This window comes from Podarcis melisellensis, assembly GCF_964234715.1.
Source record: "Podarcis melisellensis genome assembly, chromosome: 1".
Lineage (NCBI taxonomy): Eukaryota > Metazoa > Chordata > Lepidosauria > Squamata > Lacertidae > Podarcis > Podarcis melisellensis.
Window position 1 is genome coordinate 40058613 of NC_138528.1, and position 288358 is coordinate 40346970.

Sequence of the window (288358 nt, forward strand, 5' to 3'; positions counted from 1 at the left end):
GCATGTGCAAAAACAGTATTTCTACTTCCATGGCATTGATTGGGGTTCCTATAAAAATAATCGTAATAAAATACAGAATACATCTGATACACTTAACTTCCACCATTTGCAAGAAGGTAAAGTTAATCCTTTGGATACCATCAAAATCATTTTAAACAGACATTGACTTAGTAAATATTACGATCTACCAGCACATGAGCCATCCTGCAGAGCTGGCATAAAAGCTATTTAATTCACTGTCTAAAACCCTGCTTTTGCTGTCTTTTACATTAGTGCATTTTGCATAGAGTACTTCAAACAACTTTTAAGAAAAGAACTGCATTTAAGCCACATAAGGAAGAGTTACACAGAACTCTTCATAATTCCCATGTAAACAAATTATTATTGTTCCCTCTTCTGCACAAGCCAAGGGATCCAGAAGTCTTTTGAGGATTGTCTGAGGAAGAGAACAGCAAAACAGAACTTCCTAACATCTAAAATAAGGTGCTCTCTAGGGAATGGGCAGAGGGAAGCATCATGCAAGGTATTAAGTCACACTGCGATTATGTTCATGTGTCTTCTTTCAGTTGGTGGTCGCACTGGCTTCCTTCTGACGTAGCCTTTCTTTCTGTTGTTTAAGGGGAAAAAAGGAACTTTATTATCATTCTTTTCTTTAATTTTCCATCTGTTCTCAAATTGCACAGAGTATGTGGTCTACTACACTTGAAGAATGGAGCAGTCCAAAACCAAAGTAGACATAAGCTTTTTCTTTTCTGAAAATTAATTCCTGAAGTGCCAAGCCAAGCCAATGGCAAGCTTTATACAAGCATACTTAGGTTTGCATCTAAGTCACACCCAGAGTAGACACACTGAAATACAGTGGTACCTCAGGTTACAGACGCTTCAGGTTACAGACTCCGCTAACCCAGAAATAGTACCTTGGGTTAAGAACTTTGCTTCAGGATGAGAACAGAAATCGCGCGGCGGCAGCGGGAGGCCCCATTAGCTAAAGTGGTATCAGGTTAAGAACAGTTTCAGGTTAAGAACAGACCTCCAGTTCTTAACCCAAGGTACCACTGTAAATGAATGCAAAGTCACGACAAACTTATTGATTTCAATGTATCTACTCTGAGTATGACTTACCTGGATACAAACTTAGCCTCTCATATCATCCTAAGTATATGCCTAATGTGTTCTGAAATGCCTTTCCAGTTAACATTAGCTAGTATTGCACTAACACAAAATATTAGTAATGTGAAAACAAGCAAGAATATTTGGGGAGGGATTAATGTCTCTAGATATAGAAGTAGATTTTTTTTTTTTAAAAAGAGAAATGTACTGGAGCTGATTTTAGCAGGGGCATCCCTTTCCCACAAAGTGGGACAATACTGTAGTGATTTCTCATTGCACATACGGAGAGGTCCCTTGATATAAGAGGAAACTGTAATAAACCATGATTGTGTGGGGAACCTTGGGTACATAGAAGTTGTGGACTAAAGCCAGTACAGAACAGATAAATTGGCCCACACTCTTCCTTAAGCCAAACTGATAAATGACCCTCCCCTCTTTATACCAGACTGTACCAATAATAAATGGAACAAGCATGATTTAAGCACAGTTGGTTGTTGTTGTTTTTTCAAATATTGCTGCTAAATTGGATCCACCTTAATTTGGCAAGCCAGCACTGGTTGCATCCAAATATGGCAAAAGAATTTTCCATTTGTCTGTGCACAAAAAGAAGAGACAGCAGCCTATACTGGAGAAAACCCAGGAAGCCAGGCTCGTTCCTAGATAAACAGGGTGACAAATGTAGGAAAAGGCTGAAAATAATGCCCTATTGGCTGCCATTTCAATCTGCTCTCCCCTCTCACCCCCTTCAGAAATGTGATGGAATTTTTAGGAGCACACATTGTAAAAGCAGCCCTTGAGATTATTCAGAGTACAGAATGCAACAGGAATGAAGGACACCAATGGGTCAGAGACAAGTGACAAGAGACAGCTCCTGAGGACTGATTTTTTTCCATGCAGACTAGTTTTCCTGGCAAAAGTCTGTGCATGGACATAATGAATTTAAAATAGCAAAGGCTTTTGAATTGACTCCCAGTCACTGCTTCAATCACTCCAAAAATATTACTTGAATATATGTACTTTGGGATTGGAAAGGACATGATAGTAAATTGCATTTGAATGGACCAAAACATGCATCCTATTAGCTGTTTTTAAAAGCAAACTAGAAGACAAAGCCATTCTAAAAACACATCATACCAGGCTGGCAGTAGGGTTGATTTTCTTTGTTTCCACTTTCTTTTCTGCAGTTAACTTGTTCACTGTTTGTTGAGCCACTTTGAGTCTGAAACAAAATACAACAAATCTTACTGGAGCCAAAGAAATGGTACATATCCAGCATATGCAAGCTGCTTTCAGGAGTGCTTAGTTGTTGAATATGAATAAGGCTGTGTACACATGATACCTTTATAGCATATTCAAAGCAAATTTCCGTTCTCAAAGCATCCTGGGAACTGTAGCTTGTCAAAGGTGCTGCGAACTGTAGCTCTGTGAGGGGAAAATTACAGTTGCCAGGATTAAGGAGGCAGGGAGAGGGAAGAAATGTGCTTTGAGTGTGTTTAAATGGTATCATGTGCTTACAAAGCAACTGTGCAAACAAACAAGACAGTATCAAGACTGAAAGGGAATGGTACTCCCCTCTCCGCAAGGCTGGAGAAGATGTTAAGAGCAGAGGCTACAACTACGAGAGGTGGCACAGCACAATGGGCTGAAGGAGAAAAGCATCATGGCGCCAATAGCAGCATTTCCGCTTGCTTCTCTTTCTATAGACCCAGCCTGGGATGTTTCCTGATCATTGTGTTGTCTGACAGAATACTGGAAACAAACTTTCATATACACCCGTGATTTATGAAGTTTACATGTTGTTTTTCTCTCCTCTGAAGGGAGAAAGATTATTCCTTTAACAGCACTTTGTATTCCTGCAATTTTCACTGGTTAATATGCTTTATTATCTTACGCACACTACCTAAAGACTATTTTTTTAAAAAAAACCTACACTGCTTGTCAAAATGGTGCCCATACAGCTGTTCAGTGTTTGTGACTTCATTATTCTTGCTTAAGGAAAGAGTCACATTACTTTCCAGAGGTCTTATTTCAAACCATACGTACACAGTGTGCTGATAAGAGATACAGAAATGCACTCCCCATTAATTAAGCATTCGGTGATTAAATCTCAAAGGCTTAACATACTATTGTATGTGACTAATGTTGGTCAGATTTCTTCTCCCTTCATACTTAGTACAAACATAAAACCTCCACACGTTACAGGGATTATAAATCTTCCCATGAACTGCTCTTCATTTTTGCACAACGTTCTTAATCTTTACAATGCATTGAGAAATTACATCCCTGTATGACATGGCGCTGCAAGACCCAAACAAAAGAACCATGGTTGGCTTTCATTTAAAAAGTTCAATAAATATGTAGCTTATATAGCCTTTAACTGTTAGAAGCGTAAGTCCGGCTCACACATAATGCTACACCTTGATGGGGGGGGGCAGCCTGTGTCCTCCCAGATGTTGCTAGACTACAATTCCCATAATCTGTGACAATTGGCCATGCTGACTGGAGCTGAAATTCAACATCTGGAGTCATAGGTTCCCCATCTGCACAAGGAGAAAGCAGCTGCCATAAACCTCAGGCTCCTGTACTTCCCCATATCTCTCCTCATCCCACAAGTCCAGGAAAAGGATTTCTGGCACAATTTGGTTTCACTTTCTACTTGGGTTATCATTACATAGGAAGCAGGGATCATGGCTTAAAACAAACTGTGGCCAGTTTCTAAACAGGTCAATTTCAGACCATGCATTATGAAGCTGACTTGTTAAACCACAGTCTCTGATTCATAGGAACAAGTCGGGGTTTGCAGAAAGTGAATTTGTGCTCTCCTAAATTGTTGTTTTTACTAGAAACTGAGAATCCTGTGGCCCACCACTGCTCTTTGCATCTTCAAGAGCATAAACTCAGGATCTCATAACAGTGAAATCATAACTAAACATAACTATGAATCAGGATCAGCCCAAGATTGTCCTAGTCCAGCATCCTTTGAAAGAATCCTCGCAATCAGTGAGCACTAGGTAGCCAACTGGAGACTGGCCAATGGTTCACCACCAAAGTCTATTTTTTGCCTGGCCTCAGCATCAGGAAGCAATCTTGTCAAGCTGGGATACTGCTCCAATATAAGTTAATAGAATATGAAGAAAACTACAGATCCAATACAAAATTCAAAATCAAGCAGATAAGGCTACTTCTTCACATGACTTTTTAAAAATCTTGACTGGTGCCAGTGTTTGGATATTGTGACCACTTTCCTGTATCATAACTTGGGCTAAATTAAGGTTTTTACTTCTATTTTCCATGTGTATGTGAAGCTTTAAGAACAGCTTCATATTTATTCCCTCAATACATTCAAGAACTTTATGCTAAACATTTTAGCATTTCCATGAATGAATGACCTTATATTCTTTTTGTAAACAATTTCAACAACTGAACAGAATGGTTAGAACAGGACTCAAGGCATTATAGTGCCATTGAAAATAACGTGGTCATAATAAACCATAGTGTTCTGTTTATCATTTTGGTTGCAGATACTTTACAAACAGATGTTTTATGGGTATATGCAGAGTGTTAAAAAATTATCAATATCATATAAACATAACTGAGGTTACTTTGTGAATAATTTTGCATTTATCAAAAATAGAGCTGTGAGTTTCTTTGGTAACTCTTTCCTCTGCTTTAGATTTAACTGGCTTTAATAATTTGGTGTCATCTGTTCAGCATAACATGCGAACTACATTTTTTGTTGTGAGAACTGATACTAACTAGAGTTTGCAGCCACAGAGCAACATCCCCTCTTAATTCATATAATTAACTTTTTTGAACTTTTAGGAAGGGACTGTAACACTACCACATTGCATTGATCTGTGAGTGATCCAGCCGGGACCCACTTTCCATTCAAGACAACAATTCCCATTAATATTTTTTGAATCTTCAGTTAAAATGGAGGGGGAGGGAGGCAAAGAATCTAAAGGAATGCAGTTAGTTTAAACCATGAAATCTGACCATATGTAAGGGGAATCCGTTCAAAAGAAGATTTAGGATCACTCATCATGGTGCAAAGAAGGTCAAAATACGCAAACGAATTGAGAAGAAAGGTTGCTGGTGTCAGCAATAATATTAACACACTTTTACAACTGTTGTGTATTGCCATGCCGTGTGGAAAACCACAACTTAAGGCAACAGAAAAAGTAGAGTTCTATATTTCAACAAAACCTTAAACCACCTGATTATTTGCTTCAGAAAAAAAGAACAAAACACACAGCAATTGAGTTTGGGGTAAGAAGTTCAATTAACTTCAAATGTCCCTACCAAATTCTGTTCTGAGGGATCACATTTTCAAACCTATATATCTTCAGATTAAATGCAAGAACCAGAGCTATTTTGAAAAAAAAAATTATACAAATGAACTATAGAAGTTCAAATGAGCCTTTTTTTTAAAAAAAAAAAAAGTACCTTTGCGTCTATAAAATAAAAGAATAATTTTCACCTTTACAAGAACATACATAGTTGTGCCAAGGGTTAGGAAGAAAAAACACTGCTTACTTAACCCTGTGGCCTCTTCTCATTCTCAACATAGAGGGAGGAAAGAATAGGAATTAAGCCATGAAGTGATCTGATACCCAGAGACTGATTATTAGCCACAGACGGCTTCCTTGCTGGCGCAGCAACCAGTAGATTGGACCTTAAGTCAACAAGTGCTATTAAGTGCTTGTTGGCACTATACACTATCATCACCATATTAAATTCCAACTTGATGATCTGTATTTATGGGATGTGTAAAGGATGCTAGGGTATACTTTGCAGTATGTTATTGAATAGGGTACTAGCTTGTTGAGGCTGTTGTGTTTTTCAATAGATACAAGCTGTAACTGACAATGTTCTGTACTGTGGCAAGCTCAATGCTTGTTTTCAAACTGAAGCTTGGAATGTATGTGTAATGGTTCTAGGGGTTGCTCGTGCGTATGTTGCCGCCACTCCTGGCTAGGTTACCTGGGTGAACCCTTTCTGTCTGGACAGCCTTTCACTTCGTGGCTGTCTCAGTCGCTGGCAGAATCCGTCAGTGGGCGTTTCTTGAACTTCTTCCAGCAAAGAAGTTCTTTGACGCCAAGTCTTCTCCTACTCTCCCTGCGCGGAAGTCTTCTGCGCAGGGAGGGTGTGGGCAGTGGAGTACCCATGCTCTCCCCGCTGGTCTCCGGTGAAGAGTCCTGGAGCCTCCTCTCCGATTCCCCCATCTGCCCCCCTTCTCCACTGGTGTTACGCTGATTTCCTTCCCCAGCAGATGGGCTGCCTCTCTCCCTACTGGGACCCTCTCCTGCATCCCTCTGGAGCCTTCCCTCTGCCTCTAGCTCCGATGGCAGTTCCCTGACAGTATGTTACTTTTTTGTGGAGGATACTTTTTTTTTTGGCTTTATGTCAGGTCCACATATAATGCCAAACTACAACATGGCACAATAGAAATGAGCTTGTGTGTGCCTCCCTCTCCTTGTCTGCTCTTCTTAATTACTTACTTCCTGGTTGACTGCATACCAAAGTTCACCATTTCATACCTTACATCAGCATGGCATGTTTGGCACTTGTCCTCAGAACCATGATTTCAGGCTGCAAACTAAAGAGTTTCCCCACAAATCAGAAAGCAGCTAATTAAGTGGAGTTTCAGCAAAGGCTCAGTCACGTAATGTGAGAAATCAAAACTGACATCTATTGTATGAAAATCCAGTGTGACTTATCTGAATTTGTGAGACATGTGAAGAATACCAACCATATATTTATTTTTAAAAGCACCGATATCATTCTGTACATGCTTCTGTAGATAAGACCACACATCCCCACCCCTGCTGCTCCATGGTTTCAGGAGGGAGGTGAACAGATTTTTCAGAGACTACAGTACTAACAATGGCCTTTTACGTATATATGTGACTACAGCAGCTAGAATGCTATATGCACAGAAATGGAAAGAAGAGACGGTTCAAATGAAGGAGGAATGGCTTTTAAAAGCAATAGACTATGCAGAAATGGCAAAGCTGACAGCAGTATTAAAAGAATGGAGTATTAAAAAAAGAATGGAGGCCATTTTGGACTACAATAGTACCTCGGAAGTCAAATGGAATCCATTCCGGAAGTCCGTTCTACTTCCAAAACATTTGGAAACCAAGGCATGGCTTCCGATTGGCAGCAGGAAGTTCCTGCAGCCAATTGGAAGCTGTGGAAACCCTGTTGGATGTTCGGGTTCCAAAGAACGTTCGCAAACTGGAACACTCACTTCCAGGTTTGCGGAGTTCGGGAGCCAAAACGTTCGACTCGCAAGGCGTTCGCGAACCAAGGTACGACTGTATTTGAAAAAACACTACAGTCAAATGAAATCATGGGCAAGATTTGAGAAAGGAACAATGGAAGAAAAATGATAAAGTAATTGTATTAGAGGGGTTTCCATAACAGATAAGTTTGATATATAACACGGTAGAAAAGGGTTTGAAGAAAAACACTGTGGAAGTGTGGGTGGGAAGTCAATGCATGAAACAATGTAACTATTTAATTTGAAGTCAATTTGAAAAAAATAAATGGAAATTTGATAAAAATTATATTATATAAAGAGTACTAACAATGGCCTGTGAGTGGATGCTCCCACAGATGGGAAACATTCTCTCACCCCTTTACAGTCCCCAGTAATTCCCCAAAAGTGCCCTTCAGAAAAGTGTTGGAGATGGTACAATGGGTTCCAGGGGAAATTAGTGTAAATTCTTTCCCATCACTTCTACCATCGGGAGCCTGCACTGGATTAAAGGCTCTTCTGTGAATGAAAGGAGCCCTTCCACTTGCAGAAGGGCAAGTCTAGATTCAAATCTTTGTAACTGTTTCCAAAAGACTATCTATGCAAATGTCCAATATACTGCATTTTCACAACTGGGAAAATGCAATACTCTTATAACAGCGGTGCTCCGTTAAAGGAGAGCGGCTGCATCATCCACAATAGCTGAATATACTTTTATTATATAAGAAATCTGATAAAGCAGAAAGGCCCTCAACACTCCAATGGCTGGGTTTTTTATATCCACACTCAAATCAGGACTGACTAAAAGTCACTACAGATTAAAAATAAGCCCATGAAAGTGACCGTGTAAATTGACCCTAAAACGGTGTCACATCCCTGTGGTATTGAGAATACCGCATGGTACTGAGAGTAAGATAATACTTTTCAGCTACTTCATTCAAAATTTTCACCCAGCTGAGCAAAACAGCCATACCAAATTTATGACTGTTGGGTACACGTAATATATTTCTGCTGTATCCTTTTCATGTAATATTCATGTAATATTTATGTTACTGAGGTAATCCAAGAATTTCATCTTAACTGCCTTTTGATTTAAGAAGTAAGTATGTTTGCTAGTTATATATAATGTTTGTACCTTTGAGTACCCTCAGATTCCTGTATGCTATGCAGATTTTGTCTTGGGGCGAAAATCAGCTATATTACACAGGCAGCTAATTTATTTTCATGGTAGGTTAAGTGTAGGGCAGCATGGTTAAAGTGTTTCCTCTTCTAAAATGTCTGATAAAAATCTAATTAGATTTCTACACTTTTCTTACATTAAAAGTCAAGTAGTTTTCAGACAAAACAAACCCTTGCAGCCTAGCCCATTGCTTGGTTAAAGCTACCATTAACTTGGTTTTTCTTAGTCTGCTAAGAGATGTTGCACTGTCCTTTGAATAACCTCAAAATACTCTAGTAGAACCAATAGTGACAATAATGTTTGATGTCTTAGTATGTCTTAATTTGTTGGAAGGCGCCTAGAGTGGCTGGGGCAACCCACTCAGATGGGCACCATCATCATCATATAATTGACAAGTTGGAAAAATAGGATCATTGCTAGATGGGCATCCTGTATAAAATTTTGCAAACTTGCCTCTGTTCACATTTGTGTTTTAAAATGTTGTAAAGAAAAGAACAAAAATTATCAACTATTTGAATCATCAGGTACAGTGGTACCTTGGTTCTCAAACGTAATCCGTTCTGGAAGTCCTTTCGACTTCCTAAATTTTTGAAAACCAAGGTGCAGCTTCTGATTGGCTCAGGCACCCAGGAAACAATAACCAACAACCACATTGGACGTTCAGCTTCCGAAAAACATTCAAAAATTGGAACACTTAGTTCTGGGTTTTCGGCATTCGGGAGCCGAAATGTTCGAGTACCAAGGCATTCAAGAACCAAGGTATTTAACCTGTCTTAATCTAATTGAATGAAACTATTTTTGTGGTCTCTTTATTTGACATGTAAACTCTTGTTTATGAAGATGTGCATTGCAAAAAAATTACTGTGTTAAACTGAAGGATTCACTGTAATTCCTTCTGGTTGGCCAATGTGGATCCTGGATTAGATTGGAAGTTGACATGCACCTTTCCTATGTGTAGAGGGGGCCTTTGTTTTTTGGCACAGGACATTCAAACATTCAAACCTTCCTTCTTCTCTCTGAGGAATTTTAAATGCTGCAATCCAAGAAATATTTACAGCTTGGGTGTATAAACTGGCTCCTTTTCTATTCTGCTGAGGTTATGAAAAAATATGATTACACTAAAATGCACCTTAGGAAAATAATTGTTTTTCAAGACATAATGGTTATTTCTCAGTTCTCTAAATGTGTTTCTTCCTGGAAAATATGGTTGGCGAACTGTCACTCATACTTTGTAAAATAACAACCTCTAAAGGGTCATGGTTTTCTAAGCCATTTGAATGTGATAAAGAAACAACTCATCTGTCATTCAAACTTATATACTTGACATCAGTTACTCATTGTCTTCATGAATCATCTACAAGTTGAACTGAGAATAAACTGAAACCTTTAAAGGCTAAAAGTAATCTAATGAAGTCATTAGTAAATAAACACAAGCCCCACCAAAGTATATGAATAAAATTCATGGTGTTAAGAAGGAAAAAACAAACCATTCATTCTCATGACAAAATATATGCAAGTCTTATCCTGCTACTCAAGAAGGCTAATCCAGACTCAAAACAGCATATCCAAAATCACGTATTTTACTCTGAATTTATTAATATGAAATTCACCACTCCCTCTAGACTCACTGCCTTTCACTTCTTAAGAGCCTGGCCTGTTTAAAACTGATTTTGGTTATATACTTTACAAGACGTGGGGAACTGCTCCACAGTCAGAAGCAGTAGCCATCATTGGAAACTGCGAGAGGGGAGAGTGTTCTTGTGATGGGAAACATAGACACCTGACTGACCACTGTGAGAACAGGATGTTGGACTAGAAGGGTCATTGCCTAATCCAGCAAACTTTTATTATATTCTTAGGTAGTCCTGACATTTGAGGAAGTGATAGCATCACATCCACAGTAGAGTTGTCTCTGCAGATCCTGTTCATATTGCATCAGTTTTCTGGGTAACAGCAGGTGGAGTCTATTCCACATTCTGAAGTTCCAGCTTTTCTCACTGGCTGTAGTTTTCCATTTCAGTGTTGGGTGAGAAAAGTGAAACCAAATTCAAATATTTCTTCTCCTTGCACTCTCTCCTGTGCAAGGGGAAGCATGAGAATTGCTGCAGATCTTTCCTGTTACACAACGCAAAGACTCTTCTACAAATGTTTGCAGCAGCCCTCCATTATGCTTGTTTCTTTAGTTCACCCAACATTTGGAGGAGATACACTGAGCAACACTGTCCCCTAGCAAACATGTTCCTTGAAATGGCAAGCAAAATTCACTTGCTCATAAGTAGATCTAATCAAGTAACAAATTGCAAAAATTCTAAAATGACCAATTTCACTTTAGAAGTACCGTATTTTTCGCTCTATAGGACACACTTTTTCCCCTCCAAAAATTAAGGGGAAATGTGTGTGCGTCCTATAGAGTGAATGCAGGCTGCACGGCTAAGCCCAAAGCCAGAACAGGGAGACGGAGCGCTGCGGAGCGCTCCGTCTTGCTGTTCTAGCTTGGGGATGGCTGCGTGCAAAGCCTCTGCAGGGCAGCAGGGTGCCTTCACCCCGCTGCCCCGCAGAGGCTAGAAAGGCTGTTCCCAAGCCAGAACAGCGAGACGGAGCGCTCCATCTCGCTCTTCTAGCTTGGGGATGGCTGCGTGCAAAGCCTCTGCAGGGCAGCGGGGTGCCTTCACCCTGCTGCCCTGCGGAGGCTACAAAGGCTGTTCCCGAAGCCAGAACAGCGAGACGGTCTCGCTGTTCTAGCTTGGGGATGGTAGCTGCCTGAAGCCTCCAGAGCGCAGCGGGAACTCCCGCTGGGCTCCGGAGGCTTTGGGTGAATGCACCTTGAACGCACCTTGTTTTAGAGGGGGAGAACAAGAATTTTTCCCCCTTTTCTCCCCCTCCTATGGTCCGGTGCGTCCTATAGAGCGAAAAATACGGTATCTCCCCCTCCGCAGCATTTTCCCTCTAAGCAGCGAAACTGACTATTCTAGAAGACGGCTGCTTGTGACAAAGGAATCAGAAGATCTATGCGTATAATTAGCACGACAATTTACTGGATTATCTCAATCTGCATCTAATTTAAAATTGCATGCTAAAGGATATTTAAGCTTCTAATGTTGAGCCTGATTAACACTGCTGTTTCATACAGAAGGCCAACTAACTGATAAATGATTCAGATTCCAGAGTAACAATTATTTCTTTATATTCTTAGTACACAAAACAAAAGACCTCAAGATATAAAAAGTATCAAGTTTATGATTTCTGTTTGTACACATTAAGACTTAAAGATGTGCAGAGTATCTGTTTGGCTGGCATTTTTCATGCAATCACCACTGATATTCACCCTAAGGGGCATGGTTCACACTAGGCCTAGAGAAGCTGTGACCTGCCAAGCCTTAGTATGTGATGGATGGACTACATTTGTCTTGGTGAGTCACAAATTCTGCAGCCATCTTGTGATCTTTTACTTTTTACACACCACTCCCCCCCCCCCATCAAAGGCTTGCACCTATTTAAAAGAGTACATGCTTCTGCATGATTGCTCTGGACTCCATCTTTATCGCTGCTTTCTATTGTGCCCATTACTAGTCACCCAGAGAGCTTGTTAATTTCATCTGCTCATTCATTTTAAACTGGCCTCTTCAAAATTCAATCACAAACTGCAACAAATTTGTTGGGAAGCATTGATCATATTCAACATTTAATAAGAGAGAAAGGAACAAACAAAAACTAATGAGTCTGTGCTTGTCCAGAAGAAGGAAAGGTGCACATTAGAACAGGACCTGCAACAAGATGTTGCAGCATGGAGTGTTTCTGCTAAGGATAACAGTCATGCCCTCTCCTACGATACTCCATTGGATTCTTCCCACCGTCCCATAGTTTTCCATTACCTGTCCTACAGTCAGTCAATGAGCATGCCTGATCCTCATGGGACTGTTTTGGGAGTTCTCCCCCCCTTAGCTTAAAGTTTTACTTCTAAATGATTTTGTGAGGTTCCCACAATGTCAATGCTACCTTGCTACACAAGGAGAGGCACACATGGAGATTTGAATTTCCTATTAGTGTACATGAAAAGAAATACAATAAGAGTGCTGGACTAGAAACACCTATTGGGCAATTCCCTTAATTATTTTACAATAGAATGACATAACAGAGCAAATGCATACAGTAAAAAAGGGGGGAAAGTATATTAAAGAAAGTGCTCGTTTTTCTTTTAATTTTTTAAAAAACGAATCTCAAGAGGTGAAACCTTTTATTTTAAAAAAAGGTTTTAACTAAACCTAATAAAATCACAAGACAGTGGGAGATGCTGCGGCATGGAGTTTGATGTCCACAGCAGGATACCAAGAAGCGGTGCTGTAAATTCAGTGTGGGACTTCAACGCTGTGCTAAGTGTGGCCTGAATCTCATAGGCTACCCTTTGATGCAAGTGTAGTATATTAACTGGAAAAAGCATTCACTTTTATTTGTCTGTCCTGTCTGCAACAGCAATATCGCCTCATTTAGAGCGGTCCAACACAAAAATGCAAAGAGAAGCAATCTGTTACAAATTAGCACAGCTCCCCTTTCATTTTACTAGCTAGTAATTGGAAGGGGTTAAGAAAGTGTAATTTATCAGATTATATGTGTTTATCTTTTTGTGGGGACAGCATCCCTTTGGTGAATTTTCCTAGGCACCCTGAGGGAATAATCTTTCCTTGATGTCCATTTGATCTGAAAGAAAACAATGACGCCTGTGAAATATGGGAGTATAATTTGTTGAGTTTAAAAAGGACCAGTTTCCCAGACTTCTAAAAAAAAATTGTATTAATGGCTTTATTAGAACCTTACCTTTCTTTGGAAATGTTTTTGCTCTCTCGTTTCCAAATGGCCTTAAAGTCGCTGCAGAACTCATACCACACCGTGAAAACGTAGTTTGGCGTGGTCTCCTTCTCGCCAGACTTTGGTTTTATCCCGAAGTATCCCACCAATTCTTCAAAGCTACAGTGTTGGGCAGGGGAGGGGAAAATTGTCAGCACATAAACCTAAGGTGGAAGTTCAGTTTCCCTCAGGGCAGATTTCTGACTCAGTAGCCTAGGCTGGCAATTAACATAAATCTGCTGTAATCTGGAAACTGTACCAGCAATGGATCCACCCAGCACTTCTGAATTAAATAATAATAATGGTGCTGTTTTGGTGGGTGTGTACATTAAGCCACAATATGAATGAATATGGGCACAGAGACATTTTAGAAAGTATCTGATTTTGAAACAACATTTATTTACCAGAAACCTATTGACATGCTCTTCACCATGGGTATTCAGAAGCCCCCAAAGTCCTAGATCAGAGGTACCATACCTATTTTTGTGCCTGAAGCATCTCTGGAAATTTAAGGAACTGTTGTGAGCACCACAAAATACCCATTTCATGCAACAAAAACTGGTGATATTCAGTAAAATCTTCCAAGCAACAGGCTAAACTCCTCCTGCTTCCCCTCTCCCAAAATCACAAAAACCCCCAAACAAAACGCAGGCCACAGCTCCTGCCTCCAAATAAACAAGCAAACAACAAAAGCCAAAAAGTTTACTTAAAAAAATAAAAGATTCTGAGGGAGAAAGTGGTGGGCTTCTCCAAGGATGAATACCTGCAGACACCATAGACTAGACTGAGATATTGTACAGAATTCACTTCCGAAACAGATTTGGTTTGCTTAGCTCCTTTCCTCCTCCAATTTTGTTGTCACATTAAGGCATTTATATTTCAATTGGCATTCGCAGCTGTGCAACTGCTTAATGGTTGCATTTTATGATCTATTTATGACTTATTTTTAATTACATTCTTATGCTGACTCTATTGCTACTGTTAATTGTGTTTTCCATGTTTATTTCTAGGAATTTTGTTTTATTTTTATTATGGTGCCATTTTATCCTGGAAATTTGCTCTATTTTTAAGCAGTCTTTCCAAATCGCTTGGAATATTTTTGAGGAAAACGACGAACTGACTTATATATAAAACAGTTAAATTTCCCTTTTAGGGGCACCTAAGTTTAGAACTCTATTCTTACTTCAGAGCCTACAGTGTCCAGACTATGAGATGAGCCTGGCTCCATGCATTAACTAACTTCACCTTCTGTGGGGTGAAGAAAACTAACTAACTAACTAACTAACAAAAAACCCCAACCCCTTCAGCCTTTTTAAGGGCTCATTCATACTTCGTTTCCTTCACACTTTCTAGGCACAGGTTTGTGCTTTACCAGTCCATGTCTGAGCACTTTTTTTTTGCGCTGCCATTTTGCCCACAAAAGACCTGCTGTTTAATGCTCTCATGAATCTGTGAAAAACCCAAACTGCCATTTGCTCCTATTCAGCATTAAAGAGCCGGTTTTCCTGGGAAAAGTGGCAGATACAGACTAGGAAAGTGTGGACCTATGCCTGGAAAACACAGGCAAAAGTAAGTGTGGATGAGCCCAGAATTACAGCCTATATTTATTAAAAGCAATGTCAACATCACACCAGTTGATACCCAATGAAAGTCTGCAGGTATAATACCCTGAAAACGATTTATTTTCTCAGGATCTTGGTAAACTGATGACAGCAGCAATGAACAACAGGTGTTATTGCTAATACATTAAGATTTACCTGGTCCATACTATAGGCTGAAGCACTCTTGAAATACATTAGAAAGAGTCTTCTACTGTTAAACTTGTTTTGCAACAAACTTGTATTAGAATATTAAAATGTATATTAATATCTATATACTTGAAATCTGAACATACAAATCAATGAAGAGAGGAACAGATGTTTCAATGACAACAACAAAAAGCATTTGTTGCATCAGCTGGGATTTGATGTATCAACTGGGCTTTAGTGTCACAACAATCTTGTACCTACACACCTTTTGAAGCTGATGACAATTGTAGTTAAACGCTATATAAATTGTCAAGCATGTGGTAAAATTGTTCCTAGACCACACCACTTCAGATTACAGGTCTGAATGCTTCCCTGCATTAAAAAAGACACAGCAGAGATTCTCCCTTCACAAAAGCCAAGATGCTGAGATGAAATGTTCTAAGTCTGCTGCTATGGCTAAGGAACTGCTCTATGGCGCTTGCAGTTTGAGTTTGAGTTCCCAGAGATTCTCTCTTGGAGGAAGGAACACAGCTCAGTCACAGGGTGTTACATGCAAAAGGTCCCAGATTCAATCCCGGCATTCTCTAGTACAGCAGAGTGAGGCCCCTGGCTGCAAAACTGGAGGGCTGCTGCCAATGGCTCAGTTTGGAAGGAATGCTGAATCAAATCATTGCTCACCGTGAATATGCAAGCATGCAGACTTATGGAGAAATTGCAACCGCTTTGCTTCTTCTTCAGTTCTGCTGCAGCCACACTACTGTGTCCCAAGCCATGACTCAGCAAGCCGAGCTCAGTATGTTGCCTAAACCCAGACTAGTGGTTTGTCTCTTTCCAACAAACTTAGCTCAAAGCAGCAGCAAAACTGGTGGAGGAGCAAAACATTTCCATTCTCCTGTCTTGGGAGTCAACCCACTGGTGCATTCAGGCTAAACCATAGTTTGCTTTAGTGCTATATGTGAACTATGTGTAGACGTTTGAGCCACGCAGACCAATGACCTCACTTAATCTAAGGCAGCTTCTTATATTACCAAGTCTCTGCTTTTTCTGTGCATGTGATTATTTTAATCAATCATTCAACACCCCTCACCAAAACCTGGAGTCTGCAGTAGAACACTCTAGGAACAGTTTTTACCACATAATGAACTGTTTTGTCTAGAAAGCTTCCATTTCAGACAGCTTGTTCCCTAAAGTCCAAGACAAGCTGTATGAAAATGTTGGAAGTATGAGCATGTGTTTAAAAATAAGGACTCTGGTGCATTTGATGATTTTTTCACTTATTCAAATATATTTAAAGATGAAGTAGGACCTTTCATAACGCAACGTGTTAAAAAGGCTGTAATACTCACCACTTCTGCACATTCTCCAAATGGCTCTCCACTGTCTTATGTTCTTCCACAGCTACAAATAAACAACATGTTTATTATTTAAGAAAGCGGAATATGTATCTGCATTTTAAAGTAATTTTTTTTAATATTTCACATTTCTCGTACTAAGAGTGAGCTATTTCAAGCGTTATAGTGTGTTCTTGTAGACACTGTAGGGAGTAGTGCTGAAGCTTTCCATCCTGAACATGTGCAAGGATTGTGGAGCCCAGTGCAGTAGGGATAAAAGAAGTATTTCTACAAATAAGTGGGCTCTAAACTTAATTGGATGTACATGCACAGCTTTCAAGCTGGGTACTACTTGATAGAAAGAAGCTTTTCAGGGTGTCTTCTATCAGAGAACTATTTTTGCTGTGTTGCAAAAGCATCACATTTATAGTGAGGACATGCATAATTGTCCATTTTCCTGCTTTCCATTTAGCTCTTGCATGCTGAAGCAAACCAAGACAGGTACCTTGTTGCAAGCTCATCATGGCTTCCTAATGTGTGGGTTGAATGCTTGTCTCACACTTCTTTCTATACATGATGTGAACACGAAGGACATGTAAGTATTAAAAAATGTGGCATGGAGTCACCCTTGCATATCTGCTATTGTTCCTAGAATCACAGAATCATAGAGTTGGAAGGTATACCAAGGGATGAAGCCCAACCCCCTGCAATGCAGGAATCTCAGCTATCTAACATCTAGAGGATCCATTTATTACAGGCGGTCTCCTCCCTCACCCTTTAAACCACAGATTTCCTTTTATTCAGAACTTTTGGTGTTCTCGGTTAATAAGTATAGGCCCTCAATTTAGGATCTTTGAAGTTTTCAGCATCTTTGGAAACGAAGCCATTTATTTTCCGCTGTCAGCATAATGCGGGGCTCTTATAAAAAGGGCAAGATTAAAGTTCCCAATGGAATTTCAGGATGCTGCTCTTCTCATGCAGGGAAGGACAAATGTATGAAGACGTCACCAGAGATCTTTCCCCAGGAATCAGAGGTAACCTATAAAGATTCATCAGTTCCTGACAAGGGACATAAGCCATCTCTCCAGACAGTCTGGCATCAGACCAAGAGAGAAAGTTGTGCTGTCTGATCCATTCTTGACAAAAACACATGTTCTGGGAAATCTCTTCTGGAACTCCAACACAACATAGCCTCTGGAGTAGAGAGGCATATATCATGTAATAACTGGATTTCAGTAAGCATTTCTTTTGCATTGAATATGCCATTAATACCACTTATCTAAATAAAGGTCTGCTGGATCTGGTCAAGGCCCATCCAGTCCGGCATCCTGTTCTCACAGTGGCCAACCAGATTCCTGTGGGAAGCAGGACCTGAGTGCAAGAGCACTCTCCCCTTCTTTTGGTACCCAGTAACTGGTTTTCAGAAGCATATAGCTTCTGACAGGGGCAGCAGAACATAACCATCACTGTTGGTAGCCACTGATAATCTCATCCACCATGAATTTGTCTAATCCTCTTTGGAAGCCGCTCAATTCCACAGTTCAACTATGTTCTGGCTGTTAAACTATGTGCTGGCTGTCTTGAACCTTCCAATATTCAGTTTCAATGGATGTCCATGAGGTCCGGTACGATGAAAGACAAATAAAAATGTTTCTCTGTCCACCTTCCTCATACTCTGCAAAATTTTATACACCTCTATCATATCTTCTCTCACTTGCCTTTTCTTTAAATGTTGCAAAGGTGCAAGCTACTGCCCAAAGTAGGTTTTCTTTATTTAATGATTGACAATTATGCAGGCGATAGACAAAGTGAAATGAATTTGACCAGATTGTGAATTAATTCAAACCCATTTTTTAAAAAATCACATAGAAAACTTGCTTTATGTGAGGAACTCTGTTCCCATTGATACCCAGGACTAGAGCTAAAAAACTGGCTCTAGCTAGACAATTATTGAGTACAAATTCCATAAAAGACAGACATGTTAATTTGCTGTGGCAAAAACTACACAAAAATTGGTGGCACCTTTCAGACTGATGGAGGGCATTTTCACACCTCACTGAAATAAATCTCTGAGCTTCCATTCATTTTAATGGATCTGAATAGCACTTTTTGAAAAGTAAAGTGGTTTAAGAAAGCTCCAACACCAGACTGGAGATCACCTCAACAAAATCAGGCAGGGAGACTATTTGAGCAGTGGGTTGTCTAGCATATTAATGGTATCTCTGCTCTGCTCAGAAGTCCACCATTAGGTGCATACACTCAAAATTAAAAAGGTAAAGGACCCCTGACAGCTAAGTCAAGGCACAAATGATTCTGGGGTTGCGGTGCTCATCTCGCTTTACTGGCCGAGGGAGCTGACGTTTGTCCGCAGAGATTTTTTCTGGTTTATGTGGCCAGCATGACTAAGCCGCTTCTGGCGAAACCAGAGCAGTGCACGGAAACGCTGTTTACCTTTATGCCAGAGAGGTACCTATTTATTTACTTGCACTTTGACATGCTTTCGAACTGCTAGGTTGGCAGGAGCTGGGACCAAGCAATGGGAGCTCACCCCGCCACAGGGATTCGAACCGCCCACCTTCCGATTGGCAAGCCCTAGGCTCAGTGGAGTAGACCACACTCAAAATTAAGTGATTGCTAAACTGGACAGGAAAATAAAAATGACACAAACTCCTGCAACTTTACCTTCCTGCCCACCAGAATCACTTAGATTTGCCAGCTGCTGCATCAGGAAACAGAGTGCACAAAATGTGGACCAATTTACAATTCCTGTCCCATCCAGCCAGATCTCCAATATGTGGCAGGACAGCTCATGTATACAAGGCCAAATTCTGGATGACCAAGTCCTTGACAGGTACTCGCCCGATATGTAGCATGATTAACCCCCCCCCCCTGAATCATGGTCCTGATCCTTCCTGGTTACAGTGGTATCTCTGGTTACGTACTTAATTCGCTCTGGAGGTCCGTTCTTAACGTGAAACTGTTCTTAACCTGAAGCACCACTTTGGCTAATGGGGCCTCCTGCTGTTGCCGTGCCGCCGGAGCACGATTTCTGTTCTCATCCTGAAGCAAAGTTCTTAACCCAAGGTACTATTTCTGGGTTAGCGGAGTCTGTAACCTGAAGCGTCTGTAACCTGAAGCGTATGTAACCAGAGGTACCACTGTATTTGATTATTTAAAAACTCTCTGTGTTGCTTATGATCAACTAATGAAATGTCTATTTTTGTTCCCAAGTCCCGTTCCCCCCAGCATGGGGGAATTACACTGGTGTGGCCCAGCTGTACCAGGAATTGGCTGGCTAAATCAGAGAACTGCTAAATCCTATCTTGCTCATCCTTGCTCATCTTGGGTTTGGATTGCTCCCTTAAGATGTCCAAGAGACCTGCAGGTATACGGCAGTATACAAATTCTATCAATTAATTAATTAACAACAACAACAACAACATTTTTAAGGGGCAGTGTTTAACAAATCTTTAAAATGACAGGTTTTATATGTGCAATACTGTAACCTAACCTGTTTTCAAACCAGTGTTGCTTTGATGTTTAAGAAGTGTACATATGTAAGTATAGTGTATACATATTTGTGCATGTGGGTGTGCAAAGGGTAAGATACTACTCATTTTGGAAGTCTTAACATTTTTCAAGTCCACGGTACATGAAATCTTGAGTATTCACATGCAAAAACACTGATTATATTTATGCATTCAGCCCACAGAACAAATTCAACTGTTTATTATCAGAAGTAACACAAGGAAACTAAGAAAATATGCTCTGTTTAAAATAGGATAATGTTGCCTATATATTTGTCAAAATAATGTTGAAGTTTAGTTTACTAGGTATTATGGCAGTGAGGCCAGCTAAGCCAGATATTATATATTCATTTTTCTTTGGTATCTTTCAATATAAACGACAATCTTCTCTCCCTAGAAATTTGCTTTTGAAAGACAGATTGTTTTACTTAAAGAAAACTTCTGCTTAGAAGATGAAAGATGATATTTTAAATTTTGTTTTCAATTAATATATTCTTTAGCAACACTTCACTAAAATATACTGGTGCTAACAGAATACCCCACACGCCTCTAAATTTAGATTATGCTGAAAGTAATGTTTTTCTAACTGGAAACTGCAAAAATCTAATTTTGCAAAAATATTCCCATGCAAGTAGGTTAAAATGACATTAATCTATCATTCCTTTTTCAGCTGGGATTACAGATAATAACTTTTAAAACACATTCTTATTAAACATAACAGAAATGTATGCTAGTATTACAAACAGAATGTCATTGATTCATACTTCTGAGATTGCTAAGCGTACCCAAACAGTTTAAAAAACTTGAAAATTTGTTTTAATCCCTTTTAAACTCAGTAAATTGAAACTAATCTATTCTGCAGGCAGATTTCACATTTAAAATCTTCTAGCAAGAATTAGAGAAAAAACATAAAGATCAGCACATTCTAAGTACGGGGTAATATGTTCAAAATTATGATAAATGATGGTCCATAAGAATAGGAAACAGGTCTTCTCTAAAACATGAGACTGTTATAAATACCCAGCTAACAAGTAAATTGGTTTATATATCCAGCCTGATTTGTAAAGAATGGGTCGTTGTATGTGTGTGTGTGTGTGTGTGTGTGTGTGTGTGTGTGAGAGAGAGAGAGAGAGAGAATGCATAGGGGCAGAATGAAACTAATTTTAGGAAAAAAACATATGAAAGTGAAGGCTTGAAATGTTTTAGAAGAGAAAAACCACAGCATTACCTCCTCCTGTGGGATGCTAACAATGATTTATGAAGCTGAGGTTATTTCTTCACATTGAGCTTTGCAAAGATTGGTTTCACATGATCAGGTAAAAATATAGGCATGCAAGATGTGCAGCAGACTCACAGATCAGAACATATGCAAAACTATGTTTTCCTAAAACAGTTAAAAGGTGGAAAGGATATAAAAAGAACCAAGGGCTTTCATTTTCATTTATTTTCCCTCCCTCATTAGGACATTCTCCTTTTATGAAGTTAAGCCACTTCTGGTGGTCAGGGGCAGAGGCTCATTGTAAATGCACAGCAGGATAGTGGCAAAGCAGAGATTAATTCTTCATAGATTTATATAGACTTTTCCCCACTGTTAATTGCTTTGTACCATTTCAATGGTGCTTATGTTGCCTTTTTTATTGTTGGTTACTGACTTTATTCTGGCATATGGTGGTTGGCGCCAAGTCAGAAAGTGAGCATTTTATACCAGAATGAAAACTGGATATTTGACAGTTTCTGAAAGAGAGCATGGAGCAAAGAAGTTGTGCGACAAGATTTATAGCATATTTTATATGGAGCACATCTGTTTCTTTGCTCATTTAAATGTATATTTCAATCACAGTGAATAGATTAAAGGCACAAATGGATATGTGTGTGAGTGTGCGTTAGGAAAAATAAAGAACTGCAGTACTCTGTTTTTTTAATCCAAGTGTTGATTTTTTGCTTAGAGAGTCAGAAAGCAATATCTGAGAATATTCAATGTTAGAAATGGTTTGCAGCGGCTTTAATATCCACAAAGATGCTGGCCAGATTGTGAATTGCAGCTTAATATACAAAACCAGGCCACAAGCAAATGATCCTGCATAATGTTAAAAATGAAATTAACATGTGAGTATATTTCTATTCTTTTCCTTCAGAATTTACACCTTTAAAGCTGCGTGCATTGATGCTGACCTAGAGAAAGGGCTTGGTTATACCAGTGGTCAGAACTGCGCTGAACAGGGTTGCTGTTTTTTAGTTCAGAATATAGCCATGTCTGAAACATCATAACTAGATTGAAACTACCTACCCAAAGAGTTAAATGAATTATGTAAGCCTCTTTACACTTGTTTCTCCCAGTAGGACTTTCTTAGACATCTCATTTCACACTTTGGCTAACAATATAACCAGATGCAAATAAGGTACTCACAGTATGTCCATGTTTAACTTGTATGGAATTCATAATTGGTAGTAAAATCAAGTAATATTTACTATGTGTGCGCACTGGATCTGTGTATTCCCTGAATAACAAGGCAAATTGGGCTGATTGAGGGCACACCCCCATGTTCCCAAGTCAGAGCACACCATTAACAAGGCATGTCGAAGTGGATCAGAAGAAGTCTACATGATTTCCACGTCTAGGAAAGTAATTGGAAGACTCTAGACCAAACCAGGCCACTGAGGGTAAAGGTAAAGGGACCCCTGACCATTAGGCCCAGTCGTGGCCGACTCTGGGGTTGCGGCGCTCATATTGCTTTATTGGCTGAGGGAGCTGGTGTACAGCTTCCGGGTCATGTGGCCAGCATGACTAAGCTGCTTCTGGCAAACCAGAGCAGCGCACGGAAACACTGTTTTCCTTCCCGCCGGGAAGTGCTTTCGAACTGCTAGGTGGGCTGGAGCAGGGACCGAGCAACGGGAGCTCACCCCGTCACAGGGATTCGAACTGCTGACCTTCTGATCGGCAAGTCCTAGGCTCTGTGGTTTAACCCACCAGCGCCACCCGCATCCCGCCACTGAGGGTACTACTTGTCTAATGAAATTGTCATCCTAGAGACAAAACAGGGATGTTGAGGGACAAATGTCTATAGAAATAGGATTTGGCAATTTAGTGACCTTGATGAGATAGGGACAACATTGGCTCTCCACACCCCCTGACTCTATTCTCAAACAGTTCTCCAGTGAAAGGTAGTTGCTGACTAAGGCCTTGGGATCTCATTTACCTTTTCTGTATCTTCATGAAGAATGTAGGCTGAATATTAATGAAGGATTTATATCCAGTCACCTGATCCCTGTTCACGAACCAGCCTTCCTAATCTGGACTAACAAATGCGCTCATGGACATATGATGGTGACGTAGCAGACTACGGTAAATGGTGCTTGGGCTGCAAGAAGGCTGATCGCCACATATTCAAAAATCATATATAGGCGTCATTGAGGGATTGTTAGACCACTGTTAGACCACTGTGAAATAGTCATTCCTTCCCACTAAACAATACTCTTAGGCAGTACTTCAGAATTTTAAACATGGAAAACCTGAAAATGAGTTTGTATAAGTCTACTGCATTTAAAATGAATAACCACATAAATGAATAAGGGTTATAAAGAAGTTAATCCATTATGGCTTGAATGCTATACATCTGTGTCTATGGACATGAATAATTCTGATGTGGTCTGAGATAACTTCTGTTATCAAAAGAATAGTTACTTCCTGGTTGATAAGGACAGCAACTGCCAAACCAGGTGGTTTAAATGAGTTAACCTGTACTAATTTGTTCCCTTTATGTACAACATAACTGTGAAGAAGTAACTGTAATGGTGTCTATACATCTGTGTCTATGGACATGAATAATTCTGATGTGGTCTGAGATAACTTCTGTTATCAAAAGAATAGTTACTTCCTGGTTGATAAGGACAGCAACTGCCAAACCAGGTGGTTTAAATGAGTTAACCTGTACTAATTTGTTCCCTTTATGTACAACATAACTGTGAAGAAGTAACTGTAATGGTGTTAGGACGGCTTCCTTTTCATTAGATTGCAAAATTTCAATTAACAATAGCGTTTGCTACTTCGCAAGGCGAGGTCCATTTCATATCCGGATTTGTGTACACTGAGTCTCTTTCTACAACTGCACACAACAATTACATGGGCAAATAAACATTCCTGTTGAAAAGAGAATCTCAGTATTATCTCCTTGTAAGATTCAGTTTTGCTGTTGAGAGCAGACAGTCATATCCTATCCCTGGCACTACTAACATTTTTCCAGTCGCCTGCAGCTGTTGCAATTCATGGCCATGGAAAGAAAGGGGAAACATGCCTGAGCATGAGGCAATGAAAATCAGGATCACAATAAATGTTTAGCAACAAATGGAATTTGAAAAACATGGAAATTATGGTTATTCAAACACTGTTTCACTAAAAACATATGCCATAGACGGAAAAATTGATGAACTGTGAAGCATATTTCTGATTATTTTAAATTACTATTCCATTATGTTTTTACCACTAATTAAAAATATCCACTAATTAAAAATAGTAATGTGGCATATCATGCTTTGGCTATCAACCATCCAGGAGTTTCTTCCCAGATCAGTCCTTTATGAGTAAGAGCAGCTGGCCTCACATATGCTAACATGTTCTGCCTCTTCTGTAACAAAGAATAGAAAGCCATTTTGTTTTCCCTAACATGGAGGTTATGTGTGAATGTTATGTATGCAACAGCAGACCAAACGTACAAAGAATAGGTGAGTAAGCAGCAGGGAATGCTTAAAGAAACGTATCATTAGACTATTATGGGATATTTCATTTAGGGTTGAGGCAAGGGAGAGTTAAGAATTCTTTTCCTTACTCAGGTTGTCAAAAGTAATAGTTGATTTTTCCAGTAATTATCATTTCTCAACTTTTATAGAGATGATTTTTTTTAAACGTACTTTTGCTCTTAAAAAAAAAATACCTGCACACCAGCATATCCAACAAAATAGCAAGATTTTCTCTCTCATGCACAGCCTGTGCTAATGAAACACTTCCAATCCCTTAACAATAGCTAAAGTACTGGGAATAGGTGGTCTGCATAAGCTTTTACTAGGTAAGATATTTAGCCTTATTACTACAGAGAAGGTATCCTGCTCGCAGGAAGACAGACACTTGAACAACAATCAGTAAAGCTGTAAACTCCTGCACTAGTGGAAGGGAACACACAGCCTTTAAGGGAGACGTGACCAACATGGTGCTCTGCAGATCCTGCTGGACTACAATTCCCATAATCCCTAACCACTGGTCTGGTTGACTGGGGCAAATGGGAGCTGGAGTCCCACAGCGTCTGGAAGGTACATTTGCTACTTTTGCTTCAGGAACTGGAGGTGAGGAGCTGAAAACCTTGAATACTTGTTTTAAGTCTAGCAACAATCAACACTATGCTATTCTCAGCAAACCACTGAGCTGAGCTGAAATTTTGAGAAACTATTTTAAGATTAATGTAGTGTGGTCCATCAATGAACACATTTCTAGGCACAGGATAGTAATACGCGGAAGCAAGATTCTATTGCATAAGTGAATAATTTGAGGGGGTTCATCATTTTCCAACTTCATCACTGTCAAAATCAAGAGAACCATGATTCTCTCACGCTTCCTGGGGCGACAAACACGACAACATCCATGCAATTAACAATTGCATGAAGGTTGTAAAGAGCGGGTGCAAGGGCCCCAATCCAGATCAGGACTAGAGAGTGGGGGCACTCTCTATTTATTCCTACCCCATTCCTAGGGCCCCCAAACCTGCTATTTCCTCTAAAGTGGTGTAACATCCATTTTGCCCCTGAATAATTTCAGCATGACAGTCCCTTTTAAGCAAACCTCGCTTATCATAGAATACATTGTGGGGAGACAAGTTTATCTGTAGAAAAAGGCTGGGAAATTATGAACAACTGGAGGTAGGTTTTTCCCATGTGCTTTTTCTGATTATTTAGGGTTGCTTAATTTGAACAGAAGGCTGGCTCAGAGTTTAGTAGAAGGCAATATATATCAAAGTGTGCGAGACTGCTGGTGTTAATGTGCACATATACACAGCGCTTTCTCAAGCTCACTTACTGCTGGAGCCATAAATATAAACTGCTAATTAAATGAGATGAAAAGACCACCAGAACAGACATACCTGTGACTGAAACAGTCCTACTGTGGAGGCCTTCCCTTGCAGGAACCCTGCTAAGTTTATGGGGGAAGCTTAATATATGTATTACATTTTCTAGAAACGTATCATTAGTGAGGGGCAGGAACCTATGATGAGATGTATATAGTTTAGGGTTGTAACCCACTGCACATTTACACGGGAGTAGATCTTACTCAATACAGAGTGCAATACACTTTGTTTTGAATTTGGGAAGATTATAAAGCTAAAGTTTCAGGTCTCTTTCACAGCCATATTTGTGGAAGAAAAATGAAATTGTAAGACTAGCCACTCACATAATCAAACTGTGCCACCATGCATGTGATTTCTCAGGCATTTGGCAGTAAATTGCTGAAGACTTTTTTTTGGAGATACTGCCCGCTTGGGAATATCAATTTCCTTGAATAGGCACCGCAAGTTACAATTAGCTCTGCTTTCCCTTACAAGAATCTCGTAGAACTGCTGTGACAATAGGAGATCTGTGTTCCTAATTGTAGTTTGTGATACTCAAAAGTGCAGTCCAGAGAGAAGGAGCATGCATTAATGCTATTGACTTAAATACAAACAAATTTTACTTTTTATGGAAGAAGGGGCATCAAATGATAAATGAGGTACAAGGTGACTCAAGTGTAAGGTAATACACACTGGGGCAGAAGAATCACAGGGAAACTGATGGGGGTCTTAACCGGCAGTGACTAACCAGGAAAGAGATCCTGGGGTAACCGATTTAAAATCCTTGATGTGCAGCAGCAGTGCCAAAATGCAAAATTCATACTAGGGTTACTAGGAAACCTATTAACACTAAAGCTGCCAGTTTTGTAAACCTCTTAAACAAATCTATGGTGCCTTTGGGATATGGTGTACAGTGCTGGTTGCCATGTCTTTAAAAAAGAAGAAGCTATCACAGACCTGAAAAGGGAGCAAAAACAGCAGTCAAAACGCTGTGGAGAAAGTGGACAGAGAGGACTTGTTGTCTGCTCAACAATAGAAATTGATAGGTGGTAGATTTAGGCTAGCTATGGGAAAATACTCCACAAAATAAATGTATGGAATTTGCTGCCCCATTATGTGGCACAAAACAGCACTGTCTAGGGACACGAGCAGAGTTCTTTTGAGGAAGGTTTTGAAATGAACTTCAGGGGCTCACAGAGGCCCATCTGAAATGAGGTGAGTTTTTATAGCTCCCAGATTCTTCTCCTGCTTGGATTTAACTCTGAGATGGAGAACAACTGCTGGCTTACTGAGCTGAGTCAGAATAGACACCATTTTGGCTGCCAAAGCCCATGAAAGCTTCTCAAAATGGGCCGCAAGCAATGCAACAGAGTTCAGTTGCCTTATTATATTTCATGCACTGAATTTAAGAGGTGTAGGGGCAAAATATTAATGATGCTGGGAGGAAAGCTGCTCCCTGTGAAGGACCCAGGAGAAGCGGCCTTCTTCCTACCCTTGGGTCTGTCCCCAGTCGGACTGGCACCAGGGAACATATCCCACAAGTCTGAAACAGTGGTCTGTTTTTGAGCACTATTCAAAGTCCTGTGCTTACCTTTACAGTCCTTTACAACTTAGTCTCTGAAGGATCATTTTCTCCCACATGTTTGTGCCCCCATCACCTGCAGTAAGCTGAGTGGCAACCAATAGGACTTTTTAGCTGTGGCACTTTTTCTCTTCCACTGAGATTCACCTGCCACCTTCGCATGTATTTTAGCACCAGGTAAAAACCATTTTTTCCCCATGGCTTCTTAAACACTGGCTAATTTTGATTTTAATTTGATTTGACACCGAGATCTAGCGCCAGTTCCCTCATTGCGAGAAGTGAGGCTACAGGGAACCAGGCAGAGGGCCTTCTCGGTAGTGGCGCCCGCCCTGTGGAATGCCCTCCCATCAGATGTCAAAGAGATAAACAACTACCTGACATTCAGAAGACATCTTAAGGCAGCCCTGTTCAGGGAAGTTTTTAATATGTAACGCTGTACTGTTTTTAACACTTGATTGGGAGCCGCCCAGAGTGGCTGGGGAAACTCAGCCAGATGGATGGGGTATAAATAATAAATTATTATTATTATTATTAATCTGCTCCATGAAGCGTGTTTTGTTATCATCTTGTTGGCTTTGTTTCGCTGTTTCTTGTTTTAATATTATTTTGCGGATTGTAAGTCATTCTGAAGCAATGGTTAAAATCAAAACCAGTCAATGAATCAATCTTACACAAAATATGAGAGATTTAAATGTTAGTAGAGAATGGCACAGAAGAATCTTGTTAGGTAGTCTGCTTCATCAATTTGGCTCCATGACTGACAAAGCCCTAACACATGCCCACACGGTTTCAGCTTTCAGAGTCAGCCCAACATTAGGTAGAATGAGGAGGCTACCCCAGGCAGCAGATCACAGAGCAGAATGAGCGGCAGCAAGGTGTTGGAAGACTGTGAGTGGTATGTGGCCTAACCTGTTGCTCCCAAGGTTTTGGTTTTATATGCTGAGCTCTTATTTTATTGTTCCACACTATGAGATCACACTATGGCTGAGACTAATGAGAATTGTAGTTTAAATCATCTGGAGGGTACCATGTTTACAAAGCCTTTTCTGAGTTATGTAGTGTCTTTGTCCTTTGCATGTAAAGTAAAATTATGGAAGCTAAGAGACCATGTGGAAAATTGTTACAGTACCATCTGAAAAGGTCTCCCTTCCCCATCTGTGTGAAGAGATGGGCACCAGCATTCGGTGCAGTCTGAGCCATTATTAAGAAGAGAACCCTCATGTGGCTGTATAAAGATCACATATAAACAAACGTTTTTTGGAAAGCACATACCTTCCAGGAAAAAAGCTTCCATTTTATCCTTAAAGGGCTGGAGATGTTCTTCTGGTGAGTCTCTGAAAACCACTTTCATCTGTTTTTCGCAAACTGCAACGACAAGTTCAGTGTTACCTTTTAATGAAACTTTTTAACCAACTAAAATAACATTCAAGTATTCTCAAACATTCAAAAAAACCCAATGGCTATTTCATACCGTGCCTTCTATTGTAGAAACAAACAAGAGCATGAATGCAAGAACTGTCTCCTATCAGAACATTAGAAGTATTATTTGAATTCTTTAAGAAAAAAAATGGTTTTAAAGATAGTGATTCTGCTGATCCACATTGGCTGCATTCTTAGTCATTAAAATATCTGATTTTTAAAAATGCCATTCTCAACAGGGAATATCTTAGATTATGGTTAGCTTCAAAATCACAGTTTGCTCCCATGTCATGAAACAGGATTCGTTGTGTATTAACCACCCCCAAATTAGCCCTCATCACCTATATTAAAGTACAGCACCAAAAGACACTAAAAAACTCAACAATGTGCCTTATTTTAGAGGTGTCTCCATGATTCAACGAATAGTTTAGTAAAACAACCCAGATGGCTCAAGCTTTATACTAAGAAGGCATTTTGAAACATTTGGGAGTTATGATTATATTGCTTCTGTGATTACTGAGATCCTGGCTGCAATCCTACACTCACTCACTTAGCCCCAATGAACTCAGTGGTGCTTACTTCTGAGTAAACTTCTAAGGATCAGAGTGCGTATTTTTTCAGATGATTTACAAACAGAAAAGTAAGCAAGGTTCCTTCCTTATGTAATTTACACTCTCACATCTTGGTCCCATAGTCGTATTTTTGGAAATGAGGCTAGTTGACTTACACTGATATCATTTCTATATGTTCCTAGGGTTAAACACTACAGTGGTGCCTCGCAAGACGAAATTAATTCGTTCCGCAAGTCTCTTCGTCTTGCGAGTTTTTCGTCTTGCGATGCACGGTTGTCCATAGGAATGCATTGAAAATCAATTAATGCGTTCCTATGGAAAAAGCCTTCCCCCGACCTCTTCTGGCGGGCGGCATTTTAAAATCGCCCGGGACAGCGGAGGACTTCTCCGCTGTCCGGGGCGATTTAAAAGCCCCTGGGAAGGCAGGCAGGGGGGACAAAGGCTTTCCCGCCCGGCCGCCCGGCTTCGGGACATCGTTCCGATGCCGGGCGGCTGGGGGAGGCTTTCCTGCCCCACCGCCCGGCATCGGGACGATGCCCCGATGCCGGGCGGCTGGGGGAGGCGTTCCTGCCCCACCGCCCGGCATCGGGACGATGCCCCGATGCCGGGCGGCTGGGGGAGGCTTTCCTGCCCCACCGCCCGGCATCGGGACGATGCCCCGAAGCCGGGCGGCTGGGGGAGGCGTTCCTGCCCCACCGCCCGGCATCGGGACGATGCCCCGAAGCCGGGCGGCTGGGGGAGGCGGAATTCCCGCTCTCCCGGAAAGGCAGGCAGGGGGGAGCAAAGACTTTTGCCCCCCGCCCGCCTTCGGAAGAGGTCCAGGACCTCTTCCCAAGGCGGGCGGGGGGCAAAAGTCTTTGCCCCCCCTGCCTGCCTTCAAAAGCCGTCCGGGATAGCGGGAAGCGCTTCCCTGCTATCCCGGACCGCTTTTAAAATGCTGGCGGTGGGGAGCAAAGCCTTTCGCCCCCGCCGGCCTTCCTGGACCTCTTCTGAAGTCCGGAGGGGGGGGAAGGCTTTGCTCCCCACCGCCAGCATTTAAAAAAAGGTCCCCGAGATTTCCCTATGGGCTTTCGTCTTGCGATGCAAGCCCATAGGGAAAATCGTCTAGCGAAGCGTCGCAAAAACCGAAAAACCCTTTCGTCTTGCGGGTTTTTCGTCTTGCGAGGCATTCGTCTAGCGGGGCACCACTGTAGTCTAATACACACATCTGAAGAGAAAACAGCAGATTAATTGATTTGCACTTTGTAATAATTGCATTATCTTAACTTCAGTGAAATTATATGTGAAGAGTGGCAATTAAGGGAGATATGGTGTGGGGATTTAAAGAAAAATAATTATATAAGAAGGAAAATGTTATAGCCAATAGCGATATAAATGATTTGTAAATGAGGTGATGATGCATCAATGCTTATTTGCATGTAATGAGAATACCTCCATACAACATTGTAAATTCTCTTGCAGCAGTATATGCTTAAAAGACATCGAAGACATGCATAGAAGTTACTAGTTTCTTGTGAGTCAGTGATAATCCGGTTAATATTTATTTTACTTAGTTCTAATAAATGGAAAGAGTACCTAGATAAATGGCAGATAGGCACTTATCACTGGTTATATAGGTAGTAATGTGAGAAAAGAACTGAAAGGGAGTGATAAATGCCTGGATAAGGGCTTTAAATATGTGTAACTTAATATATTTTTCAGAGTTATGTGATTTTCAGTTAACAACTCCCCATACTCATTACTACCTATAATTACCTAAGGGAATGGCACAGTTACAATCTGTGCAGCTACTTTTGAAAATGGAGGGGATTAGGTGGAGTTTTGTAAACCAGGAGATCTAATAACACCCACTCATGGGATGTTCAAGTCATATTTTCTTGACAGCTTTTTTTTTTTTTAAATGCTATTCCATGTACTCTGCATAGTGGCTGTAAGTTATTATATAATGGGGAAAGCAGTGCAATTATTTAGTAAGAATTTGAGGCGGACTTGCTTTTATTGCTTTGGGTCGCATCAACCCAAAAAGGATTTCTTCTTCATATAGAGTGTCAGGTACATGCACTGAAGGGAAAGATATGGAAATATTAAGTGATATCCTGTGTTTTCTCAAATTGGCAACAAGCAATGGGGCAGAGGACCCTTACTCTTTGTGCCAAACCTATTCCCTGTGCCACCACGGCAGCTTGGCACGTAGGGAAAGCTATTGGCCTTATCTCAAATGCATTGCAGTTGCCACAGCAGAAGACAGGACATATGTTTCCTCTTTTCTGTTGAAGCATAAGTGGACATCCTATCTATGAAGTATGTATGAAGTGACAGAGGCATGCATGAAGATAGGGTGGCCTGCTTATGCATTGCTGGGGCGGGGTGGGGGGAAGAACTACATCAGTGGGAAAGGTTCAGAAAACAAAAGAGGGACACAATTGCACAATATATATCAGAGATATAAATAAATCAGCATAGTTATTTAATTTAAATAGAATTATAGTACATAGAACCCTTGAGAAGATTGTGAATTCTGTATCTGCTTAAGCTGCTGATTTAGGTGATAATTGTTGATGGGCAATGTCAAGATTCCTACTTTGCCTTATGGTTCTTTATCATTAGACCAGACTTGGACCAAACAGCCCTTCAAATAGATGACAACAAGATGTCCCCTGTAAAGCAGGACACAAGGCCACCTATTTATGGGAGTTAGGCAGAGAAGTAGTTTTGGGAGAAGAAAGAGGATCACAAGGATCTTAACAAACATAAAGTTTCAAACAAATCCATGACACATCACCGTGTTTTTACAAGCTGGTGCAGAAGAACTCCAATCAGAGCATGCAATACATGTGGACCACCAGGAACATTTACTGAAAACCTCCCAACCAACGAAGACTAAAATAGCTCTTTTTGGAAAAAACCACAACACTTCCCCTACAAAATACCCCCCTTCAGTATTATGTAAAATTGATCTTTCTGCCACTTAGTGTTGCAGAAAAGGCATTCCAAGTGTAAATTTGGTATCCTTAAAAATGGACTATAAGTCATTTAAAAATAAACAATTAAAGAAGAATATAAACAGTAGGGCCCGTGCTTGTCCCAAAACACTTCACAGTGCTATTTTCTTAACTGTTTACTTGGCAGCCACCAATGCTTACAAAAGAGCATGATAAAATGGGGGGGGGGGGGGGAGAATGCAGCTTCCTGAAGAATATATCTGAAGAGAGAAAAGCTTCTCACCTTTCAGTCTGATCCCAAAACTTAAAAATTGAAAAACTAATGCAGCAACCTACAAATCAAAGTGTCCAAGTAAACTAAAGACAACTAAGGTAAAGGATCCCTGGATGGTTAAGTCCAGTCAAAGGTGACTAGGGGGTTGCGGCGCTCATCTCACTTTCAGGCCGAGGGAGCTGGCGTTTGTCCACAGACAGCTTTCCGGGTCATGTGGCCAGCATGACTAAACCGTTTTTGGCGTAACGGGACACTGTGACGGAAACCAGAATGCACAGAAAAGCTGTTTACCTTACCGCTGCAGCGGTACCTATTTATCTAATTGCACTTGTATGCTTTCAAACTGCTAGGCTGGCAGAAGCTTGGACAGAGCAACAGGAGCTCACCCTGTCCTGTGGATTCGAACTGCCGACCTTCCGATCAGCAAATTAAATGTTCATATATCAAATTTGACTATGAAATTCATTGATGTGAGTTTTAAAGCTTACATGACTTTTGCAAAGAACCTGATTCCATTCATATTTACAGTGGTACCTCAGGTTACAAAACACTTTGGGTTACAGACTCCATTAACCCGGAAGTAGTACCGCAGGTTAAGAACTTTACCTCAGGATGAGAACAGAAATCGCATGGCAGTAGCGCGGTGGCAGCGGGAGGCCCAATTAGCTAAAGTGGTACCTCAGGTTAAGAACAGTTTCAGGTTAAGAACGGACCTCTGGAACGAATTAAGTTCGTAACCAGAGGTACCACTGTACTCAAAAATAATTGCCAATGACTTCAGAAGTATCTAATGATACTTTTCTATATTTTTATGTGGGATTCACTACAGAATGCACTGCATATTTATATTCGATGGTTGAAAATATTAATGGAAGCAAACATATGTATATCAATATGGAATATTTAAAGAACTGACAGTCTTAATTTCATGGAGACTTGCTAAGTAGCAACATGGCATAAGATCAGGCAAGGGAATCCTTTGTCCTTGAGCAAGTTCTTTTCTTTACAGCCTGGGAGCAGCAGAACCCATCAGTGATGGAGAAAATGTCCAAAGCATGCAGCCCAGTTCAAGATGGAAAGGTAGGCAGTATCTCCCCAGACAAGTAACTTGACCCTTCCCTTCACTGCTAGATCCCTACTGTTATTTCAAGGAAGATAATTTTGTTACTTGAATGGAAATCAAAACTAGATCTCATACTGGAAATTAAAAGAAAGCTGCAATACTAAACATGCTTACTTGAAAGGTAACCTTATAAAATAAATGTAGTTTATTTTAGAATATATTGGTTCAGGGTAGAAGCATGTCATGGACTGGCTGGCTGGAGAGGAGTGGTGGTGGAGGACTAGCGGGGAGAACTCCCAAAGGAAGAAGGCTCAGAGCTGGGGATTGTTGGCTGGATGATGCTAAGTGGTCAGAGGGAGAAGAGGAACTGGGAGGTTGTGCGGAAACTGAAGAGGCAACAGGGTTTTATAAGCAGGAAGAGGCTGTGGCAGAGAGCAGTCCAGAATCAGAGGCAGAAGTGGAGGCTGGAGAGGAGTGGGCCCCAAAGGCCGAGATTGGCAGGCTGCTCAAGAAGCCAGGGGGTCTCCTCCTGCTTCGACCAAGACCCCTCCCTGTAGGTCTTCTAGGACCAGACAAGGTATGAAGAGGTCAGAGCAGAGACAGATGCGTCAATGGGGTCTCAGACTGCTTGGGAAGGACCTGGGGGAGAGGAGGCTTAGACAATTGTGTGAAGGCAGGGACCTTTGGTCTTCACAACTATCTCACTGTAAGGAGTTGCTGTGTTCACTAGGCCTGGCCCTCCTGAGCTGTTCATTTCTTTGAATAATGACTTAACTTCACTGATGCCGTATGAGTTATTACTGACCTGCTCCTAGCACCTGCCCCTGACAAAGCATTAATGCGAAATATATCATTTCTTTTTTTATTTCAGCAATGTAGGTCCTTGTGCAAAGCTCTCTTCCTCATACCAAAATGCTTTAAAATGAGGACATCGGGCAGAGATGTCTTACCTCCCTTGCTGAGGGTCTTGGTCAAATCACAGCAGCTAAAGGAATAATGTTGTCATTCACGAAGGGAAAGAAGCATGCATGTTCAATGTAAAGGTGCATACTTATATTTATCCTAGTCAGTTTTATTGAGGAGTGGGGTGACTGTTTTGTTTAAACTGAAGATAAGGAAGGTTCTAAAGGAGACTGGATTCTTTAAAAAAAACAACCCTGAATACAGGCATGAAATGACTTCCTCAATGGACTCTTAGAGAGGTCTGGAAGGAACTGTTTCTGCTAATGACTCTTCATGCTCCTTTCCAGTCTTCTCCCTTGATAATGAACCGTACTGTAGTAAACAGTCGTTCCTCATCCTGTGCCACACTGGAATGATGGCTAAGGAATTATGGCTAAGGGCAGATCTGAGGATTAAGAATCCAACTTGAAAATGCAACACTTTTTCTCTGGAGAGGTTCAAATGACTTTAGCTGGACAATGCTGTAGCAAAGAGTAGCAGCCAAGAGGCCTGGAGAGTTAAAGAAAGAGACAGCAGTGTAAATGGGACACTCTTTCATGAGGTTGGTTGCTACACTAGTGTGGATCTCTGGTTCACGAAGGATATCCTTCCTGAATATGGCCTGTGTATATAATAAAGAAAATACGACTAGCTGTCAAATAGGGGTGCTTCAAAGTTCACTCAACAAACCATGGCCCAAAGAACCTTGAGGTGGGCAGAAATCTGCTAGTGAATCAAACTGAATTCCCTTTGCAGTGGACTGCAATATTCAAATAGTGTATTACAAGAATAGAGCCCTTTAGCAGGCCTTAGCATATGGGGAGAACTCTCTCCCCTTCCTTCTCTAATGTGCACCCTTCCTTCTCTGTCCTGTGCTCCAGCACAGTTTGCCCATTAAGAAGTTTGCCTGAAGACCTTGTACCAATAGCTGCAGCTGTCTCAGCACAGAACACAGGATTAGTTACAGCAGAAAGAGGTGTTCCCTTGGACTGACAGAATCTGGAGCTAGGATTCCATCAAATTCTTTTGGCAGAGCTACATGGAACCTGAAAGGCCTTTAGACAGGACTGACTGATTCCCATACATTTGGCATTACCAAATGTTTAGCAGTCAGAACAGCAGCTTTGCAGTTCAACATATAAGAGCGATGGGGTTTCTTAAGAGAGAGCCCGTTCCAATTTAGTATCAAAAACAACTAGTTAGCATCATGTGCAAGCAGCTTTATGTAATCATTTGCCACAGTACATTTTTAAATAGATTTTCTGGATGCCTGCCGTGTGTCGGCTGCATCAACCTTAAAACGAGTATTAAAATTATCTATACTGCAAAATGTGTATGGAATGTAATGAGAGGCATTCCTTAAAATTCCTCAACTTGCGTACTGTTAGATGTATATTGTGGTTCCCACGGCAAAGCTTAGAAATCATTAGCAAAATGTTCAAACATAGCTTGAGCTGCTGATTAGCAGTTTGCCACTCTCTGCAGATTTAATGGGGTATTTGGCTCAACCTGAGGGGAAAAATCCCCAAACAAACTAAAATATTTACAAAGCTGAGTGTCTCTCGCTTAATGCCTGTTGGGCAAATTGTCTTTTAAAACTCCACAGACACTTGTAAATCTGTCCAAAGAATCATTACATATAAACAAACCTTCATGTAAGGGGTACTGCAGTGTCAATCAGGAGGGAGTTGGTATTTCTAAGTGTCATTTTAAAAGTAAATGTAAAACTAGAAATAGTTCAGTGTTGATAAGAGTGAATTGCTGAACAAATACTAGGACCTACCAGTAGCGCTTATGGGAATCATCCTGACAGTGAACCCAAGTATTTAACAGCATGGACCCCTGTAAACCTGTCACTGATACTATCCTTCATGAATTACACACCAGTGAAAGTTTCTAACAGCCACTACTGTTTGTGTATCTCCTAATGTCTGCTCAGAGCCTGACAGTTAATACCATCACAGGATTGTTAAAGACATGCTTATTTCATAGTCCATTTGAAACCATGTGCCTCCTGGACAGAAGCTTTATAATTGGGACGTTAAACTCAGGGCATAAATTATTTTTCTAAGGAAATAATACTGAAAAGATTGGTATTATTTGTTATTAGCTGCTAGGTTTGTATTATTTTATATGATTTCAACACACATAGCTTGTAATTTTTTTGCTGTTTATAACAATTATTTTTGTAAAAGTGACTTTATAAAAAATACAATTATTTTAAACTGAAAGTAACACATACACCGAGAGTTATGAAAAAACAGAACTGAGCTCAGAAGCTGTCTACATATCTTTTGCTTAATTCCTAAGTACAATATGTCTATAGCAACCAGTTTTTAATGTGATTACTGCCATTACAATCGTACCTCAGAAGTCGAATGGAATCCGTTCTGGAAGTCCGTTCGACTTACAAAACGTTTGGAAATCAAGGCACGGCTTCCAATTGGCTGCAGGAAGTTCCTGAAGCCAATCAGAATCCTCAGAACCTGCACTGGATGTTCAGGTTCCAAATAACATTCGCAAACTGGAACACTCACTTCCAGGATTGCGGCATTCGGGAGCCAAAACGTTTGACTTGCAAGATGTTCGGGATTCAAGGTATGAATGTAGAAGTCTGTTCTCACAACAGGGCTTTTGCACTGTCTCTCTACCAAAGACTCCTGTTGCCCCCCCCCAATGCCTCAAATGCCTCTCCTGAGGGTTTGGAAACCTTCAGGAAAGTTCTGGAATATGGTGTGAGAGGTGGAGGAGAGAATTGCAAAAAAAGAAAAGAAAAGAAAAGAAAATTAAAGAAAAGAAGGCAAAGGTAACTTGTGCAAAGTAGAGCAACATAGATTTAGATTTAAAAAACAAAAACAAATCATGCTTGGGCTTTTACAGTCTTGGTTTGATGAGGCATCTGAATGCAGCCAGTCTCATAGAATCCTTCCACACAGAAATGTCCAATAAAGCTAATGCAGATTTACAGAAGACAAAACTGCACCTGAATTGATCATCACCGCCTATAAAAACTGCACCCCTGTGTCTATGTGAACTGGTCAAATACTTGGTGCTTTGAAAACCATTTTGTAGGACAAAATGACCTAGGACTGGCGCTTTAGGCTTGCATGCTAAATAAATGAATCTCAGCCTGTTTGGGGGTCAGAACTGGTTCAGCATCAGCAGAATACTGGTGCAAAATGTAGCAGATATGAACATGAACGTTGACGTAGTATGGGCTAAAGTTTTAACACCGTTTGAAAAGAGAGATGAAAATTGATCTTTCAAAGTCTACGGTTTAGGCATGATTAAAAGACTATTAGCTTATATATGAAATATTCTGTTTTTCCAATACTGGTTAAACCATACATATCTGGCACTTTTAAAATTAACTTAGGCACACAAACTGGTTAAATTGTGGGTTTCTTGAAAGTTGTTGGAAAGAAGATAGCAGATAAACCTTTGGTTTGATCCAACAGAACTTATGTTCAAGTTAAAGTTTTTTTTTGCTTAAAGAGCTTGGCAAAGCAAAGCAGTATTTGACATCTCGAGTTTTACAAACCACCTTAAAGTATTATATTAAGAAGCATCCCAAAAATAAATCAAGCTAAAAGCAAACAAAACAAAAACTGCTAGCAAAGTTAAATATTTTTCACACCATAGCAACACATCTAAGACTCTGGACACTGTATTTGCTTTAAAGCTATTGTTTAGATTTTGGAAATGTTGCAGCCAAACATTTGAAAAGGGGGAAATGGAGAATGTAACAATTATAAACTGAAATACCAGTAAAGAGCTCTTCACTTGAGTCATTCATAGTTTAATATTACGTTGACTGTTAACTAGAAAAAATCCTTTCCGATATACTGGCTTTGGAACTGTGTGTATTACTGGATATAAAGTTTTCATCATCCTTCTGGGCCAATTCCATTTCTCCTAATTGCTCTCCCCATCCCCAATGTATTTTATGTCTTACACTGAGAAATAACATTCTTGTTCCAAAGCTGGCTTCTCCAACCTGGTGCCCTCCAGGTGTTTTTGGACTACAACTACCACCACCCCGATCATTGATCATGTTGGCTGGGGCTGATAGGAGTCCTAGGAATATAGGAAGCTGCGTAAATCAGACCAATGGTCCATGTAGCTCAGAGCTGCCTATTCCAGAGACAGCTTATGTGGTGTCCTCCAGGTGTCATGAAGCCAGTGTGGTTAAGAGTGGTAGACTCGTAATCTGGTGAACCGGGTTTGCTTCCCCACTCCTCCACATACAGCTGCTGGGTGACCTTGGGCTAGTCACACTTCTTTGAAGTCTCTCAGCCCCACTCATCTCACAGAGTGTTTGTTGTGGAGGAGGAAGGGAAAGGAGAATGTTAGCCGTTTTGAGACTCCTTCGGGTAGTGATAAAGCGGGATATCAAATCCAAACACTTATTTCTTTTTCAGTGGTGGCTCCCTGTTTATGGACTGCTCTCCCCAGGCAGGCATGCTTGGTGGTATCACTATTTGCTTTTAGGAGCCAGGCAAAAACATTGTTATGTACCCCAAGTCTTTGGACCCTAATTCTCTGCATGCCTTTTACTGGGGTGGCGTTGATTTATATATATATATATATATATATATATATATATATATATATATATATATATATATGCAGGTTTTGGTGTCCTCGGGTGTCTTCCCGTGTAAAAGTTGGGGTGTCTAGGCGACGTTTCGACGAGGTCTCACTACTCGTCATCTTGAAGATGACGAGTGAGACCTCGTCGAAACGTCGCCTAGACACCCCAACTTTTACACGGGAAGACACCCGAGGACACCAAAACCTGCATTCCTGTACCCGTGAAAATCTACGAAAGCATATATATATATATATATATATATTACATGTATGGTTTTGGTTGTTTCATCTACAATACTATCCTTTATCCCTTAAAATATGTTTGACTATGTATTAGCTGATATTATATCTTTAAAATATCAAGTGAGAAAACCCAAGTAAAGGATAAAAATACCAGTGGTCCCGTTTGTGTTTGAACTCTTGGTTCTGTAGGGTCTTGGAATTTAAACCTAGAGACTTAGAGAAAAGTCATTTAACTCTGGTGTGAACAGATGATGTGGATTCTTAGCTTCTACATTTTACTTTATTTAGAAGGAATCTCTTAACAGCATTTTGAGATTTGAGTAATATCTCACTATAGCTGAGATCTTACTGCAAAATTGCTTGTCTTCCATCATAATTTGTTTGCTTTTCTGATGTGAAAAAGTAACACCATTTTTCCTTTTCTTTCTTTGTTTACTCACAGAAAATACTTTTGTTATTTTTAAAAAAATTAAATATTATTTGTATGTCCACACCAATTGCTAAGGACAGATCCCACATTTCAGAATGCTCCCTCAAATGAATTCAAGAACTGTAACATTTAATAAGCTAATATAGCCCAAGCCAATCGTATGCAAATCTGGGAACTCATAAACATTAATAAAATCACAACTACCAATTTCACGGTTCCACCATACATCTATTTTTGGATCTATATACCTATAATACAGAGAACTTAATCTTGTCCAAATAACATATACATGAATGACTTTGTTTGTCTGGACTTATGCCTCTTCCAACACATTTTTTTGCAAATCACATCTGTTTCAGCTTTAAGCTTTCACTCGCATTTTGCCAGCAGCCACAGGTTTTTAATGGCTACCATAAACTACAGATGCTCATCAGATCTTTTGTATATGTACTAAAAAACAAAATGCTCTTCAGTTAAAATATTCCATGCAGAATTTTCTACAATGTTATACGGGGGAAAACTTTTATTTATTTATTTACTGTGAATTCCCATTTTTGGAGGTCAGCAGAGCACGGTCTTCACCTCTGAGACACCTCTTCTGGGCAGACTCAATCTCTTCACCAGTGGAAGCACAGAGCACAAGTCCCTCAACCTGGCATTGCTTAGCAAAGAACTACCAGCTAAACACCAAATGAAGCACTGCAACAGTTCAAACAATAACACAATAGAACTTAATGAGAAGATTGATCCCAGTGAGGTTTTGTCTAAGTTGTTTAGGTCTGACAGATAAGCATGGTGTCCCAAACAAAGTTTCTTCCTTCTCTTTCATTTAAACAAGGAACACCTCTAGCAGGACAACCAAACGCAGGGCTGGCACAGCCACCAGGCAGGGTGAATCTGCCTCCCCAGGCAGCAGAATCCCCACAGGCAAAGCCACTGCAGACACCCTAGTGGAGAAGCAGTGGCAGCATCTGCAACCATTTGCAGTGAGAGCTCAATGAAACTGCATGGCATCTTGTGGAGCATGTGAGATCTTGCCAGAAATCGACACAATGCCAACACCGCTTCTCCACCAGTGCCACTTTTCTGCTGGCAGTAGAGCTGGCAGGGCAGGACGTCCTGTTTCACCTCAAGCAGTGAAACAGAATGTGCCGCCCCTGCCAAAATGTGTAGAACCCATGAAATGGAAATATGCCAGAATCTGAATCTGTAGGAATGATGTCTCTGTCTCTAGAGAAGTTCCTAGATGAAGCTTCCCATTGAGCAGCTCTTGTGCCTAGACTTGTGATCTTCTTTGTGGTTGGCAAAATGTCTTCCTTTAGTGAAAATGGCCTGCTCTCCCCTGTCCCCTACACAGAGCTCTCTTGACTAAATGAATTCAACCAAATGCACTTCACTCAGGTTGATAAGGCACATGGAACTTTATGTCCCATGCAAAGCAAAGTAGCATGTATGCTAGAGAAATGCCTGCATAATTTCTATCCAATATATAGTGAAATCATCAGCTGCTGTAGAAGCAAAGAGTCTAACAAACTCCTCAGTTTAAACAGGCTGGAAAAGATGAAAAGTGAAATCAGCATTCTGCTTTTCTTTCTGCCTTCGTTTTGTAACTGTCATTGACATCATAAGCATGTCAAAGTCTTGAAGCACGGCCAACAAGAATGAAATCTAGAGCACCAGGACTACACATTTGGAAAAACAGAAGACCAAACACAGATCACGTTTCAGCACAAACTAGCACAAGAGAGGGCAGGCCAAGGGTTTTACAGAGCTAAGAGATGAGAGGAGATAGAGCATTCATGAATGCCAAAGATGAATAAATAACAATTGATACTTCCTTACCACAGCTGACCTTTGAAACTTTCTTTAAGGGGACTATAGGCTAATTCAGCCATGTCTAACTGGAATAATAAATTATTTTGTGAAGACTTTTATTGTTTAACCTTAACAAAATCCTTTCATTCAATATACATAGAAAGCTCTATTTTAAGGACAGTAAGACTATTATTATTATATAGATTATTCCCTATTCTTAAAGGAGTAAATTTATGCCTTAGTTTACGGGCCCAAATAATTTAATTTTGCTAGTCTGTTAGTTAAAATATCAGTGAAACTTTAGTTTGAGTCATTGTGGCCAAAGCACTAGATGTGAACTTCTTTGTTTCCTTTCCTGGAATACCTGGAGAATAAAATGCCCATATACAAGTAAGGACAATTTGTGTGCAACTGGACCTTCCTCCTCTTGAGTAGCCCCTTCTGTCAAACAGTCAAACCACTCTTCCTTTTAAAAGGGGCCTTTTCTTGGTTCCTTAGGAGTAGAATCTCTCTTTAATCTGCAAGCACCATCTCTAGTTGCATGCAATTATTTTGACTGTGCCCAAACTGCTTATTTTATTCTCCATTACTGTGAACAATGAACAGTCCTTCACATGATTATTGCACATTACTGAACTATTGAGACAAGTATACAGGTTATTGGGCTCATCCATTTGCAAGGTTAAATTCAGAGCCCCCCAGAGAAATTAGAATAAATTTGCTTGGAATTCACACATTTCCTGCAGATTTCCTTTGGGAATGAAGAACTGAATGTGATATTAAGAAAAGTATTTGTCACTGGCTTTGAAATAAGAAGTCTACTCCTGGAACAGAACATTGAACAGCATAACCTTTAAGTTTGGTTTCAGGAATAAGCACTAATAATGGACTGCAATCTCAACCTCACTTGCCTGGGTGTACTGAATTCAATATAACTTACTTCTGAGTAGACATGGCTAAGCTTGAATTGTTAAGCAGTAAGGCTGCAATCTTATGCAAATTTATGGAAGCTTAATAGATTTCAGGGGGACTTACTTCCAATATAACATACAGAAGATTGGCTGCAGATTTTTAAATGGTACCTGGTCCTTATTTACCTTCTAGATCTCTCTTCAGTTTTCTCAAGTCTTTTATTAGGTCTTCAAACTTAACTTGCGATGCTTGGAAGAAATCCTGCGGTTCTGGCAGAGGAAACACACTCCTTTCTGTTCCCGCATCCTAAACAAGACAAGGAAAAAAAACCTGGTAGCTATAATAACAAAACAAGCCATTGTTCCCTAAATGTGAACCTATCAATGTGATCAAATAAATAGAACCAACAGATTGTAAATGCAGCATTTATTCAAGTGGCAGAATGTAAATTATCGTACCAGTCTTTCCCCCTCTTCTTATGTAGTTTAAAGATTCAAGCAGAAAAATAAACTGTTGCTCATATATGCAGCTTATGCACTAAAATTTGTTCTAAGATAATACAGCAAAAAAGAGAGGAAAGGCTATGCAATGTGCTAATGGAATTTTAATATCTGGAGCTGGAATTCTGCACATGGCTTTGTCAAACACAATGGAGAACAGGATGCCAAGCAATTTTCAAGTTGAAACTGCTGGGAGGTGGGCACCAAGTTGAAATCTTAATAAAATAAAATGGAAATCGGGAGGAGGGGAGAGAGGAGCTAATTTATAGAGTACCTAACAGAGTACCCTTGTGATACAAGGATAGCTGCCAAGAAAACTCATGTCAGAAGTGTAGATTTTGACTCAATAACTTTGGCCAAAAAAAAAGGGCAACTGTGTTGTGTCCGGATTATTCTGAATCCCATTTGTATACTTGCATTAACCTATTTTAATTCCCCCCCCATGATCCAAGATACAGGCATACACAGTGGGAATTGCCTATGGAACTGGGGTTCCTGTGGGCTTCTATGTTTTCTTTCTCAAAGGGGAAGTTATTTGCGAACAGAACATCACAAAACCCCTGGATCATGGCTATTCATTCTCTTAAGCAATGTACCAACACACGATTTACCGTAAATAGTGAATGCAACAAAATAATTTACCTTGTCACAATGGCGTAGGTAATATATCACAACATAGTCCACAAGGCTGATATTAGTATCCTAAAAGAGGGGAAAGATTCCAAACAGTAGAGAGGTAATGAGAACACTTTTAGAAGTACTGCCATTTAAAACAAACATACACAGAAAAAGGCCTGTCTCCAATTGTATATTATGTTTAGTTGCAACCAAGATGGAGTGCCAGGAGTCTCTCTGTTCTCCAGCAAGGGAGCAGAGCCTGGTTTGTGTGTGCTCAGGCAATATGAGCTCAGTCAGTAGCCATCCCTGGTCAGATCGAGTTATCTCTTGCCTCAGACCTGTCCAGGGTTCTGAAGGATGTGCCTCTGACCTCACCTGCTTTCTGACCTGTGGCTTTTGAGTGCATACAAGTGCCTTGCCTGTCAATCCTAGCTATCCTGTTTCCACCAGACTCCACCATGGTCTTATCCTTGCCAGGTGGACCCCATATCATATAATGTATTGACTTATACTAACATTTATACTGCACCTTTCTAAAGGTCAAAGATGTATACTATTTTTTAAAAAGTTCCTTACAACAATTTAAAATAGTATGCAAAATTGTAGCAATGTGCTAAATTGTCCATCATTTGGGCTGGTCATATAATACAGGTACTTCCCATGCTGGCAGTGCATCTCAACTGGACCAATGGCACCATCATGGGCAGTATTTCATGCAATCTGGACAATCACCTACCTACTCAATATCTCTAATAAGACAAGGGACCTTTTTGTAGTAACCAAGGCAAATGGCTTTTTGAAGTAACTAAGGTTCAATTGTTGCTGTCTCCAGGACAATGAGCAGTGCCTCAAGCCTAATTGCTCATTCCAGTATTGAACTTCTTAGTCCCCTAAAAACAGTGGTGGAGAAACTGTGGCCCTTCAGATGTGGTTGGACACCTGTAACTTTTATCATCCAGAGCTATTTGCCATGTTGACTGGGCCTGATGAGACTTGGAATCCAGCAACATCTGGAGGACTACATGTTCTCCATCCCTGCCTTACCTAGAAAAAAGAGGAACAACTGGTTTCTTTGCATCAGCAATAGTGTGACAGCAATCACTGGTGCTTCTAGTTGCTCCCAATCCCTAATGTATCAGCTCCATGAGGGTCACTGCAGTTCACTTAGCAGAGAAGAGCAGATGAGGAAGGATGGTGACAATTATCTGCCCATTATCTAGATGTCTGAAATAGTGAGCAGTCTTATGCAATGCAAAAGAAAAGGGCATGTCTCCCTAATCACATGGCATGTTACGTTACTATGTGATTTACGGGACCAGCCTTCCTTAACTTAGTGCCTTCCGTAAGTTTTAGCCTGCAGTTCCCATCATCCCTCTTCACTGGGATGGGAACTGTAGTCTAAAACATTTGGAGAGCACCAGATTGGGGAAGGCGGCAATGAACCTACAGAGGCCAATACAAAAATGTACTGTTCTAAACTAGCAGTTAAGGGACTGGCATGCAGGTTTTTCTGGAAGGGTCATAAGACAGGTTTTAAAGATAAGCTGAAAATGCAGATAGGCAGGAGACTTGGGGCTCAGCCCCCGGTCCACCTCCTAACACCACCCCTGGGATTGGTAGCATAAGCCTATGACAGGTTAACCTACACATGCACCAGTGCTATTATGTTTTTTAAGAAAAAGAGGTTCCGGAGCTCACCACAATCACCGCCCTTGATCTCTTATAATGGCAATGGCACTCACCTGAGAGGTGCCGGAACTGAGTTCCAGCTGGAAAAAAAAGCTCTGATGCTCACCTTCTGACCTATTTACCTCTGCACTACTGCCAGGTGTAACTTGGCCTTTTAAAGGGACTAAAAACCCCTGTATAGCCTATAGGCCATACATTATCTGCCCATTATCTAGATGTCTGAAATAGTGAGCAATCTTATGCAATGCAAAAGAAAAGGGCATCAAACAGATTATTACATATAGATTTGTTGAGTGTCCTGTGAATATCACACAGTCATTTAAGTGAACAAATGCAAATTCAGTCAAAAGAAAGCATTTTACGTAAAATAAAATGTTTTTCTTATCTTGCACTATTTGTTTGACATTGTTCCTTTATTATGCAGGGTACTGAATCAATTCAGTGAAGATTAACTAGGGAGACGGATAAACTGTGCTTTAGGTATGAAATCACTAGTTACAGGAAATTATTAAATAGCACAAAGAGAAAGACATTGAACCGTATTATATATGGAATGCCTTTGAAGTGTGCATTTGCTTTTGAATAGCATACCAAAAGCTACTGAGATAGGATTTCGCTGTGCAAAATACATCAATAGAATGTATTAAATTCAGGGTCCATGTATTCATTTTAATTTTAATACCATTGTGCAGCATCAAAATTCTTAACTGCTTGTTCTAAATATTTTTTTTAAAGAACCATGCAACACAACCTAACTGGTAACTCGACCGGCAGCGCAGAATGGACCTCAGACTCCCAACAGCATCTGACTATGCATGTCTGTTCAGTAGCAAGTCCTACTAAGTTCCACAAATGTTTAGGATTAATGCTGCAATCCTATACTCACTTGGTAGTAAGACCCATTGAGCCAGTAGATGCTTATAGAATTGCACTCCTGTTTTATCATTCAGTACTTCTTTTGCAATGAGACATCACGAGGGGAACAATCCTATGCATGTGTAATCAGTCCTACTGTGTTAAGTGGGGTTTATTTCTTTGGTAATTGTGTCTAGGATTGCAGTTTAACATAGATTGGATGGGTACAAGCCCCAAAATTTAGGTGGACTTATTTTAAAAATTCATAGACACCTGTCATGAACTTTTACATTCTATTTGTTGCTGTGATTAGCATTTACAGTAGCCATGTTACTTGTCAGTTAAAGAGAGAAACAGTCCAAGTCTGGGTCTGAAGAACTATGAGCAAAGGAAAATAGTGGCTAGAGTACTGCTCCAGACATGCTTGCACAAGAAATCTTGCAATCTGTAGGCATTCTAGCAGTTCTGCTTGTGCATGAAGCTGAGCAAGACCAAGAGATACTTTATGTGTGCAGAAATGCACCTTTGGATACAAGCACTGGTTAGCAGAGCATCCTTTGTGTAAGAAATTGATAGCTACATTGCACAAAATGAGGCTAGGAATGCCTTTTAACAGCTTTGTCTGGTTCGCCAGCTATACCCATTCCAGGCCAGCGATAGCTTGACTATGGTAGTCCATTCATGGGTAAGCTTGAGGCTGGATTACTGTAACATGGCTTTTTGTGGAGATGCTCTTGGTTTAGAAGCTCCAGCTGGTGCAGATTTCAGCAGACAAACTGCTGATGGGGACACCTGGTTGATAAAATGGAATGCCGCTGCTAAAACATCTGAACAGGTTGCCCATCTACCACCAAGCCAGGTCCAAAGTCCTTGTGTTAATTTTCAATGTCCAAAAGAACTTAGGTCCATGGCACCTTAGGGGATGCCTGAACCATTCCATTCTAGCTCAATCTCTGAGATTGCCTGCAGGAGCAATGTTGGGTTGTTCTCTGAGTTGGTAAGGTTCATTTGACAACAAGAAACCGAGCCCAGTGGGGAGTTTCATGCTCCGGCACTGGGGGGCGGAGAGCCGGTGGGGGTCTGGGCTGGTGTGCGTCCTGGTGGCGGGGCACGTGTCCTGGTGGTGGGGCACGCCACCTGTAGGGGCATGGCGCCCAGCGCAGGCAGGGGGCAGCCACGATGGCACCCTACTGGGATTGCGCTGCCAGGGGCGGCCCACTCCTCTTCCTCCACCAGTGACCGAGCCTTCAGTCCTGCGGAATACTCCGCAACACTTTCTGTTTCAAACACCTGCTGAAAGTGTTTCTATTCCACCAAGCTAAGGAAGGCAATTAAAGAACACACCTTTCTATAATAGTGAGCTGAGATCTGATTATAAAATTTTTATATGAATTTTATTGTATGGTGTCACGGCCACCCAGGACGGGTCCCAGCTCACAAGAGACCTCACTCCGTTGCAGTTTATTTACAGGAAAAGTTTATTGAAGATTTCTGCTTCTCGTACAGTTCAGCATCGTGGCCGTACGTCTGTCACGTTAGACCGCTGAAGTCCCCTCTGACTCCTCCCCTCTTCCACACCAACTTAATAGCCTGGCTCTAGACCACCTCTTCCTCTCCTTTCTTTTCCGCAGGGTCTTCCTGCCCCCCTGGGTTCCCTCTCTCCGTGACTCGCCTGAGGCTGAATCCTCTGCCGCCTCTTCCCCCCTCCTTCTGGCTTTAGGGCCGGGCTCCTCCCCTGAGCTCTCTCCACTTCCGCGCGCCTCTACGTTTGAACTTGGCGCGCGTACGTTGCTGCTGACCTTTCTTTCGACCGCTACACCACCCCTTGTTCTGCTCTCCACCCTTTCCGGCTGAACACCTTGCTCCAACCCCCTTTCTCTGTTCTCTCCTAATCCTGCTCCCTCCGAGAGGCTGACGACTCCACCCCCTTTTCTCCGTTCCGGCTGAGACGCCTCTTGCTGCGTCTGTCTTCCACTGGGCTCCTCTCCGCTTCTCCCTTCTCCTCCCTTTTGCTTGATTAAGGTAACCCCCTTTTGAGAATCCTCTGACTCGCTGCTCAGACTCGTGGATTCCCTCAGAATTCCGTCATCTTCTTCCTCATCCTTCTGCCCCTCCTCCCACTCGCTCTCCGTCTCCTCTGTCATCTCCTCCTCTCTCCCAGAAACCCTGACATCCATCCCCCCCTCGAAGCCCCCCCTTCCCCCCTCCCGCTCGCCGGGTGCAGGTTGAGGAAAACGTGGTACTTCCTGGGTCGGTTCAGGATACAAGTTGTCCACCTCAACGTTCTCCTCTGTCATCTCCGTATATGTGTGTTCGAACTCGGGTTCCCCACCCACAGACCTCACAGTCTCTTCCTCCATCACTGCTTCTCCTGGCGCTGCCTGCCAAGGACCTACCATCCATCTCTGACTCCATGCCTCCCTTGGCTGATCCACCCACCAACAAGGGCCTGTCTCCTCCCCCCCCAGTCTCGGATCCCTGGTCGGGCTTGTTTCGGGCGTATGGCCCTCGGGTGAGGAGAAACCCTCGAACGTGCTGTCTGACAAAGTGGGCGTGAAAAGCCAATCATCAAAATACTCCTCGGGCATGGGCTTGTGCGGAAAAAGTGCATGGAACTCCTCCTTCAACAGGGGTTCGTCCAACGCGTAACCCGGCACCCAGCTATTGGCAGAGGCCGGAGTGCCTTCCCTGGCTAGAAAATATTCAACTCCCTCCTCCCCCCATCTCGAGTCCAGTATCTCTGTGACCTCGTTAAGAGGTTCTGGTCTTGGCGATTCCCCCCCCTCAGGCGCCCTCCTACGTGGCTCTGGGAGTGCTCCTGACTCTTGAAACCTGTGTGGGGTTTTGTAGGGAGTGAGCACCGACCTATGAAAGACCGGGTGCACCCTGGAACCCTCCGGAAGGGCTAGACGAAAAGCCACCGGATTGATCTTAGCCTCAACTTGATATGGCCCTAGCTGCCTGTGTCCTAACTTCTTCTTGGCCAATGACCTGGCCGGCATCGCGTGGGCTGCTAACCACACCCAGTCCCCAATCTGGATGTCCTCTCCCGCCCTCCTGTGCTTATCGGCCTGCACCTTATACGCCTGTTTTGCCAGCTCCAAATGTCTCCGCAGCTCCTCGTGCACCTCTTGCAACTCCGCTGCAAACTGGTCGGCATCTTGAGGCCCCCCCCCTCCTGGTGCCGCAAATCTCGGGAAGGTTCTGGGATGACGGCCATTGTTCGCGAAGAAAGGCGTCACCCCGGTGGATGCGTGTTTCGTGTTGTTGTAGGCGAATTCAGCCATCGGCAGATAGTCCACCCACGCCGCAGGTCGCTGGTTGGCGTAGCACCGCAGGTACTGCTGCATGATCGCGTTGACCCTCTCCGCTTGACCGTTGGTTTGTGGATGTCTCGCCGATGTCAGGTTGATTTTGACGTGCAATATGCCCAGAAGCTTTCGCCAGAAAGTGGAAACAAACTGGCGCCCCCTGTCGGACAAGACGGACTGCGGAAGTCCATGCACTCTGAAGACGTGATCGATGAAGAGCTTTGCGGTCTGTTCTGCCGTCGCCACCTTGGCACAAGGGATGAAATGCGCCATCTTGGTGAACAAGTCCACCACCACTAACACCGCCGTCTTACCTCTGGAGCTGGGCAGGTCCGTAACAAAGTCCAACGCTACCCTCTCCCACGGTTGCTGCGGTGTCTCCAGCGGTTCTAGCAATCCCGCCTGCTTCTGGTGCACTGGTTTGGACCTCTGGCAGATATCACACCTGGCGACGTAGTCCGCCACCTCTCCTCTCATCTGGGGCCACCAAAAGTCTCTAGCCACCAATTCCATCGTCTTCTCTTTGCCGAAATGGCCTGCACTAGGGGCGTCATGCAATTGTTGCAGAACCTTGGCTCGAAGATCGTCGGTGGGCACGTAAAGGGCACCCTTACGAGTCAAAAGTCCATCTTGCAATTGGAACTCATCGTTGTCTCGCGACCCTCCGCGTAGCTCCTCCATCTTGGACTGTGCAAACTGATCCCTTTGCAACGCGCGTCGCACCGCGTCCAGGTCGACTGCGATGGTAGCGCACGTCCACGCCTGCGGTGCGAAAATGTGCTTTGCTGCGATTGGAGCTGCTTCCTCCAAGTATTGCGGCTTTCGGGACAGCGCGTCTGCAATAACATTGGAGTCTCCTGGGATGTATTCTATTTTGAAGTCGAAATCCGCAAAGAACTCCGCCCAGCGCATGTGTCGCTGGGTCTGTAACTTAGCCGTCCGCCAATACTCTAAGTTCTTGTGATCCGTGCGGACTTGCACCGTGTGCTTGGCTCCTATTAAGAAGTGTCGCCACGCTTTGAAAGCTGCATGAATGGCCAACAACTCCCTGTCCCATATGGTATAATTGCGCTCCGTCTTGCTGAGCTTCCGGGAGTAGAACGCACCCGGTCTCCAGTTGCCTTGCGAATCCTCTTGCAAAAGAACGGCCCCAACCGCTCTGTCTGACGCATCGGTCTCTACCCGCATGGGTCTGCCGGGATTCACGTGGAACAGCTGCTCTTCGGAGGCGAAAAGACCTTTAAGCGTCCGGAAGGACCGCTCCGCTTGTTCGGTCCAGACGAACTTCTTCTTCTTGGAACTGAGGGTGTCAGTGATAGCCGCCGTCGCGTTCGCAAAACCTTTAATAAACTTGCGGTAAAAATTGGCAAAGCCGATGAACCTCTGGACCTCTTTCCGATTTCGAGGGCTTTTCCAGTCCAACAGCGCTTGAACCTTAGCCCTGTCCATGGCCAGTCCCTCGTCGGACAACTTGTAGCCAAGGAAATCAACCTCTCTGACATCAAACTGGCATTTTTCCAACTTGGCGTACAGCCTGTGGTCCTTCAGCCTCTGCAGGACCTCCCTCACGTCCTTATCGTGATCCTCCGACGATTCCGAGAAAATCAGGATATCGTCGAGAAAGCAGACACACTTCTTGTAGAGGAGACCTGCTAGCACGTGGTGCATAAATGCTTGAAAAACGTGGCTGCCATTTTGGAGACCGAAAGGCATGACTCTGTATTCGTATGTGCCCAGAGGGGTGAACATGGCGGTCTTCCACTCATCTCCTTTCCGGATGCGGATGAGATTGTAAGCTCCACGTAGGTCCAGCTTGGTGAAAATCTTGCCCCTCCTGACGGTCGCTAAAAGGTCGTCAATCTTGGGCATGGGGAAAGCTTTGGGCTTAGTCAAGCTGTTTATGAACCTGTAATCCACTATAAGCCTTTTTTGGGGCGTGTTTTTCTTCTTCACAAAGAACACAGGGCTGCCACCCGCTGCTTTAGATTCCTGGATGAAACCTCGCTTGAGGTTATGGTCTATGAACTCCCGAAGCTCTTGCATCTCGTCTTCCGACATGGAGTACAGCTTGGCAGCAGGCAGTTGCGCCCCTGGCACTAAATCAATCGCGCAGTCGTAAGGTCTGTGAGGCGGCAACTTGTCAGCTTCCTTCTCACAGAAAACCTCCAAGAAGTCCTGGTACTTGTGAGGCACCGTTTGCACCATACCCAGATGCAACTGCTGCTCGGCTTCTCCTCCCTGATCGGTCTGAAAGCAATGCTGAGCACAATACGATGAACAAAAGGTGATCTGCCGCTGGTACCACGCAACCGCGGGACTGTGCCTCTCCAGCCAACTCATGCCTAACACGATGGGTGTGTCCGATAAGTGGGTGACATTGAAACTAATAAGTTCTCGATGGTTGCCAATCTGCATCATCATGGGAGGGGTTTGCTGCACCACTTGCCCCCCCAGCAACTTCCTGCCGTCTACCGTGACCACGTTTAGAGGCGTCGTTGCAGGCAGGAGCGCCATGTTGTGCTGCTTAACGAACTGCAGTCCCACGAAGTCGGCGTTGCTTCCCGAATCGATCGTTATTGGAACCTCGAGGAGTCTCCCATCAGGCAACTGGAGTGTTGCTGTGAGCAGAACTGCCGGTCTGGGAGGCAAAGGGTCCACGCTTTGCAGTGATGCTGGGGGCTTGTCTACAGATCCGCCTGGCTGAGCCCCAGTAGCTCTGCTTCCAGCCAGGCACTGTCGTTTCCCTGAAGCTGCTCCCCTGGTTGCACCTCTGCTGTTACAGTTGCCAGTGCTGCAGTGTGCTTCTGGAGCCTCTGGGGGCACTCTTTCGCCATATGGTGCGCACTGTCACAGATGTAACACTTCCTGGTTCCTCTAGGAGGCTTCGCTTTGGCTGCACCAGGGACAGGGCTCTGGGATGGCTTCTGAGCCCTAGCACCACCAATCTCCATTGGCTCCTCGCTGTCCTTCCCCATTGGCGAGGGGTGCGCACGGCTGAAATCCCTGTGCACAAAAGGGAGAGTCCTCGCTTGCGCACGCGCTTGGGACCCGTCCTCCTCGTGCCACGGACGTCCCTCATGTCGAATTCCAATAGCTAAAGCCCGGTGCACCACGTCTTCTAGGGTCTGGGGTCTGTCCCCCCTAGCGATCTCATCCTTGATGGGGGGGCTCAATCCCTCCCAAAAAAGATCTCTGACCGGCTTACTGTCCTTTGGCCAATCTAAGGCGGTGAGCAATGCAAAAAATTTAGAGTGGTATTGGCGCACAGTCGCTTTCCCCTGCCTCAGCCCGTGCATTTGACGGCGCGCAATGTCCACATCCACAGAGGATTGAAAACAAGAATCCATCGCTTTGATGAACGCAGTTGAATTGCGACGGGCCGGTCCATCTTCGCGCCACAGATTGCGTAGCCAAGCCCTGGCCTCCCCATGCAGGTGCGAAACAATGAACCCCACTTTCTCCTCCTCATCTTTAAAATCGTGACGGAGTAAATGCAGTGCATATACGACGTCCGCTCTGAAATTGGGATAGTCTTGCAAGTTGCCATTAAAATGCGGAACCAGGGCACCCCCCCTCCGTCCAAGCGCAATGCCCTCCGCTCTGGAACCTGGGGCCCCCGCCCTGTCCGCGTGTTCCCACCTTGCCTGCAAATCCTGGCACGTCTTCTCCAAGTCGTCATTCTTCTTCTGCGAAGCAATGACTGCCGATGTGAGAGCGGTAACCTGATCCCGCAGTGCAACCAGCTGCTCCTCAGCGCTCATGGCTGCTCCCGTTCGTGAGCTTCGCAAAAAAAAATTTTTGCTTTCTGAGAGGGGACTTACTGTCACGGCCACCCAGGACGGGTCCCAGCTCACAAGAGACCTCACTCCGTTGCAGTTTATTTACAGGAAAAGTTTATTGAAGATTTCTGCTTCTCGTACAGTTCAGCATCGTGGCCGTACGTCTGTCACGTTAGACCGCTGAAGTCCCCTCTGACTCCTCCCCTCTTCCACACCAACTTAATAGCCTGGCTCTAGACCACCTCTTCCTCTCCTTTCTTTTCCGCAGGGTCTTCCTGCCCCCCTGGGTTCCCTCTCTCCGTGACTCGCCTGAGGCTGAATCCTCTGCCGCCTCTTCCCCCCTCCTTCTGGCTTTAGGGCCGGGCTCCTCCCCTGAGCTCTCTCCACTTCCGCGCGCCTCTACGTTTGAACTTGGCGCGCGTACGTTGCTGCTGACCTTTCTTTCGACCGCTACACCACCCCTTGTTCTGCTCTCCACCCTTTCCGGCTGAACACCTTGCTCCAACCCCCTTTCTCTGTTCTCTCCTAATCCTGCTCCCTCCGAGAGGCTGACGACTCCACCCCCTTTTCTCCGTTCCGGCTGAGACGCCTCTTGCTGCGTCTGTCTTCCACTGGGCTCCTCTCCGCTTCTCCCTTCTCCTCCCTTTTGCTTGATTAAGGTAACCCCCTTTTGAGAATCCTCTGACTCGCTGCTCAGACTCGTGGATTCCCTCAGAATTCCGTCATCTTCTTCCTCATCCTTCTGCCCCTCCTCCCACTCGCTCTCCGTCTCCTCTGTCATCTCCTCCTCTCTCCCAGAAACCCTGACATATGGTTTTATGTATGACTGCTGTAAACCACCCCGACGCTTTTTATGAGCAGCAGTATAAAAATATTTTTTTCTACATAAATAAAAGTTGGGAATGGGAAACGGCAAATGAGTCGTGCTTCTGAATCAATTCTTAAAAGTCCTGAAGCGATGCCCTGTGAATCTCACTCATGAATGTTGTAATCCATGTCTGAAACTGTGAGATCTATTTTCTTACACTGGAGACAAGAATATGTGCATACGTTATTGTGGAGCTGGGTTGTTGTTTTTTTTAATGGCAAAGTCCCCAGTGAGTTCAAGAACTCACTTGTCATTTGCTACTGGGGATGGCTGCTTGTAGTGGTGAAGCTGTAGCAATAAGAAACACCCATTAATTTGTATGGAGAAAGGCTATATCCCAGTGCCTGTGTCTCAGGCATAAAGAAAAGCAAAGAATTGTAGGAAGAAAGAGAGAAACATTGGCACTTGGCACACCTTTGCTTAAAATGCCAATTTTAAATAAAATTCTATTAAAAAACAAAACAAAAACTACTTACTCTACTTTTAACATCCTTTAGTTTAGGAAGTATTTCCAAACCAAACCCATCTGCTTGCCCACGCGTCCTGTTCCCTCCATTCATGTAATTTCCAAAAGCCAGGATCAATCCTAAAATGTCTTTCACACTTTTTATATCCAGCAAATCCTGAAAGAAGAATGCCAGTGTTTAATATCGGAAAGCAGAGGACGAGTACATACATACCATTCAAATGTTAGCCTCTTTTTATGCTTTGGTGTAGAATGAAATAGAATTGCACTGAAATCTTTCAAAAGCAGCTTTTCAATTTCTGATTAAAGTTTGAATCCAGAAACCTAAAGGTAAACATTATTTCTTAATGCTTTCACAGCTGGATCTGTGCAATGAAGCCACTGCGTTTATGCTGTCATTGTTCTAAAAATATTTTCATTGCTTTTGCATTGTTAGCCATCTTGGATTTCTTAAGGAAAGGTGGGACACAAATGTCTTAAATAAGAAATGAACAGTAAATTAATACATTTTCCGGTGATGAAATGTGAGTTGTATTGCTGTATTTCCTTCTCCGCCCTCCCCCACTTTATTTGAAGACATATTATTGTAAAGTTGCTTTAGAACCAGCCCAGATCCATTATTTCACCACAAATTTACAATCGGTTCTGACAACTACCTTAGAAACACGGTTAACAATATCAGCTTTACGACGGACTGCAATTATTCCTTCATTGAAGACAGACTGAAAAATTATACATCGAGCACGTTCTGCGAAATTGGAGATCTGGGATAACTCATATAGAAACCTGCAAAAATAGGTGGAAAAAATAACACAAAAGTTCCCTATTTACCTAATTTTACATTCATCCAATACAATTTATCAGCGAATAATGTCAAATTCCTTTCATAAAATTAGTTTTTTGTGTGATTTAAATGATACAAGATATGGTGCATGCTGCTATTTACCATGAAAGGAGAATGGACAGACTTAAAACTTCAACATTGGAGTTAATGTACATGAGAAACAGCATGAACAAGAACGAGACATAGGGAGAGATACTGCACTCTGCTGGTCGGGAACAGTTCTATATAAACTGTGTGTGTCCCCCTCGCTCTACTGCGGTTGTTTGACAAAGAGAGCAGATTACTTCCAGATCTGAATACGAACCCAGGAGTCCAGCCATTTCTAGGGTTCACTCCAAACACAATTTGTAGAGAGAAAGTCACATTGAGTGCCATGGGACTCAACTTTATGCTGTTGGTCCCAACACAGAAATCAAGAGTAATATTGTTCTGCCAGCCCTAATGAAGTGATCTTGTAAAGATTAACGAAACAAGGACCACAATGCATTTTGCACTCTCGTGTTCACAACAGGACTTCCCCTACTTCTCTCCCCCCCCAAGTGTGTCACAGTGGAAAAGGGTTTAGCATGTTATCTGAACCCAATCTCATGGTGACAACCAGTGGTTAAGGAGGAGAGAGGTGAACCATGAACCTAGGTTCAAACACCACCACACTGGGCTGAGATGAAAGGACTGGGGAGAAGCAAACCAGCTGCAATCTCCTCTCCATGAGCTGCATATTTGTGCTTAGCCATACTTTGGCTCAGTGTAATGTGCGAATGGAGCCACTGTATGAAACAAAGACTGTTCTGAGCCTTTGGCCTACTGGAGTGGTGCATTTGTTTTTAAATCCATATCTGCTATATTTAATGAATACCACTGGGAAGCTTAGAACATTAGTTCACTGTTATTTGCTAGGAAAAGAAGCAGGAGGTTGGAAAGGACAGGAAAGTAGGCGTAAGTTAATTTTAAAAGTTCAGCAATAGAATAAAGTGCCAAATTTTATGGAATATCGGCCTTTTGAGATTTCCAACAGAAGTGTAAGCGGACATCCGTCAGAATGGGCTTTCTAGTGTTGGGATGGGTATTTCACAATATGGCACATGGGAGCTTCTTTGAACAATTCTATTCTATTCTATGCAGTGCTGTTCCAACTGTTCTGCTTTCCAAAGACTTTTTGAATGATAGGAACCTATGGTAGCAACCCTGGACCATCTTACTGTTCTGGTTTATCAAGAAGCTTCACTTCTTCTTCTTTTGAAGTGTCATAATGCTGCTTTATTTTCTGAAGTTCATCCTTCTGCGCTCTCTGCAATTCCAATGGGGGGGAAAAAACAGTAATGAGTTTTCTTAGCCTCAAGAGAAAAAAAAACAACCCAATGTGTTTCAATGCCCACATCTTTGGAATCACTAAATACTTATTGGAGTGGCAAGGAGAAAGGGGCAGAATTCAGGGGTAGGTGCTGCTGTCCCACCTACAAACAGAGACTGACAGAACCATACACGCAACATGAACAGGATAGGTTTTCCTAACAAGGTATTTTCAATGTAGAAGCAATTTTGTTTCACTTGACACAATTCAGCATACCATGGACAACAATTAGATTTGAATTGCTAGTATAATTCTTAGCTAATTCTTGTTCACATTCTTGTTCACTCTTCATCCTGGGTGCTCCCACCACTGGTTTGGGAAGCAGTGTACACATGACATTAGCTGTAGTCCACATCTATCCTGTTGTGTCTTATGAAGTTCTGTGTTCTGTTGCATTTTCCCCGCAAATAAGCCACAGACTGAATTGGAAAAAAGAACAACCTGGCTGCACTTTAGGCTCGTAATATATATACAGCCTGACACACATTATTATTAAATACACGATGAGGCCCAATCTGTGTCATGGATGTCACAGTGTTCTCAGAAGCTGCATAAACTTTTGCACATGTATGCTTGACTGAATCACACACTGCTATGTGAACTACATTTCCCAAGACACAGTGGAACGGTCAAATTACATGTGGGTGCATCTGGAGTCTCTGAGAAGGATGTAATCTGAGCAACAGTGATTTGGCCTCAATGGCACCACTGCTATTCCAGAATAGTTATCTGATTCGGCTTGCACCTGTGCCAGTTATAGCGGGGCCAATTATAGTGGGGTTCAAATTATATACTCAAACACTGAAAGAACATAAGGCCAGGAGAGGGGGTTGAGCAGAATTTCATAGACTAGCCCTGCTCCTTTTTACCAGTGCCTACAGAAGCCAACCAGCCACCGGTGTATTTTGGCTGGCATGTGAAGGAGTTGTACTGATGTCTGCATGTGGTGCTCCTGTATGTACTCTGTGTTCCTCCCAAGCAATGTTAGCCATCATATGAACCCTCAACTCTTGCTCTGCATGTGAATATTGTACAAGTATGGCATTACCGGAGGAAAGAATGCAAAACAAAAATGAAGGACTATAGAATATTGAAATGTCTGAACAAAAGAAGAAACTGTATCTCAAGGTGGATTCAACCAGACATCTATTACTAAAGACAATGGGGGGAAACCTGCATTTCTGTTGCAGGAAGACAGCATTTGGATAAAGGGAACATGGGACATGAAGGTGGGATATGTGCCCACAGCTCACTTTCTATTTGTGATCTAGTAGTGTGGAACTGACCCTTTTATACTTACGTTCTCATACAGTGCTTCCAGCGTTTCTAAGTCGACGATGGAATGATCCACATTTAGTATAGCTGTAGAAAATATAAAATCATAAATTAGATAATATGTCACAACTGGGTTTGTTGGCTAATCTGTTGCTACAAACAGCAAAGAAAAAAAACTGGGGAATGTGTTAGCTTTCATGTGAACGTTTCTCCCATGCAGGCTTACACATAGCTATGAGTTAAGACATTGAAAGAAGGTCCTCTATACGCAGACATTTTTCATTGACCTTTCTATGGACGCAGGTGGCGCTGTGGGTTAAAGCCTCAGTGCCTAGGACTTGCCGATCGAAAGGTCAGCGGTTCGAATCCCTGCGGCGGGGTGCGCTCCCGCTGCTCGGTCCCAGCGCCTGCCAACCTAGCAGTTCGAAAGCACCTCCGGGTGCAAGTAGATAAATAGGGACCGCTTACCAGCGGGAAGGTAAACGGCGTTTCCGTGTGCAGCTCTGGCTCGCCAGATGCAGCTTTGTCACGCTGGCCACGTGACCCGGAAGTGTCTCCAGACAGCGCTGGCCCCTGGCCTCTTAAGTGAGATGGGCGCACAACCCCAGAGTCTGTCAAGACTGGTCCGTACGGGCAGGGGTACCTTTACCTTTACCTTTTGGTTTACTAGTTGACTCTTTTAGACTACTGATGGTGTGGCAGGTAAAGCGAATGGTGTAAAAAGACAAAATGTGCTCTTGTATGAAAGAGTTTCTGTTAGCACATTGGCTTTTACTGTAATGTGGGGGATATTTCAATTCCATGTAATCAGAAGTGAAACTAATGTGGACGCAACCAATTCATCATGCCAGCATCTATGGCTATTTTTACTGATCACATTTTCTACAATAAGAGGAAATTTGAATTAAATGTAAAAGAAAGAAGAGGGTTGGCATTTTGATGGCAATGGCATCATGAGGATGACATGAAAAACTTGTATGCATGAATAGCACCAATTCCACAAAAAATCTCTGTGCAGAAGCGCCTTTTGTATGTAATATCACAGAAACCCATGAAAGGCTTTCATTTATTCCAAAAACAAATTATTATTTATAAAACCCACAAATGTAAGTATCCCAGGCATAACATTTCAGTTTGCATCTTAAAGAGAAATTGTTTGCTTAAATTAAAACAGTAGGAATATTAATAACTTTGACTACCAGCTATGATTCTGCATCTGCTGAAGGTTAATAGCTGGTATCTTGATTTCTGCTGCACATATTGCCTTACCTATAAAGGGAGAAGTGACCACTCACAGCTGAACAGTTTAAAAGCTCTTGCTGAGTTTTGTTTTTTTCTGTGATGTTTGAGAGAGGCAAGACAAGCATCTTTAAATAATTATTTAAAAGTAATAAGGTTGCTCCCCCTTCTACCTCTAACCCCATGATTTTACATTGTGAAATTAACCAGCAGGCTAGTAAATTTTCTCCGTGGCAGGCTAATTAATTCTATTAAAAGGTTCAATGACATTTAGAATGCTTTAAAATTCTGCTTGTCAGTTATTATTCTGTGCCTAACTTGGAAACAAAGGTGGTTAGGGAAAAGGTAAATATTATGAATGGGAAATATAAGATCTTAACAACCATGGGAAATGATTGTTACTGAACTTTATTTAAAATCTACAATGCATTCAGATCCAGAGTTGCATACACGGTACATATATCTACTCCGTGGAAAAGACCCTGATGTTGGGAAAGATGGAGGGCACAAGGAGAAGGGGACGACAGAGGACGAGATGGTTGGACAGTGTTCTCGGAGCTACCAGCATGAGTTTGACTAAACTGCGGGAGGCAGTGGAAGACAGGAGTGCCTGGCGTGCTCTGGTCCATGGGGTCACGAAGAGTTGGACACGACTAAACGACTCAACAACAATAACATATATCTAGTGCCTTTGTGAACAGGGTTTCCCATTTACTTCAATGAAGGGAACAGTTCTGCTCATGCATCCTTTAAAATGGAAGAAGCCACCTTTCTATTAAGGTGAATCACAGAATTGTAGAATTGGGAGGTGCCCTGAGAGTCATCGCGTCCAATTCCCTGCAACGCAGGAATCTCAGCTAAAGCATCCATGACAGATAGCCAGACAACCTCTGCTTAGAAACCTTCAATGAAAGAGAGAGTCCGCCACCTTTTGAGGGAGTCCATTCCACTGCTGAATGGCTGTTACTGTCAGAAAAATTTGGACTGAGCTTCTAGGAATGCATACATTGGTCAGACCAAAACTCACCTAGGTGTGAATGTTAATGTTAATGTCAAAGTTTATGTTTAGTTTAATCAGAGTGTGAGATGTTCGCAGTGCAGATTTTTGCCCCCTCCCCGGCAAAATTTGTAGATCCAGCACGGCTTACTCCTGCCTTTGTCACTCAAACGACACACATACAGCCTCTCTCCCCCGGCCCCCATATTTTGGGTGAGTTGCAAGCCACCTCCACCTGACCTTTGGCAAGTCTCACCTCCCACTGCAGAGTTGCGATAAGAGAAAGTATCTTGCAACCATCCTGTAATGGAATGGGCTGTTCCATTTCAGGCCAGAGGTGGGGCTACTTCAATGACCCCATCGGTCCTCCTCTCAGGCCTCACCAAACATTTCATTGCATATGAAAGTCTCATGCTCCATTGACCTGCATGCAGATCAGTTACACTTTTAAGCACTAGAATCCCCAAAAAATATCCTAAAAAGAGGATTAGATAATTATCTTTATCCTAAAAATATTTTTGTGCACATGAAATAAGACCCAGTTTAGAACAGAGACTCTTGTCTTTTATGATAACTTTTATCTTTCCACCCCCACAGTTACCTGAGCCCAGACTGCAACATTTGGCTGCAGGGCCCCTGCCTGAATTCACTAAGGTGAGATTATTGCAGCAAAGCCTAACACATTTAGAAACTGGATTCCAAAGCAGCTGCTAAAACCTCATTTTTACGTTTAATCTTAGTGAGCCGTCCTTCTTACACTGTCAGTTTGGTTAGGATATCTCAGCTACACCTCACAATATGTCGAAAGGAAATAGATGCATGCTGTGAGGAGCTGGTAATTTTATTGGGTTCCTCTACCTTTAAAAATCTGTTACTAGGACAAGTCTGGTTTCTGGACTCCTTTTTTGTAGGGAAATTGAGGCAAACGTTTTTATGTGGCCCTATGGTGTCTGCTCACAACAAGAAGAATTTATATACATAAGGATAATTAGCACAGTATTGCGCCCATTAGGATAAAATAACCGTCAGCAAGGACAAAAAGCAGATCAGCACCATGCATTCAGCCTAAGTGCCGCACATAAAAATACTTGCTAACTGCATTACACAAGACGGCAGCAGGAAAATAAACTTACTATAAAAACAACTTTGCATATATACCGGTATACACACACACACACACACACACACACACACACACAGTTTATATCTAAAATTTCACTATTTTTTCATACCTGCATTTCCCGCCCCCTTCCCCCCCAAAACAGTGTGAACAATGTATTGATAGAACAAGATTTAAGGAAGCCTGATAGTTAATTTGAGAGTATATAAAGCTGTGGGCATTTGTAGTTCTTAAGTCTAAATAGTCCTCTAAATTAAGAAAGCTTTAACTAGCAGAAATTCTGCTCACATGAGAGACTGGCAGCTTCCAAAAAGCAAATATTCTAAGTAATTACTCCCACAAAATAATAATTTTACTACATTAATTTCCTTCCTTTCCTCCAAGAAGCTCAAAATAGTGTACAGTGAGTGGTACCTCAGTTTTCGAATGTAATCCGTTCCGGAAGACGGTTTGAATTCTGAAATGTTCGAAAACTGAAAACTAAACAGCCGACAGCTAGGCCTCAGGATCTTGCACTCAGCGGAAGCTGCGTGGCATGTTCGACTTCCGAGGCGTGTTTGAAAACCGAAGCACTTACTTCTGGGTTTACGGAGTTCATAAACTGAAATGTTCATCAACGGAGACGTTTGAAAACCGAGGTACCACTGTATATGGTTCTCCCCCTCCACATTTTATCCTCACAATAACCCTGTGAGGTAGGTTAGGCTGAGAGTTGGTGACTGGACCAAGATCACCCAGGGAGCTTCTCTCTGGTCTCTTAGGTGAGGTCCAGGTCCGACACTCCAAACACCATGCCATTTTGGCTATCAAATTACCTATTTTATATACCAGAATTACAGTACTATCTGGTACTGAAGACAAACATAGATTTTTTTTTTAATTGTTGCCATGGGATAAATCCTACATTGATAAAAAAATTAACAGATCCAGCCTCTTTATTTCAGATGCATAAGCTCCTCAAAAAGCTCCTTCTACTATTTGACTGTCATGCAAAAATGCTGTAAGATTAATGAGGCAGAAAAGCAGTCTGGGTATAAAAGTGGGCTTAGAAGGTTAGGAAAGCTCAACTGCTGCATGAAGTCATGAGCAAAAGACTCGGGCAACTCATGTTAACCTAACCACATCAGGCTTGGTGCCCGTAGGCAGATTCACAAAAACCATATGCTGCAAATTATCCAGAACAAAGGAAATAACGTTTAAAGGAAATTGTTTCCCAACTTCTGAGTTGTATATTAGAGCTTGCTCCGTATTATATGGACAACACACACACACACACACACACACACACACACACAGAGAGAGAGAAGTTATATACTATAAAAGTGACATAGTTTTTAACTTCTGCATACAGTAATCTGTTACCAAAACCAGCAGCTCCTTATCAATCATATTCATGCAATACAGCTGTTGAATGATTTTCTCATGTGTCTTCCATAACCAGCAAAATCACAAATTATCCAGGGCTTTTTCATATGCCAGAGAAAATATTCTCAGTACAAAATTCACTCAATAGTTTCACTAAACAGGGTAGAACTGAGATGCATATATGTCTTCACGGCTGCCAGTTTTCCTGACCTTGTAACTGGATAGATATTTGACATGAGGCAAAGAATAAACTTTGCATGAACTTATTACAAGAAAAGTTGAAAAGTACTTTACCATTCCCCCCCACAAATTGCTAAGGAGATGACCTCTCTAGAACTTTGAATGCATATATAATTTGGTGGTACTGTGAAATTATTGTTGTTATTATGTTAAACTCTTACATTGGCTAGGCAGCAAAGGGCATGAATTTGCATGTATGAAACCCCAGAATCAAGTTTGGTCTCCCAATAAAAGACTTTGGGACGCAGTCATGAAAATCCTTTGCTTGAGATCACGGAATGTTTCTGACAGAACTCACAATACTGGGCTAAATGGGTCACTGACGACACTTAGTGAAAAGCACCTTCTTATATTAAAAATATTGCTTTGCCAACTAATGTGAAGGCAGGCTTCAAAATGTGGCTTTCTGTTTCGCCTTCTTAAAAAGCTTATTGAATTACTTGAACCATGGCACATCAAAGGGTGGTTGCAAGATGATGGGCTGTGGAAAGAGGGTTGTAGCTAAGGCTTTGAGGAAAGTTATTGTTTGCAGGACGTTATGTATGCCTTTAACGTAGAAGAAACTGCTTGAAGAACCTTCCACTCAATTTGGGGGTGTGGGAGTCTCTCAAAGATCCATTCTCACTAGGAACAAAAATCAGCAAAGCTCTTGGGTAATCTGCAGCTAACAGAGCCTTATTTAAACAGCAAAGAGTGCTATGGAAAAGTTGTGCCTGGGCCAAATTACAGGGAAATGATTCGCTGTGCACCCTCACCAACGCCATCAGTATAAAATGTAATTAAGGCTTTGGCTGAGATCACACCATACATTTAAAGCACATTTCCCCATACAAAGAATCACTAGAACTGTAGTTTACCCTGCACAGAGCTACAATTCCCAGCATATACTTTAAGTGTATGGTGTGTGTATGCAGCCTCGGTCAGCAATGTGCTGTTTTGTGCTGTAGCTGCACAGCAGCTGTGCTGGAAGGAAGAAGCCTGGCGAAGCTTCTGCTGACATTCATACACTACGAAGGAGGTGAAAGTTCCAATAGCCTGGGTCTCAAATGAACTTCCGTGGGAGTGAATGATGGGGTACCTAATAAAGAAAGGATCCTGACAAACCCCTGATGTTCCACGCTGTCCTTGGAATGAGCACTTATTAAAAATTTGCAAATACTTCTAAGCAGCATTTTGGGATTTCCTATAGGTATCAATTATTTTCCAAGAAGGGGGCCTACAAGGTCATTCTGTATGTCAACAAAGATATATAAGTAGTGAAAAGCACTTTGATTCCAGTCAATAATGGTGTTGAGGAGACAGAGGTCTGGGAATGCCCAGCTTAGAAAGAAGCAATGACATGCTAATATATATTTGCTTTTTATGAGACACATCCCCTATTTTAATCTGGCACAGAAAGGTTTTGATTTTTGTCCAACGGAGAGCTCGAACTACACCACAAGGCAACAAAACCATTCTCTGTGCTTAATATTGTTGTCTTTTGTCCAGCAACGATAGCGCTGTTCTACCTTTTTCAGGAATAGAAAATGTCACCCTCTCCTAAGAAACATCTGTGGATGATTCCTCCTGCAAATGTGGCGGTCCTCAATTTGTTGGCTAGTAATCAAATGCAAACCAAACCATATGTGTGCCAGATGTACAGAGCTACACATACTGCCTTCGCTAGACAACATGAAAACTGCCAAGTATGTCAGTTACTGGGCTTAGACACAACTGAAGGTGGAAATCTCTCAAGGCAAAAATCCTACACCACCGTGAGATACCATTACATTGTCTTCCTGTTGCTTCTCTTTTATCTTCTCCCTAGTTTTGCATGGACATCTGCGGATGCGTTAGGTTTTCTGAGCAGAAAGAGTGTCTCGTTGATGCAAGCTCACAGGTTATTTAAAAATAATTTCTTCAGGCACTATGGCTTGGATCCAGACATGTCTTTGCAGAAGTTCCCCATTCTGTTGCAGCCCCCCTCCCTGTTCCAGTCCCATCACACTCTGTACTAAATGTTCCCTCAGTCTTCAGGGGCAGCAGCTGAGTCATGAACCAGGAGAACCCCGGTTGCGTGAGTAGAATTCCAACCATCTATCTCTGGACCCAACCTTTCATTCAAATTTTATTTTACTGTCATCAGTTGACGACATTGGAATTACATACAGTAACAGCTTATCTCTGCATTTGGGGAGGGGTTGTGGGTCAGTGGTCCTATGAAACAATATGCTGGGACAGGTGCATGCACACCTGACCTTGCTGTCACTACCTTGACTCACTCTACATCTATCCTAACACATGCCAGCAGCAGGGGATACAATTGTCTCTGTCTCACCTCTCATGAGCAGACATTGGCTGACAAGACTGGAGATGATGATGATGATGATGGTGATGTTTGTTCCTATGCTCTGGTAAGATGTAATCCCATCCCTCCCAGTCCTAGCACACCAAGAACTACTGAAATTACATCTTAAAATCAGAAAACTCAAAAATTTAATTTGTTGATTGGCCAATGAGCTTGCTGCTTTGCTGCTCCTTCGTAGTACGGAATACAGTGGTGCCCCGCAAGACGAACGCCTCGCAAGACGAAAAACCCGCTAGACGAAAGGGTTTTCCGTTTTGGAGGCGCTTCGCAAAACGAATTTCCCTATGGGGTTGCTTCACAAGACGAAAAAATCTTGCATCCCCCGGCAGGTTTTTTTTGCTTTTTTTGCCCTTTTCCTAAGCCGCTAAGCCGCTTATCAGCTGTTCCGCTGATAAGCCGCTTAACAGCTGATCGCTGGAAGCCGCTTGACAGCTCTAGCACTAATCCGCTAAGCTGTCAATGGGCTTGCTTCGCAAGACGAAAAAACCGCTAGACGAAGAGAATCGCGGAACGGATTCTTTTCGTCTAGCGAGGCACCACTTTACTGCAAGAGGGTTGAAACTAGGCATCTCTACAAGACAGCCACTTTAGGTGTAACACAGCCAATTCCTAGGACAGGAGTGCCCACTTTCTCTCAAGCAAGCAATTATACAAATGTGTGAAATAATTTACATCTTTCTTATGAGAAAAGGCTAGGCATGTTTAGGAATTTAAGAAAAATGGCAACTAAGGCAGATATTTATAGTGTTATGCATGGTGCAGTGGTACCTCAGGTTAAGTACTTAATTCGTTCCAGAGGTCCGTTCTTAACCTGAAACTGTTCTTCACCTGAAGCACCACTTTAGCTAATGGGGCCTCCCGCTGCCGCCAGAGCACGATTTCTGTTCTCATCCTGAAGCAAAGTTCTTAACCCGAGGTACTATTTCTGGGTTAGTGGAGTCTGTAACCTGAAGCGTATGTAACCTGAAGCGTATGTAACCTGAAGCGTATGTAACCCGAGGTACCACTGTATAGGGGTCCTCGTGGGGCAGCAATAAAACTGCTATGGTTTCAGATTGGATGGGGGAACAGCATGTTGAGATTCTTTCATTGCAAGGCGGATGGACCAGATGATCCCTAGGATGTCTCCCAATGCTACAATTTTATGATTCTATGTATAGGAAATGTCAGAATAGACAGCATTAGTCTCCTTTTCTCATAGCACTACAATTTGAGACCCCTTAATGGAACTGATTGGCAGTGGACTGAGAACATACAAAAAAATCCCACCCCATACTTCTTCATACATAATCAGTTTGTGAAATTCATTGCTGTAGGATCAATGATCACTAGCTTAGATTTTAAAGTGGACTAGAGGAGTAAGTGGCAGATATGGTGCAGCAACAGCTGAATGCTAGGGCTGCCAAATGGAACTTCCAATTCAGAGCCAGTGTGCCTATGAATTCCAATTGCAGGGGTGGGAAGCAAGCAGAAGGAAAAGTTATTGCTTATTTCATGTTTCCTGGAAGAATCTGGCTGGTCCCTGTGCAAAACATGATGCTGAACAAGAGGGATGCACAGCTATAGAATGTAAAATATGCACCTGAAGGTTATTTTATTATTATTAACTTACTTCTGAAAACATCTCCATGCACAAGGTTCCTTTCAAGATGCAAGCAACACTCACCTTGTTGTATGTCCTTCATCTCCAAATGTAAACTGGAAATCAAAATTCCTACAGTCTGAGATCTCTTTCCATCCAACAGTTTGATAATCTGGAAATAAAAATAGTTGGTCATACTTAAATGTCCAATAAATGTGAAATGCAAAGCAAGCCAACATTTTTTAAAAAGTGACTTATATGTGACTTCCTTTCCCCATCATCTTTCATGGTATTTTCTTTTTTAAAAACTGTATGCCAGGGATAGATGATAATATAAAAAGTCACATTGCTGTGAGGGAGGAAAGCTTACACACAGTTCTGTGAATCCAACAGTAATGAGAGCTTTACAAGCATTATTGAAATCCAGCAAATAAGTGTAACCTAGAATTATTTCTAATTCATTTTTATGGCACTATGTATCTGCCTACAGAACGGGAAAATAAAATCTATGTATACTTTCCAAGAAAAAAAATTCACCTTTACCTGCCACCAAATTTAAGGGTGTGTGCGTAACTCTTCCACTTAGATTTCTGACTTGGATTAGGGTTGACCCAATACATTATGTTGCTTCAGAGTGAAAGACAAAATGGCACCTCCTCCTGTTTCACATACAGAAAGCAACTATGTTGGCAGTTGAATCTTACTTTGATGTTGGCAAAAGGACAGTGTCCTCTGCTACAGCTAAGGGTGGCTAGCTCTCTTAGGAGGCACAGGGGATGTTGTGTGGCACACATAATTCTGCTCTTTGACACTTAGCCAACATCTCTCACCTCCCACCATCTGCTGCCTGAGACGAATGCCTCACTCTGCATAATGGTAGGGCTGGCCCTGACAGATTCAGATGTGCAGGGCCTATACTGTTAAGATTCCTGCTCCGTGATTGCAGTCATGGGATTGTTGTCTATCACATGATGGTGTATGTTTTCACTCCACTGAGTGGGAAGTGACAGAGAGAGGATGTTCGTGTTCCGGTGTTCCGTAAAGTGGGACTATTCTCCTTTGTTCTTTCTCTTTGCTGTCTGATGCTAGAGAGAGAAGGAGCCATGTTGCAGTGCCCCGTGTGTGTTTATATGTAAATAAAGTAGATTAGTCAAAATGCTGAGTTGCTGAGGACTGTTATGCATGCTGCAAAGACTCTGAGGATCCCTAAGTGTGCCGGTGTCTGTTGGCATCAGTCACTGTGATGTTTGGGCAGAAGAAAGCTTTTGAAGCTCCCAAACAATAGACCAGGAGGGAGAGAACATATCAGTCGGGTATGTGTCTCTGCCAGGGTCCTACTCAAGAGTAGGATGGGCTTCTGACATATACCTGTCTATGTAGAAATAAATGTTGTTGAATTCAACGAGACATACACTCAGGTAAGTGTGTATAGGACAGCAGTCTAAATTAGTTTAATTTCAGTTCCCTTAACTGCTCCTACAGATTTCAACAGGACTTAAAAGTTGAACCAACTTAGTCTGTACCCAATGCCAATGGGATTTAAATCTACTTAACTTTGGCTGTAACGTGCCCAGTTTCAATTCTTAGAATAAAAGTATGATGGATGCTCAGATATTTTCTGAACTCATGTCTACAAAATAATGGGTGCATAGTTTTTGGTCTCCATTCACTATTTTTTTAAACAACAAAACAATTTTTAATAACAAAAAATTTGAGGGACGGAAGAAAATTTACCATAGAGTAAATCTACAAGTCAAATAGAAGTTTGTCACAGACATTTCTGAAGTTATAAATGCTATTTGATGAACTTGGCAGCAGATTAAATTCTAATAGGGATAATTAAAGGCTTAAGTAGAGTGCAATTTGTATAGCATTCACTGACCTCCAGGCTGACCCTTTTCAGAGGAAAATTCATAGGCTGTCATAAACCCCATTAGGCATGCCTAGTTTGAGGCAAAACCTTTCCAGACGACACCTCATACCGGCAATATTACATCTGAAACTACTACATTTGTAGGTACGCTCTAAAGATCAGGTTAGCTCGCACAACTTTCCTACTCCAGTATCTTATTTTAAACTGAAAATGCCTTTAATATTACATAATTTAAAACTATTAGAGAGAGGTTCACTTCAGAACAAAACAAGCTTTATATTTATAGCCTTTTATGGGAAGAAAGTACATATGGTCACAATTATAAATGCCAAACTAGACTCTGGCTACCTGAAATAGTCTGAGCAAAATGATCAAAAATCCTGTAGGGCTGAAATTTGTCACACTGGATAACAAAATTGTTAAGTCAAGAGAATAAAGGCCTACCTAGGGCACACTGGCTTTCTGTTAGCCTTGAGTAGTAGCTGAACTCTTACTGGGAAGTAAAGAGCAGTACAGTGACTGACTGGCAGGCAGATGAGCGCTGTTGTCCCAACATGCTATTTGCTGTTGAATCAAGGGGCATACTGCCTTTGATACTGGAGGTAGTGCAGAGTATCTTACCCTCCATAGCCTTATCCCCCTTTAAAGACATCTAAGTTGCCATCTATCACAAATGCTGCATTCAGTAATGGAGTTTATTGCATTAGTTTTACTGATTATAATGCTGGCGCTTCTTGTCCTGATTTTAATGTTCCTTTTACAGCTCAGTATTTTTGAATGTGATGGAACAGCTTTTTTAATAAGACATTCCACCACGTGTCAGGCTAAAATTTAAACAGCAGGAAATAACTTTACAACAGGTTACCACCCCCAATTTTTGTTACTTGAAATTGCAATGCAAAACCGCTCTCGTGGTATTCTGTGTTAACGGGATCGCAAAACAGATCCACCCCCCCACACACAAACAACTGACATAGAAATTAGTTCTAGGCCTCTCTACCTGATTTCCAAAAGTGGCTTTTACGTCATGTGAGAGATCACATAAAACGTAGACGCTATCAGGTAAGTAAACATTGGGAAAACAGTGCAGTCTTGACTGCAGTCTAAGTGGTAGAGAATTCAATAATAATAATAATAATAATAATAATAATAATAATAATAATAATAATTTTTTATTTATACCCTGCACATCTGGCTGGGTTTCCCTAGCCACTCTGGGTGGCTCCCAGGAGAATTAAAAGCACAATATGTGTGGTACGTCCTTTCATATGCCCCAAATCTTCCAACATTCCGTTTCACTGAATGATGCCATCTACTGCTATTATAGAAAAAAAATATCTCTGTCGTCTTTCTCTACACCATGCCTCATTTTTTATACCTCTGTGATCTCCCTCCTTCTCTCCTCTGTAACCACCAAGCTGAATGCAGCCCACCAGGCATGTGCATTGCTTGCCTGGAACTGCAGAAAAAGTGATTTGTCAAGCACCTTGCAAGCCCTAATGCACTGACTGCTGAGAAGCAGCTTTTATCTTGGTGGATCAGAGATTCAGTGGGTATGCACTAAATTAAGGTTTGGAAAGACCAGATTGTTCCATCTGGCCCCAGCTAGTGAAAGATGCTTCGAGCTCCCAGAAGTACGCACTTTGCGCACAGATGACAGTAGTATGTAAGCAACCAACTTCCTAGCTGTTGCCAGTTGATGATAACGATACGCCAGCTGGCAGGATACGCCTAAGCAACAGACATGGCAGCAAACTGTCTGCCTCTTCTCTGGTTACTAAATATACCAAGGAAATAGATGCAGTATCTCCAGAGCCTGCGACAAGAATGTAAATGCTGCAATCCCATGCTTCATCTTTCCCTTGTATAAACACGGGGATTGTCACAGCCAGTGCAAGCCTTGGTCATGTTAGAACTAAAAGTAAAAATTCAAAAATAACATCCCTCCTTCCGAACCATGCTGCAAGCCGATGCTCACAGGAGCAGGAATTAGGAAAATGGTGCTCCCTCCGAAATCCACCACCTGCAGCAAAAGCTTACGCTCACTATGTAAGACCAGTCTGTAGCAGAATTTCACTGGGTCAGCATGTCAGACACTCAAAAACTACCCGGAGAAAGAGTTCTTCTCTGAAAGTAAAGGACAATTCACACATATCTTGGTTTTTTTAATGATTATCAAGCTTGTTTACCTGGGCTCAGAATATGCTTGCAGTGAACAGGTCCTGCGAGTGATCAGCTACGACCAGATATTGTGATTTTGGAACTCTAACATGTAGTCAGTAGAGAGAAGAATAACCACTCACGGCACAACAACAGGGGTGCAATTACCAGGGGTACAAAAGGATACAGGCCGTTTGACAAGCTACTCACTTGTATGAGTTCACAGTGAGTATATTTTGAATCAGGATTGAAAGGATGGGATCACAAGCACGCACATTGCATGAAATGGCCCATTACTAATTCCAAATAAGTCAGTGAGCAATATATTTAGGAATGGGACCTTTACAAAATAAATAATACTTATAATACCATATTATTATTAGTCTTAATGGTCTTAATGTTGTGTAAATATATTTAGGATTGGCAGCATTCTTATAACATTCTGACCCAGGATGGTGTAACACTGAATTATGAAGCCATCTTTTCAAGAATCGTGGAACGTTGTAATTGTTATTATCATTATCTCACAATTACAAAATAGGCAAAAACATAAAAAACCCTGATGACAGATATATCCTCTTTTTAAAACCACTCTCATTCAAAAATATTGACACTCATCGTAAATGAGAACATGTGCTAATAATTACTTGAAATGAGCTAGAGATAATGGACAACAGAAAAGCCATTATCTTCAGTGGGTTTCTTTTTCTGACTTTGATATGATAATCATAGCACTAAAGAGCCAAAGGTGATTGATGGAGTCTTATTTAGATCATGCAGATGACACAAATTATGTGACATTTACCCCTTGACTTTGTAGGAAGAAAATATAACGGCATCGAATGTTAGCATCCACAAGAATCATTAATATCCAGTAGATATAGAAAAAAATAATAATACTGTGAATATTCAAATGTAAAAATCCTACTCTGTATACATTTTTCATTCCACACATGGGACAGCCATCAAGTTTGCTACAAATACAATGGCATTAACCCCTATGCCTCTTGCCACAAAGCGTGAACGACAGGCATGTTTATTAAAGCATGCATCTGGGAGCCCTGATTGGCTACAGCTCCACAACGTGTTATATAAGTGTTTGTGGTTGTATGCCTATTATTCACTTTTATGTGAGTATGTGGTGGCAAATATCAGTACAGTATCAGTGCACCTTGGCAACACGATAGTTGTGTAAAGAAAGGGTAAAAGGGTGGGGGGGTAAAGGACCCCTGGACGATTAAGACCAGTCAAAGGCGACTATGTGGTGCGGCGCTCATCTTTCTTTCAGGCCGAGGGAGCAGGTGTTTGTCCACAGACAGCTGTCCAGGTCATGTGGCTAGCATGACTAAACCGCTTCTGGTGCAACAGAACACCATGATGACTGCCAGAGCGCACGGAAACGCCGTTTACCTTCCCGCCGCAGCAGTACCTATTTATCTACTTGCACTGGCGTGCTTTCGAACTGCTAGATTGCAGGAGCTGGGACAGAGCAATGGGAGCTCACCACCATCATGCAGATTTGAACCGGTGACCTTCCAATCGGCAAATCTGAGAAGCTCAGTGGTTTAGACCACAGTACCACCCACATTCCAGATTCTAGGACCCCATTCTATGATGCCTGATCATTAACTGAACTTCAAAGTGTACAGACATATTTATTTAATGCTTTCAAGAAGAGAATTTTCCCAAAGTGGCTTAATATTTGCATATATACTCTGATGTGAACTAGGCTCTTTGGGTGTGGGTAGAATCAACAAACTGGACCATAAAGAAGGCTGATCGCCGAAGAATTGATGCTTTTGAATTATGGTGCTGGAGGAGACTCTTGAGAGTCCCATGGACTGCAAGAAGATCAAACGTATCCATTCTGAAGGAAATCAGCCCTGAGTGCTCACTGGAAGGACAGATCGTAAAACTGAGGCTCCAATACTTTGGCCACCTCATGAGAAGAGAAGACTCCCTGGAAAAGACCCTGATGTTGGGAAAGATTGAGGGCACAAGGAGAAGGGGACAACAGAGGACGAGATGGTTGGATAGTGTCTTCGAAGCTACAAACATGAGTCTGACCAAACTGCGGGAGGCAGTGGAAGACGCCAGGAGTGCCTGGCGTGCTCTGGTCCACGGGGTCACGAAGAGTCAGACACGACTGAACGACTAAACCAACAACAACAAGAATCAACAAAACAGATCTCCATGCATTCAGACACTCAAGTTGGGTATCAATGAGAAATGAAGTCTATTAGCATGGAGAAGAAAAGGTGTCTGCTCTGCCCTGTTACCGTGCTCTTTCTGTATCGCCCCAGCCAGCAGCGGCCTTTGTGGAGCCGCAAGGTCACCCTTCTGACACCATTGTTGCTGTAGCTTACCTGGATAGGATTCGGGTAGGGAAAGATGGTGGATAGGTCAGGGCTGCACAATGACACTGGTGGAGCAGGCCAGTGTGCCCACACAATCTCATCCTCGCTGCTGCCCTCTCCTGCACCAGCCCCATCAAATTAAGCTGCAGTGACATTATTGTAGGGAGGATGGCTCCCCACCAGCACACAGATTGCTCCTGGCCCCAGCTGAACATGAATTGGGGTCTAGGCTTGTGTGTGGTGCTAATGGTTATGCTCCGTTTTAATGGAGTTCTCAAGCCATTAATAAGAATGTGACAGAATTCCAGTATGAATTTTAGACACAGCCATACTTAAGCACTTCATACTATTATCAAACCTTCAAAGCAAGTCTGAAGACAATTCAATCCCAGGTGTGGGCAATCACTGAAAAGAAAAATCTCAGCCTAAACAATGACAGATTGGGGCCACCACATATAAGATCTGTCATTTGAAGATCCTTTTGTATTTCATTGTTCTTGTTGTATTACTGAAACCTAAAATGCATATAAGAAAGATACTCAATAAAAACTTAGATTATTATTATCTAAAAAGATTAAGTTAAGGTTGCAATGCAGTGATACCTTTTTGGCTTTTGTTTTCTTTTCATAGGACTCTGCTAATGGCTTTTTCTTTTCCTGAGCTGTTTCTTTGGAGAATAAGTATTCAAATTCACTGGCATCACATATGTCAGGCTCTTCCAAAGAATCCCACAGAGTTGGTGCCGTGTTTTGACTAAAATTGGAAAAAGGCAAAATAAAATTACCACAATGTCTCTTTCAAAGTTACTTACTTACTTTACCACATATTTAAAACTCCATCAATATTTAGTACATCTGCCTTTGGACTGGCCTACTATTTAGAAAGAAGTTCCATACCCAAATCTTTATACTGCTCAATACACTGTTTTGTAATCCTATCTTCTCCTACCTGGAACCTTCCAGATGTTGCTGGACTGCAACTCCCATCAACCCTGACTGATTGCTATGGTGTCTGGGGCTGATGGGAGTTGGAGTCCAACGACATCTAGAAGCCATCAAACGGGGGAAGGTTAGCATATTCAATGTGTTTTCCTCACCGCCGCATAGATTGTGTAGCTTTTCAACACACAGATTGTATATTACTTATTATTTTAAATTATTTGCATGGACTCAAGATTGCAGGTGATCTGACAAGTATTCTGAACATATACAAAATAATGGGGAGGGGATTCTAGGCAGAATGCAAGCACAACCTAGCCAAATATTGACAGTATCTTCCATATTCGCTTCTTCATATTAATACTACAGTTAGTATTACCACTGAATGGTGAGATCTATAATTTAAAAAACAATCTCATTTTAATGTTTCAATCTCTGCTTTGAGAATCTTTAGTAACAAAAGAGATTAGATTGCTTTTCTTTGGCAACTACCGATTCTTAATAAGAAAATTATCTCTTGGTTTTATTAGTAGCAGCTGGTCTTTTCCCTCCAGCAGGTGTCACTCACATGACATTTCATTCCTACTTGTCATTTCATATCAAGTCTCACCTTTTGCCCCCGCTAAACTCCCATTAAAAATAAAAAATCAAGGCTCACAGAATAAGGAATATTCAGAAATGAAAGTATCAGATCTGGACACATCTTCTACAGTGCAAACAGATTTGAGTAAACCTTATAACTAAAAACACAAATGAAGTAAATGTTATAAATGCTACTTTTAATCTAGTACCACATTTAGTTAAAGAATGGTGCTTGGGCTGTATCAACTGATTTGCTGACGGAGATATACTCTTAACCAACTTCCACAACAGATAGAAAACAGAAATTTGGTAACGGGGAAAAGACATTTTTAATGTCTCTCCCTCAACATTTGGGCACATAAACCTGGTTCAGACATCTTAATCTGATCCTGGCTTCCTATCTAGGTTTGTCAGCAGTGATCAACCCACGCTTTCTCAGTTTGGATACCCTTCCTTCCTTCCTTGGAGGTTTTTAAGCAGATGTCGGATGGCCATTTGTACTGGATGCCTTAGCTGAGATTCCAGCATTGCAGGGGGTTGGACTAGATGACCCTTGGTCCCCTTCCAACTCTAGGATCCTATGAAAAAATAGCGGTAGCCAGGACAGAAACACTAAAGCCAGACATACACAGGGAGGAGGGAAGGGGAGTAGAGAGCTCATGCGTACAGAAAAAAAGAAGTTCCAAATAAGGATATGGTGTTATTGTTGTTTGTTATTTGATCTCTATGAATTCATAGTCCACTCTTTTGTCTTCATCAAGCTAAGCAAAGAATAATAATAAGAAAAAATAATAATAGAGAGAAAGTGGGCAGGCAAGGACAGGAGAGCTGCCTGTCTAGGGTGAGTGGGAGGACATTTCATCACAAACTTAGGGGCAATACAACGGTTATCACTGCACTTTAGAATGCTGACCCTACACATCAACTTACATATAAGGCATTCCTTCATATAAATTCTAGGAATTTTACTATGCAGTAATCAGTACTTGCTGGAGAGATGTATTTCCAGGCAAGTAAAATTATGTCGCTTACCGACTTGCGCTTAGATTGTGCTTAGCTAATTAGTAAAAGTTATGTCACTTAGGTTCCTGCTAGCTCGGTGGGGCTTTCTTCTCCTCCTTCCCACTGTGCCTCACTCAAATCTACTCTGGAGTGACAGGTGAGCCCCCTGAACAGAGCTTGGGAGGGACAGGGGGGACTGTTCGGGCAAGCAGAAATGCTTGTGCTGATTGAACAATAAGTGTGTGACACTGAATTCCTCCCTGGGACTGCAATCCTGTGCAAATCAGTGGGGATTATTGCTGAGAAGCATGCACAGGATTGTAAAGCCCTGGCTTTTGATGATGCCACTAAGACCAGATCCCTTTCTAGGGAAATGTGAGGTGTGTTGTTCTAGCCTAGAGAAACATAACATTTCTCTTTCTAAACAAAGTGCAGGAGCTAGAACCAAAGGTTGGTGGGCGGGGGGTTGACTAGGACTGATCACACATCCACTGTTGGGGATACGTGTGCTGCCTTGCTCCCATGACAGCCAGTGCATGTGACACTGGCATGCCTGTAATGTGCGCGCATCATACTGGCATGCCCATGGCATGCTGACGTCACTCGCACACATTGCTGGTGCATGCTGTGTGCCACATGCTGTGTGCAATCCACACCATCACATCACAGGAGAGTGCCGACCTGACACAAACATGCCCCATGGCATGCGCACATGGCCAAATGGAATCGGGGGGGGGGCAGCCCCTTCATTTAAAATTTGTGGGTGCTCAGGAACCCAGGGCTCTCCATAGTCGGTGTTTGGGGCTATGTTTGGGGCTATCTGCTGCCACTGCACAGGTATTAGGCCTACAATGTGGTTCATACAGAAGCAGGCTAAAGTTGACTATCTCAACTCCACTAGTTCTTTGTATGTACCACTAAGCTGCATTTAATTGGCATGGCAGGAAGAGCAGTCAAGCATCTGAGCTGCAGTGATATAGGCTACTGGAAAGCCAATGGCCTTCCGCTGTGTCTCAGGCCCTTAAGGATTATCATATGAGCTAATCTGACGGCAGAGTATCTCCAGGACCAGGTTCTTTGTAACTCATGCCTCTAGCAGTACTAAAAATACTGCATGTCAAGTCATATTACTCTATTTGTGTGTGCCACAGGGCATAGTTCTGAACAAGAATGTTAGACAGATGATGGAACTTTTGAAAAAGGCTACTCCCTAGCAGTAAACCATCCTATTTTTTTTAAATCTACATTTCAAAACCTGAGTTGAGTATTTTTTTATATTTCTGCAATGTAATCTCCTTTTGCTTTAGTTGATCTTGAAATACTGCACATAGGTTTCCACTATTAAATAAGAGGGAAGCATAACTTTACCTGCTGTCTTGTATTTGTATTCTGGTCCAATAAAGTGGCTTCATAGGACAGGCAGGTTCGATGGCAGGCTTTCGAGGACCTTGGCTTGATGACAATGTGCTGCTGAAAAGGAAACTGGATCCAGGAGGTGGCGGTGGTGGAGGAGGAGGAGGAGGACCTGCTCCTGATGGAGAAAATCCTGGTGGGGGAGGTGGAGGAGGCGGTGGTAACTGACCTGCAAAAGCTGCAGGAAGTGGAGGTGGAGGAGGAGGAGGATGGGGAGATCCCATGCCTGGTGATAATGTTGGGGGTGGAGGGATTGAACCAGGAAGAGGTGGTGGTGGTGGCGGCGGTGGTGGAAACATCTGAGATACAGCACTCCCTGAGGCATGGCCATTATTGTCCGATGTGAATGAAACAGTATTATTCAAACAAGGTATAGTCAGCTTTTTAGGTATTGTTTGGTTATTTTTGACTGTCCGGCTTTCATCTTCACTTGGCTTTATAAAAGTTTCTCTGTCGGTTTGTATACATACAGTTCTGTATGTCTTTGGTGGGTGATCATCTTCGGTCGATACACAGGCATCCTTTGCTTCCTCGCTTCTCCTGTATAATGTATTTTCCAGTTCATTTTCCAAATTTGCAATGACTTCCTCAAGCTTTGCTATGGATGACGCGTGCTCTCCTCGAATATGAAAGACCCTGAGTTCAAACTCGGACTGTGAACAAATAATGAAAAGTCGCCGTTTAAGAAGTATAACTGCAATTGCCATGAAATGTACAGTGCAAGCCTGTGCTTGCTTTCTCAGAAATAAATCCCACAGAACTCACAGGGACCTACTTAGTATGCATAGCACTGCAGCCTTAATTGCCTTAGTTATTGCGTGTAATGCCTGCAATCACTTATAGTGACACTGTCTTATTACCTAAGAGGGAAATTAGGTCTGACACTATGGCTGGGCAGTATCTGTTTTTCAACATGATATATTACCAGCGAAACATTGCGATATATCACGATGTCTGAAATAAGGATGGAGGTATGTAGAGGCACTGGCTGGCTTCACGGTTTTTCCCGCATTGTGATTTTTGCCGGCCCCTGCTCTTGTGATTCGCTGTCTCCTGCAGGAGGCAGGGGAGAGGTGAGCCAGCAGAGTTAACAGGGGCTGCAGGAATTGAGAACCATTGGCTGGCTTTACAGTTTTGCCCACATTGTGATTTTTGCATAACAAAACACACACATCATGATTTGCGATATGTGGCCTGGTCAAAAATTATGAAACCGATATATCATGATATGGACTTCAAACCAGATTTTTTTTATTTTTTTTATAAATATTTATTAAGATTTTTAAAGAAAAAAGAAAAAAGTACATTAATAATAAACAGTATTGTTTTGCTTTAACAAAGTTTCCTGTCATATTTGAACTTCCTCCCGCCTCCCGCTCCCATTTACATCATTAATAAATTTTTGTCAAGCAAATTATCATCTTATTTCCAACTTGTGTACCAATAAAATACATTAAAATAATTCTCCTTCAACTTTGTTTCTCTTAATCTCTCTTATCATCATTTCCTGATCTATTTTAGTGATGGCCAATTGTTTATAACCAAGCATCTTTTTTAACATTCCATTAAATCACAATATTTTTGTAAATAAGTCTTAAATTTCTTCCAGTCCTCTTCCATCCTTTCTTCTCCCAGGTCTCGGATTCTGCCAGTCATCTCCGCCAGCTGCATATAGTCCATCAGTTGCATCTGCCATTCTTCCAGTGTGGGTAGATCTTGAGTTTTCCAATTCTTAGCAAGTAGTATCCTTGCTGCTGTTGTCGCATACATGAAAAATGTTCTATCTTTCTTTAACACCTTCTGGTCGACAATGCCCAGGAGGAAGGCCTCTGGTTTCTTAGTGAAGGTATACTTAAATACCTTTTTCAGCTCATTATATATCATTTCCCAGAAGGCCTTCACCTTAGGGCAGGTCCACCAGAGGTGGTAAAATGTTCCTTCATTTTCCTTACATTTCCAGCATTTGTTATCTGACGAATGGTATATTTTGGCAAGTTTAACTGGGGTCATGTACCATCTGTATATCATTTTCATTACATTTTCTTTCAAAGCATTACATGCAGTAAAATTCAACCCAGTGGTCCACAACCTTTCCCAGTCCTCAAACATAATGTTATGCCCAATGTCCTGTGCCCATTTTATCATAGCCGACTTAACCATTTCGTCTTGTGTATTCCATTTCAACAGCAAGTTATACATTCTTGAAAGTACCTTAGTCTTAGGTTCTAACAGTTCTGTTTCCAACTTCGATTTCTCCACCTGGAATCCTAACTTTTTGTCACTTTTAAAAATTTCCTTGATCTGAGCGTAGTGTAACCAGTCTCGCACTTTATCCTTCATTTTCTCCATACTCTGCAATTTCCAATTGTCTCCGTCTTTTTCTAGCAGTTCCCAATATTTTGGCCAGTAGGCTTCCATATTGGTTCCTTTTCGGGCCTTAGCTTCCAAAGGTGAAAGCCACCTTGGTGTTTTATTTTCCAATAAGTCTTTATATTTTGTCCAGACATTAAACACTGCTTTCCTGACAATATGGTTCTTAAAGGCCTTATTGATCTTAACTTTATCATACCACAAGTATGCATGCCAACCAAACGCATTGTTATAACCTTCCAGATCTAAAACATCAGTGTCCTCAAGAAGTAGCCAATCTTTTAGCCAGCAGAAAGCTGCGGCTTCATAGTACAACCTTAAGTCTGGCAGGGCAAAGCCCCCTCTTTCCTTTGCATCTGTTAATATCTTAAACTTGATTCTGGGCTTTTTGCCCTGCCAGACAAATTTGGAGATATCTCTCTGCCACCTCCGGAAACACTCTGTTTTGTCCACAATTTGCAATGTTTGAAACAAAAACAACATCTTTGGCAGCACATTCATCTTAATTGCAGCAATTCGGCCTAACAAAGAAAGCTTCAGCTTTGCCCAGCTTTCCAAGTCTCTCTTAATTTCAGACCAACATTTTTCATAATTATCTTTGAATAGACTCAGATTTTTGGCTGTTATATTAACCCCTAGGTATTTTACCCTTTTCACCAGTGATAATTCTGTTTCTCTCTGAAACCGTTCTGACTCTATTTCTGTCATATTTTTTCCTAACACCTTCGTTTTTTGTTTATTTAGCTTAAATCCTGCAACCTGACCAAAGTCATGTATCAGTTGTACAACTCTTTTCGTACTAGATTCTGGCTCCTGCAATGTCAAAACTAGGTCATCTGCGAAAGCTTTCAGTTTATATTGTTTCGCTCCGACCTGAATCCCCTTCACCAACCGGTCACCTCTAATCATATTCAAGAGCACCTCCAGAACTGAGATAAATAACAGAGGGGAAATCGGGCAGCCTTGTCGTGTTCCTTTTTCAATTTTAAATTCTTCCGTTACCACATTATTAACTATCAGTTTAGCTTTTTGTTCTGAATATATCGCATCAATCCCATTTTCAAAACCCCGCCCCACTCCCATTTCTTTTAAGTTTCCCTTCATAAATTTCCAAGAGATGTTGTCAAAGGCCTTCTCCGCGTCTATAAATATCAGCACTGCTCTAGTGTTTATGTCTGTTTGCAAAAGTTCCAAAATGTCAATAATGTTCCTTGTGTTTGCAAACATATGTCTACCTGGGAGAAAGCCAGCCTGGTCCTTGTGAATTACTTCATTCAAAACTTTTTTAAGTCTTCCTGCCAAAACATCAGCAAATATTTTATAATCCACATTTAAAAGGGAGATGGGGCGATAGTTCTTAAGTTGTGTCTTTTCAGTTTCTGATTTTGGTATCAGCGTGATAAAAGCTTCCTTCCACGATTCCGGCGCCTTCTTTCCCTCCAAAATTTCATTGCTGACCTCCATTAAGGGTTGAATCAAATAGTCACTCATTGTCTTATAATACTTGGAGGTAAGACCATCTGGTCCTGGAGATTTGCCCAGCTTCATATTCTGAATGGCATGTTCAATTTCTTGTCGTGTTATTTGACTGTTCAGGAGTAGTCTATTTTCTTGTGTGAGTTTTTTAAGACTATTTTTTTCCAAAAATTGTTCAATCTCAGCCTCATTTTGCGGCCCTTGAGTGTATAATTTCTTGAAATATTTCTGAAAGGATTTCCTGATTTCCACAGGGTTCTGGATGTTTTTTCCTTCAATTTCCAAATTTGTAACTGTGTTCAGCTTTTGTCTCTTCTTCAACTGCCAGGCCAGCAGTTTCCCACATTTATTAGCCGATTCAAACGTTTTTTGTTTCATTGACTTAATCTTCCATTCTATTTCCTGATTGATCAGTCTAGAATATTGTGCCTGGTGGAGTTTAATTTCTCTCAGAGTCGGCTGCGACTTCGGGTTTCCTCTTAGCTTCTTTTCTAGCTCTTTTATTTTTTCCAAGATCTTATCTTTCTTTTCATTTTGTTTCCTTTTCTTAATGGCATTCTGTTGTATTAAGAACCCTCTCATCACGGCTTTACTCGCGTCCCAAATTGTTCTTTTTTCCACCGTTGTGTTCAAATTTATTTCAAAATAGTCCTTCAAAACTTTTTGGGCCTTCTTAATAATCTCCTGATCTCTAAATAGATTGTCATTCATCTTCCATCGAAAGGAGCCGGTTGGTATTAGTGTCAGGTCCATTCTCAAAGCGTTATGGTCGGAGCAGGTCTTTGGGCAGATTTCCACCTTTCTGACCTTAGGTGCCAGACATCTAGTAATCCATATTTGGTCAATTCTTGTCCAGGTCAGATGGGCTTCAGAGAAGAATGTTCCTTCCTTTTCCAAGGGGTTCCTCGTTCTCCAAATGTCAATCCAGTCCATATTGTCTGTCATTTCAAAAAAGGTCTTTGGTAGTCTGCCATCTTTGGTAACTTTTTGACTTTGCGACTTATCCATGTTGGTTGATACAATTCCGTTCATATCTCCCATCATAATGATGTTGTCAAAGTCCAGATATTCCAGCATGCTCTCATGCAACTTCTTGTAAAATTCCGATTTCCCTTCATTTGGTGCATAAATTCCTAATAACAAAATTTTTTCTCCTTGGTGCTGTATTTCAACTGCCAAAATTCTGCCTTGTTCATCTTTAAATAATAATTTAGGTGAAAGGCTCTCCTTTGCATATATCACTACCCCTCTCTTCTTTACTCTATCCGAAGATATAAATTCCTGGCCAAGTCTTTTATTTACAAGTATTTTTCTGTGGAGCCTAGTCACATGTGTTTCTTGCAAGCAAATAATGTCCAATTGTTCCTTTTTTAATATGTGGAAAATTTTCTTCCTTTTCTCGGGAATGTTGCAGCCATTTATGTTCCAGCTCAGAAGTTGCAGAGACATCCTGTATAAATCTGGTTATTTTTCAGGGGGTGGTACTTTGTCAACCAAGGGTGCCGGTTCCTTTGGTGCTCCAGGCTCCGGCAGTGATCCAAGTCCTTTGTGAAGGTCTTCTCCGTATTGGCTCAAAAATTTATCTCTGTCTTCCAATGTTCTGATTTTAATCTTCCTTCCTCTAAAAGTAAATGATAGTCCTTGAGGGAAGTCCCACCTAAAGATGATTGAGTTGCTCCTCAGTAGTTTTGCTAGTTCCGAGTATTCAGATCTCAAGTCCAACAGCTGTCTAGGAATATCCTTATAAATTTCAATTCTTTTACCCAGAATGTCCAGTGGATTTTTGTAATGTAGGCCCAGAATCTTGTCCCTTTCCTCCTTTGATCTCAGTGTTATCAAGCAGTCTCTGGGTTTGTCTTTTCTTATCAATCTTCCCAGCCTGAAAGCTGATATAATTTTAAAGTCTTTTTCCTCAAGTTTCCACTGCACAGAGATTATTTTGGTCAGGAACTCAGCCAGTTTGTCTTCCTCTACTTCAGATACAGATCTTATCCTTAAATTAGTCTCCCTATTCTTCAATTCAATCATCGAAAGATAGGTCTGATGTTCACCCACTTGTTTGTTGAGTGGTCTTACTTCTTTTTCCAACTGTCCAAGTCTTTGGCTCGTGTCTTCAACCAATTTCCTATTTTCCCCTGAAGCCTCCTCCAATTTTGCAATCAATTGGGTGTTCTGTGCCACCTGCCCAGTTATTCTATTTAGGCATTCTGTGTTCTGATCTATTTTCGCAGTTTGCTCGTCGGCCTTCTTGTCCAAAGATTCCACTCCTGTGGCAAGGAGGCAGCTTCTTCTTCAGAGAGTAAAATAGGCACAGACGATCTACGTTGCTGTAAAGTTGAGGCTAAAGTTGTTTGTCTCGTTCTTGGTCTTTGTTCTTTTTCCTTAGTCTCCTTAATCTCCTTTTTCTTTGCGCCACTCATTCCAAACTTATCTAATAGTCAAGGTCAAACTGACTGTTCCCATGAGAAAGAGACAAGCCAGGTGCAGCACTCAGCCAGCAGGCCAAGAAATAGAAAGTAAAATAAAGTCACTGCCGTTCAGTCCAAAAACCTCTAGGGGGAGCCTAAAATGTCTTCTCGGAAGGATTACTCAAAAATAAAAGTTAAAGTCCAAAAACCTTCCAATTTAGTTTTTAGCAGAGTTGGTAATATATAGTCACAATGTCTCAAAACAGTGCTTGCTGGTACTTCAATTGATGTTAAAAAGTAGCAAAGTTCATACCTCTCAGATTTTCCCAGTTATTGTATCAAACTGCTTGGGTCTGCAAACTGATTGTTACTGTTATCAGGCAGTTCCAGCCCTGGTTTCTCTCTTTAAAATTATAACTTTAGCAGAAAGGGATTTCAAAGTCCATGCTAGCATGTAAGTCCAGTGCTTAAACTCCTTTTCTGTCTTTAAATACAGCTCAATGAATGCCCAGATCCAATCATAAAAAAAACAGGGTTACTCACAGCCTTCACTCCTCCAGCTCTTTGCGTTCAAGTTCAATGGCGGCGGAAGACGGACTTCCTTTTTCTTTTTCGTCCTCCGCTTTCAGCCAAATACAACTACTTTGGTCTCGAATTGGTCTCCAATCGATTAAAAGTCTCTTTTACTCACGGGTTGCTTAGTTTAAGAGCCAAATCCAGGAAGAAAGGTCGGCGCTCACCGGCAACGGCTTCGCGGCTTCTCTCCGCCGATCGCGGAACGACCCTCAGCACCGCTGCCTCCTTGACGGTCCGGAGCCCCTTACGGGGTTCCTTCCACGTTTCGGGGACAGCTTCTGGCGCCCGCCGGGTCCCAAGGCTGCAGGCTTCTGCCGCCTGCAGTTTTCCGGTGTGGGTCTCCGCTTCGCCGTAGCGGACGACCCGATCTCGAACGGAGTTCCCTTCCCGACTAGGAAAGGGCAGCCATTACCCTTCGCGCCGCCTCCGGAAGTCGACTACAAACCAGATTTAGATGATATATTGATATATTGGCCAGCCCTATCTGACTCACATCAGTGAAAAGCAATACAAGTTACATGTATGAAGGAAAATGTATATGCTAAGCTACATAAGAAACTAAGAAGAGCCCTGGCTGGAACATACCAGTAGCCTATCTAGTCCAGTATCCTGTTCTCACAGTGGTCAACCAGATGCCTATGGGAAGCCCAAAAGCAAGACCTGAGCACAACAACACATCCCTACAATTCCCATCAACTGGGATTCAGAGACATACCACTACATAAGCACACTTTGATAGACAAATTCATGGAGGATACGCTTACAACTCGGTACGTAACTTAGTTATTGTACACTATTGGCCCTGCCTTTTCTTCCTTTTGAACTACTTCTATACCAGTGATTCATGCCACTGACTATTTCCATTTTAGGTGGGGATTCAAGATAATTAACAGTGGTGTGAAGAAGCTGTCTCCCCGGCTTCCACTGTGGGGCTGTTGAATAGTAGGAAATCTGGTAACACTGTTGGGGAGAAGCTGCCATCATCATAAGAACTGCTGTACGGAAGGGACAGAACAATCATTGCTGTCACTGTCTCAAGCCTGGCCTGTTTTTTTTTATTTTTACATTTTTAATGTAATGTAATAAAATAATGTATTTTATTTTTAAAAAAAGAAAAAAAAAGCCCCACAAAATCATGACATTCAAGTTGGTTATTGAATTTTTCTGTCTGTGTTTCTGGGAATTAACAGAAATTGTTTATTATTCATTTAAACCACACACCAGAAATGAGACTTAAAATCAGGCTGGAAAGAATAATCTGCAGGGGACTTCATCAAAACAAAGTATGAGCAGCCCTGAAAGGGAGTTATCAGGGAATGACCCTGAGTACCTGGATGTAGAAGATCAACGAAGTCTGGCCTGTCTTCGGAGATCCGTGTGCACATTTGCAGCTCTAGTACAGTTCCCAGCCCCTAACCTTTGCTCGCTTCTTTGGTAAACAGTTTGAGGTCCACATACATGTGCTAGCAATAGCCATTTGAGGAAAAATTTTGAGGAGGGGAAAGGTCTGCAAGCCTATTTTCCTGAAAGACAAGTTAGTGTCTACCATTGGTAGAAAGACCCTCCCCTTGCCTGTGTAAGCTGTTTACCCATCTACATCCTGGGAGAAGTCTCTATTTTGTTTTTCTTATACCATGACTACTGAAAATAAAACACACTCTCCCAAAACTAATATGCAAACATGAGTCTTCTTAGTATCTTTTATACAGGGAATTAGACCTTGCAGGGGTCAGTTTTGAAGTTTTATTTATAGAAGCATATAGTCATATATGTGCAAATGGTTTTTGTACGTTGTAAACTGCTTGGAAGCTTGTTTTAGCATTAAACAGTATATAAAGTAAGTAAGTAGGTAAACTAATGAAGAAAATGGTTTCACTGCTCAATACCAGAAACATGAAGTAATGAATTGATAATAAATTTTATATATTTACCTACAAATATTTTTCAGGCAAAGGAACGAATTTAGGGGAGGGACAAAGAGGTTCATAGACGCTTCAGCTTTTTGCATGATATTCTCATTCTTTTCACAGCTGCTGCTTTCTTTACCCAGAAACAGTAATAACACACTTGGGCTGTCACACACTTCACATTAAATAACAACAACAACAATACAACTTGTGCATACCCCCAAAATTGGAGGCCTTGAAAAAAAAAAAACCCTTGAACAAAGAATACATTTGTTTTAAATTTCAGCAACTACAATCAGAGGCTTAACAATGAAAGGATATTTGGAAGAACAAAATACTGTATGCCAATTTGCTTAAAAATCAAAATTCCTTTCTTGAGACACCTCAGCCATCATAATCTGTTTCATATGCTGCATTAATATTGTCTTCAAGGACAAGCATTTCGTTTTATTCCCAATGCATGGACTGAGAATAATATAATTCAAGACATGACACATGCAAAAATCCCCAGGACACTAAAATATTTGTGTTGTTTAAGAGGTGTCTATGGAATCCAAATGTGCATGTGAGTGAATAAGAGATGCAATTACATGTAGGAGATGTGGCAATGGAAGATTAACAGAAAGCGTAAGGTTACCAAAATACTATTCGGGGAAAAAGTTGCGGAAGCTTATATATTATATATGGAACTGCTTGATTTAAAACATTACATACGCAGCAGTGGATCTGGATCCGGACTTCTTGAGAGCAAAACTCCAAGTACAGAATATTTGCAGTGGAGAACGGGCAAAATGATTTCTTCCAACTCCTTCTTCCCCTTTGCTCCAGAAGGGCTGGAGAGCCTTCTAGTACAGTGTGAGAAGTAACACCTGCGGGGCTGCAGTTGGAAGGGCAAATCCTCCACCGGGAGTCTTCAAATTACAGTCATACCTTGGTTTTAGAACAGCTCCCAAACACCGCAAACCTGGAAGTGACTGTTATTTTTGGAAGCCAGATGTCCAACGGGGCTTCTGCAGCTTCTGTTGGCTGCAGGAGCTTCTTGCAGCCAATCAGAAGCCACACTTTGGTTTCCGAACATTTCGGAAGTCAAACGGACTTCTGGAACAGACTCCGTTCGACTTCCAAGGTACGACTGTAGTGAATGGATGGAATCCTGCTGGTAAGCAGTCCTCTACCTTGATTACTGGCCTCCGGGAAGGTCGTGCAGGGGTCCTGGGATGCTCTCAGAACCCTTGTGCCTCCTTCCCAAAGGCTGGTAAGCAAGGCGCCACCTTCCTTACTGGTCCTCTGGGGAGGGTGTGCAAGGGATCTGAGAGTGTCCAAAGGCCCTCAAGTGACCATCCGAGTGCCTGGTAAGCAAGATGGAGGGCTTTAAAAGCTCTTTCTGCGGCAGGTTGTTACCCCTGCCTGCCAAGGAAGAACCGTAGGGGGAAATAAGTACAGCAACGCCACCAAGTCTTCTGCTATGCTGAGGTTCAAGATAACCCTTCTGCTTTTCAACAAGTCTTCACAAGTCAGTGACATTAGTGGCTATTTTCAAATGCACGACTATTAATTCTAATGAATGAGACTTGATTCTCTAGCAGGAGGTAGAGGGAGAGCAGCACCCTAGAAGGCACACTTTATTCCAGCTGTTGCCTGTGAGAGGCAATTACAATGAAGTTCTATCTTGAGAAAATCGTAGCACCTTAATATTAATGAGTAGGCTTCTTGCATCATTAATCTTACTGTGATCTGACAGGTTTTGTGTTAAGAAGTGGGGAGGGGGGGAAACCTAAGATAAAAAGATATGCCAAACAAGTTGTAGCAGCAGAAGGTTCAATGGTGTGGTCAAATGAGAGTGGTTGGATCTAATAAGAACACGGTGTGGACTAGAGGGTGATTGTCTCTGATCTTGGAGAATGTTTTTGGACACCTCGCAGCTCTTTTATTGCTGTAGCTGATTAAAATGAAAAGCCTCACAACTAAAATGTTCTTTTTGATGAGGTTTTCTTTTTTTTTTTTTTTACCATGAACTATAGACCTTGTAGTCCAGTGGGACAGAAACCCTTTGATCTTCAGCAGCCACATAAATTCAAGGTCATAAAACAGCATTGGATTGGATTTTATTAGTGTGGCTGATGCCAGACTTGTAGAGTTGCCATGCTTCTGAGGCAACCATGATCCCACCTTCCTATTCTTTCCATCCAGGTTTTCGTATGTGAAACCACATTACTATTTTTTTGTGATCTGGAAAAAAAAACAACTCCAGAAAAGAAAGGCGAACTGGCAAGAAGATTTGTGGATTTTAAAAAGCTGGCAGAGAAGAATATGCCATTATTCAGCGTACGTTAAGTCCATGTTTTGTCAGCCAAAAACATATATGTAGAAAACAAAAGTGAGCATCAGGGAATGAAGTCAATACATTCCTGGTGCAGCTCTGAAACTGGTCCAGTTTCATTCCAATTCAGGTCAACAAGTGGTCAGGAACACAAATATAATAAAAGACACATCCAATTTCTAGCATAATAGACCATTTATATCCATACAAGATACCCCTTAGAGACACGATATGTTGTGATTGGCCACTACGAATCGCAGTAGTGATTTTTTTAAAAAATTAAACAATGGATTGTATCAAAAGGTGGCTTTGCCTTAACAGACAGCTCAGGTAAGACAAGACACCCTACTTTTATCAATTTCAGAAAACTCACTCATTAATCATTTGTGCTATTTCCCCTCTATCACATTGTTTCCTTTTTAATAATACTTGTTTTGGACGAGAGGACTTGTGAATATTCCATAGAAATATTTACACATTTCGAACAGTGTGAGTTACAAAGGAAGATAACAGAAGTAATATTTAAAGAAGGTCCTAAGCCAAGAATTTTCTTTATCATTATGATTGCAATTAGGCAGTCTCCAAAACATCGCTACAGCCATTTCTATATCTGGATAGTATTTACGCTGAAATACATATGGATGGGGAACAAAGAGGCTCCTTGTTGATTTTACAGTCTTCTCTTACTGGTTCTTGTGAGGGTTTTTTGTGCTTTTTAAAACTGCCTGTCTATTGTTTCTGTGCTTTTTGCAAAGACAGGACGTTTGTTCAGACCTTACTACCTATGGCAAAATCCCAGCTGATTGAAGTCTTGCAAGCCCGCAATACCTTGGCCTCTAACCATGGAGAGATAATGCCAAAACCAGGCTGTTCCACATTTATTTGACTGTAGTATCTCTCTTGATACCAATGCCAGTGAAGAAGAAGGGAGGGAGTTACTGCAGTCTAATAAACTCAGCACAGCCTGGATCAGGCCTTCCTTTCTCTCCTGCAGTGAGGGGATGGGAGGGATTGCCCAAGAACCTGAGACTCTAGTTTTAAGTTTTAAGAAACAATTTCCTCTGAGCATCAAAGAACTGAGAGAATCATGTAAATCTTCTGAAGATCTTGGAGCATACCACAGTTCTTGCATTTATTCAAACATGAACTGGAAGAAGAGCCAATACATTGTATAAAAACAATTATGCTTCTAGGTTCCTAATAGTATCAAGATGTTTAGTATATGCCTTCCATGGCAAGTAAATATACCAGACGTGTAGTCACGCAAGCAGTTTAGCTTTCAACTTTGATAATAAGGAGATTTGTATTGAAACTTTATTCCAAGCGTCAAAAATACTCTGCAGCAATAGAATGTACCAAACAGTTTATGGTTCCCTATATATCTGAGTGGCCTTATAGGCTGTAGCAATTACATGAGATGGGTTATTATAATCGTTAGTTTCTTTGCTCTTGATTCCTTACGGTTCTTGTGGGTGCATGTAACTTTAAATAGCTATAAGATATAACATTATCAGTGATTACACACAAAATCAGTGGAGTTTCTCATGGAGTTTATAAGTGCTGCACAGCGACATATTCTTAATTCCAATTAAGCCAATTCCAATTAAGCCAATGGCAGCTAAACATAGGGAGCTGGTTCCTTGTGTGGATAGTCCCTACACAAAAACAAGAGAGCGCGTGGGCACACAGAAACAGCTCTCCTAGCCTCCTGCCTTTGTTAGAGGACAGCAATGCAGGCAAGACAGTCCCTTTCTTACTCTAACCAGTCCTTTTTCCTGAGGGGTACTCAAGGGTACTGGCAACTCCCCCCCCCCCCGCACTGGTTAAAAGTGTGGCACTTACTATAACTTCTTCATGGTGAGTACTAGCACTTTTTTCTGGAAGAAAAGCACTGACTCTAACTATTAAGTTGGGGAAAACTGGATTTATGGATCAGGTTTTTTAAAAGTGTTATAACTATGTGTAGTCACATTAATAGGCATTATTAATGACCTGCTGAATCTTTTCCAGTTTCAATAAGCAACTGATATATGCTCAAGAGAGGATTTAACATCTTGCCATCTAAAATGGGATGGCACGTCATAAAATTGCATCCCTGTTGCAGAATAATGAGATATAACACAAGGTATTGGTATCAAATAAAGCCACAGCTTTATTACAGATGTCAAACGTTTGGCAAAGGCATTGGGTACCACCACTGACTTCCGACCCACCTGTCAGAAGTAAACCCTGGGTTACCCCAACAGCTGGGTTGAGGTGGAGCGGCACTATGACTTACATAAAATAGGAGTGCCCCTTGTGGGGTCGCCTGTCTTGAGGAGTGTATACCCTCCAACATTTCTCCGATGAAAATAAAGGGCATCCTAAGGGAAAGTGGAACATTCCGGGATCAAATCTGAAACCAGGACAGATTCTTTAAATTAGGGACGTCCCTAGAAAATAGTGAAACTGTGCTGTGCTCTTAGCCCCCACCTGGGCATTAGGACAGAAACAACTCCTCCCAGATTCTTTTTACCAGATACCCTATTACTCCAAGGGGCAGGCAGATGCTAAAACCTCCCCTCCAGCTTACCAGAATGAAATTACCATTGGAAGAAAAAAAAGGGGGGGCTAAGAGCGGCTTTTCTTTAATCAATACTAAATACCTTTAGGGACTTTCCAAAGCACAGTTAATTTGTGTTCGTTTGTTTTTTGTTTCAATAATAATAAGTTATTATTATTTTCCTTGTTAGCTTGAACAAACATCAGCAAAGAACATATTTAGTTGTTATACACTGTCACCTGCAGTTTAGTTCATAAGGTTCAATGTGACTAAGGCATGCCATTTGTGCAGCTTTAAGAATAGGAACTCTCCAGAAATAAAACATCCAGCAATATTCCAACAATAACAAAACAGAAAAGCTCTCTCATTCATATAAACAGATGCAAGAAAGAAAGGGCCACGAATCAGTTCCACTTTCACTAAAGATTCTGTGCATCAGCCTAGGAGAATTGTTGATCCCTCTTATTCTATTACCAATAATCTTCTACACTTCTTCCCAGAAGCTCAGGGCCAAACTAGATGCACACTTAACAAACAGCAGGCAGCAACATGTATTGATTTCCTTTAACTAATTACAGGAGATGGGGAGCCACTGTGAAGGCAGTGCAAAGAAAAGGGGAGGGTTATCTCTTTATTCTTCTACTAAGACTGGAACGGAGATAGTTCCTCCGTGTGGCTAGCAACTATGCAAACAAAGTTCCTATTTGCACCAAAGCAAACAGGCCTGGAATAAGATTTCTATTAAGCGGATGCAACTTCCTAGTGGCACAGGACGAGGACGGGAAGAAACACAAGAGGGAGCTCTTTCTGTGTTTTTGCCCACATGCTGAACGAGTTGCCAGAGGTCAAAAATAGTATTTCAGCAACAAGCGAAACTAATTCACATAGGTAGCTGTGTTAATAGTGTATTCTTGGGCAAGGTGATAGAGCGAGCGGTTGCCGAACAACTCCAGGCACGCCTGGAAGAAGCGGACCATTTGGATCCCTTCCAGTCGGGATTCAGGCCTCATCATGGGACTGAAACTGCCTTGGTCGCACTGGTTGATGATCTCCAGCGGGCTAGGGACAAAGGTGAGAGCTGTTTCCTAGTTCTGCTGGATCTCTCAGCGGCGTTTGATACCATCGACCATAACATCCTTCTGGACCGTCTTGAGGGGCTGGGAGCTGGGGGCACTGTCCTACAGTGGTTCCGCTCCTTCCTCCTGGGCCGTGTTCAGAAAGTGGTGGTGGGGGATGAGTGTTCAGACCCCTGGGCTCTCACTTGTGGGGTGCCTCAGGGTTCTGTCCTCTCCCCCATGCTTTTCAACATTTACATGCAGCCGCTGGGAGAGATCATCAGGAGGTTGGGGCTGGGTGTTCATCAGTATGCGGATGATACCCAGCTCTACCTCTCTTTTAAATCAGAACCAGTGAGGGCAGTGAAGGTCCTGTGTGAGTGTCTGGAGGCGGTTGGAGGATGGATGGCGGCTAACAGATTGAGGTTGAATCCTGACAAGACAGAAGTACTGTTTCTGGGGGACAGGAGGCGGGCAGGTGTGGAGGATTCCCTGGTCCTGAATGGGGTAACTGTGCCCCTGAAGGACCAGGTGCGCAGCCTGGGAGTCATTTTGGACTCACAGCTGTCCATGGAGGCACAGGTCAAATCTGTGTCCAGGGCAGCTGTTTACCAGCTCCATCTGGTACGTAGGCTGAGACCCTATCTGCCTGCGGACTGTCTCGCCAGAGTGGTGCATGCTCTGGTTATCTCCCGCTTGGACTACTGCAATGCTCTCTACGTGGGGCTACCTTTGAAGGTGACTCGGAAACTACAACTAATCCAGAATGCGGCAGCTAGACTGGTGACTGGGAGCGGCCGCCGAGACCATATAACACCGGTCTTGAAAGACCTACATTGGCTCCCAGTATGTTTCCGAGCACAATTCAAAGTGTTGGTGCTGACCTTTAAAGCCCTAAACGACCTCGGTCCAGTATACCTGAAGGAGCGTCTCCACCGCCATCATTCTGCCCGGACGCTGAGGTCCAGCGCCGAGGGCCTTCTGGCGGTTCCCTCATTGCGAGAAGCAAAGCTACAGGGAACCAGGCAGAGGGCCTTCTCGGTAGTGGCGTCCACCCTGTGGAACGCCCTTCCAGCAGATGTCAAAGCAATAAACAACTACCTGACATTCAGAAGACATCTTAAGGCAGCCCTGTTCAGGGAAGTTTTTAACGTGTGATATTTTACTGTATTTTTGGTTTTTATGGAAGCCGCCCAGAGTGGCTGGGGAGGCCCAGCCAGATGGGTGGGGTATAAATAATAAATTATTAATTATTATTATTATTATTATTATTATTATTATTATTATTATTATTCAGATGTTTGGTACTAAAGTATTATCAAATGTGTAAAAGGAGATTCTGAACATACAGACCGCACCCAGGTGCTGATGCTCCCACCAACTAACTTCCCTGACTGTGGTGTAATTCATTTCAGGCGAACAAGGACCTACATACATATGAATGAAGTTTCCCTCCCTGTGGAGGGAGCCCAGAGTGTGTACATTTGTACACATGTAGACCACGTGCCCCAAGCTAATATAACAATTCTGCATTCATGTGCAAGCTACCTTTAAAACATTTCAAAGTAGTCCCATCATTGCCTTCCTGGAGAATCCCTCTATTTGCACAAATTATCCCATGCAGACATAGCTATTCACTCCCTAAACTCTTCAACAAAACTGCCACTTTAGTCTGTTTCAGATTCTGCTTTGGTTAGGGTTTACAATAATTGCTTCTAATTCTGTTCTACATGCTGTTATATACATAACACACATATATCTCCATTGCCAAAAACATGATTACAAACTAGCCTGGCATATAAACAGGCAGACCAGCTGGGGTATTTCAATAGAGCTAAAGATGTAGGGACAATGGATACCATACAACATCCCAATTAAAAAGCCTGAAATAATTCACTATATCCCATCATTATTTTTTAATATTTTAAACAGTAGATGAGAATACAAAGAAATCTGAACCACTAAACATGTCACATTTCCTCTAGCACATGCACAAAACATTTATTTCTGTATATTCTTGCACCTATTAATCTGTAATATCCATGAAATCTTGTGCCCCTGACATTAAGATTAAAGCACACCCGTGTGGCAGCAAATTCCGCGGAAATCACAAGGACTAAAGCCAATTCCTAGGCTGTGTCCACACTCCTGTTTACTCAGCATCCTGTGCACTCCCACCACTGGTATGGGAAGAGGGAGACACAGGTTAGCTGCAATCCATATCTATCCTGTGTCTATCCTGTTGTTTGGATTTGATATCCAGCTTTATCACTACCCGAAGGAGTCTCAAAGCGGCTAACAATCTCCTTTCCCTTCCTCCCCCACAACAAACACTCTGTGAGGTGAGGGAGGCTGAGAGACTTCAGAGAAGTGTGACTAGTCCAAGGTCACCCAGCAGCTGCATGTGGAGGAGCGGAGACACGAACCCGGTTCACCAGATTACGAGTCCACTGCTCTTAACCACTACACCACACTGGCTCTCCACACTGTTGTTTCATATAATACTGTGTTTTGATGCTCCCAATCAGGTTTGTTCCAAACAGAGAAAAGGAATGGCCCAGTTGCATTTTAGGCTGGTAATGTGTACACAGCCTTAGCCACTGTTCTTCTGCGTGACAATGAGCAGGCATATTCTGCATGCACTACATTTTCCACACTACTTTCAAGTGGCTCTTGTGAAACCACTGAGCACTGTGCAAAACGTCAACATGCAAAGGGTTCTTTGTGTACAGCTGGCCTGTACATAACCCATTCTGTGTGACAATGGCACCTAGAAGCCATGAGCAGTGGTTGTTCTGACTATGGTAATTACCTCCTGAAATCGATTCTTTCATTTTTTTTACACACAGCAAGATACAATGCAGTGATTTCACCATGAGATTATCACATCAGGGCAATGTCCTATGTATAAATAGCAAAATACAAAAAAATGCAGTAATGTGTCCCACCCACCCTGGTTCCGATGGCAAAGAGGTACTAATGCAGTCCAAAAACAGCCAGGGACCAATGGCTGAGAAATACTGGTGGCAAACCCTCCTTCCCTTACAGCATGATCCCAATCTAGCTCAGCACCTAACTTGTTAAATTAAAAAAATCTGCTAATACCAGAAAACAGAACCTGTCTCTGGTATACAGGAATAGATCAATGTATGAAGCTATGTATGAACAATTCCTTTTTTAAGATGAAAGCTGCAATGTTTGGCATTTTACAAGAATCTTTCTGCGAGAGAAACATGACTTGGTCTGCAGTTTGTGTCTGACAAGCATAAAGTAACATCATCTCTACTTAACTGGCCAACAATCTGGGAGTAGCTAGCAATAATGATGTGAGATAACCTCTCCTATGAGTATGTTTGCTCAGGTGGGCCATTCTTCAAAATAGAGATATGTTGCAGATTATTTGGGTTTGGTTTTAAAAAAACAACAACTCCACCTCAACATACTAAAACCTCAACCACTTAAAAAAAGAAAAGAAAGCTCTGTACTAAAGGGAGATTGCAAAATAGTTGTAGCATTCCTTCAGTATTATCACAGAATGCCATGGCAACTCTCCCAGAGGTGGACTGTACAGCTTCAACTAGCACTGCCATATATAAGTAAGCTATGAAAGCTAGGAAGCTGCCTTATACTGAGCCAGACCATTGGTTCATCTACCTCAGTATCATCTACACTGACTGGCAGCTGCTCTGCAAGGTTTCTGATAGGGGACATTCCAAGTTCTAGAATGGAATTGAACCTTGAATCTTCTGGATACAATTTAGATGCTCTGCTGCATCTATACCTCTTGATTTTTTTTCCAATGAAGAAAGGAGAACACATTTACTTTTTCCTCTAATGTTTCCTGAAACTTTTATGTTATCCAGCACAATTCAAACCTCAAGGAAAAAGTAACTTCCAGTTCTTAGAACCTCACCTATCCAGAGCAGTTTTTCAGAGAGTGTAAGGGTAAGAGACTAATGGCAAAAGTTGCTTCCCACCTTCTACCAGTGGGAGCATCCCACAAGCAGAACGCCACTCAGGGGATACTGCTGCCAGGAGGAACCAAATCTCGACCCCAGCCATTATTTTGTTTATTTCATAAAATTTATATACCCCTTGATTGTAAACAACAACCACGTCCAAGCAGTTTACAAAAAACAACACACAAAATCAAGAAAAAAATCACTAAAACAGATAAAATTACCTCAGCATTTTAAGCATCTGGGTAGGTTTGTCTATGCAAAAAGGATTTTAGCAGGTGCTATTGATGCTCACCTGCCATTCTGTGGACTGGTAACCGAATATTTTGCTTTGGATTTTAAACTTTTGTCTCACTGGCCAACCTGGATTCCACTGATGATAGACCAGAACCATTTCTAATTTAGGCAGCAGCAACAAATTAGAACTGCTTTCTGCTCAACTCCATAGGATGACAGCAATCAGAATAGAGGCCTATTAAGAATTCAAGCTAGCCTATGGCCACAGGGAATCCTGGCTCCCTTGGGGACATTCTAGGCCTCTTCCCTGAATTTTCTGCTTTCATTAAAAGCTGTTAAGTGTAAAGCAGTAAACCTTCTGGTTTACTGGCCAGCAAATTAGAAAGGCAAGGAGATAACTGACCCAGGCCAGCTCCTCTTTTCAGAAATCTTATTTGTTTTTATGAATATTTAATACAATGAAATAAATGTAAGCACAACACAGCACAATTCTAGGTCAACTCAAAAGTCCATTGTATTGAATTCAATGGGACTTACTCCCCGATATTTAGGGTTAGGACTGCAGCTGTAGACCATCTTTATTTAGGTTCTGGACGTTCCACATTCATTCTATCCCCCCACTTTGTTACCTTAAATACAAAGTTTTTGGCCATGGAAATAGGACAAGGCAACTGCTCTTTTAAAGGATACTGAATGTACAATATTCACTATTGCTTTTGTTTTAATATAAGTACTATACATACTCAAATAAAAGCAAGTTTGAAGCAGCATAGGGGAGGAGAGAGAGAGAGAGAGAGAGAGAGAGAGAGAGAGAGAGAGAGAGAGAGAGAGAGAGATACTTAACTGACCTCTGGTGGGGAATGCAGAAAATGCATTTCTACAAGAATTGTATATATGTGGACTTGTCCTATTGGTCCCAGGGAATGAAAGAGTGGGCTTTCCAATTTTGTGCCATGTCAAAAATTGAGAAGCATAATGCCAACTCCTTCAAAGAAGAAGACCTAGCACTGACCCTGTGGTATACTGTAGGACGTGAGGATATGTACCAGGCATGAAACAAATGCACACAGATACTGTCTTTTCCTGCACAATATGGTTGAAGCAGGTAACTACAATCACGATGGGGGAAATGTGCAAATAATTGATGTTCTAACATGTATCCTGATATACTGGATATAAACGCATGGAAGTACGTCCCACTGTTTTAACAGAACTTACTCCCGTGAAAACGTGCTTGGGATCATAGATTACAAGATAAAGATGAGATGTTATGCACAATAGCTTCTTTTGTCCTATTGTCTTCTCTGATCAAACAAGTCTGCAAGTTTCTGAAGCACTACACAAACAAGTTTGTCTACAGATATTAGCTGGGTAAGTGTGCACACCATCACTCATCCATTTTAATTCATCAGGGATGCTCTGATGTTTGCTGAATTCAACAATTTCCTGGGCCTAACAAGATTGGTTTAACATATTCTTTTGCACCAATTTGTAGTCTCTGAAGAAGAAAAACCCCCTCAAACTCAATGTTCTCCAGGCTAAGATGAACTGAACTGCTAGTCAACTGAAAGCCATTCAAAGAGAATATATTGAATGTATAATCATATTGTTCCTAATTCTTGCATATATAGGCTGCTACAGTCATTTCATTGGAGTGAGCAGATCCACACGAGTAGAAGAACAAAACCATGGATCTGCTTCCTTCACTGGCACCTCTTGCAGGGAGCAGTGCTCTGTGTACACACTGGGGCTCCTATGCCTGTAAGGAAGGGCTCTATCAGAATAATTAGCCAGTTATACAACATTTCTTAAAAGGGGGGGGATCCCTTTTTTAAAAATAGGTTTGAACGAGAAGAAATATTTACCTTCAGTTTTTCAACTTCATTTTTGTGCTCCTTCTTTAAGTGCAAAATAGCAGCATGGTACTCTAAAAATAAAATAAATGAAATCACTAGTCAGATCAATGACACAAAAGTTACTGAAGTTCCAATGTGAGCACTGCTAATAATAATAATAATAATAATAATAATAATAATAATAATTTTTATTTATACCCCACCCTCCCTGGCCAGAGCCAGGCACACAGCGGCTAACACCAATAAAATTACAATAAAACATAATAGGGGGGAAACAAACAAACAAACAAACAAACAAACAAACAAACAAACAGTTAATTAAAATATGGGTTAAAATACAATTTAAAATGCAGCCTCATTTTAATAGTAGCTCATAAATCAAAAACACAAGGGGAGGGAAACATAAGAGTCAGACTGAGTCCAAACCAAAGGCTCTGTCTTGCAGGCCCTGCGGAAATATGTCAAGTCCCGCAGGGCCCTAGTCTCTTGTGACAGAGTGTTCCACCAAGTTGGGGCCAGTACTGAAAAGGCCCTGGCCTTAGTACTCTATCTAACATGGGCCTGCCAAAGGACATGTTCTGGCTGCAGTAAAGTAAGGTTGGTACAAAGGAGGAACTAACATTGCAGTTATTGCATTGTGTTAGTTTGAGCATCTTGAAGACCAAGGCCTATTAAGCCTATGAATGTCACTGTTTATGACAGCATTTTAACGTATCTAACTTTTTACTTTGTATTCTTGACTTAAAAATATTTTAATTTATGGATTTTAATACAATGAAAGTGGATACGCTTGCCCAGTAATGTGACTTGTGGAATGGTACTCTTATAGGAGTGCGATGGAGTTTAATAATGAGGAGAGATGAGAGGGAGAGGGAGTGGTGGCGATTCAGGTGTATATACACACCTGAATATAGAGCCTGCTGGTCCACCCTGTATGTCCACTTGCCTCCTGGCCCCACCAAACAGTTGCAAGGAGTGCCTAGGCACAGGCAGTGAGTCTCAGTCCAGTCAAAGGTTTGCAGCTGATCAGCTGATTGAAGGCTGCTGAAAACCTTGCTTCCTTTGTCCACATGGCTTGAAATCAAACTATGTGGGCATCTGATGTCATGGTGATGTTAAATAATAGGCAGGTGGACTATCCACCCCATCTGTCAAAGTGCCCTGTGAGGGTTTGGGGAGTTCTGGCTCTGGACAAGGTAGATCCAGTCCCCCACCCTTCTCTTACAGTCTTGAAAATGGAATAGGTGATACAGGAAAGGTGTTTAACATTTATTAAATGCCAATTATCCTTGCTAGGTAGAATTTGCATTCACAAGCCACAGACATTCCATCAGCAAACAAAATAGGAGGGATGGGATCAGACAGATGTTTTATGCGAAATAGACGGAACAATTAAGACTAGAGTGGTTGAACAAATAATCACTGAAGAAATTGTTTGTGGTGTTGAGAGTAATAAAGGAAGACAGCAAAGTGATATCAAAAACAGAAAGAAGGTTGCTGTTTCATTTACTGTTGCTAGTCTAATCTACCAGGATATACATTTATTCCATGTTTATGGAGACTGTATATGAGTATTTCACTTTCTCGTTTCAAGGAAGGCAGAAAGAAACTGTCCTGAGAACAGCTTGCTTAAAGCAGCGTTTGGCTCAGGAAGTAAAATGTATAGCTAATTCTGCTTTCTAGGAAAGGGATGGGATCTACATTGGCTGTGGCTACCTAGGAAGGTTAACTTTAGGTCATAGTGGAAAGCTCACAAAAGTGATAGCACTGGGTGATAAAAGGTAAAGGGACACCTGACCATTAGGTCCAGTCCCGGATGACTGGGGTTGCAGCACTCATCTCGCTTTATTGGCCAAGGGAGCCGGCGTACAGCTTCCGGGTCATGTGGCCAGCATGACTAAGCCACTTCTGGCAAACCAGAGCAGCACACGGAAGCGCCCTTTACCTTCCAACCAGAGCGGTACCTATTTATCTATTTGCACTTCGTGCTTTCGAACTGATAGGTTGGCAGGAGCAGGGACCAGGCAATGGGAGCTCACCCCATCACGGGGATTCAAACCGCCGACCTTCTGATCAGCAAGCCCTAGGCTCAGTGGTTTAACCCACAGTGCCACTTGCCCCATGCACTGAGTGATACTTTAACTATTAGGGAAAAGTGTTAAAAACAAAACAAGGATCATTAACACCACAACATAAATTACATAGTGTGTTCACATTTTGGCTGCTGTGTAAAAGCTACAGTCACCCTATGTCAAAAAGGTTACCACAGAACTAGAGAAAGACAACCAACCACCTGAGATTTTCGCATGAGAAAAGGCTCAGAGGCTGTAGCTTTCCTTTTAAAAAGATTAAAACAAGTTAAACCCTCAATAAAATAAATCTGAAAATTACTTCTTGCTATGCTAATTCCATAAAGTGCAGCTAAAATGTTATGGTTTCCTCCTATGCTATTTTAAGACTTGAACACCTCACATCAAAAGGACACAATTTACTTGAAAATGCTTTATTTAAGAAAGGTGTATTCTACCTAGCCCAAGTCTGTACACAATGTGACAAAGGATGACTAGTTAACATCCCTTTGATCGACAACCACCTTTTTCCTACATGTGGCCTCCACCCATGTAGGAAGGGCCCTGTTAGTTTTCTCTTCTTTCCTTTTCTTTTTAAAGCACAACCAGCTGCACCTAGGATATAAACATAAATGAATACTTTTCCCCCTAGCAAAGTGATATTTTTAATATTTTTAAAATACTAGGTGTTCAAGTTGCCCTTCCGTGAATAGAAGGGTCTATGATCTAACAGGGGATGGTGGAATACAGTTTTTTGTCAGTTCCTGTAGTCAGGGGCATCTTGCCCATAGAGGCAAGTGGTGCGGGGTGCCAGGGCGCCAGGTTCTGTAGGGTGCCAGGGAAGAAGCGGAGGCTGGGTACAGCGCTTCCCAGCACCAGCTCACCGCCCTCGCCTGCCTTGATGAAGCAGTGCTGCGCCCAGAGGCTCCACCTCTTCCCCACCGGAGGAGCCACCCTCCAGCCGCTGCCCGCCTCCTCCAGCCCCACAAAGCTGCCGGCAGCGCCATAAAAAGGTCATCGGCAACTCTGGGAAACGGGGGGGGGGATGGGCGGGGGGGGGAGGCGGAGGGATCTTTGCAACCTGCCTGTAGTCCTCCTATTCATCATCTCATATGCTGCTCCAGAGATCTTACCACACCCCTGCAGTGCAGATTTTTAGGGTGTGTGATAGGAATAAAGGGAAACTGGGACCATGCCTAGCTATTTAACTCAAAAAGACTTCATTGATGTAATTGATGTACTTTTTTATTTGGAATCTTATATGTCCACTGATTTAAATAGTCAAAATCCAACATAGTGTGGGTGAATAAGCTATCTGTGAGAAAAGGTATAGTCCTTCCATTCTCATTTAGAATGTCTATATATTGCACCATATTCCAGAAAATATCTCAAAGTGGTATACAATGAGGGGGGAAGTATGAATGATTCACAATTCTGCAGGTATCTAAACAATTTTTTTGTTGTTGTTTGGACATAACCATGGGGTCATGTCCGACTCTTCGTGACCCCATGGACCAGAGCACGCCAGGCAGGCCTGTATCCACTGCCTCCCGCAGTTTGATCCATTATCTTATATTAGTAGCATAAGCTTATTTATTTGTATCTTGATGTAACAGGCAGGTTGGCTCCCTCCTTGAGGACAAAACAGCAAGGGTTTCTGACACCCTCTTGTTGGAATTTGTTCTTGGAAGGTACTTGCATCAATTTAATGTCATGGTGCCTGGATGAAGTTAAAGATTAAGGTTGCATCACTATATCAAATCAGCTGTTTTTTCCATATACTGCTGTGCTTATCTGTTACTTCCATATATTTTAAGAACACAAATGGACACATGCTATTGCTGGCATTTCATACACTTTCTGGCACAGACTTGAATCAAAGGGGCCCAGAGAAGCCAGGCATCACTCTCACAATTCAGAATTAAAAATTTAGGAGGCAGGGACGTCACGTGACATTTCATTTGGGCTAGGGGCGGGGAAGGTGCCTTATTTCTAACTAGATACATTTTCAAGCTTGCAGTTCAACAGAAGTGACCACAACAATAACTTCAGGATGATAATCAAAACCAAATTTGAGCCAGCCAACATTTAATTCATATTGAATAAAGCTTAGGTAAAACAAATGGGGAAGCAGCAAGGCAAGGTTGATTGTACCATAAAGCATAACAGAAAAAACTGCATGCATAAGAACATGGCAGTTACAATGACAACTGTAAGATGGAAGTAAAAAAATGGATCTTTTGACAGCATCACATTTAAATTGGGATGTATTTCGAGAAACACAGCTTCAAATTAATATTTAAAACACTTCTCTTACTGGTGTCTTAAAGACATAAAACAGATACCTAATGTAACACAGCAGAGAAACAACCAACAGGTAACACAGTATGGTTTACTGCACCAACATCGGATGGCAAAGAAGCAGGTGAAATGAAGGCAAAACCCAAAGAACTTTTCTGGATGCAAATACATAGCCTATTATCCCATAAGACAGGAGTTGGGAAGTTGTGGACTTCCAGATGTTCCTGTACTAGTTCCATCATCCCTAACCACTGGTCCTGCTCACTGGGGCTGATGGGACATGGGAGTCCAACAACATTTAGAGGGCTATAGGTTCTCCACAAATGCCCTAAGGCAGGGGTGAAGTTTATGGACAAAGCATTTCAGGATGTTCAACCCACTCTCCTTATTTGTTACCAAACTTCATTTGAGAATTTTCTTGACTAAACAAGATAGCTGTATCAGTGATGCCCTCCTGGGAGAAGTTGCTTCCAGGTTTCCACACCTCCCTCCTGCTATACATGTTCCCTATCATTCTCTGCAGGAATAAATACATGGCATCAACCTATTGTGGCACTTCCACAATGTGAAATCTAAGCATAACCTGAAGAAAAATAGTATTAATAGATGGAAGTCCGTGGGCTATAAATGTCACTATTGATCAAAGTACAGCACACAAAGTTATTCTGATGAAGTGCTGGTTGTGGCCAAGAGGCACTGGAGTTTATTTACTCCTCCTGCTATGATTTTTTCTTATATTACATATATATGAAAATATACAGCACTTCTATATTGCTTCTTAAACCTCCCAACAAATATTTCTAATAGATCTTGAATGTTCCCTCATACAATTCACGGAAATAGACCTTATACGGGGGTAGACACTGCCTTTATGGGACACATAAAGCACAGAGATGACAGACAAGGACATTGGTGTCACATTTTACCCACCTGGCTTTGCCGTGAAAGATACCAAGTCAGCTAAAGAGGTAAAAGCACAGGTAAAAATGTAGTGTAGCCTCACTCAACCAAAACATCTTTATTTTCACTTAACTGGAGTTACTAGCAATTCTCATATAAAACATACATTTTATTTAACTGACCATTCATCAACTAAGCTCCTAACTTTGTTTTAAAAGGAAGACCGAAAAGAAGAACGGCTATGGAAGTCACACTCCTATGAACCACAAGCTTCTATTAGCACAGGATAGATGTTATGATAAGCAGGGCCAACTGACATTCTTGGCAGTTGCCAGAGTGCCCTCAAAAAAGGCCTACATTCAATGCTGGCCCTGGGGCCCTCAAGCTGTAGGAGATGCCCACCATTTGCGATAGTTGCCCATATGCTGCTGGGCCAAGTTTAAGGCTCTTGCACTGATTTACAAGACCCTTGTCAACTTGGGTCAAGTAAACCTTAAGGACTGCCCGATTCCTTATATTCCTGCCCAATCCCTGAGGTCTTTGAAGACATCATCATTGGTATCCCCCCGTGGCTCATACACACAGCTCATATGCACAGAAATGTGTGCTCAATTCTATGAAACTTCTTCTTAGCTGAGATCAGAAAAGCTCCCTCCTCCCTGTTGAACTTCCAGCACCTGGTAAAATCCTTTTTATTATTTCATCAGGCATTTTAAGTAAGTTTTACGGTTAATTTTAACTGGTTTTATCTTTTCTATATCTTTCGTCACCTTACTGTACAGGCTATGGTGTTATGCAGTATATAAACGGTTGAGATCATTTGATAAAATTATCCAGAACTGCTTGAAGCAATGCTGCATCAAAGCCAGTTTTAGGAACAAATATGGCAGGTGGCTCACAGCCACCTAGCATAAACTGAAGCACTCTGGTGGACACCAAGGCAAGGAACCTGTCATGGAAGGTACCAATGCATGAGGAGGAACACCAGAGGACACCTGGCAAACATGGCATCTGCCTGTGTGACAGATCATACAACTTGGAATAATCACACCAAATACAACCCAACTACCATGAACAGGGACCCATCAGCAACCAATAAGCCAACGGCTTCTGCTTCCTGCCTGAGACTGCAGGGCAGAATACATGGTTTTGTTCAACTGGGTAGGTTTAAAGTGGTACAGACTTTCTTTTCGGACTCTCTGTACCCTTTTTAAAGTGGTTTACAACAAGGCATAAGACAAGGAACTCTGCATCAGATCTCTCAGTCAAACTGTGTCACATAGCAAAAGTATCTTCTTCATCCAAATTATGACGCATAGCACATATTTGATTAAAAGACACAATGGATGTACTGTATCTTTGTACACTAAATAACCACGACACTTCCTTCTTATGTAGTATCTTCAGCAAACTAGGAAACTGTTAGCGGTTTTCAAATATTTGCAGTTGACAAACATGTTATGCAGGACAATCAAATTAATAGCAGACTGTACCAGTGATGTTGCATCCTTTTATTGGCACAGTCAAATAGTTGCTGCTGCTGCCAGGCGGGCAAGGAGTATGGTGTGCAGGGGGGAGCCGGGTTGGCCGACGTGGCCCTTGGCAGGTGCATCCCCACATCACTGGCCAGGCAGCCCTTCAGCGAGGGGGCCAGGGGCACAATAGCTAGGCCAGGCCCAGAGACCCCCAGCAGCCGGCACCCGCTCAAAATCATGCGCCTGGAGCTATGCACCCCCCACGCTACACTCCTGGACTGTACAGAGTTTTCTACGGACTTGGTGACTGGTCATCACACAAAGATATTAGACCAATGTAGTTAAAAAGAAAGAAGGGTGCTATTTTATAAACCTAACGAACCCATGTACAGCTCTGGATTGGCTACAATAATTCTGAAAGGAGACCTTGAAATTATAGTGCTCTCTAATGATTCCTTATCATCCTGGGAAAAGTGACAAGTGGGGTGCCACAGGGTTCTGTCCTGAGCCTGTTGTTGTTCAATATCTTTATAAATGACTTGGATAAAGGAATTGAGGGGATGCTCATCAAATTTGCAAATGACACCCAGCTAGGAGGGGTAGTCAGTGCTGTAAAAGATAGAATTGAGATTCAAAATGATCTTAACAGATTGGAGAACTGGGCCCAAATAAACAAAATGAATTTCAATAGGGACAAATGGAAGGTTCTGCACTTAGGCAGGAAGAACCAGCTGCACAGATATAAGTCAGGGGACATCTGGATTGGCAGCAGTACATGTGAAAAGGATCTAGGGGTCTTGGTGGACCACAAGCTTAACATGAGCCAACAGTGTGATGCAGCAGCAAAACAGCTAATGCTATTCTAGGTGGCATCAACAAAAGTACAGTGTCCCAATCAAGAGAAATAATAGTCCCGCTCTATTCTGCCTTAGTCAGACCACTACTGGAGTACTCTGTCCAATTTTTGACATCACAATTTAAGAAGGACATTGACAAGCTATAATGTGTGCAGAGAAAGGCAATCAAGGTGATCAAGGGTCTGGAAACCAAGTGTCAAGATGAACAGTTGAGGGAGCTGGGTATGGTTAGCCTGGAAATGAAGCGTCTGAGAGGAGATATGATAGCCATGTTCAAATATTAAAAGGCTGTCACATGGAAGATGGAGCAAGCTTGTTTTCTCCTGCATCTGGGCACAACTTGGTGATGATGCTTCTAATATTACTGATAATGGTAGAAGATGCTTGTGTGTGTAAAAAGGCAATCCATTTCATCTCAACTTTCTCTCAATGGGTGACAAAGACACAAGTGCTCTCAAGGATTGCTTTTCTTGGTACTTGGTTCCTTCCCTGCCAGTTTTTCATCTTTCTAGGTTCATCCTGCTTAAGAGGTTTTGCTTGCAGAATATTCTGGGACTTTGTGAAAGATGCACAGTACCAGTCTTTCTTATGTAGCTGTCATACTTTCACATATACCATGTGGGATAGCATCATGGCAAAGTGTGTGTGTGTGTGTGTGTGTGTGTGTGTGCGCGCGCACATATGTGCAAACACATAAAGCTGGTCAGGCAATAATTAGAGAAATGAGTGGCTGCCTTCATCCTTTCTTCTCCAGCTCACACTTTCACATACCCCTAATGCTTTCAGCATCCTTTCAATTCTGTCTCTCTCTCCAACCTTCACATCTTCTTTTCTGTGCCCTCATGCTTCCCTCCCTCATCTCTTTTTTCACTTTTATCTTCAGATCAATGACACTGTAAAATGAGAGGTGTCAATGGCTCAAGTCAGGCTTGAAATCACTCTCTGGCCTGGACGTGATTCCTCTTCATCACATAAATTGGGGTACTAACCAGAGTTTTTCAGCTGGAAGACACTTCACACACATTCAGCACTTTTCCCAGATAATTTTACACGCTCAAGGCCTGAGTCACGGCCTTCAATTTAGGTTCTGGGAGTGCCCTATTGTAAATTGAAATTGCAGCATGTTCAAGCCATAGCAAGGGCTATGCAGAGCTAGCCAACTAATATGCTACCTTTGTTTATTACCGCAAATCAACTGGTAAATGAAATGTACCGAAGGAGAAGGGACAAGGGTGTGGCATAGCTTGACGGAGGGCTGAAAATCTAGAAAACTCCAGTGGAACAGAAGACAAACACTAGAAATGCTTTAGGAGGGGGTTCCTGCTTTTTGGTCTGTGTTTCATTAGTTTTGGTGGGTATAGGTGTTTTGTCTGTTTTTTGCTTTTAGGGGGCTTTGTGTTGAAACTGGGGGCAGCCCATGCAGCAGACCAAATAATCAACTCTTCCAACAATTAAATGAAAAGACATTTTCACTTCCCACCATGCCCTCTGGAATCCACTTGCTAGGGAGACTCAACAAGTGGTATTCTTATTATTATAATTATTATAATTATTATTGGTTTACAAAAGTATGTGCAATGTCTCTTTTTTCAAGTTACATTTTCTACAGGTCAGTTTCATTTGTTGAGACATTAGTGTTACATTGGGAAGTGAAAGGGGGGGGAGAGGTGGAGGGGGCCATGGTGGGTGGGGGTGGGTCGGGTGGCGATGTTTCTATTTTACTTAATGTGTGTGTGAGGTTTTGTGTCAGAGTCATTTGTACAGCTTCTCTTCGCTATTCGCTTGTGTTCCTCAACAAGTGGTATTGATATTATCACGTGTGGATGGATGTCGACTTGGGCTGATGAAACGTTTCTGGAAATCTGGTAGCTAAAAAGCAGATGTGTCAGCTTTTGGAAAGTGCCTTAAAATATGTCTGCATCTGGTGGGGAAGAATGAAATTACAAAACGGCTGAGTGGTCTGGAAAGAGAGAACAGGGAGAAGTGATTCACTCTCTCAACATGCAAACTCTTTGTTGCATCTGATATAACAGAAGGTTCTGGGGGAAAATGAAGACCTAATGCTGGGGTGCTCAATGTGTTGCCAATCACCCACCAAGCCCCCCTGACCCTCCCTATTTTGAGGTGGTGTGGTTATTTGGTTAGGAGAGGGGTTGTGTGTTTGGCGCAGGGTCCTCCCCCCCCCCTTGGTATGCATTTTATTAGTTTTTATTTGCTGCCTGGTTTTGGGGGGGGGGTTTTGGAGAGGGGCAGGTTCTGAGCATCACCACTTTTTCTTCTCTGAAACCTGTGATGCTCATAGCATAGTTTTTAAGCTTTCTAAATGCCTCCTGGAAGGGACGCGGGTGGCGCTGTGGGTTAAACCATAGAGCCTAGGACTTGCCGATCAGAAGGCCGGCGGTTCGAATCCCTGCGACGGGATGAGCTCCCATTGCTCGGTCCCTGCTCCTGCCAACCTAGCAGTTCGGAAGCATGTCAAGGTGCAAGTAGATAAATAGGTACCGCTCTGGCGGGAAGGTAAACGGCGTTTCCATATGCTCCTCTGGTTCGCCAGAAGCAGCTTAGTCATGCTGGCCACAGGACCTGGAAACTGCACTCCGGCTCCCTCAGCCAATAAAGCGAGATGAGTGCTGCAACCCCAGAGTCAGTCACGACTGGACCTAATGGTCAGGGGTCCCTTTGCCTTTTAAATGCCTCCTCAGCTCAACAAAGTTGGGGACTCCTCAACTAACGCGCCTCCAGATATCGTGAAGACCCCTTCAAATAAAAGGCTTTAAAAGCTACATGGAAGGTCGCATGAAGAAACACACATTTTGTAAATTTTTCAGTAGGGAATGTGATTTCTTTTTTAGTAGAAAAATGGCTAGAAAGAAGGAAAAGGATTAAGGAGCCCCTTCCCCTCACCATTCACTGTCCAGACTCATTGCAGAGTTGCTGCAACTGAAAAGTCCAGTAAGAAATGGTAACATACAGGTCCTGTATAATGTTTCCTTTGGTCCCTCTAATTCTCCCACCCCCACCTTGCAGTTTTTTTAATGTCCCTCATGTAATTTTCTAATTTAACCACTAGATGTCAGTAGCACATATTTAGTCTACTGAAGCTCAATGCTATTAAAATGCACCAGACAAGTTCTAGTTTGCAAATTAGACATCCTCAAAACTGAACTGAAGGTGCTAGGCTGCCCAACCTTTCTGAAACAATGGCATTTGTTTTTCTAACTTGTACAAATGACTTTATGCAAACCAGATCTAAGTAAAAATCAAGATGCATGGAATAATTACACTCATGACTGCTTTCCACGTGTTTAAATAAGAACTAAAGGAAATACAGACTGCTTTCCTCGTGTTTAAATAAGAACTAAGGGAAATACAGATACACAACAATGAATATAATGTGATACCATGTTAAAAATAAGTTTCAAATAAGTTTTACAAAGTACATTTTGTGTGAATGTTTGGAACTAATGGGTATTATTAGCAAAATAAATGGCTAGGATAATTTCAATCACAGCTCCAAGAAAAATGCTTTACAAAAGAGGGAGGAAATGCTATATTGGAGAGTGACTGGGCAAGCACAGAGTGACTCAGCCTCTTTGCACATGCCTGGAAAGAACTGCCAAAACTATTCCAGCTTCTTCTGTACTAGCCACTCCAAAGTTTGGGTAGAGCGATTTAATTAACTGTCTCACAAAACTTTGTATTCCTGGATCAGACATCTGCAATGCAGCAAAAGTTTATAGAAATGCTGTACTACCCCCACCCCCCCAACCACATGACAGATTCTTTGGAATTTAAAGTGTGATCTATTAGTCTTCTAGATTGCAATATACCTTTGCTTTGTATGGCTCAAGGTCAGGGCCGGATTTAGGTTTGATGAGGCCCTAAGCTACTGAAGGTAATGGGGCCCTTTATACGTCCAGGAGTCCTTTGTCAACAACAAATTGTTGCTGTTTTTTGTGTTGGATATATGCTATATGTTAATTTATGGACCTAATAGGTATCTAAAGCCATTTGCACATGTTGCCATGCAACCAGTCCATGCAGAATGTAGGCACCCTATACAGTGGTACCTCAGGTTACATACACTTCAGGTTACATATGCTTCAGGTTACATACTCTGCTAACCCAGAAATAGTGCTTCAGGTTAAGAACTTTGCTTCAGGTTGAGAACAGAAATCGTGCTCCGGCGGCGCGGCAGCAGCAGGAGGCCCCATTAGCTAAAGTGGTGCTTCAGGTTAAGAATAGTTTCAGGTTAAGTACGGACCTCCAGAACGAATTAAGTACTTAACCCGAGGTACCACTGTATATAGAAATGAGCAAACCAGTGATATTTTAGGGAGCAGGCTAGCAGGCGGGGCCTATTACTTAGACCTACACAACACAAAACACTGTTGCTGCATGTAGGTTTTATTTTATTTGTTTTTTATCTTATATTTTGGAAATATACATCCAGTTTTTTCCTTTCTTTTATTTTTTGGGCCCCCCAAGAGAGTGGAGCCCTAAGCTATAGCCTGTTTAGCTTATATGCAAATCCAGCACTGCTCAAGGTCTTCAAGACAAGGAAGAAAAGGTGAAACCATTTTCTCTCCCACAACTCGAACTGTCTTTTGATTTCCAGAGGGCGCCCAGGAAACAATAAAAAAACAGCAGGAGGGGCCCACTCTGGAAAAGCTTTCATTTCCATTAGAAAACATTGCTTTGACATGGATACGGTACTAGTAGAACATCTGCAGCATTTTCTGTAGGACACATCTGATCTACCAGTGCAGCTGTGGCCACAGCTAGGTTGCAGAACACATGCTTTGCCAGGGCTGGGCCCCTCATGATATTTTGCCGCAAGCCGGTGCCACTGCCAGCACTTCACCAGTGACACTGCGCAGTGCAGGTAAGGGAGGCTTGCAGGGTGGCACACTAATTCCATTTTGCCTCAAGCACTGAAGCAGAACGTGCTGCTCCTGTGCTCTGCGTCCCAGGTTAGTTCAATCCCAGTTATTTCCAGACAAAGAATCCCAGGCAGCAAGGTTATGAAACAACTTTGGGCAGATATTTGAAAGCCATCACAGCAGGCAGACCTGGGTTAGCAGAGGCAAGGGCCTGACTCAGCTGCACGTGTGCTTTACACATCTCTCTACCAGATTCAAAAACACTTGTTCGCACCTTGAAAGCCCTGACCGTATGACAAAACAGCAATTAAGGACTCCACACTGGTACTTCTAAATGAATGAATGAAGAAGCAGCAGCAATCCTAGCATAAAAAGAACCCAAGGTAGCTGAAATGGCAAAATAAATTGCAAAATTTAAAAAAGAACAAGCATTATAAACAAAGTAAAGTCCAACAAAACACATCATCAGACAAAGACAGCACAGTCACAATCCCAGTAGCTTAGGACAGAAAGATGCTATAAAATAAGAACATTCTAACAGCTTTTTGAAAGGAGTCAGGGATATGGATTGCCATTAAAGAGGGAATTCTATCACTGAAGTGCCATGACCAAAAATGCCCTTGGTGTGGCACTAGTAGCCTGGCCACAGAAGCTGGCAGCAACGTCATAATAATAACCTTCATCTTGCATAATAAGGAGCAGACATGGGGAGGGAAGAGGTAACCAGCACGTAAGAGTTTTTAAAATACAAAATACTCGCAAGCAAATGCCTCAACAAACCAATGAGATCTATAGCAGATCACATAACACATACAAAGAAAAGTTTAAAAATGGTTGTTGGTAGCTGTGTGCATTGCAATTTATGCCGTGTAATGTCTGGGTCAACTGATGGTGGTGGTGTGTGTGTGTATATACTTATTGCCACCTTGGTGTTTTATACCTAATATCCTCCAGGAAAAACTGGAAAAGAACAGGTTAATTAGTTAATTATTTCTACAGCGAGAGAAGCTTTGCATAGAAAAGATGCAAAGTTACTTTTGCATAAATGTGGAAAAAGCAGAGTAAACATTCTAGCTGACCTTCCCCACGGCTGCAACAAGTAAAGCTACATCTACAATGCGTTCATTTTACAGAGGGCATTAATAACTTCACCGGTGGTTCATTTGCTCTCGGTAAGAATGTAATGAAAACACCACAGCTGGGCATAGCACCTTGGTTTCTGTCTGAGTCAATATCTTGCTGTCTCCTTGTTTACAGGGGAAAAATATATTCAGCTGCCAGATCACATGCTACTCTAATTATCCTGTTTCAGTGCCAAACGTTCAAGATTACAGTACAGCAAATAATTACCACCCAGCTGGCAAACATTTAACAAGGTTAAATAGGCATGTCATTTACATGTTTCACACTCCTGTCACCTATTTCAAACAGAGGAGCGGTAATAATGGAACACCTACTTTGTTCCATAAAACCTAATCCTAATAATCCTATAAAACACATTCAGGTTAGGCATAAGCATGTTTTAGAGAATAAGGAATGTGTCACAGGCTCACATACATTTTTTACACCTTCCAAACACAGATTGGTTTTGTTCAGTACAAACCACAGTTTCCCATTACATGCACACCAACAAACTATGGCTTGCACTTGCTCTAACCAGAATCAATTAAGCAATCACAATTCTGACGTGTTACCATCATCATCATCATTATCATCAGTTCAGTTCATGAGGCCATCCAATTAATTCTGCATGGTTTCCTAATAATATTTGCAATGCCTCCTAGTTTGGTGCCATCTGAAATACCATAAGCAAATTCCTACCACCTCCCCTAGATTACTAATAAAAATAGCAAATCTGAGGAACTTTATCAAGAAGCTTTCCCTTAACAGAATCCTTTGACTACTTCTCTTGAATTAGTGCCTTACTTTAACAAAGCTACACCACACACAAAGTAATAAAACAGTATTCCGATGGCTCTTTTAAAATTTGAAACAATGCTTCAGAAAGGGGGCAACTGAAACTGGAGAACTGCACAGGGGCTACTTATCCTCTTCATTCCTCACTTTAGAAAGTGCTGCCAGTGTGTCGTAAGTTTGCCTGTAAAGTGTACTGGATTCCTTGTCTATATTACAATCTGGTTATTGATACCTATATTTCCTAGCTTGACCTAGAAAGTGTTCTGTGCTGCTGTTTGGGGGTGGGTTTGCTCGATTCCCAAGGATGAAGCCTCATATTACTTTTGGACAAATAACACCGATTCTGGCCTGACTGCACTAGTTGCCAATTACAGTGGTACCTCTGGTTACGAACTTAATTCGTTCCGGAGGTACGTTCTTATCCTGAAACTGTTCTTAACCTGAGGTACCACTTTAGCTAACGGGGCCTCCCGCTACTGCCATGCCGCCACCACGCGATTTCTGTTCTCATCCTGAGGTAAAGTTCTTAACCCGAGGTACTACTTCCAGGTTAGCGGAGTCTGTAACCCGAAGTGTTTGTAACCCGAGGTACCACTGTAGTTTCTGGGCCCAATTCAAAGTACTAGTTTTGATATATAAAGCCTTAAACAGCTCAGAATTGCAGACCCCATATGAACTGACCCAGACTCTTCAGTCATCATCTGAGGCCCTTCTTCATGTGGCCCCTCCATGAGATCCAGGGATGGCAACATGAGGACAGGCCTTTTTATGCAGTGGCTGCCTGTTGGTGGACAGCTCTGTCCAGGGAGGTTCATCTGGTACCATCATTATACTGTACATATCTTTAGGTACTACGCAAAAGCGTTCCTCTATAACCAGGCCTTTCACCTTTAACCATCTGCGGCCTTTTAGAAGTGGGTGGGATGTTTTTAATATTATTACACGTCGTCCCCCAATCTTCACAGTTTCAGGTGCTTACCCAGGGTCTGTGTCTACTTTTGGAAAATAAGGCACAGCAGAGACTGTGGTGTCTTTATGATATATGGTTTATATAGGAAGGGGGGAGGGGTCCCCCAGCATTACACTTGAAGAGGGTCTTTCCTCCTCCATAAATCACATTGTGAGTTATGAGAGGCCAATTCAAAACACAGCTGAAATATATTTTTTTCTGTTATATACAGTTCTATTCTCAATATTTTATTTAAGGACCTTTTGGTCTAATAAGAGGTTTCTCATTCACAACCCTGCTTCTCTTTCTCACACTGGCATAAAAATAGTGTTTATAGCGTCAAAGACTGTTGCCATGGAAATTGAGGTGCCATAGAAACAGCATGACTTTGCTGCAGGATGAAGTAACTTAAAAAGGCAATGAAGAAGCAGGGACTTGTCAATATACACAATTAATGAGGAAAATGCTACATAAAAGAACAAATGTGTCATGAATTGTATCTCAGTAAGATTATTTCCAACATTATCATCCAGTCAATGGAAATTGCTACTTTTCTCATTTTTAATATAAGTTTTTAAAATGAAAACGTTTTTGCAAATTAGAACCACTGCTTTTGTAGCAAAACCTGCCCCAAAAGACCCTTCCCCCAAAATAGATATGAAAGCCTTTCAGTAGACTTGGAACATGACAATACCATCATCATTTATTGTTGACTCAAAACTACTTGATCATACTGTAGTATCATAAACATAACAGTGAAATAAAACATTCAATATTTTCACACTACCAGATAACATAAGTGTCAGGGTTTCTGGGAGAGAGGAGGAGATGACAGAGGAGACGGAGAGCGAGTGGGAGGAGGGGCAGAAGGATGAGGAAGAAGATGACGGAATTCTGAGGGAATCCACGAGTCTGAGCAGCGAGTCAGAGGATTCTCAAAAGGGGGTTACCTTAATCAAGCAAAAGGGAGGAGAAGGGAGAAGCGGAGAGGAGCCCAGTGGAAGACAGACGCAGCAAGAGGCGTCTCAGCCGGAACGGAGTAAAGGGGGTGGAGTCGTCAGCCTCTCGGAGGGAGCAGGATTAGGAGAGAACAGAGAAAGGGGGTTGGAGCTAGGTGTTCAGCCGGAAAGGGTGGAGAGCAGAACAAGGGGTGGTGTAGCGGTCGAAAGAAAGGTCAGCAGCAACGTACGCGCGCCAAGTTCAAACGTAGAGGCGCGCGGAAGTGGAGAGAGCTCAGGGGAGGAGCCCGGCCCTAAAGCCAGAAGGAGGGGGGAAGAGGCGGCAGAGGATTCAGCCTCAGGCGAGTCACGGAGAGAGGGAACCCAGGGGGGCAGGAAGACCCTGCGGAAAAGAAAGGAGAGGAAGAGGTGGTCTAGAGCCAGGCTATTAAGTTGGTGTGGAAGAGGGGAGGAGTCAGAGGGGACTTCAGCGGTCTAACGTGACAGACGTACGGCCACGATGCTGAACTGTACGAGAAGCAGAAATCTTCAATAAACTTTTCCTGTAAATAAACTGCAACGGAGTGAGGTCTCTTGTGAGCTGGGACCCGTCCTGGGTGGCCGTGACAGTAAGTCCCCTCTCTAAAAGCAAAAAATTTTTTTTGCGAAGCTCACGAACGGGAGCAGCCATGAGCGCTGAGGAGCAGCTGGTTGCACTGCGGGATCAGGTTACCGCTCTCACATCGGCAGTCATTGCTTCGCAGAAGAAGAATGACGACTTGGAGAAGACGTGCCAGGATTTGCAGGCAAGGTGGGAACACGCGGACAGGGCGGGGGCCCCAGGTTCCAGAGCGGAGGGCATTGCGCTTGGACGGAGGGGGGGTGCCCTGGTTCCGCATTTTAATGGCAACTTGCAAGACTATCCCAATTTCAGAGCGGACGTCGTATATGCACTGCATTTACTCCGTCACGATTTTAAAGATGAGGAGGAGAAAGTGGGGTTCATTGTTTCGCACCTGCATGGGGAGGCCAGGGCTTGGCTACGCAATCTGTGGCGCGAAGATGGACCGGCCCGTCGCAATCCAACTGCGTTCATCAAAGCGATGGATTCTTGTTTTCAATCCTCTGTGGATGTGGACATTGCGCGCCGTCAAATGCACGGGCTGAGGCAGGGGAAAGCGACTGTGCGCCAATACCACTCTAAATTTTTTGCATTGCTCACCGCCTTAGATTGGCCAAAGGACAGTAAGCCGGTCAGAGATCTTTTTTGGGAGGGATTGAGCCCCCCCATCAAGGATGAGATCGCTAGGGGGGACAGACCCCAGACCCTAGAAGACGTGGTGCAACGGGCTTTAGCTATTGGAATTCGACATGAGGGACGTCCGTGGCACGAGGAGGACGGGCCCCAAGCGCGTGCGCAAGCGAGGACTCTCCCTTTTGTGCACAGGGATTTCAGCCGTGCGCACCCCTCGCCAATGGGGAAGGACAGCGAGGAGCCAATGGAGATTGGTGGTGCTAGGGCTCAGAAGCCATCCCAGAGCCCTGTCCCTGGTGCAGCCAAAGCGAAGCCTCCTAGAGGAACCAGGAAGTGTTACATCTGTGACAGTGCGCACCATATGGCGAAAGAGTGCCCCCAGAGGCTCCAGAAGCACACTGCAGCACTGGCAACTGTGACAGCAGAGGTGCAACCAGGGGAGCAGCTTCAGGGAAACGACAGTGCCTGGCTGGAAGCAGAGCTACTGGGGCTCAGCCAGGCGGATCTGTAGACAAGCCCCCAGCATCACTGCAGAGCGTGGACCCTTTGCCTCCCAGACCGGCAGTTCTGCTCACAGCAACACTCCAGTTGCCTGATGGGAGACTCCTCGAGGTTCCAATAACGATCGATTCGGGAAGCAACGCCGACTTCGTGGGACTGCAGTTCGTTAAGCAGCACAACATGGCGCTCCTGCCTGCAACGACGCCTCTAAACGTGGTCACGGTAGACGGCAGGAGATTGCTGGGGGGGCAAGTGGTGCAGCAAACCCCTCCCATGATGATGCAGATTGGCAACCATCGAGAACTTATTAGTTTCAATGTCACCCACTTATCGGACACACCCATCGTGTTAGGCATGAGTTGGCTGGAGAGGCACAGTCCCGCGGTTGCGTGGTACCAGCGGCAGATCACCTTTTGTTCATCGTATTGTGCTCAGCATTGCTTTCAGACCGATCAGGGAGGAGAAGCCGAGCAGCAGTTGCATCTGGGTATGGTGCAAACAGTGCCTCACAAGTACCAGGACTTCTTGGAGGTTTTCTGTGAGAAGGAAGCTGACAAGTTGCCGCCTCACAGACCTTACGACTGCGCGATTGATTTAGTGCCAGGGGCGCAACTGCCTGCTGCCAAGCTGTACTCCATGTCGGAAGACGAGATGCAAGAGCTTCGGGAGTTCATAGACCATAACCTCAAGCGAGGTTTCATCCAGGAATCTAAAGCAGCGGGTGGCAGCCCTGTGTTCTTTGTGAAGAAGAAAAACACGCCCCAAAAAAGGCTTATAGTGGATTACAGGTTCATAAACAGCTTGACTAAGCCCAAAGCTTTCCCCATGCCCAAGATTGACGACCTTTTAGCGACCGTCAGGAGGGGCAAGATTTTCACCAAGCTGGACCTACGTGGAGCTTACAATCTCATCCGCATCCGGAAAGGAGATGAGTGGAAGACCGCCATGTTCACCCCTCTGGGCACATACGAATACAGAGTCATGCCTTTCGGTCTCCAAAATGGCAGCCACGTTTTTCAAGCATTTATGCACCACGTGCTAGCAGGTCTCCTCTACAAGAAGTGTGTCTGCTTTCTCGACGATATCCTGATTTTCTCGGAATCGCCGGAGGATCACGATAAGGACGTGAGGGAGGTCCTGCAGAGGCTGAAGGACCACAGGCTGTACGCCAAGTTGGAGAAATGCCAGTTTGATGTCAGAGAGGTTGATTTCCTTGGCTACAAGTTGTCCGACGAGGGACTGGCCATGGACAGGGCTAAGGTTCAAGCGCTGTTGGACTGGAAAAGCCCTCGAAATCGGAAAGAGGTCCAGAGGTTCATCGGCTTTGCCAATTTTTACCGCAAGTTTATTAAAGGTTTTGCGAACGCGACGGCGGCTATCACTGACACCCTCAGTTCCAAGAAGAAGAAGTTCGTCTGGACCGAACAAGCGGAGCGGTCCTTCCGGACGCTTAAAGGTCTTTTCGCCTCCGAAGAGCAGCTGCTCCACGTGAATCCCGGCAGACCCATGCGGGTAGAGACCGATGCGTCAGACAGAGCGGTTGGGGCCGTTCTTTTGCAAGAGGATTCACAAGGCAACTGGAGACCGGGTGCGTTCTACTCCCGGAAGCTCAGCAAGACGGAGCGCAATTATACCATCTGGGACAGGGAGTTGTTGGCCATTCATGCAGCTTTCAAAGCGTGGCGACACTTCTTAATAGGAGCCAAGCACACGGTGCAAGTCCGCACGGATCACAAGAACTTAGAGTATTGGCGGACGGCTAAGTTACAGACCCAGCGACACATGCGCTGGGCGGAGTTCTTTGCGGATTTCGACTTCAAAATAGAATACATCCCAGGAGACTCCAATGTTATTGCAGACGCGCTGTCCCGAAAGCCGCAATACTTGGAGGAAGCAGCTCCAATCGCAGCAAAGCACATTTTCGCACCGCAGGCGTGGACGTGCGCTACCATCGCAGTCGACCTGGACGCGGTGCGACGCGCGTTGCAAAGGGATCAGTTTGCACAGTCCAAGATGGAGGAGCTACGCGGAGGGTCGCGAGACAACGATGAGTTCCAATTGCAAGATGGACTTTTGACTCGTAAGGGTGCCCTTTACGTGCCCACCGACGATCTTCGAGCCAAGGTTCTGCAACAATTGCATGACGCCCCTAGTGCAGGCCATTTCGGCAAAGAGAAGACGATGGAGTTGGTGGCTAGAGACTTTTGGTGGCCCCAGATGAGAGGAGAGGTGGCGGACTACGTCGCCAGGTGTGATATCTGCCAGAGGTCCAAACCAGTGCACCAGAAGCAGGCGGGATTGCTAGAACCGCTGGAGACACCGCAGCAACCGTGGGAGAGGGTAGCGTTGGACTTTGTTACGGACCTGCCCAGCTCCAGAGGTAAGACGGCGGTGTTAGTGGTGGTGGACTTGTTCACCAAGATGGCGCATTTCATCCCTTGTGCCAAGGTGGCGACGGCAGAACAGACCGCAAAGCTCTTCATCGATCACGTCTTCAAAGTGCATGGACTTCCGCAGTCCGTCTTGTCCGACAGGGGGCGCCAGTTTGTTTCCACTTTCTGGCGAAAGCTTCTGGGCATCTTGCACGTCAAAATCAACCTGACATCGGCGAGACATCCACAAACCAACGGTCAAGCGGAGAGGGTCAACGCGATCATGCAGCAGTACCTGCGGTGCTACGCCAACCAGCGACCTGCGGCGTGGGTGGACTATCTGCCGATGGCTGAATTCGCCTACAACAACACGAAACACGCATCCACCGGGGTGACGCCTTTCTTCGCGAACAATGGCCGTCATCCCAGAACCTTCCCGAGATTTGCGGCACCAGGAGGGGGGGGGCCTCAAGATGCCGACCAGTTTGCAGCGGAGTTGCAAGAGGTGCACGAGGAGCTGCGGAGACATTTGGAGCTGGCAAAACAGGCGTATAAGGTGCAGGCCGATAAGCACAGGAGGGCGGGAGAGGACATCCAGATTGGGGACTGGGTGTGGTTAGCAGCCCACGCGATGCCGGCCAGGTCATTGGCCAAGAAGAAGTTAGGACACAGGCAGCTAGGGCCATATCAAGTTGAGGCTAAGATCAATCCGGTGGCTTTTCGTCTAGCCCTTCCGGAGGGTTCCAGGGTGCACCCGGTCTTTCATAGGTCGGTGCTCACTCCCTACAAAACCCCACACAGGTTTCAAGAGTCAGGAGCACTCCCAGAGCCACGTAGGAGGGCGCCTGAGGGGGGGGAATCGCCAAGACCAGAACCTCTTAACGAGGTCACAGAGATACTGGACTCGAGATGGGGGGAGGAGGGAGTTGAATATTTTCTAGCCAGGGAAGGCACTCCGGCCTCTGCCAATAGCTGGGTGCCGGGTTACGCGTTGGACGAACCCCTGTTGAAGGAGGAGTTCCATGCACTTTTTCCGCACAAGCCCATGCCCGAGGAGTATTTTGATGATTGGCTTTTCACGCCCACTTTGTCAGACAGCACGTTCGAGGGTTTCTCCTCACCCGAGGGCCATACGCCCGAAACAAGCCCGACCAGGGATCCGAGACTGGGGGGGGAGGAGACAGGCCCTTGTTGGTGGGTGGATCAGCCAAGGGAGGCATGGAGTCAGAGATGGATGGTAGGTCCTTGGCAGGCAGCGCCAGGAGAAGCAGTGATGGAGGAAGAGACTGTGAGGTCTGTGGGTGGGGAACCCGAGTTCGAACACACATATACGGAGATGACAGAGGAGAACGTTGAAGTGGACAACTTGTATCCTGAACCGACCCCGGAAGAACCACGTTTTCCTCAACCTGCACCCGGCGAGCGGGAGGGGGGAAGGGGGGGCTTCGAGGGGGGGATGGATGTCAGGGTTTCTGGGAGAGAGGAGGAGATGACAGAGGAGACGGAGAGCGAGTGGGAGGAGGGGCAGAAGGATGAGGAAGAAGATGACGGAATTCTGAGGGAATCCACGAGTCTGAGCAGCGAGTCAGAGGATTCTCAAAAGGGGGTTACCTTAATCAAGCAAAAGGGAGGAGAAGGGAGAAGCGGAGAGGAGCCCAGTGGAAGACAGACGCAGCAAGAGGCGTCTCAGCCGGAACGGAGTAAAGGGGGTGGAGTCGTCAGCCTCTCGGAGGGAGCAGGATTAGGAGAGAACAGAGAAAGGGGGTTGGAGCTAGGTGTTCAGCCGGAAAGGGTGGAGAGCAGAACAAGGGGTGGTGTAGCGGTCGAAAGAAAGGTCAGCAGCAACGTACGCGCGCCAAGTTCAAACGTAGAGGCGCGCGGAAGTGGAGAGAGCTCAGGGGAGGAGCCCGGCCCTAAAGCCAGAAGGAGGGGGGAAGAGGCGGCAGAGGATTCAGCCTCAGGCGAGTCACGGAGAGAGGGAACCCAGGGGGGCAGGAAGACCCTGCGGAAAAGAAAGGAGAGGAAGAGGTGGTCTAGAGCCAGGCTATTAAGTTGGTGTGGAAGAGGGGAGGAGTCAGAGGGGACTTCAGCGGTCTAACGTGACAGACGTACGGCCACGATGCTGAACTGTACGAGAAGCAGAAATCTTCAATAAACTTTTCCTGTAAATAAACTGCAACGGAGTGAGGTCTCTTGTGAGCTGGGACCCGTCCTGGGTGGCCGTGACAATAAGTGAAACAATGGTACACAAATTTTAACACCCTTAGATTTCACTGTCAGTTTGCAAGTCTATGATGCCTCCTACTACACATTTTTGGGGCTCAATTTGATCATTTAGTAAACTTTCGGATGAGAGAACACGAACTTAGTTTAGCCAACACCTTTGATCGATGTTTAGGACGATATGTAATTATGGCATCTGGCTTGCATAATGGATTTCTTCCTGCATTATCAGGACTTCCCATTCTGCTCTTTCCTGCTGCAGACACTCCAGAGCAGATTTGGGGAGCACTGCTTCCTCCCACCAGGGGAAAGGCAGGAACAAAAGTGCTGAAGTGAGCACCCATCGCACATGTTGAGGGACCACTCCCTGCTTCCTGTCCCCTCCCAAGCTTGTCAATGCCACCAGGCCATGGGAACCAAAATCAAGATAATGGAAACAACACGAGTTCTATGCCAACAACACCAAAATGCCCACCTCTGGGAAGCACGGCCCTTCCATTCCAAGGATTTATAAACAATATCAAATACATTAGGAACTGGGGGCTAGAGCAGCTTAGGAAAACAGCACAATCCTGTTTACAACCCGAGATGTGGTGAGGGAAAGAGAACAAAGGAGCTCTGTATGTGCCAGACAAGAGCTCAATGGCTCACTAAGGAAAAGCAGAGTCAGTCATCACAGCGGAGAAAAAGCACACAAAACCTACTGAACACTGTCTAAAAAACAAAACAAAACAAAACTGAAATTATTATTTTTCTTCTTTATTTGTTTCTGTGGGTCAATGGCCCCTGGTAGAAAACTCTTGCCCTAGAAAGTGACTTTGGGAAGAAACTCAGGAGGAATTTCTGGGGACAAACTCTCAAAGAAATGTTAACTGACTGTAACCCACCTTGAATGGGAGGACTCTGCCTACTACTGGTACTTTGCTGCCTCAGATTGAGACTTCTGCTTCCCATACTTCTGACCCCTTCAACCCTCTATGCTGTCATGGAACCTTCTGCCTGACTTTGATGTCACACTTTCATCTGAGCCCTCTAATCCAGTGCCTAACCTCCATCCCATCTGTGACATCATCTACCGTCCTTCTGAACTTCATACATGCATGCTTGAAACGGATCCCTAATGCTAGGCTAAAGCCTGACACACAGGCTGGGCCTCCCTTAAGCTAGCCTCTAGACCATGGGTAGGCAAACTAAGGCTCGGGGGCCGGATCCAGCCCAATTGCCTTCTAAATCCGACCCACAGACGGTCCGGGAATCAGCGTGTTTTGACATGAGTAGAATGTGTTCTTTTATTTAAAATGCATCTCTGGATTATTTGTGGGGCATAGGAATTCGTTCATTATTTTTTTCAAAATATAGTCTGACCCCCCACAAGGTCTGAGGGACAGTGGACCGGCCCCCTGCTGAAAAAGTTTGCTGACCCCTGCTCTAGACACAGAAGCCGCATAATTATATCTACATTATTGTCTGGCCGTAGCTGCTTGTGTAGGTTAGGAAAGTGTTAGAAATGAGTATTATCAGTCATTTCCAGATGACCTGTTTATTGAACATACGTTGTGGTTTGTTTGCAAGGAAGTTAGACAGTGTTGCTTCAAGGTTTACAGTGCATTTTCCCATCACTTTCCTTACTGCAAAAAAGTCTAGTTTCGGGGAGAAGCAGGCATGTTGTGCAAGGGGTTCAAATCAACTTTAATTGCACAACCTGAATCACATAGTCAGTGCTGTATGTGATCGAATCCCACCCCAAAATAGGTATAGTCAGTGAGCATTATTTATGGCCAAGGGAAATATATTGCACATGAAGAGAAAAGGCTGTCACTAAACATTATTTTGAATACAGTCAGTGAAAGGAAGCACATCTCACATTCTCTTAGCAAGAGGAAAGACCTGTTTGGCAACTTTTGGCATCTATAACCCAATGAACAGCTAAACAAGAAATCATTGCAGATTTGAGCACAACCATTGTGATAGCATCACTGATTCTAATGGGAATGAGAAGAATTCTATATTTATTGGATCTTCTGGATCAGCTTCAAGCAGTGGCGTAGCGTGGGGGGTGCAAGGGGGGGCCGGCCGCACCAGACGCAACATCTGGGGGTTAGGGTTAGGGGGCGCAAATCCACGGGTTAGGGGGCACAAATTACTTGCCTTGCCCCGGGTGCTGACAACCCACGCTACGCCACTGGCTTCAAGGGTAATTATACAGCAGTGAGAGGGTATAAAAAGCCTCTTGTATGAAGAGCATGAAAGTAAAGTTTATACATGCTCCACCTAACTCATCTGAATATGGTACTTCCGTCCTGTTACGTCTTAGTCACTGCTAAATTCCCATCTCTTTTAGTCACTGAATGAGTAATGACATTACTTCAGAATCCAAGCTCTGAGCAAATTACAATACATTTGGTATACTGATAATTTCCACTCAAATCACTGCACCAACAGCTGGCAGCATTGTACACAAGATCTACAGTGTTCCACTTTTCTCACAACAATAGGTATATATATTATTTTTAAATAGGAAAGTTAAGGGAAAGAATATTAAGAAAAGAAATAAAATGCCTTAATGAAAAATGTGGTGTTTTTTTTAAAGTCTGTACTTCCATCCCACCCACAAGCAACAAATACAGCAGCACAGCTGTAAAGGAAACCCATTCAGGCTACTATTTAAAGGTAAAGGTACCCCTGACTGTTAGGTCCAGTCACGGACGACTCTGGGGTTGCGCGCTCATCTCGCTTTACTGGCCGAGGGAGCCAGCGTTTGTCCGCAGACTTCCGGTTCATGTGGCCAGCATGACTAAGCCGCTTCTGGCGAACCATTTAGCAAGGATAATTTCTCTCACAGGGGTCTCTCACTACTTCTGCCACCATCGGTCAAGGAATGGTAGAAATTGGGCCTTGCCCTCCTCTTACCATGACCGCTCTCCTATGGTGGTCATCACAAAAGATGGAGCCATATTGTGATGAGAGAAAATGTAGAAGAAAAACATGCACCGGGTAGGTCCCTATGTACTGCTTCATTCCTAGCCTTATTATTATTATATCATTCTTCATTTGAGAGCCAGTGTAAAAACAGAAAAATACAGTGGTGCCTCGCAAGACGAAATTAATCCGTTCCGTGAGGCTCTTCGTATAGCGGTTTTTTCGTCTTGCGAAGCAAGCCCATTGACAGCTTAGCGGATTAGCGCTACAGCTGTCAAGCGGCTTCCAGCGATCAGCTGTTAAGCGGCTTATCAGCGGAACAGCTGATAAGCGGCTTAGCGGCTTAAAAAAAGGAAGAAAAAAGCGAAAAAAACCCGCAGGGGGATGCAAGATTTTTTTCGTCTTGCGAAGCAACCCCATAGGGGAATTCGTTTTACGAAGCGCCTCCAAAACGGAAAACCCTTTCGTCTAGCGGGTTTTTCGTCTTGCGAGGCGTTCGTCTTGCGGGGCACCACTGTATATAATAAGAAACAAAACAATACCCCGCCCCAAGTTTAAAAGTCCATAGATTGTTAATTTGCCAGCGGCCTGATAATGCCATAAGGGCACTTAGGAGGAAATGTAAATAGCCTATAAACAGAGAACAGAATAATTAATATTATTCCTTCTACATTTTAACTCCCCCTCCATCTCTCAAACACTATCGAGGAATCTATACAGCGTCAAAACTGAAGTAGCGATTCGCTTTAACATGATCCTAACATCCCACATTTAAAAGCCTTTGCAAAGGATCATTCTGACACCAACTTGTATTTAGCATAATACAAACGCATACTATTAAGAGGTAAGCTGCTAATATGAAGGTTTGGCAAAGAGATTGCCATAATTACACTTTATATGAGCAGAGAGCAAATATGTTTTTGTTCCTGTTTGAAGGTTTATATTAACATGCCTTTGTATATATATGATCGGACACAGTGGATTATTTCAAGATATTTATTTATTTATTTTTAAAATCTATTTTTCCTACTTTATTTTTTTTTTTAACCTCTGTTGAAATACCCCAGCTGGTTTGCCAATTTAGATGCCAGGCAAGTTGTGTAATCATGTTTTTGGCAATGTAGATATGTGCATGTACGGTATATACAGTAACAGCATGCAAAACAAAATTAGAATAAATTACGTACTGTAAAACCTAACCAAAGCAGAATCTAAAACAGACCAAAATGGCACTTCTGTTGAAGAGTTTCAGGGATGAATAGCTATGTCTACATGGGATAATTTGTACAAACTCTCTAGCAAGGCAATGATGGGACTACTTCAAAATGTTATAAAGGGAGCTTGCACATGAATGCAGAATTGTTAAATTAGCTTGGGGTACTTTTTGCTGTGTAGCTTGCCTACCTATTGCCATAAAATGCTTTTTAAAATCTGATTGACACAGTCAGTTACACTGAACATTCCTTTTCCTAATTAATCCATGGTTGCTTTGATTGGGATCTCGGCACTGCAGGGGTTTGAACTAGATGAGCCTCAGTGTCCCTTACAACTCTACTCTTATTATTGACTTCTGTTATTAATACTGAAGAAACACCAAAGAAGGCTCCATGCAGGATATTTCCCCCTGCACTGAGGTAATGGGTTGTATTCAACTAAGCCCTATTCAGACCAGACCCATTAAATTAATTAACCTGACTTAGTCATGATAATTAACTTCAATTGGTCTAATCTGAATGGAGCTAGTATTGAATGCCACCCATGACATGTGTAAGGAAAACAGGTATTATTACATTGTGAGTATAGTATTCATTTTACCACATTCATGTTGGCTGGGAAGCTTCTATACTAGTATAGCTGTGTCAGTCTGGATGGACCAGGCTATGCATACACCTGTTGAAAAGCTACCTGTAACAAAATTCCTACCTGTCAGCCTTTGAAAATTAATTACAGCACCAGACACAAAGCAATCAATTTTTTCTTTTGCTTATAATATAACTATTGTGAAAGAGCTAGCGCTAGAAACTGGATAACAGATTCAGGTGGTGGTGGTGTTTTTTAAATAAACATTTTGCCATGGTATATTACCTGCTTCTGTATATTTTAATCCTACTTTCTCTTCTTCATCCTTTGCTTTGGGTGGGGGCCAGACAGTCTGCAGTCTCCCGGGAGTCTTGTCATCCTGATCGGAAAGTACTGCATCAGTCTAATAAAACAAAAAATATTTTAAGAAACATATGAAGGCACATGGCATTGAAAACTGCTTGTTTATAAATGTTAACAAACAAACAAACCCAACAGCCTTTCCACCTTTCTTTTTGCTTAATATCCAGTCAGAAATAAGTAGTGGGGAAATGTGAGAGCTTGCTCACAATTTTGCGACATTTTAGCTAGTTCAATAAACTACATTCTGGATTTTTTTCTGACTACCTGCAATTTCTGTTTGTTTGTTCACATACGATACGTCACAATGACTGAATGCTCTTATGTGCAACAGAGGTCAATAAAGGCATGGGTTTTTCCACTACCTTTATTGTTGGGGGAAAGCCATGGGCACTGCCCGTTGCCCGCTTGAAACGACCCACAGTATTAAAGTGTATGCTCTTAATTCACTGTGACACCAGTTTCAGTGGTTAGAGTAACCAGTTAAGGCTGGGGAGGTTTAGTTTCAAATATCCATGCTGCCAATAAACTCAGTAGGTGACCTTGGGCCAGCAACTACCTTAGCCTAACCTACCCCACAGGTTCTTTGTGATGATAAAAATGTACACAGCCCTGAGCTTTCTTTTTTTTGTGGGGGGGGGGGTAGGGGGAAGGCAGGATTGGAATGCTGTTTTGATGCCATGTGTGGCTGGCAGACAGCTGGCTTAGAACTCACCACAACCCAAATTTCAGATCAGCCACAGACTCAATACCTTCTGTCAAATTAAGGAAAAATCCAAACCAGCACTCCTTATCTTGGCAGGGCTTTATGGAATGGTGGGACCACTGCAGCACCTGTAGCCCTGCTGTGCATAGTGATTGGCAGAACATGGGAAGATCAGGCAGATCCCTGCACCAGTCTATATAGCTGGTGCAGTGACTGGGCCTAAACTGAGTCTGATGCTGCATGGATGGCTCAGAATCCAATGGATTCCAGAGGAGCTCAGGACTCCCCACCCATATAAAATCCAGCTCTATGGGTTTCCAAGTGACGGTACATTCAGTGGGTAGAAGGGGGCTCTGTGTCAGAGGAGTGGCGAGACTCTCCAGGCGGCAGGAAGCAAATGGGGGCCTGCAGGGCTAGCAGAGAGACACTTCTATTCAAGCCACACACTCATTCCTGCCTGCCACACAAAAGGGGTGTGTTGATTGCTCTGCTAATCATCTCTCAACTTCAGCACATTTCTGAAATGCGAAATTTTATGAAAATTTCAGTGTGTTGTTATGAGGTTAGACAACCCATATTGTGTTATCATATTTTGCATGGGAAAGGGACTATGGAATTTATAAATAATAACCCACATTTCAACAATACCGTTCTGAATTCACCAATGCAGCTTAGTATTGTGACGCTGGGTGCTGTCAAAACAGGCATCCCAGTCTCAAAATGGTAATGCTACGCTTGGGTCTTTTCTGTCCAAAATAAGCATTTGCCATACGTATTTTAGATCACACCTATCTATTTACCCAATTAGTATTTTGCATTAGCCGTAGCATACAAGAGTATTAATCAACCTACTGGTTTTGTGTCAGTTGCTCCATCACCTTTAGATCTTTCAAATACTGCCTTCAGCGATTCTTTTTCATGTCTCATTTTGCGTTTTATCGCTTCTAGCTCTGAAGTATCAGCAGTTGTCTCTTTTTTGGGAGGGCGTGTAAATAAAGCTTTAAATGCATCCAATGCAGATTCAGCGGGGCTTGGTTTTGCCTCTTCAGAGGTGGAGGATGCTTTTCTCACAGAAGATTTGCTTTCTTGGCCATTCTCGCTGCTGCCAGAATCACTGGACACCTCACCAGAATCTTTTTCTTCATTTTTAGGCCCTAAGAGATGAGAGAGTTGTTCTAGAAAGGTAGGGGCCGCTTTGGGCTCTGCTGGTTTCCTCTTAGTTAACTGATCAGGTGCAATACTGGACTTTTTAACAGGCTGCTTTAATTTAAGCATAGCCAAGTCACTGTCTTTCTGTTTGATTTCAGTGACAGTTTCCTCCTGATCTGAAGAGAATCCTTTCTTCCGTACACGTAACCCACTGAAAAAAGCAGGAAGCTGAAAGGTCTTCTCATTCAAAGATGGTTTTTGGGTGGATGCAGTGCTGGAATTGCTTGCAAGAGGTACTTGCTCATCTACAAACCCCTGAGTATCTTCTCCTGTCAGAGACAGGCCTGTATGGTTCTCATTGGTCAGTGCTGCAGTTTCAGTTTCTGAACAAATTTCATGTAGTGTATCATCCATTTCTGTTGAATGAATCTGCTCTGTTTCACCTCCATTTATAGTACCATCTATTTCTCTATATCCTTCTGTTTCTGGCTCTCCTTTATTTTGGTCATTATCCTCCAAAGACACAATACTATTTAAAACAGATCTGTTTGCTATATTTTCGTCACTGTTAAGATCTGTAGGCTCATTGTCTGATTCTGTGTCACTTGTTGCATGAACCAAAGTACCCTGAATAAGAATGGCATCCTTGTCATTTTGTTTGCCAAATTCAGACAAAAGCGAGTGTTGAAAATCTGAATGGGAAACATAGGGATCATTCTGCTCCTGCAGTTCCAAGTCATCTGGGCCGTAAGTGTCAGGTTCATAGTCATCTGGGACAATGGTAGTGTCTACAAAGTCAGCAGGTGTGCTGCCGTAGACTTCATAATCAACATGGTTGCTAATATCAACTTCAAAGTTATCCAGGGCAGCATCAACATCAGCATCAAAGTCAGTTGGCACCCAGGCACCCACTCCTGAGTCAACTGGGGCAGTGGCATCAGCCTCGAGGGCAAACATGTCGCAAGTACTGGATTCTGAAATTTCATAAGCATTGTTTGGGCTTTCAGCCTGTGATATTTCTGAAAGTTGATGATCTCCATCCAGATAATCATCTCCATTGATTCTGCTCCTCACTTCCTGGTTGTCAGCATGGCTACTGATATCATTGACATTTCGAAATCCTTTAAGAACAGCTTGTTCTTTTGAAGTGCCTGGTTGCAGTTTAGCCGTGAATCCAAAAAGGGCTTTCATAGAAAATTTTGTGTAGAGAGTTGGGCCTGGTTCAGGTTTGGTTGCCCCCTCTAGACTGGAAAGCTCATTATGGTCTGAAGTCTGATTTGCTTCCATGTTGGGCAAATCACAGCAGTACTTATTATATTCCCGGAATATATCAGTTTGTTTCTATATGATTACTCTCAGGGAACATCTTTCATTCAGTCTATTACATTAAAACACCACAGAGAGAGGCAGTTTTTCACCAGATCACACGCTGCTCTCTCTAACAATGATCTGAAATGCACATTCCAGCCAAACTTTACAACTTGAACAGAGGCGAAACGGGAAGATTTTGCATCGTGTTGCATACCATAAAAACTTCCCAGCAGCGTCACAACTTATTATTTACACAATGGGCCTACTTTTTGTCAACGCAAATCTGCTACAAACTCCACCGCCTGTTGCACTAAGGCTTACTGTTCTTTTCTGCTACACTCAGCCTTTTTACTGAATAGAAATAGCAGTTAACAAGACAGATCTCTTTCTCTCATTCTCACTCTCTCTCAACAGAACAGCTGGTACTTGCAGTTTGCTACTTCCTCATGCCGGCCCGAGAATCAAGGGAAAAAATCGTCAGCAGAAAAACTCCTCAAAAGTTTCTTGAAAGGCACCCCACGGTGGTCAAAAGCTGCTTTGAGCAAAGTCGTCGAAGGAAGGCAAGATCAGAAAGCTGGAAAATCCCAAGCAGAAAGAAATGTTTCCAAATCTTCACACACGAGCCTTCTTTTAACTTCTGGAGATTCCTAGTTGCTGAGAAGTCCCAGTTAACGTTGGTGCCCTTGAAGCTGAATAATCATAATAAAAAGCAAGCAAGCACCACTCTTCCGCTTTTGCTTCAGGTTTCTGTCTGGAATGCAGATTCCAGCCAAGGAGCACCAACCAACGAGGCTGGTTTCGTGTTGCTGCGTCTTAAACTCTGCACAGCTCTTTCTGCGAACCATAAACAGGTAAGTTATCAGACAAGGTAACCACACCCACGGAATAAAAACTACCTAGGAGGGCAAGGTAAACAGCCACTGCCCAGAACTCGGCCATTAACTCTGCAAAGAAGAGAGGGGTGGAAACATGCACGTCCACTGTCTTATCTTCCAAAGCGATTTCTCTTAATTCTTTTTTTTCTTAACTCCCGGGTTTCTTTGCATCTTAGATCTCTGCACCTATCTTATTTCCTCAGTCTAGGAGAGGGGGAAAAGAAAAGCACACGGGAAGAAGTCCCAGAGGGGGAGCTGGGTTACTCCGCGGCAGCAAAAACAGGTAAGAGCCGGTGACGAGACGAGAAAACTCCAAGTAGAAAACTCTGTGTATAAAAAAGGCTTAGAACCATCGAGTCAAGGTGTAGCTAACTTAGAGGCAAGTTGCTTACAACCTCCTCTCCCCGCCCCCCACCTCAATTCCTTTTCTGGCAAATAGCCTTATTCAATGTTTTATTTTTTTCCCCGGGGGGTACTCAAGCATACACATACCCCTAAAAATTTTGTGAATCATCTAAGTTTGGCCTCATTGAGGGGCAGTATTTCAATATGAGTAGGAAAATAAGAGTACCCCTGAACATTTTTTTTTTAGAATAAAAAGCACTGGCCTTATTAGATGACTCCTAGCATTTAAAACTGGAAGGCTGCAACCTTCTGCCCACGTTCCTGGGAGTAACCCCCAAGGAACTTGGTGGGATTTACTTCTGAGTAGGTGTGTATAGGATCGCACTGCAAAGGTTTTCAAAACATAGTAATCACACCAGATGGGGGTGGTTATTGGTTTGTTGTGTTCTTATTTTGTATTTTTACGTTGTGAACCGCCCTGTGGTCTTCTGATAAAGGGTGGTATATAAATTTAATAAATAATGATGATGCTAAAGAAAGCTCACACCAGAAATCTATCTAATCTAGCATCCTAGCTCAGATCCTAGCTGTCCTGAGAATGGGACAGAGTTCATGTTTGTGGAACGGAAGATTTCCCTCTTCCCACTCTGCTCTGATGTGCAAATAAAAACTTTATTGCTCCTTACAGGAGCAGAGAGAGCTTAGAAGCAGGCAAGAATGGAGACAGTAGCCCCATGTTTTTCCTCCTTGATTGGTAATCAGAAGTATACTGCCCTTAAATATAGAGCAAGATGAGTTGGGATTCATAAGAGACCCTTCTCTGATTTTACACCTAAGTTATGGAACTCTTAATAATAATAATAATAATTAATAATAATAATAATAATAATAACAACAACAATAATAAATTTTATTCATTCCCTGCCCATCTGGCTAGGTTTCCCCAGCCACTCTGGGAACAGAATATTAATATTAATATTCTCACCCTCCTCACCTGCTGTGCCAACTCTGTTTTTTCTCATGTAGGTATTGAATTTGAAAGCCTGAAGCTTTCAGTTTGTGTGTTGTTCATTTTCTAACCATTTTTTTGTTTTTTCTTGGGCTGGGGAACTGGGAGGGATTTCTTTGTTTTACAATTGTTATTAAACTTCCCTGAGTACTGAGCACACAATGGAAGAATAGTATATAAATCTTCGGAAACGAATAACTGAAACAAACATGGTTTTGGCAATAAATTTCATAAGTTGGTCACACTAAGTGAAGTGCTTCCTCCTCTTTGACCTGCAGCTTTGCCAGCCAGTTATACTTAGTAGCCTTGGTCTGTTCAGGTATCATTCAGGTTATTAAAAGCATACCCATTTATAACAGGAAACTTCCAGACTTCCTCATTTCAGCATGGCGCTTTCAATCTAAGCAGGTATGAAAGACCTGTTTATTTAATTTACACTATCTGGGCCTCAACTGCTAGCTTTCCAGATGGCTGGTGCAGTTCTCAAGTTGTTGGAGGGGGACATAGGGAGATCCCTAATGAAATCCACCCTGTAACTCCTCCAATGACAGCCTTCTAAAAACAGGTGGCTAAGGGGACTACAGTGGTACTTCGGGTTAAGTACTTAATTTGTTCCGGAGGTCCGTTCTTAACCTCAAACTGTTCTTAACCTGAAGCACTACTTTAGCTAATGGGGCCTCCCGCTGCTGCCGTGTGATTTCTGTTCTCATCCTGAAGCAAAGTTCTTAATCTGAGGTACTATTTCTGGATTAGCAGAGTCTGTAACCTGAAGCGTCTGTAACCCAAGATACCACTGTATACTTAAAGCCCTGAGTTGCAGATAGTCATTGAGTTTTAAGAAATCATAGAAGAACAAAAGCAGCTTGGATTATACAGTTCCATGTCAACTTTGATCAGTGAATATATATTTTCAGGAATATTAGGGCAGTTTGACTGTGTTCTGGCAATCATCTCTCAGCTTAATAAGGCAAGATATGGCTTCATTTGCATATCATAGCAAGCCAAACTATAGCTTACTGGGTCCACACAAACGTGAACACACCTGGCAAGGAACTCCCATCTCTGTTTTTACAGCAATCCTTGGCTACTACAGCTCATGGTTAGCAAGGCCAGAGCTAAACCACAAGCCTGGGTTTGGTTGACAAACTGAGCCAAAGAAATGTAACCCTCAATTTGAAAAGGTTTCCACAGCCCTGTGCTTCGTGGCATGAGAAAACCAACCGCTTGCAGTAGAAAACCATCTCAACTTAGTCCTAAAGGAATGTGTGAAATGGCCCAGAAGCTTATTTAATAAATAAGAATACAACCATGCTTTGGACTAATATTCTATGGCCTTTTAAATGGGTGTGAGAGAAGGGGGTTATTGTTTTGTTTTTGTTTAACTGATTATTTTGTGCTTGTATACTGTATCTTTATGTTGTGAAGGGGCCTGAGATCTTTGGATGAAGGGCGGTCTATAAACTTAATAAATAATAAAATAATAAAAATTAGCTGGCAACTGACTGAACCTCTGCTTTCCAAGGTGAATGGAGTGGAAATCCTCATTATTATTTTCCCCTCCTGCCATTATGTTCTCTGTATGTGCATAACAATTTCTTACGCTATTTACACTGTAGTGACTGCTTTGCAATTGCAATGACTGTGGTGACTTTATCCATTTGAGGCATGGTCAGCTCAGGTTGGCAGGCAGCATACCATCAAAAGGTAGATAATTATAGTGTAATTGTATAATGTGCTTTTATATTTAGAGCACTACTCTGTCTTAAATGGACTAGCCAGGAGGAAGGTAGTAAGTCTTAATTTTTGTTCACTAAACAGGTCACAGCTCTTCATACAGTCAATATTTAAATTCATAATCTACTTTCTGAAAATGGAGATATGGAATGCATATAGATTACCAACTCAATGGATGTTTTGCAACTGTCTTGGGTAAGGAATGGTGGATTTTCCAATGTAGACAACAATGACATTGCAAAGATAGAGTTGCCACCACATTTCCTGAAGGAACTGTGACTCAGTTTGGTCAAACCCTCCCATTTCTGTGTCATAATCTTTGAAACTAAACATCAAAGGATAGTATATAACTATGCTTCAATTATAGCTAAATGCATCCTGTATTCAGAAGGACCAAGTAGTTGAATGTTCAGTTAATAATAGTGAACTCATGTGGTTTGATTTTTCTGTTTGGAAGCAAAATAGGACAACCCCCAAACAGTGGAGTGTTTCCTGCATACTCTCCCCAGTATGAAGAACAGAATTTGAAATAAAATAAATGTTTAAAAACAAACCCCAAATGGCCTGACAATGACCTATGAGCTTTTTATGGGCTTAAGTATGCTGCAAGCTGCCCAGAGTGGCTGGGGAAACCCAGCCAGATGGGCAGGGTATAAATAAATTGTTTTAAGTGTATCTGGTTTTGTGTGTTTTTAAAAAGTGTTTTAAATTGTTTAATGTGCTAATTGGTGTGACACAGCAGTTTAGAAGGAAAATTTAAATTGAAATACAGTCATACCTAAGGATAAATATGCTTCAGGATAAGTATTTTCGGGTTGCGCTCCGCGGCGACCCGGAAGTAACGGAGTGCGTTACTTCCGGGTTTCGCCACTGGTGCATGTGCAGTCAAAATGACGTCATGCGCATGCGTGGAAGCAGCGAAACGCAACTCGCCCAGTCGCGTTCTGTTCAGGATGCGAACGGGGCTCCAGAACGGATCCTGTTTGCATCCCGAGGTAGCCCTGTAACAACAACAACAACAACTATTATTTTCATATGTGCAGAATCACAGCTTTGGCTGTACAGCCTTATAACCACTAGAGGTTTAAGCTTACTATAATAATCCCAAACACCAAAGAAGCAAGCAATTTGAAATATAAGCAACAGGACTGTATTAAAGCAGTGACATGAAGACACACTGTCAACAAGCAACTCTAGAATTACCATAAATCAGAACTTTACATTATTTTTTTTTACATCTCTCACTAATTATTTCTAAATTTTGCTTCATTTTTGGATCTCTGTTTTGTGGATGTGACACTTCATGTAAATATCTCTTTCTTTTCCAGGCTCTGCAGGCGCACACATTTAAAAACGCAAAAATAGGCAAAATATTTTAGGTACAGTTTATTGTTTACAGAGTTAATAACAAATAAATTTACAAACAGATTCAATTGCAACATGTGGGAACATTGCTAACTGTTGAAAAGGCAGGGCCTATCACTTAATTCTCTGGTGCTATAATGTAAGTAGATGTACAAGTGATTTATCAAAAAGCAACAACTGCTAAATTTCAGAATAGGGTGATAAAATCTTACAGGGTTTGGAAGATTATTCACAGCATCTTTCCACAGATATTGTGTCTTTAAAAGAAACTGATGTATGCAGTGTTTCTAATGGCCTGTGAAATAGCTGCCTTGCGGATCTGAAGTTGCTATCATGGTGGAAAAATGTTGCACATATTGGACAGTCTGTTATTTTTCTATTTGGAATACAATTTCCCTATCATAGTACAGTTGTACCTTGGAAGTCGAATGGAATCAGTTCTGGAAGTCTGTTCGACTTCCAAAAAGTTCAGAAACCAAAGCGTGGCTTCTGGTTGGCTGCAGGAAGCTCTTGCAGCCAATTGGAAGCCTCAGAAGCCCTGTCAGACGTTTGGCTTCCAAAAATAGTTTGCAAACCAGAACACTCACTTCCGAGTTTGTGGCGTTTGGGAGCCAAAAGGTTTAAGAACTAAGTTGTTTGAAAACCAAGGTACAACTATTTAAAACCCAGCTATCACTCCTTTCCCTTTAGACTCATCTTTTATTGTGCATTGTGATGGAGAAAGTCAACATGAGTCGGGTTAGAATGCCTATTTTGTTATTATGGTATGAAGGATTCTTAAATATACAATGAGAGTTTCAGAAATATTACTTATTAAAATAAGATAATGGCAAAATTCCCTAACTTATGTCAACTCGTAGTCTTAATTGGGTGCACATTAAAAGTACAGGACTTCCAAGTGTGAAAACTGTACAAATACAGGTGCATGAGGGGGGGATGCGAGGGGGGGGGATGCCATTAAAACAAACATTATAATAGTTTGTGGTATCTGCTGTGGTTTCAAATCAGATGCAACAAACTAATTAATGAATTCATTTCAGGGTTTTTTTTAAAATTTAGCTAGCAACTGCCTACAAAGTTAGGAATAACTAGTAATAAAGGAATACCCAATTTAGCACCAGTTATTCATTTCCATCATTTAACTTGTACGTAAAATGCTAACATAAAAAGCCAGTCTGTAAAATATAGCCAAAACTGAACATACAAATTCTAAGTTGATAAAGTTACTTTATCAAGCAAGTAAACATGCACAAAACAAAAGTTTTCTTAAGGGCATGCATGCAGCAATCTGATTTATTTCTAATCCATTCCTGTAGCTTTGCCAACAGATGTCAGCATTGCTCACGTTAGTTCAACTCCGAGCACTGCTGCAGCAGTTGCTGATCATTTGGCTGAAAACTGCTGCACGATATCAGAATATTAAAGGCTTTATTGCCCGGAACCCAATAATGGTCTGTAAACATCTGAGGTTGTAGCATTGCTGACGCTAATCAAGCATGAGCCTGAGCAGTCTTTTTGATAGGAGATTACTGTGAGTCCCGTATTCAGGGTAGAATAGAAGTCTTATAAATTATACATTAAAAAGAAGAGCTAATTAACTATGTTGTTAGTGGACTATTTCATAAACAGCAGTTTGAATCAATAGCAATTAATAAAGTCATTTATAGAACTACTCACATTTAGGTCCAGGCGCAGTGAATTTCTGTCAGCTCTCTCTGACTCACTGAAACAGGTAGATGGGTAAGATTCTCCCAACCTGCAACCTAAAACCCAGGCATCGCCATCTTTATTTGTGACATGTATATTAGCTGCCTGTTCTGAAAAGTCATTCTTCAAAGCAGCATCTGCTGGAATACCTAAATGATTTTAAAGAAGAAGAAAATTATCCCCATTTATGAGAAGTGCGGTGTGCCACTTGGAGCTTTACAGTACCACAACGGAAAGAGTACTATATATTTTGCTTCCATTTGATTGACAAGATTTTAACAGCCCGTCTTGAGTGTCCCTTTTCTCGCAGCTTCGTCTGAAACAGACTCAAAAGTTCATAGCTCCTTTGCAAAAACTCCTGTGCTCTATACCAAAAACAGATTTCGTAGGCACACCCTGATTACAGATGATCGACTCAACAAGTCTCCCAATCAAACCTGGATTAGAGAACTAGAAAAATGCTTGTCACCAGGTAAGCAGGAGCAGGAATGGAGACAGGGCCTGAGTAGTACCATGATGCTTGCCAGCCCAGAGCATCTTTGTATCCTTTGTACACAGGATTTTTATCTCTTTGGACGGCCAGGTGACCAAGGGTCAGGAGGGAGAGTTTTGCCCTCGGTGAAGCATATCCCCATTAGAAGAATGTTACTTGCCTTCATTCACATACGGAAAATAAAACCAAGAGATGTACATGGGAACACTTGTCATATTTAACATGGACCAGACTGATAATCCTGATTCCTTGTGCTAGATCTCTTCCAGCCACATGAAACATATTTAAAGGTAAAGGGACCCCTGACCATTAGGTCCAGTCGTGGCCAACTCTGGGGTTGGGGCACTCATCTCGCTTTATTGGCCGAGGGAGCCGGCGTACAGCTTCCGGGTCATGTGGCCAGCATGACTAAGCCGCTTCTGGCAAACCAGAGCAGCACATCGAAACACCGTTTGCCTTCCTGCCGGAGCAGTACCTATTTATCTACTTGCACTTTGATGTGCTTTTGAACTGCTAGGTTGGCAGGAGCAGGGACCGAGCAACGGGAGCTCACCCCATCGTGGGGATTCGAACCACCAACCTTGTGATTGGCAAGTCCTAGGCTCCATGGCTTAACCCACAGTGCCATTACTTTGCTGCTAAGAACTTAATAGGAGAAACTGAGCATCAGGCCCATTCCTATCTAAGGGTCCCCCACTGTAAGTTCCTGTCCCACCACAGATTCACTCAATTCATGCGCAATATGTGTGAAAAATGATCCATGCGTCGAATGGGGCAGCTGTGCCACTGGCCTTGCCTCAGCATTTAACAGGTGACTCAGCCCCACCCACCAGTGTCCCTGATCCCACACAGGGTTTTCTGCACCCATTGGGGCTTATTTGAATAGGCTCCTCTGACCTACTCAGAGGTCAGGATAGCAGGGAGCAGAGCCAGGGGTACAGCCCCACTGTCTCTTTCAACACATGGAGGGGGACAGTGTGACAACGAGACAGAAACCAGGAACTGGCTACAAACACATTTGAATGGATGCTAAATGCAACAGCATTCAGCACATGAGCAACTTCCAGATATCCTTTTATATACCATGCCACAAAACCAGGAGAAAATACAAAGGAAATGGGCTCCGTATACAGAGGTGTACTGCAGTTTTTAAATAGGGGAGCCACAGCAGTAGAGACTAGCATAGACTGAATGGATGTGGGGCTGCCATGGGGGAAATATGGTGGACAGACAGAAACAGAGAACAAGAGCATAGGATGAAAGCTGCACAAGATTGAGGGAAAATGAGGTACATGTTTGGATGCACAGATCTATATATGAGAAGCACACTTGCAGATACAAAGTCCCAAAGGATGGAGTCACATTGAACAGAACGTACCAGATGATATTTATGTAATATCATTAATACTTACAGCCGGCCCTTCACTGAATGTTCCCAGTACTGGTTACATAAAATATCACAATTTTTAAAACAATACAATACATTAAAACCATTAAAACCACTAAAACTGAACAAAATATCTTAATATTTAAGGAGCTGTTTTGACGTTGTGTGTGTGTGTGTGTACACTTTTGGTGCAAAATTGGCTCCTGGCTTAAGAGTTTTGTCTCCAATAACCATTAGTAGAGGATCAGAGGTCTACAGCAAAGTTGCATTTCTCACTTTACAAATATCCTTGTTCAAGCACAACAACAGCAATTTAATCAGACAGAGCCAGTAAAGATTATTGCTAACCTGATTAGGTAACATGGTCGCGTATCAAGGACTTCTGGTACAATGGAGAATGCAACTGTTTTCCAACCATTATCTCCCATGGCCACTCTTTGTCCCGGCTTGGACTTTGTGGAGTAGTTTTAGGAACTGATTGGTCTTAGAAATATATCATACAGTTGAAGGGGTAGGGCACTCACTGACAGTGAATGTAACAAAAACCAGAGACTGTTATGAGGAAGACTGATAAACATCAAATATGTGTTGAATGATGAACATGCTGCTGAGCAAAAACTACTCAGGTGAAAATAATTCCAAATTCTATAAAATTCCTGCTTAGGCCATGTTCACATAAACAGGAACTTCAGTTTCACGAACTCTTGGCAGTGTAATTTTCTTCAGAACTCTCACTAAAGGCATATTCACATGGCTCTTTGAGTGCATAATATCTATAGCCCCCCCCTTTAAAAATCATTTTGTGGTGATTTTCAACTGCACTGCCACAGGCTTAGCAGACCATGTGACCACCAAGCTGAATTAATATTGGATTTGATTTTGATGTTGATTTGAAACTGGTGAACAACCCAATCACCACATGGTCTTATCAGTTACCTGAGTGGCTCATACAGAAGGACCATGTGGCTCCTGTATAAATAGGTCCTGAGAGAGAAGTGAGGGCTACTGCATAATCCTACTTCCAATCTGTTCATCTGATATCGCAGTACAAGGAAACACTTTCTCATGAGAAATCCAAGTAAGGAAAACCTGAGAACATTTAGCTGCTAATGCCAGGGGGTCTTACACATGGAAACATAAGTGCTACAGCCCCCTTCTTAAATAAAACATACAGGTGTTTATTGTGTCGATTCCCCTTGTGAACAAAAGTGCAGTTCAACAGAGTAGCCAAGGCACAAATGAAAATAGTAATCTGGCATGTCTTTATTTCCTAAAATCCCTAAGATCTAGCGCCCTCTAGAGTTCGAAAGATGCAACAATCCCATGCATATATTATAACAATATACATAGAAAGTAAATGAATTAAAACTACAGTATTATGCTATAGGAACAGAAGGGGAGGTGTGGTGAGATAGAATACAGCATCTACGAATGTGACTAAATAACAGAATAAGCACAACCCATTTTGTGAACTATTCTTCACATGGAAAGAGGTGATCAAAATCAACAGCATAATCTCATAGCATATAACCATACTATATTAGGCGCCATCTAGAAATGTTATAAAAACTAACGTTATGATCCTGGCACACTTAAGTGCTTTTAGGTCTCCATGATTTTACAAAAGGCTATTTTAAGTTTCCTATTGAAAGCTTGCAGACCATCTTATGCATGTTTACTCAAAAGCAAGTATGTGCTCAATGGGGCTTACTCTCAGGTAAGTAAACACAGTTGGGTCATGCCCAATATTTTAATAAGACACTATAATTTAAAAAAAATGTTGATAAAACAGATTTGTTTCCAGTAAGAACCAGGAAGTTGCTCATTTAGCAAAGGACCATAATTCTGCTCAGTGAAGATATTTCAACCGCATATTTCAGCTTAGGGCCACACTACACATTGCGCTGCAGGTTAGTGTTTCATTTGTGTTTCCAGGATTGCAGACCTGCAAGTACAGGGCAGTATACTACTACTATACTACTGATACTAATACTACTAGTAGTAATACTACTACTACTAGTATTATTATTATTATTATTATTATTATTATTATTATTATTACCACTACTACTAGTACTACTACTAGTAGTAGTGGTAATAATAATAATAATAATAATGCTGCATCCACAGGGGGTCAGGTGAGGAAGATGCAGACAATGTATTTGGTGGTGGGAGGTGGACATAGTGCTTTACCTTACTCCCAGCATCATTACCCAGTAAAAAGTTGCCTTCCCCACACTACACTTCAGTAAAAAAACAAAACAAGAAGTTAGACCAATCACAGATTTCCTGTGCCATGTTACTGGGAATGTGTGGCACGGTTTGTCCTTTAGGATGACCTCGACTTGGAAGATATTCCACAGGCCCTGGCTGCTGCTTTCCAACCCAGCCACTGTCACGTGGAAGAGACATTGTTAGCAAAACCCTTTTAAAGGACTAAACAAGGACAACAGCAAAATCTTCTTGTTTGTTATTTTTTTGCCTTTTCAGATGAAATCTTCTGGAGGACAGATGTGTCACGTTTTACTGCCAGAGGAAGGCAAAGCACATCATCATTTACACATGCAAAAAGGCTTCGTCAGAAGTAGCCCAAATGAATTATGCATCTGGTTTAAAGTAACCTAATGTTTGGTTTTCCAGAATCACTGCGACATTTCCTCAACGAGAGGAATTAAGGCATGCTGTTGTTGTGTGCAACAGTATTTATTAACGAAAAGTTCATAGCACTGAAGAGTGCAATCCAACTGTCGCTGGTTCATCAACTGGGGGGAGGGGTGGCGCTGGCATTAGGATGAGACAGAAGACTCCCAATGCCACCGGAAGTGGAGAAATACTGCCTTAACTGAACACACACGTGTAAATGCCTGGGAAAGGTTCTGCAGGTGGAATTCCACCCGCAGAAACCTAAAAATGGGCACCACAAGAGGAGAACTGTGAATACCTAATACCCATGGTCAGCCCACCCATGAGGCAAAGTTACGATCCACAGGGCCTGTAAGACAGAGCTATTCCGCCTGGCTTTCAATTTGAACTTAGCCTGATCTTTTATTCCCCTTCCTTCCCTCCCCCTCCCCTTTTTATGAAGATTACCCGCTCTGGGATCCCACAGCTAATTCTCTCCTGGTCTCCTTGCTGGCCCAAATAGGACTAATTTAGCCAGCTAGCCCTGGTGATCATCTAATGTTTATTGGATGGATTTCCCCCCTAAATTGATTTTTGAATTCTGAATTTATTGTTATTCACGTTTTATATTGTATTTTATGCTGTTTTTTCTTTAATCAATTAAGTGTTTTAAATTTGTTGTTAGCCGCCCTTAGCCCGGTTTTCTGAACCGGGAAGGGAAGGGTATAAATAAAATTATTATTATTATATTATTATTATTATTATTATTATTATTATTATTATTATTTAGCCTCCAAAGAATGCATCGCCCGTTGCCACTGCCATGTGCTTCTTGGAGACCAGATCTGCTTCCAGCTCAGCAGCCCCCTACCCCAATGCTGCCTCTGCCGTGGACTCTCAGAGAATAGGAGGCACTGCTGGTTTCCACCCACCCCTGGGGAAGAGATGATGGAGGTTGCCCTTTGGGGTCTCCTGGACTCTGGACCTGCCCAGCATGATTTAGAGCTGACCCATTCCTCCCTCTTAGTTCCCAATGTAGATCTTTATTCCCTTGTTTCTAGTGGAGATATTCATCCACCCCTTATTCCCTGGTGGGAGGGTGTACAGGCATGGCAGACATCTAAACCAGGACATGACACAAGTACAGTGGTACCTCGGTTCTCATTCCAGAAGTCCATTCGAGTTCCGAAACATTCGAAAACTGGAAGCGGAAGCCTCAATATGGAAAACTCAAAATGGAAACCGTGTATCCTGTTCGACTTCTGAGGCGCGTTCCAAAACTGAGGTGTTTACTTCTGGGTTTTCAGCGTTCAAGTTCTGAAATGTTCGACTACAGAGTCGTTGAAAAACTGAGGTACCACTGTAATTCCCCTGCCGTTGACACCAATGGGAAGATGATACACAGTATAGATATTGCTCTCCCCACCTCCCTTGTGTTTTGCCCCTCCTTTCATGAGCTGGATATAATTTTGATGTTGTGAATGTTCTGAAGAAGTAGCTATCACAGATCCTGCCTCACTCTTCCCCAGAAATGTCACTGTGCGTATTCTAAATGCTTTTATCGTAAGTCTGTGGGTCAGATCTGGGGCGAGTCCTTATCTATTAAACTACTACTTGCCATGAAATCAGCTCTGTTTTAAATGCTTGGTAGTTTAAAATACCAAATGCTATTCATGAGCAGGGTGTCCAACAGAAAATGATACCGTGCTAAGCAAAGAATACCTGAAGTCGGTTCCAACAAGGGACATTAAATAAGAGTTTAGCAGGTGTTGTGAAGAAAAAAACCTGTTAATTTCTACTCAGAAGAAAGCCCAAATATGTTTGATGGGGGTTGCTCTTTGGTAACTGTGTACACAGGATTGCAGCCCAACTCTTTTGTATAGAAATCAAAAGGGATCTAAAAGGGATTACTTTTAAGCCCCTTGCCAGGTAAGTTTTGAAAACCTCTAAAAACAGAGTCAGCAATAAGATGCTGATATTCACTCCTTTATTTAATTCTACAAATCATAAGTACCAGATAAGAGAAACTAAAGAATAACATTGTTAAATCTGGATGTAGTTCAAATTTTCATTCTAATTTATGATGTTTTGTTGCACAGATTTTCCATACTTTTACTCACCGGGCTAAATTGATTTTCCATTGGTTTTGGTCTGGGCATGTGTCAACAAAGTTGCATAATATTTTCCAACTATTTTTAGTATGGATAAAATTTAAGAAGACAAAATTGTGGCGCTTAAAAAAAAATAAAAAACAGATTATTCCATCCATTAAAATTGCTTTCATGAAGGTATCCAATCATTTTTTCCTGGCCAAACTTACAGGCTTGCCTTCTGACAGTGCGGGGACAATCTGTCTCTACCACAAATGCTACCAATTATCCGGTCTGCCCTCCTTGACACGTTCTTCCCCTTGCTTTTTCCTCTCTCAGTTTTCCTTTCACCAGCTTCATTCTGCCTCTGTGGGCTACACTTTCCCAGTCTCAGGAGAAGCAAGGTTTGCAAATGTGGCACCCATGGGTGCAGCAACAGCACCCTCAAAGTTCTCCCCTGTTGCCATAAAGCCTCTGAGTCACCAGCCCCAGCACTTACTACCCCCTTCGTCAAAAGGTGGCATTCCTTTTTTCTTCCTTGAAAAGCACATACAGCTGAAGGAGAAGGAGAAGGTTAGAAGAATTTCTCTAGTTTTGTGGCTTGTGGGAAGGTGACACTGATCTGGGAAGAGGAGGGAGAGAAGTGACCAGTGACTGTAGGGTAGCGCTCACTCAAAGATCCAAATGGATCTTAAAATGTTGGCAACCTCTGCAGTAAAGGCTTCTCAGGAGTCTTATTCTTGACTCCCCCATCCCATCTCATCTGTGTGCCATTTGAACTACATTATTTATATTTGTATGACCAGCAATGATGTTAATGATTCCATGATGTTAATGATTCCACAGTTAGTAGTTCTCATACATCTCTGGATCCAGGGAGTGTCCTGGAAAAACCGAGGCATCCTGGTTTTTTTCTTGAGAGGATGGCGGCCATTTTGGGTGCCATGATCTCTCGTGATTTCATGTTGTGTTTCCTCCACTGAAAAAGCTCTTGGGGGGGGCATGATCTCACGTGGCACCCCAAAATATGTTTTTGGGCACTACGCCCCCAAAAGTGTTTTTCAGGGGTGGGGTAGATTTTAGTGCGAAATGGCCACTATCCTTCTGCAAGAAAAAACAGGAAGGTGGCATCCCAGAAGATGGCGACTGTTGGAGGGTATGGTGCTACTGCCACTATCAAGATGTTACAAAGCCCTTAACAACTTGGAACCAGTTCACCTAGTAGATCGCCTGACCTCATATGTGTCCACTCGACCGCTTTGATCAGCAGAATCAGCACTTTTACAGGTGCCACGTAATACTTGATTGTTTAGTGTGGCAGCACCGACTCTGTAATTTTTGTTTGTGCCTGCTGAATACACTTTTATTTATACAAGCCTACCCAGATATTTAGAAAGTCTGTATGACTTTTAATTTGTTTTAGTCTATTCCATTGTGGTTTTAACTTTCTATATGTTTTTAATTGTGGCTGTAAATCTTCCAATGATAATTTTATTGTAAACCCCTTTGAGGTTTTTTCCTAATAAAGCAGGAGATAAATTTAAACACACAAATAAATGATGGCCAACCTGGTGGTCTCCAAATGTTATTGACAGCTCCCAGAATACCTGACCATTGGCTTGAGTTAAGCATCCAACACATCTGAAGAGAACCAGCTTGGCAAAGGCTGGGCTAAAGCCATAATGGGACTTGACCTGGAAATTAGCATTCCATTTGTTAATAAGAATGAAATTGAAGCCTTTGAATCAATACAGCTTTAAAAAATATGTGTTTCCTGATTTAAAACAAAAAGCCCATGCAAAACCTGTTTCACCTGTACCAGCTACAGAGGTTCACCTAGGAGCTCCTTACGAAAAACAAAGGCAATAATGAAGCATCAGTAAAACAAAAGTGTATCGTGTAATGACTGTGCAAATATACAGGCTAACTCAATGCAATATTTAAACAGCAGGCAGCTAACCTGGACATAAACTACGATACAAAAACAAGCTATCCTCTGAAATATGCTCACATCCAGATACACTTCCCCAAATTAAAAGGAAGGTTAATTTTATAGCAAATTTTAGAATTCCTTCCTTTCCATTGCACTTTTATCCAGTTTGCTACACTTTAAATTTCCAAAAAGTCCCAGGATAGATGAGTGAAGATCTGCCCTCATTGCAAAGTGCTTTAATATATACTGTACAGCTGAATATCTATTTCAGAAAATGCATTGTGCCAGTAGATTCTTTCTTATCAGGGCCAGGGCAAGACATTTTGGTACCCGAGGCGAACCACAAAATGCCACCCTCCCACCAGAGGAGAAAAATGTGTAAAGTGAAGATCTACATCATAGAATCACAGAATTGTAGAGTTGGAAGGGGCCATGAGGGTCATCCTGAAATACAGGAATCTTCTAAACCAGGCTTCCTCAACCTCGGCCCTCCAGATGTTTTGAGACTACAATTCCCAGCATCCCTGACCACTGGTCCTGCTAGCTAGGGATCATGGGAGTTGTAGGCCAAAAAACATCTGAAAGACCAAGGTTGAGGAAGCCAGTGGGGCTCGAACCCACAACCCTGGGATTAAGAGTCTCATGCTCTACTGAATGGCCTCTGCACCTGCCCAGCGTGATTCAGAGAAGGGCCGTTTCTCCCCCATGACAGCTTTTAATTACCTTTTCAACCTCTCAGGTTGATTTAACCCCCCCACCCTCGTTCCCGACATAGATCTTTATCCTTCCCTTGTTCCTGAACCTGGGAAACTATTTTGCTAAAGGAAGTAGCACAGGTGCTGCATCTTCGCAAGCCCCTTTTCCTGAATTGCAGCAGTTCACCACTTAGCTATGGGGAGATATGGTAACTCTCCACCGAAACCTCCAGGGTGGAAAGAGCTCGAGAACGCAGTATGATGGGTGAGCAGCAACCTCAAAGCAGAAAATATATAAAGCTCACAATGCTTAAACACCACCAGATTATAAAACACCATAATCTGGATTACCAACATTCCCCACAACCTGACCTGCTTCTATAGATACCTCTTCGTTCTCACTATTCGATGCACTAGAAATCGGAACACTTGTTATATCTAAAGGTTAGCAAGCCAGCTCTTTCAATTACCTTCAGCAAGCTCTGCTTACATACTAGCATAAGGTTACCTTTGTGGAATCCCGAATTCTTTACGATGCCACAGAAACACATGTCTTTCCTTCGCAAACTGGAACGATTCTTTCTCCACTGTAAACACGCTTTCAGCTGTCCTCCTTCTTTTGAAAGAAAACAGTTCGAAAAAGAGCTCATCTCTCTTCAAAGGGGTCTAACTAACTTGAGTAAAATAAAGTATTATGATTATTATTAAGGCTGTCCACATCTGCACACTGCCTTCGCTGTGCTCTAATTTTGGACTGGGTACTGAATCACTGCTGCAACACAGTAGCCTTAAAATCCCAAGACAAGCCAACACCCAAACCTTTATAGCTATTGTTTCCTAACCTTTGGTCTCAAATAGGTACATACCGGTATATTAAAATAGCTCTCCAGTCCTCTGTGACAGCCTAATAAAGTCAGGTAAAGCTCTAGTACATTGTCCCAGGATCCAATAATGCTGAAAGTATTAAGCATTATGGATTTATTTTGGGTGATGACGTTCTACAAGAATGGGTGTAGTAAGCAAAGTTGTAGAAATTTTATTTATAGAGTTTTATGTTTGTTTTTTTAAAATCACAAGCTAATGTGGAAATGGGGAGAATTGAAATGCGGAATAATGAGAAACAGAGAGAAACCAAAATGGATCCTGATCTATGTTTCTGCATGTTGGCATCCATCTGTCTCAAGAGACAATGGAGTTCACTTCCAGGGGTGAAGTCAAACTGCTGCATTAGAAGAAGAAGAAGAGTTTGGATTTGATATCCCGCCTTTCACTCCCTTCAGGAGTCTCAAAGCAGCTAACATTCTCCTTTCCCTTCCTCCCCCACAACAAACACTCTGTGAGGTAAGTGGGGCTGAGAGACTTCAAAGAAGTGTGACTAGCCCAAGGTCACCCAGCAGTTGCATGTGGAGGAGCGGAGACTTGAACCCGGTTCCCCAGATTACAAGACTACCGCTCTTAACCACTACACCACACTGGCTCTCATTAGCGGCAATGAGGTGACCTCACTGGGGCACAAGCCTGTGTGGTGTGTATGGAGGTCCAGGGCTGCCCACAAGACAAAAAACCTCTTTTGTCCTCACTGATGTGCTCCAAAGGAAAGCAGAGCAATACATTTGACACCAGTTTGGCCGCAAGAGATGCGAGGAGGTGTACAAGGCACCATTTAACCATCTTAGGGACTCTACTCTGGACTTGTGTAGGGCTTACTCCTTAGCCTTTTCTTCCCCCAATGATATCCCGCAAGGCAGCAGAGGTTTAGGATCAGAATTTTCCTTCTTCTAGAAGGGCTACTTTCCAAGGTTGACGGGCCCCATCTGCCTCTCACATCCCTGTACAACACATGCCAAAACTGCCGTCTTGACCGCTGGCCCACTACTGGTCTAGTCCAGGGGTCAGCAAACTTTTTCAGCAGGGGGCCGGTCCACTGTCCCTCAGACCTTGTGGGGGGCTGGACTATATTTTTTTTTGGGGGGGGGACAAATGAATTCCTATGCCCCACAAATAACCCAGAGATGCATTTTAGATAAAAGCACACATTCTACTCATGTAAAAACACACTGATTGCTGGTCCGTCCGCGGGCCAGATTTAGAAGGCAATTGGGGCGGATCCGGCCCCCGGGCCTTAGTTTGCCTACCCATGGTCTAGTCTGCTCAATCTGCCAGAGCTTGTCTTCGCATGTGCAAACAGAACTGAGCCAGATGAACCAATGGTCTGACTTCATATAAGGCAGCTTCCTTCGTTCCTTCCTTGTTTATCCAATCAGCTGCTGGTTTCCTGTTGTGCTGCAAGTAACATATGTTTGTTGCCTTTAACAAATGAGTACAGTAACCTAAGGCTATTCCAACTCTAAACATATTAAAAATATTTACCAAATAAAACATATCACAATCTCAAAAATGTTATAACACCACCTACTTGTGGCCAATTTTTCCATTAAAAAAGAGAAAAAAGTAGAAGCTGGAAAAATAAAGAGCAACACACATTGCTAATTACAAAGTGTGGGAGACAGTTCCAGCTTTTGGAGAAGATCAGAAGGCTAACAATTTCCAGATGGATTAACTGGCAAGGTAACCATGGCCTCCTGCCAAGAAAATTATTCTGTGCCCTCAAGAGTCTTGAACAAATCTCTGAACACATAGACCTTTTTTGATGTTTCTCCCTTTATAGGAATTTATTTGTGGGGGGGAAGCTTAGCCGCATTTTTATAGGTATGATTACTGCACCTATATAAGGCAACTGCACCTGAACAAAACAAAAGAAAACCTGCATCACAGGTAGAAGCAGAAGAAGCCTGGCATCTAGGATTCAAACTTAAGCACCTTACATTTCATATATTCACACGGCCATCTCAATTGTCGCAGGAAAGTTGGCATTTCGAGCTCCCACTCTAGGTCAGTGATCACAGGCAGAGCTGGATGCATGCAGTGATTCTATTAGGAAAACCACAGAATAAGCTACAAAGTAGGAATTCACAGCCTCCTTTTTTTAAAAAAAGCTGAGTTTTTAGCCCTTATGACTGCAACAATATGCTGACTTCTGACTGCATAGCTTCGACTTGTAAAACTTACCAAGCTTTTAACAAATACTTTTAGCCTGTTGAAATATAATCTTTTAATTTGAAATGCAAATAATCTTGCAAAGAAGTTGCCGCTTAAAACTGCTAGTATGAGGTATTAATCCCATCAAAGATAAAAAAAGGAAAGACGTAACCAACCACTGCGCCATTATATTTTTTCCTCCTTCTCTAACTCCTTCGTCTGTGTCAATCTGTGACAAAGTTAGAGAAACCTCATTATCATTTTATTCTCTTGCCTGAACAAGGAAGGTTATCCTGGCACTCTGGCAGATTTCATCACTGCTCCTGCTCTGCAAAAAGTCCTGGAGCTGCACTTTCCCTCCCCTACTACAGGTGTAAAATAATTTTGTAGTCCAGAAATTCCGACGAAAGCGGAATGGCAGACAAAATTAATGGACTATGCAGAATTGGACAAAATGACAGGAAGGATTTGAAACCTGCGGGACCAGAGATTTACAGAAGATTGGAAGAAGTATATGAATTATTTGAAGAGCAACTGTAATCAACAAATTACGCTAGTAGGACTACAAGAAGTTTTGTAAGGAGAAATATACAAAGTGTTACAAAGTAGAAAAAGATAGAGATATTGGTTATGAGTTTGAAATGTAATAGGGAAGATAAGAAATGCATACTGAGAGATTACATCGGAAAATTTTCAGACAGGATTGATGGAAGTCAAAAATTTGAATAAGAGGTAAAAGTATGTTTAATTACTGTTGAAAACGATATGTTAAAAAAACTAATAAAAATTATATATATAAATAATAATAATTTTGTAGTCCATGTAATTGGACACAGAAAGGAGAAGGAGAAGGGAGCCATTTAGCAGAAGAAAGTATTGTGTAACTCTGCTTCTTTTTTTTTACTGGCAATAGTAAATTCTGGCATAACTAAACAACACTCTAGACCCCAACTTGCCCTTAAAAAGCAGCCAGCTCAGATCTCTTTAAATATTTTTGTCATTTGGTTCATTTTGACTGCTGTGCAGTGCAATTATACTACATTACTCAGGGAGGCATAACTGTCACATTTGAAAGTTCATGCGCTAACAAGAAATAAAGATCATTACCAGATCAAGTGTTCATTCCGTAAGATAATCTGTCCGTGACACAAAGTACCAAGATTCAAGCAAGATACCTATTAACACCAGCGAGACAACTTCTGTCATCTCGGCTTTTGTACTAAAGATAAAACACAAGTTTAATGTTAAAAGCTCACCAGAATCCCATGATTCTCTTATGCGTGTCTTTAATAGTAAATTCCAATGGATGAACAAAATTAGTACCCTAACATTACTTACAGGAACACTGAAAACAATCTGATATTCATACAGGTTATCAAAATATTAAAGGCTGCTTTAACTATTTTCTGTCTATACATTCAAAGCAATGTGAGAACCATGCAAATCACTCGGTCTCTATTAAAATCGATTTTCTCTCCCCTTGGTTAAACATTGACTTATAGTCACTTATTTTTTCTTAGGTGATGTCAAAAGTAACTTAATATTCTGAACTATACATTTTGCTTCCATCAAAAGTGTCTAATTAGTTGCACTTCATCACACTTTCTCTTGAGGATAAGGAGAGAAGTGCCACAAAAGAACAAAGACATTTAAAGTCATTTTCCAGAAAATCCTTACACAGTCTATTGACTCCTTAAGTTCAAAAGTTAACTAGATTTAGTGGCTTTAGCTCACGGATTTAAATTACTTTTCAGTGTAATTCTCACATCTTATTATTCAAAGTAAAGCCAGTTAAAACCAGTATATTATTATTAGGCATACATATTACACTTTAGTGGTTGTAAAAGTAGCTTCTCTGATACCTCCGTGCAAATATTTTGAATGGATGTAATCCTTTGCCAGTTTCATGAATATGGGTAGAACCTAATGGGTGTCACTCTGCTGATGAAAGGCAATTTTGGGCAATTCCTCCTTCCCGAAGCGCAACACCCCCCATGTACCCTAGAGGGTTGCCCAGCAATCTGGAGCAAAAAAATTGGGGAAGGGAACATGCAAGGGACACAAGTCAAAAAATACCTCTCTCCCTTTTCCACTGACAGGTGATCTGTTAGTTAAGAAGGATTCACCAGCCATTTAACTCTGGTTCAGATTATCATTGAACCATGGCTTGATACTGGCACCAACATCATCATCATCACCACCACCATCATCATCATTATAAGAAAAAACTGCTCCTTTTCCCTTATGGGGTACCCAAGAGCCCATATACAGTCCTTATGTAGGTTCTCTATTGGTAGGAGAAATTAACAGAGGCCAACCAGAGAATATTGAGAAGCAAAACAGCTAGTAAGCCTGATCTTTATTAAACTGTGAGCAACAGGGTGCTCACACACCGCCCCCACGCAGGAGGGAGCAGGAACCCAGAACAATGGTGTGCAAGCCCTTATATAGACTTTTGAAATTGCCACCCTGTAGCTCAAGACCACCCCCCAATACATCATACATACATCACAGAATGTAGTCTGGCAGGATACCTGATAATGGTCACTGATTGCTTTTACCTGGGCATCCTGGCCAGTCTTTTGTGATGGTAAATAATCAGTTCCTGAATCCAGGTCACAGGCTCACCCTATTCATACACAGATACACCCTTAAGACAGGATTTGTGAGCAAAGAGACAATGGGGAGGCTTTCCCATTTCATTCCTCCTTTGAGAGAAACATTTGAAGTCAATTTGGGAGAATCAAATTGGCTTCAGGACTGCCCTCCTGCACTGCTTCGGACATGTGACCCATATAATAATAATAAATTATTATTTATGCCCACCCATCTGGCTGGGTTTCCCCAGCCACTCTGGGCGGCTTTCAACCGAATATTAAAAACAATACCTCATCAAACATTAAAAACTTCCCTAAACAGTTGACTTTTAAAAGTAAAATAGTTGCTTATTGCCTTGACATCTGTTGGGAGGGCGTTCCACAGGGCAGGTGCCACTACCAAGAAAGCCCTCTGCCTGGTTCCCTGTAACCTCACTTCTCACAGTGAGGGAACCGCCAGAAGGCCCTCGACGCTGGACCTCAGTGTCCGGGCAAAACGATGGGGGTGGAGACGTTCCTTCAGGTATACAGGACCAAGGCCGTTTAGGGCTTTAAAGGTCAGCACCAACACTTTGAAATGTACGTTTTTGTCTGGTACATTTATGAACATTTATTTTATATCTTAGACCTTATAATTCTCATAACATCATCATCAATTATTTGTACCCCGCCCAGCTGACTGAGTTGCTAATAAAATCAGTAAGACTTCCTTTAGCTCATTTATGAATAGGCTCAGCTAATGTACATCATTTTAGAACATGTCAGATTGGGGGTGGGGAAATTATTATTCAGATGCCAATTCTGAATTCTGTCTGCAGTATTATTATTATTATAAAACGTTTATCTCCCTTTACTACACATTTAGGACCTGCAAGCTTTCTTAGAAACCCCTTCATGTATTGATAAGGGAGTTTTTTAAAAAAACAAAACCCTTTCTAACACTGTGTCATGTTAGTACAAACAGGAAATTGGTACTGCTCTTTTGTCCCACAGAATACTGAATTGTTCATCTTTGACAACCATGAAACATTAAACTGCGTCTGGGTTTTCATTCCAGTTTAATTCACTTTGCTACCCTTCAGTGATTGGCTTTGAGGAGGAAGCCACATTTACAAAGAAACAACACTACCAATATTGCTTAAGAGTGTCTTGTTCAAAAACTTTAACCGGAGACGCTTTTTCACAGTATCTTAATGAGAACACATCAACAAACAACAGATCAGCTGTCTTTTTTTTTCAGAGGGCCTGTAAAAGGTTCCTCTGTTTTGTAAACTGGTTTTCTTTACTTAGGGGCACATCACAAGACTTTCCGACTGAATTCCTCTTATTAAGCTTGCTTGTTTCTTTTTAGATCAAAGATCCAATTTCTTGTTCCAGCAACTAGTTGCGGCGGGACAGACGGCTAGAGTCTTTGCTGGACTCAGGTAGTGTTGTAGCCTTGAGTGATATTTTTCCCCTCAGGTTTTTCTCAAATACAGCTTTGATCACTGAAATATCGATGCTTCCAGCAGAAATAATTTCCTGTCTTTTGCGAAGACTGTAAAAAGCGATGGCTATTCTAAGAGGCCAGACTTTGTTCTTCTGTACACAGCCATCAGGACTGGGCCATAGGCAGCCAAGCGCATGGGAAGTCAATGTGCCAATCTTGGCAGGATGGAGCACGAACAGCGGGGATGGGGGTGGGAAATGAAAAAGAAGGTCAGTCCAGGGGCAGGGGGAAATGCAGAACAGATTCTGAGCCAAAAGGTCTGTCCAAAGGGTGTGTTGTGCATGCATGCTAGAATGAGCCAACGGTTGTACAACAGCAGGCAGTTAGTTATGCAAGAAACTAGATAGGGAAGGGCAGCCAACTCCCGAAAGCCCCAGCCAATATGGCCCAGTGGTCAGGAATGATGAAACTTCTGGAGAGCACAAGGTTAGCTACCGCTGGGATGGGGCATCAGTCAGATTAGGAGGGGAGCAGGAGCAACATTAGATACCCATCAACTGCCAGGACATCCTGTTTTTTCCTGTGAGAGCACAGCAGCCTTTTGGGGTGCCTTGCGATCATACAATTTCGGGCTGAGTTCTGGCCCCCCCAAAAGTGCTTTTTCTGGGTCCGCAATCTCAAGTGGGTCACATGACTCATGCAGGATTTCGAACCCGGAAGATGGTGTCCCAGATTTGGGCTGCATCATGTTGGAGGGTATGACATCATCCTACGACTGTTGCCACTTAAATTCGACCATGTTTTTAAACGATTCTTTATGGTTTTGTTAGAGGTGTGGGGAAGCTTTTGTCAGCCTGAAGGCCACATTTCCTCATGAGCAACCTTCCGGGGGCACATGTCAGTAGTGGCTGAAGGCCAGAGGAAAAAATGGACGGAACAATGAGTGTTATTTTTAGCTTTGTAAAGTAGGCTGTTGGGGAACGATTGAGGACACAAGGGAACGACAGAGGACGAGATGGTTGGACAGTGTTCTCGAAGCTACTAACAAGAGTCTGACCAAACTGCGGGAGACAGTGGAAGACAGGAGTGCCTGGCGTTCTCTGGTCCATGGGGTCGCAAAGATTAGGACACTACTAAACGACTAAACAACAACAAAGTTGGCTGCGTTCCAGGTCAGAAGTTTCTACACACTCTCACACACATTTCTCTATCCAGTGAAGGAAGAGTTATTATCAAAGCTCAAGGATATGCAACAACCAGGCAAAAGCACTCAATGAGGGGACATGGTGTGAGATGAGGATATATGGCTTAGAGTGGGGGTGTGCACTGAATAGACTCTCAAGGGCCAGATAGAAAGCCCTGGAAGGCCACACTTGAGGTTCCCCACCCCTGTTTTGTAAGTAACTATGGTTATAATTTATAGAAAAGAATGGTAAAAATACAGCAAACAAATATCTGGAGCAAGATTATGATGCTATTGGAAGGCTGATTTTGCAGTTGCCAAGAGAAAGACTCAGACTAGGTCAAAAGGACGACTGTGAATAGTTTACCTGGGGTATAGCACTAAACTAGAATCTAAGGAAACAATACCTGCCCCTTCTTCCTTCACTGTGCACACCTGAGTAGCTTACCTAAAAAGAACACAGTGCTTAGATAGGGAGGTTGAGCACAACAATAGCCCACAAGCCAGTTCGAACCAAGTTTACTGAGAGGTAAGCCTCACACTGATTTAAACAGAACTTGCCTGCCTGGCTTTTCAGCCATTACTGCAGATACCTAGCAGTAAAACATTATCATGTACACTGATCAGAGAGATACTTTCAATTCGAAGTGTAATTAACATGCCAACTCATTTCTGTTAAGGAGGGCTTCACTGGAAAAGAAAATGAGAAGATATAGCAACATCCCAAATTGTTACTGCCATTATCCTAGCATCTACGGTATTTCTGTGCGATCTTTCCAATTTCTGATTGCTATATTGATTTTAAGCAGTCCTGGGGCTTGTCTGCAGCAATGAAAGTGACAGTAATTATTCAGGAAAGTTCATTTATCAGAATACAAGCATCTGACTCACCAGACTTGCCTTGTGACTCCAGTTAAAACTACAGAAGGCTTTTCAGCCGTGGAACTGCATTAAATTCTTTGAAAGACATTTTTTTAGTTCATATATATCCCTGTTTTGTAAATAGGAAAATTATCTGCTGTGAATTTGGGAACTATTTTACCCTTAATGTACTTCAAAAACATTAATTAAATTATTAAAAGGGAAACTCTGTATGTGCCAGCACCAATTTTAGAATTAACATTTCACAGAGGAAAGATGATGCAAAATGCAAGACAATTTTAACAAATAAACTGAAAGACATTTTAAATATCTTTAGGATTGCTGTCTTTTGCATGTGAAAAAAATGTATTTTGCCATACCTTATTCAACAATGAATGCAAAACATCTAAACAAAATAGGTTATTGCTGTCCTACATTCAATATTTGGACAGCTTTTGCTGATAGTAACAAGAGATTGTAAAAAAAAATCTGTAGCAAAAACACATTTAACTACACCCGCAAAGCCTATATTTAGAATGCATAGTTAAATTTAATTTAGGCACCAGATTTTGAGATATCAGTTCATTCTGGGCAGAATTCCATTGAAGACTTTGACTTGTTATTTTGTCTTTATTACCATAAACATATCTTACAGGACGGTCCTATAGATGTCTACTCAAAAGTAACTTTTATCAAGTAAGTATGTATAGGGTTTCAGCTTAGTGTTGCAATCCAATACATACCATACTTATCTAAAAGTATGCCCCATTGGACTTACTTCTGAGTAGACATGTAGGACTGTGGTGTTAAAGATGTGTGTTCAGAAAAATAACATCATATGGATGTGTATATATTTCTCCATGCAGCATGCACAGTTGCAAAACCTGAAAATTAAGGTCTCTTGACCAAAATTGTTGCTATGTTTTCAGAAGTAACTCAGGGGAAAACTGCTCCAACTGCCACTTATAGGTAAGTAGAAGAATATACATTTTAAAATAAAGTTTGAAAGCTTTAAAAATAAAATAAAAACAGTATAGAAAAACAACTGAATGTGCCGTGTTATGCAGACACAGTACTATTTTAGTTTTGTGATTCCATTATGCATTTTAAAAAGTGATATATGGCAGATCGTATTTGAAACATGATAAAGCAAGTGTTTTTGTTAATTTGTTTGTTTAATATACAAGAATCAAGAAAAGTCTTCGGCATATTTTGCCTATATTTGAAGGCTTGAAGAAAAAAGGTTACTGTGAAAATGTAAAAACATGACTGGTCAATTCACTAGTGGAAATAAAAACAAGCAACAGCAAATTTACAAGGTTAATATAACAAATCAACTAAACGTTCACACCTTACGTGCATTTCTATATAGATATACGCTTCCACAGCTTGTCCTTTGCGGGTCTCATAAATTTCAATAGGACTTACACAACAGAAATTCTCAATGATTTTTGGCTTATTCTTGGCATTTAAAAATATTTTAAATATGACTAACCTGGGTGCAGTTTGTGCTGTAGTTGAACACGGTTTTTGTCTTGAAGGGTGCTTTTTTCAAAGTCGTCCTCACTGGCAACTTGATGTAGCCCTGGTTGTCTCACCGAAAGTCCGGGATGTCCAAATTCAGAAAACCTGAGTTGCAACTGTGCTTCAAAATCTTTGCCCAATGAGAAATTTGTAGTGGAATGTCTTGAACGGCAATCATCACTAGGGCCAGACTCTTCTTCAGTGTCAAGCATGGGCAATGGAAGTATTCTGTGGTGTAGCTGTGGGCTAGGCAGACTTGAGGATAAAGGAGAAGGAAGAGGCGACATCTGTTTGTATGTATTGGACAGTGGATAGGAATTATTAAAAACATTGCTAATTGCTACTAAGGACGGAGACAGTGGCCTTTTATCTTCCTGTTTAATGATGGTCCTTGCCTGGCAAGTATCGGGATTCAGATTTATTGGTAGGTGTAAAGACAAATGCTTTTTGTCCTCCTGGGGTACCGTAGCTCTTTTCTCATATACCAAGCCTGCTGGGCTTCTGTCTGCTCTTGTAACAGCCTGTAATCGCTTCCATTCTGCCGTTTCATCTAATCTGTCATACTGTGTAACTTTCAGTAAGGTTTTATTGACGACTCCCGCTAGACTACACGAGTCGTCAATAACATGGTCTTGTTCTCCTTTATGTTGTGGAATATAGCCTTTCTGTTCTTTCTCCTGTTTTACAGTGGCAAAACCAGAACCGACTGATTCTTTGCTCCCCTCACTTGAGGCGTAAGGTGCTTCGCAGTATTCCACAGAGGCGCGTCCAACGTTTTGCAGGTAACATTCAGAGACTTCCGCTTTTGAGACCACTCCAACTTGAGGCTTGCTTTTGCAGTTTCCTGCAATACGCTCATAACCGTGCACCATTTCAGAGGCTGAGGTCTTCTCAAAAGCCTCAGATTCATTCTGCTGCTCCTGGATCCCTTTAAGGGTGTCCTCTACATCATCTAGCAGACTATGGCTATGTGCAAAACAGTGTCCAAACACATCATTGTCGTACTCAGAGAAAGAAACAGAGAGGTCTGTATCAGACCCCAAAGCCCGGCTGTTCTCAAGCAAATACCACTCTCTCCTTGACCCTTCTGCTAGTTTATTCACATCTGATGATAAATCATCTTTGTCTTCCACCTTCTCCTGACCAGAACATGCAAATGAGCTGGAATATTTGGCAGAAAGAAACTTATCATTTCCCAACAACATTGCTTTGCTGTTTAATGCTGCTGGCTCCAAAACGCCAGGTGTCTTCCTTTTCATTTTCTTGTTTATGAAGTCCTCAGTGCTCTCTCTCCGTTTGCTGAATCTCCTTGTTTTTTTGTTTTTTGGAGTGGACCTCTTCTCCATAGATCCCGAAAGAGACTCTTGTTGATCCTTGAAACCCTGTCTGCCATCATGGCTATATTTCAGGCTTTCAGAAATGTCTTGCAGCTTCCCTTCCTGGTTCCCCATTTTAACACCTAGAATGTAGCTTGAACTAAGGAGAGTAGCCAACAGCCTCTCCTTCTCAGCATTCAGTTTATACAACTCAGTGAGAATATCCTTAGTAGTTGTTTGCTTGAAGAAGATGTCTCCAATGTTTTCACAGGTCTGCCCTCTCGATCCTACTGCCTCCGAGCCTTCACTCACTCGATAGCAGCGATGATAATGTTTACTGGATTTGTCCAGAGTTACACAGCCCTTGTATGTGAACCCTCTGACTTTCCCCTTGGGGAGATAGAAGCTGACGTAGCAAAGCTCCATAATGGGTCTGTGCAACTGGAGGACAGTATAAGTGCCTTCCATTGTGTTTGTCTAATTATTTAATTTAAATTATGAGGTCAGTATTTCTAACCTTGCATGACACACCATGTGATGCAAGGAAAGTAGAGGAGGCATCTGACTAATCTTCTACAGTAACATTTCCTGTTAAAAAGAAGAAGAAAAGCTTGTCAGAAAGATGTTATCCTCCCCATAATTTTTTAAAAAACAGAACAAAAACAAGTATCTAATCTCCTTCAAAATATAATCCAAAATACCAGCCTGTCACAAGAACTGTGACGCATATGAGTTATTGGTCACATTGCTAGAAAAAACACATACCGTTTTTTAGCGTGTTTCTGAACTATGTTACTATTTTCTTATTGATCTGCTAAACATTAACAAACTGCTTGGCCAATGGAATATGGCTGAAAAGATTTCTCCCAACATAACTTTGTATTTGTACTGTAATAGGACTATAGTTCAGTGGTATCTCTGCATTTAGAAGGTCCCAGTTTCAGTCCTAGACGTCTCCAGATTGTGGTCAGAAAGACTTCTGTTTGAAATCCTTGCAAGCTGCTGCAAGCCAAAGTAGATAATACAGAGCAAGATTTGACATAATGTTCCTACATACTGAACCAGTAAACACTCTAAAATACTAGATTACACTATTGAAAGTTCAAATGCTGGTATAAATATTAGTATGAAATAAAGCACATCCAAATAAATTAATAAAAGCAAATAAAACAATTTCAATTTGCATGTAATCCAATTATCATTTTTGATATAATGAGATATTGCGTTAACTATTGATTAAAAGTTGAGTGTTGCACCTAAGAGTACATTCAGATGTGTTAGATTTGCTGATTATAATGCTAGAGCTTCCATCCAATTTTCTAATGTTCCTTTCAGGTTTGGGGCTATGCTAAATTTTATTTACCCTAATGGGTATGGTGTGACACAATAGGTAAAGGACCCATGGATGGTTCAGTCAAAGGTGACTATGGGGTTGTGGCGCTCATCTTGCTTCAGGCAGAGGGAGCCAGCGTTTGTCCACAGACAGCTTTCCAGGTCATGTGACCAGCAGGACTAAACCGCTTCTGGTGCAACAGAACACCGTGACAGAAACCAGAGCGCACAGAAACACCATTTACCTTCCTACTGCAGCAGTACTTATTTATCTACTTGCCCTGGCATCTTTTCAGACAGCTAGGTTGGCAGGAGCTGGGACAGAGCAACAGGAGCTCACCCCGTCATGCAGATTTGAACTGCCGACCTTCTGGTCGGCAAGCCCAAGAGGATCAGTGGTTTAGACACACCACCACCCACATCCTCCTGCGACACAATATCATCACTGGACAATGTCACCACTAACCCCATGAAAACAGCAGGGGAAAACTGTATACTGCCCCAAATCTCATCACTTTACTCCCATGATCTTCTGAGTTAAAGGGGCTGCAAATGGTTTTTTTTCTGGAAAATGTGCATTAAAAATGTGCTGTATTCCAGTAGTTTTCTAGAAGTGGTTTTTACTCATGTGAAAGCTCAGTTTTAATGCAGAAATTAACAGCTAGGGAAATGTCAGAAAAAATAGAACAAACTGCCATGTGAACGAAGCCCTAGCGAATGTTATTCTGAGAAGCACTGGGTATCTCTGCTTTGTGCTCAAGAAGAGCACTTTATATGGAACTTTCCTAATACAGAGTTCTGTCCAACAAAGTTGTCCCATTGCAAGGGGTTGAACTAAATGGCCCTTGGGGTTCCTTTCATCTCTACATTTCTATGAACCTATTATCAGCGCAAGGACTTCTGCCAGCATAGGAGGACTTCCTCTCCCTGTGCTCTCCCAAATCTGTTCTAGATTGTTCCTCCAACTCTCTAGGGCAGATTTTTTTTTGGGGGGGGAGGTATAGAGATGGGAGGGAGAGGAAGTGCCTCTGTGCACATATAAATAGCATTTCTCCTAAGTGCTCAATGTTATTCATCCATATTAATATCACAGTCCACAAACTGTGAGGGGATACTGTATTCTTAAAGTAGGTTACCAAAGGCCACCCAGTGAGATCTTTGCATAAAACCAAACTGAAGAAGAAGAAGAAGAAGAAGATAGAGCTTAAAATATATAAATTGCAAATTGGCATGACTTACAAAGCTTTTAAGATCAGTTTTATTTAGCACAGAAAACATTTCTTTCTAAATGTGGATTTCAACCAAAACATTTATTGCCTGTTTTTTGCTTTCCAATCTAGTTTGACATACTGTATTATTGATAAGAGTATGATAGATGAGTGTGTACTAGCAGCACTGCGGAAGCTAGGGACACAGTGATTACATTATGGCTCTTTCTAATTTAATTTAACCATGCTACATGCATAATATGCTCAATTCCAGTTCCAGGTCATTTTGGCGTACACTGTTCAATATGCTCTTTCTTTCTCGAGCAACAGCAAAAGCAACAGGCAATTGCTTTTACCATGTACAGTATTTATGAAACATCTGACAAGATCATACATCTCAATAGGATTTTGACAAATGTGATGCAAAAAGATCATGGTTTCCCATTTCCATAATTGTCAGTACTGCTAGTTCGCTGGAAAACTCCTTTGCTTTTCTTCCATCTACAAAATTATCTAGATGCGTCTCTGTTTTTTATAACTGCCCAATTTTTCTGTGAAAGTGACAGGAATTTAGGAGCACACCCTATTTAACTGATGCAGTACCTCACACAATCTGGCCAACAGATAATCTGCACTACTTTAATTGGGGAGCCTGTGGCTCTACAAGTGTTCTTGGACCACAGATCCCATCATCCCTGACCGCTGGTTGGGGATCATGGGAGTAGGAGTCAAAGAGCATCAGAAATGCCACAGGAGGAGCTCTGTGCTAACTACTTAAGCTTCACAGTCTCTAATACAGATTAAAGTCTGCCACATGCAATGCCACTGGAGTCGGACAATGTCCAGAATTAAAAGATGTGTAATAAAAATGTAAGTACAAAAAAATTTCCTTCCAGTAGCACCTTAAAGACCAACTAAGTTAGTTCTTGGTATGAGCTGTCGTGTGCATGCACACTTCTTCAGATACACTGAAACAGACACTGAAACACTGAAATGTATCTGAAGAAGTGTGCATGCACACGAAAGCTCATACCAAGAACTAACTTAGTTGGTCTTTAAGGTGCTACTGGAAGGAAATTTTTTTGTTTTGACTATGGCAGACCAACACGGCTACCTATCTGTAACTGAAAAATGTAAGTGTTATTTATAAGGGCCATCTTGTGCTGAAGGCTGAGCCTGTGTATAAGCTTGACCAAATCACACGTTCTCCAGATGATTTCACGGTCTATAATATGGAAGCATACAGAAAAACAATTCTTCTCAATACTTAACCCGTGAAGGACAATGATATGTCATGTGGCTAATTCTTGTTGCTTAGGCAGAACAACCAATCAGGGCTAGAAATTCTTGTGGAAACCGATAAGGCAATCAAGCATGTTCTTTTCCTAGAGTCTAATACTGCAACTGAAGAAAATTCCTTGCACAATCAATTATCTTCTTGTTATATGATGCAGCACCCAGACCCCAAAACTGCTTCAAGGTACATAGCATAATTTATTCCTCTTGCCCTCCCCCAAATACTGATGTGTTTCCAGATGGGGTAGCACTAGAAGTTGTCATTCAGTGCTCTTCCACTGTAAACTACATACAGAATTACAATTGCTATCCCACAATTGTAATTACAGGGTTACAGGGCTTTGTGTGTGTTTGTGTATGTGCTTATGTACATTCCACTATTTTCCTTTTTTATAATAATTTTTATTAATTTTAACATACAGATTATAATACATACCACAAAACTTCACCACTTATACAATCTCTTTCTTTTTTTTTTTGGACTTCCATCAGCACCTCTGATGATCCACCGTTTTAACCACTTCTTATGCATTTCTTAAATTCATATTGCCTTTAATTATCTTAACTAACCATCCTTCCCTTTATCCATTTTTGCAATAGTTCCAATAATTCACCTCACAAAACTTCTTGCAAACCTACAAACCACTGTTTTCCATCCACACTACTGAGGGAGACACAGCTGTGTGGGTATGGAAGAGGCAGTTCCCCTGGCCATACTGGGGTTTTTTGGTTGTTTTTTAAAATCAATTTGATCAAATTTAAAAAATTATACCAATGTAGTTTTATTTAGGCTCTCTTGTCCACTTGATTTAAATGTTTGGATTTTTGGAGGGGCAGGGGTTTGAAGTCTGGATCCAACCTATTATGTTTGTCTACTCTCTTACATAAACTTAATTGAAATTTATTTAATTATGCATTAAAGCTCTAATGATGCTGGGAGAAGATATTTTATCTGGAGACACCTACTATTATCCTCTCTTTATTTAAAAGTATTTATAAACCGCCATCCCACAAGACAGCATCAAAATAACTAACACGTATGAAACAGCCTTCAAGCTGACATGCAAAATAAAACAATTTGCCGAAAATAAAAACAGAAGAGGTGCCAAGCATTTTTCTTCAAGGAGGCTTTTCCATAGATTGGGTGTCTCCTTGATAACTACCTACCTAGGTTCCATAAGTGGGGAGGTCCAGAGCAGAGCATCATAAGCAAGCCTTCAAATCCTTCAAAAACTTTAGCTCAGTGGTTCCCAAACTTCCCTCTCCACACACATAAACCACTTGAAAATTCCATAAGGCCTTAGTGGACTGCTTACTAATATTCTTCTGTCTGATGTGGCCATAGTGCTAGATGTTATATGATTTTTAACTGCATTTTTATTTCTTCTTTTATTTCCAACATTGCATTTTATTGTATTGCAATTGAATTCCATAGAATTTCAACTATATGTGTTACCGGAATGAAACTAGTGAACTACTGGTTTGGCACCACGGTTTGGTGGTCCTGCTTTAGTGTTTGGCCATTCCAGGCTTTATAGGTCAACACCAGTGCTTTGGAGATAAAAAAATGGGTAAAAGAGAAGAAATACTGGCATTTGAGAGGAAATGCTGTTCTATCACTTTTCCTTTCTTTTGACCAGAATCATTATGGCTCTGGTCAGATGTTACTTTTTAAATGTGGTTTTGGGGGAAGTGGGTGTCAGGCTTTTGGATAATATTACGTTGTTCTCATTCACTCTCTTCCCAGCCAACTGCTGGTCTAAGCTTACATCAAAGGATTCCTAGTTTTAATTATTAGAGCAGAACTGTTCAAGGAAGAAGAAATAAAACTTGGCAACCTCAGTCAGAGATCAAAACGGAGCTCCATGCATGCAAAATGCTATATACTTCCTCCCTGAGCAGCAAAGCAGACAAGTTGATTTGTGAACCTTGCCCAGCTCATATAAAGCGTCAAAGGGATGACTCAGAACATAAGGCTGGAGATCACCAAGATAAGCCACAATGAATTTGTGTAGCGTCTCAAGTACAGGAAGGATGGTTTTGGAATACAGAAGCAAAATGAAGCAGAGGACCATGAAAAGCACTTAAAAAGTACAGTGGTACCTCTGGTTAAGAACTTAATTAGTTCTGGAGGTCGTTCTTAATCTGAAACTGTTCTTAACCTGAAGTACCACTTTAGCTAATGGAGCCTTCTGCTGCTGCCGTGCTGCCACCGTGTGATTTCTGTTCTCATCCTGAAGCAAGTTCTTAACCTGAAGTACTATTTTTGGGTTAGCGTATGTAACCTGAAGCGTATGTAACCCGAGGTACCACTATAGTTAGGTTTTTATGCATAGTTTTAAAAGGACAGTATTTTCTAGCTGGTAAAACAGTAATACGTTTCGCATGCAGACTATAAAAAAACTGTTCAAATACTTTAAGACACATCTTTGGATAAAAATCAGTTTCCCATCTTCCTTTATGGTGTACCATGATGACTACAGTGGTACCTCGGGTTACATATGCTTCAGGTTACATACGCTTAACGTTACCGACTCCGCTAATCCTGAAATAGTACCTTGGGTTAAGAACTTTGCTTCAGGATGAGAACAGAAATCGTGCTCCGGCGGCTCAGCGGTGTGGTGGCAGCGGGAGGCCCCATTAGCTAAAGTGGTGTTTCAGGTTAAGAACGGACCTCCGGAACGAATTAAGTACTTAACCCGAGGTACCACTGTATATGAAGATGAAACAGTAACATTTCAATAGAAGGTATGCATTAAATACTCAAGTTTTTGGCAAAAGGTTAGCAATCATACCACATGGTAAACAGCTGGCATAAAACCTACACTATTTTGGAAAAGCAACAACACTACTGTGCCAAATTCTTATAAATACTACTTAGATTATGTTGTTTCAATGAAGACAACAGTAACCTGCATTCCCACCCACCCCCTTTAACTCCATTTCTGGTTACAAAGTTTTGTGTGTGTTAAGGATCAATTGTGCATTGGTTGTTTGCATGTTGCTTTTTACAAGGATACCATTTAGTAATCTATGGGTAGCCTTATGCATGATGCCACAGTCTTTGCTAATACAATTAATTGTATTGACCCTGAGGTCATGACCCAATGGTGCATGTTTAAATTAGCAAAACTTGTTTAGCTTTTTAGTGCCTGTTCATTCTGCAGAATCTCTTTTAAGTTAGCGATCTGAAGCCACTGCTCAGTGCAGCCGCTTGCTGTTTAAATTACAATGTTTGAGATTGGTGCAATCATCTTCCATACTTTGAAAAAACACTGTTCTTGCTGTACATATTCCCTTTGTACAAGACTCTCAGCTGAAACATAATTTCTGATCAGGAGGGCTTATGGCTCAAGCCCCATCATATCTGATTCCAGTGGCATTTGACCTTCTAATATCTGGAGATGACCATCTGTCATGGATGCTTTAGTTGAGATTTCTATATTGCAGGGGGTTGGACTAGATGACTCTCGGGGTCCCTTCCAACTCTGCAATTCTTTGATTCTATGAGTCTGACAGTATCTACGTTAGAAGATCTTGGTCAAAACAGTAATGCCAAACAGACACACCCTTATAATAAAAAGTGCTTTTCTGATCATACCTTACTGAAAGACTAGGCAGAAGAGACTTTCAAGCCACCTAGCAGTTCTTCAAAATGGGGGTATTTAGAAATGGCTATTTCTAAATGACTAAGTGCTTATTTAAAATGTCGTTGAGATTTATTCCGAAATGAGGCTATGCTGCTTGGGAGAGCACCAGATTGGTGAAGGGCTGCATTAGATGAATAACACGCCCTTCACTGTGTATAGCATCACATCTGCTCTATTTAAGCAAAACAGAAAGCTTTCCTCAAAACAAAACAAAACTCAATAACCCAAAGGCTTGATATTATAAAAGATATTACAGCAAAATACATCTACCTACTCTAAACTGCAGGCCCAGAAGCATGGGAAAGATTCAGCTGATCTCAAAGTCCAAAGGGGGAAAAAATTAAAAAATTACCGGTAATTGCAGGGAGAAGGAAACGCCAATAGCCTCGGGATACAGAGGTCTGACACGGAATAGCTATTTAAGAGAAGGGTTCTCCCCCCACCATCCTCCAAGTTAACAAGCCATACAAAGGGCACATTATAGAAATCATGTTCTAACAGCTTATGGATGCCTGTGTTTACAGATTCCCAGGCAGAACAAGCTGCAGGTTCAAGGGTGCCTATGGCAAAATGCCCTTCCAAGGCCCCTCCTTCATCACACCCCTCTCCCTGCCTTACTTAAACAGTGGGCACCAAACCTTCTAACCAGCACTGGTGACTCCCAATGGAAATTCCACAATGCTCCTGATGTAGCAGAGCAACACCACATCAGGGACACGTGGGGAATCTGAATGGTGGCTCTTGACTCAGCTGCAAAGCACAGGAAGGGATATTTGTTCGTAGCGATCACAGCACCATTTCTGGAATTGTAAACCAAGGGCTTCTTTCAGTGCAAAGCCTGCATCAAGATTTCATTATTATAAGCTGATATTAATAATCTAATGCATTGTAGCTTGCCAGCCAGTGTTGATGATGCATGCTTGCTCAGTGCAATGAAAGAACCAGTGCTGCGTCGAAATGCCTCTGAATGCCAGTAGCTAGGACTCACAAGTGATGTTGCACTCAGATCCTGTTTGTGGGACTTCCCATAGGCATCTGGTTGGTCAATGTGAGAGCAGGAAGCTGTACCAGATGGGCAATTGGCCTGATCCAGCAGAGCCCTTCCTATGTTTTTCTAAAATCTGTTGTCTGCCCCTGCCAGCCCTGTGAAAGGGGCTTTCATTTTTCTGCCTCATTTCCAGGGCACTTTAGAATTTGATTCAAATTTCAATGGGTTGGGAACCTTGAGATTAAGTTATTGTTGCAATGTGGCTGCGGAAAGTGTGTATATTTTTTAAAAGAAATTTTAATAGTACCCATTTCTTCAGCACTCTGCAGCCTCCCTAGATGTCGACGGTTCCTGATTTGAAAAAAGCCCTACAGGAGGAATGGCCTCATGATGGTTTCCCCTGGGCATTAATGGGTGTTCTGGCTGCAGAGTGCGGACCACTAATGAGGTAATTTGAAAAATGAAAGTTAGTTCCCTCACAAACACCCCTCAGCAAACTCAAAAATAAGGTATGCACAAAAAAACCCAAACCTGCGCCCCACCCTTGAGAATTTCATTTTTTTCTCTTTTGAAAATTTTTGAATGCAGTTTCTTTTCTGATTAATTTATGGGGAATGGTTGTTAAAACATGGGAGAATTTTTCAGCACAGGATTACAAGGAACTAAAATATCGGAAGCATTTACTCGAGTAAGGGACTGCGTCTATAATATCAATTCTAGAATTCCTAGAGCTGTTGCTTTCAAACTTTCCTCTTCAGAGAGCTTTTTCCTCATCAAATCATCTGTCAACAAACCTTGTACAGGGCAGAAGAGTCTGAAACACATTCTGCAATGGCACAAAGCGGCACTGATCAGGCCTGTTGGGCACAACCAATGCTGTGTGCCCATCACATGTGCACCCTAGTACACACCCAATATCCCCCTGCAGGCATGTTATGGAGGAACATGGGTAGCAGTGAGCAAGCTCTCTTTCAGGGATGTTCTCTACCATGGCTAATCTTATCACTGAGGAAAGCCTCTGAAAAACTGCAAGGTTCCCTGAAAAATAGTGTCCACGCAATAATATTTTAGATTTAAAATTAGTAGACATTGTGGCATTAACATGACATCATTCCTCTACATTCAGTTGTTACTGTTTCTCCATATGGGAATTTTCATTTTATTATGTCCAGCTTCTCGGTCATTCTTAAAGCCTATTAGGAGGCTACAGATGGTATCTTCAGGGGGTGGGGGTGGAGAGAAGAGCCCTCATCACAAGACTGGGTTCCTGGAAGTAGTAGCTGTGTTTTGTTTTGCAAACACAACACACTGTACTAGATTCAACCTCTGAAACTTCACACCTCTGCAAATTTTTTACTCAAAATAATTCTGTGAATGAAGCTGAGAGGTGTTGATTGGCCTGTGGTCAGCCAGTCAGCTTTGTGGTTGTATAGGGAATTGAACCCAGATATTTATACTCCAAGTCCAGCTTTCTAACCACAACACCACACTGGTTCAAGCTCAACCGAGACCACCCATTTCACCTTCTTCTATACCAATCCTAACAAGGGCAGGGGAATTGATATAAAGAGGCACTTTCACTGGCTTACACTCCTCAAGGAGGGCAATGCATCACATCGATCTTTGATTTGTTCTACCTTTTTCATTTTCTGAGTGAAATATTTGTAACTTGCTCTCAGCATTTCAGAGATGGAAATCTTAAAAATCCAGATGCATTTAAATAAAGATCATAAACAAGTTTTGCATTTGCACAGTAAATTATGAAACAGCATAGCTTATTATAAAAAGGACTTCTAATTATCTAATACATCAATTACTGATTCCCCCCCCCCAAAGAAAATACTTTTTAGTTAAGGAAGGGAGTACGGTTTTGACTGGAAATCCTCCCCCCAATGTACTAAGCATCACAGCTTAACTAACCATCAAAAGTAACTTTAAAAAATAAATAGTGGGAGCATTGACTTGGTTGCTTTGAAAGAGGGTTTATTCATATCAATATCTGATAACAACATTGTTAACAAATATCTGGAAGATGTGTTAAAAGCACTACATTCTTGTAACCAGCTGTGCTGAAGAGAATACGTGTGTCTGCTATTGATTTTTACACAGATCTAGGCAAATTATTGTGACATACAAATGCAATTAGCAAGAAGCCTAAAGCCAATAGCTCTACATCATCAGGGATAATGAATTGTAGCAGTCTGAAGGCGCTAACCAAAAATGTAGCACTCTAATAACACAAACAGCTTCTGTGGTGCTGGTTATATCAAGCTAGTCAGAAAGGAAAACTCAGGTGGGAAGCCTTAAAAAAAAACTACTGTACTTGGCCAAACATTGCTATTATGATCATCAGGTCCCAAGGCAGGTTACATCAATTTAAAAATCTGTAGTAAAAACAGCTGAACACCAATTCCAGTCACAGGAATAGGGTGTGTCTTGAAAACACACATCTCAGGTATCAAAAGCCAAGGTAAAGAGGTATGTATCGAGCATTTGCCAAAAGCTGTACAGTCGTACCTCGGCTCTCGAACGCCTTGGAAGTCGAACGTTCGGGCTCCCACACGATCGAAAACCGGAAGTGAGTGTTCCGGTTTTTGAATGTTCTTTTGGAAGTCGAACATCTGGCGGTGCTTCTGTGGCTTCTGATTGTCTGCAGGAAGCTCCTGCAGCCAACCAGAAGCTACGCCTTGGAGGCTGAACGTTTTGGAAGTCGAATGGACTTCCGGAACGGATTCTGTTCAGCTTCCAAGGTATGACTATATATGGAAGGTGCCAGACGCACCTCTATGAGGAGGGAATTTAACAATTTATAGACTGCCACATAAAATGCTCTCTCCTGAGCCACCATCACTCCAAACCTCAGAGGACAGTGAAACTACCAAGAGGGCCTCCTCTTAACACCTGAGAGGGTCTGTAGCTACAAAGGGCGGGGCTCTCTCAGATATTATACTAGCATGAGCCTGGAAATGAACAGGCCAGCAATGCAGCTATTTAGAATGGTGGTTATAGGAGTTCTAAAGGAAACCTCAGTCAGTAATCTGGCTGCTGCATTTTGGACCAGCGGAAATTTCAAAGTTGTCTTCAAGGGCAGCCCCACATGGAGCACATTGCAATAATCCAATCTGGAAATTACCAGAGCATGGAGTACCATAGCCAAGTCATATCTGTCCAAAAATGTGGAACTCTTTGGGTAAGAATAAATAATTATGTTACAGGACCCCATGGACAGCATGAATTTCAAATAAAGTATGGTAAGTGTTAGTGCAGTTTGACTGCTACGTTGGAAGTCAGGTGAAACAACTATGGTACACCATGAAGTCTTTGTGTATATGTATGTACACAGGTATCTATCAAAGGAAGTATGACTTCATGAGACTACCCATCCCATACTTCAAACCCTGCTTTGCTATTCTGAGGAGGGCTTGTTGCTATTTTTAAAAAGCTTGGGAGAGGCAAATTTGACATGAGGCAATATTTGCTACTAGTCAAATATAGCTATTTGAATGGATAGCTGCTCTTATCAACAGATTTTAAAATGATGCTGCTATCTAATTCTGTGGGCTTTATGATGTTTTGGGACATTTTATTGTACTGTTTCTATTTCAAGTGTATAAAATTTATTGTTTACATTATAGTGTTTAATTTTGGTGTTGGGTTTTTGCAAAATGCCTTGTGATTTTTTTTTCCTTTATGAAAAGCAGGACACAAATTACTGAATGAATGAATGAATGAATGAATGTGAGAAGCTCAGACCCATTAAGGAGGGCATCTTATCCCAATTTCCCAACAGTTGGCAATGTCATGGGGAGAAGCTGCAGTATTGCCTCCCCCGTGTGATCCAAGGCTTCTTAAATTAATTTTGTGGTGTGCCACAGAATGGCTCTGCAGTAGATTGCACACTGCCAAACTAATATGAACAGTGAATCTTAGAGATCCCGAAGACCTACTGCAGGAGGAGATTGACAGTCCTGGGCCAGATAAACCATTACAGCAGCATATCTAATACACAGTCTTCCTAGTTCATTTGAATGATTCAGGTCTACTGCAAAACAGATGGGAAGTGGGTTGCTCCCTTTGGCACATTAAAAAATGCACAGCATTGAGAAGTATAATCACCAAACTGGGCTGCCAAGGGTATTTTGTAAGCATGAGAAATCTTTCACCTTTCCATACAAGATGGCACATACCATCACAAGTGGGCAGGCTTGTATCGGAGAAGGGGAACCATCAGGAGTGGGCCTAAACAAATTAGGAGTTTAAAGGTCATCACCAGCACTTTCAAGGGAGAAAAATCTGTCTTTCTCACATTTCACCCCAGGCAAAGTTCTGCACATACATGTGTAGTGCATGGTTCAATTCATACCAAGGAAGATGGCAGAACAAATGAAGATTCTGGCATTCTTTTAGAATGAATACATATCGATCTGGGATACTAGTTTTGAAATCGTACTTGGCAATGTATTGCATGCTTGGGCTGCTCGTGCACAGCAATGATGGGGGCAAATAGGAACCGAATTCTTCCTTAAGCTTCTCCTGGGGTTCTTGGTCCAGCCCTCCCTCTTGTCAATGCTGCTAGTGGGATAGGCCAGCAGGCTCCACCACAGACCAGGTGCATTCATTAGAGCTCCTGTATGCACAAGGGCAGTGGTGGGAAACCTAGAGGCCTCCCAATTTGGCCTGTGAGGCTATCTTGACTAAGCCACACCCACCTGCCACACACTTCATGTCATATATACGATATCAGGTGGGGTTGTGGGCACTGCCAATCTGAGCTTCCATGGGGCTCCACATGACTTGATGATCATAAGGGCTTGCAAGGGCCTTGTGCACAGCACTTGACAAACATTGCTAGCACCTTATGGAGTGTACCCATGTGGTTTCATTTCAAATCACCACGCAGGGGAAAACAGGACACCTGATGTCATTGTGACATCAGGTGATTGACAAGTAGACGGTCCCCCCACCATCAAACTTGATCACCCGAAAAGTCCTTCCGAGTGTTGCAGCCTGAGTATCTGTATCTACAGAAATAGCTAACAATGGGAGTACTGTATCACTCTACAAGGCGACTCACTTCAAACTCGACATTGCTATTTTGCGGGTGGATTATCACGGTTTTTAAAAAGCTTGGGAGTGGTAAATTTGACATGCAGATGAGTAGGAGAGGGAGGCAAATTTGGCAAGAAGAAGAGTGGGAGAGGGAAGTGCTCAACTTCAAATTGGTCCACACATTTTCCACTTCAAATCCCTCCCCATCCCCTTATCTTTTCCCCAATGTCTGTTTCCTTTTCTTTTTGATCCCCATGGGACAGGGGAAGTAACCTGTGAGTCATCTGAAGCAGAAAAAATTGTAAATAGGTAAAGTTTTAAGCATCCACCCTTCCTCAATTCCTTCTTCATTCACTTGCTCTACAATATATTTTGGTTTAACTTTTGAATTTCCTAAATATGCCAGATATCTGAATACTTTGATGATCCTCAAGTATCACCATCTCTTTTCTAGGGACAGATTTAACTGTCTCCCTTCCACAATATGGGAAAGGCGTTATCAAAGTAGTCGAAACTTTGGGCCAGGTTCTTTTTTGAATGCAATTTTAATAGAGAAGAATATAACAAATTTAAGTTATAAATTAATCTTCCTTGGCTAGTACAAACAAGTTAATAACAGATTTAGTGGCCATGTTCCTCTTCTTTACTCAAGTGCATCATGAGATGATACTTTCAATTCAACTGCAATTTGTATCTCATATTTTTATTTTTGTATCATATTGTATTTTAAATAAGTATTTGTTTTAACGATCATGTTTTTTAGCTATGTATGTCTGTTTTAGCAGGTCTGTTGCGATATACTAAATGATAGATTGACTTCTTCATTCCAAATTCTTCCCCAAACCCAAACAGCTGCTTTCCTTTTCTTACAAAAATGTACTGGGGCTCTAATAAGTGCATTTGTTCATAACATCTAATTAGCACCTGCACTTCTCTACTTACTGATGTGACATTTTTGACGCTCTACATTTTAGGATGCTTTGTTCTGTGAGGCTACTCAGTCCGTTGCTCCACCTTCAACTCTAACCACAGAAGGATGCCACATCATCCCTAGTGTTTATATGTTTTTTGGCAAAATCAATAAAGTATAAATGAGCCGGAGATAATCTCGACATACAGCAAGAGAGGCAAAACCAGGAACGCAGTTGCACATGATTCTTCCATCGATGCTCTTTTCACTAGACTGTCTAAAAAGTCCCTTTCCTTATGCTGACTTGCTTTGTAGCAAGTACTTTGAACTTGGTTAGACTGGAAAGAGAGAAAAGCAGATAGACAGATATTGATATCTATCTACTTCTAAGGTATGCACCTCAAAAAAAAAAATTCACCAAGTTTTTCCCCTTCAACTAGTTATTTGCGTGTGTTGCTATATTACACCCAGGGACATGCAAATACTGCCATTCAAAGCAGGGCTGGTCTGCTGCCTGTTTCCCAGTGTGGCTCCCGTAGCACCTTGAGTGTTAATAGACTGCTGGAGAGACTGTAAACATTAATCATGTGCTTTCCGCTCTCTAGCCCACCTAGAGCACGAAGGGGATCCGCAGCCGCTTTAGGGAAGGCAAACTGTGTGCAGTTACCTCTTACCCTCTTCTGGTCCCGCGCTCGGCCAGGCTAGAGCTACAGTGGCAAGGAGGGGAGCCCCTTGTGCAGTTGTAATCGGTGATCCAGAAAGCCACATCATGCATTAGGAAATGCGGCTAATAAGAGCTGCAGGAGAAAGCCGGCGTGATGCAGGAAGGACAGGCGATGGCAGATGTTTGCATTGGGGGGAAAGAAAGGTGCTGACCGTACAGATTTCATCTCTTCCCTGGAGCTGAATGTCGATTTTTGGGGAGGGGAGCAAAGTCTGCTTCCTTCCCTCCATATCTTGGCAAGAGGCGACACTGCAGGGAACTTGGGAAGAGAGAGTTACCCCCACAGACAGACAAATAAAGGGTTGTTATTTACCTTGTGAGAAGTGCAGCCCGCTCCTGGGCTCAGCTATTGCCGCAGGTGCAGAGGAAAAGAGAGGGTGCCCAGTCCTGCTTCTGCGGCTGCCTTCTGCTAAACTCACATCCCCCGCCCGCCCTTGGTCCCCAGGCAGTCGCTGCTGCTGCTGCTGCTGCTGCCTCACATTGAACTCCCCCTTCCCCCTTAAGACGCGCTCGCCTTCCCGACCCATTCACAACCGAAGCGGCTGTGCGTGTGTGCGGCAGCTTCAACCAGGGGGAAAACTGACAGGGCCGCTGACCAATCTGAAGGCGGAGCAGTCCGCCGGCTTGACTAAGAGGCCAATGGCTCTGCCGCAGAGGACGCCAGACGAACCAATGGTGGGCGGGCGCAGTGGGTGACAGACCCCAGGATAGGGACACAGGCGCCCATAGCAGACTCCAGGAGACGTTTATGTATGAGGGCCTATTCAGGAGCCAGTCACCACGCCTTCTTGAAAGGTCTCCCAGAGCACCGCATCTTCCTGCTACTCCAGAGAGCATGTTTGTGCAGGATCTTTCTTCAGTTCATGCTAAAACACAAACTCGCACAATAAACATTTTGAGAGCTTTTGGTTTTGGAATTTTGGTTAGTAAAGAAGGACGAAATCCTCTCTAAAGGGTGATCTTTTAGTATTTATTTTATTGAACAGTCCACAGGATTGACACACACCCCCTCAAAGAGTATCAACACAAAAACACACTTAGTGGGTGTGCCTTGCCCCATAATTATTTATATGGTATAGAATGTGTTAGCTGTGTTAGAAAAAGTAAGAAACAGGTCCCTCCCAAAGTAGCTGAGCGACTTATAGCTTAAAAAAATGTAAAGTACTTTCCAAGGTAAATGTGCAGCACTAACAACAATTCTCAGACCGCATTACTTCTACATAAATTGTTCTTGACATTCATAATCACCTAAAAAAGTTTAAAACAATGCACAAAAGTGAGTGTTATGGTGCAAAAAATACGGTATATATTGCTGCCTGTATGTTCACTGGCTTATAGTTTTTATTAATTCTCACAACAGTTTTTTTGAAAGCACATTATTAGTATTTCCATTTTACAGTGGGAAGCTGAGGCAGAAAGTGGCAAGTCCAAAGGGGAGCTTCAAGAACAAAAATTTAAACTAAAGACCACAGTGAAGAAAACCATAGTTAATTCCAGGTGTTGAATGGAGTTGTGGTTGCCACTAGTTCTGAAATGTGGTAGCTTCAAAGAGTTTGCAGTTCAGCACCAGGGACTACTGTTCAAGGGTAAATATGATCATTATTGTTAGCTGCCCTGGAAATACTAAAGTTCAGGATACATATTTGTAAAATAAATAACAGAGATGTTCGGATTGTGGCCATAGCCTCTAAGGCAAGCTTAAAATATTGCTTCTGGATATCGTAAGTCCTTACGTTCAAGAGGGGTCTCTTGTAGTTTATTATTTTCCAAAGGAAGTAAACCACATACATTTATTCCTACAAAGAGAAGGAAAGGCAATGTGCAAAGTAACCACTATGAAATGATTATGTCAATCAGAAATGTAGGGCACATGGAGAGCAAAACCTAATCTCTGAGAGGTTTCCCCTTTATCTGCACTCAGCTACATAATCAGCTTTTCATCTCAACATAGGATAAATGCAACCTGCCTGCTGCTTCATTTACCCTATATAGAGAGAGCTGTGGTAGAATTGTATGAATCAAATAGTCACAGAGTTTGAATGAAATTGCCTTAAGTTCCCCCAAAAGCGTCCCATCATTGTTTCCAAAGCTCTACAACATGCAAAATGTTCAAGTCTTTAATTGCATTTCAGACATCAGGAAGGTTACTTCCTAACAGTTCAGTCCTATATATATATTTACTCAGAAGTAAGTCTCAGTGACTGCTTACTCCTGATAAAGTGTGTGAATAGAACTGCAGCCCAAGTGAAGCATTTTTAGCTCCTACAAAGAAGATAGTTAATTGCCTAGAACGACAAGCCAATGGTATGTAATTCAAGGATAGCAGCAGTATTGATGAAGAAGAATTCTATGAATAATCTGGTTCAGTGCGCTCAAAATAAATCAGTACAACAGTTTAATTGAATAGGATTGAACAAGGTTGGTTCACTATGGATTCTTCTTTATGAAAATGAATTTACTGTTTTTCATGGAACACCATCTTTTGTAGAAATATTAACTTGCCTGTACAATAAGTAACAAAGCTCAGTCTATGTGCCTGATTAAAAAAAAAATGTAATTAACACAAGGTTCTTGTTTTCCACAGCAAACATCCCCAACCTCACTTAAAACTGCATTATGGGAGAGCAGCAGAGAGAAGAGTCAGAACAAGGAACAAGGAAAGTAGTTCTGCTTAAAGTCTACCATAATAAGTTACTCTGTGTAAGAGAAAGTGATGGAGGAAGTGCACATCACTAAATTTAATAATCAGAGGGATTTATAAAAGGTAGCTGCGTTTTCTTCTGATTTTAGAAAATATTTTCTCCTCATAGAACTTAAAATGCTGTACTCAGTAATGCCAGTGTACCGTAATTTCTTCCAGAATCAATAGGGATTTGGGTCTTATATATATATTTATAAATTAGAGCAGCATTTCAATCATTTGCACTCACTTGCTCGATACTAATGTAAGTTCAGCAATGGAATCCAGGAAAGTCACTGCCAGTCAATCTAGACCAGGCATAGGCAACCTCGGCCCTCCAGATGTTTTGGGACTACAATTCCCATCATCCCTGACCACTGGTCCTGTTAGCTAGGGATCATGGGAGTTGTAGTCCCAAAACATCTGGAGGGCCAAGGTTGCCTATGCCTGATTTAGACTATGGCTGGGAAACCTGTTTCAGCCCAAGAGCCACACTGGGAACCTTCAGTGGGGTTTAGACCCTCTTATGGATCAGTAACTGGTTAAGAAACAAGAAGCACAGAGTAGGAATAAATAGACAGTTCTCCCAACGCAGAGATATAAAAAGTGGAGTCCCCTATGAACTAGTATGGGGACCAGTGCTTTTTAACTTGTTCATAAATGATCTAGAATTAAGGTGTGCTGTGAGGTAACAAAGTTTGAAAAAAATGTTTGGAATAACTTTTTTAAAAAGACCAGAGGCATTTCTGTTAAGCATTGTTGGCAGGGACATCCCGAAGGCCTTTAGGGAGGTATTCTTATATGCAACGGCCGCAGCTTGGACTTTGGTGGCAAAGGGGTGGAAGGAACAAGAAGCTCCCACAATAACAGACTGGCATTACAAGCTACAAGAATTTGCCGAAATGGTGCAGTTAACAAATACCCTGAGAGGCAATTCAAAACAAAAATTTATGAAAAAGTGGGATAGATATAAAACATATGTTCAAAAATACAGTAAAGGTTCGCTATCTATGCTAGCATTTGATTGCTGTTGGAGTGAGACTTAGTTGAGAAATAAGATTAAGAGCACATATTGATATAGGAATGTATTAGATAATATGTAAAGAACTATACAATAATAAGAGTATATTCATTTCTAAAAAAGGAATATAAAACGGGAAAGACAGGAAGTCTAGTGTGTTGGTATGTATATGATTTTGGGGGAAAATTTTGTTTTTGTTTTATATCTTTGTTTTTTCTTCTTTTTGCTTCATTTTCTTTCTAGGTTAATAAAATTTGTATATAATTTTTGTATTCATGTTGGAAATAATATTATAGTAAGTCCTGTAATATAATATGACAATGTTTACCAATGTAATATAAGAATGTTAACAAATAAATAAAATGCAAATTCAAAAAAACCACAAAAAAACAAAAATAAAGTTTGCTGATGACACTAAATTGTTCAGGAATGTTAAAACAAAAAAGAGCATGGGGTCTGAAGTGGCAGTGACTGACTAGGAATGAGACCTTGGGGTCATAGTGGAAGGCTTGATAAAGACTTAGGGCTCATCCGCACTTCTGCTTGTCCTGTGGCTTCTAGGCTTCTGTCTGTGCATGGCTCTCTTCACGCAGGTAAGCAACTTTCATCATATGCTTAAGTCAGGACTGATGGAACATTTTTATTGTTAATGTGAGCTGGCGATGCTTTTTCTTGTTGTTATATATACAAAATTTAAACAAACAAATAATTGCTTCTACATCAGTGCTATGTTAGAGTAAAAAACAAAACAAGCAAAACCAGTTTCCCAACCCTGGTTTAAAATAATTTAAAAAATGAACACATACAAGTTTCGCATTTTAAATCACAAAAATCATCGTATAATCTCATGACTACAAAATAAAAAAGGTTTTGCTTCTGTCACTCTGGTGTTAAACATATTTAGGGGGCATGGTTGGAGAGAGGCTTGTGGGGCTGCATTCAGCCACTGAAGTTCCTGTTTCTGAGATACAGGATCCTGGAAGAGATACAACTTGAAAACTGCACACTCCAGGTTACAGGTCCTCTCAGGCCATTGCACACAAACACACCCTGGGTTCTTCAAGTGGTAGATATTACTTCTATTAATTCTTCTTCTTCTTCTTCTTCTTCTTCTTCTTCTTCTTCTTCTTCTTCTTCTTCTTCGTCGTCTTCGTCGTCTTCGTCGTCTTCGTCGTCTTCGTCGTCTTTGTCTTCTTCTTCTTCTCTTGCTTCCCTCACAGAGGTGACCCAAAGTGACTTACAAATGATGGTTGCACGGTCTGGGTCAGTACGTGTGAGGAAAGGCAGTCCTTGAGGTATTGGGGTTCTGAGTCACACAAGGCTTTATAGATCATAACCAGCATTTTGAAATTAGCCTGGAAATTGATTGGTAGCCAGTTCAGTCATGCTAGATTTTGTGTTATCCGTTTGGACCATCCTGCCTCTGTCAGCAGTCTGGGAACTCTCCAACAGCTACAGGTTCTAAACCATCTTCAAAGGAGGCAGCTCCATAAATCCACGTTAATTGTGTTTAACTACAGGTGAGAATCAGGGGGGCTTGGCTATTCCCCTGCTCCATGCATGTTCCCCATATGGGCTTAGGATGGTGTTGCCGTTCAAAAGCAGAAGGATTAAGCATTAGTATTAGCATGCCTTTGGGCAGTGGCGTAGCGTGGGTTGTCAGCACCCGGGGCAAGGCAAGTAATTTGCGCCCCCTAACCCATGGATTTGCGCCCCCTAACCCTAACCCCCAGATGTCGCGCCCGGTGCGGCCGGCCTCCCCTGCACCCCCCACGCTACGCCACTGCCTTTGGGAATCCCATGTTTGCATCATTTTAGTCCCAGCTTTTGAGTAAGGCTTTTGATTGAATATAGTCTTTGTCTGCCTTCTGGCATACCATTTTCTGTGAATAACTACAATCAATGGGATTTTGATGTGCACAAACTGTCTGTAGTACTGCAGCACGGTTAAGAAATTTAAGGTGCACAGTGATCTTGTATAGATTTAATAATCACATGCCTGGAAAAGGGCATAAATTGTAAGTGGCAATAAATCACAAGCAACGTGTCCCTTTCTTTAGTATGCTAGAAGGAAAACCAAAACAGAAGCAGCAATAAGGACAACTACTATGCAGCATGAAAAGGTGTTGAAAAATAATACTCCAAAGTTGACAAATTTTGGCTTGGCTTACTAGCCAGTGTTTATTTGTGGTCAGTGGTTCCCCACCCATGTATATGCCAGAGAATATGAGGAACTGGAGTGATGTTTTTCATTTTGTAGTGGGATCTTGAGCAGGCAGAAACAACACTAGTTCAAATTGAGCAGTTTTCTGCTCCAAAGCTCAAGGTAATGCAGACCCCGCCTCTCCCCACTCTCTGAAATCAGAGGAAGGGAAGGGGGGTATCGTGCAATGGAAAGACCCCTCCTCCCTTCTTCAGAATAAGGAGGCAGGGATTTCTACGTGCTGAGCAAGGGGCATCACCAGAGAGCCTGATTATATATGGGGTTTAGATTTAGTAATCATTTTTAGACTGGCAAGTTTGTAGCTAGGCATTCACAATATTCAGAGATTTACCTGAAAGGGGATTACTAGCTAGACAAATCCCATTAAAGTCAATGGGATTAAATTAAAGAAGAAATTTTACTCTTGTGCCTATGTGCTTGCTGCAGCTTGAAATTTACGAAGCTTGAGAAAAGCTGAACATGTTAATGCCTCACATCCAAAACGAAGAAATACATTGACATTGCCAATTGGAGTGCATTAATGTTGATTAGTGAGATGTCTTAGTTTGACCAGTTTATGGTGCATCTTTTTAGCAAACTTTGCCAAATCTTGCCATCATCAAATACATTATGGTAAAAAGAGTAGGTTTGTTGACACGTTTAGCCACGACTATTTAGAAGCAAGTGTAATTAATTTCAATAAACAAGGTTGCTTAGCACTGTAGGATATGATTTGTTGGGAGGATGTAACAATTATAAAGGCATTTAGATGATGATGATGATAATAATAATTAATAATAATTAATAATAATAATGTGTTTCCCCAGCCACCCTGGACAGCTTACAGAATCTATAAAACATAATAAAGCATCAAACATTAAGAACTTCCCAATACAGGGCTGCCTTCAGGTGTCTTCTAAAAGTTATGTAGTTCTTAATCTCCTTGACATCTGAAGGGACAGTGTTCCACAGGGAGGGTGCCACTACCGAGAAGGTCTTCTGCCTGGTTCTCTGTAACTTCGCTTCTCTCAAAGGGAACCACCAGAAGACCCTCGGAGGAGGACCTCAATGTCTGGGCTGAACGATGGGGTTGCAGACACTTCTTCAGGTATACTGTTGTTCACACAAAAGAGAGGTGGAAGCTTTGATGAAGGGCCAAATAAATAAAAATAGATGCTGCTATGGTCGGACAGTGTTCTCGAAGCTAACAACATGAGTTTGACCAAACTGCGGGAGGCAGTGGAAGACAGGAGTGCCTAACGTGTCCTGGTCCATGGGGACACGACTAAACAACAACAAAAACTATCTATCTTGCATGATAAATTACTGTATTTTTAAAGTTATTGTCATAGATCTGATTGCTTCTGTTTTCTTTCGACTTTCTGGCCTGTATCACATTGTCATTAACCAAGTAGCATGGTAAGAAAAAATATTAATAATTATTAATGACTGAAAATAATAATTCATAAGGCACAAAACTTTCCATAGTATTTGTTTGCATGTGACAAGAGTCCCTATAGGACTCAAAGAGTCTTGTTTCCTCCCCCCCCCCCACATTCATTTTTAGATCCACGTCTCTATAAACATGCATTAGGTGGGGCTTGTTACCAATCAAAATATTCCTTTGGACACTAAACTCATCCTTTTATTAGTTTTCAATGCAGACATTCTGAAACTCCCCACAAAAGATCTGGTACTCCATCATTTGACAGTGGCACAACTCACCATCAAAAACTATGTGTAGACTTTGGAAGGCAACTTCTGTGAAATCTGGTTTACAAAAACTATGCATATCAAAAAGAACACGGATATTTCAAAATTTCAACTTACTATACAAATTAGCTCTATAGCTAGCTAACTCAGTGCATCTCGCTTTTTTCAGGAGAATGGAACAGAGTGCATTGCTTGAACTAATTAAAAAAAATGACAGCATTGGCTGGTCAGGTCATATGACTTGTCTATTATTGCCACCCAGTGGAAGCAATCACAAGTTTATCTTCAAAACATTGCTAAGTAGAACACTGAAATGTAACAGAAGCAATTTCATATTGTAAGAACTAATTAAACAAGCTTTAAACTCACATTATTCACTTTGAAGGGCAAACAACCGGCTTTTGCCATACAACAGAAAATAAAACAAATATAATCTGCACACACAAAGTCTTCTTTATACCTGAGATTCTCATGGCAGTTTCAATAACAAATCCATGGGGACCATATTGTAGAAAAGGAAAAGAATCACCTTCCCTTGGCAAGATAGTCTTACACCTACTTAATTCTTTAATATTTTATTTAAAAAACCTGCACTGGTTTCCTGTCTACGGTACTTGGCTACGGAGTGTTCAGTACACATAAGGTGTAAAGTATCTCACAGAGAGGTGAACAATTGCAGCACTGGTTTAGTCACAGCGAAAAATATCTGGAGCTATCTTCTTCTCAGGTCCCAGACAAAATATGATGCTCTTTATTTTGTTAGATCAGCCAGGGGAGGAAGCTCAACAGTGGCAGAATGGCTATTACATAACTCCCTCTCTGTTTTCTTCATTACTTGACCTTGCTCTATGGATTGCATTCATAACAAATTACTCACCCTTAACAGCAGGTGCACTGTAACATTCTGTGAAAGCTGTGGTCTCTCACAAGAGAGCAAGAACTGTCTCAGGTAGAGCATTATTAGTCACTAGATTATTCCACAACATATGGTGTCCTAATATAAATGGCTATTCACACCTATAGGTGATTTGGATTTTTTTCTAGATAATTATTTGCATGGCATGGCTGCTACATTAAATCCATTTGAAACTGCCCTTTTGAAGAAGCTGTTTTATATGGCAAGCAATTTGAGGGATACCGGTTTGCCAAGCAGATCAGATCAGCCCCCATTCAATGGTTATGATTTTATGGGTTTTTCCAATTCTTTCAGCTGTTACCATGAGCCTCCTTCAGAAATGCTTCACAGCTATCTGGAAAGTTCTACTGCTGAATTATTGGGAGGACAGGCAGAGTATCCTTTAAGGAAATCTGCAAGCCCCACCCACAACATGGCCAAGTCATACCCCTTGAAGCATTCTAAACTGAGGGCTGGCCCACAGCAATTTGAGTACCAAAGAGAGCAAAACCCCTACAGGCTGATCTGTATACTGCGGACATAGAATGTCTCATCGTGAAAAGCAACCACTATGTGGAGGTGGTTTCAAGCAGCTGCCAATTATCATATTTTGCCCGACTCCTGTCCCCAAAGTATCTAAGCAGAGGCTCTTACTTAGAAGAAAAATATATTTATTCAGGCAAGTAACAATACAGTCTCAGCAGCAGACATGGTTCAGGAGTTCAGGAGCAGCACGAGAACTTCAGAATGGGACAGAAGCAACGAAGATGTCCCAGTAAGCTTCCCCACCAAGGTTTTAAAGACAAGGGCTCACTTGCCTTGCAGGAAAGTTGGGATTGCTAGGGCACACTCCATTAAGGGGCAACCTAGCTCTAGGCAACAAGGCTCCTCTTCATAAGCTGCCACCTCTCTCCTCAGCTGATTAAAGCTGTGCGGTGGCGCTGTGGGTTAATCCACAGAGCCTAGTATTAGAATCATAGAATCATAGAGTTGGAAGAGACCACAAGGGCCATCGAGTCCAACCCCCTGCCAAGCAGGAAACACCATCAGAGCACTCCTGACATATGGTTGTCAAGCCTCTGCTTAAAGACCTCCAAAGAAGGAGACTCTACCACACTCCTTGGCAGCAAATTCCACTGTCGAACAGCTCTTACTGTCAGGAAGTTCTTCCTAATGTTTAGGTGGAATCTTCTTTCTTGTAGTTTGGATCCATTGCTCCGTGTCCGCTTCTCTGGAGCAGCAGAAAACAACCTTTCTCCCTCCTCTATGTGACATCCTTTTATATATTTGAACATGGCTATCATATCACCCCTTAACCTCCTCTTCTCCAGGCTAAACATGCCCAGCTCCCTTAGCCGTTCCTCATAAGGCATCGTTTCCAGGCCTTTGACCATTTTGGTTGCCCTCCTCTGGACACGTTCCAGTTTGTCAGTGTCCTTCTTGAACTGTGGTGCCCAGAACTGGACACAGTACTCCAGGTGAGGTATGCCCAGAGCAGAATACAGTGGCACTATTACTTCCCTTGATCTAGATCAGGGGTCTGCAACCTTTAAGACAAAAAGAGCCACTTTGACCCGTTTCCGAAGGGAAAAAAAAAATCTGGGAGCCGCAAAACCATTGCGACATTTAAAACAAATATATCTCCGGAGCCGCGATCTGACAGCGGGCGGGAAGGTGACGTCGGGACGGTGAGTGACTAACGCACACATCGCCCCCATGCGACGTCACAGCCAGTACAGCGCCCGCCACAGTGGGGAGTGTCGGGGCGCACAATGCCCCTCCTCCCCTTGCTAGTATTCGCCCCGGAGCCGCGGCAAAGGTGTAAAAGAGCCACATGCGGCTCCGGAGCCACGGGTTGCAGACCCCTGATCTAGATGCTATACTCCTATTGATGCAGCCCAGAATTGCATTGGCTTTTTTAGCTGCCGCGTCACACTGTTGGCTCATGTCAAGTTTGTGGTCAACCAAGACTCCTAGATCCTTTTCACATGTACTGCTCTCAAGCCAGGTTGTATTTGTGCCTCTCATTTTTTTTGCCCAAGTGCAATACTTTACATTTCTCCTGTTAAAATTCATCTTGTTTGTTTTGGCCCAGTTCTCTAATCTGTCAAGGTCGTTTTGAAGTGTGATCCTGTCCTCTGGGGTGTTAGCCACCCCTCCCAGTTTGGTGTCATCTGCAAATTTGATCAGGATGCCCTTGAGTCCATCATCCAAGTCATTGATAAAGATGTTGAATAAGACCAGGCCCAAGACAGAACCCTGTGGCACCCCACTAGTCACTCTTCTCCAGGATGAAGAGGAACCATTGATGAGCACCCTTTGGGTTCGGTCAGTCAGCCAGTTACAAATCCATATTTTTCTTCTAAGTTGTGGGTGAACATATCAGACGACACAGCGATTCTTCAAACAGCTCTTGTTTATTCACAGGCCAGAACTGAACTGAACTGAAGGGTTCAGCCAGCCTGCTTATATAGAGCTCCACTAGAACGCAACAGTAACCATTTTCTGTAACTATCCAATCACTGAACGTCACTTTCAATCCCTTATTTGCATATGTGAACCTGAGTGAAAACTATCTACAGTATCCCCCTGCTGGCCCAGGGTGAGAACTTCAGTACATAACACCTAGGACTTGTCGATCAGAAGGGCGGCGGTTCGAATCCCCACGATGGGGTGAGCTCCTGTTGCTCAGTCCCTGCTCCTGCTAACCTAGCAGTTCGAAAGCACGTCAAAGTGCAAGTAGATAAATAGGTACCGCTCCGGCGGGAAGGTAAACGGCGTTTCTGTGCGCTGCTCTGGTTCGCCAGAAGCGGCTTAGTCATGCTGGCCACATGACCCGGAAGCTGTACGCCGGCTCCCTTGGCCAATAAAGCGAGAAGAGCGCCGCAACCCCAGAGTTGGTCACAACTGGACCTAATGGTCAGGGGTCCCTTTACCTTTACCTTTACAGCCTCCACTGAGGCTCTCTGAAGGGAGAACTGGCATCATTGCTCCCCCTTCCAAGGGGCTGAAGTAAGGGTGGAAAAGGGAGATTCCCTCTTCCTCCAACCCAGGTTCCAACCTTTCATCCCCCGCTTTTCTCCTTCTTATCCTCCTTGTGTCAGAGCCTGCCAATCCAAGCTTGATGCCAACAAAGCTGTGAGGCTTATGGTGCCTTACTCCAAAGAACTTATTCAGGTGCTCTCATTTCATGTGCACCACAACTCTGGTCTCCTCCAGCCAAATCCAACTCAAACTGCTACCCAACATTGCTTTCTTCCCTCTGACACCTCTGTCGCTTTCATCCAACAGCATTATGTTCTTCGGTGTCTCCAGGTCAAATCTCAAAGAAAAAGCTTTGTTGGTCCTTTTCTTCAATGTACTGATGAGTAACCACATAGGATGTGCAGCTAAGCAAAGCCAAGTACTGCCATCATCAGGAATCAGTATTTTAAAAGCTATTTAAACAGCAACTCAGCACAGGGGTGGGGTGGAGATATAAAAGGATTAAAGTTGTTTGGATATAGTATGTTCTCCTACAGATATTTAGTAAAAGAGGAGGAAGACATATTTCTCCTCCCACCAGGTAAATGAAAAAGAAACATACCCGAATAAAGTTGCAGGACAGTGTCTCTATATATTATGCACAAATTTCTGAACACTTAAATAATTGATTTGACTATTGGGTACATTGTCCCCGTCTGGAATTCTACATAAGTGCTTGGGAGAAGCGACTTGGCCCACAAAATGGCCTCTTCAGCATTCAACCTCAACGGCAAAGGTGGAAAAACAAACAAACAGCAACAGGAAAACAGTCGCGACTGCTGGGGGTGGTGAGGGGAGGGGTTGGAATTGTAACTAAAAACGATTGCCAGCAAACATTCTCAGCCAGTCAGCCCATAGCACTGGCTCAGGGTAGTGTGGTGTAGTGGTTGGAGCCACGTGGTCATGAAGTTCCCTGGGTGACCTTTAGCCAACCACTGCCTCTCAGCCTAACCTACCTCACAGGGTTGTTGTGAGGATTTAGTGTGGAGTGGGGAGAATCATTTATGCCACCTTGAGATCCTTGGAAAGAAAAGTGTAATATGAATGAAATTAATCAATCAATAAAATAAAGAAGCCAGCACTATGCAGGCCGCCTTCATCACATCCTCAGCACATAATCTAGATCCAGCTTTCCATCAGCCAAATCCTGTTTAAAGTGCTGCCATCACCAACACTTTTTTCACAGTTCACCACTCAGCTTGGTATACCTGATCTTGGAATACCATCAAGGCAGATATATTAATTAAGGAAGGCTTTACAATGCCTGCCATTGGAAATCAGATAATAAAGTTCAGACCCTTGTTAGAACTAGAGCTATGTATAACTATCAGTAACAACAACAAAATACCTGAATTTTTACGCTTGTTTTTAGCTTGTAAACTGAGAAATGATACCCTGACTTTTTAGTAGCTATCTACAAGGCTTCAATAGGAAGCAGCAGATTTGAGGTGGATCATAAGGTATGGTGGTGGGGCGGGGGGGGGGAATGTGTGTGGAAACGAACATAGCATTTTTAAAAAGCTAGTATGACTTAAGAGAAAGCAAACAGGAAGGCTCTGGTGGAAGTCTTACCGCAGTCAACCAGTAAATAAAACTATTATTTACTCAGTAAACAGGTTTAAAAGGTTGAGGTTTGCAACCTGGCATTGCTATTAGATGCATCCTTAAAGATAGATACCCAAATTACATCCATAGCATGAAGAACATTTCACCAACTTCAGCTTCTTTTTTTCCTTATGTCTTTAGCAACAGCCCAAAATGCATAAATAAATAAAGCAAAACGCTCCCTCACTTTGTGATTGGTGGAAACAGCTTCCCTGCTAACATGCCCATATGTCATAAAACTTTTGCAAATACAGAAGCACAACTGTACATACAGAAGTTGAAAGAATGAATCTTCCATAAAACCCAACAGCTCAAGTTATGCACCCAACAAAAAAAATAGGAACATGAATTTTGGCCAGCGATTCCATCATCTCCAAATGTAATTTTGAACATTTTACATACAGTAAGCTCTTTGTACAGTGATGACCCCGCACACAGTTGTGTACACCAGAATAACTTTTGTACGTGGAAATAATCCTGTATGTTGTTTACAGGATCAGATCCTGCAATTGAATAATGACTGCTGTAGCTTTTGCATGCCAGTGCCTTAACAGCCTAAAATATTTAATTATTTGGTTACACAAATTCAAGCTGGAATATGAAAGAATGATGCATGTAATACTTGCTTACTGCTGCTAATTTCACACAGGGAAGGGATTCATGAACAGCTGCTGAGCTATTGTGTATCTAAGCCAGAACACTCCAGCTGTCTTTACTAGATTGATTTTAGTTTTGAATTCTAATTCCTTAATCTTCTAAAGCACTGGTCTGCTTTACAGGTAACAAGAAGTATTGAATGATTCTCTTAAACTTAGCCTTTAAGGATATTAAAATCTGAGTACGGTACTTTTTTTTTAAAAAGGGACGCGGGTTGTGCTGTGGGTTAAACCACAGAGCCTAGGACTTGCCAATCAGAAGGTCGGTGGTTCAAATCCCTGCAATGGAGTGACCTTCCATTGCTCGGTCCCTGCTCCTGCCAACTTAGCAGTTCGAAAGCACGTCAAAGTGCAAGTAGATGAATAGGTACGCTCTGGTGGGAAGGTAAACGCTGCTCTGGTTCTCCAGAAGCGGCTTAATCATGCTGGCCACATGACCCGGAAGCTGTACGCCTGCCCCCTTGGCCAGTAAAGCGAGATGAGCGCCGGAACCCCAGAGTCGGCCACGACTGGACCTAATGGTCAGGGGTCCCTTAACCTTTTATTTTTAAAAACAACAACTATGTGTAGCTCAGATGTTCTAGCCTGGGATAGCTCAGTTGGTAGAGCATGAGGCTCTTAATCTCAGAGTTGAAGGTTCGAGCCCCATGTTGGGTCTAAGATTCCTGAGGTTGGACTAGATGACCATAGTCCAACTCTATAAATCTACAATTTACAAAATAGGCATGCAAGCCTTGCACCACTTATAAAACAGTTGAATAGGCTAAAACAACATGGCCTGCCATTCATAAGGATTCTCACACTTCAAAACACACACACACACATGTAGTTTGCAACCCCCATACCTCTGATATTCTGGAGAACTACCTAGATTAGATATCCTAGAGTCTACATGAGGCAGAATCTTCTGCAAAAGCAAGAATTAGAATCTACATCACCCAGATATCACTGAGGGCTGGTGCAGTGCTATGGTTAGAGTGTTTGATGGAGACCTGGGTTCTCATCCCCTCTCAGACATAAATTTCACTGGGTGACCTTGGGCCAGTCACTGCCTCTCAGCCATCTTACCTTACAAGGTTGTTGTGAGACTTAATCAGGAGAAGAACCATGTACAACACCTTGAGGTTCTTAGAGTAAAGGTGGGATTTAAATATTAAAGATGTAGCAATCCTGTCCTTGTCATCCCTTCACCCCCTACAAAACCTGGTGCTATCGAAACAGAAGCTCTGTCCACGCATTCTTAATTCTATCTACAGCGGGGAGCCAACACCAGCCCTGCCCTTCCCACACTGAGCAGGTCTGAAGGAAGATGGCATGGGCATTTGGCTGAATGAGCTTAGTTTACAGTCCTTCCTGCAATCAGGAAACCTGCATGCGTGATCCAGGTTCCTAGTTGCAGAAGGACCGTAAGCACATTCAGCCTTACCTACTCAATGCAGAAAGGTCAAGGGAGGACACCCCATCTTACAATGGAATTACGTATGCTTGAAAAAGGCCAGAGTCAACACCTGAAACCAAGATTCATACCCAGAACCAGCAAATCAGAGTAACACTCTCACCATTCTCAGCCTGCAGAAACCAAGCTGTTCTGTCTATTCTCCAGCACAGAGGCTGAATTACCATAATAAGATTTGCCGCTGCTGCTTCTACATCCTGTAGGTCACACTATGGTGCTATGGGGAAGTGGGTAAAATCAAATGCTTAAGATGACTTCAACTGAGGATGCTGACGGGGGTGTGTGTGTAATTTTCAAGGGGGTGACTGAGATATTGGGAATGGGTAACTGACAACAGGTTTGCTTTTGAGTTTTTTACTTACTGATTTTTTTCTGGAAAGTGTGGTTCTTGGGTATGGGGGGGAAATACAGGCAGAGTCTACAAAACAACAGCAGCAACAACCTTGCATGCATTAGGAGCAGCGACTCCACAATAAATTAAACACCCCTCTGACAGCACCCTTAAGATATGCAGCTAAGTCCCTTTCCATGTTTGGTGTTAATAAGGCTAGTACCAAAGTCTTGAGAAGCCATTGCAATGTGTAACACGGATAACAAGGCAGGCCACCTCCCCTTGGTGGTTAGGCCTATAACCACCAGAACCATAAGGCAGGAAATGAATGATACTACTACTACTACTACTACTGATTTATTATTTGTACCCCGCCCATCTGGCTGGGTTTCCCCAGCCACTCTGGGCGGCTTCCAACAAAGATTAAAAATAAATTAAAATGTCACACATTAAAAACTTCAGATGTCTTCTAAATGTCAGGTAGTTGTTTATCTCTTTGACATCTGATGGGAGGGTGTTCCACAGGGTGGGTGCCACCACCGAGAAGGCCCTCTGCCTGGTTCCCTGTAACTTGGCTTCTCGCAGTTAGAGAACTGCCAGAAGGCCCTTGGCGCTGGACCTCAGCGTCCGGGCAGAACGATGGATCCCTTGACCTCCCTGCCTTGACAAGCTAACTAGCATTTTTTTGTCTTATGTACTCCATTTCTGTCAGCAGATACGAGACTGGAAACCACGCCGTTCAAACTCTCGCCTTTAAAGGCAGGCGGCATTTGAAACAGGTGTCCCTATTCCCTAAGGAAAGCCCTGCCTCAGGGGAGATCTGAGGAAGAAGTGAAAGATTAGCTAGCTTGATGTTTTCTTTCTTAATTGCAGAGCAGCATCACAGAGTATGTAAGAGAGAGAGAGAAATTGGCTGCCTGGCTTTTTTTTTTTTGGCAGATCCCTTGTGCCTTTAAAAGCTGCTTGGTGTGGAAAAAATGAATTTTTTCAAAGCTCAGAAAGGGAAATAATGGGAAATTTTTCATCAATTAAATTGTTGTAAGTCCAGACAGTTTTCAAGGGCACAGAAGATTCTTGTGGTGGGGTGGAGAGACAAGGTGACAGTTTTGTAGGAGCCTAGTAAGTGGACTTGACTTACTGGTGGACCTGACTGCATGTATAAGCAAAGTTGCTCATTTGTAATAACCCTAGATGAGGCAGCCCTGTTAACTTTTGAGTCCCTGCTTCATGCATTAATCTCAGTACAGTACTTCTGGGTGGATAGCTGTCAACATTTGCCTTTTTTAAAGGGAAATTCCCTTATTCTGAATAGGATTCCTCACAAGAAAAGGGAAAAGTTGACAGCTATGTCTGGGTGTCAGATCCAAAGAGCAAATAATATTGGTGATCTGTAATCAACTAAGATTCATGATCACTTTTAGAATTTTGTGGACTTTTATCAGGTTCTTCATTGATTTGAGACCAGTTAGTTCCTCCCATCCTTGGTAAAAATAATAATGATGAACTCCCCAAAGTTCCTGTTTTTTAACAGTCACAGGGGAGCAAAATGGATCCGTTAAAAAGAACACTCGCTTCCCTCCTTTTATAGGCACAACTTTGAATTAATTAAAATATTATGCCAAGATGAATCTCTGTAGTCTGTGAATTAAAATGGCTCATTATCATTTCTTCAGATACGTTGATAAGCCCTTAGTGGCAATAGCGCAGCAGGGCCTCGCTATGTTAATTAGAAAAAAAACCTTTCAATCATTTTATGCATTCATGATGAGCGTAGTTGTCTTGATATTCATCCCTGCACCTGGGGAATATTTTGAAGAGTTAATTGCAACTGATAATCTGTAAGTATTACCTTCTGCTTCCCCTAGAGTTAAAAACTGTAATAGCGGTAGTTTTGTAAAAAAAATAATAATAAGTATAATTTATCTACTTTATAGTGTTCATTAATGGAGAATATCTAATAGCCTATTCATAAAAAAACTGCTGTGGCAGCAAACAATTGCTATGGATGTAGCATATAGACAACTGTGCCAGAATTTCCCCAGCATTGCAGAAGCATCACATCAGCAATGCAGGTGTATAGACCATAGGAAAGATTTAGGGTTGAGATGTTAGAAGAGAAGCAATAAGAGCTCTAAAATAGACAGTACCTGTTCACATCCAATAATGTAAGCCTTCTGACTTTCTGGTTTTTTTATATTTATTGAAGAATAAACTAGCATAGATTGAACAGGATAAATTAAAGCAAAACACAGGAACAGTCTTGAGGGTGGAATCCTTAGTTCCAACCTAGCTATCATTCCCCATTACTAAAGTATGTTTCCAAGAGTACTGGGTTTTGTATTTTCTAGATGTGTGTCCCCCTGCCTCCCACTTCCTGGACTGAGCATGCATTGGCTATGTCAGCTCAGGCACCCCCAAACTCAGCCCTCCAGCAGTTTTGGGACTACAACTCCCATCATCCCTAGTTAGCAGGACCAGTGGTCAGGGATGATGGGAATTGTAGTCCCAAAACATCTGGAGGACCGAGTTTGGGGATGCCTGTGTCACCCATTCTTCTGGTGTAGCAGCATACTATCGTAAGTCCTGAGGGTTGTTTCTTTTTTTAAAAAAAACCAATCAAGTGGTGTATACATTTCATGAAATAGAAGAATAAATGAAATAAATAATGTGAGCATAAGATCACCATTCCTATATGTGAGATGCTGAGTTGTCTTAATCAGGAGTTTGATGATCTCTGCAGAATTTAAGACAAAATCAGGAAGTAAAATTTACAAGGAATCAGATGTGAAAGTAACAGTGCAAGGGCATATATGCATAAAATGTGCACAGCCCTCGTTGAAACATCGTACAAAATATACCTTTGCTGCATTTCCACATATAGCAGAGCGCCCCAATCTCATTCCACAAAGTATTATAGCCAGAGCATACTTTTTCCTGAATTGAACATTAGTCTACTCACACCCTTACATTTGCCAAGGTTGATATATGAAATGCATATGAGTAAGAGCGAATTAGCTGCCCCTGTTGTTTCACTTCCACCTGTGGACTGGAGGGATGCAAAACTCAAAGGAAAAAAACCACAATATTCTGCAAGAGGCAGATTTGGGTCATCCTGTTGTTTCTCTGGATAGGAAGGGATCATCAAATGCTCCAATAATCCCTGATGCAGAGTCAGGGCAGTATTGCTCATCCCCAGCAGGGGCTGATGGCAGGGATGCTAGAGAGCTAGTGAGAGGCAGAGATGCAGTGAGTGATCAGCCTCCCCTATACAGTGGTACCTCTGTTTAGGAACAGTCCTGTTTACGAACGATTCGGTTTACGAACTTTGCAAAACTGGAAGTAGTGTCTTCATTTGCGAACTTTTCCTTGGTCTAAGAACGGATTCTGAACAGTGGAAGGGCACCGGCAGCGGGAGGCCTCATTAGAGAAAGCACTCTTCGGTTTAAGAACAGTTTCAGTTTAAGAACGGACTTCTGGAACGGATTAAGTTCGTAAACTTAGGTACCACTGCACATGGTAACTGGAAGAGAACACCCCTTGCTGCTTGGGAAGAACATTGCAGCCAGGGAAAGGCCATTCTAGCCCCCTCCATTGGCCAGAGAACAAGCAGCTGAAGGAAGTTTGCTTCCCTCTTTGACTAGTGGAAAGAACACTCTGCAGCAACTGCAAGTTGTCATGGACTGCAGAACCTAATAGGAAACTTCTTCTGTTCCCACCCATCATTTGGAGAACTCTCTCTCTCTCTCTCTCTCTCTCTCTCTCTCTCTCTCTCTCTCTCTCTCTCTCTCACACACACACACACACACAGAGAGAGAGAGAGAGAGAGAGAGAGAGAGAGAGAGAGAGAGAGAGAGAGATGGGTTTTTGGAGAGGGAATGTTAAAGGTTGCATTACCTGTTGCTTTTAAGCTGCCTTGAGAAATATTTGAAAAGCTGTCAGGAAACAAATCTTCAAAACAAAATATAAATACAAATCTCGGTGAAATATACTCGGAGTCCTGTAGTGATTTCATGCTCTTTATTGCAGCTTGTAAAACAGTGATTTCATTGCCCCCCAAACCTCAGGCTTGTTATATACAGTGGTACCTCGGGTTAAGTACTTAATTCGTTCCGGAGGTCCGTTCTTAACTGAAACTGTTCTTAACCTGAAGCACCACTTTAGCTAATGGGGTCTCCTGCTGCTGCTGCGCCGCCGGAGCATAATTTCTGTTCTTATCCTGAAGCAAAGTTCTTAACCTGAAGCACTATTTCTGGGTTAGCGGAGTCTGTAACCTGAAGCGTATGTAACCCGAGGTACCACTGTACATTATTTACACAATGAATCCTGTCTGATTGGCTGATTCTGCTTCCCTCCTGCAGCCTGATTGGTCTTTTTCCTGCAGGCCAATCAGTTGTTGCATTCTAGGATCCTACCAGCCTAATAGGCTGATTAACTTCCTCCTGGAGCCTGATTGGTCTTCTCCTGCAAGCCAATCAGTTGTTGCATTCTAGGATCCTACTTGCCTATTGTTCTAGGATTCAAGCTTAGTACATAACACTTGGGCTCATAGAAGCCTTTGATTTTGACTGATTTGATTTGTCTCTCTCATGGTGCACAGCTTGGGAATGGCAGCTGTGTATCAACAGCTTTTCCAATACCAAAGTTGTTTATGTGCCGTTACATCAGCCCTGTGCAGACCTTAGAGCAGAGTTACAGGCAGGTAGCCAGTGCAAATATTTAGAAGACGGGTGTTGTCAAACTGCCGTCCTCTGCAAGAGTCACTGCTTTGCAATCTTCATGAATTTAAGTTGTGTACCCCCCCCCCCCCAGCAAAGTGAAGGGAAGGCTGCAAAACCTAATTTAATCAGGGCCATTTATTATTTTTTAAAGTCTGCAGCATTGTTCCCCATTAGAAAACGATTTGGAGAAATGGAGCTTGGTCTAATAACCGTTTAAATGAGCCACATTACTGAACTAAAAGACGTAAGTGGCAGTCTTGTGAAATCTTATTGGTAATTAATAAGCATTTTTACTCCTGAGAAAGTGTATTATTTATATTCTTTTGTGATTATCTATCTATACTTTGGCTGTCAACAGTCATAGTTTGGAGTCATGCTTGTCAACACTTGTTCAGAATTCTATTACTCTGAGCGAGAACATGCTCATCCATGCACAGCCATCCACTCAGTTTTAATTGACAGCCTTTCCCTCCTTCCCAAGCAGCAGCTAAGATGTTTTTCACTGATGCTGTGTTCCACTATTTTAAAACCTGTTATATTCTTCCATTGTATGATTTTTTTTAAAAAAAATGCATGTGTGTATATAATCTACATTTGCCACTTTGTAGCTCAGCAATGTTATATCTGAGGATTCCAAAGTCTGACATATCCTTATCAAACTCCCTGTAGCAAGGAAATGCCTTGTCTGTAGGGTGTGGGGAGAATGAAATCCTTAAAAATCAGTACCCCAAGTAAGCACAGATATTGCAGAGTGGGTTGTTGCGAGGAGGGAAAGATTGCATGTCTTGTAACCAAAGACGTCACAGGCACTACCCAATAGGTTCCTGTGTCACTGTTGGGCTATCACACAGGGTCTCAACAGTGAGGGGGATAAACACAGTAAACCAACAGCAATAAATTGTGGTTTGAGCGGTGGGTCCTCTATAATAGAAATACAAATTGCACTTAAGATCCTCAGTCATAAGTGTGCTGTCATAAAGAAAACTGGAATGTGTCTACAAGCCCTAATCTTATTTTGCGATGATTAAAAAGATGTGGTAGAAAAGCAAAAGGAACCAGGAAAAGTGTGGAAGGGAAGTCATATGGTATATGTATACATGCTGTATTTGGTATGAAGTTGTAAGTGGGACAGGGGGAGGGGAGTTAAATACGCTCTCTGTTCCTGTTTTTGAAAATGCAAAAAAGAAAAACATTTTGCTTTATTTCACTATATGGAATCAGATTCTTTTTAGTTTGAATGCCACAGCAGTGACCCCATATGTATTACATGTTCAGTAATACCAGTCCTTCTGTGATATTAAATAAACAAATCATTCCATCTGTACAGTATCTCAAGGGTAGGGAGACAGACTATTTAAATTACAAATTTGAGGGGGTCGCATCACACTCATAGATATTTAGCAAGGAGAAACAGGCTAAGTTTGTCAGATAAATTATTCATTGTGAATTTATTCTCAGTTCCTGCTCTGCATTTAATCTACTCCCTTCCATTTAATGTGGTAATATTTTAAGCTACGTAGAAATGGATTCTAAAGACAACAATTGTAATTACATGTTAACTCTTATAATACTGTCATGCTCTGTGCTGATTACTGTGTGCTTAATTCATGCCGCTACTTAATGCGGGGAGCACAACTGCTTGCTCAGTATTGCTACTTTGGCTTTTATTTTGGCCGCTACCAGTAGTTAAAATGATTAGGCATGCTTTTATTGCCGCAAAAAATGAATTAGTGTGATTCCCTGTTGGCTGGTTGGCTGAATTATAACTTGCATAAATTCCAGGTGGTTCAGCAGGTGGTGTTGTGAGTGCTACCTGTCTTAGATAGTAATTTAAGCTGCAAACCACTGATTCTGAAGTGATAAGGACCCCCAAGAGTGGTGTTTTGCTCATCTGTAACTTGTTTCTCTGCTCCATCTCCTCTGTTGGCTTTCATCCTACTTTTTCACCTTCTTTTCCTTCCCTATCACTGTACTACAGTGGTACCTCGGGTTATATACGCTTCAGGTTACATATGCTTCAGGTTACAGACTCCGCTAACCCAGAAATAGTGCTTCAGGTTAAGAACTTTGCTTCAGGATGAGAACAGAAATCGTGCTCTGGCGGCACGGTGGCAGCAGGAGGCCTCATTAGCTAAAGTGGTGCTTCAGGTTAAGAACAGTTTCAGGTTAAGTACGGACCTCCGGAACGAATTAAGTGCCTAACCTGAGGTACCACTGTATTGTACTTCCTCTGTTTCTTATCCTGTTTTTTGAAGGCAGCTTTACACATAGCTCAGTGGGGGAGAACATGCTTTGCAAGCAAAAGATCCTGGGGTCAATTCTGGTATTTCCAGGTAGGTCTGGAAAAGAGCACTGGCTGCAACAGACCTGCTGCAAGTCATTGTAGACAATACTGACTTACGAGTAGACAGACCAATGGCCTGACTGGCAGCTTGCTAGGTTAACACAGTGGGTAATTTTTTTTATAGAAGGCAGTTGTGTGGACCAATTTGCAGAAAATCTGCAATACTTCACTGTCACTTACATGAGCTTTTTGCTACATGCAAGCCCACCGGCGTGCTATGAGTTACCTGGCAGGTTTGGCCAGTCATTTTCTTAGAAATGTGGGGCTGGAACTACACATTTGAATGTAGATCCAGATCTGGCAAACTAGAGTGGGCAGTGGAGAAGCGGCAAATGGGCAGTTGGTCTCAGGCCTACTGCTGAACACGGTGCAGCCAATCACATGCGTATTCTGATGAGTTTGCCACCTAATTCTCTGAGAAGATTGCTTGTATTTGGGTTGACCTGAAGTTGGAGCTGGAGTCTGAAGTTCAGAAGCAGATTTGTCCCTCTCAATCAGTACTACCTGTATTACTTTGCAAATGGCGCCTCATTCCTTAATAGCAATTCAAAATTAGTTACCTTGAAATGTGCTTTGCTGCAGATCACAAAACTGGGTGTTATGTACACTTACTTGATGACAGAAGGCAGAGATGATGCCCATTAATGCATCCATTGTATCTGATGTGATACCTTCAAGGAATTATGCAAGCACCTAGACAGCCGATTCACCTTGCCCTGAAAAGTAGGGTTCCCCTATCCTCATTGTTGGTTATCCAACATAGTCCCTACCCCTGACCCTGCCAAGCAGGCTTTTGTTGTATGTATGTGGCAGATAATATTGTATGCTTGGTTTTAGCTGCTGTTTCCATCTCTTTGGTTGGTTTTATATTACAGTACTGTATTCATTGTAATTTTAAATGCTGTAAGCCACCCTGAAGAGTGTTTCTGTGCAAGAAGGCTACGATATACCGTATTTTTCGCTCTATAAGACGCACCAGACCACAAGATGCACCTAGTTTTTGGAGGAGGAAAACAAGAAAAAAATATATTCTGAAGCTCAGAAGCCAGAACAGCAAGAAGGATCACTGCGCAGTGAAAGCAGCAATCCCTCTTGCTGTTCTGGCTTCTGGGATAGCTGCACAGCCTGCATTCGCTCCATAAGACACACACACATTTCCCCTTACTTTTTAGGAGGGAAAAAGTGAGTCTTATAGAGCAAAAAATACGGTAATTGCTTTAATGACATGGAATAAAACAAAAGCTGCTCTGCATTTAAAACATTGTACCTTTAAAAGCACCAAGGGGGGAAAAAACATGAAATATCCTGTTCATGGATCTGCTGCATTGCAACATTTTAAAATGTTAAATCAGTTGCAGGGTGCTCTGATTTTGATCCCAGCAGCAATCAATGCAGGAAGGAACCTTACCCGCTGCACTCTAACTCCCTTCCCAATTTTAACCTGGTGTGATCCCTGCTGGGGAATAAAATCTAGGCACCTATATCATGCCTGTAGTTTCCTCTAGCAAGTCTAATGGCAGATTTGGAGAGGATGGGGAAAGAGCAATATTGATGGGGAAAACAGCACCAGGGAAGATTATGTTGCTTCAGTAAAAACCAGTCTCCCTGATAAGTGATCTGATTTCAGATCTTTTATGTCTTGTCTGTTTTGGCTCCAAGTTGTCCAGCAAATGGAACAATAATGTCTCTCTCTCTCTCTCTCTCTCTCTCTCTCTCTCTCTCTCTCTCTCTCTCTCTCTCTCTCTCTCTCTCTCTTTAGCAGTGCCACCAGATGGCAGCCTAACACAAACTTTTGATAATTTTTTTATTTTTTTTTGAGAAGGGGAAAAGGCTGAGAACATTATGCTTTTACTTCCTCTCCCTTACTTTGTTTCTAATGTCTGTCTGCAAAGGTGTTTTCTGCTCCCCCCATCCCCCCACTGGAGGCCAAACTAGACACGCAGAAGTAAAAATAAAAAACAGAAGCTGAATTTCATCTTGGTCATCCATTCTTCTCTCATGCATCACTGCCAAACTATCCCCACAGCCTATCTTTCTCGTCTAATGTGCTTCTCTTCTAAACACAGCATTGACAGCAATGTCTCTTCAGTTTTGAAAGGTGCTCAGAGGGATCCAGTGCTGGCATGGTGGTGAAGTGGCTGTTTGCTATGTCATTTTAGCTAGACTGAGCTTAGCCAGGAACAGAGAATAAAAACTGAGCCAGAATATTGTCATCATGTTAGCCTGCTTCTGAAAGAATTTCATTGGGTGTACTATACAGTGGTACCTCGGGTTACAGACGCTTCAGGTTACAGACTCCACTAACCCAGAAATAGTACCTCAGGTTAAGAACTTTGCTTCAGGGTGAGAACAGAAATTGTGCGGCAGTGGGAGGCCCCATTAGCTAAAGTGGTGTCTCAGGTTAAGAATGGACCTCCAGAACAAATTAAGTTCTTAACCAGAGGTACCACTGTACAATTACATTGATGGTACTGGTGTACAAAGCCCTGTACACCTTGGGACCAGGGTAGCTAAAATATTGTTTCACTCCTTATATCTGATCACCACTGTGTTCTGCAGAAGATGGCCTCCTGCAAATACCATCTCATCAGGAGACCCATTCCAGATGACGTAGGAATCGGGGTCCTCTAAGGAGCCCATGGTCCAGTCATCAGAATGCAGTGCCTGTTTTAGGGGTAAGATGCAAGCTCCAGAGGGGAAGGACTGAGGAGTGGGTCCATTTCCTTCTCAAGACAACATTTGTAGGACAACTCTGTATTTGTGGGAATTCCTGATTCAGGGGAATGGCAACTTCTTGAGTAAAATACAACAGTCTTAAGGAGATGGGAAGTTATAATTGGGAATGGAAGGGAAACTGTACTGTTAAGACTGATAAGTCAAGTGCATGGGTAAAAAGTTCATAAACTATTCCTAATATTTCCTTCAGAGGCAATGGCAAAATACCAGGGTCAGTTGGAAGAAAACAGGCATGGGGCAGTAATTGGCTATCTGCTGAGGCTGTCATAGAAACATAGAATGGTAGAGTTGGAAGCGAGCATGAGTATCATCTAGTTTCTTCTAAATAGATTTTTTTTTTTAAAAAAAGCAAATTATAGAATACATCATTTGAATTTCACAAGTCCCAGGGCTTCTAAGAAAATTGCAAAATGTTTCATGAAAATATAATAGGTAGATATGCTTTTTGCATGACAGTTTTGAAATATAAGGAATACCGGAGAGCTAAGACCTATGCTTTGCTGTAGGCAGGCTGGAGAGCGTGATCTGGTCAGCACGGTGAGTCTTAAAGATTTGTGATGCTAGACCTGCAGGCGAGGGAGAAGAAAATGGAACTCTAATCATTTTGACACTTTCAATTTAGGAAGATAAATTTTGTGTTTTAAAATAATATGAGGCTTTTTATTAGAAGCAAAATCATTTGCTTTGCAAGGATTCACCCCCGTTCCTTACCAAATTCCCAAGGACACCTTTATGCTGAAGCTTTTGGAAAGAACAAAAGCCATAAATGTGGCTCCAGCCAGTTGTGAGAGGAACTAAGCAGGAGGCGAAAGGTTTCATCAGTTTAATCAGCAACTAGGGCTCACTGCATTTCATAAAGGTAAAGGTACCCCTGAATGTTAGGTCCAATCACAGACGACTCTGGGGTTGCGTGGCTCATCTTGCTCTACAGGCCGAGGGAGCTGGTGTTTGTCCGCAGACAGTTTTTCTGGGTCATGTGGCCAGCATGACTAAGCCACTTCTGGCGAATCAGAGCAGCGCACGGAAATGCTGTTTACCTTCCTGTCAGAGCGGTACCTATTTATCTACTTGCACTTTGATGTGCTTTTGAACTGCTAGGTTGGCAGCACCTCGGACCGAACAAGGGAGCTCACCCCATCACAGGGATTCAAAGTGCTGACGTTCTGATCAGCAAACCCTAGGCTCTGTGGTTTAGACCACAGCGCCACCCGTGTCCCTTCTCCATTTCATACTCGCCCACTAAGGGAGCAATCCTATGCGGCAACAAATGATGATGGCAGGGAAGCGAGAGGATATTCATGACTGAACAACTGCTATATCCAATGTCCCACTGGCCAGGGCAGAAGGTGGGGCAACTTAATTCCTCCCTCTTCAATCTTGGTGCTCATTCCCACTGGAATTTGCCTCTGGGCCTGTTTTGGGGTCTTGGGGCTAGGTTCTTGTGGATTCACGGCCTCCCCTGACATGCCCTGACACACCCCACTCTGAAGTTCCACATCCAAGAGTTCAAACCTACTGATTTGGCATGTTTCTCTTTAATGCTCCTCCCCCCATGTTACTCTGGTGGCTCTCAACTTATGTGGGGGTTACATTTCGGGGACTGCGTGTAAAGCAAAAATCGTGCATAGTCAAGAGACATTGGGTGCAATGGTGGGTGGTACTGCCAAAGTTCCCCCCTCCCCCTGTTGCCTGCCTGCTTTCCACCCCTTTTACATTTTATTTTTTTCTTTCTGCCAAGTGCATAAAGCTAAATGTGGACAAGTTAAATGTGTGTAAGGTGAAAGTTACCTGTATTAGATCAATGCTGAAAATTGGCATGTTTGAAATAAACTGCATAGGGTTTGGCCTATTAAGGGTTTATTGTTGGGTTGGGAGTGTTTGCATGTTGATTATTTTATTGTAATAAATAATTTTTAACGTGTCAAGATGCACTTGTGGCAGAAATCCCTTGGGCATTCTTTCATTTTGCTTGATATATAAAGGTTTCCTCCTGACCCAGGGAGCACACAAAAAAAACCAAGAGCATTTGCTCAAGTTGCTTGTCAAGTCAGAAACAACACCTCATATTTATTTCTTCTCTGTCTTTTAGGGCAACCCCTTGCATAACATTTTACAAGAAAAATGTTTGGTTTTTTTAAAACTTTGTAACAAATAATACAATAGAAGCAGCTTCCAATAAAAATAATATGCAGGAGGCCAGCAATAAGATCAACAAAGAGCTTGCCAGAAGAAACCAAAAATTGGATTCTCATGGAAGGAATTGCACAGGTTTTGCAGCACAAACACGAAGTGCCATTTTTCTTGCAAGTGCTCTGTGAAATGTTATGAGGAGCTAGAGACCTTGGGAAGGGTGGGCAAACGTCTTCACATTGCTCTGCAAGGAGTACAGGGAGGGAGGGCAGTGGTGGCCTGGCAAAAAGCAATGTTGTTTAGAGGCTTCCTTCACAGCTGGCTGGGACACTTCCCAAGACTAAATGAGTAGACATAATCCCAGAATCCTCTCACTTAGTTCTGGGAGGGTTCTTCAACCTTGAGGGCCAGATGGGTAATTTGCATAGGTCTTGTTGATGACAACATGAGTGGGTAGGGGCAGCGGCAGAGCAAGCCGACCGGGCGCCTGGGGCAGTGCACGTGCCCAGCACCCAGGGGCGGGGCGAGCTGGGGCAGGATGCTCCGCGGGGCCTCCGAGGAGTCTGCCTGCCTCCTCCCACTCAGCTGCCCTACAGCTGAGGGGGAGGCGGCCAGTGGACCGTTTGGGGCAGCGTGGAGCCTGTGGGCGCCCAAGCCACCATGTCACTCCCAGGAGAGACACATGGCTTAGGCGTGCTGCAGGTCCCATGGTGAGTGCCGCCCGCCATTTTGTCACCCACCTCAGTGGTGATACACAGGGCGGACCACCCCCATCACACCACCTTCCTCTGCCCCTGGGTAGGGGAGTCTGGCCTTTGATCAGCTTGGGTGGAGGGAGGCTTTTCCTACTTTGCTGCAGAAAATGGCATTATCCATTTTGGGGGGCACCAGCTGCTGCTGACTTGTTAAGAACCAGAATGTTCCTCCTGTAAAAGGAAGCTCCAATTCTTCAAATAGGAGGAGGCATACCACAAATTTCAAAGCTTGTTTTTGAAAATTTATTAGGTGGAAAGTGTCATGGTCCAGTTTACGGGTGGTCAAAGTCCTGGCGGAGGACGTTGGGACTGGGGGCAAGATGGGAGGGTGGGAGCAGGAACGAGAATCCGGAAGCCAGGAATCAGGAAGCCAAGGGTCAGAGAGCCGGGAGTCAAGAAGACAAGGGTCAGGAAACCAGGAGTCAAGAAGCCAAGGGTCCGAGGATCAGGAAGCAAGGAGTCAAGAAGCCAAACGCAGCAAGGCAGGAAGTGTGTTGCTGTGGCAAAAAGCCAAAGGGAAATGCTGACCTTATATCCCTTCCCAGCTCTTGCCACCAGGTGCTGTGAGTTACCAATCAGCCTCACCTGTGTGGCCGCGCCTTGCCTCTTCAGAACAAACTTAGGAAAGCCCCAGTCCTGTGAAGCCCTACCAGTCACAGGGCCTGGCTCCTACATGCACTCCTGACAGAAAGAACCAGTGTTCCAGGTAAAATGATGCACTGCTTGGCCCACTTTGGCTATGCCACAATACAATATAGTTTTGTCTAGTACCAACTAGGATAAAAAGAGCCTTTGAGAGCAAATTCCATTTGCTTAGAAGTTGGAAGCAGATTGTTAGATGACATTTAATTTTATGATGCAGTTATTAAAATCATAGATGAAATATCTCAAAATGTATTAGTGCTGGAAGTCTGTGCATTAAAAACAATGATTCTGTCTAATCCTAGATGATTAAAATGCTGTGGTTTAATGGCGTCTTCCGTCAGATTCCTACATTCCTCTGCGTTCGATAATAAGATTATGGATTCAGCCTGTGGTTACAAAATGGTTTGATAAACCTGGGCTGGGTTGGCTCCTGTGTCCACAAGAGTATAAAAGCCAGTGCCTGTGAGAGCTACTATTATCCAACCTTGGATGCTGATTTACAGTTTCAGCACTTCAGCCTGTGCCAAACAAATGGTAATTTTAAAAATCGTCAAGACATTTTTAAAGTCTTAAGAAAAGATTTCAGGTATGGAAATTAAAACTTTTCAAAGCTGATGCAAACACACAACTTACTTCTTTCCTGATAGGAACAGTGCATATACAGGTATCTTTATGTCCCGTTTCTATCTCTATGGAGAATTTCAGTACCAATCTATCTGCACCTTCCTCTACATTGAAGGGTTTTTGTTACTTGAAGAAAAGGTAATGCAGTACACAGCATTCGGAGAACAGACAGCCCCAGTCCCAGTTTTTCAAGTACAAAAAAATTGAACCTTTTCAAAACTAGTGAGCTACAGGAGACCCAAATGGTTTGATTAAACAAGAGCTTTCCAGAGTATAAAAGCCAGCAGTTTTGCAAGACCTACTATTATCCAACATGCGTTTTGATCTACAGTTTCAGCACTCTGGCTTTTAGACACATAAAATTGTACCAAACAAATGACACAGACTCCAAATGTAAAAAAACACCACCACCAAAATCTTTTGAAAGCCTTTTTTTTAAAAAAAAATCCCCCACCCCAGTACGGAAATTAAACCTTTTCAAAACTGATGCAAACATATGACTTAGTTCTTTCCTGGTAGCAACAGCATAGATCTTTATTTCCTGTTGACAAACTCAACATGCTGTTGCTCCTTCCTCCCATGCTGTTGCCACTTCAAAAAATTCCAACTTACTGGTTGGCACTAACCAGTGCAAAACCTGCCAAAAGCCAAGCTAGAGGCAAGATCTCATGTGATGAACCATCCCAAATCCCTCAGTATGAGTATAGAGCATCTGTGCTTTGGATTCTAGGCATAGTAGTATGCTTACCCATGATAAAAACAGAAGAAAATGGGTTTTGATACAAGGCTTTCTGTTTTGGCTACCTATTTTTAAATTTACTGCAAAGTAATCACAATAATGGATGTACCTGTCAGGTGAAAATTCAATTTAATACCTAGCAGAATTGTAAATTTCAGCAGACTTGCTCATATATTCACACTGATGACAGAAGCCAGTTCAGCTTTTTAAAACAAAAAAACATTCCCCATGCAAAATTTGCATTGTCTGCTAAAAGCAGATCCCCTTAATCCCCACCTACTTTACTTCCCCGTTGTTCACAATCTCTGGCCTATCGCTTATTTATAAGTATAGTGACTTTGATGTAAGTAATTTCCGGTTGCCGTTTCACTAAATGTACATGGCAAAAATGTTAGATGACTTGGAAAACAATAATGAGATATTGAAATGTGACCAAGGGATTCTTCAGATCTGTTTGGAGTATCTTCCTAATGGTATGCAATGGATAATGTAGCCAAAGCTCGAGGAGCGAATGAGTTGGCCCATGAAGCTATTGGCTTAGTTCACATGTTACAGTGGGCCAAACTACGGACTGCCATGAATGGGCAAGTCTGCTAGCGCACACCACTCACAGGCTCCAGCCCCTTTGCCATACACGAAGGAAACAAACTAGAACAATGGCTTACCATTAGTGTGACCCAGTGGTCATGATTTGTTTTCCCCCAAACAAATCACTAAAGGAAGCCAAGGACAAACCTTGGGGTTTCCTTAGAGAGAAACAAAACATAGGTGTTGGTTCTTGATAAAAAAGTAAAGGTAAAGGACCCATGGACAGTTAAGTCCAGTCAAAGGCGACTATGGGGTTGTGGCGCTCATCTCGCTTTCAGGCAGAGGGAGCCGGCATTTTTCCACAGACAGCTTTCCGGGTCATGTGGCCAGCATGACTGAACCGCTTCTGGCGCAACGGGACACCGTGACGGAAACCAGAGCACACGGAAATGCTGTTTACCTTCCCACCACAGCGGTACCTATTTATCTACTTGCACTGGCGTGCTTTCGAACTGGTAGGTAGGCCAGGTAGGTAGGTTCCTGATAACGCTAAGCCGGTACTCTGGCTTATTTCCTCACAGTGTGACAAAGGGAGGAGCAAGGTGGGTGCAATTTGACCTGCTTGCTTCTTCGTAGTCAGCCATAGTTTGGCATACTTATTTATTAACTTAAAAGCCTTTCTAAACCCCATAATGTTTAAAAATATGTAAGCAGCATACAGAAGCACAGCAAAAGCTGCAATAAAGCAGTATCATAAAATAGATACAAATGGGAAAAAAATACAGTGGTACCTCTGGTTATGAACTTAATTCGTTCCAGAGGTCTGTTCTTAACCTGAAACCGTTCTTAACCTGAGGTACTGCTTTAGCTAATGGGGCCTCCTGCTGCCGCAGCACTGCCACCACACAATTTCTGTTCTCATCCTGAGGTAAAGTTCTTAACCCGAGGTACTACTTCCAGGTTAGCGGAGTCTGTAACCTGAAGTGTTTGTAACCTGAGGTGTTTGTAACCCGAGGTACCACCGTATTTAAAAACTAAAATGTAACGATATGGATGATGCTTCATATATGTGGCAGAAGCAAATGCATTCTAGAGTGAAGGGGCAATGGTGTAAAATGCCACTTGGGGTTCACAGCCCTTGTAATTTTTCTCTGATTGACTGTCATGACGCTAAGCAAACATTTTAGATAGTAAGTCCTACTGAAACATAGTTATGATATTGCTAATGGTGGGGGGACACTGGATTTCTTATGGGGAATATAGCACTATTATTATTATTTATTAATAATAAATTATGGTCTTAGGGCTCACTTAACATGCCTCCCTCCTCTGATGCTTTTTTTCCATAGAAAGGCCATTCTGGTGATTTCTGTGGTGTTAAGGGGTGTGTGTCTGTGTGTGAAACCTAGGAGCATTGCCACCATTGGAGGTGCCAACCAGTGTCGGATTTAGGGCAGTGTGAGCTGTTCCCCCACACAGGTAGCCATGACAAGGGGGTGCAAAATAATGATGATAATGATGAGAACAAGAACGGCAACAATCCATATTTACACAGGTACCCAATCAAAGTTGGGGGATGCCAACTGTTGTTCTTGCTCAGGCCCCATATTAATAAATTCCCCACAGTAACACTCCTCTGGGGGGGGGGGACTGGCTACCAATGCATAGGAGCTGCTTCTCTGTCCGTGGCTCCTGCATGTAGAGAGCACCTCAATTTCAGAGAATCTGTATACTACACCAAAAGAGCTCTCTATCTTATTAAACACATAGCCATCATATGAACTGGAACACAGCTCTAAGGGATACAAGTACAGTGGTACCTCTGGTTAAGTACTTAATTCGTTCCGGAGGTCCGTTCTTAACCTGAAACTGTTCTTAACCTGAAGCATCACTTTAGCTAATGGGGCCTCCTGCTGCTGCCGCGCCACCAGAGAACGATTTCTGTTCTCATCCTGAAGCAAAGTTCTTAACCCAAGGTAATATTTCTGGGTTAGCGGAGTCTGTAACCTGAAGTGTATGTAACCTGAAGTGTACGTAACCTGAGGTTCTACTGTACAGTAATGTGAGATGGTCACTCACTTATCAGTGTTAAGATGTATGAAAACAAACCGAAATATTTTGTTTATTGGGGCAAGAAATTGTTTCCCAAAATAACACATACAGTACTGAGTAGAGAACATCATGCAAACTAAAACCAGGAAGGCCGTGAGTAGCAAATAAATAAAACATGATTACTGTAAACTGGGATTAGTCAGCACTTTACTATGGTTAGCTCTCCGTGTGGCACCAACTTTAATTGCCAGGCCAAGGGAACACATCAACCCTAAACACACACACACAGTTGTGAAGTCTTATCCCATTACAGTACATTTTATAGTACATTCAACTTAGGGTGTTTGGGACTGAAGTGCTAGAGATATAACAAACTGAAAAGAGGTAACAGGTTTAGAGAGACATTGTGCAATTCTTATGTTCAGTTCGAACAAAAAGTCATTTAATTCAAACCAGCTGGAAGCACGTTCTTTGGATCAAGAATGCGCATGTGAACAAACATGATCCTTGCATTCAAAGACTGCAGTTCTAAGCACAGTTGGAATTGGGCTGCAGTCTGCCAGTCAACTTTGATCGGACATATTTTCCTCTCTGTGTGCCTGTCTGTCAGATTGAAAGCAATAGCATGAGAACACATAGGTATGCAGTTGTACCAACCTGTCAGCTAAGATCTGTGGAGGAGACCATCTCTGTGGTCCCACCCCCTTTCACTTGGGCCTTTGGGTCCTATGAGGCCCAAAGTATGATTTAGTGAGCAGTCTGTTAGGAGAATGTTCTTAGTGCTGTTTTCATGCTTTTGATACGTTGGGTTTAGTTATGTGTGCTTTATATCTTTAGAGGAACTGCTTGTGAAAAGTGGCATAAGAATGAGATAATAAAACAAACAAATGAAAGGCTTTAATATGGATGTAATTCCGGAATTCCTGCTTTGGCAGTGAGTTGGGCTAGGAGACTTTTCTGGTTCCTTCCGACTCAATGACACTACAGTGGTACCTCGGGTTAAGAACTTAATTTGTTCCGGAGATCCGTTCTTAACCTGAAACTGTTCTTAACCTGAAGCACCACTTTAGCTAATGGGGCCTCCTGCTGCCGCTGCGCCGCTGCTGCACGATTTCTGTTCTCATCCTGAAGCAAAGTTCTTAACCTGAGGTACTATTTCTGGGTTAGGGGAATCTGTAACCTGAAGCGTATGTAACCTGAAGTGTATGTAACCCGAGGTACCACTGTACATGTATTGATAATACTTAGACTAATAGAATCATAGAATTGTAGGCTGAAGTCCTAAGTATATTTACTAGGAACTAAGGCCAACTGAACACAACTGAGCCATATTTCTGAAGAAGTATGTGCAGGATTGTACTATGGTTCCAGTTCTGTGCACGCTTTCCTGGGAGGAACCCGTTTGAACATACACGGACACCTAGGATTTAACTGTAAATCTCCTCAAAGCAATTTTTTTGTTTCAATATTGGAAAATGTCAGAGACCATTTTCTTGTTGAATTATAAACACACACAAACACGATTCCTTCAAAATATCAACCACAAGTCATAAACTTACGTTTTGGGTCCCCCGCCCCCAGCACGAGGGTGACATAAATCTCACAGAAAATCCTGGCACAGCACTGGAAAAATTCCTGTCGGCATGTGCCAAGCTTTGTAATCAGTGTAAAGCTACAGATGGGAGTGTGTGATACACCAGCCTTCCCACCTGCTGCTGCCTCTTGCTGGTTGTGTGTGTGTGTGTGTGTGTGTGTGTGTGTGTGGAGAACATACTGCTTTAATCCAGATATTTCCTTTGGGCAATGTTCCTCTTTTTTCTTCAGCTCACCTCTGTTCAATTCACAAAGAATTACACTCCCTGACCCATAAAGTGTGATATTTGTCCTGCTTTAGTACTAGCGTTTTCAACTGTGGTTGGGGGAAAAAGAAGAGAAGGTGGCAAAATACAAGAAGGGTTTTATTGAAGAGTATTTTCCTGATGTCTGTTCTTGTTGATGCTGATATCAGTGGATAGTGCGTGCTTAGCGCTGATTGGTGTTCCAGCCTGAGGACTTAGCTCAGGCTGCTACTTTAAAAGTTTATTAATACCTGTGCCGCAGAATCATATACAAATACATATCTGCGTGGTGTACAAAATCTTTTAAAACCAAAGCATCATAACAATAAAACAAAATCAAAGTACATTGAAGAAGTTCAAGAGATACCTTTCACGCAGTCCTTTCATGGGACTGTGTATGTGTGAAGGGGGCAGGGCAGTGCCCACTGGCTCCGCCCCAGTGACATTCATCCCACTGGCCCATCCATTGTCTGTACATTGAGTGGGACACTTTCAAAGGGACACCTATGTGCACACAGCAGTAAACACATCAGCGTTGCATTTGGCCAGATCACTTCAATCACAACTGTACACACATGGGTATTCCTCTGTGGATCTTATGGACAGGGCCAGTTAGGTCAGTGGCATCAGGGCAGCCAGTGGGTGCATTCTTGCCCCTTCCATGTGTTTAGGGTACATGTTAAGGAATGCATGAAGAAGGCTCAGGCCTCAAACCACTTAGGATCAAATCCAGCACTTGATTTTGTACCAGAAACAACTTGGTAACCAGTGAAGTTGGCACAAGATTGGCTTAGTATGATCCAAACTCTTGACCCAAAACAGAATCCTGACGCTCAGTCACATTCTTGGCTACATTTTCCCTGATTCCTTTATCTCAACGTAATTCTTAAGGAAACCCATAAGACTTAATTGTCGGTTTTCTGTTTTCAGTGATTTTCTTTAACTCTGTGTGGCTCCATTTCCAGTTCTCCAAAATGGTTCTCAAAGCAGCAGATATGTATCAATTAATTTATATTTATAGCCTGTCTCGTCCTTAGGTGTGGGGAGGAATGTTTAAATTTATTGAGTTGCTGTCCCAGTCCCTAAGGACCAGTCTGTGCCCAAGTTTTACCATGCTTCTGAATGTGGTACAGAATTTGCTGTGTTGTTCCCAAGCATTCTGTAGGGACAAGTGGCTACGCAGAGAACTTCCTGACAAATAGTTCCTCAGCGGTTCAAGGACTTGGTGTGTGGTAGCCACCAAGATAAGAATGTCTCTGGTGCACTTTAAAAAACCAACAACGCTACCAGCATTGTTTACTTAAAATATTGGACTAGGACTCTGGGGAGGAGATAGTGATTTACAGTCTGAGCTAAATCAGATTTTCTGAAGAGTAATTAGCCTTGATTTGAGGTGAAGTTTCTTCCTAGTAACTATGTGCCTGAGGATGGGACTTGAGGATCCAATCTGGTGCCTGTGTGGAATGCTCATTATTTGCACAAGTACTGAGGATCCAAAATAGAATGATCATGTTCTGCTTACATTTTACCATGTTTCAGGTGAAAACTTTTTCCTGAGCTCAGTGTGTGGCTGCTTCTGGGAAATGGCAGCATAATTAACAAGTACCCATAGTTCCTTCACACAGTCAGTGCCAACAAGAATTGCTGCTGCTTATGCAGAAAGGCAGTAAATAATTTTCACATGCTTAAAACGGGCTGTTAAAACCACCACCCTGCGTTGCCGATAGTCATTATTCCCATCCATTGAAACGCTCATCAATAGGGGAAAGAGCTGCTGATTGTGATACTTTCCTTAAATTAAAGAGAGAGAGACAGAGAAGTGAAGATACTAATCTGGCAAAATGGGAGCGAGCGTGTTGCTTTCATTAATTTCCCTATTACAGTGCTGTTGAGAGATAATTTCAAGGGGGTGGGGGAGACCCTTAATGATGCATGCAGTGCTTCCCGCATTGCTTTCACAATAGGTTTCTCCCTGGAGATGGGGGGGGGGATAGTCTAGAAAGAGGGGGGGGGTGGTTAGCTTGCTGTGGAATTGGGAAGACGGCTCCGTTGGTTCTGGCAGTGAGGGGGTTGACTGACAGTCTGCAGTGCAGTGGAGTTAGCTGGGCTCCCTATATGGCTATGGATTAGCTATATGCTAATACAGATAGGGAAAAGGAGCTGTGCTGAGCCCGGCGAGCTGCTACCAGTGTAGGCAGTCAGAGGCTGAGCCGAGCTGCTTCCTCCAGAGCCATGGCTGAAGGGGGCGAAGGAGGGGAAGATGAAATACAGTTCCTACGAACTGTAAGTATCTGGTGTGTTTTTTCTAGGTCAGGAACCGGGTTCTTTTTCTTTGTCTCCTTGACTGTGCCTGCTTGTATTGCATTACAGAATAACATTTCCCCTCTCTGTCTTTCTCCCTCTTTCCCTCTCTCTGCTTGTGCCTGGTTACCCAGGAACGAATGTTTGGGAGAACGGGAAATAATGCAAGGATACGTACAGGCTGTACCAGACAAGCATTGGACGTTCTCAGTGCCATCTCCCTTTAAATCGGCTTATTAGCCATCTCCGTCCGAGTTTGGTACCGAAAGGGAGTTGTTTGCTCTGGTGATTCCCTGTGTCTGAAGCATCCTTGTTAACTTTGTGATTGGGTTTCTTAATGCTGCATGCCAGATACCTGACCTCTGAAACTTCTCTCTAGGTTACTCCTTAGTGACAATTAAAAGAAGCTTTGCGGGGAATAGAGGATCAAAATCGCAAGCAAAGCCCGATGAGGGGTCTCTGAGACCTCTGCAATCCTTCCTCCCCTTTATAGCAAATATACAGACATGCGGGATGTGCTTGCATGAATGAGTGTGCTTCAGAGGTAAACCTGAAATATTTTTCTGTGCTTCAAACAGAGGTTTAGTTTAAATGGACGTAGCGCTTCCTCTGGCCAGGGGTGTCAACCAGTGAAATAATAACTTGCCCCTCTCATAAATGCTCCATAAAGAGCTTTCACAACATTCTTCCATAAGGTTTCAGGGAGGTGATCTTTTCTGATTTTGAAGTGACTCTGATTCACACATTAACTGGTCTGAGGTGTGGGACATCCTTTCATTGGATAATTCCGTATGTTGATGCAGGTAAGAGTTGCTTGAGGAGCAGCCCTTCAAAATACATTTAGTTCCTGCTGCCCTTTCACTATTTCTCTGCTTCCTTGCAAAAAACTGTGCCAGCAACAGAGTCTCTGCAGTTTCCAGTGCAACTTTTTTTAAAAAGGTGAATTTCCAAAATGGGTAAGCTGGCTATCTGTAATAAGCCCATGCTGTTGCCAGTTGGGCAGGGGTGCAGAGCATGGGGAATACGAGAAAAGGTGTCTTTTGCAGCTCCTGAAAAATGCTAGTTGTGTCAAAGTGTCATTGACACTTCCTTCCTTCTGAAAACCTCATGATGGGAGATGTAATTACAGGGAAGACTAATTTTATTCCGTTAGATCTTCTGCTGCTTATGTTATGGGACAACTGCATATCCACACAATGAAGCCCCTAAATGTATATTTTGAACAATAGATGTTTCCCCCCGCAATAGCATTAGCTTTGCACCTTCCAGGCATGTCTTTGACATGACACCCAAATGGCTGTCTAAGGCACTTTTGCTTCATATCCTCACTGAACAGCAAGGTGAAAAGCTTTCTCCTCTTCCTAGACAAATAAGGTATCTCATCTTTTCCTACATGAGGAGACTTCTGATGAGACTGCAACCTGTGTTCCTTCCTCAGAGGGATAGAAACTCTTTCTATCTTTCACTGAATTTAGTGTTTGACTTAGGATATGGTGTAAACATACAATGATTTTTTTTAAGGAGGCTTCTTGGCATCTCAGAATAGTGCATAGGGTTACTGTTTTTATTTGACGGTACTATTCGCTCCCCACCCCCCGGCGTGCTCATCATAAAGCACAAAATGCAGGTTTCTTCACTTTTCTAGACAACTTCCCATAGAGACAGAGGTATCAGCTACTAAACCTTCCCCTGAATTCTACATTCCCTAGGGAGGAGTGTTATTTATTTCTTGCATACTACTTTGATTGTGGCCATAAATACTAAAGATTAATTACACACTTTGGTACATGAGCAGTATACTAAGGCATGCGTGCAATATGAAAGCACTTTTGCTGCTGAGTTATTGTGTTGTCTGCTAGACTGTACCAACACAAACCCTCGGTCTTAAAACAAATTTATTTGTAGGGAGGATTCCTTGAGCAGTTGTGTGCTTTCAAAAATAGTTTCTCACATGCGGCGTAACCTTAGTTTGGGGCTGGCAGATGTGATCGCATGTATTACAAAGTGACAGAAGGCGGAGTTCAGTGTTCTTATAAAGAGATGGAACTGTAAAAAATAATAAAATTTCCCAGAGTATGCCATTCAGAAAATGTGAAACACTTGCAATTTAGCCCCTTGCTTTTATATGACCAAGTCCATTTTTCAAAGCAAAATCCATGTAAATGAAGTCAAGAAAGAAAATCTGATTCCTTTCCTCCAGCGTTGCACTCCTAAATTTTTGTGAATCATTTTAAAGCATCTGCCTTCTGCCTTAGAAGTGGTTGCATTTTAGTGGCCAGTACAGTGGTACTTAAATTCTCTTTTCCCAAAGCTTCCTAGCTTGCATTAGAATGGTACGTTTTAGAATTCAGGAGGTTTTTTCTTTTTGTAGACACGCAAGTGTCTAGCTAGGACTTGGTTACACTTATTAAGGATTCAGATGTGGTGCTCCCTGGGCTGTTATAGTGCCAACAAAACCTGTTTACACAGGAAAGGAATTGCGGAATATTTGATCCACATAAACTTGCTGATTACCTTGGGCAATTCACTAGCATGGCTTAGTTTATGAAATAAAAATTCCAGGATTCAAGCTGGCCTGGTGGATAGCACTTCTTCTGTCCTAAACTAGCTTAGGATACGTTGCATCATAGTCTGTCTTTCTTTAAAAAATTTTTTTAAAAAGGCTGCAAAAACTAAAAGTACCTGCAGTGCACTATAGATGTTTTAAATTAGAATGAAAGATTGTCACTCAACAGTCACATGAAAGAGTTTAGTTATACCTTAATGGGTCATCTGTGTTACGTGCCTCTGAGTCCGTTTGCTCAAGGACATCAACAGTGCCTTCCTGGATCTGATCAAGATCAATCTATTCCAATGTTACTTGCCAATGTACACTGGATAATCTGCTAGAAATTTGTCACTAGTCTGTCCTGACCACTGTCTGCCTTCTGCACACTTCTACATTATGGCGTTGCAAGAGATTCTGGTACTTACCTTTTGGATTTCATTGACACCCATGTCTGTGTTGCTTGCATGGTCAAGTATGCCGTTCCTTTGCCCTGAAAGTCCGTATCTCTCATCCCAAATATGTGAGCTTCTGAGTATCAAGGCGGTCTCTTAATTTTGAAAGTTTGGGGCTTTGACATTGGAAACTATAACAGCAATAATTTATATAGCACTTCAGAGTGTTCAAAGTGCTTTGTGTCAGTAATACTTACAAGTAACCCTGCAATGTAGGTCAATAATATTATCCTATTGCAGGTGGGGCATTGAGGCTGAGAGGTAACAGCTTCTTAAGGCAACTGAAGGAATTTATGGCAAAGACTAGCTTGAAACTGGTTTGTAGCTGAGTCTTTAAACCGTTACACTGAAGAATTGTGTGTGGTTTGCTTAAAGCTGGTGGCATACAGAAAAAACAAGGACTCAGTCATATGTTACTTCGCCTCTGCAACCCTAGGTTTAACCTAAAATCTGAATCTAGGAGAGTTTATTCTGTTAAGTCTGCAATCTCTTCCTACGCTAAAACTGAGACTAATGCAGACTTTAACAGCAAGCCAGGTTCCCCTCCCAGTTTCTCTCACCTACTGCTTTGCTTAACATCTAGAATGATGAAGGGTTTCCGAAAGCTCAGAAATCTGTTCGCTATTTATGGCATTTTGTTCGGCCTAATTAAACTATTGCCTTACTATGAAGTTTGGATTTTTTTTAAAAGGAACAACATATTTTCTCAAAACAAGTTCTGGAGCTAAGTCCTGTGCACTGATCAGTTATTGTTTACATGCCTCTCTTAGACTTAAAACTTGAATGTATGTTGAAGAATTCTGATTTATTTTAGTGAAATTTACTTCGGTATAAGAGCTATCTCACACTCCCTTGGTTTCAGATGCAACACCCTAAGCACGGTCAGATGCTGCTGACCATGTCTATGCAGGGCTGTATTTGCTAGATTATGGTTAGTATGCTTACAGTTAGGGCGGCAATCAGGTCTCTGTGCTCATTTTGCTTTTGACCACTGCGATTTTAAGGAAACTATTGGGAAATTCCAGAATGTTCATGACCAAATGGCAGAAGCTGCACAAATAAGGTATTGCTTGCTATAGTGCAGGGGCTGGAGAATTATGGGTTGCTTCCAGACTGTTGGGTTTAGGATCGTATATCTGTCAAACTCTTATTGCTTTTGGCCTTTTTAATTTAACACACAGTCTTTTCTGTGCCTCTTCAAAATATGATATAGTTACACGGATCAGAGAGCATGTATGTAGCACAATAAAAACAAAAACAAAGCAATGCGGCACAATTATCTTATAAGAGGATGTGTTCAGGAAACAAAGTCAAAACAAGTGCAGTCAAAATTAATGTGAAATGTGACAAAATAGTATTTCCAATAGGAAATATAGGCTGTATTAATCATGTTAGGTGTGTAATCTTTGGTGCCAAATATATAATCCTTGCAGGGCTATATTGTAACGGAAGGACTTTACATTCTTCACTTTTGCCCAGCGTATGAATTACAGATAGGCTGTAAATACATTTAGCATGGAAGAAAGGTGTATGTGTGTGAGAGGCTGGCATCTCTCCCCACCCCCTGCCGACCTGGTTTCCATGTCTATAACAACAAGCAAAAGTTCAGCAGGCAAAGCTTTTTCCAGCATGCAGATGCACTGCTTTGAAAAACATCGCCTGCTAATTTTCTGTTCATTATGTTGCTGTTAAACATATGGGTCTTGCACAGGAAAGAAGGAGGGACATGGTCCAGAGAAATAAGAGCATGTGGCAATAATAATAATAATAATAATAATAATAATAATAATAATAATAATAATAATTTATTATTTATACCCCGCCCATCTGGCTGAGTTTCCCCAGCCACTCTGGGTGGCTCCCAATCAGTGTTAAAAACAGTACAGCATTACATATTAAAAACTTCCCTGAACAGGGCTGCCTTAAGATGTCTTCTGAATGTCAGGTAATTCTTTATCTCTTTGACATCTGATGGGAGGGCGTTCCACAGGGCGGGCGCCACTACCGAGAAGGCCCTCTGTCTGGTTCCCTGTAGCCTCACTTCTCGCAATGAGGGAACCGCCAGAAGGCCCTCGGCGCTGGATCTCAGTGTCCGGGCTGAACGATGGGGGTGGAGACGCTCCTTCAGGTATACAGGACCGAGGCCGTTTAGGGCTTTAAAGGTCAGCACCAACACTTTGAATCGTGCTCGGAAACGTACTGGGAGCTAGTGCAGATCTCTCAGAACTGGTGTTATGTGGTCCCGGCGGCCACTCCCAGTCACCAGTCTAGCTGCCGCATTCTGGATTAATTGCAGTTTCCGGGTCACCTTCAAAGGTAGCCCCACGTAGAGCGCGTTGCAGTAGTCCAAGCGTGAGATAACTAGAGCATACACCACTCTGGCGAGACAGTCCGCGGGGAGGTAGGGTCTCAGCCTACGTACCAGATGGAGCTGGTAAACAGCTGCCCTGGACACAGATTTGACCTGTGCCTCCATGGACAGCTGTGAGTCCAAAATGACTCCCAGGCTGCGCACCTGGTCCTTCAGGGGCACAGTTACCCCATTCAGGACCAGGGAATCCTCCACACCTGCCCGCCTCCTGTCCCCCAAAAACAGTACTTCTGTCTTGTCAGGATTCAACCTCAATCTGTTAGCCGCCATCCAACCTCCAACCGCCTCCAGGCACTCACACAGGACCTTCACCGCCTTCACTGGTTCTGATTTAAAGGAGAGGTAGAGCTGGGTGTCATCTGCATACTGATGAACACCCAGTCCAAACCCCCTGATGATCTCTCCCAGCGGCTTCATATAGATATTAAAAAGCATGGGGGAGAGGACAGAACCCTGAGGCACCCCACAAGTGAGAGCCCAGGGGTCTGAACACTCACCCCCCACCACCACTTTCTGGACACGGCCCAGGAGGAAGGAGCGGAACCACTGTATGACAGTGCCCCCAGCTCCCAGCCCCTCTAGCCGTCCAGAAGGATGTTATGGTCGATGGTGTCAAAGGCCGCTGAGAGATCCAGCAGAACTAGGAAACAGCTCTCACCTTTGTCCCTAGCCCGCCGGAGATCATCAACCAGCGCGACCAAGGCAGATTTCAGTCCCATGGTGAGGCATGTGTAAATAGTGACTAGAACTGGGTGAAATTCTGTTGTTTTCGAGTTACAACAACTGAGGATAACGTGATGGGAAGCATGTTTAAGATAAATGTTTGGCAATCCTGTAGAATTGCTACAGTAAGGCAATGAACTGTGATGGAATCTGGTTTGAACGTAGTGAAAACTTGAAGCCCAATTTCCCATATTTAGAGACGGTACATCGCTAATTTCATTGGGCATGAAGCAGAGAGGATAGATATTGTCAATTTTGTCCTACTTATTATCTTCCCAGGGGCATCTCATTGGCCATGGTTGGAGAAAGATTTCACTTTTGAAATCCCAATAAACATTTTAGGAAACTTACCATTTGGTGGTGTGAATTGTGACTGCTGCAGTCTGAAAGGTTTGCATGAGCAGAAAAATATACAGCAAGTGATTATGGAATTATGACCCTTCTTCCTGCAAAGAGAGATGGCATGTTCAGCCCTCCCTTATACCAGTGGTTCACATTGTTCTTGGCTTTCCCAGATGTGTTGCAATCATCATTTGTACAGATAGAACTTCATCAGTTTAAATAGAGAGGATAAACCTACCAGGATGAGGGTGGAAGGCTGGGGAAAGTAGAGCTACAAATCAAGGAAGCATCTGAAAAGCCTTGCCCTTTACAGAGGCAGTAGTTCAGCAAAGAAAAAGAATACACACAGAAACGCAGCAGCAAGGAAACAGACCTACACAGGGTGGCATAGGGATTCCCAAAGCAGCCCTTCTGTTAACACATGCAAACGACAGGAAAGTGGGGGTCAGCAAAAAAAAGTCCCCATACCTATAATGCTTATATTTTATAAATAAGCCCAAACCCCCAAATAGTAGCAACAGGGTAGTGGGAGGTAAAGAGCAATTCTGCTGCATCTTCATTAGTTTTGAAGGTGAGAAGTTTGCAGGCTCTTCCCCTCGTTTTATATCTTGTCGCTCAGTTAGGAAGGGTAGTTCCAGCTCAGGGTAGTAGGAAACCCAATAGCGTCAATTGTCAGCACCCAGGAGGCAAATTGTGGCTTCCATTGAGGGTAATGACACATTTCACTTTTGCACTGTAGACCACCTTAGCAACCCCCTCCTTTGAAACAAGATTTAGGACAGACACACCCAGAAAATTTATAGCCTACTACTCTGGAAGGCAGTCTTTTGTAGGGAGATGGGTGCTGCATAGGTTTCTGGAACTAGCACAATGAAGAGGGAATTCTATATGTACTTCAGAGGTATTCTACAAGTACTTATTTCTGTAAAGAGCAACACAACCAAACTTGGGTGGGAAATATCAGTATTTAGGAAAATGCTATGGTTTCTTCTTTCAATTTTCGTGAGTTCAAGGGTAGGGAAATATGGGGAGCACAGGATTTGCAAAGGCTGTTGGGCTGGTTCTGGCACAACCAGAACACACTTAACCTCCCCAGAGCTCGTGCATTCCCCCTCCTCTGATGGAGCCATAAGGAGGAGATTGGAAGTTTTAGCTTCTGTTTCTTTGTTAACTGCAGGTTGCCACACCTGAACTGGGGCTAAACGCGGTTAATCTTAACTATGGTAAGTGGAGACAAGGCAACTTCGCACCATGGCTTGCTTGTTTTTACTTACCATAAAGGTAAAGTAAAGGGATCCCTGATCATTAGGTCCGGTCGTGGCCGAATCTGGGGTTGCGGCGCTCATCTTGCTTTATTGGCTGAGGGAACCGGCGTACATTTGGCCAGCATGACTAAGCTGCTTCTGGCGAACCAGAGCAGCGCATGGAAACGGCGTTTACCTTCCTGCTGGAGTGGTACCTATTTATCTACTTGCACTTTGATGTGCTTTCAAACTGCTAGGTTGGCAGGAGCAGGGACTGAGCAATGGGAGCTCACTCCGTCGCGGGGATTCAAACCAACGACCTTCTGATCGGCAAGTCCTAGTCTCTGTGGTTTACCCCACAGCGCCACCATAGTTAAGGCTAATTGCAGTTTAGAGTTCAGATGGCATATTAAACTGAAATCAACCTAAAACAGAAGTGGATGCTCCCAATCTTCTCTTTGTAGCTATGCCAGGGGAGGAGGGGAGTGCACAAGTCCAAGGCTGGGCTTGTTCTCATTATACTAAACCATAGTGTTATCACCATATCCAAAGGCAGCCACTGCATTACAGCAAGAGCAAAGAGCAAGCAGTCAACCAGAAACTATACCTTAGCTCCAAAATAAGGAACTTTCTGGCTACAGTGTCAGTCACACCTGACCTCAGACACTAGCAGACATGCCAGGACTGTCTCGGCTTCTGTCTTGCATCCCTCATTAGCCCTGGGAGATATGGACTTGCATAGAATGTATGCCTATGCTGTTTGTCAGTTAATGTCTGTAAACAATGTAATCTACTGAGTATCATCTCAGAAAGATCTGTTGTGTAGCAACCAGCATACTGATTGTGTCTGGCTTTGCAGTACCATGTTATCTAGCTTCTGCAATTTTCCGTTTCTAAGATCTGTGACTTAGATTCTCTTGAGAAATTGGGCAATGTTGAATGTGCACAGTAATGTGCTGATAGTCAGTGAGAGATCATGCTATAACCTTGATGTTCCGAAAACCATGGGTGGTTGTCAGCTAGTGTTTCACATTGCTAAGTATCCTTTCACATGCTTACTCCCTTCCTAAATTTTATCGGTGTTTCCAACTGTCTCATCACAGCCAAACTTCTTTGAAAAGATTGGAGAAAAGCTGTTATTGTGTAGCCCAAGCTTTTTATCCTGTGCTCTTACGTCTAGAAGTGAATTTATATCAAGGACATTCAAATGCCACCTTGCAGATACGGATCAGTTGGCTGGGCTCATATATTTTTGTAGCAAAGGAACAGATCCACCATTCTGTTGTTAGAAGGTAGGATACCTTGTGCCATCTTTTACTAATAGTCTTTCTGCATCGTCACATTATTTACTGCACTAATTACACATGTTCCAAGGATGAAGAGTTTGGATTCCTATGAAGGTTTGTGCTTCTGGTTTTGGCTTCTATGTGAAGTCAGTATCCATTATCCGTAAACCAGTAAATACTCTCATTGCTCACTGAATCATCATTTTCTGAGGTCACATCCACACCATATATTTAAAGCACTCTTATGCCACTTTAATAGTCATGGCTTCCCCCCAAAGAATCCTGGGAATTGTAGTTTGTTAACGGTGTTGAGAGTAGTCAGGAAGACCCCCCCTCAGAGCTACAGTTCCCAGATTTCTTTGCAGGATGAAGTAACTTGCAGGCTAGTTAAATGCTTCTGCAGCAATTTAGGCACTGAAACTATCCTAGGTACTGAAAGTCAGACCTGCATTAGTTTCCTTATGAAAAACAAGTCTCTCATGAATTTGAATAAAAACGTAATTTCTTAAAGTTGAGCTTCAGAATAATGTTCAATTGTTTTTGTTTTAGGGGAAATGTTCAATGATTCCTAGCAATTTCTGTCATTCACTAGAGAGAAATGTTTTGAGAAAACATTTCATCATAAATTGTTCTTAATAGAGGTGTTATCAGCCTTTGGTTATGAATTCAGAGAGGTTTGTGTTAACTGTTGCTATGTTGCTATGAAATCATTTTGCTGATTTTTTTTTTGTTCAAATCATATTTTACAAAAATAGCCCGTGGCATTTCATTTCACAACAGTAGCCCAGTTAAATATAATTGACTTGTGAATCATGCTGTGTGAAAAGCAAAGTTGTCTCCAAATGGCCCTTTGGAAAACTTTACAAAATCACTAGCCTTAAAATAGAAATAGTTTTATAAATGTATAAATAGTAAATAGGTTTATAATTCTATAAAATCATGCTAATGATGGCTTTATTTAAATTTTCTTACAAATTTGACACTTCAGAATTCCAGCATTGGCACTGAGACTTTCAGACAATGTTTGGTTGGTAGCAGATTGTAAATAATGTTGGTTTTAACTGGATATTGTATTCAGGAATAGTTCCAGATAGCAGTAAATAGATAATAAAAGGCAATGCAAATACTGTTTGACTGGAATACAGAGTATCATGCCTCGAGCGGCGATATAAAAGAGGCCTGTGGCCAAATAACTTCAACCCCGCAAGAAGTGAGCAATCTTTGTTAAATTCATTGCCTGTAGAGCTTTAGTCTGTGTAGTGGAATGTATACAAAAACATGAAGACAATTAGTAAATTGTATATGTTCTACACATCTCATTAATGTCAATTTCTTCCACTAAGGAACAGACTTTTAAAGCCATCTGATAAGCTTCAGTATCTGTTTCCATAGATGCAAACAAATATTCTTAGCCAGGTGCAAAGGAGGAAGTTGTCCTTTACTAAGTCGGATCATTGTTCCATCTAGCTCTATTGTCTGCATTGATTGATAGAGGCTCTCCTGGGTTTTAGGGAGCAGACTGTCCCAGCTCCACCTGGTGAACCTGGGTCCTTTCTCATGCAAAACTTGTACTGAACTACTCGTTGACAGTTATATAGCACAAGTAATGTCAAAGGAGGACACAGGTGGCGCTGTGGGTTAAAGCCTCAGCGCCTAGGACTTGCCGATCGAAAGGTCGGCGGTTCGAATCCCTGTGGCGGGGTGCGCTCCCGCTGCTCGGTCCCAGCGCCTGCCAACCTAGCAGTTCGAAAGCACCTCCGGGTGCAAGTAGATAAATAGGGACCGCTTACCAGCGGGAAGGTAAACGGCGTTTCCGTGTGCAGCTCTGGCTCGCCAGAGCAGCGATGTCACACTGGCCATGTGACCCGGAAGTGTCTCCGGACAGCGCTGGCCCCTGGCCTCTTAAGTGAGATGGGCGCACAACCCCAGAGTCTGTCAAGACTGGCCCGTACGGGCAGGGGTACCTTTACCTTTACCTTTTAATGTCAAAGGTCTGTATCACCAAATATATTATCTATAGTAATACAGAATATAGTTTTGGCTCAGTAAGCTGAGTGCTAAGAATGATACTCCACCGTACCTCTATGGCTGGATTCATGCATACACTCAACAGTATGGTGGCAACTCGCCAAAAGTCTTTTGGCTTTCTCCAGAGCTACTCACTGCTCTTGGTGTCCCCTTTTTGGTGGTTTGTGAGCACATAGTTAAAATGGTTGGAACCTTGCTATGAGCTGCTTCCGTTGCTACAAGGAGAAGTTTCTTAATTGCTGTATTCTACAACCATTGTGCTGTGAAATATGTGTGTGATTCAGATCTAATATTCAAATCCAGTGTGTTATTATGAATTGGGTATTTCTGTTGCTGGGATAGTGACTGCATGATCCCTCACCATGTTTTCCACACAACTCCTATTTGAAACATGTTAGGCTTACTGTGATTTATATCTTTGTTTCAATGCCTCTTCATCAGTAATGTTTGGATATTAGTGTAAATATCCCCATTAGTACTGCAGTATTCATGCATTGCAGAAGGTTGGACCAGATGACCCTCTGTGATTCAATGATTCTGGTACCTCCAGCACCTAAAGTTCTACATCAGTAGTAGCTGAGAATTCTGGCCCAGGGTGGTGCTTAAGATACTTCTTTATAATGACAGAGAAATATCTGCTGGTCTGTTGGCATATTCCTAGATGATAATTTTGGAATGTTTCTCCTAGATGAATGTTACCGTTATGGGGGATTTTGGGGGTGACTGCAAACAAGGGGTGGAATTTATCATTGCACTATTACAGATGTTCCATTTGTGCAAACATTTCAGCTTGCCAGACAGAATGACTCCCCTCTGCTTATGCTGTGTGCTGTTCTGGGGGTTCTCCTGAACCCCACCCTTCAAATCATGTGAGGGGAAGCCCTGTGCCATAGACTGGCTGAATGCAGAGGAATGGTGGGAGACACCAACTGGAGAACCCCCAGGGGAAGAGGGCTCAGAGCCAGGGGATTGGTGTTGGGATGATGATGAGTGGTCAGAGGGAGAGGAGGGAGCAGACGGGGAGGGGGAGGAGTCAGAAGCTGAAGAGGCAACAGTCATTAAAGTCTCATTCCACATTTTACCATAGAGTTCACTGCAGTGCTAAGATCTTCTTTCTGTTGTGCTTGGTTTAGGAGAGTGCTCTGACAATTCTTCCTTCCTTAAAACTCACTGTCCCTCTGTCTTATATGTGATGTTGGTTGTGTAACTTTTACAACTTGTGAGAGCGTAATATATAAAAGTCTACAAAGAGAGAGAGGCTGTTATTCAGAAGAAATGCCACCTGCAGTATAGTGCTCACTCATGTATTAATGTTGACAATCATTGATAAACGCTGTGAATGTTCAAATGTAGAGAGATGTTGATAGTCACTGTTGATGTTTGAAAATGGCCTAGAAGTGTGTGAATGGAGTATGAGTTTACAAAACTCATCTGTGCATGACGTATGGCCAAATTTGGAACATTCACAGTACCTTACACACTTAAAGCTTCTTAGTCATAATACTTTTATATTGCCTGTTACCCTTCTATTATATATTTCTTCACACAAGTGGTAAAGAAGAAGATTTGTCACCAATGCAGCTAGGAACATGCTAACAGGGAAAGCAATCAATCAATCAATCAATCAATCAATGTTTATTACTGCAAACAGCCAGCATAGGAGGGAAAGCTTTCCATCAGAGGAACTTTGAGGAGGAAGATGAGGATGAGCAGGTCACCAAGGAGGTCTGGCAAAAATTACAAGAGGCCCAATGGAGTGAGTTCTACCGCTTGGCTTGTGGGGGAAGAAGCTACAAGAAGAAATGACCCTGGCAGATGCCCTTTTAAGATAAAGACTGGTGCAATGGTGGACATGAAGAAATTGAAAGAATTGCAAGATCAGTGAAGAGGAGGACTGTAACTTTGTAAGTCCTTTTTCTGCAGAGACCAACATGAGATGTGAATACAATGATACCTCTGGTTATGTACTTAATTCGTTCCGGAGGTCTGTTCTTAACCTGAAACTGTTCTTAACCTGAACAGTTCACTTTAGCTAATGGGGCCTCCCGCTGCTGCCGCGCCACCGCCGCACGATTTCTGTTCTCATCCTGAAGCAAAGTTCTTAACCCGAGGTACGATTTCTGGATTAGCAGAGTCTGTAACCTGAAGCATATGTAACCTGAAGCGTATGTAACCCGAGGTACCACTGTATGCTGATATGATGAACTCCATTGAAATAAAGCTGAAAAAAGGAAGGGGATTGTGGAAAATGAGGAACAGGAAGTAAACCAGAAGAATGCAGAGCACAGTCTGTACAAGCTACCTGAGAGCATCCGGGTTTCTTTGGCCAAGAAGACAGAAGAGATGCTGTCCAATTAGATGCTGAGCGGCATATCATAGGTGGACCTCAGAATTGATGCCAAGATCAGAAACATCATCTTCACTGAGAAGGCCAAAGTGAGGTTGCTGGCTAAGCAGCAGAACAAGGAGAAAAATAGGAAAACTTCCTATGTCCCAATGAACATGCCTGTCAACTATGTCCAGCACAACAGATTTTATCTTGAAGAGTGGAATTCACTGGTATGGAGAAACAAAGAGAAACCCAAAGCCAGTCAGTTGATGGTGGGAGATACTGAGAAACCAGAAGTTGTGAGATCCTCACCTAACTGCAAACACCCCCAAATGCGAAAGCAACTGATGACTATGTCACGGCTAAAATGGCCGCTGTTTCTTTAATGTGAATAAAGCTGGGTCAGCATGACTCAGCGGTCTGCACCAAGTTGTATATATAAGTGAAAAATGTTAGTTTGTGCTGAGGCTGGTGTTGGTTGGTTGGTTAGTGCTGGTGTGTATAGTTATTCAGTCGTGTTTTGCACAAAGACTTTTAAGAATAAAACTCTGCAAGGATATTCTCGTGGACTCTTTTTGTGCCGACAAGGGTCCGAGGACCAGGCTGAGGAGACAAAGGGAGGTCAGAACCTTTTCCTCCTTTTTTTGCTTTTTACAAACACTGACAGACTATCTCTATGAGGCGTTCAAGACGATAAACTGGCAGTACTGAAGCTGGATTCCTGATCACAAAAAATCATCTTCAGGTGTTCAGAGCAAATGCACAGGGAAATTTGAGAAGGGGAAGTTTCACTTAGAATTGTCCTTGTGACCAGGAACTCTTTTTGTAAACCACTCAGAGGGGATTAAAAAATAAAATCAAGCTGTGTATAATTTTTATTAAATATTTCACAGCATTCACAGAGCAACTATGATACAGATAAAAAGCTTAAGTCAAAGTACAGAGTATGGGAAACACACAAGATGAATTTGACCTAATAGGCATTACTGAAACCTGGTGGGATGAGACTTATGACTGGAATATAGAAATAGAGGGGTGCAACTTATTCCAAAGGAGTAGAACGAACAGGAAGGGAGCAGCATTATATGTAAATAATATGTACATTTGTGAAGGGATTCATGACCTGGAACATGGAAGGCAGATTGAGAGTATATGGGTAAAAATGAATGGGGAGGAAAACAACAATGACTTTACTGCTATAGACCTCCAGGCCAGACTGAAGACTTGGAAGATGCTTTCCTTGAGCAGAATACCAAACACTCAAAAATGGTCATAATAGTCACATGAGACTTCAGTTATCCCCGATATCTGTTGGAAATCAAGCTCTGCCAAGAATGTAAGGTCCAACAAGTTCCTCAATTGCCTCACTGACAATTTCATTTCCTAGAAGGTGGAAAAAGCAACAAGGAGATTATCTGTATTGGATCTGGTTCTCACCAACAGGAACAAACTGATTGACATAGTGGAAGTACTTGGAATGTGGGAGGAAGTGATCATGTCCCCTGGATTTCATGATACAGAGACAAAGGAAAGCTGAGTGTAGGTGGACATGCATTCTGTACTTTAAGAAGGCTGATTTCAAAAAGCTTGAGGAACTACTGGGCATGGAAGAAAAGGGAAATCACAAAGGAAGAGTAGCCAACAGTTGCAGATCAGACAGATCAAAGCTCAGAATGAACTCAGGCTTACACAAGCCAACTTTAAACCATTGTTTATGATGTTTTAGGTTTAGATGAACCAATAAACCACACTTAGTTAAAAACTGAACTGTCAAAGATGCTGATCTCCTCACATCTGGGCCACAGGGGTAGAGGGCAGAGGCCAGGGCTCATGAATATAAAACTTAGCGTTTTCTCTCTTTATTCTGCTAGTAGAGTATTTGGCCATCACTTTGGAAGTTTTGCTTCTAGTTAATTGGAAACAAATAGCCACAATGTTAATATTTAGATAAATGTGTTAATTTATAAATAAGACAAGCTGATGCCTTTATAATTGATTATCTTAAAGAAAGCAGATATCAAAGCCCACTCCTTTTAAACCAACCATTTCCCAAAACAATTTTCATTTTTTAGTCAGTATATGACAGCAAGTTCAATAATGTATTCCCTCAGTGAAGAGCAGCTTTCTCTCAGGCTGTCAGGGGGGAAATGTCAGTGTCCTGAAAAGCTATAGCTAAGTACACGAGACAGAAAACTTTAATGTAGGCAAAAACAGAAACTTCAAAGTAGGCTTAAACTGGTTTACATGCAAGTTAAATCATTCTCTTCTGCAGGTAGTCCAGGAATACTGCAGAAAGCGTGTTCTCACTAGCAGAGAGCACGTGTTGCGGTTGGGAGTACAGGCCACCGTCGCATGACTAGGCAAATTTGGTGGAACCCAAAATCTTAAGGGTTAATTGGGTTGCTGGGGATTTTTGAGTGTTGCCAATTCGGAGGAGGGGTCAGAGGATATAAATATAGGAGCTGGACGATGGGACGTCCTCTTGGCCGTTTTTGACCGGATCAAGGAGCAGCTGCGCTTGAGACGGTTGTATCGTGTGCTATCGCCCCCCCCATTCTCTGTTTCCTTTTCTCAATTTCTATATTTCTCTCTTGCCTGATTCTCCTTGGTTCCTTTCTTTATATTCCCGCCTGATTTTCACTTTCCCTCCCTAGTTAATACCCTCCGGAGGGGAGACTGGGCTGTGGGTGGTGACCCCCCCCTACACCGGGGGGAGGCTTCGCCTTCCCCGCTTTCAAGGCAGCGGCCTCCGCGGCTGAGGGGATTCGGCTGGTCTCCTCACCGCTTTTGTGTCGGCCTTCCCCCCCCTTTGCATTAAAGCCGTGCCGCGGCTGCGGTGCGCGGCCGGGGATTGTCCCCTCCGGTCCCTCCCCCACCCCCTTGCCTTTAAGTCCGCGGCCTCCGTAGCTCCATATCCCTCCCGCCTCCACCCCCACCTCCTTGGTCCGCCGCGGCTTCAGCAGAGGCTGCGGCCTCCGCGGCGGCGGAGCGCAGCCAGACTCCGTTCCCCCTCCCGTCTCCCTTCTCCCCCCCCCCCGCGGCCTAGAGCTTCGGCCTCCGCAGCAGCGGAGCGCGGTTGGGCCCTCTCCCGCCTCCCCCCTCCCTTCGAACACCGCAACCGGCATACCTGATTCCCGGTTCGCGGAGCTCCGTCAGCGGGGCGCGTTCCTTTGGGCTTCGGCCTTAGCGCGCTTGCCGCGGCGCGCCCTGACGCGGTACATCTGGGGGGGCGACGAGGGTTTTCTCCAGCTGCCGGTAGCGCGCTTGTCCCCTGCTCGGCCCTGCAGAGTGCCCCTTGACTAAGGAGGCGCCGCTTTTACAGCGGTGGTGTGCTGAAGGCCTGTTCAGGCCTGCTAGGCCTCGGCGCGACCTGTAGCAGGAAGTCTAGCTGCTCGTAGGGTGTCTGTATTGCTAAGTGACCAGCCGGCCCTCTAGTGGCTTTTGAGAGCAATTGCAGCCGATCGGCTCACGAGCTCCCCCAGTGGCCCAGCCGGTATTGCAGCTCCCAATTTGAGTGGTTAGGCCTACTAGCGCCACCTGCTGCTTGACCTGGGCAGTGCATCCTATCTTATTGCTGCTAGGGACAATTTAATTATACGGCTGTGCTTTTACTGATTTTATTCCTGCGTGGCCTTGGGCTCGGTGATTGTTTAGGTACTTCTGTGTGGTTAGGTGTTTGGCCGGCCTGTTGTCAATTCTATTCCACAGGTTATAGTATTTCACCAGCTTCATTTGTTTCTAAGGAATTTATTTGGTCTTTAACTTGTCTCCATTCTAGCAGGTATGGCTCCAAAGAAGGACTCAGCCCGCCCTGGCACGTCTTCTACTGTAAAACGGCCTATTAGAGGCCCATCTCAGGCGCTTCGCTCACCTGCTTCGAGTCAGCCAGTGGGTAGGGTGCAGTCCCTGGTGGCTAGCATGGCCGGCGATCCTGCAGCCTTGTCGCGCTTTGCGGCTCAAATGGACGATTTTCTGCAACAATGTTCCAGTCAGCCTTCCACGTCTGCAGGGCCGCCTCGCCCAGTGGGGGCGGAGTCACCAAGTGTGTCATCTTCTAGTGAGGATGGGAGAGAAGAATTATCGGTTGGAGGGGGAGTTAACGATCCCCAGTTAACCCAGCCCCATTACTTACCTGCTGATCATGGGCGGGGGAAGAGGTCGCGCTTTTCCTCCCGGAGAGCTTCTGGAGGAACTGCCCCTTCGCGGCCTCCCTCCCGCCGGGGGAGGAACGTGAGGCCTTCGGTGGAGGCCCCGTCTGCCTCGGGCCACCCACCTGTTGTTTCTTCCTCGCCAGCCCCAGGTCCTTCTCGGCCGAATGGTGATTCTGAGTCTTCCGCTGAGGACAGCTTACCAGTTCCGGCCAGAAAATCGTCGAGCGAAAAGCGTCACCGTAGGAGGTCTTCCCGGAGGCGTGCAAAACGTAGGAAGGATGACTCTTCTACTTCTAATACCGGTACGTCATCTTCTAGTTCCGATGATGAGGCCGGTAAGTCCCTGGAACTGTATTGGGGTTTCGGAGAGATGGATTCTGGGCTTCCTAGGTGGGCTTGGGAGCGTAGGTCCAATTCGCATCGGGCCAGATATGGTGCCGTGCAAGAGTGTAGGGATGGTGTTTTGATACCTGATGTTAAGGTTTCCACCAATTCTGCTAGGGATGTCATTCCCGGTTCGCATTTGCCATCAAAGTTAAGGTCTAGAATACTGAATGGCCGTTTCGTGGATATGTTTAAGTTGGCTCCTCCCTCAGAGGATCAGGAGAAGGGTAGCTCCGTCAAAAAACGCCATGGTGCTTCCATTGCGGACAGAAGCTTCGAGCTGTGGCTTGATTGTTTCCAGGTTTTTGCTGGAGTGGTTGTGGCAGCTTACCCCCGGAGATCTCTCCATTTATTGGTTTATCAGTCTATTGTTCGCGCTGCATTCAACAGCGCTGGAGAGAAAGCTGCGATAAAATACGATGTGAATTTTAGGCGCCGTGCGGCCAGGATCCCATCCGCCCGATGGGATCGCAAAGACCTTGATGTGTGGACCACCTACGTGGCTCCATTCATTGAGAAAAAGTTGCCAGAGCCACAGAAGGCTAGGTTGGGGGCCCCGAGAACTGGGCGTCGCTTATACTGTTGGGACTTCAACAAGGGCTCCTGTCAGCGTCCGGGGTGCAAATTTGCACACATATGCGAGAGGTGCAATGGATTACATCCCGCTTCCTCTTGTTTTGCTGGTCGGCGGCCCTTTCGTGGGGGAAAAGGGGGTTCTCAACAGGCCCCCAAGCCCACAACTCCCTCTGCAGCCTCAGGGGCGGGAAAATAACACGTCGCTCTCTTTAGCCTATACTCCTGTCCGCCTGCAGACCTTGCAGTTCTGGTTGCAGTCTTATCCCAATAGGGACGCTGCATGTTATTTGTATGACGGTTTTTCCCTTGGTTTTCGGATTCCAGTGGCGGTGACTCCCGTAGCACGGAATCCTGCTAATCAAAAATCAGTTCGTGAGCTACCTCAGGTGGCTCGTAAGAAGATATCAAAAGAAGTGGCCATGCAACGTATGGCTGGCCCTTTTGACACCCCCCCTTTTCATCATTTGCATGTATCCCCTTTGGGTATCGTGCCAAAGAAGGCGCCAGGTGAATTTCGTTTAATTCATAATTTATCACATCCAGTGGGCTCGTCGGTTAATGATGCGATCCCTCCGGAGCTCTGCTCCGTGAAATACGCATCTCTTGATCAAGCGATCAAGATGATTCGGAAATTTGGTCACGCTGCCTTATTGGCAAAATGCGACATCGAGTCGGCATTTCGCCTGTTGCCAATTCACCCGGAAGATTTTTGGTTGTTAGGTTTTCAGTTTGAGGGCAAGTATTATTTCGACAAAGCTATGCCTATGGGCTGTTCGATTGCTTGTGCCGCCTTCGAATCTTTTAGTACTTTTTTGGAGTGGGCACTCAAAGAAAAAACTGGTCTGGGCGGAGTCACTCATTATTTGGACGATTTTTTATTGGCCTCGGCGTGTGATACGGGGGAGTGCTCGATACTCCTCCAAGCTTTTGCCGACCTCACCCAAGAGTTGGGGGTTCCTTTGGCCGCCGACAAGACAGAGGGTCCTTCGACTCGTCTTACTTACCTGGGTATCCTTTTGGATACTGTCTCTCAAACTTCCAGCTTGCCAAAAGATAAGCTGGTAGCTTTGAAGAAGGTGATAGAGGAATTACTCCCATTGAAAAAGGTGTCTCTTAGGCAGCTACAATCGCTTTTGGGACACTTGAATTTCGCCTGTAGAGTGGTGGCGCCGGGGCGCCCCTTCTGTTCGCGTTTGGCCAGGCTCACAGCAGGGTTGAAAGCCCCGCATCATCGGGTGCGCCTTACTAAGGAGGTAAAAATTGACCTGTCCATTTGGTTGGAATTCCTAGCAGACTTCAATGGGGTGTCGTTATGGCAGGATACTTTGAATCTGCATAACGACTTCCAGGTGCAGTCGGACGCTGCTGGGTCGCTAGGCTTTGGGTTGTATTGGAAGGGTCGTTGGTGTGCGAAACGTTGGCCAGCGGAATGGATGGGAGGAGAGATTACGCGGGACCTAACTTTTCTCGAGTTCTTTCCCATTGCAGTGGCAGTGCATTTGTGGGTCGAAGAATTCAGGGACCGCCGTGTCTGCTTCTGGACTGATAACCAGGCAGTGGTGTCAGTGCTGGCCAAGCTGTCGTCACGTTCCCCCAGGGTGTCGGCCCTCTTGCGAGTTTTTGTCTTACATTGTTTACGTTATAATATAGTCTTTTCAGCTCGTTTTATTCCGGGGCTGTCTAACGAAATTGCTGATGCTCTGTCCCGTTTTCAGATGGAGCGGTTCAGACTCCTGGTTCCAGAAGCTCGGATACGTCCGGAATATTTCCCGGATCATCTTTGGAACCTTGGCAGCAATTAGTTTTACAGGGAGTAGCGGCATCGGTCTCTCCTTCTACCTTAAGATCATACACAAAAGTTTGGGAGGATTTTGTAGCATTTTGGCGGCAGTCTGCCGGCGATGTAAGGGGGCTCCTGCCCACATCGTCGCAGGTGCTACAATATTTAGCACATTTATTTCAATTGGGCAGGGCAGCTAGGACAATTAGGGTGCAAGCTGCCGCTATAGCATTTTTCTGTAAGGTATTCTTTGATAGGGACCCGTGTTCGAAGTTCATCGTACGCAAGACTTTAGAAGGATGGAGCAGACTCTGTCCTTCCCGGCCAGCAAATAGGCAACCCATAACATTTGACATGCTGTGCAAAATGCGCAAAAAGCTGCAGGTGGTGTGCTGGTCTGGGTACGAGGCTCGCATGTTCGCAGCTGCATTCTCGATCGCCTTTTTTGGTGCCTTAAGAGTGGGTGAAATAGTGGTAGAAAATCGTAAGAATGAATGTCCCCGGGGCCTTTTGATGCGAGACGTACAGTTGTCTCCCGTTGAACTTCGTATCACGATTAGAAGTTCTAAGACCGATCAGAGGGGCAAGGGTGCCCTCATTCGTCTCCCGGCCACGGGTGAAACGGGCCCTTGCCCTGTAAAAGACGTCAGGAGGTACCTTGCTTTGCGCACCCATGGTGATGGGCCTTTGCTCAGGCATGAGGATGGGTTGCCCCTTTCTAGACAACAATTTGCAAAGGTGATGCGTAAGGCTATCTTGGCGAGTGGCGGCGTAGCGACTGACTTTGCTCCCCATTCGTTTAGAATTGGGGCTGCCACGACTGCAGCACACTGGGGGTTGTCAGCAGCCAGAATAAAGGATTTGGGTCGTTGGAAATCGGATGTGTTCAAGGGTTATGTTCGTTAGCATGGTTGTTTATATTGTCTTGTCTATTTATCTCAGGTTCTGCGGCTGTCCGCATATGGATGGTGGGACACAGCATCATCCATTGGGCTTGTGTGGCAGCACGGCAGTCGGGATTGGGTCCAGGTCTCGGCCTCCCTCGGCATGTTCAACTATCCTGGCTGTCCAGAAGGGGAATGCGATGGTCGGAGCTGCTGCCTATGATTCGGAGGCAGTTGCAGTTGGAAGGACCCCCATCGGCCATTGTGGTGCAGTTGGGTGAGAACGACCTGGTTTGTTCGGACTGTTTTTCCCTGCGTGCTGCAATTTTGGCGGACTTGGAAGAGCTGTGGGCATTAGTGCCGACAGCTAAAATATTTTGGTCGAGGTGGCTGCAACGGTGTGCTTGGAGGGGCAGTCGTTGCCCAGCCGCCACTGAGAGAGTCAGAAGACGTACTAACTCCGCAGTGTCGCTGAGGATCCTGGAGATGGGCGGAGATGTGATCTTTCATCCTGAGATTTCCTCTCAGAAGCCATCCTTTTTTCGAGTTGATGGTGTGCACCTTTCTGCTTCGGGTAATGAGGCATGGATAGGTGCGGTGGTGTCCAAGCTGAGGTCTTGGCTGGGTCTGTGAGTGGTTTGGCGGTGAGCTGAGGGCTCTATGGCGGTTAGGCATTGGTTAATTGGTTCTTGGAGGGGTAAGTGCCTATCCCTCCAAATGATGCGGAAAGGGAATTCCGTTAAAGGAATCCAGGGGCTTGCCATTCTTTCGTCCTGTCCGTGGAGCCGGGCTTGGGCCGTGCAAGCCCCACCGGAACATGAGGGTGAGAAGTGTTGGATTGATTCCCAGCCTCATTTCTCACCCAATACTTGTTTCCCACGCTGGCTTATGGTGGTGTCCGGAAGTGCCAGCTCTGTCCTTTGGGGGCAAGGACAGATAGTCGAACCAATGCCTAAGCAACCACTCACAATTTTGTATTTGAATAAAGTTGTGGCCAAAATTATGCCAAAAACCTTAAACAAAAAATTGAAGTGTGAAGTGTGAATTTTTTGGGGTGGCTGTGGGACTCAACACGCAAAGCGTGTTCTCACTAGCAGAGAGCACGTGTTGCGGTTGGGAGTACAGGCCACCGTCGCATGACTAGGCAAATTTGGTGGAACCCAAAATCTTAAGGGTTAATTGGGTTGCTGGGGATTTTTGAGTGTTGCCAATTCGGAGGAGGGGTCAGAGGATATAAATATAGGAGCTGGACGATGGGACGTCCTCTTGGCCGTTTTTGACCGGATCACCCGCCCCCCTCCCTTTTATAGGGTGGTTCTTGGTTTCATTGACCTTGCTATGCCTGTCATGGGGTCGTTCGCCTTTGAGCGGGGGCCTGGTAGGAATTTTGCCATTGGCTGATTGGCTGTGCCATTTGGTTTTTGCCTACTACGTAGCAAATCGTCACAACTTGTAAGGTTGGCGGTTAGGCATTGGTTAATTGGTTCTTGGAGGGGTAAGTGCCTATCCCTCCAAATGATGCGGAAAGGGAATTCCGTTAAAGGAATCCAGGGGCTTGCCATTCTTTCGTCCTGTCCGTGGAGCCGGGCTTGGGCCGTGCAAGCCCCACCGGAACATGAGGGTGAGAAGTGTTGGATTGATTCCCAGCCTCATTTCTCACCCAATACTTGTTTCCCACGCTGGCTTATGGTGGTGTCCGGAAGTGCCAGCTCTGTCCTTTGGGGGCAAGGACAGATAGTCGAACCAATGCCTAAGCAACCACTCACAATTTTGTATTTGAATAAAGTTGTGGCCAAAATTATGCCAAAAACCTTAAACAAAAAATTGAAGTGTGAAGTGTGAATTTTTTGGGGTGGCTGTGGGACTCAACACGCAACCAGTTAGCATGACAGTCTTCAGCATCCTATCTAGAAATGAAAATTTAAAAAATCTGTGGGAAACTCTCAGACCCAATAACTACCTATAACATTACTAGTTTAGATGCCTCAATATCTGGTGCAATGAAGATTAGCTGAGGAAGCAGGACTAACTCAAGCAGTCATCACTAGAAATATTACAGTAGATTTTCATGGTCATTACACAGGAAGATTGGTAATTAAATTGATTTAATTTTCAATTTTCCTCTGGAAGGGTAAATCGGTCTTGCATTAATTAATAGGTTAGGATATTCTTATTTTCAGCTGCCATCCCAAGTTAAGCAAATAAAGGGTAGCTTGGAATGATCAAAGTACAGTTAGTTCTGAACCAATTGGTGTGGGGACACTTGAAGCAAACAATGCCACTCTTGTGAAATGAGAATCTTTTGTATTTCATATGTAGGTAAACCAGGACCTTGACTAAGGCAAATATTGTTACAATAAGTTTTGAACAGAAAGTTACCGTACTCAGTATTTTACAGAGGACTCTGTAATGATTACACATTGGGAACCAATGTTGGTGACTCTGTAATGATTACACATTGGGAACCAATGTTGGTGAGGCAAGCTCACCTTAAAAACCTCCATTTAAACTGATTATGAAACAGCTGGACTGCAATATATTAAGAGTTTCAATGCTATCGCTTGTGGAGTAAACCAAGGCGAAGATTCTTTTAGGACATTATATGTGTGAATTGGCCTACCAATGCAAAGATGTCTGTGTCATAAAAATTGGTTTTGTGAATTATCACTGTTTATGTAATTATCACTATTTGTACTTTTCTACCTTCCATTTACCTTCAACTTTTTATAGTCCCCCTTCCCCAGCCATTTGTAAATGTGTCTGCGACCCAGGATAAAATTTCATGTATCTTATAAAGTTGAGTGTAGTCCATGAAAGCTTTGGCGATAGTAAATTGGTTAGTCTTTAACGTGCCACAAAGTCTTTGTACATTTGGATGCTAATGCAACGGGGATGTGGGTGGCGCTGTAGTCTAAACCCCTGAGCCTCTTGGGCTTGCCGATCAGAAGGTTGGCGGTTTCGAATCCCCACGATGGGGTGAGCTCCCGTTGCTCAGTCCCAGCTCTGCCAACCTAGCAGTTTGAAAGCATGCCAAAAAGTGTAAGCAGATAAATAGGTACCATTCTGGCAGGAAGGTAAACAGTGTTTCCGTGCGCTGCTCTGGTTTCACCAGAAGTGGCTCAGTCATGTTGGCCACATGACCCAGCAAAAATGTCTGTGGACAAACACAAGCTCCCTTGGCCTGTAAAGCGAGATGAGCGCCCAGAGTCGTTTGCAACTGGACTGCAACTGTCAGGGGTCCTTTACCTTTACCTTTTAATGCAACACTAATACCAAACAGAGGGACGCGGGTGGCGCTGTGGGTTAAACCACAGAGCCTAGGATTTGCCAATCAGAAGGTCGGCAGTTTGAATCCCCGCGACGGGGTGAGCGCACGTTGTTCGGTCCCTACACCTGCCAACCTAGCAGTTCAAAAGCATGTCAAAGTGCAAGTAGATAAATAGGTACCACTCTGGCGGGAAGTTAAACAGCGTTTCCGTGCATTGATCCGGTTCACCAGAATCGGCTTAGTCATGCTGGCCACATGACCCGGAAGCTGTACGCCGGCTCCCTTGGCCAGTAAAGCGAGATCAGCACCGCAACCCCAGATTCAGTCACGACTGGACCTAATGGTCAGGGGTCCCTTTACTTTTCCCTATAAAACCAAACAGGTATTCTACAGTTCTGTTCTTTTCTGAGTCTGACCCAGCAATGAAGCTGTGCTGCAAACCACTAAGACCATGAACAGAAGGGAGGGGAAGAAGGAGAAATGTGGGGAAAGAGGGGAGATGGTACAATTATTGTCTCCACACAGCTTCCCACGTTCCTATAGTTCAGATGTTTCCCAACGTTTGGGAAACATTTAGGGTTCTGAGGAAGTGCCATGGGTGCCAGTCACAACATGGCAGCCAAGGTGTGTGTGGCATAATACAAAATGACTGCCACATCTGAAATAGCACATCTGATTTTCACTAGCAGAACTGCTTGGTTGAATCTGGTCCAGAGACCTTTTGAAGGTGCCATGGAAGGCTCCTTGTCATAGGTTATTTGTAGACACCCATGTGATTTATTAGCTTTGTTGAGTCTCTAGCTTAGAACTCTTGCTGTCACTTTCACATCTTCAACTGACTTCTCAAATCTACCTGTGGCCCTTCCATCTGTGGCCATTGCCCCACTATCCTTTCCTCCCTTTTGCCCTGTATAATTGATGCCACAGTAGCTTGTCGTCTTTTGACTTGCAATATCATGTTGCTGTTGCCCCTCAAAGGTAATAAATTATGTCACCAGGCACAGAGGTATATTTAGAATAGCTTGCAATATTTTAATTTAAGGCAATATGGTTTCATACTCATAGATAAAGAAAGTGATTGCCTAATATCATCAGCAATCAGCAGAGAATATGATTCTGAAACTTGGGAGTTAAATATTATAAGAGCAATTCAGAAGAATAAAATGATGCTAAGACCTGCTGCAAATTACATATCAGAGAATATGACAAAGCATTTCCACAAGATCCATGGCCTCATTTTTTCTATTTTTGTCTACTCAAAGCTGACATTTTCTTAGAAACCAAAATGTTTCAAGTCAGATCTTATGTACAAATAAACAAGTAGATGTTGACCTCATGCTGCCTATGACAGGAATGAAAATGGATTCAAAGGAGCAGTAATGAAACGAGAGAGCCTTGCCATTTATGTTAATGCCTCAAAAGTCCTTCATTCCTTAACATTTGAAATATACCAAGTGTGCTGCTTAATCCTTATGGCTAGCTAACGGCTTGCTTGAAAAAAACTGTTGGAAAGAGAGTACATTTCCAGCAATGACATTCAACACAGTTTAACTACGTTAATGAATACACATTTGATTAAACATGTTGAAAGAGAATATTTAAATAGAATTCGGTACAAGGAAAGTGTAACTAGGGAAAGGCAGAACATATTCTACACAGCCACAAAACATGTATCTGATGGCAAAAAAGGCTCTGATTTGAAGGGGACAAGAAACTGCTAGAAAAATGAATACAATTTTAGCACACAGTCATACTTTAGTGTGTCTACTTTGCTCTGATCTTCAAATTGGTATGAATCCACACCAACGAAACCTGTGCTTCTGGTGTCTTAAATACAAATGTTGGACACTTAAGAGTGGTTCATACATCTAAACATTTTGGAACAGCCCATCAACTCATATAGCTCCAGAAGATATTTTTTTCTTTTTCAGCCTATTCTCCCTCTGCAAAAGGTTTTCGAATGGACCTATACATGGCTCATTTGCTGCTGAGCTAACTATGGAATTTGGATTATTTTAAAAGAGAATTGGACAAATTATTGGCGGATCTGGTTGTCCATGGCCACTAGCCATGATGGCCATGTAATGTCTCCAGTTTCTGAGGTTTACAAGTGAGGAGAGTGCTGGTGTGCTTATGTTCTGCTTGTGGGTTTCCCATAGAACATCTGGAAGGCCTGTGAAAAGAGGATGCTGGACTAGATGGGCCCTTGGTCAGATCCAACAGGGCTCTGATTCTCATTATTATTGTTATTAATTTGATTTATTTGCCTGCTCTTCAACTTAGGATCCCAGGGTATGTCACAGTAATTTACTAATACAATATCCAAAGCATTTAAAAAACAAATTGCACGTATTGTTGTATGTTCTTACAGAGTCTTGGGAGTGACACAACTATTATTTAGAATGAAGTGCAAGAGGTGGGGGATGGAGTGCACCAATTTTTGGCGTTGCACAGGGCAGTGATGAAATCTGAGACCCCAAGGTCTGTCACAGGTCAGCTGGAACCAGTCAGAATTAAGACTTCAGGAGGAGAATAAATAACCACTTCTTCCATCTCCCCATCAATTCAGATAAACAAAAAATGCTGGTACTTGGCCACAGAAGTAGCAGTGTAGCCCAGCTGTCCATTAACACCAGATCAGAAGTGGCAGGGCTGGCTGTTAGCTCTTGAGGGGACATTACCTTTTGCCATTTAAAGCAGCTGCTGCATGATAGCTTCCTTAAAACCATGTGTGCTATTGGACCGCATTCTTGTCCCTATGGCTTTGTAAGTCAAGAGTGAGGAAAGAGCAGTCACAGTTTAGACTTGTAAGCCAAAATAATAATAATAATAATAATAATAATAATAATAATAATAATAATAATAATAATAAAATGTATCTAAGCAAAAGGTTAGTTTTAGTCATCTAAATGGTCTATCAGTATCAGCTGCATTTTGCAAACTTGACTATCACTGCAACATCAAGGGAGCAAGAGAGGAAAATCCTTATAAGAGGCATTCCCTTCAAGGTTATTCTATAGAAAAACTGCTGAAGGGTATGTTCTTTTTATACTGAGATAAACAAACCAATGTTAGGAATGTTTATACTGTACCTGTTGCCAAGAAGAGATGATTATTCTAGTATAGATAAAGCTTGAATTCCACACACACAAAAATTCATTACAGATCAGGAATCTTATCTTTCCAGTCAATAATAAATCAGAGCTTTGCCTGGGGGGGGGGGGACTGTTAAAAGAACAGCAAAAAAGGGCAACCTTCTCCCTTGAGCTTTGCAGGTAAAAATTTAAGTGACCTAATAAAGCCTGCAACTGGCACAGTATCATTTATTTGGCTGCCCAGGAGCCTCCCTACAAGTGCTTTAAAATGCTGTAATTTTTCCTGTGGGAGTCTTGCCTCCATGGAAACATAATCCAGCTCGACTTCAAGCATTTTTCTCACTGCACAAGAACCCACCCACTTACCTGCTTTTAATGGTGCCAGTTACTTTTGGAACAAATGTATTGTTGACTAATACACTTATTTGATCCAGAGGTTTTATGTGCTTTGGTTTTCCATGACTATTTTTGAATCACATTTTCATATTTCTTGATCCGGCATAGGGGAATTTAATGAAGACCTAACAAAGATCAGCAATCAGATTGCATCCATCATCCTTTGACTGGTGTATTACTAAGCAGAGTAAATTGTAATGATGACATTGCATCTAATAAAGATGTGCAAGCCTGGCATTTGTGAAGATGGAAATACAGTTGTAAAGTGGACAATTAAAACTGTATGCACAGAGGACTCTTCTTCATGAATTCAGATGCCCTGTTTTTGAATGCATTGAGAAGAGCCAATCACAAATACAGACATACACACTGAAGTTTTTTTTTTTAAGATAATACAATGAGTAAGCACATGTCAGAGGCAGTGCCACCTCCACACACACACATGCACATTTCTTGGGCTGGGACCAGAGATCCCATGAGCGTGTTGTTCATAAGATCATCCCATTCACAGAAGGGCATGAGGTTATTTTTGCTAATTCCCCCTGTGGTCCCTTTACCCAACCCCAAATCTTCTTTAGACAGTTGGGGGCTCTTCCGAACAACATGGGAAATGGCATAGAGGCCATAGGGGGAATTGGCAAAAATAGCTTCCATCCTCCATTCAGCAAGATTCTGCTTGATCAAACACACCTCCACAACTGAAGTAGCCTATGGATCCAAGCCATCTTATGCATGTTTAAAATGTCTGAGAATAGCCTGGGTCACAAATAAATTCTGGGCTTGGAATCGGTCCAGATTCTACTACTATAAATCTTCATTCCTGTCCACACAGCCCTCATGTGACATGTAACAACTCCCTCCCTATGTATATGTGTTGCTGAAAGCCAAAAAGCAACTGTGGCTTGGGAAGAGACTCAGAGTAGGCCTATTGGGTAAGTGAGAAACCCTTTGTGTTCCCATTGAAAGGCTCTGTGGGGCATGCATCATTGTGAGTGGTCAGTCTGTCATTTATGGTGTTTGATTCAACCCTTAGATTAGAAGCATGCATCCTATGTTATTTGAACAGGATTGGTAAAGTATTCACTATAATAACATATGTAACATATTTTTCGCCCCATAGGGCGCACCGGCCCATAGGATGCACCTAGCTTTTTGGGGGGGAAATAAAGAAAAAAAATTATTTCCCCCCCCAGGCATGGGGCTGGGGCGGGGGAAGCCCGAGCTTCCCCCATCCTCCAGAGCAGGCTGCTCTCCGCAAGCCGTGGGAGGGCTCCCGTGGCTTGTGCAGAGCTACCCGAACTGGGGCGCGACTGCTCAGCGTGCCTGGGCTTCGGGAAAGAGGCAGCTCTGCGCAAGCCGTGGGAGCCCCGTGCGAACTCCTGCGGGCTCCCAAGGCTTGCGGATAGCTTCCTGAAGCCTGGAGAGGGAGAGGGGTCGGTGCGCACCGACCCTTCTCGCTCTCCAGGCTTCAGTGAAAGCCTGCATTCACCCCATAGGACGCACACACATTTCCCCTTCATTTTTGGAGGGGAAAAAGTGCGTCCTATAGGGGAAAAAATACAGTAGCTTGTATTGTACAGCTGAATTTTGTGTACATGTGCAGCAGTCAATCTCTCAGCATTCAACTCATATATGTTTGAATTGATATGAACGCTATGTGAGTTTGAGGTTGTAGTTGTGAGTTTGAGGTTGTAGTCGATGAGCTTTCCCTTAGATGTGCTTGTGCAAGGAAATCATGTTGACATCAGAAAAGGTTCACCACTCCAACTAGAATCTCCCTACCTCTCAAAGGGTGCTAGAACTTCTGTTGATCATATTTATATGTTCTTCTAATTTGCAATATGCTTCACTATCTTTAGCAGCCAAACGAGATCAATAGAGGCTTTTGTGCATGGAAAGTGCCTCCATGTGTACACCTAAAATGGAGACAGCCAATTTTTCATTTTAGCAGCAGGTATTTGCACCACATGGGGGGATGCTGCTTTTTTTGGTGGGAGACTTTTCAGGGGGTATGTGGAACAGCTGCCCAGAAGGGAAAATCAAGTGTGGCACTTTGGATCCCAGTCCTTGTGTCCATCTTCATAACAGCAATCTTGCATGGCGGACCTCCAGCTTATTCCATTGTAGTCTGAGGACTACTTCACAGGTTCCATGTTTATATGTTGGCCTTTGAGGGTCCCAGATCAAAGTTCAATTTCTATCTGCTTAAATCACACCACCAAAATGAAGGCTGAAGGCTAGGTTGGGATCAGAGGTGGGGTGGGAAGTGTTAGATATGCAAATAATAAAATAAAATCCATGATTAATGTGGAACATAGATTTTGATCAACTCTAAAATATTTGTGGTGGGTTTTTCTACTTCTTGAAGGTCACATCCTACCCCTTGCTAGATCATGAAAATTCACACTGATTTTATATTCTATCAGCCCTTTTCTCATTCTGCTTCCGCTGGCTGATCAATTATAACTGCTGATTTCTCTTACAATCCTAGTAATTTGAATAAGGCTTGATTTGAAGAGCTATTGAAATCTTCCATACATCTGGGCTTTATTATATTATACTTCCATAATGAAGCTATTTTAACAACTTTTCTGAGTCATTGTAATGTTCTCTTCATATTGAAATGAGGTTGTATTGCATGAAACAGATGCCTAGCATACCACTGCTAATTATGTTTGCTTGGAAGTAAATTTTGTTGTTTTAAAAGGTATCTTGTCTCAGAAGAGACAGTGTGATGTAGTGGTTAGAGTGTTGAAGTAGGATTCAGGTGACCCAGATTCCAATCCCAATTTTGTCATAAAACTCTCTGGATTATCTTGGACCAGTCACTGTATCACAGAGTTGTGAGGATAAGCTGGGAGAGTGCCACATATACCACATCAAGTTCCTTAGACAAAACAAATAATTTGAAGTAGGTATCTGAAGTATCATGGTCTCAATTTTTATAAAACCCAAATAGATAAATCTTAGTTGGTAATAATTAATGTGATAGTCAGTATTAAAAAAGGCAAGGGACAGGAAGAGTAAAAATGATACATGGGTTACCAGGACTGATCCTGGAGAGGCTGTCTGCATAGAACAGCTGTCCACTGCTATTTTTTTTAATAACATTTTTTTTACTTTTAAAGAAATGGAGGCAGAAATTTTTATTTCATTTAAGGTAAAAGGTATATATTCCCTTCAAAAACAAAATCAGCAAATGTGCTGTCTTCAGGTGCTGGGTAGCCAGCCTCCTTGGTTTTCTGCACTTGAATTAAAGCTCAGGGAAGACATCATATGATAATTCCTGCCAATGGGGTTTTTTTGGATCAGGAAGCAAGAGCAACCAGGGAGGCTGCAGAGAGATGTATAAATGTTTAATGGAAAGAAAGAGACGTCCAGCACATCAGGTGGCTGAATGTGGGGTATATATTTTTCTAGCTTCTTTGCAAGAAACAGAAGCTTATTTCACAGGAGAAGAAAACTTTTGCGAAATTTAGTAACTAGTTTCGTCACAGCACTAAGTCTTTGCCATACAAGGAGCAGATGTCTAGTTTTGGCATCAGTGAGTAAACACTGAGCAACAGGCTGGTTGCCAAAACTATTTACTGGCAGATGGTAAGAGGCTCTAAGTTGGCATCTAAGGAAACAACTTATTGCAATCTCCTCATCACAGCCAATGATTGAAAATTAGAGGAGGAAATCCTTTGGGACTTTCCAGCAGTTACACATTGGCCTCTTGCCGAGAGCCTTTTTTTACAGTAATCATTCCAGTGACGGGGTGTGTGTGTGTGAGAGAGAGAATATGGTCTTTAAAAGGAAAGATAGCACAATGTTCTGTTCAATTAAACAACTACTGTCCATGGGACTGCAGAAGAGCTTCAGGTACAGGGCAGTCAAGTCTGGTGCATGAATTCCAACATCTTCCCATTAGAGTAGGCCTCATTCTGTTAGGCTGCAGTAGTATGGTAGTCTCACACACAAACACACACAAAAGTTTTGCCCTGTCCCATCCTCTTGGAATTTGTAATCAGGCTTTGCTCCAAAAGCCCTTTTTATAGAGAACACAAAAGCCCTTTTTATAGAGAAATATTGTTGTTGTTGTACCCCTGCTCGTACGGGCCAGTCGTGTCCGACTCTGGGGTTGTGCGCCCATCTCGCTTAAGAGGCCAGGGGCCAGCGCTGTCCGAAGACACTTCCGGGTCATGTGGCCAGTGTGACAAGCTGCATCTGGCGAGCCAGCGCAGCACACGGAAACGCCGCAATAGGTCATACGGAAGTATAATTTATTACTGTGTGGAGCAGAGCTCTTCAGTTTGGGCACCTATATTTTGGATGAATTGAAGTAGGAGGAACTCCCTAAATCCACCTCCCTAAATCCACCAGCGTCAACCTGATGATCAAAACACATCTATGTGTTTTGAAACTGCAATGCTGGGGGAGAGGTGTAACCATTTCCCCATTGTTTTACGTTTTGCTTATTGTTCATTCTTCAGCCCAAATGAAACATGTTTCAACTTGTGTGGGAGAATCACAGGTAACCACTGCCGAAATAACCTAACCTGAAATCACTCTGAGCAGGAGGAAGAATTTAATTCATCCAAGTAATGGCAAGTACCCACTGATGGTGCTTCAGGCAGAAGAGAAGAGGTTCTAAAGACTTCCATATACTGCAGCAGCAGATTGTTCATTTGTTTAAAACACTTATATTCTGCCTTTTACCCCTGAAAGGCGTTCAAAGTGGTGAATGAAAGATTGTCATAACAAAAATCACACTTAAGGCTGCTATCAGTGACAGAAATACTGTAGCATGGTGTCCCTGTAGTACCAGAATCATTCAGCTGACACGTCCTGCCCTCGTCCTTCAGCATTTGCCTACTAGGTAGCAGAGGCTGCTGGTAACCTCTGAGGCCAGGAGAGTGGTGCAGAGGAGGTGGATCTTGTTGAGCCCATAGCAGAGGCAACCCTTCCCTTGCCGTTGTTATGTTTTTAATTGTCTTGAATTGCACAAAGCCTAGAGAACGTATTTTCTGAAGCATAAATATCATGCATTAACAAATAAAATTTCCCAGTTGAAATCACATGCACACACACCACAGGGCAAGTCTATGGGACAAAAAGCAGCTTTCAGAGGGTGGTTTTCATCTGGAAGCTGGCATAGGGGGAAAGGGCTAAACCCCCTTTCTCAGTGGCATGGTCTCATACTGAGTTCCTGAGGTGATCTCCTGTGGCTGCCTCGATCTTCTAAAGAAACTGCAGGGCACCCTGTTCAAGCACCGCCCACATCACTTCTATTTTGGCCCAAGGCATGTGGCTCACTAATTGCTCTATTAGCGTGGAGTGTTACCTATTGACTGTGCTTGCTGCTTTATTGGTTTTACAGCTTTTATTGTTAATAAAGCTTTGAAATAAGTATAAGGACAAACATCTGTCCCAACTAAGCACTACATAGCAGTTTTCAAGAAAACGTACTTTAAAGTTAGCCTAGCAACAGCGGACATAGAAAACAGCCCCCATTGTCTGACAGGACTGTGACGTCATTGCTCTCTTCCTCCAGTTACGACTTCTACATGTGCACTTTATTCTATTGGGGTTTTGGTCATTTGTTGTTAACCTTTTGTCACTTGTCCACAAGACCCTGGGAGGCCTGAAAGTAAGTTGAAGTCCTTTAAATGGCATGAAGATGGAGACCCCGTTTTTTCAGCTGCTGTTACTGCGTTTCTGGAGTTCAGTTCAGTATGTTTCTCCTGCCTTTCTTGGTTAATCTGCTGCCATGTTTTGTAGGCTACTAAGGTATAGACACATCAGAACTTTTGAGGATGGAGAGACAGCAGTTCTTATTTTGCTAGAACATTGGCTCAGCCATTGAGGACCTCTCTCTTTCTCTCTTGCTCACCTCTGGGGGGGGGGAGGGGAGTGGTTTGGTATCATAATAGTGTGATGTCATAATCCTGCCAGCCAGTCGGTTATATTCCCCATCCTCTCTGGCACAGCAGTATTCAGGTAACTTTAATGAAAACTATAAAAGCTACAGCTACAATTCTTCTTTCTATAGGGGAAAAAATGACCAAGTAACAGTTGACAGTATACTGAATTCTTAAGGTTAGGAGCGATCTCCATTGTCTGGTTGTAGTTAGCTCCAATTTCCTGATGCAACATATTCCTTATAGTTCTTGTAATAGTAGGAAAACATTTAGAACAAAATAAGTTTTGGCTTTTATATTCTCTTTGTACCCGAAATGACTTGTAGCTGAGCAGAATTTATTAATCTGAGTCTCTTAAGTGCAACATTGCTGCGTTTAATAGTTTGTATTTGTAGCCTTACACATATTTCCACTTCTTTGTATGCTTCAGATTCAGCATGCAGTTTTCATATTCTGTTGTGTATTTTGGAATGCATATTATCTCACTAATAGCCATTGTAGTGTTTCTTTTTAACCCAGGCCTATAATAATGAGAATCTGTTCACTTCTTTTGATGGCTCATGTGAAATAATTGTCAACGAAGTAGAGTTGGAATCATTTGTTATTCCACTTAATACAGCCTTGCATTGGCTAACATGTATCCCAGCAACGCTGGCAATATAAATGAGGATGTAAGGAGGGACTAACCCCCCCCCCACTGCTTCTTGAATTTGCATAATATGTAGATTCTGTGCAGAGAGTTAGAATATTTTACAACTCTATACCCAAGGATAAAAAAATCACACAATCTATTATGATTTGGTGTTTGTTACACCATCAATAAACCACCCTCTACTGTCAGACCATGATATGTCATGATGATCTATAAACACTTACCCATGTATGACCTGCCTTAGTGCCATCTTACAGGGAAAACATCATTTTATTTAAAAAATGGATGATGCCACTATTACTGCAACCTTTTTAGGAAAGCCCATACTTTTATGGATCCTGAAATCAAGTACACTTTTAAGGCAAGTGGTATTGAAATATCAGCTTCCCATAAATATCAGCTGAATTATTATTTTTTACAGAATGTTTTATTCAAATGCTGTATTTTAGATTCAAGTACAATAAGGTTGGCTTTAAAAAAACCAAAAACCCACATGAATAGTTTTTGTTTTTTTTAAAAAAGACTCAAAGTCTTGTAGCTAAATCCATTTCATGAGAATTTGATTGAACCACCAATGCACCAGGAATTAGGTGCAGTAATGTTCTGTACCCAAAGTACACAAAAACAGTCACATACCAATAAATCAGTAATTTCCCCTCTATGAGAAAGTCAAGAAGCCCTATCTATTTCCTCCACTGGCAGTCTACAAACATTTTGCCATGCATTAGGAGATCACTAACCTGCTAGAAAGCAGAGTGAAAAGAATGAGGAGTTAGGGTAAATCCACATGATATGTTAATTACATGGGTAGAACCACTTAAGTTCATCCACGTTCTCCCATTCACACGCAACCATATGCCTCCCTACATACGCACAGTTGTTTAAATCTCCCTTCTCCTTATCTCTCTCTCTCCCTTCTTCCTCCCTTCTCTTTCCCTCCTAATGAGGCAATTAGGCTTAGAAAAATAGCCACATTCACACAAATGGAAATTTTAAAAAAAATACTAAGCTGAATTGCTACATGGACATGCACACATTTGTTTGTTTGTGTGCTTGCAGTTCATGGAAAGGGAAGGGTTAAGCATCCCTACCCATTGGCCACCTCCCCCCAACCCCCCCCCCACTCTCCTGTGCTGCAAGTAGTCTTCAGTTGCTGTGTGAAGGGGTGGGATAATAATGGAAGTCAGATTCAAAAGCCTATGGGCTGAAGATTCCCCATGCTTGGCCAAGGGGGTGTGGCACTACCATCTCAATAGAAAGTGTTGGCAGGAATGGCAAATGCTTTGTTACATCTTTCTACCAACACATTTGGTGTCCTTTGTTGTCTCTTGTTTTTGACTTTGTTTTTTAAGACAGCAGAAAATTGGGGGGGGGGTCCTGCTTCTCTTTTTTACTTCCATCTTTTATTCCTTCCTACATATAAATTACACTACTTCATAGGAATCTATGAGAACATCCCAATGTACAGAGCTTGCCTTTGCATAAACCGCATTAATTGAGTAGAATATTGTGAACAGGGACTGTAAATGAAAAAATATGACACGTTCAGATCTGTTTCCTTTGTTCTGTGTGTGCCAGGGTTTGTTGGCAAGTCCCATTATGTTTCTACAGCATTATGGACTGCACTTTTATATGCTTTCTCATTGAACTTTGAATGTACACTCTTTGTTTATTTTAAATGTTGTAAAGGGGGAAAAGGCCACTGAATATGAAAGTAATATAGCTTATCCTGGACCTACAGCAATCCTAATCTAATAGTGCATATTTCCCCCCCCCCCAAAAAAAAAACTGTCATGAGCCCTACAGCACTGTCAAGATTGGTCTGGGGTGGCAGGCTCTGACAAAGGTGGAAGAAGCATTGTGGAGACGGGTAGCTGAACTGGGGAAACGGGAGCGGGGGAATCTCCCTTATCTACTCGGATTTCAATCACTTTAGAAGGGGAGAGCTGAGATGCCTGCTCTTGCCTTCAATGTTCTTGTGGAGTTGGAAGCCTGTGTGGAGACTGAGGAAGGCGTTGATCAACTGTGGGGGAGGCTGAACAGGAGGCTGCAGTGGCTAAACAAGAACCTGAGCAGGAGGTATCACCTTCACAGTTGGGAGCAGACTCGTCTGCCCCAAAGTAGTGTGTGCTTGCAATCCCAGTATTTCCACAAGCTGAAAGAGTCTCGTGAGTGAGCACGTCACGCCTCAACTTTTAAGGCTTGGCAAGAGTGGTAGGGAAACTTGTTGGGACATCTTCGTTGCTTCCTTCCAGTTCTGAACTTCTTGCCCAACTCCTGAATCATCATGACTCCTGAGCAATGTGTCTGCTGCTGAGCCTGTACTGTTACCTGACTCAGTAAGTGTATGTGTTTGTGTGTTGGGTAGGAGTCAGGACAATAAGGTAAATTTCCATAGTATTTAATATAGTTTATTGTAAAATGATCTATTTGTATAACATACAAGTGCAAAAATTACAAACGTACAGTATATGCAAACTTAAATGCAATAAAATTTGGATTGAGGATCATCTGTTATATTGCTGGTATCACTGTATGTCCCAAGGAGGTAAAAATCTATTGTCAAATTACTATTATGCAGTGAAACATGGACATGAGCTTGTTCAGTGAACTTTTCATAGCAAAAAGAAGTTCAAATGGTGAGAAAGGGATTGAAGGATGTTAAACAAAACTAGATAATGCACAGAACATTGTCTGCCTCAGCTGGTGTAAAATTTGAAGCAAAGAGAAGTTGGCCTTTCCAACAGTGTTGTGGAAGACATTCTAGGGATGGGAAATCTGTGGCCCTCCAGATGTTGATGGACCCCAACTCCCATAATCCCTGACCTGACTGAGCCTTGCTGGCTCAGGCTGATGGAAGTTGGAGTTCAAAACCATTTGGAGAGTCACAAGCTTTCCAGCCTTTCCCAACTTGGTACCCTCCAGATGTTTTGGACTACAGTTGCCATCAGCTCCATCCAGCATGTCCTAGGTGCAGGGATGATGGGATTAAGTCTAAAACGTTTGATGGGCCCCAGGTTTGGGAATTCTTCTCTAATCAGTACTTCTCCAGATAGACCAAGGAGAAGGTATTCCCTTCATATACCACTGCCATTATAATCGGAACATTTGTGGGGAACAAATAGAGGTGGAACTTTGCCCTCAACATGCTGCTATCTAATAGGTTTATTTTTAGTGTGACTGGAAAAATGAGCAGGAGGACCCTGAGCTACTGGGACCTCCTCTTTTGTCTGGCAAAGTTCTCCCCAGCCAAGGTGTGAGACTAATTTAGAGGGCTGATAATGGTTGTCTCAAAATCAAAGGGGGGCTTTACAAGCTCTAAGATCATTCTCTGGCCCATTCCAAGCCTTTCCCCATCACTACCCATCTCCTTTTCCCTTCCCCTAAATTGGTGGTGACTCCATAGCAGTATTGCAGACACACAGTGAGATTAAAAGACGAGTTATTTCACAACAAGGAATTTGGCAGAATACTGAGAAGGTAAGTCCTGAGGAGGAAGGGTGTGTTAAGAATTGAAATGTCTTTCCTCAAAGAGAACAGATACCTCATGCCCTTTAAAATACCGCAAGTGAAGCAATGTATTCAAGTCTTGTGCCTATAATCTAAGTCATGTACAGATCATCTGCCATGTGCCATGCTAACTATCCGTGAAAGATTGTTATGGTATGAACAGTGAGCAGGCAAGTGCAATGGCCAAATGTCAGCAGAGCCTTTAAGTAACCAATTGCTTGTTTGTAGTTGCTGACCGGAGGATCTCTCCTTATGAAATATTATTATGATGCCTGCAGTAGAAGCTTTGTCCGGATAATTCAAATCACTTTGTAAAACTTGGCCCAGTCATCAACTGTTTCTTTTGTCTCCCTGTCCTTTTGGCTCCATGGCCCGCAGCAGACCCCCTGCCCAGGGTAGCCAGATGAAGGGGGGCGGGGAGAGAGAGAGAGAAGAGGACAGGGTCCTGCACCTTTAATAGATGTAGCTGTGCAGAAGATGGAATTACAGCAGACTTTTCTCTTTATATGTTCCAAATCTCCCCATTCTACACTGCCTTTCCTCCCCCGAGACTTTCTTCCACTTCCCAAACTCCATGGAATATATGTTTAATTCACAAGCCCTACCTACACACAGCTCTAGATCAGACCTTGACCTTCAGACCTCCATGTCTGGCCCTGGGGGCTTTTCTCAGCCACACCCCTTTCCAGTCCACACATGCTTTCCTCAGGCTTTGCCCCTTACCATCCACACCCTACTTGATTGTGTCCTTGAACTATGAGAATGCCTCTTGCATGGCTGGAAAGAGGATGGAGGTGTGTGTGTGCATGAAGATATGTAGAAACCTCTGACTTCTATTGCACTCCAGCTACTTTGGCCTCTGCTCTGCTGGTATGTGGTTCTTGTAAGGTTGAGAACGCAGCCCTCAGGCCCTCATCTAAGGAGGCGTACCTAAGACCTTGTTTGAGAGCTTTCCTAAAACTTTTGTTCCAGACCTTTGTCTTTGCAAGCCTGTGCTTTATGGTTCACTGCTTACTCCCCTCTCCTTTCGTTTATCATTCTGCTTCTGTGTAGGAGAGACTCTGCCTCTTCTTAACCTTCTCTGGGGGCTAGGGGAACAGGGCAGCTGGTTTTTGAAGGATGGGTAGGGGTGACCTTCCACGCTAGACTCTTCTGGCATTGATCCTTCCCCTCCTGTAATTTTTTTTCTGAGGTTGTTGCTTGTCTTCTGTACATATAGATATAATTGGTGTTTTCGGGAAAGGTACTTAATTGCACCATTGAATTTGCCTGACCATGATTATGCTATGAATAATGTGATTCAGCTTGCTGTTATTTTCAGAATCCAAACTAATCTCAAAACGATTTGTTTTTGTTTTTTAAGCTCTTGTTGATGAAAGCTTGAAAATCTGTAGTCTTTATGTCTGCTGAAATCCAGAAGAGCCTAGAGATCTATCGTCTGCATTGCACCTACCTGGGGCTCCAAATTTTTGCTGCTAGTATTTTTTACATCCCCAATCATTCCTTTGTACTGTAAATTTCTGGAAAGAATATAGTTTCGTTTTTATTATGAATTATACAAATCATTTTAATGTTTTGTATTTATTATACAAGAACAGTTTCAAGGATAGTTTTTACATCAATTTGCATGCAGTAGATGAATTGTGTGCCACAGCCAGTATGTGGACGATAACTCCAGTCCTTGCCCTTGCAGAGACAGACACCAGCATTTGCTGGCAGTAATAATTAGAGTCACAAATTGCCAGAAGCTGGGTACTTCAAAAATTGAAGTGGACACAAACTTAGCATTTTGGCACATTTTGCCTGCACTTAGAAAGGCCAACTGATCTCAAATGAAGAAGAAATAATTGATCTAAAAGGTTCATCTTACAGAAATCACATTTTGTGTGTGTGTGTGTGTACCCTACTCTTAAAAAAATCTGGTATTAAGTTGAATTTTTTACTTGAAATAGTTTTGTTTAAGAGCTGCATATGGGGAACATAAAACAATCTTTAGTTTTTAATTTTGCCATTCATAAAGACGTCAGAAAGCACTTTGATGTGAAGTTATATTAACTGGTGAAAGATGGAACTGTACAGAGAGGTGTAATGATGGGGCTAATCTAAATCTAGCAGCATTGCTACAGTAAGGTCTTCCTTGCAGACCTTCCATGTTGCATATCCTCTGCAACTGATTCAAAATGGCTTTGGCAATTGGCCCTATATCTCTGCTCTTCCCCTTTGCAGCTTCTTTCAATGCTTGAAGTGGCCAAGGGTTATTTTGTTCTTTTTTTAAAAAAAAACACCTTGAAATGAAGGCTCTGGTGCAGCTTACAGCAGAACAAGTTTGTTCATGCCTGTTGCCTCTGCCTACACTTCCTAGAAGGATTTCAGCTTCAGAAGGACTCATTTTAAATATATGTACCGTATTTTTCCATGTATAACATGCCCCTGTGTACAAGACTCCCCCTATTTTGGGGGACTCCAAATTAAGAAAATGGGGGGAGATTGCCCAGAGTTGCTGAGCTCTTTTTAGGAGGGATTGCCGAAAATCACTCACATGCCTGACCTCCGCTGCCACTTGCACGCGTTGCAGAAGCCACCAGTTGTCTGTCCCCTCACTAGAAGAGGAGGAGGAGTTTGGACTTGATATCCCACCTTTCACTCCCCTTAAGGAGTCTCAAAGCAGCTAACATTCTCCTTTCCCTTCCTCCCCCACAACAAACACTCTGTGAGGTGAGTGAGGCTGAGAGACTTCAGAGAAGTGTGACTAGCCCAAGGTCACCCAGCAGCTGCATGTGGAGGAGCTGCCAATTGCCTGCCCAATTGCCGCAGCAACAGCCAATCAACACTAGCCCTTGCCGCAACCACCAATAATACGCCCAATAGCCACGGACAATCTCCAGCTTGTGGCAGCAACAAATCCAACGTCCCCCCATGCATTATCCATGTATAAGATGACCCCCAATTTTTAACATAACTTCTTAATAAAAAAGCTTCGTGTTACACACAGAAAAGTACGGTATATAAAAGAATACAACCTCCCTTCGTTTAACCTTGTACAGTTAAAAGTGAGCAGTATACCACCCCTACTCCACCCTGAGGGGAGATGAGCAGAGTGACCACAGTGTGCATGGGGGGCGGAGGGAAGCAGAAGGTACTGATCCAGGCCCCTTCAGACCTGGCGGGGCCTCTATCTCGTGTGTGTGACTGAGAATTACCCTGTCAGAAACCCTTGAGAGCAGCAACTGGCAAATAAGATTCAGCTAGAATGGACCGTTGATCGGACTCAGCGTAAGGCAACTTCCCATGATTATGATTATCTGTTGGCTGTGACTCCCAATTGTTGGAAATCACAGGTAGGGAGAGTTCCATTGTGCTTAGGTTTGTGGGATTTCCTAGGCTAGATGGAGCATTGGCCTGATGCAGCAGACTCTTCTAATGCTATTTTAAGGTCACCATGGAGGGCCTAGTATTCAGGGCCTCATTTCAGAAACTCTCCGTGTACATCAGATCAGAGTTTACTCAAAGAAAGTGGGTTCCCTGAACAAAGTTGAAATTATTCTGCTAACTTTCCTGCCAGGTGCAATAAGTGGAGTGCTTTGACACTGCTGTCCCAGCTGCAGAAAATATATTGGCCAATTGGTAGCTGGTCATGCATAAGCCACAAGCTCCAAAAAGGGCTCGGGGTGTTTCAGCAATGTACTCTTGGTTCATTCATCACAATTCCTTTAGTTAGGCAAAAACTATACTGCAACTCTCAAAGTGTTAGGTAATGTCAAGGACATGGGTCGTCTTCTTTAGCATTTCAGGATACATGGGAACAACGTTTATATACATTATATACATTTTGAATGTCATGTGTATTTCTGTGAACTTTGTTGTTAAATAGCTTTTTAGTTACATTATATTTATCTAGATTTTATTATTTTGCTGTTATTAAGAGCCCATAGCTCGGTGGTAGAGCCAGGTTCAGTCCTTGGCATCTCCTGTTAAATAGACCAGATGCTGATAAAACATTACATCAGCTTGTTTTTAATGTTTGCTTTTATCAGTATTTTTAATGAATAATTTAGGCTGCTTTTTCTAAACTGCTTAGAGGTTTTCCGTCAAGCAAACAGTATATACATTATGTTAAGTTAAAAACAAACAAATGGTAGGTTCTGGAAAGACCCCTGTCCAAGACCCTGGAGAACTTCTGCAAGTCAGAGGAGATGATATTAGATAGATGGAAAACAGTATAAGGCTGCCTGTGTATATTTATTCAGGTATAGCTATACCTATGTATAAATGAGTGAATACACTCCATGCAGAAAACAGGGATTTTTGACATAGCAAAGACAAACTATGGCAGAAAATAACAAGGAATACCACAAAACCCTAGGCATACAATAATCCGCTTAGACCAGGATATACATAACCTCCCCCCAAAAGGAACCAAGCACTTTCTGAGAGCTGAAAGATACCCTTAAATTGCCAGTGCTGCTTGCCCATAAAAAAAAATTCCTTAGGTAGGCTTCAAATTCAGCTTTATTCCGCTTCTTTTTTTCAAGCAACGTTTGCTTTGATTACTGGCACCCAGCTGACAAAATCATTTAAATACTATATTTATCACACTTTGGGGAAATTATAAAAGGGACACATTTTAATTAGAATCTATGCATTGGAAATATATCACTAGAGCTTTTGCAGCTTTGAAGATTAGGATAACACACACAAAAAATTTAAAGGATTCAGTCCTGCGTTAGAAGAAATTTTTACCACTTTAGATATTGCTTAGTATTTAGATTCCTCTGTGGAAAGTGAATTGGATTCTTTGAATAAAAACATCAATAATACTCTTGGAGACCCTGCTAGAGAGAAGGAAAATGAGCTGGTGAATGTTCAGTTACTGGCAATTCCTGCTTTTATCTTAACGTACCATACCAAATACCAGTGTCATTGCAAAAGAGTAAGGCTTCTTCAAAGATTATGAGCAGGAGTCCACCATCATATTTGAAGTAGCTGCATATTGTTGCCAAAGGAGCACATCTTTCTTCCATCTTGAAAACTTCCAAAAAGTGGCACATGAATAAACCGTGCTGTACCATACCCAACACTTTGACTCAAAAAGTCTCCACTTTGGAAAGTGAGCTGGCACAGGTCTGGTCACAAAGGACAAAACAAAAAGCGTAAAACAGCAAGGTGTCATGATTTAGGACTCTGCTTACCCATTCTCAGGAGAGGAGAAGACAACATGTATAAAATATCAGACTAGGAGGAGGATTTGTCCTCAGAGCCAGTCTATGATGTTCCTGTTTCCTCGGGAGTCTCAGCACCAGAAGCTGGCAATGGCAGTGACTTTCTAACCTGAAGAGCTTGCATTGCTTTCCTCAGTTTCACGAGACCCTGCACTGTGGCCCAACCCTCAGCTTCCTCAAGCCACCAGAGCCAAGGACTAATAAAGCAGGCTGGGCTTCTTTGAGCTTTGAAGCTCCCCTCATCTGGAATAAGTCTAGCTGCTCCCTGGAAGCTGTAGTCTGGGTTCAGTCTGGGTTTACATAGTGGTTGAAAGAACATTCAAGCCTTCCTTGTCATAACATCCAGCCCAGGGGTCTCTTGGAGCTACCCAGGGTGCTGCCCACCTTGCTGGTTTACCCTTTGGAACTTGACCTCTGCTTTGCTAATCTAGAACTTATCCTCTGCTTTTTTCTTACCCTGCATTAATTGGAACCTGACCTTTGTTTGACCTGACCGTGACCTGACAATGCATCCTGAGCTGATATTAATAGTAATGTGATCTGTTGTCCCTAGAACCTTGCCCCTTAGCTGGACCCAGTGCTCAAAACCAATGCAAGCCTGCATTGGTTGTCCTCTCGTCTACATTGACCCAAGTGAGTGGTTCCTTCCTGCTCTCTAGTCAACAGACTTGAGACCTTTGTATACACACCCAGCTCCTCCACCCAGTTCCAATCTGACCAAAGCCTCACAACACACCCATTGATTGGTTTGCAAGAGCCCAAAGAAGAAAGGCACTGTTCCGAAAAGCATAATACCCATATATATATAAAACAAGGAAAATCCAGCCACATGCCACCCCACATCTTTATTAACTGAGCTGAGGATAACTTCCTTTTGTGTGTCTGCGAAGCACTCTCCTGGGACCACCCATTTTATAAGCTTTTTCTACAGCAAACCTATTGCTGCTCTAGCATGCTAAAATTTCCCTCAATCTTCATGTGGCCTGAATGTTGTTAGTTTTGCAGGTGGATCTTCTGGCTTCCTTAGCTTTAGATGAAAGACTGGCAAGATTCTTCTTCTTTTCTTGATTTGATTCCAAATTTCTGATGCAGTCTCCCTTATTTCCATCACTTCTTCAGAAGCCCAAGACTATTTTGCATGACCATGCTACCCACCACACAAACCCTCATATTTCTCCCTCTTTCTGGAAAACCTAATAGTTGATCATTTAATTGCTGTTTTGTCATACAGTATTTCTCTCAATAAAAGCTGTGTTTTACTTGTGTAAGCTCCCAACACACTTTAGAACCCTGATTTCCCCAGAGAATGACAATGGGGTGGAACTAGCACACTCATTCCCAGACCCCACCTGACTTGAAGAGGGATACTGTCAATCATTGTTATAGAAGAAAGGCAGCATTCAAAGCCATTGGGAAGATAGTGCTGGGCCCCCTCCACTAATTTTAGAAGCTTGTGTGGTAGATGAACTATTACTACCCAATCAGACTATACACACACACACACACACACACACACACACATTTAATGAAATGGTGGAAACAGTTTTAGTACAGGTGCTGAGAGAGAACAAGTATGTGAGAACAGAACACTCTGGTAGATGATGGTGGTGATGATGATGATGATGGTGATGATTTATTTATACCCTGCCCATCTGGCTGGATTTCCCCAGCCATTCTGGGCGGTTCCCAACAGAATATTAAAAACATGATAAAACTTCAAACATTAAAAACTTCCCTGAACAGGACTGCCTTCAGATGCCTTCAAAAAGTCAGATAGTTGTTTATTTCCTTGACATCTGATGGGAGAGGTTAAAAAAGATAAAACCCATGTGAGATGATTTGATAACAGGCAGGAACTGAAGAAATAACATCTAATTTATGTTAAGAGCAACTGTAATTGGTTTTCTTTCCCTCCACTTGCAAAAACTGTTTGAGAGTGTCTTAAGTAAGGAAACATGCCAGCTGCATTAAATAGATCCGTTCTGACACACTGCTGTGCTTTCCAACATTAGATTTGGCTATCACCATGATGTCACAAGCTGCGAGTCCGTGGCTCACACCACCATAACAGCTAGGGTAAACAGGAACAAATTTTTAACTACAAAAAAGGTGGGTGGTGGGTAGGAAGGAGCTATTTAAGGAAGAGTGCTAGAGTATTGAAAATCTGTAAAATGTACAAAATATAGACCAGGAGTGAGGGAGCTTTTCCAGCCTGAGGGTTGCACTTCCTTCTGGACAAGCTTCTGATGCCCACATGCCAGTTGGGGGTAGAACCAGAGGCAGACGTGGGCAGAGCAATGTAAATCAGTTTTACCTTTGTACCATAGGCCAGCTTTTACATATACTCAGTCACATGCCCTTTCCTGTCATCGATTCCGGGAAGCAACACTAGCTATGATGGCTATGCTCTGTCTTTGCTGTTGGAGACAGTATGGCTCCAAATATCCCATGATGGGAACGAGAAGTGAAGAGTGTGCTGGTCCACTCAAGACCTACTTGTGGGCTCTCCATAGGCATCTGGTTGTCTACTGTATGAACAAGATGCTGGGCTGGATTGGGCTTTCTTCTAATCCAGCAAGACTATTCTTAAGGTTTTTATTTAGTAATGTATGCAGACTTGGTGCATGTAAACATTGGGCTATCTGTGATGGTATTTGCACATTGTGCATATAAAGACAACACTAGCCATGTCCCTCCACTGATATAAGAAATGTCAACTTACCCTGGGGCCAGTAATAGTATAAACATAATGTGTAAAGGTGAGATAGGAAAAAATTATGGCTCTTATTTGAATTTTGCATTTATGTCTTTGTCTTCATCTCGTAATTCATTATAGAGCATTCTTAGTACTTATTTCATGGGACACAGGTGGCGCTGTGGGTTAAAGCCTCAGCGCCTAGGACTTGCTGATCGAAAGGTCGGCGGTTCGAATCCCTGCTGCGGGGTGCGCTCCCGCTGCTCGGTCCCAGCGCCTGCCAACCTAGCAGTTCGAAAGCACCTCCGGGTGCAAGTAGATAAATAGGGACCGCTTACCAGCGGGAAGGTAAACGGCGTTTCCGTGTGCAGCTCTGGCTCGCCAGAGCAGCGATGTCACACTGGCCATGTGACCCGGAAGTGTCTCCGGACAGCGCTGGCCCCTGGCCTCTTAAGTGAGATGGGCGCACAACCCCAGAGTCTGTCAAGACTGGCCCGTACGGGCAGGGGTACCTTTACCTTTAGTACTTATTTCAACATCTGGATTGCAACAAAATAGGATATCCCTGCTGTGGTGAATGATGCAAACAAATTTTTTTACGATAAAGTCACTACACGGAGAAAAAATAGATAAACAAATGCACAAAAGTAGACATCACCTTCAGGGAACTAGGAAAAAAAGTGGTTGGGGAGGGAAGGCAGACAGTCTGGTTCCCTATTATCTTCACAAGTCAAGGTCATGTTACTTAACGAATACATTATCTGTCAATAAAGCTGAACACTGCAAGCAGATTCTTGTGTATGAAGATGTGAGATGCATGCACGGCAAAGAAAAGGAGAAATATAAGGCAAAAGAAATACTGTTTCAGTTTTTCAAGGAGGCTGCCTATATAAACTCTTGATATCTGTCTAACTCATAATGTAAGAAGAATTGTGCTTGGTTAGACCAAAGCCAATTTAAGGGTCCAGTACCAGTGCAGGGGAAATACTTCTTTCTCATTAATGCATCATTGTTCCTATGATTATTTTGTTGTTGCTTATATATACAAACAGCAGCTCTGGGCGAGGTTAGAGTGATGGGGGGGGGGCTGGCTCATTTGGCCCCACAGGGACTGAGGGAGGCGAAACAAGTGTCTTTGCTGTTTGTTTTTGTGCATGCCTCACAGCAACAACAAAAAAGCCAGCTGCTCAAGCCACTTTAAGAAGTCCAGATTGTTGTTGAGGGCTTCCAAAAACGGCATAATTCCAGACTGCCCCTTTAAATTACTATTTTTTTAAATGATAGTAATAACAACAAAAAGTAACCGTTGAATGAGAGCAGAGTAGTGGAATAGGAATATGAAATGTTCCTTGCTCACATTTAATCATATATTATTGTAACTACAGTAAATAATAAACAAACTATTCTGGAACATAGCTTGGACTTCAGATATTTTCTGTATTCTTCACCTGTGGAACCTGAATACACAGAGGCTGGATCAAGTCACCCCTGGCCAATTTCCTTCTTTAATGTTGCAAAACCCAAGGATATTGGGGTCACAGCATCTTATATGATGTTAGCCTAATGCCAAAGGGTGTGAAATTGGTCTGGAGCTAAGTCATTTATCACCCACAGAGAGAGAAACGGGATGTCATGTGGAGTGGAAAAAAAATCTCTGACTAGTTTGTTTAATTCTGTGCCTCTCTGTATGTCAATATAATTTATTAAGCTTGCTTCAAAATATCAGTGAAATTGGGACTATGTTGGACTGTGGTTTGAAGACTGCAGTTCTAAAAATTAGTTCCTGTTTAGAACCCGTCACTGAATGTTACCCCATGCTGCAAGCTTTATAACATTTATATTCCTTGAATAGGGATGCGGGTGGTGCTGTGATCTAAACCACTGAACTTGCCAATTGGAAGGTCGGCAGTTCGAATCCCTGCTCCGGTGTGAGCTCCCGTTGCTCGGTCCCTGCTCCTGCCAACCTAGCAGTTTGAAGGCATGTCAAATTGCAAGTAGATAAATAGGTACCACTCTGGCGGGGAGGTAAATGGCATTTCCGTGTGCTGCTCTGGTTTGCCAGAAGCAGCTTAGTCATGCTGGCCACATGACCCGGAAGCTGTCTGTGGACAAACACCAGCTCCCTCAGCCAGTAAAGCAAGATGAGCGCCCCAACCCCAGAGCTATCCGCGACTGGACTTAACTGTCAGGGGTCCCTTTACTTTTTATTCCTTGAATATGAGGCAAGTTTTATGTACATGGATATAAGGAACATATTTGTTTTACTTCTATATAGGGTTACTATAATTAAGTGTAATCTGTCTCTGATATGTTGATGATGGATTTCAAATATTTGTTTTGGAAAACGTAACATACAAAAACATTTGTGTGTACTTTCACACAGTATTTATTTTTATCCCACCCTCCTCATTGATACCCATTGTGCATACAGTACTTAAAAACAGTGCTATTTTTCTAGAAAAAGAGATGTCAGAACTCACCATGAACGCTGTCTCCCTTGTTCTCTTACAATGGCAATGAAAGCCACCTGAGAGTTGCCAGCACTGAGTTCCAGCTGAAAAAAAATCCCTGCTTAACAGTACAATCAGATGCCATGCATCTATATTATTAGTGTTTATAATACCGATAGCATTTTGCCAACTTCATTTATTTTTATACCATTAGTTGGATGAGGAAATGGGCAAATTAGGCATTGAGTGTGGGAGGTTAGTGATCTACTAGCATTGCTGAATTATGGTAAGAGTAAGATTTGCCTCCAATTGGTGACTTGAGAGTTGTGCATGTACACTTACTGTGACAATGATTCTCACTTTCTTTTACTATCGGAGAATTTGTAGCAAGATAGAAAACATAAAAAACTGAAATACTCTCTGAAACAATCTGGCTGTGCAATAATTTTTTTCTTGACATTGCAAAAAGTTGTATAACCTATAATATTTCCCCCCGATAATTTTGAGGTTACTCAGTATTGTCTATAATATACAAATACACAGCAAGCACTATCTTTTGCCAGCTGACAGTTTCGAGTTACTGCAATGCAGTAGTGAGTTTGTGTATTCATGGGCAAGATGTTTGGTTAGTGATATTCATTGGCACAGTGTTTACATTTTCCACTCATTTTCATGTTTTTAAAGATAAATATTTTTATATATATATATATATATATTTATTAGGTTTTTTAAAGAAGAAAAATACAATAATAATAAACAATATTGCTTTGTTTTAACAAAGTTTCATATCATCCTTGAGCTTCCTCACGCCTCCCGCTCCCATTTACATCGTTAATAAATTTTTGTCAAGCAAATTATCATCTTATTTCCAAATTTTGTGACCGCTTAATTAATTACAATAAAATGGTTCTCCTACCAATTTGTTTTCTCTTAATCTCTCTTATCATCAATTCCTGATCTATTGTGTTTTTAAAGATAAATAGAATTCGTAGAATGTTGTTGATTGTCCACAGGAACTTACTTCAGATGAGAATATGAGAGACACAGCCTGTAATCCTACAGGCACTGAACTGGTTTTGTAAAGGGTTGCATTGACAATCATATGAAAGTACCGGTGACCATAGCATGATAACTTTTCATGAACTTTACCCCAAAACATAGATAATGCATTTTTCTTCAAGCCTGATATAGTTGTGAGTCGAGGCCCCGCCCCCGCTTGGAGATAAAATAAGACACATGGACATAAGTATTTAGGTTAATGGGCTAAAAAAGGCCCCAACTTTATTGGTTACAGAATGTGAGTGGTATTGGCTTAGGCATTGGATCGAACAGACTATAATTGACTCCTGCCTGCTCTGCCGGGAGTCACGCAAGGGTTAACAACCTGTAGGGGGAGCTTGTTGATGCAAATCAACTGGAAGCTTTCCCCTAGAGTCACCGGGGGTCCTGCTATGGCCCTAGACACCACCAGGGCATTGGACAGGAACCACGACCGCAGGATTCCTTCAAGGGAATACAGTGGTACCTCGGATTACATACGCTTCAGGTTACATATGCTTCAGGTTACAGACTCCACTAACCCAGAAATAGTGCTTCAGGTTAAGAACTTTGCTTCAGGATGAGAACAGAAATCGTGCTCTGGCAACACAGCAGCAGGAGGCCCCATTAGCTAAAGTGGTGCTTCAGGTTAAGAACAGTTTCAGGTTAAGTACAGACCTCCGGAACGAATTAAGTACTTAACCCGAGGTACCACTGTACCCTTCAAGGGGAGGGGTAGGTGATGGCCACAACTTCCCCTCCGACACACAACACATTTTCCATTGCCTAACCGCCAAACCTTACCAAGTTGTGACAATTTGCTACGAGGTAGGTGAAAAACCAAGTGGCTGGTGCCAATCTGCCAAGTGGAAAAATTCCTACCAGGCCCCTTGGACAACCAAGGCAGCCAACCAAAGTCCATAGCAAGGTCAGGAGCAAAACCTAGAGGGAGTGTGGGTGGGTGATCTGAGGAAACCAGGAACAAGGAGGAGGAGCCCATGAGCCCGCGGCCATTTTAAACAGCAAAACCACGCCCCACCCACCCAGCTGGATTGGCCGGCTGGGTGGCGTGACGCGGGCACAGGGCTCAATGATGCAGGGGGTTTGGTTAACCCCCCCTGCGAGCGCGGGAAGCGGTTCCCGCTCACAACAGCTCCCCTCCATAAAGAGGAGAGGCTTTCTCAGCTTTTCAGAGGGGTGACCATTAGCACTACATACCTTGAGTTTTTAAGAGAGGGGATGGCATAGACATGAGATACTGTAAGAAAACTACTTAAATGAACCTAATCAGAAAGAAATGTAGACTGGGGGAAAAAGTCTTCTCAGGTGTTCTATTGTTGAGGCCATCTGTTTTGATTTGATGCTTTGTTGGCTGTCTCCTGGTATATATTGTTACTTAGATTGCAGCATTACTTCTCCTTTATTGAATAGATTGAAACAACAATTACTTGCAGCTGCAGGAGAAAATGGGACTTTCTAAATCAATAATGTTCTTTATATAGAAAGAGTGTGTGTCACTTAATTTTGAGCTGACTTGGTTATATTTCAAGATGGGGAAGATTGGTTTTTTTTAACTACAAAAGCTTTCTTAACTTCATACGGTCACAAATTTTTCATTGCTAAAATCTCATTCACATGTATTCGCCTAAAAGAAGTGAATGTCTAAGGGATAGCTCTTTTTTGCGAATTTGTCAAAAAGCTCAACAACTTTGGGCAAAACTAAAAAGCAACTTTTCTGTCCGGATTTCACTGTTTGAAATATGGCAACCCTAGGAAGGAGGAATAAATGAAAATTGGCTTACCATTCCTTTCTTATCACCTACAATTTGTATGTATTAAAATTCTGGGAAATTTATAAATCAGTTTTAAAAAGAAAATTGCCTCCTCCCTCTTCCCCCTGGCCTTTCCACTCATGTAGGACTGCACAGGATTAAAGAGCCTTCCAGCAACAGAAGTGCACAATTTGTCCTTCAAATGTGAACTGGAAACAAATGTTAATGAACAATGCATGCTGCCTTGGTTCTTGAAGAGGTCTCCCGGTCTACCTTGGGAGGAGAATGGTTGTGTGGGTTGAAAGGTTCGTCTCAGGAGACCTCTGGGGCTCCTTAATGTTGCAGTCAACCAGAAACCAGAGAGGGACCTTTTTTTTCTAACACTCACTGGTACATTTCAGACTTCTTTCAGATAGCCTGTCTCCTTCTGATAGCTCCTTCATCCTTTTTCTATTGACACAGCTTGCTGAGTGGGGTGGCATTGCTATTGCTGCTTGGAAGGGAGACTCAAAGCTATTGGGGGGAGCTGAGTGGCAAACCAGTGGGAGCACTAACCTGACTCCATTGGTGTGCCTACTAGGGTGCCATTTACAAGGGGGAGTGGGGGCCAGCCCCCCCATATATTCAAGAAGGGGGCCGGGGCCTCCCAAATTTCCATGGAGATTCTGAAAAGGAAGCTCCATGATGAAGATGCTTGGTCCTGCCGTGTCCTTTTGACAGGTGTCAGGGATGTGCCAGAGCGAAGCATCTTTGCCCCGTGCATCCCTTTCAAAAAGGTAAGGCAGCTGGTGGTGGGTGGGTGCAGGATGGTGGGCTGAATCGGCCTGGCCAGGTGGGGGGGGGGCGTCACACATGTGATGATATGCATGTGCGACGGGCCCTCCAATGTTGGCCACAACTTGACACTGCTGGTGCCTAAACAAGTGACATTAACTATGTGTCACTTAATTTTGAGCCAACTTGGTTATATTTTAGGTTGGGAAACTGGGGTGAGGGGGGCTTTTGAATGGGCAGGCAACACATTTTGAAAAAAAAAATTTCATACTGTTTCAAATATACCCTGTAGCTTTCCCTACTTAGAGCCTTCAATCAGTGATTCGAACAAGAGCAAACATTTCTGTTAGCGCATGATCCTCATGGATTACTACACTTCAGAAGGTATAATGCTATTACCCTTGTCAAAGAAAACATTTCAGCTAACATGCTATCTGCTCTCTTTGCCATCAGCTTTTGAGTTTACAAGTGTGCTATGAATAAATGTCCATTTGCACAACATACAGATAAATGGCAAGGCTGTATTATTTAAAAAATGTATTTCTATGGAAAATATTCTGAAAGAGGTATGCGAACAATAGCATTTTTAAAAACTCTTTCCTATCTGTGTAGCTTTCAGGAGAACTACACTTGATTAACAAACGATCCCAATAGACTTTTAGCTTGATTCTTCTTGGCTCTACTGAAACACAGGGAAGACCTGGATTGGGGATTTTGAAATAACAAAAGTAATGAAAGTACTATGATAAGGTTCCCATTGTCCAATTGTCATGAGCCCTGCAAAGCTACTGGGCTTGGACTTGGGTTGTCAGGCCCTGATAGATGAGGAGGAAGAAATTGGGGTGGTGGACTTAAGGGTGGGAACTGGGATTGGAGAAGGGGGCTCTCTCTGTTGAGCCTCGACTTTAGCCACTTTTGAAGAGAAAGCTGGGATGCTGGCTCCTCCTCTTCCTGACCTCCTGGCAGCGCAGAGAGTCTCAGTGGCAGCTGGGGAGGGCAACCCAAGTGGTGAGGCAACTCTGGAGGTGGCAGTGACTCATCAGGAGCTTGGACAGTATATTTTGCTGGCTGACAAGTAGCAGCAAATTATGGTTTGCTAAAAATGGAAAGTGTGGGAGGGTTCAGGGAAAGCGAGATTCTAAGCCATGGTTTGAAGCAGCTCTGGAGAGGAAACATGTGAAGTGGTTCATTAATCTAAACTTACCCTTCATTGTATGAAGAAGATAAGAAGAAGAGTTTGGATTTGATATCCCGCTTTTTCACTACCCGAAGGAGTCTCAAAGCAGCTAACATTCCACTTTCCCTTCCTCCCCCACAACAAACACTCTGTGAGGTGAGTGGGGCTGAGAGACTTCAAGAAGTGTGACTAGCCCAAGGTCACCCAGCAGCTGCATGTGGAGGAGCGGGGAAGCGAACCCGGTTCACCAGATTATGAGTCTATCGCTCTTAACCACTACACCACACTGGCTCTCATGAGTGGAGCTTAAGACAGTAGTGGATGGAACCAGAGCCAAAAGAGGGTGAAGCCACCCATCTCTCTCTCTCTCTCTGACACCCCCTTTTCTTCTTCTTGAGAGCCAGTGTGGTGTAGTGGTTAAGAGTGGTAGTCTCGTAATCTGGGTAACCGGGTTCGTGTCTCCACTCCTCCACATGCAGCTGCTGGGTGACCTTGGGCCAGTCACACTTCTTTGAAGTCTCTCAGCCCCACTCACCTCACAGGGTGTTTGTTGTGGGGGAGGAAGGGAAAGGAGATTGTTAGCCGCTTTGAGACTCCTGAAGGGGAGTGAAAGGCGGGATATCAAGTCCAAACTCTTCTTCTTCTTCTTCTTCTTCCCAGGAGTGGACAGTGCATGGCATGGTACCAAGGCACTGCCCTCTCAAGCGTGATATTGCTATTGTTTTAACACTCTGTCAAAGCCCACCCAGTGCTCCCACTGGGGCACCCACAGAGCCCTGACCTCGCTGCTGCCCTGTCCCATCCCAGTAGGTGGCAGTGATGCCACTGTTGGGGAGGATGGTGGCACCACATCGCCCCTCTGATCCTGCTCTCTCTCTTTCCACCCCTGCCAGCTGGCAGCCAGGAGAGAGATGGATTGCTATTGCCAGTGGTCCGAACTGGTCACTTGCAGAAGGTTTTTGAAATTCAGCTGAGGGCCACAAAAGAATACAGCCCTAGGGGCCGCGGGTAGCCCACCCCGTTCTAATCTTCTAAATGAAAAATGTATGCATGTTACCATTTTTAAACAAATGTGTTGTTCTGAGACTCACAGAAATGTAGCCAATCTATCACTGAGCTAAACCTTGCAGGTATTTTGTATTTTCTCACATGGCTCTCATGTTCCCTGACAGGATGATGAAGTAGTGCTTCAGTGCGTTGCCAACATCCACAAAGAGCAGCGCAAGTTCTGCCTGGCAGCTGAGGGGCTGGGGAACCGCTTGTGCTTTTTGGAACCAACTTCAGAAGCAAAAGTAAGGCTCCCTTCTGCAAGGGTGTTTTTTGTGTTTTTTTAAAAGTTAGTGTAATTGATGGTCATTAATTTACAAATGCTATTAAGAAATTTAATTGTGCTTCCTATAATAGATGATATACTGTATATATAGAATGCAAAATTTGCTAATTCACCAAGTTTTGCTGAATCGTATATATTCTCAAGTTAAAGCGTTTGCTGCCAACCACTTTGTGATTCAAGGACCCGCCACCCGCTTGGGGATAAGAAAGACACATTGACATAGTATATTAGGTAGATGGGCTAAAAAAAGGCCACAACTTTATTGATTACAGCATGTGAGAGGTATTGGCTTAGGCATTGGATAAAACAACAGAGCGTGACTCCACCCCCGCAGGGAGTGGTGAGTCTAACAAGGGTTAACCACCAGTGGGAGGAGCCTGTTGATGCAAATACAACTGAAGGCTCCCCCTGATGTCACTGGGGGTTGTGCCATAGCCCTAGCCACCAGCAAGGGCGTCAGACAGGATCCATGACCGCCAGATTCCTTTACTAGAATACCCATAAAGTGGAGGGGTAGGCGATGGCCACACCCTGCTCTCCAATACACAAACATATTCCAATGCCTAACCACCAACACCTAAAAGTTGTGACAATTTGCTACGAGGTAGGTGAAAAACCAAGAGGCTGGTGCCAATTTGCCAGATGGATAAAAATTCCTACCGGGCCCCTTGGACAACCAAGGCAACCAACCACAGGTCCATAGCAATGTCAAGAACCAAGCAATGAACTAAAGGGAGGATGGGTGGGTGATCCGACAAAAACCAGCAGTGGAATGAAAGAGAAGTGCTGCCGTGGCTGCATTTGAGCGGCTAAACCCTGCCCCCAAACCTCCACCTGATTGGTTGGCTACCTGGGGCGTGGTGTGGCAGCCAGGCCAGCTGGGCAGGGGCTGGAACGCCCCCTGCCAACGCAGGAAATGGCTCCTGCTCACAACTCCTCCCCTCTGTAAGGAGGAGAGGCTTTGCAATTCAAGGTTTGAAACTGCATATTGGACTGCATGGCCCACCTGAGTGTGGAACAGTGGGGAGCTCAGATTGAGTCTAGTCAGTGAGTACAGTTTTCTTCATTATTTTGAAGCTTATAGCAACTGAGGAAAAATAATATTACAACATTTCTGTGAGTCATGTGTTTATTACTCCCGTTTTACAGATTGGGAATGGGAGGTGGGAGATGGTGGCTTATCTGAGTCAACTTTCTGATCAGGAACATTATGTCCACTCCCCAGGTCAGGCTGGTCAGAGCTCAGAACAGGGCTGTTGCTTGAGCAACGAAGCAGCTACGATTGGGAGGCTATATAGGAGCTTGAGGTTCCACTTGTTGCTGGCTTTCAGCCAGCCTCTTATATAGGCAGGTGTTTCTATGTGTTTCCCCTTTCTCTCAAATAGCCTCAAGTGCAGCTAGATAGACATTTGACCACAGTCTTGAACCTCCTGCTTGGCTTGCTGTCTCCTCTGCCTCTGTGACCACAGAAGGGTCTGAGAGCTGCCCAGGAAACCAGGCAGCGGTTGTGGGGTATGAGGAATCTCAGGTTTGATACACACACAGTGGAAGTTGCTCCCACTACCAATCATCATAAAGCTGACATTTATGCAATTGATTTAAAGTTTGCATGCCCAGATCTTCTGTGATACAAGTGTATGCATTCTTTGTGTGTGAGTGGGAGTTTATGATATTCTGGTCTGTGCACATGTGGCAGTTCCAGACACCTTAGGCATATTCAAAATCTAGTAATAACAATAATTGTATATAGCCCTTCATCCGTAGATCTCAGGGTGGTTCACAATCTAAAAATACAAGATAAAAAACACAAAACACATAACAAAAACAAGACCCAAAACAAACCAGAACACCCCTCCCCCCACTTAAACTTCTGGTAGTACACAGCACCCCTTCTGTAAAAAATAAAAATAAAATAAAACCAATTTTTCCACCAGTAAACATAACTTGATCTGTCAACCTAGCTACAAATAGCAGGTTACTGTCTAGTTTTGGTACAAAGAGTGCTTTTACAGTTTTACCCAAGTGTTCCAAATGAACTGGGCCTTTAGCCTGAATTTGCTGTTTCGTGCTGGCAGCTAGAGATACTGCCTCCCTTTCAGTCTTAGACATGGACAGAAACATATTCTTATCAAAACACATGTGTTACATCATTCTGCTATCTATAATCCCGCTCCTGGCTGCTATTGCTTACTTTTGCAATCATCACCTGCTTACATGTTGTCTGCTGAAACTGCTTCCTGTTTTGAATGCCTTCAGCTTGTGTCTTTTGCCCCTGTCCCTTCTTCACTCCTGGAGAGTTGCGTTTCAGATGTGTCTCCCATCCACAGTTGAAGCATCTGTGGACATGTAAAGCTCTGGAATCTGGCTTTGCTGTCACATTCCCTGTAGATTCTGGCTGCATCCTCTGGGAAGAAATGTATTCCCAGTTCTGCCTTTTCTCCCACTCCACAAGTAGTCTGTTGGTCACAGATTCCACAAACAGTTGATCCTCTAGGATGGCTTCAATTGTCCTGTCACAACTGTTACTCAGCGATGACAGAATAATATAACGTTTTGCCACAGGGTTAAATTCCATTCCCCACTGACTCAGCTCACTGAAGAGACCTCCAATTCCTTGAAGATGCAATGGCAGAGAATCTCCAGGATTTAGGCTTGCCCTGTACAACTTCCATGTCAAGTACACCTTGCTTCCAGCCGTTGCATGGAGGTAAAAGTTATGCAAAGCTGTCCATATTGCCTTCGCACTGTCTGAGCCTCTAATTAGTGCCAATTGACTTCCACTCCCAGTGTGATAGTGGCTTGCACCTTCTCTCCTCCTTTTAGAGTCCAGTTGCCCTTAAGAGAAGGGGGCAATTCTTATCAATTGCTATCTACAATCCCTCTCTTTTGAGCAACATCTGCATCTTGAAGCTCCAATTTGAGTAATTCCTTTATGACAGCTGTTCCAACCACAGCCCAGTTGTCATACTCTGCGCCATCCTGCATTAGCTCTGCAGACACATCACAGCCGCTCACCTCCCTGGAATCCATCAAGGAAAACTTACTGCTTCAATTTCAGCCTGTGTCTCTGCTGGTGCCCTTCCAGGCAGCTGCCAATTTACCGCTTGCTGGGCTCTGGTAGTTGTCTCCTTAAGATGTTTGGAATCTCAGGTGAGATACCCACACAGTGGCAGTTGTTCCCACCACCAGTCACCAGATAGTTTACTGTTGCAGAAGATAAGGCTCAGTAAAACAGTTCTGGGAACAGATATACAGATACAGATACATACAAAATATCTCTGTTGCTCTAAATAAGTTCAGCGAGTCAAGATGTAACACTGGACAAGTAACCCTTCAGGCTAATTGACTAACCAACAGACAGATTAACTACAGACTAACAAACTACTGAGCTGACATGCATTAATCACAAATATAATCAGGGTACTGGGCTGTTACCATAGTAACTGGCTTGGCTGACCATGCACCTGTGATTAATTCATCCATGGGGTGATTTATGCTCCTGAAGGAAATTAACCCCTTCTCAAGTTCAGTTTCTCCAGCTTTCTTGGGACAGGGATGCCTGGGTCCAATAGCTTTTCAGAGTCAGTGCAGTGAGGAAATTTTGTTGAGGGATTCTTCCTGTTACTCCTCAGATAAGTTCCAGATCTGGGCAGGGCTGAACACTGTGATCTATCCAATGGATCTCTCTCTTTTTTTTATTTACTGAAGTATTCTGTTTCATAAATATTTGCCTTAAACATGTTATTGATAGAAGTTTGCTAACAAACTTTCTATTGCTTTGGCATTTCGCTTTCTCGTCTGCTGAACTGCTTCTGCCAGAGACACCATCTCCTTTTAGTCATTGACATAAAGTGTAGCTTTAGTGAAGGCTGACTCAGTGAATAAGTAATGCAGCAGCAAGCTAATTGAATGTGTCTAAGACAGTGGATGAGAAACTGAGAAGATGAGGGGGATGAGGAAAATCTGCAACAAGAACAAAAAAGGCATGAGTGAATTAATGGAAATGCTATAGTGCAGGCTCTAGAAAGGGGAGGCAGGGAAGAATGAGGATACCAAAATCATTCAATTCCCAGCTGCACCTATGAGCCTACTTGAGCCAAGGGAGGTGGAAGTGGAAGTAAGTTGAGGGAAGAGCAAGGCAGAGGAATGAACAGGTGGGCAACTAGAGCAAGGTTTTTGGCATATAGCAGTCTTCTCCCACCTGATGCCCACCAGATGTTTTGGACTGCATCTCCTATCACCAGCAGCCAGCATGATCATTGGTAGCCAGGAATGATGAGAGTTGTAGTCCAAAACATATGGAGGGAACCAGGTTAGGATAAGACTGGTATATAGAATATAAGGATTTTGTTAGATGCTTTGTGGTGATAGGATATGAACTCATAAAGATATGGCGCTTCTGTGCCTTTAAGAACCTTGGTTTTCTTGCACCAGTTCAGCTGAGGCTCAAGGAGATGCTGAGCAAGGGCCCAGAGTAGAAATAACCCAAGAAATAACCAATAGCAGAGAACAGTGGTGATCTAGAGACCACGTGGGGACCAAAGCCATGTTTCTGACAGGAGTCAGAGCCTATCTAAGTAAGATCTTAAGTACTGGAGCAGATCAGATAATTGCGTAGGCTCTGTCCTTCACATGGGAGCTGGAAGGATCTTTAAGGCACCTTGCACTTTAATGTTTTGGGGAGGCCTCTGTACATCTTCTCTTCTCTCAGGTAAGGTTTATGGAGGCTTAAGAGGCCTTGGGTGAGTGGTGTCCTACTGCAAAATAGGATGTTTAATGGCTTCAAAATGATCAATGAGCTGGAGTAACTCAACTAAGAGGAAAGGTAACATGACAGGAGTAAAGGGGGACATGATAGAGCTTTTCATAATAAAGCATGGTATAGAGAAGGTGAATGTTGTCCCTGTCTACTAATTCTGGATCCAGGGACCATCCAATGAAGCCCAATAGTGGCAGTTTCATTACAGGGGAAAGAGGCACACAGCACATACTTAACATGGAATTTTCTACCACAAGATGTGGTGATGACCACCATCTTGGAAGGCTTTAAAAATGGGATAAGAAAATTGATAGAAGATAAGATGATCAATGGCTACTAGTCATGATGGCTGTATATTACTCTCAGTATTTGAGACTGTAAGCCTCTGAATGCCAGCTGCTGAACAGCATGTGCGGGAAAGGGCTATTGTGCTTAAGTTCTGTTTTTGAGCTTCTCACAGTCATCTGGTTGGTTTTTGTCAAAAGAGAATGCTGGACTAGATAGGGCTTTGTTCTGATCCAAGAGGGCTTTTCTTGTGAGAACTCCAAAAGCCTGGGGTTTGTGTTCAGTTAATAATAATAATAATAATAATAATAATAATAATAATAATAATAAATTAATAATAATGTTGTTGTTTAGTTGTGTCCAATTCCTCATGACCCCATGTACCAGAGCATGCCAGGCACTCCTGTTTTCCACTGCCTCCCGCAGTTTGGTCAAACTCAGGTTGGTAGCTTCAAGAACACCGTCCAACCATCTCGTACTCTGTTGTCCCCTTCTCCTTGTTCCCTCCATCTTTCCCAACATCAGGGTCTTTTCCAGGGAGTCTTCTCTTCTCATGAGGTGGCCAAAGTATTGGAGCCTCAGCTTCACGATCTGTCCTTCCAGTGAGCACTCAGGGCTGAATTCCTTAAAAATCGATAGGTTTGATCTATTGATTAATAATAATTAATAATAATAATTAATAATTTAGAAATCCAATCTACTTTCCCAGAACAACCCGTAGATTTCTCTTCCTTACATCACTCTCTGAACAGAGTTAAGGAACATGGGACCCACAAAGGCAGATTCCTATACCTCAGAGTTGCTGTCATGACCATAGGGCAGGAAAAGACCTAGGCAGCCTCTGTTACTCTGTCACAATGTAACTCCCATCCAGCTGTTCACCCTTGTTCCCCTACCTGATGGAATGGAAAAATTCACATTATTTAAATAGAAATTGCCATTAAGAAGTTGGCAACTGTGACTCATTATTAAAATAAGAGTCGCTGCTCCGCCTGCATGAGAAAGGAAAGCTACATCAAAAGAAAGTGACAGACTGTGGCATAACCACCTATTCCCGAATGACAGATTTATGCTTGCATTTTGCATGACCGAAATGAATTTTAATAATTAATTGCACTGTTCTGCTAGCTTAGAGAATTGTGAGGTCTGTGTAACCACTAACCGTTTTATAAATGCTGGACATTGAAAGGCCATGAGGCTTGGGGTTTTTTTGCTGTTTACTGGCAAATAATTACCTTCAGTTTATTTTACCCCACTTTTAAATTGCTTGGCTGACTTCTACCAGAACAGCAGAAAGTGTCCATCTATAAGATTTTGATATTTCAAGTTGCCTGTAAACACAGCACAAGTTGGACCAAGGATGTGTCATGATGGGGGCTTAGTATTGGAAATGGGTAATTCAGATAGCACAAAGAGTCACTGACAACAGGCCACTCGCAATAGGATTTTTTACTTTAACTTACCAGCTTTTTCCTAGAAAGGGAGGGTGGCAGTCACCATCAACAGAAGCCCTGTTCACTGTAAGTTGTGCTTGCACAATGGGATTCTGCCTCTTCCTCTACTGCACCCTCCATGCCCTCTCCAAATCAGCTCCAGAGGATTGGGGGAACACCTAGAACAGATTTGGGGATGCAAGGGAAGGATAAGGAGAGAATTTTTCATTGTGCAAGGAGAAATCATTGTGCTAATGAAATGTTCGTGTTAACACTATGTTGAAAACAAACCATAACATAACTTTTATTCTAACAGCACCCTTTCTCTCTGCAAAATGGCATGGAACCACAATTTCCCCATTCACTTAACAATAAATCATTATCTCAAAGAAACATTCTTACTAGGAGGAAACCTTTGCCATAAACCATCATTTTCTCTCTATATCAGAATTCAATACATTTTATTAACTTATAAGATCCATTTAAATAGATTAAAATACCAACCCCAATGGTAAAAAATAAATAAATAGTTTTTAGGTCATTCCGTTGAGTGCTAACGCAGTGAATCAATATATCTGCTCCTCAACAGTTTTGTGCCAGTGCTTTTTATAGTTTGGAATGGTGGTTTCGGCTTGGCTAACATAAACTGTACCTAAGTCAAAAAGTTAGGAGACTTGTAGTTCCAGGAATCGATTGAATGGTATTCAAGCATAATCTAGATGCACCAGTGCTTTCTTTAAAAGAAGAAGATGATTACTGCAGAATTTAGCAGAAATGTATAAAATATAATCAAATTTATTGTATTGCAATCAGACAGAATGTGCTATATAGATACCTATTTCTATGTACTGCCACTGGAATATAGACAGTGGGATCTGTGTTCACAAAGCCTGTCAAGAGGAAATCCTATGGGCTTAGCCTTAGCATTGTACAAAGTTCCTGCAGCATCAACTAGACTGAAGATTGGTTTACATATGCATGCATATCGCTTGATATTTTTTTCATGATTATTCAAGAGTAGGTGACTGGCAGCTGGATGTATGAGAGTTGGACTCCCTTCTGTGATTGGCATCCAGGTGCTGAGTTTCTAACATCTACTTGATCCAGCCATAATTTATTGTAGATCACAGGAGGCAGGGGCATCCACCAACACTCTCCTGGGGGCCAGCACTACCATTGCTTCTGGGTTGGGGGCACATAGGGAATTGAGTACACAACATCTCCAACTCCCATTGTGTCCGAGATGAGCCATAAATAGCTGTGAATCAGGAGCTGGGAGTCAAGAATCAGGAGCCAGACGCCTGTAATTGCAGCTACTCCAAAGAGAAACCACAGTCTGAACAGGAAGCTTCTCCAGGTGAGGGAGCAACTGACCAACCTGAGAGTTGGCTTGCAACAATACAAATTGTTGGTTCTCCTGTCTTTGAAAATCTAAAATCTATCTGTTACCAGGTCTGTTTCCTGAATCCCATGTCTTTATAAGGACCTAACCCCTAGGGGTGCCATGTATAGCTATGGTGGCAGTGACCAAGTAGTAATGATTTATTTGCCAAGCAGAATCAAAAAGCCTAACCACTGCAGCAGCATTTCACTATAATGCCGCTCTCCTTTTTTCCATTGCGTGCTGAGGTCCCCCAAAACCCCTACCCCAATAACTCACACATCACACATAATTTTTGTTTAAGGTTTTTTGGCATAATTTTGGCCACAACTTTATTATCATACAAATTGAGAGTGGTTGCTTAGGCATTGGTTATGACTAGCTGTTCCCCCCCCCCGCCTTTGGGGGACAGCACTGACTCCCTAGTCAGTCCCGGAGGAACAAGATCAGGGTCAGCTGGAGCTGCGAAACAGACCCTCAGCTACCACCGCATGTTCCTTGAAGCTTACGCGGCCCGCACCCTGCCGTCAGGGTTTGGACGAAGGGGATGGTAAGCTTCAGAATTCCTTTAACGGAATACCCGTCAGCAGCAGCATAGGAGGGGCAGGCACAGCCAATCCATACCCCTCCACCAACCAATTTTAACCAATGCCTAACCGCCAACCTTACAAGTTGTGATGATTTGCTAAGCAGTAGGCAAAACCCAAAAGGCACGCACTAATCAGCCAATTGGAAAAATTCCTACTGGGCCCCGCACCAATGCGAACGACCCCATGACAGGCATAGCAAGGTCAAAGCGCAAGCCCAACAAGCGAGGGCGGGCGGGAGATCCGGTGTCCACAGCAAAAGAGAAAGAGAAAGCTGTGGACCTTGCTTATATATAGGCATTGATCCCACCCCTAAATTGGCAACATCAAATTTACCCCAGTAACAAAATCCCCCAATCTGCTTCAGGCCCATAGCCATCTATGGCCTGGCAACTAAATGGGGTTTTGCTTGGCCCCATCCGCAACACGTGCTCTCTTTTAATGAGAACACGCTTTCCCCAACACCCAGGGCTGTCTTAAGCATATCCAGCCCTGTGTTGCAAAGATCCCTCCGGTGCCCCACTCCCCGTTTCCTAGAGTTGTCGACCGCTCTCCTCCCGCGGGGCTTGGGAAGGAAGCTGCATGTCCGCCAGCCATATGGTTGATGGGGCGCAGCTGGCGGGTGTGCAGGAGGGAAAGGGGAGGCCACCGGCAAAGCCACGCAGCTCCCCCACTCACTGGGGTGCCCCTGAGAGGCTGGCGCCCTGACGCAATGCGCCAGTAAACCCAATGGGAAGGACGGCTCTGCCACCACCACCGCTGCACAGACTGTAGTCACAGGGCTAGAGTAACAAACCCTCCTGCATAGCCTATGCTGAGAAAGATGGAATTGTCATTGTGCTGATCTACAACAATTTTTAAAATATATTGTGGTATACTTGTTAATTTATCACATAGGACAATGTATTTTTGTATTTTGTATTGAGGAAGATAGGGTTGGTTTGGAGAACTGCTGCATAACCCTACACAGATTTACTTAGAAGTAAGTTCCATTGAGTTCCATGATTGTAGCCTTTTTACACTCCGCTGGAAATGGTTAGTAATAAGTATGTAAGTTATATAACAGACTGTGAAGAGAAAAAGGGTGTGACTTCCTGTGACCCAAATCTACAGTCTGTAATTGTTTCATTGCCTGTTTATACATAAAAAATACTGTGCCTTCACCCAGCCTAGGCCTCAAGGTGTGAGAATGAGATAAAGAAAATAATTTTATAACTAAAATAGAATCTGCCAGCATGGTGCATACTTGTCTTGTGTCTTCAAATGCCTGAGAAAACTTTCTCTCTCCTTATTACAGTCTGAGAATCCGAGAGAAAATGCAAATGAAATTCTAATTAAGATAATAAGCAGAAATCACAACTTAGTAAAATTGTGCTCATATTGCTGAAGTTTTCTAATACACTAATGGCTTCAATCAAATCAAGCATTATCTGCACACAGTAGCTGCTTATTCATTTTTAGCAGCTCTTGCTAATTTTAATGGCCATAACAGAGCCTGATCAAAGCCCTTTAAAGTCACGTTGATTTCTATGACAAAGTTATGGGTGCACACACTTAACTCGTTCTTACTAAAATTAGTGGGATGGAAAGAGCTTAGCTCAATTTTGCCTGTACTTTTGGAGCTGGAGCTGTAGTCCTTCTGCTCTTTACGTGGATAGCATATAATTAATTAATCTGCCAAACGTACTGTCTTCTATCTTGTTTGTTCACAACCTGAAGAAATTTCCCTGGTGGTTTTAAAGAATAATTACTATGCATTCATGGTACTTTGCAACGGTGCTCATTGCCCCATTTTCTGAACCTGCAAAGTACAGCTGCTGTTTTGTTCTTAGTGTTCATTAGATTGATAGAAGCGAAGATGTGAATACAATTTTTATGGTCTTCAAACTTCTAATATGCCAGAAGCTGACTTTAAGTAAAACAGCTGTAATGCTGCATTTTGTTCTGTCTGGGTTACTTTGTTGCCTCACCTATCTGTGAAGATTAATGGGAGAACTATATCGCTGCAATTAGAATGTGTTCTACATTTCACTAGTTGATGAATGTAAACCATTTTCTTCATTGCTCTATTGGGCTCTGCAGCTTGGTGGCTGCCCAGTATTTCAGTAGTATAATACAACTGCACTATTTACCACACTAATAACAAGAACTGGCCTTCCAATGTATTTCTGAAGCAAGATTTGTTGCCTGCGGCAATTGCCAGATGTGACTCTTTTCAACACTGGAACCTGCATGACCAGGGCACAGAAATGTAATCTGGAAGGCAAATTTGATGCAGTATTTAGTAGTCTGCCGCTAAAAGCCATGAAAAAATTATTATACCTAAAATATTTTTAAGATGTGCCTGTGTGACGTTCTTTGAAACTTTTTCTACAAAGGAGATTCCACATCCTCTGTGGGGAGCTTCCTCCATTGCTGAACTCCTCTCTGAGGTAGGAGTCCACCCTCCTTACCGAAATATATTGTTGCATGCCATCGCAGTCTCCGAGTTGTGCGAGACACCCAGGGTTCACTACCTTCACCCCAACAGTATGACGAAGACTGAGCAAGCTCAACTGCTGCAGAATGCTGAATAACTGGCTAGTTGGGAGATACTGGGAAAGTGGGAGAGGGGAAGGGAGGGGGGAAGAAATGGAACAGAATATCCTGGAAGAAGAGGAGCTTGCTGGCTGGAACCCTGAAGAGGAACACTTGCTATAGAAACATTTTTTAAAAAAATTGCATTTGCATCCTGACTTTTTTCCAAGAAGAAGAAGAGGAGGAGGAGGAGGAGTTTGGATATGATATCCCGCTTTATCACTACTGGAGTCTCAAAGCAGCTAACAATCTCCTTTCCCTTCCTCCTCCACAACAAACACTCTGTGAGGTGAGTGAGGCTGAGAGACTTCAAGAAGTGTGACTAGCCCAAGGTCACCCAGCAGCTGCATGTGGAGGAGCGGAGACGCGAACCCAGTTCACCAGATTACGAGTCCACCGCTCTTAACCACTACACCACACCACACTGACCAAGGGGGTCAAGACATAGTTCTCCCATCTCTATAATATCCTTACAACACTCCTGTGAAATAAGTTAAGCTGAGTAAGAGTGACTTACCTATGAGCACCCAGGTCATGATTGTGTGAGGCTTGAACCTTGGTTTTCCCAGTCTTAGTTTTTACACAGTGAATTTGTCACTTCTCAAATGAAACTTAGAGAGTGAGCAAGTCTGTGTTAGGGGTATCTAGTACAGACCTTTCCTACCACCATTGATTATATTTTTGCAACCTCAGCTATGCATGTTTACTTAGAAGTAAATGTGAGTTAAATTGGTCTTACTCCCAGTTAATAGTGCCCAGGATTGCAGCCTTAATCTGATTCAGCCTGTTTTTATCAACTTTATTTCCATTTCTCCATCCTAGAATTAAACTCAAGCATTGCAGCTGCTTTAGGCCTCTTTCCCTGGGTGTCTTATAGATGAATAGTCTTTTAGTAGCATCAAGTATTCCTAGGAATAACTATAATTATTAAATGAACTAGAGAGAATTTACAGTAGTGATGTAAGAACACTACAGCAGTCTTAATAGCTACCTCTGCATTGTTAAGACAGGTATCTTTGGATGTTCTTGTGCTGTGGACTATGTCTTCCTGAAAAGTGGTGACTTTGGCAGGCTGCTGCTGGTAAATAAATGAGAGAAGCTGATATAAAGCTGAGAAATTAAAGGCTCAGAAATCCACAATGAAATGTGGACATTGATTTGATAATGCTTTAAATGATCATTCCCCAAATTGGTGATAACATTTTAAAAGGGCAAAATTACTTGGAAGTTATTTCACAACAGTATGTAAGAGTTTTGCATTGAGGACCCTGGGTGGCTAATTAACATTATTCACTTACCATCTCATTATCCTTGCTTATTGAAGTGCCTAAATGAAACAGATTCTCATCTGATTTAGTCTATTGTGCCCAACAGCTTTACAAAACCAAGTCAATGATTATTTTTAAGGCATTTGAGATTGTTAGATAAACAACTCTAACCTTATTGTATATTACAATGCTTTAAACCATTTGCTAGGAATTATGTTCATATTATTCAGAAGTAGTAGTTGAAGCATGACAGAAGAATAACCCTATACCTGCTCCAGAGTCCCAACAGAGGGGAGGCAGATGTGGCAAGAGCCCCCTGCCCCCAACAGGTCTGGAGGGACAGAGCACCCCCCCCCCAAAAGAGTATCCCTCCCTGCCACAGATGACCAGGCAAAATGTCTGCACACGAGGCTTATCTGTTGAAGAATAGGGAGAAATGTTTTCTAGACTAGAAGGCAGCAACCCACTGCATTGCTTTGCTTTCTTTCTGTGCCTTGGGAATGGCTGAGTTTTGCTGTGGAGGGAGAAACCAAGATGAACTGAGCTGAAGTCAGCATATAGATGTGGAGAGAGATCAGAATAATACAGTACTCATAAACCAGATTAAATTTGTCAGTCAAAATTCAACAGCAATGAACGCCTCCGCACTTAAAAAGACTTCTGGTGTTTCTACCTTGCAAGAAGTTCTTGATAATGTACAATGGTGGCTGATCTTATTGAGACTAGCAGTGTAGAAGGCAGGTGCAATCATAGAATTGTACAGTTGGAAGGGATCCTGGGGGATTTAGTCCAACCCTCTGCAATGCAATCTGTACTAGACCATACTAAACGATGGCCATCCCACCTCTGCTTAAAAACCTCCAAGGAAAGAGAGTCCACTACCTCTTGTGGGAGTCTGTTTCACTGTTGAACAGCTACTGTCAGAAAGTTCTTCCTGATGTTTGGTTGGAATCTCCTTTCTTGTAACTTGAATCCATTGGTTCAGGTCCTACCCTCCGGAGCTGGAGAAAACAGGCTCGCTCCATCTTCCATGTGACAGCCCTTTAGGTATTTGAAGATGGCTATCTTATCTCATCTCATCTCAGTCTCCTCTTTACCAGACTAAACATATCCATTTCCCTCAACTGGTCCTCATAAGGCTTGGTTTCTAGACCCCTGATCATCTGGGTCACTCTCCTCTGCACACGTTCCAGCTTGTCAATATTCTTTTGAAATTATGGTACCCAGAAGTAGATGCAGTACTCCAGGTGTGGTCTCACCAAGGCAGACTAGAGTGGTACTATTACTTCCCTTGATCTGGACACTATACTTCTGTTGATGCAGCCTAAGATAGCATTAGCTTTTTCTGCTGCTACAACACTGTCATGGACAGAATGCAGGGAGGAACCAGCTGAGGAACCACCAAGGGAAGAAGGCTCAGAGCCTGGCGATTGGTAGTGGGACGACAATGAGTGGTCAGAGGGAGAAGACTGGGAAGAGGAGGTGTTGGAAGCTGAAGAGGCAACAGGGTTTAGTGAGCTGAAGGAGTCTGTGGCAGAGTGAAGTCCAGAATCAGAGGCAGAAACTGAAGCAGGGAAGTGGGAGGAGGGTGGCCATCAGGCAGAGATGAATCAGCCTGGTGAAGAATCACAGGTGTGTCCCCCCCCCCCCGTCCTGCTGCAATAAGCTCCCCTCTCCCAGAATCAGGCAGGGTAGTGGCAGGCTCTGTTTGCTTGGAAAAAAGCCTGGAGAGGAGAGGTTTGGGGACTTCCAGTCTTGGCAGCCAATTCATGGGGCAAGACCTACCAGGGGTGAGTTCTGTGCTCATTAGGCCAGACACTCAGCCAAGTCTGAAGACCGTGTTTTTGCTAATAAAGGGTTAACTTTGACCGGTGTGATTTACTGCCAGCTCACTCTTTGACAATCACACTTAAGCTTGTGATCTAAGACCCCTAGATCCTTTCCACATGTACTGCTAAGCAAGCCAGGTGTCCCCCATCTTATATTTCTGTAGCTGGTTGTTCCTGCCAAAGTGTAGAACCTTACATTTGTCCCTACTGAAATGCATTTTGTTGGCTTGGCCTATCAGTGACTTAGGCCCAAACTAAGTACTTGTTATTGCCTCCGTTCTCTATGTTGAGTTACCACTTGGACTGTAAGAAGGCAGGCAGGTGGGGACTGGCTGAGGACAGACTGGGCTTGGTGGGGCAGTGTGCCATTTGTCTTAGTAGACCAGCATCCACTGATTTAATGTGAAAATGTAGGATCATTGCCACATCTTGAATTCCTTCACTATTAACCAGCTTTCCCGGTATTATTTTGTTGTTGGCTTTGGGTTTTATGGAATATCTGATTATAGGATATCAGAAATAAATGAGAGAATTCAGATGAGTTTTCAACACCAACAGGGTTGAGAGAAAGATAGAGTTGGAAAGGGAAGCCAGTCAGCAGCATTAAGAGTGCAGGTTGAAAAGACCTTGATCTATGTGGCTACAATTAAAGAATCACGAGAACTAGAGTTATAGACACTATAATCAAATTAGCCACAGGGAATTTTTCCTTTCCTATTATGTCACCTAATTAGCCTAGCAAATCCCTTGGCTATGGATATGAAAAATAGGGACATGTTGCTCAAAGCTTTTGTCCTCTGCTTGTCTCCCATTAACAATTAGGGAACGTTTGCTGACATGGCCTTTGTAATATTATGTTTTGATATATTTTAAATCAAACTTTGGTTTTTTAGAACGTGACCTTCACAGAGTAACTGTTGGGTCTGCGTAATGCAATCACTTCTGCCAAATGTATGAAGAGAGAAAAGGGCATTTTGCTGAGTTCTGTGTTGTCGATCTCGAAGATAGCAACACTGTTAATTGAACAAGAGGGAACGACTGTGCGAGCACTGAATATTTAACATTTTTGTTGCTCAATAGTTTAACTGTAATGAGCAGCGACAGCCTATATATTACAGGAGCAAATGTTTTATTTATATATTAATACGTGCAATGGTAGCAGTCTAAAAAGCGCAACTCCATTACCAGCCAGGAACATCGAACACTTCATTGTTTGTAATACACTCTCCATGGCATTCGTCTTTTTAGCAAACTTTATCAGTCGCTTAGTGGCTAGAAATGTGAAGGCACAGGAAAAAATTTGGGGCGGGGGAAATCCCTAACAACAACAACAACAAAATATTATGGTCTTTTCCCCAGGCCTTCACATCTTTTAATTTTCTTTGCAAGAAAGTTCCAAGATGGGCTTTAAAATACTGGTACATCTCTATTAAAAATGTTGTTTTTTCTTGTAAAATAAAAGTTGCTGTATGTAACAACTAGACTTCGGGTGCCACACTGTGGTTTTAAAAGGACTGAGTGACCTTGCATGAATGGTACTTAGAGCACACGTTAGTTGACCCCTGCCCACAAAAAACAATTTCCTCAAATCTAAATAATTAGCAAGAAGGCTAGAATAGGACATAGTATCAGAAATATTTTTATTCATTAGTATCGTCATCAGCTCTTTAACAAAGCGTGTTCTCCCTAACAGAGAGCACGTGTTGCGGTTGGGGGAACAGGCCACTGTGTCATGACTAGGCAAATTTGGAAAACCCAAACCTGTAAAGGGTTAATTGGGTTGCTGGGGAATTTTAAGTGTTGCCAATTCGGAGGAGGGGTCAGAATCTATAAATATAGGAGCCAGACGTTGGGAAGTCCTCTTGGCTGTTTTGCAACGGATCACCCGCCCCCCTCCCTTTTATAGGGTGGTTCTTTGATGCTATTGACCTTGCTATGCCTGTCATGGGGTCGTTCGCCTTGGTGCGGGGGCCTGGTAGGAATTTTGCCATATGGCTGATTGGCTGTTGCCATTTGGTTTTTGCCTACTGCGTAGCAAATCGTCACAACTTGTAAGGTTGGCGGTTAGGCATTGGTTAATTGGTTCTTGGAGGGGTAAGTGCCTATCCCTCCAAATGATGCGGAAAGGGAATTCCGTTAAAGGAATCCAGGGGCTTGCCATTCTTTCGTCCTTGTCCGTGGTGCCGGACTTGGGCCGTGCAAGCCCCACCGGAACATGAGGGTGAGAAGTGTTGGACTGATTCCCGGCCTCATTTCTCTCCCAATACTTGTTTCCCATGCTGGCTTCCGGTGGAGTCCGGAAGGGACCAGCTCTGTCCTTGGGGGGCAAGGACAGATAGTCAAACCAATGCCTAAGCAACCACTCACATTTTTTGTATTGAAATAAAGTTGTGGCCAAAATTATGCCAAAAACCTAAACAAAAATTGAAGTGTGAAGTGTGAATTTTTGGGGGGTGGCACTGTGGGACTCAACACGCAACAACGCATTCCCGAGCAAAGTATTTGCTGAGGGAAGGGTCTAGCTTAGTGGCAGAGCATTGCTTTGCATGCAGAAGCTCTAGATTTAATCGCTGGCACCTCCAGGTTGGTCTGGGAGAGGCCCCCTGTCTCAAGCCCTGGAGAGCCACTGCCAATCAGCACAGACTCTACTGAGCTAAATGTAGCTGTGATCTTCTTCTGTATAATACAGCTCCCTGTTTTCCTATGAGCCACCAGTAGAGCACCGTTCCAGCCAAAATCTTGAATGCTTCTTCAATGAGCTTTTGTGAGCAACGCTCCAAATCACCTAAATCAAAGATCGGGGACCTGTGGCTCTCCAGATGTCCCATTAGCTCTAGCCAGCAGGGCCAATAGTTACAGCTGTTGGGAGCTGTTGCACAAACAACATCTGCAGGGCCACATGTTCCCATTCCTGGCCCAACCTTTATGGCAAGCAAGTGAAGGAATTCCTTTAAAGCTTTGGGCTGCAAACAGATTTTGCTGAGCTGTGATACACACACACACACACACACGGTTCTGTCATCTATGTTTTAATGTTATTTAAAAGACATTTCATTGATTTTATTGTACATTGTCTAGGACTGGTACTTAAAATTACATATAACTAAGCTCAGTTGGTTAGAGCATGTTGTTGATATTGCCAAGGTTTCAGGTTCGATTCCCATATGAGACAGCTGAATATTCCTGCATGGCAGAGGGCTGGATTAAATGATCCTCAGGGTACCTTCCAACTCTACAATGCTTTGATTCTACCCTTTTACTTTGGCTTTGTTGTTGTTTAGTCGTTTAGTCGTGTCCGACTCTTCGTGACCCCATGGACCAGAGCACACCAGGCACTCCTCTCTTCCACTGCCTCCTGCAGTTTAGTCAAACTCATGCTGGTAACCTCGAAAACACTATCCAACCATCTCGTCCTCTGTTGCCCCCTTCTCCTTGTGCCCTCCATCTTTCCCAACATCAGGGTCTTTTCCAGGGAGTCTTCTCTTCTCATGAGGTGGCCAAAGTACTGGAGCCTCAGCTTCACATTCTGTCCTTCCAGTGAGCAATCATTACTTTGGCTTACACCTCATTTATACACTTCTCACTTGGGCCTGCTTTACATGCCATGCTTTTAAGACGTACTGTTAAAAAATGGAGAACATAACCTGCAATGGACATGTCATGGGTAGAGCAGAAATGTGCAAAATGTTTGGGGACCACTGAAGTGTATAGTGCTGTTCATTTTTTAATGATCTGTAGTCTTGCACAAATCTTTTCAGAGGAGCTAGCCATGCAAGGCTGTCACAGCAGAAACAGCAAAGGGTCTTGAGATACCTTAAAGACTCACAGATCTATTGTGGCAAATGCTGATGTGGGTGAGAGCACTGATTTTTGTTGCTTGTTTTATTTTTACAGTATGTCCCTCCTGACCTTTGCATCTGTAACTTTGTACTGGAGCAGTCTTTATCTGTCAGGGCCCTCCAAGAGATGCTTGCCAATACAGGAGACAATTCCAGCGAAGGGGTGAGTAAAAGGATGTTTGTTTTGGTGTCATGGGATGCCAGTCATCCAAGATTAAACTGCTTCTCGCCTTCCTGCCTTGACCCAGGAACCTTTCAAAAGACTGACTGTTCGGAATGAATTATATGATATTGCCAAACTTCCTTTTTGTGTGTTTGTGTGTGTGTGGGAGGGGGGTGTCTTTTATTTTCTCATCCCACACCTTGCAAAAAAAGCATCAGCCGCTTCTTAAGAAATTCCAGGCAGTTTCTAAAAATAAAAATAAACCTCCCAATCCATCCTTACTTCTTCGGAGACCAATTATTATACCACCAGAAGGAAATATCTGCTGAGGAGCATCCTTTGAGGTACAGCTAGCACAAGGTGTTGGGAGTCAAGTTGCTTTGAATTTAGGTCATGTGCAGGGTAGCATTACCTTTCTATTAGGAATCACTGGAGCAGAAACGTGAGTAAAAAAATTTTGTTAAACACTTTGCACTCAAATGAGAAGAGACCTGGAGTCAGAGTATTCTAGGTTCCCACCCCCACGAAGTTTTTTTCCCCCTCTGGGGAAAAACTTACAGACTTACAGAACAAAAATTTGCTTGCACCACATCAAATTTTTAATTGATAAGAAATACATTGGAGGAAAGAAACAACTCCCGGCAGCGATTGATTTATAACATCGAGCACAACTGCTTCATAATGTGATCACGGGGCATCCAGAAAGTATAAAAGAATGCAGCTACATAAGAATATGAATCATTCCCAAAATATAATTACAAAAGAGCCTCTTACGTATGTACCGTAAGTATGTATACAAATCCAATGAGAGGTGTGAGCTTGTTTTTGCTGAGTGATCTCATTTATATTAGGCCTAATTTGAGACAAACAAACAAACTCATCAACACAAAGAAGCCTTTCTCTTTTCTGTTCATGGTTGTCAGAGTTGAGAATCCCTGTTCACAGCAATATTGTCCTCAGTATCACTTGGTGCTCTTGCTCTCATTTTGAAAAAATATCTATTCATATTCTGCATATATATATATATATATATATATATATATATATATATATATATATATATTGCTTTCGTAGATTTTCACGGGTACAGGAATGCAGGTTTTGGTGTCCTCGGGTGTCTTCCCGTGTAAAAGTTGGGGTGTCTAGGCGACGTTTCGACGAGGTCTCACTCGTCATCTTCAGGCTGGTGCTTTCGGCTTCTTGTTACTGGGACAGAGCAGGATCTCAGTGTTTGGCTACTGGATGGTGTCTGTAATTTATCTGTGGAGAGGGTCTGGGTTTGGGTCTGGTGTGGTTGATTGGTGATGGCGTTCTGTGTGCCTCTGGATCTGGTGTCAGTTTTTGTGGGGAGGGCTAATTTCCAGATGTCTGGCAAGCGGGATGTGTCATCACGCTTGTTCATGTTGTGAGGGTGTTTCTCTATCTCGATGGCTTCCATGATTATTCTCTTGTGGTGATGTTCCATGTTAAAGAGCAATTTGGAATCTGCAAAATTAATTTCGTGTCCTGTTTCTTTCATGTGTTGGAAAAGAGAGGAAGTTTTTTCTTCTTTTTTGACGGCATTCTTGTGTTCTGCGATACGTGCATTTATTCGTCTGTTTGTTTGTCCAATGTACGTGGCTGGGCAGACTTTGCAGGGTATTTCATAGACCCCTTGGTTTTCCAACTGGATTTTATCCTTGGGGTTTCTGAGGATATTGGAAGCCATCGAGATAGAGAAACACCCTCACAACATGAACAAGCGTGACGACACATCCCGCTTGCCAGACATCTGGAAATTAGCCCTCCCCACAAAAACTGACACCAGATCCAGAGGCACACAGAACGCCATCACCAATCAACCACACCAGACCCAAACCCAGACCCTCTCCACAGATAAATTACAGACACCATCCAGTAGCCAAACCATGGTGGCACCTCCGGATGCTGCACCCCCCTGCAATCCCTACACAGATCTGGCTGACACAGGCCACAAAACCACAGCTCGCCCCTATACACGAAGCCAAGCCAGAGCACAACTAAGTGCAGTACAGCCATCTTCTCAGAAAAACTCTTCACAAAGTTCAAGAGGTCAAGACACAAAGACTTTAGCAACTAATCCACACCTAATGACCCACCTAAGTGGTACTCAGGATATCACTCAAGAAATCACTCAAGATATCCCTCAAGTAATTAAGGAACAAAAGAAGAAAAGGCACACTAGCCTGGGAACTTCCTCTCTGCCCAGAACATTGGAGGCTATACACCACACCCCCTCAACAGTATTTATAGGAACTCAAACACTGAGATCCTGCTCTGTCCCAGTAACAAGAAGCCGAAAGCACCAGCCTGAAGATGACGAGTGAGACCTCGTCGAAACGTCGCCTAGACACCCCAACTTTTACACGGGAAGACACCCGAGGACACCAAAACCTGCATATATATATATATATATATATATATATATATATATATATATATATATATATACTATACTATACTGAAATGTTTAAACATTTCTTTGATTATCCTGAAATCTTCCGGCCACACTTGCCATCCTCTCCTGCCACACCAGTGTGGCATGCCACACCTTTTGAGAACCACTGTTTTTAGGCATAAATCAAACTAGTACATACTAAGTTGCCCCCTTCACACATGCAGCCAGCAGGATGGGAAAGTATGGTATGGTAAAGTAAATGATACACATGTGAATGATACAACTAAGTGGGAGGGGCTGATTGACGGGGTCTTTCCCTTCCAATTTGCACCTTGCCATGAGAAAGTATGGGGACGCGGGTGGTGCTGTGGGTTAAACCACAGAGCCTAGGACTTGCCGATCAGAAGGTCGGCAGTTCGAATCCCCGCGACGGGGTAAGCTCCTGTTGCTCGGTCCCTGCTCCTGCCCACCTAGCAGTTCGAAAGCACGTCAAAGTGCAGGTAGATAAATAGGTACCGCTCCGGCTGGAAGGTAAACGCCGTTTCCATGCGCTGCTCTGGTTTCACCAGAAGCAGCTTAGTCGTGCTGGCCACATGACCCGGAAGCTGTACGCCGGCTCCCTCGGCCAATAAAGCGAGATGAGTGCCGCAACCCCAGAGTCGGTCGCGACTGGAATTAATGGTCATCCCCTTTACCTTTATGAGGAAGTATAATCATTAGGCCAAAAAGATCATATTATTCATACATTGTGGGGTCACACTATGTGGAAGCAGTGCCCATGATGTAGGCTTGGCACATGCCAAAACGCCTGGGTTGTGTTTGTTTCACTGCAATGAGCAACCTTCCCCTACTTAGCCATCTTATGCACAATGGTGCAAAGGCATGTATCCAGTACCCAGCAAGGAAACCATCACCCCGCTTGTGAACTTCCTAAGGGATGTCTACCAGAGTCATCCTGGCTCCTAGAGCCCCAAATGCTCCATGGAGCAACAGGAACTCTTCCAGCTCTTAACCCTGTCTGGTCCTGACAGAGCCATGTAGCTTCCCTTGTGCTTCAGCAAGGGCAGCAAGCAAGTGATGCCCTAACAATAGCAGTGGTTCCGTGTTGTCAGCAGGGATGGGGACCAGCAGTGTCTTATGCTAATGCTGGTTCCCTCTTGTCCCATTATGAGAGCTGCTGTGTGAGCAGCACAGCCGCTGATAACACTGGATCATTAGCATGCTCAGTTTTGTTCTTAGTTGCTTGGGAGTAAGCCAGAGAACATTACAACCTCCTGGTTAAGCAGTTAAATTCCATCTTTCTTTCTTTTTCCAAGATAGGACCAAAGTGTGAACATTAAAAAAAACACCCAAAAAACCTGCATTCTCTGTTTTCATACCTTACGTATAAATGCGCTCTTTCTCTTATCGCAACTGAAGTTTGATTTAAAGAGTTGTACGTTGGGCACCTTAGAAGAGCATCTGATTAGTAGTGAGGACTGCAAATTGCCAGGTCGATATACGATATATGAATACACAGAGGCATAAACTCTGGAGTGGAAAGAAACAGGAAAGACTTACAGAGGTTGTCTTTTCTGCTTTTACAGGGAGTTGTTAGATAGCTGGACAGTTAAACAAGTGTACGTAAGAAGTATGCAGTTTTATGCTTTGGTTTCTGTATAGAGAATTAAAACACCACATTTACCTGTATGTAAGAATATTACTTTAAAGTAAATAAGCTATTGGATATGCATTCATTTTTTCTACAAACAGACTATATTAAACAAATTTCAAATAATATAGTCAACATTGGGACTAATATGTCAATTCAGTCTAATTTTTTAATTTAAAAAACTCATTCACAATCAGCAACACTAATATTGTATATGAGACAATATCACTCATGTCATGATAAAAACTTGCAAATAAGCTAAAAACAAAGAGGAAGGGTGAATAAAAGGATATAGGTAAGGATAGGAGCAGGGCAGGAGAGACTGACTAAATTTTGTGCTTTCACTAATGGAAGCCTCCATCTTATCCTCTTTAGTCCAAGAGTCTTTTGAATGAAAGACACCACCTAATTGCCTGTCCATGAGTACTAGAAACATGCTCTTTTATCAGTCAAATGAGTACATACTGGATATTGCATTAGATGTGTCTCATAGTCTGAGTATGGCACTGAGTATGGCACTAGAGTAAACAACCCCAGTTGCTTGGCAGTAGCGCTCTGAGTGCAACAGAGATATGTGCAGAGAGTTGTTCTGGAATTGCAGTGCATGATCAAGCCTTATTATGTCTTGAGTCCTCTATTACCAGGGCAGAATGTGGTTTCATATGTGCGTCTCTCCCCTTTAATGGGGCCATATCCACATGGCATTGTCCCTATCCCAGTGTTGCCCCAGACCTTTCTCCCTTTAAATGTGTTGTTTTCTGACCCTTGGAAAGTCCAAAAAATCCAGGATTAAACAACAACAGCAGCAGCAGCAACAGCAACAGCAACAACAACAACAGCGCCCTGCATTAAAAGGCGAAAGGTCTGGCACAACAACTGGGATGGGGTTCCCATTTTTGCTCCAGTGTGGTTAAGCTAATAGTGGCAACAGGCACTATCCTGGGATAAAATGTTTTATGCATTCATACACACAGATACTGCTCTGGTTTGCATTTCACATTGAAGTATAGTTTACATTAAACCATGGTTTATGGTGCTGTTCGAACTGGGCCACTGAATGTTGCTTGAATTGATTGTCTAAAGTCTTTTGACATGAGGGCTGCAACAAATTAAAACACCAAATGTGCTTCCTCGTGCCTGTTTGTACTGCCAGACAAGCCAGCCTGTCTATCTTATGAGCTGGCCTGTTATTTCCCATGCAGCTGTTTTTGTTCTCTCTGCATAAGCTGTTTGATTTACCCTTATTTTTTATTTATATGTTTAATCATGGAATAATTTTTGATCCATCTTCCTGTAAACAGAGCATAAAGAAACTCTTGACTATTGCAGCAACATGGAAAAAACCCCACTATAATTATGCAAATCAGCTTTCCTGCAGCAAAATGTCCCTACAGTTTCCCCCTTACGGGGCATCTAGAAGGCACCTGTCAAAATCAATGCTAGGGAAAAGTAGAGTTGTGATGGATAAAACCTGCGTTAGAATGCAAGGATCCTCAGAAGTAGAAAATAGGACACATAAATATAAATACTGGGAGCAGTTTTCTTTTTGAAAAAATGATAAATTATTCCAACTTGCTTCGTGATTAAAAGGGGGGACCCTCCCTTGACTGGGAATTTTCATGCTTCTCTGGGCTTATTATTATTTAAATATACTTTTAACATTTTCCTCTTTCTTTCAGCAGTAACATAAAAGTAGTGCATTAATTTGCCAGAAATGTGGAATAACAAGTAGACCGTAAGGGTTCCTTTGGGCAGGAAAAGCCAGAGGGAATTGTTTTTAAGCAGGAAAATGGAAGTTGAGCAACTGTATCCTATTTGGGTTGTGTACTGTTTACTTATGATGGGAATATGTCTGTTAGAAAAATTGCAGGCATGTCTGAACGGTGTGCAGGATAGAATGGTGCAGTGTTTGAATGCTTAAAGATGTGTAACCTGCATCAATGGATGTTTCAAAAATTTGTTTTATTTGCATACCATCCTTCCTGCGAGGAGCTTCAAGCACCATGCATTGGATTTGCAAGCCTAGGGATCAAGCCTAGGTCCGTTTGGACCATCTGCTCATATATGGGAAAAACATAGTTGACATCCTATGGCCAGCTGTCTGGGAATAAGTCCAGCTGTATTCAGGGGCACTTTGTTGAAGTACACATCCCTAGGTCTCTCAAGTTGCACTACATCACATGGATGTTGTTGTTGT

The 288358-nt window shown here is 42.7% G+C and overlaps 5 protein-coding genes, 1 long non-coding RNA gene and 1 pseudogene across 16 annotated transcripts in view; 5 read left to right on the top strand and 2 right to left on the bottom strand.

Annotated features, from left to right (window-relative positions):
* Positions 1-302: 302 nt before the first annotated feature.
* FMN1 (formin 1) lies at positions 303-157031 on the bottom strand. 2 transcript variants are annotated; one of them, XM_081886468.1, is made up of 18 exons: positions 156098-157031; positions 136244-136422; positions 125998-126115; positions 98363-98424; positions 77603-78300; positions 74315-74465; positions 67407-67494; positions 58458-58519; positions 57006-57094; positions 55619-55748; positions 54973-55119; positions 44019-44078; positions 43062-43182; positions 28944-29036; positions 16489-16540; positions 13365-13514; positions 2245-2329; positions 303-607 (listed from the first exon to the last, which is right to left on the bottom strand). In XM_081886468.1, the coding sequence occupies exons 1-18, from the start codon at positions 156996-156998 to the stop codon at positions 563-565; spliced, it is 3231 nt and encodes a 1076-aa protein (XP_081742594.1). In that variant the 5' UTR covers positions 156999-157031; the 3' UTR covers positions 303-562. The 2 variants fall into 2 exon arrangements, with proteins under 2 accessions (XP_081742594.1, XP_081742593.1); XM_081886467.1 differs by lacking the exons at positions 136244-136422; positions 156098-157031 and adding an exon at positions 127631-129653.
* On the top strand, positions 128157-153674 carry LOC309356221 (uncharacterized protein). Of its 8 annotated transcripts, XM_081887483.1 has the most exons (7): positions 128157-128288; positions 129653-130089; positions 130290-130396; positions 133286-133396; positions 136584-137056; positions 140644-141128; positions 141946-144957. In XM_081887483.1, the coding sequence occupies exons 1-5, from the start codon at positions 128276-128278 to the stop codon at positions 136591-136593; spliced, it is 678 nt and encodes a 225-aa protein (XP_081743609.1). In that variant the 5' UTR covers positions 128157-128275; the 3' UTR covers positions 136594-137056; positions 140644-141128; positions 141946-144957. The 8 variants fall into 8 exon arrangements, with proteins under 8 accessions (XP_081743609.1, XP_081743607.1, XP_081743606.1 ...); XM_081887481.1 differs by lacking the exons at positions 133286-133396; positions 136584-137056; positions 140644-141128 and adding an exon at positions 153391-153674 and having other exon boundaries at positions 141946-143438; XM_081887480.1 differs by lacking the exons at positions 133286-133396; positions 136584-137056; positions 140644-141128 and adding an exon at positions 153391-153674 and having other exon boundaries at positions 141946-142060.
* On the bottom strand, positions 156999-173026 carry LOC309354040 (formin-1-like; the record flags this gene model as incomplete). Its single annotated transcript, XM_081883735.1, has 2 exons — positions 172913-173026; positions 156999-158030 (listed from the first exon to the last, which is right to left on the bottom strand). A coding segment is annotated over exon 2 (912 nt), but the record flags the coding sequence as incomplete, so codon positions are not given.
* Positions 173027-173320: 294 nt separating this feature from the next.
* LOC309367821 lies at positions 173321-176650 on the top strand. The gene is made up of 3 exons (XR_014167372.1): positions 173321-173432; positions 173999-174185; positions 175184-176650. It is a non-coding gene; the product is annotated as an uncharacterized lncRNA (long non-coding RNA).
* A 32700-nt stretch (positions 176651-209350) lies between these two features.
* RYR3 (ryanodine receptor 3) overlaps positions 209351-288358 on the top strand; it is a 282690-nt gene continuing 203682 nt past the window's right edge. The window contains exons 1-3 of the mRNA XM_081886370.1: positions 209351-209575; positions 263813-263932; positions 281987-282094. Coding sequence (XP_081742496.1) covers positions 209525-209575; positions 263813-263932; positions 281987-282094 — 279 coding nt within the window. The 5' untranslated portion in view covers positions 209351-209524. The remainder of the gene's footprint in view (positions 209576-263812; positions 263933-281986; positions 282095-288358) is intronic.
* LOC309377913 (splicing factor C9orf78 pseudogene) lies at positions 222287-223307 on the top strand (annotated as a pseudogene). The gene is made up of 2 exons: positions 222287-222546; positions 222809-223307. The product of its transcript is annotated as a splicing factor C9orf78 pseudogene (transcript).
* Positions 225262-231975, top strand: LOC309375517 (uncharacterized protein). 2 transcript variants are annotated; one of them, XM_081921301.1, is made up of 2 exons: positions 225262-225442; positions 226698-231975. In XM_081921301.1, the coding sequence occupies exon 2, from the start codon at positions 226700-226702 to the stop codon at positions 228221-228223; it is 1524 nt and encodes a 507-aa protein (XP_081777427.1). In that variant the 5' UTR covers positions 225262-225442; positions 226698-226699; the 3' UTR covers positions 228224-231975. The 2 variants fall into 2 exon arrangements, with proteins under 2 accessions (XP_081777427.1, XP_081777428.1); XM_081921302.1 differs by lacking the exon at positions 225262-225442 and having other exon boundaries at positions 226664-227369; positions 230750-231975.

Excerpts from the sequence above, each read along its gene's own strand:
- FMN1 (XM_081886467.1), bottom strand. The coding sequence starts at position 129,214 with ATGGAAGCAAATCAGACTTCAGACCATAATGAGCTTTCCAGTCTAGAG. Across the intron at positions 55,749-57,005 it reads CTTCTTGATAAACCAGAACA|GTTTCTATATGAGTTATCCC; the intron begins GTAAGATGGTCC and ends CTATTTTTGCAG. Across the intron at positions 2,330-13,364 it reads AAAAACATTTCCAAAGAAAG|ACTCAAAGTGGCTCAACAAA; the intron begins GTAAGGTTCTAA and ends ATTTTGTTTCAG.
- LOC309375517 (XM_081921301.1), top strand. The coding sequence starts at position 226,700 with ATGGCTCCAAAGAAGGACTCAGCCCGCCCTGGCACGTCTTCTACTGTA.
- LOC309356221 (XM_081887480.1), top strand. Across the intron at positions 130,090-130,289 it reads TTTCTGCGAACCATAAACAG|ATCTCTGCACCTATCTTATT; the intron begins GTAAGTTATCAG and ends TTTGCATCTTAG. Across the intron at positions 142,061-153,390 it reads AGGCGCGTTCCAAAACTGAG|GTGTGGGGAAGCTTTTGTCA; the intron begins GTGTTTACTTCT and ends GTTTTGTTAGAG.